The sequence below is a fragment of the Copidosoma floridanum genome, unplaced genomic scaffold (assembly GCF_036245765.1).
Source record: "Copidosoma floridanum isolate Cflo_tuat_1 unplaced genomic scaffold, Cflo_Japanese_pri ptg000030l, whole genome shotgun sequence".
NCBI classification, from domain to species: domain Eukaryota; kingdom Metazoa; phylum Arthropoda; class Insecta; order Hymenoptera; family Encyrtidae; genus Copidosoma; species Copidosoma floridanum.
In genome coordinates, this window is record NW_028321907.1 from 38,809,886 (window position 1) to 39,053,678 (window position 243,793).

The following is a 243,793-nucleotide window of genomic DNA, read 5'->3' on the forward strand; positions in this document are numbered from 1 at the left end:
GACATCACCAATGCCCACATTAACGGCTAAATTCGGAACAAAGCCTTAGTTGGTTGTTAAAACACTTGGTAAAAGATGACTTTAAATGCATGAAAAAATGAAGTTTGATTTTATTTAACTGAATAATTTTTCTGGAGTCATCAGCATCGCCAACGCCATCATTCACAGCTGAATTGGAAAACAAGCCACAGTTGGCTATTCAAGCATCAGGTAAGAGATAATTGTATGCAATAGGTATATATATATATATATATATATATATATATACTCATTCACGAAGCTCTTCGATGATTGATAAAATTTTATTGTAGAACTTGTGTTTCCTGCTGACTTTTCAGCTGTTGATAAGCGTAAATGATCTACTAACTCATTAGATTCATCCGAATGTATATGATATACTTATTGCGTTACTTGATCAGTTTTATAATGAGGTAGCAACGAACCGCTTTTTTTGTGGACAATGATATCGTACATTAAAGAAATAATTTTATTGAATTTATTGTTGTTATGGGTTCGTATAGCTCCGTTTTTAAGACTCTTTCCTATGAGCCTTGATAGTTTGTAATATTGTGTAGCATTTTTTGAAATCATCATGTACTACTAGAGATTCATTAGGATACTTTTTAATGAGTCGCTCTATTAATCCAGCACTCATTGAATGATTTATATGGTTTATTTGAATACAATTCTTTTCAAAGTCAATTCGCAGATCACCAAGCTTGTACACCTCATTTTCTTTTCGTACTCCATACTTCAAATCTAATAAATCTTTCTGATTCTGATCAAGTATTTGTAAATAAAAATTATTTGATGAATTCTTACTGATTTGTACTTCATCAACAGACTGATTTGGAATAGTATCATTTAAATCAGTATCATCATCACTTTCACTAATAGCAGACTCGAGTGTTATATCACTTTCACTGATCTTTTTTCTGTTTTTTTTGGTGCTTTTCTTCATCAACTTTATTATTTTCTTCATTGTTTTTAACATTTTCAACATTTTTGTGTCTACCCATACAGAAAAAGGCCTTTACATTATCTGTTTTTTCACAAACTATATAATCAAATATCATTATAGAATTTGGTAAAGCATCATCTGGCGAGACTACAGTCTCGTGTTCGCTGAAAGGTGAGCTTTTCACACCCTCTATAGGCTCCAATAATCCTATTAAAAACTTGTACTTCGATTAATGCAGCAATTTGGAATACACTCACACATTTCAAAACTTAACTCCATTGGGATGCACGATGAAAGCCAATAAGCAATTAGTTTTTCCACAATTAGATAGGTCGCAAAATAGAGTGCAAATACTATCGGGGAGTAGTATACCATGTCGATTTCAACGCTTTTCTTGTTTTACAATAGCGTCAAAATTCGGAACTTGTAATTTTATAGATTTTTCTTTGAATTTTATGTTTACTCTGTATGAGTAATGAGTTACAACTAATTTTTTAATTAAATAGTGTATAATTTCATCTTTATAATTTCATCTCTTTATTGCAACAAATTTATCTACTATTAATATATTAATTATTTTCTCGAACACTAAGTCATGATCCAACCTCTGAAGACTAATCATCATCATCATGCATCATCATTATCATGCATCGTAAAAGAGGACGAGGTCTTGTAACTAAAAGTATGAATTCCTCACCAGCAGATCTTCATTCGCCCGGATATCAGTATTGTGGTCCAGGTACTAAGCTTGCTAAGCGTCTTGCTAGAGAAGGTTCAGGAGTTAATCCGTTGGACTCTGCGTGTAAAGAGCGTGATGTAGCATACTCAAAAAAACGACAAGATTTAAAAGCCAGACACAAAGCAGATAAAATTTCAGCTGATAAAGTGAATTTATTTATTTTATTTATTGAATTTATTTTTCACTAAGTATTAGTGAAAAAGCAGCAGCTACCTTTGTGACCAGCGCTATAAAGCTTAAAAGTAAATTTGGTACTGGGCTAAAGAAGGAGAAGAAGAACAAGAAGAAACAAAGTATTAACAAAAGGAAAAGAAGAAAGAGTTGTTTAAAAAAACAACGTAGTGCTTTAAGTGCAATTTTTAAAGTTGCTTTACAAGACATGAATACCAAAAGCAAAAAAGCTCGAAATGTCATTAGTAGTGCTTTAAAAGATGCTCGTATTGCTGTTAAAAAATTTGGCGGTAAGAAGCATGTTGAAATTCCCCACATCTTACACCTTCCTAATCAAATTGGCGGAGCTCTACTTCTGATTCTCTTGTTAGCTGGTTTGAGTAAAATCGGTGCTTTAGCCTAAGAAAAACCTGGAAGTATCTAAAGGATTAATGCTGCCAAGTAAGGCAAGAAGCCACTATCAGAGAATCAGAGGCATAATCAAACCATGGAAGCTATTGCCATCGGAAAAGGTCTTCATCTCAAACCGCATAAAACTGAATTAGGAGTCTATTTAAAGCCTTTTGCTGGAAAAGGTTAAAGACAAAAGAAAAAAAAAAAAAAAAAAGTTCAAAGCAGTAAAATTACGTGATTGAGCTCTAACCATGATAAACATTGTTTAAATGAAATATTCTAAAATCTTCAAAATTTCTCGTTTTCGTGGAGTGTTCATGAGAAAAAACTTACCTGCTGACGGTCTGTGGTTTTTTGAAACGGCTATAGTAAATCTTGATAATAAGAAGGGGCCTGTAAATCACTAGGTGGCTTATCAAAAATGCGGTCATAATGTATTTGTGTATTTTGACGGTTGGGAAATCTGACACCACCTACCAACTTAATGCCATATCTAAAAGTTAGTAAGGTGAAATAAAATAATAAGCGTTATCAAAAATGTAAGTGGTACAACTGGGGTTATTTGTGCTTAAAGTTTCTTTCAAAACAAACAAAACTTCCTTACATAAAGAAAAACCTTTCAGTTACAGTTTGACAAACATGAAAGAAACATTAATACTCAGCCTCTCAGGTACTTCTTCTATTTTAAAAGCACAGTATTTTGCGCCGATTGAATTATCGCCAAAAAATGACTACGTTCTTGGCTTAGTAGAACTTTTGCCATTCAACTCAATTTAAAATATCGATAAAAATTATAATACATTTTAACAATAATACGCTTCGAAGCGTTATCAAGTGCAGCCATACCATAGATTTTAGACCTAAAGATTCTATAGGCCGTCTATTAGGTTTCACTCAGAGAGTTCTTAAAAATAATACCACTTATACTTCAGACTTACCTGTAGCTATTCTTAAGATAAATGCATTAAGAGTTGAATGTAACATCACGAGCGGAGCTTACATAAATAGCAACAAAGTGCACACGATTCATAAATTTTTCCCAGTTGTACCACCGAGATATAAAATTATTGAAGTTCCTTCACAAGTAATTTATTTACCTATTATTGGGCTTATAATTAATCGTATACAACTACGTATAGAAGATCAAGACGGTGATTTAGTCAATTTTCGTGGAGAAGTCATAACGTGGAGATCTTAATCTCGATATAACCCGTAATCGTTATGTATTACTATATAATATGTTTGCTACTTTTCAAATTTATATCATGGTAAAGAATGCGTGCCTTTATTAGGCAAACATAACTTTCTCAATCGAATACCTGTAATAGTCCTCGATTGTTCCAAACAAAATGAGACATTAAAAAATGCACCAGTAGATGTGCGGATAGAGCTTGAGTCACATACCAATTTTCCTGCCAATACGTCAGCCTATCGCTTAATTTTGCATGATCGTATTGTTCAGTATAGCCCAATGAGTGGGGATGTCAAGAAACTCGCGTAAGGTAATACGTAAGCCAATTCATGGGTTTGTTAACACCAATTTATTTTCAACAATCATGGATAAGGGTCGGAGCAACAGCTGAAGTAAAGAAAAAGCAGAAATTAAACGACGACAAGATAAAGACTGTAAAATTGTTTGAAAAATTAATTTATAAATAAGTTATACTTCAATCAATATGTCACATAAACCGTGTACAAATCATTTAACAACTTATGTTAAGTATTAAAAAATCTCAACAAAGGATTATGATGATAGAAACACGAAATCTGGGCTAAAAAACCTCTTTGACAAGTATTCTGCTAACAAAGGTCCTAAAAATGAAGGTTATGAAAAAAATAAGAAAATCAAATTAAATATGATAATAGTTGAAGATAGAGTATTTTATGGACATGCTAGGTTTCAAGAAACCGGGTAATGATTATGTGCTCACAGAATTAGTCATCCTTCCACTCAGTGCTAACGATACGGAAGCTCAAGTATTTTTTTTAAAGCAACCTTTACGTGGCGAAAATTACCACAAAAGTATGAACGTAAGAATTTATACCTTGAAATTTTTTATCACGGACTTGCCAAGGACTCAGAAAAAATCGAGTATTCAGAAATAGGAATTATTTAAGGGGAGAATTTTGATAATGCTACAAAGATATTTGTTATTGATTTGAAACAAAAGTGGCTTCGAAGATTTGGCTTTTAAGTCAATGATATGACGGACTATCCACCGTTTGAACTCCCAAGATTGGTTACTACTTGCTTACACCACAACGGAGCCTAAAAAACCATATGTGCTCTTGATAATGTTAAGCGAATGAAAATGTTTTATTTTAATATGGAATGGGTTGATGTTCATGACAACGACGCCGACGATAACAATAAAGAGCTGTAAAAATGTACTACATTTCAAGAATAAGATATTAAGAAACTTATTATTGTAAAATATGTATATTTATGAGACTAGTTTGTAAATGTACATAATTATTTTAAAATAAACTGATTGAGTAGAATAATACAAAAATGTTTAACAATTATTTTCCTGTCACTCCACATCCTACATTATTATGCAACGCGCTTGCTTACAGAAACAAATTGTAATACGTACTAACTATTACGTGCGCACAAGCTACACAAAATTTCGCACATTCAAATAGCAGCTTGAGACATCCTCAAGTTGAGAACGTGAGCAATAGCATGAGCCTCCCCACCAAGTTGAGAACGCTTGCGCTGAGCAAAGTACTGTCAACGAAGTATTGCCAGCCAGCATTAAAACACCTAGCGAGGGGAAGCGAGCAAAGAATGTCGACGGTAGGGGAGGTACCTCTTCTACTATCGGCGCTGGTTCTAGAACAGCCATTTGAAGAACGCCAGAGGGTAGAGGCTAGCTGTGCCAAAATTGGCCCCAGAACTGTAATAGCTGTCTCACAACCGGCGTAGCCTATCTACTGCGTATGTAAACAATCGGCTCAGAGCATATATACAAGCGCACAGCTGCTTGTGATTGGCATACTTGGCACATTGGCAGAGAAAGAGAACGACAATCCTGAAGCTGTTTATTTACATATAAGAATTCTTGCCTGATTACACACATGCGTACCTACATACTTCCGGTGAACATGACAACATGACCAAAGCTCTCGACTGCGACAGAAAATCTAAATCGTGACTGTCGAGTAACCGCCACTGAAACTGATGCCTTGCGTCAGCTCCACAGTAGTGTCCCATGGTGCAAAAGTTAAAAAAATGGTTATCGTGAACGGTAGGTAAGCATGTGAGTAGCTTGAAATCTCATGAAGCGCTTAGGTGGAACTACACTTATGTTTTCTAAATAAAAATCATTATTAATGAATGTGTTATCAGTTTTTGAATAACTTTTTAAGTGAAGCCAAAAAATTACTTGCGAAATAATTGTTAGAACAGTCAATAGTACATTTTAATGTAAAAGTGTACTAGGTAATCGAATTTTTCAATATAGGTTATGATATTTAAAAACTGTGTGAATAAATTACTATTTCAAAAAAATAATTTTTCAGGGATTATTTACTAGGTGTCTATTTAATTTTATGACTATCGAATATAAAGCTCGCGGTGGTGTCGCTATACATACAAATTCGTTGATTTCGATGCTTGGAAGTTGGCAGCATTCTGAAAAACTATACTACAGCAGAGAAGCAGAAAAATAAACTAGGTATAGTGAATGAAGAGAATGGCTGAAAGATAAGCCATTGCAATACAAAGTAAAAAAACTACAAATTTGAAAATGTCTTTATAAACTGTAAAAAGTTTAACTGGTGAGCAAAGGCTTTGAAGATTAAAAATTTTGAAACGAAAAGGATTCGTTACTCGAAATTCAATAAAAGTTAGTGTGACAAAACAAAGGAACATTTGCTTATTAGAGTGGTCGGCTTTGAACAGAAAAAGCGAGTCGGGGTGGGCGAGAATCCTCTTCAAGGGTGTCGAACTGGCCGTACAGATGAATCAACGGCAAGAATGCTCAATTGAAGGCTCTAGGCGTGGTGAGTCAGTGCTTTTGCTGGATTTCGATGCCACTGCTGGAGCTGGCACCGCTGGCGGGTGGTTGGGTAGCGATCCATAGCAGTCGAGAAGAGCCCGTTGCCAGTAAATTTGTCAGATTCTCAGAGTAAGTGGACAACAATGCCCCGTAATGCAGACAAGGATGGCGAGAGTGGGTGAAGTAACAGTTGACACACAGAGCTTTTGCATAGTTTTATACATTAGTATTTATTGCAATTTATTATCGCTCTAGCCATTGCCGTAGGTCTCCTCAAGCTAGAACCTCACATAGGCTTGGATCGGGTGATCCAGGAGGATGATTTCAAGAAGTTGCGCAGCCCTTCTTAAATACTGTAAACTACTTTCTTACTTGCGATGTTTTTTAGAAACTAGTAGTTGCCACCTAGCGAGCAGTAGGCGATATTATCAAGCGCAAAGTTTGAAATTGAAACTGCGCGCAACATTTAAAAAATCAAATTTATGTCAAACGATTGAAATGAATGAAAAGTAGTTATTTTGATAATTAAGAAATAATAAAATAATACCCTGGACGGTATCACATTGTTAAAAGGTATTAAACAAATTTTTACTACTCATCTAAATTTAATAGTTATTTACTCCATCAGCTTGGCAGGTGTTAATGTATATCAAATTTAACTTTTTGTATTCCATCGACGAGTAATATCTAAAAAATACTTATCATATTAACTAGTTTTTTAAAGGGAAATTTTACTTAAGAGTTTTTTTTGCCAACTTTAAACTTATAAGTAAAGAAAATTGGAAACGTCATTCACTATACCTAGTTTATTTTTCTGCTTCTCTGCTGTAGTATAGTTTTTCAAAATGCTGCCAACTTCTAAGCATCGAAATCAACGAATTTGTATATATAGCTATACCACTGCGAGCTTTATATTCGATAGTCATAAAATTAAATAGATACCTAGTAAATGATCCCTGAAAAATTGTTTTTTCAAAATAATAATTTATTCACACGGTTTCTAATATCGTAACCTAGATTAAAAAATTCGATTACCTAGTACACTGTTACGTTAAAATGTACGTTTGACTGTTCTAATAATTATTTGTCAAGTAATTCTTTTGGCTTTAGTTAAAAAGTTATTCAAAAAGTTATTCGTATCATTATCATCGCTGTATTTTTTCTTCTTTTTTTTATTCGTTTAGCGGGCAGCTTGGGTGTGAAAATATTACTCAATAATTAATAACTACGGAATAACTTATTGTATTCTCTTTCTTTGTTTGTGTCACGATTTTCTATAAAACATCAGTGATTGATGTATGAGTTTTACTAAGTATTCTTTCAACCTTGTTTATTTCAAATTTCAATAATCTATATTTCTTTTGGACAGCTTGTGTTGCCTTTACCAGCTGATGAAGAACGTCTTTTTCTCTCTTGGACATGTTGACACTTTGACGTCTCAGAGTAGACTGATTAGTTCGCGCTATATACGTCCTATTATTATAGCAAAACTGTCGAAACCTTGACAGAATTGGCTGCTGTTTATCTGCCTATCCTTGTTGATGAGAGTGAAACCATTTTTTTATCATTCTGGCAGCTTGAGCAAAGATTTTAAACTGACTACATAGGACAAATTAGAATTGACGTGATCGTCGTACACATGTTTTAAATTAAGTTTATCTTGACGATATAGAGCTAGAAGATTAACTTAATCTCTTATAAGATGCTTTGATACTTGTGCATATGACTGACAGAGATAATACAATCAATATTTTTATGTCTTGTCGTGCAGCAGAAAGCTTCCACATTGTCCTCCGTTTTTTATACGATATTATCAAAAATTATAATAAAGTTTTGTAGAGCATCGTCTGGAGACACTATCGCTTCATGTTTACTAACAAGAAACTATTGCACACTATCTTAAGGTTCCAAAAGCTCTTTTAAGAATACATATTTTAGTTGATTTAGTGACTTTAAATACAGTTGAATAAAGTTAAATCTTAGTCTATTAAGATGTATAATTAGCACTAATAAACTGTTTGTGTTACCACAATTAGATAAACCGCAAGTAACAGCTCGGATACTGTCAGGTAGTAAGTCACTATGTCTATTAGAGCGCTTTTCTTATTTTAGAACAGCATTGACGTAAGAAATTGGCAATTTGATCCATTTCTCTTTAAATTTTGTGTCTGCACTGCACAACGGTTGAACTACGACTGGCGTCTTTTCAATGAAAACACTGCTTCTATATTCTCGTGGTTGCACATTTTCAGACTTGCAGACTATAAATACGACGATTTCCTTCTTTAGAGGTTAGTCGTAATTCAACCTCCAAAGAGTGATGATCGTACATGAGGACATAGTCTCCTAAATAAGATTATAAACAGTTTACCCGTTAAACTTTATAAACCAGACTAACAGTACTATGGTCCAGGTTCTGAACTAGTTAAACGTCTTGCTGGAGGTGATCTAGGTAAAAATCTACTAGATAAAGCGTGCAAGGAGCACGATATAGCTTATTTTCAGAATCGAGAAAAAATCAAAGCTAGAAACTCAGCAGATAGAGTCTTGAGAAAGCTTGGCGAAGAGTCAAACCCGAAGATTCAAGTATTGGGGGAAAAGAAGCCACTCTCACTGTTGTGAGTACCATGAGGCTTAAAAAAAAATTTGGGTATGAGTATGAATAGTAAAAAAAGACCGTGCACTGCTTTGCATACATTTATTAAGGCTACAACGTTGATTTTTAAGGGGGCACGTAGTGCAGTTCAGGCAAGTGGTAAAAAAAGTAAAAAAAACCACATATCTTATCTCTCCCTACTCAAACTGGCGGTGCACTACCTCTTATAACTTTATTTGCTGACTTGAGTGCAACTGGTGCACTAGTTGATGGTGTAGCTTAAATATCAAAAAATATGAATGCTAGTAAAGCTGCTAAGCAGCAGCTGCAAGAAAACCAAAAACACAATAAAAGTATCAAAGAGGTTTAAGAAAAAAAAATTAATACAATTAAAATTTCTGATCGAGCTTTAACCTTTGAACCAACATTGATTCATTTAAGTAAGCTAGAAAACTGAAAATTCCTAATTATCGTAGGATATTGATGCAAAACAACTTAATTTCGAACGGGCCACGAAATCGTAAAACTGTTATTGTAAATCTTGAAGATAAGGATGGACGTGGAACTCACTAAGTAGTGTATCGAAAATATAGTTATCATGTTACTTATTTCGACAGATTTGGCAATCAGCAGCCACCTTTTGATTTACTGCTGTACTTGGGAGTTGACAAGGTTAAGTATGAGTATTAAAGATATCAAGAATTTAATTCTTCTAATTGTGACCATTGGTGCTTACAATTCTTATTGAGAAAGTTGTCAAAAAGTTCATGACAGAGTGTCGTAATAAAAAATAATTCATTTGCTCTTCAGCAGTCCTGGAAGAAACATTGACACTCAGTCTGTCTGGTACTTCTTCTGTATTCGCAGTATTTTCCACCTATCAAATTATCCCCAAAACATGACTACGTTTTTGGCTTATTAGAACTCCTTACATTTGATTCGATTCCAAATGACGATGAAGATAATAATAAATTTTACGTAGATGATCAAGTTGTTGTTTTTATGAGGGACAGCTGCTATATCCGAGATATCGAGTCATTTTTAGTGGACGTATTACAGGCTAACAATATAACTATTGATATCAAACTCAACAATAATACACTTCGTAGTGTAATTATTTGTAGTCATACGATTAATTTTAGACCGAAAAATTTTATAGGCCGTCTCTTGCGTTTCAATAAACGAGTCTCAGAAGTGAAGCCACCAATAACTCAGACGTACCTGTGGCTTTCCATAAAGCTAACACACTAAGGGATAAATTGTTTGGACTTTGTTAATCTTATAAGGTGGAATAAAATCTTGATGTTGAGTAAGAACGAGAAAAATATCCTCCCAGAGTGCAGATCGAATGCACAACCTCCTGTTCACTAGACAGTTTCTCTACCACTTGAGCTACCGAGAAGCCGTACATTTACTCACACCGTAGGTTCGGATTAACTCCCATTCTTAATTTTAGCTGTTTTAACCTCCAGATCAATGTTAAATAAGTATATTATAAAATGACTCTAACACTCGTAGATGAGGAAGAAATGTAATATTACTCTAAGAAGTATACCAATAATATTTATACATTCATTATCGCATCGGCACATATGCAAATGGCAGCACTATTATATGAGCACTCTTAAAACCATCCATGTCCCCTTTTTAATAACAAATGTATATTACTGAAGATCATAGACTTGATGATATTGTTACGTTCAAACTTTTATAAGATACAGGCGGAACTCATAGATTCGTTCTACAAAAATAAATTTAATTTGTGTTCGTCAAGAACCAGCTGTCGACACAAAAGCCTTATTTGCTTTTACTTACAGAATACTTTTAAATCGTTGACTTGGCGTTGTGGTGTCAGGTTTCACTGAATGCTACGGGTGCAGTAGTATTGGTGTATATTATACGCGAGCTGGCGTTGACCTACTGTTTTAATTTATATCTCATGTAATGCAATAGTAGCGTATCTTATTCGTCCTTTTATCTGACGTCCTTGTAAAGGTCTTTGTCATACGTTGTCTATTTAAATATTCGTTGACATTCAATTTATTCACCAAGAAAAGAATTATGTGTTAATTAATTAGAATATTAAGTCTTGAAATGTTTCATAGTTAAGTAATTGTAATATTTTTTAATTAAAAAAAGGAAATTTTGTCAACAACCAAGTTGTGTCTCATCTGATGATTAAATAAATTAAGAAAGGGCGAAAATAGTTGATTTTACAAATATTAAAAATTGTAAAGTTTCAGACAGATTTACAATGCTTATACAATTTATGGTTTTTTTTAATTCAACTTACTTCTATGATCGTTGGTTAGCTGCTGCTTGCGCGCATGTAGTCGCAAGATTATACAAGGTTGACTGCGACGATGATTCTAATCCTACACGAGAGTACTCATGGCGATGATAATAATTAAGCTGCTTCTTTTAACGTCAGAACCCAAGTTGACAGTCTTTTCTATCTTGTTCCTGCTTAATTCTTTTTTAGGCGAGCTTACAGTCACCTGGTTTGCTCGATCTTTTCTCACATAGCTTAGTCTCTGAAGTAAGTCTTACATTTGCTTGAAATGCACGCTTCTAACACGTAGCTTAATCACCAAACAAAGTCTTACATCTGCTTAAAAGACGCCACAGAACTCACTCTCCAACCTTTATAGTTACTTTGGAGCACTTGATGAAAGAGAAAAGGCAAAAATTGTTATGTGCGAGGAGTTTTTATACTCTTAATACGTGTATGAGGAATACACGTCAAGTTGAGGATCGGAACGACCAATCAGAGCTTAACCTAATTACTATCGATTGACACGAACACAGTCGTGGTACAATAATTACACAATAATTGATGGTTAAAACCCCTAATCTCTTGGATTTTACATTAAGTACAAGTTGCTGTCGAAATTGGGTATAATGTTTCTTGTGGGCTTACGTAGTTAAGAATATTGAAATTGTTGATTATTCACAGTCTTAGATGTACCACTGCAAATTGATGTTGTAAGATGGGCGCTTTATAATATTGTTGGAGGTTGCACGCGTAGTTCAAGTTTTGCAATGGTAGCTTGTTCCAAAGAAGTAAGTTTTATGTTATGCGATTGCAGAAGCAGGTGTACTGCTCGATGGTTCTTGTGTTTCAAAGTAGCAAATACTAAGTATACGAAATGGGATGTCATAATTTATAATGATTATAGTATAATCTTGTTGCTCTAAATTTCGAATAGATAAATTGTTTGGACTTAGTCGATCTTATAGGGTGAAACAAAAACTTTATATTAAGTAAGAATTAGTAAAATATACATTTGTTACCGAAATTAGGATACGAATGGTTTTAAAAGTGCTCATACAAAAGTGCTGCCATCTACATATGCTTCGACACGATGATAAATGTATAAATATTTCTTTCTTACCTCTTAGAGCGATATTAAATTTCTTACTTATCTACGAGTCTTAGAACTATTTTTTACTATACCTATTAAACATTTAGCTGGAGGTAAAAACAGTTCAAATTAAGAACGGAAACTTATCCAAACCTACGGTGCGAGTGAATGTACGGCTTTTCAGTGGCTCAAGTGGTAGAGCAACTGTCTTGTAAACAGGGTATTGTGCGTTTTATCTGCACTTGGGAAACATATTTTTTTTGTTGATACTTAACATCAAGTTTTCATTACGCCCTGTAAGATCAACAAAGTCTAAGCAATTCATCTGTTCAAAATGGGGAAAAACACTATACTTTTATCATTATACAACACACTGAGAGTTGAGTGTAATAGCATTACTGGGGCTTAAATAAACGAAGAAAAGATCCACACAATTCACAAATTTTTCCTAGCCAATCCATCAGGATACAAAATGTTTGAGGTTTCTTCACAGATAATTCATTTACGGATTGTTGGGCGCAGTGTTGATCACATACAATTACGTATAGTTGACCCGGTCAGAGAATAATTTGATTTTTGTGCAGAAGTCATAACGATAAAAAATGGAAATTTTGTACAATTATAAGAAGTATATAAGCAGCTCAACATGCACTCCAGCATTTAGTCAACAACGAGCATGCAAACCTTCAACACGTCAAAGGAAAAGACAGTTAAAACGTCAAAAGCTGACGCATCAAAATATTTAATTTCTTAGAAGTCTAGGATTAAAAATATTTATTAAGCTTCGAATGAGACACGTAACTCCTCCTTAAAAAAAGGGAAAAGGACCGAGAAAAATCAAGAGCTTACCCTCAAGATAAGAATTAATGGTAGTGACAGCAGTAATCGTGATAATGCCAGAAAAAAGGAGAAGAAAACTCTCATTAAGGTCACGGAAGGGCAGTGCATTGCCGAGGTCATAAAGAAGATGAGGACTGATTTTAAGCCAGAAAAGGACGAGATCACAGTCAAAGGAGTCACTACGACTAGATAGGGAGACCTTCTCCTTAAAGTTGAAGAAGTAAAGGACAAAGAGTTCCTGGTTAGCAGTCTAGCTAAGACCGTTGAAAGGCTAGGATCCGTCAAAACAGACAATAAAAGGGTAACGCTCGAAATCCAGGATCTGGATTCGATTATTGAGAAGGCTGTTATTGAACTTGCATTGAGTGGAATCCCTGGTTGCTCACCACAGATCAGAACAGTAACGTTTCTAGAAGCGAATAAAAGAGAGCAGAAGATAGATTTAGTAAATACTGGAGAGACTGATGCCAGATATATAGAAGAAACAAAGAGTCTGTTAATAGGCTTCGCAAGCTGCAAAGTGAGGAGACGAATTGAAGTCCTCAGATCCTACCAGTGTCTGGAGTATGGACACGTAGCCCGGAACTGCAACAAAGAGGACCGGTGAAAGGTATGCTTTCGATGTGGCAGCTGCAATCACCGTAAGAAAGATTGCAACGAGGAGGTCCGATGTTTTGCTTGCGGAACGGAAGATGTCAAACATACAGTAGGTAGCGACAGCTGACCAGCATTTATTAAGGCGCTAGAAGAGGCCAAAAGTACGATGTTTACTAGATGCAGATAGAGTTTTAGAGGATGAAAGCTAGATAACTATTGCAGACTCAAGCTGCACTGACTTACTCGAGCCATCAGCAAGGGAAAGCAACGAAAATCGATAGTTCCGCAAAATAGCAGGCGACCAGACAGAACAAAGAGAAGGCAACATCACGACGGTAACGATACTTCGAGGGATGGTTACGTTAATGGTCAACAGTCCGTGACCCTGGCTCAAAGTATTAATGCGAAAGCGAACTCTGAGACATGTGTCCAAGGAGATAGGTCTTGCCAGTTTAGTAGGCATCCAGTCATTATTGCAAATAAAACCGTAGCGAGAGTCAGCATTTATAGGCTCACTGCGAATCCCACACAGGGAAGGGTTCGTGCTCCCTTCTATCATGCACTAAGCATTCTGGACGACCTTGGAGAAAGAAAAGAAAAAAAAATAATAATAATAACAACAATTTTCATAATATGTGTTTGTATTCATTTTGGTAATAAAAAATAGAGATATTAGGCTTCAGGACTTTGTTGCTCCGGTAGTAAATTTGTGAGATTGGAAAAAAAATTATTCACTATAAATTTTCGTTAGTTTAAATCTTTACAATTTTAACAAATAGCCTTTTTTATTTAATGTAACGTGAGAAAGCCCAAGTCAACGGCCCATTAGGGCCAACAAGAAACTATGGCGTAAAGGAACGCACGATATTTTTCAGCACTATTATATTTTTTCGTGCTTTTAACAGCTTATCATTTGACCAAATTATCTATATGGATTCCGAACAAAAATGTTTTTAATCAGAAGTTTTTATCCTGAGAAGTGTTAAGGTAGTAGTCGATCAAAAACACTTTTCTTACGATTTTTCTAAAATTTTGTGTGTGCCTTAAGATTGCTATTATTTATCATGAGCCGAAATTTGAAGAGGCTTAGCGGTATAGTTTTGGAGATATTAAAGTTTTAATGTTAAACTTTTAACACAGGAGGTATAGGAAAGCGCCGGATTGGGGGTCGATTTGTGAACGAAATTGCTTATATCTCTAAAACGCTTCTTACAATGTTTCGTAAAAAATAGTATGATATAATTTATATTATAAAGCAACTGTGGTTCCAATTTAAAAGGGCTCAGCGGAATAGTTTTGTTGTTCGAGCTTTGCAAAGTTGATAAATTCAGTGAAATTCGCTCCTACAACGTTGTTATTTTTCGAGATAGTTGTCGAAGCGATATATATAGTATACGCATACGCTATAGCGCATTATGGCACGCACTGTAGAGTGCTCGACTACTACCTTAAGAATAGACGTAAAGTTTTTAACTGTAAACAACTGACATTACGTGTCAACACACTACGTTGTTATATTCGATGAGTCTTAGAGACGGAGGGCCACCAGTATATATTGACAGTACGCGTATAGGGTGTACTTTATGTGTGTATGTGCACAAGAACGTAGAGGAATTAATTGGTTTGGGAAATGCGCGAAGCCTCGGTTTGACAATGAATGCGCATTAGCTGCGGTGGCGTTTAGCGGTCGACCGGGAGAGGGGACTCACTTGAGAGAGCTCGGAGCAAAGGGCTCGGGAAAGTAGTCTTGGAGAATCACTTCTCAAGAGAGGACTCAAGGACCAAACGGAGAGGTTGGGACGGCAGTTCGAAAAGGGGACGACGCAAGGCATCAATACCAAGGGTCCGTGCGGGGTCAATACACATCCAGTGCTTCTTGCCTGTTGCCGGAAATTTCTGGACAAAGCTACCGCCATCATTACATGTTGCTGCACGGTTAAAAATAGTAAGTGTTTCCTTTGTATTCTAGTGTCGTCTTCTCATCAACATTTGTCGATGAGTTCAGACAAAGGACATAAACTATCCCTGGTTGCTTAATTGATTTAACTAAGTGGTGGTCTGGAGTCAGCAATCAGTAACAAAGGAGGGCTTTTTTTTGGTGCTAAGTTTCTCGGTGCGCAGTGGTGTTGCTTGGAGGAGGTTTCCCGGTGTTCCCTTGTGTTTTTTCTTTCTAGTGTCGCATTTCTCATGGGATTATTATTCGATTCGTGGTTGGGAACGAGGTATGTTTTCTTTTTAAAAGGTAAATGACAAGCCTTGCTCTCACTTCATGAGATCATTTAGTTGGTAGATAAAAATCCTCGGCTGCTCAATAAACCGAAAGGTGACCTACTGTCCGCTTTCTCGGCCATCTCTAGGGGTTTTTTATTTATTTTTTGTTAGAAATTGATTTTATTTGTAGGGACTTTGATCGTATGGACAACGTTCTTGTATTGCGGGTCGCGCAATAGTATTACCTGTACGTGTATGAAACATCTGTATTTTTTCATTTTTTTGTTTCGAATTTTTGAATTTTGGTTTATTAAGAAAAAAGTAAAGAATGAAGCCCTAGTGCATTCTAAGTCTGCGTATCATTATGTATAGCTCTCTTGAATTGACGATTATATCTTACTATTTTCAATTGTAAATATGAAATATCACGTTTTCTACAATGAATAGCATTCCAATGTTAGTTTCTATTTTAAAGTAGTTCAGAAGCTTAGTAGTAGGGGAAACAACTTTGTCCGGGAAAGGTTACGAAGTTGGATTGGGAATATATGGTAAGTATTCTACGAAATTTTTTATGTGTAAAGCATTACTTTCTTAAACATTCTTTTTCTGTTGATTTTATGTCGTTCAATTACTTCACGGAACGTGATTGAACCCGAATAGTGGGTCTTTTTTATTTGATGTTTCGGCATAAGATTCAAATGCAGTCATAGGAATTTTAAAATTTATACTTTTTACGACTTTTTCTTTAATTATTCAAAAACGCAAAGTTTTTTTTTTATATTGTGTCCATTTACTTATTTCAAAACTAAAAATGTGTTTTTGAGTCAGTGGAATCATCAGTTGAAGTAATTTCAGTTTGACATTGGATTCAACAACATGATTCATATTTCTTTTTTGTTTGTTTTCTTTTACAATTTGAATAAATATTAAAATTTAATTAAAATTCACTTCGACTCTGAGTGTTATTCAGTTGCTTTTATCCTAAACTTCTCTGTTCACTGTAATTGTGTTTCATTGCACGACCCACTATCACCCTCATGCCACCCTCGAAAAAGTGAACCGTTGCAGTATGTAACAATGTAATCACATAATCGTTTTTAACTCCTTCGTCTTATCAGCACCAAGATCGTTTTGTATCTTTCCGATATTTACTTCTTGACCGGGGTTCCTCTGGATCCTGCAGGAGGAGAAGCACTTGGATGATACTGCGGATAAGAGGTTTGGGCCCTTCTGATGGCTCTAGGCTACTGGCTAGAAAAGGGTTAGTAGGGGACATTGGTCTTCGTGGGACAAAGACCCTAGGTATGATTGGGGTGGTCCTAACCCATTGAGTAGGATCACCTTTAGTCGTTACTAAAGGAGAGAACTCTTAAAGAACTCTTTCAGAAACTGCGTGGCTACGTCCCGAGTGAATTTTCGGGGAAGGAACTCTAGAAAGGTACTGCTGCGTATTCTTTGGAGAGGCAAGCGTCTATCCGTTCCCAAGTGGTCAATTGCCTTCACTCTTAACTAAAAGGCAGAGGGGTCATGAGCACGTGATACAAATGAAGTGGTGAGAGAGAGAGAGACTAAGAAAGAGGCACAAATAAAAGTGCGAGAGTGGTTTCATCGTACAGTGATATTTATTGAATATATACTAGTTCTACCACTGCTTTATATATAAACAGTTAAGAAGAACAAAATGCATGCAATCCACGTATTTGCATGATCTAGGTTGATTATTTCGAGTTATCACGCAGTTTCTGTTATAGACTAGCAATTACTTTATTACTTGCAGTGTTTACCAGAAACTAGTAGTTGCCACCTAGCGAGTGGTAGATAGTACTATCAAGCGTACAGTTTGGAATTGGAGCTGCGCGCGATATTTAAAAATCAAATTTATCTAAAATGATTAAATTAAATGAGTAAAATAATAGCCCGGACACTAACAATTTTTCTGAAGACTATTGCAAGATTGTTGTTAACGTGATGCATAAACTCATACTCACAAGATCCAAAACTAATTTGAATGCATTCATGCTATCACAAGTAGCGGCTAATGGCAATGCTAACGAGTGCTACTCCACTTTTGTCCACAACATTAATACGTATTGTGACAGTCAAAACGTCGAATCAGTTGGAAAAATCACAGTATGTAATTTTAGCTTTCCAGATGAACCATAATAATTGAAGAGAAATTAATGCTAGCGTGTTTAATCGTTGCAACATAAGGAGTGTAAAGCTCTATTTAAATTTGCAATATTATCCTTACGGTGATCTTAATCTCAATCTAGCAAAAAATTAATTTGCATGGTTGTATGATATTTTTGCTAAATTTAAAAATTCTCATTATAGTAAAGATCATGCCCCACTATTAAGCAAAGTCTAATTCCTATCCCATGTACCTTTCATCATTATTAATTGCTCCAACCAAATGAGTCGTTAAAAAGGCTCTCATTAAGGTGGCTTGGGCGGATGGTACCGTACCTAGAGAAGGGTGCCATAAGGACCCCTAAAAAGTCAACGCGTTTCGACGGTCAATTTTTCAATAAATATAGGTATTTCGAGAAAACCAAAGTACAAGATCAAGAAACTACCAATAAAGTATTTTTAAGAATTTAATAGACTCATTGTAAAAAAATACACAAGAACTATTTTAAATTTTTGAGATTAATCAAAGATTTCCGAAAATATAGTCGATTTTGTGACCACTGTCCATAAGCGTAGGTGTTAAATTGGTGAACTTTCAGTAGCGATTTGCGAAAAAATTAAGCCGTTGATCCCAGTATTTTCTTATCGCAAATGAATTTGGCATACTTTATTTATACAATTTCAGAATCTCAGAGGTTTTGATCCAACCGATAAAAATCGCCCAAGCCACCTTAATGTGCGTTTGGAGTTTAAATCTCACGATAATTTTCCCGCCAACGCATAAGCCAAATGCTTAATTCTGGACGATCCCATTTTTCTATCGAGTCTGATAAGCAGAGACGTTAAAAAACTCGTATCAAGTAGTGATGGGAGTGATAGTGATAGTAGGGGTAAACCTGTAAATACTCATGCCTAGTTCGCTTAGCATCGTTCGTCTTTTAATCGTCATAAAGAAAAGTCGCAGCAGCAGTTGCTGGAGCCGAGAAAAAGTAGAAAACAAACGAAGACAAGAAGAGTAGGAACAATTTGAGAAGAGACGTTAGGAAAAGGAATCGGTGTACAAAAAATCTGAAGACAAATCTAAATATAAAAAAAAAAAATTGTAGTTGTTTTCTAAAAAGCTATCCATATATAGTACAAGCCAACCATTAGCAAATTTACCACACCAACGTGTAATATTGAAAACTTTTAACTAAGGCTAATTTGCTGAAAGGCTAAAATAATGCTTAACTCTGCTAACATCATTCATCTATCAACAAACATGGGACAAGGTCAGAGTGTGGAAAAAAAAGAGTACAACATAAAATACAAAGAGTGTGGAAAGTTTATTCACAGGTATGTAAAGTAAACTGAACAGAAGAAGAAAAAAGAATCAGAAAAAGGTAATTAAAAAAGTGATCCATTAGGGAGAAGGACATAGAGTATAATAAAAAAAGTACTATAGTGAGAAGGACTCATCTGAAGGTTCTGAACACTTATGACTAATGGAATACGTAGTTAGTATACAAGGTTCTTAACAGTCTGTCGACGGTTTAGCTTAAGGAATTAGCTATACCACCACTTCATTCTGACTGATCCTATAGTATTTCTCTTAAGAGAGCAACTTCCATGGCAATGGCTCTCAGACAAATACAAAAGAGAAAACTTATGGTTGGAATGCTGTTTTCATGGTATTCTGTGGGAGTCAATTAATTTTCCGTACCATACTATAGATACAATTCTTCGAAAACACTTACACAATGATAGTATTTGGATACCTACACAACGTTAGTGCATGTATTTGGCTCATTGAGGAAACAATAGCTAGGAAGATTTGAATTTATTGTTCATAATACTACTTATTTGGGCTATTCTCAAACCAACAAAATGAAAGAAGCCACTGTTTTCCCACATTACACTAGGGCTTACAAGGTGAACATGCGGATCGCAACGATGGACTGTACAAAAAGTTTCTCCTAGATTTTCCTGAGTCCATGAAATGGATATAAATGATATTTATAAAACTAAAATAATATTCTTTCATTTTATAAATATTATAATTTATCAATAGTTTTTAATGTTATTTTAATTTTCTTATTAATTTTTTTCCTATTTGGTTATATGCAATAACTTTCTTTTTCACCCTCGACACCGAGAGTAGCAAGTTCAGCAACGAAACTGCTGTGCACCAACAGAATCTATGTTTCGTTCGCTGCTCCTGCGCAGTAAACATGCGCAGTAAAGACTGGAGGTAGTATAGTGCCCCGGTGAGTAGTAATAGGGATCCCCCTGCGTATTAATTAAAAAGTGAAGGTAGTAGGGTAATGGGACTCTCAACGCAGTAACACTCTTAATGCAGTGGCATTTGCGGCCACTAGGCTGAAAACCCCTATAAGAATTATAATCCAGTAAGGATTCTAATCCAGTGAAGATTTCAATTCAGTAAGGATTCCAATCCAGTAAGGAGGAAAATTCATTGAGAAGACTAATCCACGTGGTAAGTTAGAATCCTTACTGGAATAGAATCCTTATAGTTTACCTACTAAAAATGAAAAATACTGTTCCAAAATCTAAATATCATGCTAACAATAGTGAAGTAGTAATTTAAAAAATCAAAACATTTAAAATCCCAAATGACCATGTTTTGATTTCTCTAGATGTCACCTGTCTTTTTGCAAGTATACCGTGCAAATTAGTTATTAAAAGTCTTGAAACACGAGCATGTCATATAAATCAAGCACCTTAAATCCCTTTTAAAGAGAAACTTTATCTAACAGATGTTTCATTTGATCATATGTATTTTATATTTAAGAACATTCTTTATCGTTAAATATTTGGTACCCCCGTGGAATCAGCAATTTCTCTACTTTTTGCGGACTTAGTGCTTAAAGACTGTGGCCGTGCCTATATGAATATTTTGTGACATTAATACAATCCTTAACTGCACTTTTATTTCTCCTACGTAGATGACTCTATTCAATACTATATTGCATATTGTTAAAAATTACAATATGCAACTAAAGTTCACTCATGAGATCGAAATTAATACCAAGATCAATATTTTGGGCGTTATACTAGTGAAAAAGTGTAGAAAAACTATTACAATTTGGAACCGAAAAATATCATCTACAAATAGACTTTTAACTTTTAAATCGTCAATATTATGTACAACTACAAACACGGAGCCAGAAAATAATCACATTCGTCGTTTCACAACGAAAGTGTTAAAATTGTAAAGCAGATGCTAAATAAGATGTCCAACTTGATGTCCAACTTGTTTTCTTAATAAATATTAAGAGAAGATTTGGTCAAATCAATGACAATAATATAACAACAACTTTATCTCAAACATCAACCAATAATTCTTTAATTTTATAACCATACTTTCCTATAATTTTCCACACAATAAAATAAAATTCAAAAAAGTTTAATATTGCAATAATTCCAAGAAGACATATAAAATTGAATGATTTCGTACGATTGAGAAAAGGTGTTACACAAAAATAAGATATCATTTTCAAGTCATTATGAAAGTGAATTCATCGTTTCTATGCATGGACCAAATAATAGTAATACTTTCAAGTAGGATGACATCAAAATTCCTTACAAATAAACATGTAATGAGAAACGCTTAATATCTAAAATGCTACGTATAATTTGCAACAGTCACAATATTAGTAAGAGAGAAAGAACATCTAAAACATAAGCTATACTATAGACAATTTTTCAAATCTGTACACCTGTAGTTACGCGTATCGAATTTTATGTGTGATCGAGTTCTAACCTTGTTGTAACAACACAGCGCAGTACTGATACTCTTGTCTATTTGACTTATATGTGAATAAGTTATTTAATAAGTTTACAGTTTTACTTGTACAATATCAACGTATAAAAACGTTTTTTATGATTTGGGTCATTATACTACTTTAAAGATATGTGCACGTACGCGTGCTTGACTAAAAGTTGATAATACAGCATAATGCTGACGCCTTTGCAAATTTGATTTCTGTACGATTAAGTTTTTCGATAAGTTAAAATTTTTTCTTACCATGGGCCCAAAGTGTAACTGCTGCTTTGCACCCTCAGGCCATACTCTGCGCCATTGTAATCATTTTGGGCCCAAGGGCAGAAAACTTTTTTGCACCCTTTGGGCCCAAATTACTTTTTTTCCTAGAGCTCCAAGTGATTTACGGGGCTCAAAGTGTGCCCATGGTCGCAAAATTGTTACTTTGCGCTATCGGTAAGAAAAATATTATACGCAACTTGGGCACAAACATAAAACAACCGCGCCCTTGTGGTCCTAGTGACGTAATATACCATGATCAGTGTTTACTTAAGGTAGTCTGCTAACACCGTGCATCTGCGAGCATACTGCAGCTACCTGCCTGTTCCAGGGAAGATCATTGGTGAGCTGCACGCCCAAGTTTTTCACGCAGTCACGCAAGAAATTAAAGTATATCGATTGGCTTATCCCCAGTAATCCAATGCATTTGTTTGCCAGCGTACCTATTTTATTAATAAATAATTGAAATCCCGAATGGCTGATCTCCAGTAATACAACGCATTTACTGCCAGCTTAGTCGTTTATTTTATGTATAAATAAAATACCATGTAGCTAATTTTTACTAACAAAACGCATTTTTTTGACAGCGCATCTATCTATTTAAAAAGAAAAAATTAAATTCTAAACAGCTAAATTCTAACTAGCTTCTAGTAGCCTGCTGTACTTGCGTGCTTGCGCATTTGTTTTAATTAAAAATAAATAAAATGTAAGCGTCTGATTTCCAGTGATCCAATGTGCTTGCTTTTCAAATTATTTATAAAACCTATGAATGAATAAAATACCTAGTGGCTTATCCTCAAAAACTTAAAGCACTTCCTTGCGGATGCATAAATAAATTGACAATAAATTTAACTTTAAAAGGCTTATCTCCAGTAACCCGAAGCTCTTGCTAGCCAGCGCATTTATTTATTTTATAGATAACAATTTCAAGTAGCTAATCCCTAATGTAGAGACGTGCTTACTTTTTAACGCTTGTTAATTTACAAATAAAACTCGAGCAGACAATCAAATTACTAATACTAAGTGATTCCTTGCTAGTGCATATATTAAATAGTGCATTAAATTGGCAGTTTAAAAAAATTCCAAGCCACTTATCTTCTATTACCTGACACGCTTGATTGCCAGTGCATTCATTTTATTTATGAATAATAGGGATCTTAAGCAACTTATACCAAGTATACTAGCGTGCGTGACTGTCTGGGTATTTCTTTCATACACAAATAATTGAAGTTATAAGTGGCTTATCCCCAGAGTTCTAACATGCTTGCTTGCAAGCGCATTTATACAATTTATTAAAAATTGAAATCCCCAGCTGCTAATCTACAGTAACGTCTGGTGAAATTGATAAATGTAATCTTAAGCAGGTGATTCCCAGCAATCAGACGCACCTGCTCACTAAAGCACCAATTCATTTTTAAATATAAGATACCCTGAGCAGCCTATCCTTGATCACCTGACATGCTTGCTTAACGCTGTATTTATTAACTTAATAAATTAATGGTTTATCGAGTAGCTTAAACCCAATGACCCAACACTCTTGCTTCCCGGAGAACTTATTTAATGAATAAATAACTAAATTTCTAAGAATCTGATCCTCGATAACAAGACGTCGTTGCTTGCTAAGGATTTCATAAAAATAACAAATACTTAAAATCATAAGCAGGTTATCCCCAGTGAGCAACGCGCTTACATAACACCACATTTATTAAAATGATAGATAAATTCATTCCTAAACAGCTTTCTCTCATTATCCTTACGTGGTATCTTGTCGTTACTATTATTACATTTATAAATAATTCAAATTCTAAGGGTCTAACCCCCAGTAAAATGATGTGCCTGTTTAACAGCTGTCTATTTTTCCATTTATCTAATGTGCTTGATTGCAACCACATTCGTATAGTTCAAAATTCAATAAAAGTTTGAGTAACTTATCACTAGTAATACGATGTGTATTTGGTTTCGCGCCCGAGCGCGACAGCCGAGCGAGGCGCTGCGTGCACTTCCGCCATGCTCACGGGCTTCCGCCTTGCCGGGAGCCGCCTCTGCGTTCAGGCACTTGAGCACTGCTCTCCGAGACGACCGGACGCTTGTCCCGCTCACACTCACGACGCCTCTCACGCTGTAATTAACCCTCTTGTACAAGATCTAATAAAGTGTTTTACCAAACATTGGTCCTTTGAGAGCCGGATTCCGCGGAGATAACCAGCGACCAGCAGCCCAGAGGACAGCCGGTGGTTCCACATTATTTGAAGCAATGTAAGTATAAGTGACAAACAAAGCGCGAACATGGCCGCCGCGGTCGCCATAGTGCCCGCGGCCCGGCACCAGTCGTTCGGCCACGGCAATGTTGAAGCCGTGTCGCCCTGCACGCGTGAAATGTTGTGAGGGACTGCCGCGGCTGACAGAGCTCGCGGTCCAGTCATTTGGCCCAGCCACGGCGGCAAGCAGGCTGTGTCGCTGACGGCCAAAGTTAACGAGTGGTATAGACGTGGCCCGGCTATATCAAGCCGCCATTGTTGCAATGATCCGCCGACGGCCTCCTTGTCGGCCGTGGCGGACATCTTGTCCGCTCAAGCGCGTCGTCTGCTGATTCGACTTGAATTGTCGACCCCCCTAACACCGCCAGCTGTGGCTCGGTGGCATATTTCGCTCAAGCGTCGAATACTAATGTTTCAGAACGGACGAAGGCTGGACCGTGCTGTTCGGAGCTCAGTCGGCTCTCGCCGAGGTTGTTGGCCACCTGGCCCACACCATTCATGAGATGGAGCCAGCCCGCTGGAGCTCGGGCATGATAGAAGCGAGGTTGGAGTTGCTCGGCGGATATTGGGGCGATTTTCAAGCCAACCATCTCAAGCTCATCGAAGCTCCGCCACCGGAAAAGGCGTCTCGGTTGGTCCAGCTGTACACTGATGTGGAAGCGCACTACCTCGACGCACGGTCTTGCCTCTACGACGCGAGAGACTCCCTGGCGCCGGCACCTATCCCTACCGGGCCATTTTCGGGCCCAGGGAACCCGGCTTCCGGCCGTGGGCCTCGCTTGCCGAGAATCAGCATTCCGAACTTCTCCGGGAGACGAGAAGACTGGGAGAGCTTCCGTGATCTCTTCCGAGCGCTGATCCACGAGGACTGCCAACTCACCGACGTCGAGCGCCTGTTCTATTTGAAGTCGCTCGCTCAGGGAGACGCTAAGGCGGCCCTCGATACGGTCCAGGTAGCCGAGGCCAATTACTCTACGGCATGGGCTCTGCTTGAAGCGCGCTCCGAACACAGCTGCCTTCTCGTCCACGACCATGTCACAGCCCTGCGGAACATCAAGCCACTCAGAGACGAGTCCGACCGCGGGTTGCAGAGCCTCTTGGACACCCTGGAAAAACATCGCGACCAGCTTCGCGCCTTAGGTCGTCCCGTAGCTGGCTGGGACGATTGGTTTGTCTCGTGTGGAATGACTGGCATGGATCCAGCGACGAGGCGTGCATGGGAGGAGGAGCTCCAACGGTTGGAGAGTACTGTTTCCGGCTCCGAAGTTGACGTCGCCACATTTGCCACCTTGACCGACTTTCTTCGGCACCGTTGCCACGCCACCAGCTCTGTCGAAGCCTCGCAGCCCGCACGTCCCTTCAGCGGGATAGCCGCACGCTCGAACTCCTCGACATCAGGACGCAATTACCACGCCCTCGCCACGAGTAACGATACGCCGTCGTGCCCGGCGTGCCACGAGGGCCATTATCCCGGGCGTTGTGCGCAGTTCTAGGGGCTTGATGTACGCACACGGAGGGAGCTCGTCTACCAGGCACGGCTGTGCTTCAATTGCCTCCGACCCGGGCACGCTGTGAAGTACTGCCCCTCCCGGTCGGCTTGCCAATATTGCCGAGAGCAGCATCACAGCTCACTGCACGACGGTGCCCGTCGCCGCCGCTCAGGGCAGCCCGACGGCTCTACATCATCAAAGCAGCCCCGCACGGACCCACCCACCTCTTCATCGGGAGAGCACTCGACTGACGCATCACCTCAAGCGTGACTAGCCGTGCTTCCGACCACCCTCGTCCATCTGAGCGGTCCTCCTGGTCGTCGAGTTCCGGCCCGAGCGCTGATCGACGCATGCTCCGAGGTCACCGTCATCTCTGCGACTCTCGCGTGCCTGGTCGGCGCACGACTAGAAACCATCGAAGCCAGCATCTCCGGCGTCGGCAGCGAGTCCGCCGTCCGGTCCAGAGTCCGGGCCCATCTCTGCTTCGAGCTTCCAGGGCCCGCACCACCGGTCGCGCTGACAGCGCTGTGTTTGCCCAGGCTCGGCCTGGTATCCCCCTCCACCCCGCTGCACCCGGAGACAATCCGGTAGTGGGCTGACTGCGAGGGCCTCGCCAATCCTTCGTTTGGCACGCCACAACGCGTCGACCTCCTTATCGGCGCCGACTACTACTACTTGCTGCTACGACCCGGCTACACTCAATGAGGAGAAATTGTTGGGCAGCGCACAGTCTTCGGCTGGGTATTGGCAGGCCGTGCCGTCGGGCTCGCTCCAGGTACGTCGGCCGTCTGTGCAGTCACCAAATCTAACGTGGCTCTGCCTTGGCACAACGAGCTAACCGCTCTGCTACAGCGGTTCTGGGAGATGGAGGATCTTCCTCAGGCTCACCGCCACTCAGATGAGGACATCGAGTGCGAGCGTGCATTCGCAGACCACCGACGCGCCGCGGACGGACGGTACATCGTGCGCCTCCCGCTGAAGGGCAGCGGTTCGCTTCTTCTTGGCAACAGTCTTCAGAGCGCCAAGGCCTTCTTGGCAGCCCTGCAACGCCGGCTTCGGCGAAGCCCCGACATGGCTGTGGAGTATAATCGATTCATAGCTGACTATCTCGCGATGGGCCACATGCGCCCGCTCACCAGCGCTGAGCTTGCAGCTACAGCTGGGCCCGTCAACTACATCCATCATCATGGCATCTGGCAGCATGTTGATCGCGGGCGCAAGCTCCGAGTAGTCTTCAACGCGTCCAACCCGACTTCCAGTGGCCACAGCTTGAACGACGTCCTCCACGCTGGACCCAGACTCCAAGCCGCGCTCCCATCGGTGCTCATGCGCTGGCGGCGGCACCGCATCGCCTTCTGCAGCGACATCCGCATGATGTTCCGGCAGATTTGGATCGACTACCGTGACGTCGACCTGCAGCGGATCGTCTGGGCTGCCGATCCCAGCCAGCCTCCAACTCACTACCAGCTGCTCACTGTGACTTACGGCGAATCGTGCTTGCCTTACCTGTCGCTGCGTACCCTCCAACAGCTATTCCAGTACGAAGGTCACAACTGGCCCGAAGCTGTGTCAGCCGCCCCGTGTGACCGCTACGCCGACGACTTTCTCTCCGGGGCCAACGACGTCACCGCGGCTCAGCGCCTCCACGACCAGCTGAGCGGGCTCATGAAGGCCGGCGGCTTTTCCCTGCGGAAGTGAGTGGCCAATGTCCGCGAGCTACTCAACGATCTGCCTGAGGACGTCCGCTTACGTCCGACCTGGGAGCAGTTAAGCGCCGAAGGCCTCGTCAGCGAGCTCGGGGTCAAGTGAGATCCACCGACGGACTGCTTTCAGTTGACGCCTCCACCACTCCAGCCCACTCCAGCACAAAGAGGACGATGCTCGTGGCGCTCGCAGGTCTGTTTGACCCATGCGGCTGGCTCGCGCCGATCGTGTTGAATGCCAAGCTCTTGCTCCAGGAACTCTGGCGCGCCAGACTGGGCTGGGACGAGCCTGCGCCGATCTCAATGACTCGCCGATGGGCGGAATTTACCGCCGAGCTCCAGGCCATCTCCACCTTCACCTTACCGCGCTCGATCAGAGTCGGGCCTTCTGCCGAGCTTCACCTGCACGGCTTTTCGGACGCCAGTCACCGCGCGATGGCAGCCGTCATCTACTCTCACCTCGCGCCCGGGGCTGGGCCGGCGCTCTGCCACATTCTTCTGGCTCGGACGAAGCTCCCGCCGATTCGCTCGCTCAAGCCGGCGCCAGAGACATCCGCGCGCATGACGATTCCGCGCCTCGAGCTCCGCGCCGCACTGATTGCCGCCAAGCTCCTGCGGACCGCTGCCAACGAGCTACGCGTACCTGTCGACCGCTGTCACGCATGGAAATCCTGCCTTCGAGCGTCTGGCGATACGTGCCGACCCAGTCAAATCCAGCCGGCCTCGCGACCAGAGGTGCCGACATGACCGGCCTTCGCTCGCAGCACACTTGGTGGGAGGGCCCCGCTTGGCTCGCCGAGGACGTCGACTCGTGGCCCCTAGACCCGCTCCCCGCACCGAACCAGCATTCATCCATCTGCTGCGTAGTGCAGCAGCTCGACGCTAGCTACCTCGAGCAATTCTCCAACTTACGCATGCTACTAAGCTTCCTCGTACGCACTCGTTGATTCGTCCGGAGCCGCTTGGGCAGGGGCCCCGTGCTTTCAGTCGCTTCACCTCTTACGCCGACCGAACTCTACGACGCTTTTCTCGCGTGTGTACGCCTCAGCCAGGAGAGATCATTCTCGGCCGACCTCCAGTATCTTCGACGGGGCGAACGTCTGCGGAAGACGAACCCCTTGGTACCGTTAGCAGCCTTCCTCGATGACGACGGGATTCTGCGCGTCGGCGGGCGGCTTGAGCATTCACCGCTGACCTACGAGGAGCGGCACCCGCCGATCCTCAGCGGCGCCTCTTCCCTCGCTTCCATGGACATCGCCTGGGCGCACTCTCGGGCGCTGCACGGTGGATACCGTGTCACCAGTGCCTACGTCTGTAAGCGCGCTTGGCTCTTTGGTGGGCCCCGGCGGATCAAGACTCACCTCCGCAGGTGCGTCGTCTGCATCCGGCTGCGAGCGCGACCGGCGACTCAACTCATGGCCCCACTGCCGTCGTCTCGAGTCTCCCCTTCTCGTGCCTTTGCCTGCACCGGAGTGGACTACGCCGGCGCTTTCCATGTACTCTCCACCAGAGGACGAGGAGTCCGGACCACGAAAGACTACATCGCCGTTTTTGTGTGCCTCGCCACCAAGGCCCTGCACCTGCAGCTGGTTGGCAATCTCTCAGCTGCGGCCTTCTTGGGCGCCCTCCACCGATTCGCTGGACACCGCGGTCGGCCCAGCGAGATATGGAGCGACAACGCGACTTGCTTCCGCCACGCTGATGTTGAGCTGCGCGATGCCTTGCTGACAGCCGAGCTGGACTGGGGATTGGTCGCGGGCTCTTTCGCCGATCAAGGAATTGCTTGGAAGTTCATTCCACCGGGTGCTCCTCACTTCGGTGGCTTGTGGGAGGCCGCCGTCAAGTCAACCAAAAGTTACCTCCGGCGCGTCATGGGGTCACGCCACCTAACCTACGAGGAATTTTCCACGGTGTTCGTTGGCATTGAGATGGTCTTAAATAGCCGACCACTGACACCACTATCTGGAGACACTGGAGACCTCGATATTCTCACCCCAGGGCACTTCCTCGTCGGTGGCCCTCTTAACTCCATCGTTCTGCCCAGCCCCCCTGCGGAGAGCTTGGATGCGCTCGCCCACTGGGAGCTCGTTCGGGGGGTCCGCGCCCAGTTTTGGTCCCGCTGGAGCCGAGAATACCTCAACACACTCCAACAGCGGTCAAAATGGACTACTCCTCGCCGGAACTTCATCGTCGGCGATGTGGTCGTCCTCCTCGACGCTACACTTCTGCAGTCCAGCGGCCGATGGCCGATCGGCCGTGTCATCAGCGTCCACCCGGGAGCCGACGGCTTTGTCCGCGCTGCTACCCTCAAGACGGCGACTGGCGTGTACGAGCGATCCATCACCAAGATGGTCTTGCTGCCTGTGTCAGCGCCTTCCGCGGCTCCGCCGCCTCCAGAAGACTCCCCGACCGACCCAGGTTTGGCGGGCGGCACGTAGTTCTTCGATCCAGGATCGAGGCGGGCGGATTGTTTGGTTTCGCGCCCGAGCGCGACAGCCGAGCGAGGCGCTGCGTGCACTTCCGCCATGCTCACGGGCTTCCGCCTTGCCGGAAGCCGCCTCTGCGTTCGGGCACTTGAGCACTGCTCTCCAAGACGACTGGACGCTTGTCCCGCTCACACTCACGACGCCTCTCACGCTGTAATTAACCCTCTTGTACAAGATCTAATAAAGTGTTTTACCAAACAATGTGCTTGCTTGGTAGCGCATTTCTGTAATTTATAAATGAATAAAATTCCGAGCTGTTCATCCCCAGTTGCAGCATTCATATTATTTATAAATTAATGTTATTTATTACATTGATAGCCAGATAATTTATTTTATAAATAAGTGAAACTACGAACGCCTTATCTCTAGTATTAATTTCGTTGGTAAATTATGAGAGACTTATCTTTAGTAATCTGGCACTTTCTTGCCATCGCATTCACTGAATTTATCAAAAAATTAATTCTAATCATCCAATCCCCAGTTAACCAAGATGCTATTTTGTCAGTGCATGTATTTCAATGAAAAGTTGATAAGATCTCGAGCTTCGATTCCTAGTAATCCAACGCGTTTACTTGTCAGTTACATTTATTTTACTTAGAAAAACATCAAATACTCAGCTACTAATATCTAGTGACCCAACGCGCTTGCTTAACAACGTATTAATTCAATTCATGAACAAATAAAATATCAAGCTCCTAATTTCTGACGTACGTCGTTGCCAGGATATTTTTTGAAATTGCAAATAAAAAAAATTGCTGACGGCTCATTCCAAGTCATCAAAATTACTTACTTGCCGGATTATTTATTTGTTGTATAAATAAATGGATTCTCGAATGGCTAATTACCAGTAACATGGAGCACTTGCTTGCCAGCACATATATTTATTTTATAAACAAACTAAATTCTAAGTAGCTGATCTCCAGTAGCCCAACTTGCGTGCTAACGAGCGCATTTAAATAAATAAATGATGAGTCAAGAAAATCCGAGCTGCTTATCACCAGTAACTTGATGCACTTTCTTGCTGATGTATTCGTTTAATTAATTAAAAAGTAAAACCTTGAGCTGCTAAGAAAACCTTAAGCAAGTAATGCGAAGCACTCGCTTGCCATCGCACTTGTTTAATTTATAAATATCTCGAGCAGCTAATTCTTCTGTAACCTAATGCGCTTGCATGCAAGTGCATTTATTTAATTAACAAATAAATAGAATCTTAAGTATCATATCCCAGTGACCCGTAGTGCTTGTTTACCAGTGCATTTGTAGAATTTATAAATAAATGTCATCTCGATCAGCTTATTTTATATAAGCTTGCCAGGGCTTTCATGTTACTTATTAGTTTCCAAAATTTCAGACTGCCCGTGTCCAATAACCCAACGCACTTGACTGCCAGCTCATTTAAATAATTCATAAATAAATATAATTTTGAGCATCTAATCTCCAGCATCCTGATGCGCACGAATTTTGAAATTGAGTTTAATGAATAAATAAAACCTTAAGTGTCTAAAGGTCAGTTACTGTACAACCTTACCTAACATTCTCATTGGGAACGAATTTTTTAACGGAACATATCAGTAAGTTTACATAGAAATATTAAATGAAGAATTTGTTCTATTATAATTTTATTAGTATTTTAGTTTAACTAGAGAACAGTTTTTCCGTTTGTGAAAAAAAAATTGTAAAACTTTTGCTAATCAACTGAAAGAAGACTAGTATTTGCCAAGTGATAAACAATTCAGTGCACAAGAAAATTTATACATAGCATATAAATCAGATCGCGCATACTACAGTGAGCTGGATATTTTTAAAGAAACTATAAAAGAAAAAGGTATAACTAAAAATAAAGTATTGATTTTTAACTCATCGACAGTTTTTGCGAATTGATAAATGTGTTCTAGGCTCTAAGTCTAAGACACAAGCAATTAGTAGTAGTAATAAGTATGAATCATTTGATTAAAGGAAAAAAACTTATCGTTCATCACCAATTCAGAATATTATCAGTACTTACTCTGACTTATACAGACCATCTAGATATATGCTGGTGAGCTTAAACTGTATTTTATAATTTCAATTTGAATTTTGCTGTTTGGAAACGACAGCAAAAATTTTTAACTTTATGTACACTTGACTCATTGAGTTTTTTTATGTTTTATAAGTTATATATTGACACAAGAATTTAGATGTACGTTTTAGCGATTCCGAGTTAGTAGTATTTTAGGAAGTGTATTACTAATTCACTCCTGTAAAAAAATTTGTAATCTCATGCAACTGTTCTTTCCGAAATTATTTTTTTTCAAATGTTTACTTTGAAGTATACTTATGAACGTATTTGTAATTTAAAATAAATCTATGTGTATAGTACCTACAGCCGAATGAATACTTATATTCACACTTCTTAGGTATCGCAAGTTTTTGATCAGCTGAACAGCTTTGGGAATCCAAACAAACTGTCTTTTTATAATCGTTAGTCTGAGGTTAGAAAACAGAATGGATGTAAATTTTATAAACAAGGTATTCGAATCCCTCATACATTTTTAAAATGTCATAAAAATGCGATCTAGAACCTTCGTGCAATAAGGTAAAACTGCTGCTTTTTATAGATGTGTCTTCTGTCACACGGTGAAATATACCTTAGTCATCAGTATTTAGTATTATTTGGTATTTGGTTATTATGAAAACTCTAATTTTTTACTTTGTTTAGGTATGCCTTATCTACATTATCTGCTACTGCTGATTTACTTGATCAAACTGCCGACAATATCTTTTAATACAAAGATAAAATGAACGACGAATAAATTTTTGAAGTAGTATTTCGTCATGTGAAGGTAATACAAATTTTGTAAATAAATTTATTATTTTTGACATACAACTTTTTTTTCCATTCTGACATGATAGTAGTAATACATAACAAAGTAGATTTCCTATCTCAGGCGTTTTTTGTGACTTTTGAACGTCTGTTGTGCTCTTGGTACGAGAAATAGTATTCATAGCTGACGTCTCATTTCTTTTAGTACCAATATAAGTATCATTATGATTGCTCCGATTGAATGGGGTAAACGCTATTTTTCGTACTGAAGGCATAACAAATGACCTTAATTGAAAAAAATGTCAAAGGTAGGACAAATTTTTATTTTTACAATTTTTTATGATTTTCTTTATATTAGTAAATTATATTAGTACTAATTATATTAGTATAGTATTTACATAATCAAAACGATTATTTCTAATTGAAACATACTTTTTTTTATAATAGTAACATACTTGAGATACGAAGCATTTCTTATCACGGTCATTTTAACATCACTAATGTTTAATAAACAAGAAAAACACTAAAAAAACTGAATTGTTCTTAATACTTTCAGAATCACGATGATATAATACCGAGAAGATTTTAATTGATTTTGTTGGCAAACAGTAACACATTTTTAAAAAATTCGTCGGGTCAGACATCTGTCCTGCAATAACTATTTGTGGAAATTTAATAGATACATACAATATATATTGAAATTAATGCAAGTGTTTATTACAAACCTAATTTAATTACTAATGCTGTAGAAGTATATTTCAAATTACTATCGATATGCGTTAATGGTCCACGTGAAATAATTCGGCACATTATTCAATTTGTTACTTTTCATGTACTAAATATTTCTGATAAAAAAGTATACGCAGTTGTGCATACATTAAAAAAACAGTTATAGATTTATGATTTCATATTCAATGAAGTAACAAATTGTTTTAAATATTTTTTACATCCTAAGCATTTCTTTATTACGATGCAGCCAGCCCCGTCACAACTCAACTTAGGTTTAATGCAATTTTTCCCTTTTTTATATAGTAAACCATACATTCCTAGAAGCGCAGTTTAAGAAATAATTGTTAACATTCAGAACCTTTTTGATAACTATTACATACCTTACTTAAAAACTAAAATATCACAATTCCAATGCTTAGAAGAAAATTAAATTCACAATGTTAATAATTTATCAGACGAAAATAAAAATACTTCAAAAAATTTTGATACTAAGCACAAGAGATTTAAATGATATGAGAAGTATTGTGGTTTTTCTTATCCAGAAAGTACAAACGTTGGTGATGAAAAGATTTTTTAAATAAAAAAATACACAGAAACAGTTTTAACGAAAAAGCCAATTTTCGCTGTTTGCATGACAATCAAACAAACAATAGAAAGCTTTCTGAATGAACCCACAGTTCTGTGTGATGTACTATTTTTTTTTTTTGACATTTAGAAAACGAAAAATACGTAGTTTTAAACATCATGCAAGCTGAATTGTGGCAAAAAAATTACAACTTCCCCAATGAACAAAACATTTTTTTCCTTTGTTTTTATTATGATGACTCTGAAACTGGGAGTCCCTTGGAATTCCTTTCAGGGCAACAGAAACCGGGTAGAGGATATATTTTGTTACCTATTTTACCTCCCAAATACACTTCAAACTACGAAATATCTTTCTAGTTTGTACTTTTCATTCGAAACACCACCGAAAAATGTTAGGAAACAAAGCTATATTTGGAAAGGTAATCAATGATTCGCATAAACATTGATTTGCTATGCACGAATTGTATTACTGTTTAACGAGTATTCAAAAAAAATTCTATGACAGGCTTTGTTGAAAGCTTTTCTGCTACTCGTTATTCTAGAATTCGTACAGTGACTTCAAGTATTTGCTAAAATATGCTAATCGAAGATGAATCGTTATTAAGAACTGTTTTCAACTACAGTAATAACGTTAAAAAGATATCCATAACAACAGGAATCGAAGAAGGCTCAATATTCAACAGCTTGATTGATTGTCATGTAATTATAAACAAATTGCATGATTTGGTGCACGACTCGTGTGAAGGAACCGTACCTTATACTCTATCAAAAGTTTTAAGTAGTCTAATTTTTAAGGACAAATTATTTATGTTAGAAACATTAAACAGGAGACTTAAAAAATTTTATTATCGACCTTATTAGGGAGACAAACCGTATCCTTTAATAAAGGAAACGAAAAAAATTGAAAAGATGAAATTCAAACGAAAATTAAAACCAAGCAATCTGCAGCACAAATGTTGTGCTTTGCTCGCTGCTTAGGTTTTATAATAGGTGAACTTGTACTTAGTAATTATAAACATTGGCGTTTGAAGTATCTTTATACTCTTTGTTTACAGGAATAATTGGTATTACAACTTCACCATTTTAGTACAGGCCACGGAGTGAAAAATCAGTGATTTTTAAAAATCTTGTTCCAGAGAGGTTTCTCACCGTGATGAATAGGAAAAAATAGCGAGATTTCAGGAAAAATAATTTGGAAAAAATCGGTGTGTAGGAACCTGTTGAAATCGATCGGAAATATTCCAAAAACCACTTTTTTGCACTAAAAGGGCTTAAAAAAAATGTATAAACCAAAAACAAAAAATATTGTTAGGTAGAGCTTGAAAAGACGAAAAAAATTGGTTTTTTACAATGAAAATCAAACAACAACTTTTTACGTAAATAATTAAAAGCAGCGAAAAATCGCACTTTGCAATAATTAATTACTCGGCTTCTATACATCCCAAATGTGTCCTCCAAAACTTGAGTTGTTGGTTTTTGTGTCCTTTATCTGTGATTTTTTTTTAATTAACGAATTAGGAAAACTTTTCAATAAAATCGATAAAGTGTAAAGGGTATTAACGTAAACACATGTACAATTTTTATGCATAGTATAATATGTGATAACTTGTTATTTCAGCAATTAGCAAACTAAAATAAATAAATTATAAATTTTTGTCAAGCAAAAGCACGATGTAGTTCATTATGTGCGTCACCAACAATTTGGTCTTTCCACTTTCCTGCGACTACGCAGGAGAGAGAGCGGTGATGAGGGAGCATAGCAGTCTTCTGCTGTCCCCCCACCAAATCGCCCTTCCCTGACGCTCGCTCGTCGAGCTGCCGCAGACTCCAAATTAATGATATTTCAGATGCTTTGTTGAGGACTTTATTAGATGATTTTGCAAATGATTCAGTAATATGTTTGTAGAGTTAGTCTTCCCTAACACATACGTACTCGTATTTTTATAGTACGGCCGATTTTCGCCGATTGGCAAGCATTTTTCCGAAACACCTGTTTTTTTACTTTATCGATTTTCGAAAAGTTTTTATAATTTTTTTATTTAAAAAAACCACAGATAAAGGACAAAAAAACCAGCAATTTAAGTTTTGGAAGATACATCTAGAATGTATAGAAGCCGAGTAATTGATTATTGAAAAATCGTGATTTTCCGCTCTTATTAATTTTTTACGTAAAAAGTTGCTGTCAAATTTTAACAGGTTCCTCTAAACATCAATTTTTTCCAAATTGTTTTTCCTGAAATCCCACAATTTTTTTCTATTTATCACGGTGAGAGATGTCTCTGGAACGAGATTTAAAAAAAAACCCGGGCCCGGTACTATTTATTATAAATTCAGATACATCTTGACTAAGGTATTTAATAGTCAAACACAACAAAATATATATCGAGTACTATGGACCAACTCAAACTGAAAATGCATTTATTAGTTGACCAGCCAGAAATATTAAGGAAAAACGGCTCAGTCGTACATCTATAGAAAATTTCTTTAGAGAGACAAAATAAAAAGCTGAAAGACATTGCTTTATCCACTGTATCACATAAAAATCTTCCATTATCGGTAGCGATAAAAACTTTGCAATGCTTTGCAAAAGTTATGGATGTTTCAAAAAGTGGATCAAATTTAAACAATCTGGAAAGAGAACTGTTACTTGATGTTAAAAGTTTCATGCATTTGTAACGAGCAATGGAAAAGTATTGACATCTGTAAGTATAATAGATAAAACTTACACACTTGGCAGTGTAATTATCACAGATGTAATATTTAGACTCAATCTCCTAATGTGGAGCATGACTATTTATTCATAATTAAATTATGTGATTCAACGTTTCACTGTCCTTCTGACAGCCTCTTCAGAATTAATATTTATGCAGATGCCAAGACAACACACATTATGGACACTTATGGCGCCTTTTTTATATTTTACTTGTCAGCACAGTCTGAGTATGACGTTTCTAAAAAGATTTTTATGTTTGTAACTTAATTTTAAAGAGCTTGACTGTTATTAGAACAAAGTAAAGAGTTGTGCTATGTGGATGAAATAAATATGCGCCATAGGTGTTTATAATGCGTGTCGTCTTGGCATCTGCACGAATATTAATTCTGAAGAGGTTGTCAGAGAAACAGCGAAATATTGAATGATGTAATTTTATTATGAATAAATAGTCATGCTCAACATTACCAAAATTGAGTCCAAGCATTATTTGATGACAAAGGAGCAAGTGAAGGGAGTTTGCAGATATCACAGATGTAATCGATGAGAGTCTAGTTTTTCAAAAAATTAAAAAAATTTACGAAATAAATGGTCAATTTTTTTTATTGTTTGTAGCATACACATTTTGTACTGTTACCATCGAAGGTATTATTTAATTAATCATCATTTATTAAAATAATAATTTTTCTTCAAATTCAATCGTTTTAAATAAATTTGATTTTTAAAACATCGCGCGTAGCTCCGACTTCAAACTTTGCACTTAATAATACTACCTACCACTCGCTAGGTAGCAACTACTAGTTTCTGGCGAACATCACAAGTAAGAAAGTAGCTAATAGTATACAAGAAGAGCTGCGCGATGACCAAAAAAAAAATATCACCTAGATCATGCAAATACGCGTATTGCATGTATCTCTTTCTTTCAACCGTAATAATATAAAGCAGTGGTACAAAACCTTACACTTTCAATGAACATCAGTGTACAATAAAACTCCGCTTTCTTATTTTTCTCCTCAGCTCCCCACTCGTTCTCTCATCTTTAGTCTGTACCGGGTGCTCATAACCTTTCTACCACCCAACCAAGAGTGGAAGCAATTGACCCTTGGTCATAGTATACACGACTGTCTCTCACAGGACTACCTAGTAGTCATTTCTCTAGAGTTTCACCAAAAGAAATCTACTCGGAATGTATCCATTCAGTTCCCGAAAGACTTCTTCAAAACTACTTTTCCACATCCCCTTGGGGCAAAAAAAAGTGATTCTACCCAGAGGGTAAGGATCGCCCCAATCAACCCTAGCGCCTCCACTCCCCAAGGCCACTCCCTCCACTACTCCGTTACCAGCCACCATTCCGGAGCCATTGAAAGAGCCAAAGCCCCTCATTCATAGTGTGGTCCAAGTGTTTCCCCTACCCCCACTCCAGGACCCAGAGGAATCTGGGCACAGGGATGATCATCGAGGCGACGTAAAGCGACCCCAGCGTGGGTAGAATGGTTGTAATATATGTGCAGTCATAAAATTTTTGTAAAAAAAAATAAAAAATATTTAAAAGTACATATGCATCAACGATCCTATCAACGGTCTTTACGGATTACTGCATATCCACCGCACACTTACAACGATCTGGACCTCGACGAGAACGACAATCCGACCACTTCCACGGCTTTGAGTGTGATATCACCATCGCTATTTGGTCTGAAGGGACGTATTAACTCTCCGGAAAGTGACTTTGATCACCCCCAACCCTCCCTCTCGGCTCAAAACCATTCCCCTTTACATAACAATACTTTAAAAGTAAGTTGTACGTATATAAAGTTCTGATTAATGAAAGTAAAACTGGCGTGTGCTCCGCTACTTGCAGTTATATGTTGATTTATACATTTATCAATTTAATAATGGTGTATTGTAGTTTTCTTTTGTATTTTTTCCATTATTGTAACTTACTCTGTAATTATTTTTGTGGTCATACGTGGTTATGTCACCTGATCAAATACAGTCTTATAATAATTATAATGATAATAATAATAATAATAATAATAATAATAATAATAATAATAATCAACGGCGAGAGTCTCGTAGGTACCTCTCTCTCTCTCTTTCTTTCTTCTGCATGTGCCTTGCTGTAATGTACGAGATTCCGATGTGAAGCCTGGAGGCCACAGCGTTAAGAGCAACTATAGAGCTTGGTCTGACTCTCCTTCCGTGCTGCCTGCCTGTATCCTGGATACATACACTTACACACACACGCAAGTGTGTGTAAGCGCGATGTTAAAAGAGTGGATCCGTGAAGGACAGCTGTCAGTGTGTTGGTGTATCGGGAACAATCATAGTATTGATGGCCACTGTGTAGTGCTGTGTTGGCTGATAGTGTGTGGTGGGCCACATAGCATACGGTGCGCCTGCCCGGTGGGGCAAGGGAGATACTTGAGCTCATTGCGAGGCTAGCACCGGAGCCGCGCGGCGTGGCCTCAGTACACTCTCGCCTGCCAAGCTATGGTATGAAAATAGCGCCAAGACCCAGTGCCACACACACACACACACACCAGCGAGATCTTGCACGGCTACCCAGGTTCCCGGGTGTCCACTAACACGGATAGCATCGTTGAGAGGATCGAGAAGATTGTCACCGGTGATATTCTGGTAAGTGACTTTACGTAGTGTTGGTGCTGTGTGTTGTAAAGTGTGGAAGCAGTTGTCCCTTATTATCCAGTTTTAATAATTATTCGAGTCTATCCAAGTCCCCTATCGCAAATGTAAACACACATAAAACGCCATTTATATGCTGTAATATATAACGTAGTTTACATATTACAGCAAGCCATGACGCTGGGCCGTCACCTTTGCGTTGTGCCATGTCATCATTATAATTTAAGAGACTGTTCATGAAATTTATAAATTATTAATTGAATTATTGGAATTTATAATTATAAATAAATATACTCGATCAAATTAAGAATGTGGTATTAGAATATTCGCTCGGTGTGGGTGATGCCAAGTGTAGCTGTCAGAGAACGGGACCTGGAGTAATATGGTGTGAACAAGTGTTTGAAAGCTATTCCAAATTACCATTCACACTCGTGCGGTTATATATATATATATACACTAGTGGAGTTTCACCCCCTGTGCACTCCACGCAGCAACCCCCACTAATTGTAGATGTTCTATGATAAGGAAAGATTACTGGGCTGCTTTTAAGAAAATATGAAGAACAGGCTGCTCGTTTCAAATAAATGTGGTAAAGCACAAGTAAAAAGAGAGATGTGCCCTTGACTTTTTTCAAAAATGAGCTGTATTATTCCTTCCAGTGGCCTCCTGTGCATTTTTTAAATGAGCAGTGTATCATGTACGTGTCTGTATGTCTGTGAATGGATATGAATTATCTATATGTATATGGATAAGAATATTATGTGTATAATGATAAGACTTTGATTAATATTTATAGTAGCACTTTAACAGAAAATAATAAATTTTTGGTAGATCCCGTAAATTATGGTAAAATGAGTTATAAATGCAAGTATTGCTCAGCAGTTTTTTGGTGAGAAGAAAAAAAAACATCAACACGCTATCATAATGGAAAAATTTGTCTTAGTCCTTTGAGTAAATATAATCCAGAATTAATGGAAGTTTAACTTAATGATGACAATTTTAGAATATTTATTAGATACTATAATAATATTTTTAGCTTTGCATCGTTGATAAGTAAGAAAATAGAACGAAAAGAAAAAGGTGTATATAATATTAAAATTCAAGGACAAATTTTATATGTTACACCAAATACCTTGCAATTAGATGTTGGTAAAAAGCCAAAAAACAACCAATCATAAATGTATTATGATGATACTGCATTGATCGAAGATTAAATTTAAAAAAAGAAGCAATAATCTTCTCAAAGAGCATATCGAGACTTTGACAAAGATTATAAAGAAAAATCCAATAGCAAAAAAGTAAAAACATTGACATTATATTACAAACGTAGCAAAACTACTAAATTTTAAAATGCTTGTTTTTTCGAAAAAATGGTCAACAAAAACATGCATACAAAAAACCATTCACAACAGAATGTGGTGCTACTATAGTTTCAAATTTGGGACTTCCGGAAAAGTTTAATTTATGTGTATACCCTAAGGAGTTACCACATAACTATCCTAAGAAGGCATTTTTAAATAAACTATCCCATTTTATCAATCCAATGGTATTTCCATTATTTTTTCCTTTAGAAGATTTAGGCTGAAGTACTGGTTACATTAAAAATTACTTAACGAAAGATAAAAACTAAATATGTTCCAATAATATACACACATACTGTCATACCTACCAGATGACAAGAATTTTAGTCCATCATTATATGGGAAAAGTTTGACTCAACAATTTTTTATACATTCTTATACCATGATTGAAGTTAGCACAACCGTTTAAACTATTTGAGATATAATCAAAAAAGTTTAATAATTGAATGTTATGAAGGGTTATTAGATGTAAATGCTAATAGTGCATCGAATATTTCTAAAAATTTTAAAACAAAGAAAAAAATTGATAATCTATACATGCTACCATCAACATGTCGTAGACCAAATTTATTTATAACAGTAACATGTAATGCCAAATGGAAAGAAATAAAATTAGTTTCATCTAAATTTCCAAAAAATATGACACCAAATGATATTCCAAATATTACAGTTAGATTATTTCATTTAAAACTACTATTGATTTTGGATGATATTATTAAAAATGATTTGTTTGGTGTTAGCATACGTTTATGCCTTTAAATTTTAGAAACGTGGTCTACCTTATGCACACGTCATGATAACTCTACATCCTGTTAACAAAATTATTACGCCTGAACAAATTAATAAACTTACTTCTGCTGAAATTCGCTCGGGTAATGCGGAACTTACCAAATTTGTTATCAAATACATGCTTCACGGCCCTTACGCAGAACACAGTACTTGTATGGTTAATTCTAATCAGAAGTATACCAAAAATTTCCTAAAACCATTTATAAATGTAACTACATTCCAAACAAACGGTTATACGCAGTATAAAAGAAGGAATAACGTATCTGATTAACGTATTTGCAAGATTGGACGAGAAATAAAATTTTAGTTGATAATTCAATGGTTGGACCTTGAAATTGAAAGACGAAGAAACAGAAATATTTGATGAAATAAGTAGTTATGTTGATGCTAGATACGTCGGTCCAATGGAAGCAGCTTGTAAATAATGTGAAAATAGATGAAAAAATTTCTTAGTTTGAAATTTGTTTAGATACTAAAAAGGTTCAAACAACAGTTAAAGATGTTCATTGCATAATGTTAAACAAACTCTGAATAGTATGTACTATACAATAAGAAAAACATAAAAAGATAATGTATGTCAACTTCGTAAGAAGCATTTTGGATGGGGGGTCGGTGAAGATTTTAGTAATAATTCGAAGAAGTTAAAATAACGGATAAACTAAGCGATTTTTACCTTATTTTGTGGAGGAGAGGGGGGAGGTTATGTAGAATGACCCACACAAACAACTATTATATATATATATACACATTCCTACATTATATGATTGCATGAACAAAGTAAGTCTCAGCTACTCACGCTCTCCCTCAGTTCCTCCTAACATTCCCTCAACTTACATAGTTATTCCCTACATTTCAAGGAATTTCTGATAAAGTTATATTTGAGCAAGCTCTTTCCCCCTCCCCTTCAGATTCCCTTCCACCTCCCCCATTTGTGTAAGCTCTTTTTGATCCATCTCCAGTGTCTCAAGTGCAAAATTTTTGGTTCATTGAGAATTTAACGCAACACAATTTTAATAGCGATATTATTCAATTTGAAAAAAACACTTATCTTTTGGATAAAAAATTACCTGTACGCATAATAAATATATGTTATGTGCTCCAAAAATGTCGTTTCAGTGCGTTTATCACACATAGGTTTTTCATGGATATTATTAAAACATCTATGTATATTTGCTGTAGCATAAAAAATATCCACAAAAAATTGCAGATCGTTTAATTGTACCGTTTTTCATTCATTTAGTAGAAAAAAAAAAAAAAAAAAACAATTTTATATGCAATCTCAAAGAAAAAAGGAAAAATCACATGAAGTAGTATCTGTGAATTTTTAAAATTTTTTTGTATAGTATATAACTGTAAGATGAACTAATTTATTTTGTAAATGCACCCACAAGTGGTTATATTAACAAAACTAAAAAAAGGAGCCAAGTATGCGGGTATGTATAGGGTACATCCATACGACAAATATCATTGCCAGAGTTGCTGCATATTTATGCTCTTCTTTCCTCTCTGAAGCTGTTATTCACTCTGCTAACTGTAATAAACGATCTACAGTAAAGAAGTCACATAAATTCCAAATAAACGATTGTGAAAAAATTAAACGAAATACAAATCAATTAATGTAATACTAAAACCTTGTATAAATAAACCATTAATAGAAAAAAAGGTGAAAAAAAGTTTAAACTTCTCAAATTTTTTTTGAAAATTAGAAAAAAAATTAAACAATTGTATATTCCATCATGTACTTATTTATTTAAAGCGTAACAATTAATGTAAATTAAGTTAATATTAGATACTATGTAGAAAAGCAGCTACTGAAAAATATTTGTTTCTGAGTTTGGAAAAAACAGTTATTTAATTTTATTAAAAAAAAGTTGATTAAATAAATAATTCGTTGATAAATAAAATGTATATTCGAACTTAATTTCTTAATAAACTGTAACTAGGCATTGGAATTCGAATAAGTTACGAACCACACTATAACAAGGAGAAAAAGGGGAGGAGAAGAGGATCTTTATAATAGGGATCACTTGTAGCAGAGTGCACGGGGTACTCAGCTAGTGGGCAGAAGATCACTGGTTCGATTCTCAAGAAAAGTTTTTTGTTTTTTTTTTCTAGAAGAAAAATGAGTAGAATAAGAATTCTAATAGAAAAATGTTTTTTTCGCATATTTGATTTAGCCGTGTGGTGTATCGCGGTGGAGTCGGCGAGATAAAATAAAAAATTTACTTCCGTAACACATTCTCTTAAGCTCACTAATCTAAAGTTGTGAGTTTCAAGAATCTAAAATTCCAGATTAACATATATTTCTATCATTTAAAACTGAAAAACTCTTTTTTGAAGTTATAGTAGTATGGGGTCGGCACATCGAGCATGCAGATGGTGGATCCCCATTAGTGTGTATAAATGTTAATTAACATTAGTGTGTATAAATGTTAATAGAATGTTAATATAATGTATATACATATACATTTAAGCCAACCTTTAGCTGTATCTGTAAACGAGGTTTAAGTACGTGGGTTATCATATAGTTGTTAATAAAACTATTTTAAACCCCCCCTCTTACCTTTTCCTACACTTTAAAAAGTGTAGAAAACTGTTAAGAAAACGACCTCAGCCTCTTTAAAATTTTCAAATCTATTGTGTCAGCAACGCTTCAATATTTATTCTGGCCCACTTCAGACATTTTTCACAACTTTTAGAAATTGTTGTATCTATATAATTTGTTAACACATTTCCACATCACCCTTGAGAAAGTGCTATGACGGGCTGGGTTATTTTATCTCTAATTCTCAAAAGTTTATTGATTGCATCATTTAACATCAACATAACACATGTTCCAATTCTTTTAGAAATAATCCTTTATTAATATTGATCAGAAATTTAATTGAAAATTTAGGTAAATATCACTACCAGTTTTATCATCACCTTTAAAATTTGCATGATCTGTGCTGTAACATGGTTTTATTTCTTTTTTTCTATTTAGAATTTTATTATTTGAAAAATAAGTACATTTGTTATGAAAAGTATTCTTTAATATCTAATAATAATTTCAAAAATGTTTTGTGAATCAAAAGCTTTTTTGGTAATTTTTTTTTTCCTACTCCTGAAATCTTTAATTAGACTAATTTTAATTGCTTTTTTAAATTTCACCTTAAATATCTTAAGGCATTAAAAACTACGCAAAAAAATGTCTGAATTGGCTTGGTAGCATAACTTTACATGGTCTTTTAAAAATTTTATAAATTTAGAAATCGTGTTCCACTTAACCTAAAGCAGTAGTAGCATCTTTAAATGTACTATAAAGTATTTCCTCAACTATTATTAACATTTACAAATATTCTGGTCCACTAACGCAAATTAAAATTGATTATTACTTTTTAAAGTATGAAACCACGTGACTCGTTATAGAGTATTATATATTAAGTAAAATCTTTTGCTCCTTACCTCAAAGCCTATGTGAAGGATTATAATTCATTAATAGCATAGACCAAGCAATACTTTAATATTTAGGTATTTTTCACCACTTCCTTGATAATTATTTTAACTATATAATTTAATAACATTTCTCTACACAATGCTGGTTTTTTTTTCTTCAATTCTTGAAACGTTTAATAATTGCATTTTTAATACATATTTAGAAAAGCATGACATATTTTCATACTAAATCAAAAACCACGAATAATCTTATTTAAAGCGTCAACCTCACTGGTAGCCCTATATATCACAAAAAAGGTAAAAACCAACTGTTTCTCTTTATGAAAAAATGTTCAATATTTCAATATATTCTACCATTTCGGCTCCAACCTAGACAATGTGCAACGTTAGAAAGAAATAAAATTATATCCAATAAAAGCTCCATATTATTTAAAAACTTGATGTACGTATTATTTTTAAACATATATCTTCATATTTTTATTGAGTGTATTTATATTGCAAATCAAATTTTTCAAAATAAACTAGTCATTACATAGAATTTTTTATAAATGAAAGATATTTTATAAAACACAACAGTATACGTGAAAATAATATCTACGTTTAATAATGCAGTATAATTGTTTTTTTTTTTTTAACGTAAAAACTATGAAATAATTATTTAAATTTACATTATTATATAATAAAACAATTTTTTAATGATAATTTCATCGATTTTATAGATATATCTAGTGTTCAAATAACATGTGCCATAGTATTACGTATAGTTCTGTACTTTTGGAAATGTATAAAAATTGTACTTTTACATTTACCTCAAAAATAGTTAACATCAAAAGTTTTTTTTTAAACAATATTTCTTATTTCTAAATTATTATCTAGTTCTAATTAAATATAAATCCAATATTGATTTTTGCATCTTTATAACGTTACATATAATCAACGATGCAAAAATAGTGATTTTTTAAAATACAATCCAATATTATTTAAACTCTGACCTTTATTTGCAGTCGTAGAAGACGCTTGGACTAAAGAAAATTGTTTTCTGTGTAAAATAAAAAGTAATGATAATAAATTAGAAAATGTTCTGTCAATCAAACGAATATTGATATTACGTTGTACAATACGAAACAACGTTCAATGATATAACGATTTAATACATTTTTGTACAATCATGCTTCTATTACTTTTTTTTTAAACTGAAAAATTATACCTAAAACATCCTCCTAAGATAATTTATTTATCACCAAAATGGATATTAGTGTTACATAAATAACAGAGTGCTCAATCAACTATTTTTAAGGCTTTTTTTGTGATCATTAAAGCCTCATCCCATATGATAAAATCCACTTCTCTCGACCTTTTTTTATTTCTGATTCGAATTCGAAAAACATACCTTCTATATTAATAAAACCTAATGATAAACGAAATGTTCTATGACAGATAATTTTTTTGATGTAAAACATCTTATGGCAGGCAGTGAACAGCCGCGTGAGGGGAAATATACAACGAAAAGTCTGGTCCACTCCTCAGTTGCTGTTTAGCCCACCACTGGGGCCCGTTCTCTCTCCCTTTATATACAAACACGCAGTGGAACTTGTACATCTATATATATTATATACGTGTATATGGTACATTGTCATGTATATGTACATGTATAGCTTTTTATAGTAAGGTATGTGTATTGGTGTATTATCTGTTTACAATGTCTTCATTGCTACATAGATGTGTACGTGTACATACATAAGTAAACATCATATATTGACTGTATATATAGCATATACATTACACATGTACACATACATCATACAGTGTACATATAATTGTATGTAATGTATGCGAATATGTGTGATGTATATACTATATACACAGTCCATATATGATGTTTACTTATACATGTACACGTGTATATATATACACATAATGTATGTGTATATCATATAAAATTTATGTGTAAATAAAATCTCCAAATTTTACTGACTCCGAGAATCGAACCCACATTCTTCGGAATGAAAGTCGGGGACCTTATTGATTGTGCTACGCACCACACCGATCTGTTCTCTGTTTTTAGTACTTAAGGATACCAACTGAGAAACTTCTTAATTAAAAAATTGAGCGATAACTCGGCGTTTCTTATATTATATGTAATTTAGCCCGCGCAAAACATAAAATAGTTATAATTATTTTGAAGCGGTCTAATAATGTTAAAATCGTGTTTTAAAGCTCGTTTTCTGATATTGTGTAACAGTTGGATACACAGAAAAAATAAAAATACCAGCGTAGAGGGTGAAAAGTATTCTATCAATAAACACTTTTAATTTTGTTTCGACAAGCGCAAAATGTTGAGAAAAATAACTTCCAAAATGAAAAAGGCATTTCGGCAGTACCTGTAAGCGTAAGTGAAATAAAGACAGCCATTGATCGTCTGCTTTACTGTTGCGCTTGCTCTTTTTTTATTGTACTCATACAGATTAGCCTTTTTATTGATTTTCTTAATATTTCGCGCTTGTAGAAAATTATAAATTAATATTAGCGTTAGTGTTATTTATTTATCATTTTTAACAAATTTCTTCTTTGTGAATAGGATTATTTTAAAATATAAATATTTTACCATAATGCAAAGTTTTTTCGAGGTCTTCTAATTGTGTTTATTCAAACTTCATCTTAAACCGTCTTTAGTAAAGAGCCAACAAAAATTGCGCACGTGCGCAACTACGCACAGGTATCTGAAAAGAGATAGAGGGACACAGAAAGTAATATACACGAACGTATTCTTAAACATATATATACCTACGTATAAGTAGGTAGTACAGATACTCTTGGCCACGTATTATTGTTCTTTCTCGTTCTCGTTCTTTGTATCTTAATGAACAAAAAAATATAAACATAATTCAATATTTGCTTTTTCCTAATCTATAATATTCACAGACAAAAATACGTATTTGTCCATTCGTAAAGTCTTTGCAGGTCCCTCGGACCGCAAAATAGCCCCAGAGAAAATGGCATTTATCCGACGAAAAAAACTATTTTCATCATAGACCATGAAATACCACCGAGTTCAATAACATATTCTATGATGTTTCACATCTGTCGGGGGTCCCGAGACCCACACCTGGTTTTTTTTAAACTAATAATGATGTTATACCAGTCTGTGCCATGGATAAAAAAATTTTTTCCGCGCAAAAATAATAATTTAACGCCTAAAATAGTAATGTTTTTTCTGAATCTCTTATTACATTGATAAAAAAAATTTTATCTTTTAATCATGTATAATTTTAAAAGCGTGATTCGATCTTTATTTAATTTTATATACATTGAACTAAACATTCGAGTACATAAAACACTATTTATCTTTTAATTTGAAAATTTCATTAATATGTAAAAATGCACGAATTCTGTATTCATTTACCTTGAAATGACAAACCCAAAAACAGGTTGGTGCCCGGTGTGTGAAGCCCTACTTGTACATATATGAGTGTGTATATATACATATATACATATATACTTGCACTTTATCTAATGTGCACTTCACTTGCTACCCCCCCCCCCGATAGCGATTATGATTTCAATTTATTAAAGACTTTTCGAGAAAGTTTCCTTTTTGGGTTCTGATTACCTTACTTTCCATGGTTCCAGTACTAAATTATGAATTATACATAATTAAAACAATATTAAAATAAAATTTATTGGATTTTTATAATATTTCATCATATAAAACATTAACACTTCATAAATAATGTATTTTTCTTGCAAAAGTCTCAAAGAAGTGAATTTGACCCGACAACTTTAAAATAAGTAAAAATCAAAATTTTAAGAAAATATATTAAAATACACCACAAAAAATGTACAAAAATTTTATTGAGGGCTTGAACAAGTATTGTATTGATATTAGGTAGAATGCCCAGTCATTGAACTTCATATTTCTACTTCAACAGTATAAAAAGTGTATTTTTTTTTAATGTAATCCGAAAAAAATTGTACGCAAAGTTGATTTTAAAATTGGAATACGGCCTCTAGAATTCTAAAAAAGCCTCAGGAATAGTAGACATGAGTTTGAATGATCAGTGTAATACAAACTCTCATTTTAGACCTAAAAAAATTGTATCTAAAGAGAACTTTTGCCAAATACTGCCAGTCACAAAAAAAGATAATTGAAGTAAAGTCATAGCTAAGACTATGAAATATATGTTTTAGTAAGAATTTTTTGAAAATTGAAAAATATTTGTAAGTATTAAGTTGATGGAAATAAATTTTGCTTAATTTTTACTAGAATTGGGAAGTACACAATTAAAAAATTAAAAATTTTTAGACATTGCAAAACATAATAATCCGACTGGCGGTCATACTTTTATAAGTTTTTTCACTCAAGTTTGAAATAGTATTGAAAATGTCTTTTACCCTACAAAATTCATTTAAAAGTTAAATCAATAGTTATATTCATGAGATATTAAGTGTATGTGCCGGTTTGTGCAATGGTAAACGATTGCAAATCACAAAATTTTTTCAGTATGTTTTTACAGTAGAAAAAAAAACTAAATGAAAACTGTAAAATAAAGTTTCTATACCCGGAATTACTTCGATTAACTTATAACTCAAATACAGGTAATAAATCATCCTTTCCTTTCATATTGTAAAAAAAGCGGTTTCTTTCTGTTTTAGCAGTTGCTGTGACAAATAATAAATCACAAGGACAAAGGTTTGACAACGTTGTTTTATATTTAGAAAAACTTTTATTCGCTCACGGACAACTTTATAAAGCCTCATTGCTGTTTAAAACTAAAAATGGTATATTATGTTGTTTATTAAACATGTAAATCTGCTCTCAGTTATTTCTATGATTTCTTGAGAATCAGTGCATAAGCACATGATCAGTAAGAGCTAACCTAGGAGTGAGAAGAAGAATGGTGTATGTACAAAAATAAAGGTGATTACAAATGTGAAATGAAAAATACAGTGTGGAAAGACATTTTTTTTATGTAAATAAAAAAGTACGTATTATTGATGAATATTCAATACTAAAGTCATTAAACAAATTCATAAGCAAAAAACATTAACTAAGGTATTGAATTATGAAAAAAAATTTGTAAGTAAGAGATTAAAACAACATAAAAATAGTTCATTAATGTGATCTAAATTGATTAACATATTGGTTATCTATTTGCCTCAGAGTCCAGAAAAAAATACATAAAATTTATATCGTTATCTAAGGAAAGTTATTAAAATAAAATAAAAGTATAAAATATACAGGAGTATTTTAAACAAAACACGAAAGAGCGAGCCCGAGTGCGCCTGCCACGTCGATGATCTATATAGTCATACACTATTACTGGGAGTCAGCTCGAGCGTGCGCCAAAATAACTTCAATGTTTATAGTAAAAAAACCATGTTGCCATTACTTTTTTCAATTTTCGGTTTTTAGAAGTTGTAGAGGAAAGTTAACACTTCATGTTTACGTGGTGTACCTTCAAAAAATATGTTATTTTCATTCCTCACCAACGCTCTGAAAATTGAAAAATTCGCATTTTTCAGATCTTTGGAAATTTTTTGCTTGAAAACTGTGGGGTTTAGGTATATACATCTCACTTTGTTTTTCGTTGTGAATGACTCAAAGAAGCTGAACATATTTTTTTTAGATCGAAAAAATCACTTTTACTAATTTGTTTAAAAAAAATTAGTTTAAACAAATTGTGACCGGGTTGCGTGCTGGCAACACGAAGTTTCTTAATCTGTGGGATCTAATAAACAGATTTATGCGAAAAAATTACTTTGCCATTGATCTAGCACGACGCCGCCAATTTTGCGGCGCAAACCTCCGCTCGCCCCTCGTCGCTCCTCAAAACTTTAAATGTTTTCTTGATCCCCATATAGGCGATCATTTTATTTAGATATATTTGCGTTAGTTCTTGAAATCGACAGTGGTATTAATAGTTTTTCTTACTGTTTTATAAATAATAACACATTCTACACAAAAGTATGATTTATAATACTTTTGTATGAATGCTCATTATTCACGTTAAATTTCTGCTAAAACATCATTGTCAATGTCTGTGATAGTGGATAATTTATTGTTAGGATGCAACGTAACACTTATGTGTGCCTAGTAGGCCATTTTTTTGAAATTGAATTGTGTAAACGTACGAAATTACTTTTCCAAAATCATTTTACTTGCTTACATTATCTTATATGGATTTAAGTTTTGTATGACACAGTCTGAGAATAATATTCGGCATATCATTGAAATAGGTATCTTGAGGAAAACTTTTAAAAACTTTCTTTGTTTCTTTCCATTTTGGTTTATATGTAACAGTAATTAATAAATCATTTTTCCTAAATTTTAAAATCCCATGTAACACATTGCATCTTGGTTACGTTTTTGCATATACCTTGAACCACCAATGAATCTTGAAGGTTAAATAAAAATATTTTCTACTTGATCATTTTTAAAATATATTAATTATTTAATTTAATACGCAATATAAGATCAACCAAACCTTGGCTATATTTAATCCTTAATAATTTTTGATTATTACAAAAAAAGTTTATTCTTCCGCATTCTATCATGATACACACGTACAAAAAAAATTGTTGCAATAATCTTTCAGTATAAAGTATAGGACTGAAAATCTTACTGCTTATTTAATAAGAAGTTCTATACAAATATTATTTAAACGACGGTAGATTGTGTGCTTCTATATAATTTATCTCCTATAGCAAGGGGCCCAGTCTACATCTCCTGATGAAAAAAATAAAGGAATGCCATTGTATCTAAATCCTGTGATAATTTGTATAAATATCTTACTTAGTAATTTCTAATTTTAAAATAATTATAGCCCTACTCTCCTGTTACCGGATTTTTAAATTAATTATTTTCATTATTATGTTTTCTTCAAAAGTTAAATTTATAGTTTTAAAGACGTTCTGTATTTGTATTGTGATTAAAATTTTTGTTTTTCTTTGCACATGCATTTTGACTTATTATTTGTGTGGGTGTTTTAATAAGTTGCTTGGATAACATTGGGTTTGATTTTAAACGTTTTTCTACAGAATTAAAGTTACTATCTTATGTATAATTGACTGTAAGAATGTTTATCTAAATTGTTTACAATAGATGTGTGTCATATGACAAACTTGACCTTGACTTTTTAAATTGTTAAGAGCTTTTTTTTCTCTTACGAGATGTGCACTAAATGATGCAATGGAGAGAAGATTATTGCAAGATTTATTTCACACGAATAGGTTGTTTTTGTAAGTTTTTATTTTTTGTGTACAGCATTTTTATTCGTACTTGTTTCGTTTGTTGACAAATTTTTTGACTGAACAACTATTTTCTGATCTTATTTTACTATTTATGACATAACAAATTGTCGGTTTTTATTAAAGATTGTCACGTTGATATAATGTTGCAACTTTTTTTAAAATTGTGATATTGTTTTCATAATTTTCCTTGGTTTTTATAAATCATTATGACAGCTGTCTTGTCAGCTGCCTAAACTTTCAATGTGAAACTCATTAAGCCATGATAATGCTTTGAATACTAATTTTTTTGTTGACTTCATAAAGTGATAAAATTGTAAGGGTTAATACGGGTATTTTAGAGAAAAAATAAAATAAAATTAAAACAGAGGATTATTGTTTAGATAATCAAATTCATTAAGAGATTTACTGTGTTGTAAGTCTTTTTCATACGATCAAAAAATTCTTATAACATATAATGATAATTTTTATTCATAAAATTCCTTAATTTTTTATGGTAGTATTACCATTTAACATAAAAGTTGAAGGTCTGTTTTTTTTTCAATTATATTCGAATTGATTAGAAGATGTCAAAATTCGTAAAGCTTCACATACATTTTTTCTCTAAACATAGCGGAAAGTTCCAAAAAAACTCTCAACGTATTGCAGTAGTACCTTCCAGGTGGTGTAGAAATTTACTGATAAATACATAACTATTGCTTAAAGATGTAGATTAAACGTACACGAAACTCCAGGCACCAACCTCTCTCTACTAACAGATCAAATTCAAAGACTCTTCCTTTAACTTTAAATAGTTAGGAGTTGGAGCGTGGAGCGCGAAGGAGGCAAAGCCACATAGTATATATAGTATATCCACTAGTATATATATATATTTTTTTTATATTAGAGTGCTCTACGTCCAGCTCCTTTGATAAGGGCACTACTATGGGCACTTAGCACGTGGGAGAAGGAAGGGAAGAGGGATGGGAGGCTTGCCATTAAAGGAGGGAGGCAGAGGGAAATCAGGCAATTATGCTGCGAGGAGTCGCCTAAATCCTCCTCAAGGAGCATTGCGTGGCGAAAAAGCTCATGTGAAAAATCATAGAGGTACTTGCCCGAAAAGGTGCACTGGCTGGGAATCGAACCACGTTCTCCCGCGTGCCAATCCACGGCCTAGCCAACTGAGCCACCACGCGCTCTACACTAGTGTATACGTATACTGTATATACTAGTGGGGCTCCAGCCCCTACGCTCTCCACCCATCAACCCCCCCTCGCAATAACAAAAGACTAATGAGTATGAATTCAATATTTTTATAAGTTTCAAATCTATTTAATCAATTAATTATGATTCGCAAATTGATGATATGTGCCACGAAGCTATTACTGTCATTTTACAGTATGAATTCTAGCAATTTTTTGCTTAGTTTTTAAATTCAAAGAATATACAAGGTAATAAAATTCGGGAAAAATATTAAGATCATTTAAGTGAAGACTTTATCTATAATAAACATGATCGTGCTCATTTACTCATAAATCAAACTTTTGAACTAGAAGATGATTTTATGAATCACTTAGTTTACTGATTTTTGTTCATATTTGATCGGAGGAATAATAATAAGCTTAAAAAAATTCTATTTTTTACAGAAATGTTCAGATATCTACGGCAAATTAAATGCAGATCGAATAAAACTTTTAAAACGATGTTTAAGGAAAAGAAATAGAGTTATCTCTATTGGTGGTCCTGTAGTTCAGGAAAAACATTCTGAAAAGCATGAGACCTAAATATATAACTTTATTTCTCTTGTTGCATAAATGTTATCGATGGAATGGACTCGTGTCATCTCAATATTACATTCTCAAGGAATGACCAGTTACATAACTTTTCGTTTATCGTTAGATTTGAATAATGTAGACAATTTACTTTTGAAATCGTAACCGAAAGAAAAAAATTTAAGTAAGTTAATATAATAGTTTGGAATGAGACTGCAACGATTATAAAAAAAACATTAGGAATAGTGGATAGAACTTTGCGTAATTTATGTAATACAGACATGCATTTTACAACAAATTGATAATTTTAGGTAATGATTTTCGTCACATTCTGCCAGTTTTAAAAAAGAGTAACAGAAGCATTATTATATCCCGTTTTTTCGTCATACTTTCATACATACAACTTGTATACAACACCCAAGGCTACACCGCTTTTAAAATCAGCCTGATACACTACCTTGCTATCGGGGTACACTATAAAAAATGACGTCCTTGTACACCTAAACCCGATGAATTACACTAAAAAAATTTGATGAAGAAGCTTAAACTCACAAAAAATTGCAAAATACGCTAATACGTGATGTATGGCTCTATCAGAAAGATGACTTCGAGAAAAGCAACTCAACGCTTGATAAAATTAACGTGGCATTGAAGGCTCAAGGAATATCTATAACGCAAGAGGATAGTTACGCCAAACTGGATAATTTCACTGGTGAATGGATTGAAGAATATACATTAGCCTTAATTATATATTTTTTCTTTTTCATCCATTCTCTCCATATGCCTGGTTCGGATTCTTTTGGAAAATTTCGATTTGTACCTATTTACAACATTTTTCAGAGAAAGCTTCTATAATGAAGTATTTAATTTTACTCAAAGCATCAGCAATATAATAATTAAGCGATATGCTCGTAATTAATGTAAGATTTACGCTTCTATAATAGTACGACTACAATAATCAATAGAACGAAAAAAAACGGCTTACGTAATTGAAATTATTTCATGTTACATAAATATTAAGCATTAGAAAAATCTGAAGTTTTTATTGGACATAAATTTTTTCTATTGTAGGTTGCGCATTATTTAGTTTTAATAAATAAACAAATATCATATCTAATTTTTTATGGTAAATAGAACTATGAACGAGGTTCACGGTATAAATATTTTATAAGATTATTAGTATTTTTTGTTTTTTGAAAGTATCATGTCAGGTTCTTATACATATTTAACAATACAACCAATAACCTTATAAGGAACTTAAGATAAAAAAAAACCAGCACACTAGCGCACTATTCTAAGGGTTGTGTGGAATTAAGTTTACAAATTATATAGATAAAATGATTACTAAGGAAGTGGTAGAAAGAAGCTAAAAAGGGCTAAAACAATAATATAGAGCAGTTGCTTAGGAAATGTGTTAAAAATTGTGAGGAGAATTCCGTAAAAAATGTAAGGAAAGCTGTGAGGGGAGTGCAAAAAGTAATTAAACTAAGAATAACGTGATAACCGATATAATTTACCTCATTCAGAGATGCAGCTGAAGGGTGGATGAAAGAAGTTCTTTTGAATTGTAAGGAGAGCTTATCAGGTTATCCACTTATTGTGTTTTTTAATTGTGAGGGAGGCTGAGGGGGTGGAAGGGGGGGGGCTAAACAAAAATTTAAGTCAATAAAAATAAGGTAATAACCGATAGTATTTTATCTTATTAAGAGTGGAGCTGATGGGGGATAACAATGGCTGGTCGAGCTGGGTGGCTGACGTGGATGGAAGGGGGACTAAACAATTAATTTCACCCGATAAAAGTAAGGTGAAAACTGATAGAAATTAACGTTATTTAGAGTGGGGCTAAGGGAAGTACAACAGCAGATTTGTGTAACTCCCCTCCAAAATCACTAAATAATACAGAAAGATATTTATTACTAAAATTGCAGAGCGATTATTACTTATTTTATACATTTTTCAGAATTTTCATGTAAAGTTTCAGGCAACAGTTTTGTATCACTTGAAAATAAAATAAAAATAAGGTAAAAAAATGTGTATGTTACTTAAAAAATAACTTATAATATGCATGCAATACAATGTTAAGTTGTGCGATTTTTTAGGGCTATGCTGAAAGTCATGTGAAACAACGTTTTTACAGAAAGTTTTATGAATCTTCACGGAATGTTATCATTTTATCACAAAAGTGCATGCTTGACAGGATTAGTACTTTTCTTTAAGCTGAGACAGATTAATTATTCTCTTCGAACCTTCTGATAGTGTTATCTTTTCTAAAAAATTTATTATGTAATACTCTTCTTGAAGCATTTTTGTATTATTACTGTTTTTTAAAGCATTACTGAATAGTTACCTTATTTCTCCCAACGGACTATATCAAAAGAGTTGTTTATAAAAGTACCAGACCTACTTAGTGGTAAGAAATAAAAATCACCATTAGTCTAAATTAAAACTGTAAACAAATTGGATTTTTGGTAGTTTGCGGCATAGAGAAAAGCTGTAAGAATAAGAATACATGTTTTATTTTGATTATGTACCAGCATTCTAAAATAAATTATCACTAAATAAATAGCCAGAGCACTTTCTCTCTCTATCAAGTGACGTTCCTCTATTATTTTTTTCAATTCTTTTAAAAATACTCATTTAGTCAAGTCGTAAAAACATATGTATGGTTAAAAATTTTTTACAGATTACTAATGTAAACAATGCAAACATGAGTTTCATAGTTTAAAAAATTATTATTTTCACAATAAGTTTGACTAGATACTTTATGTTTTCTGCGGCATAGGGAAGGCTCAGAAGTGTTTTGCAAGGTTCAGACGGATAAAATTTTTTTATTGATAATATAAATATTTAGAGAAAAGTACATTTGGCTTAATCAATAATACACATCTATGACAGCTTAAGTTTAAATACAATCGTGTTAGGAGTCGTAATATCTGCAACAATTATTTCAGAATTTTCATGTAAACCTAAGTCTGACAGCTTCTTTGATAAATTTAAGCGTGTTTTTTCTTCAATACTAGGAATATTCGGAATGTACAATGTTTTCATTTTACCAAAAATATTTGCTGTAACTCCAGGGTTTTTTAATTGCAAACCACTTTCAAAACATAATTTTTCTATTAAATCTTTTAGTTTTATGTTTATATTTTCAATTTTTATTTCCCTCGAGCTTTGGCTGCAGGCTACACATTGATGATTTCTTTCCGCTTCGTATGTATAAGTATAAATTCCATCTGCGTCTGTAAAAGCCTTCAATAAAACTATAAGAACAATATTTACTTGAGTAAGTTAGCATCTTTTATTAAAACTTTTTTTTTGTCAAGATTAAAGTACTAATAGAAATAAATTAAGCAACTGAACACATAATTTATAAATTAAAATTTAATTTTGGTTGATTAATTGCGTATATATTAACATACTCAACATTATAACTATTTTTTTCATGCTTTTCATTCAACAGTTTAAAATTACATTAACCGTTACATTTACAACATTTTTTTCATTTCGTTTCAATAGAATTCTTACAAAGTAAACAAGTATGCATATGAATATAAGTTAATTTGACCTTGCTCAATATTCAAACGATAAATAAATACAAGAAGGGTTAACTTTAACATAAACTTAACAATTCATAACGTTTGTTTATAGAGAATATAATGTGGAAGAACAGAACTAATGGTATAGTTAGTTTACAACTCTACTTTATATTAAGAATTACGGCTTTAGTGTTTAGTGCAACTAATAATATATAGAATGATAAGAAAATATACAAAGTTTATAAAATTCAACAGCCTAAGCTACCTTGTGTTACTACGTATCACGATTCGTTCAAAATCCCCTTTTTATCCGAACTTTGAAAACTCAAATGATTTTTAAAACTTCATCAACATTTTTTCTTATGTTACAAAAAATACATTGAACTTGAGTTGGGCTCGTCCACCAATAATTTAAAAATATGAAAACTGTTAAAGTGATACTTAATTTTTGTTTTGTAATATTTTTGACCTCGTAATGTTGTAAGAAAAATTTTTAAATGACGTGAGTTTGTAAATTCTGTATTCTCAATTTTTGAAGAAGAAGAAGAAATCCTGATGCAAGAATACATAAATTTTCAAAACTGGATGTATTATGTACTTGATTATACAACAGCTTTGTATCCAATTATTTCTAGGCTAATCATACTTGAAAAATTAATGCAAGGTAATTCCTACATCAGCACGTTTTTTTGAGAGAGAGAAAAGAAAAGTTGAGACCATAGCATTCATCAACACTAGTCATTTGACTTATCATATCATATGACTTGGTGAGCCACTGCTTACTGCATAAGTGTAGGTTATTCTATCTTATTTTATTACGGCCTTAGCTTTCATATTATAAGCACTTATAAATGAAACGTTTTATTTAATTTTATTATCACTGACTCCACTTTCTTACACCCGTTTTCTCACTTTTACTTAGACATAAGGAAAAGAAGTACGTCCAAGCATAAAATAAATAAAGAAAAACTTCATCGCTTAAGCACGCAGTTATACATCTCTAGCAGTCGATGTAAAAATGAAAATATGTACTTTTTATGATACAATTTCGATACAACTTTAAACTACTCACTGCGATGTTTATATCGAAGTGGTGTGGTTATCTGTCGAATGAGGGTATTCGATAATTGGGCGTGTTTTAAAAAATATTTAAATATTCAATAAATAAATAATTATAGAGAATTAGAATGCGGATAAGGAAAGTACAGTGCATTGTAATGCCACGATGTGCAGCCAGGCTGGCTTGTAAAAAAATGCCCAAATTCGTTGAATTCTCCAATTATTTTAATACTACTTCCTATACACGGATAACATCTCTAACGTCACGCTTGCGCCTAACGCATACGCTCACACACTTACCATTAGTCACGTAATTAACATCGAAAAAAAACTTAGAAAAACATCCTCTACTACAGCTTTATCTTGACGGTGTAGTATTACATGGCAGTGAATGTAGCTTAACTAAAAAAGTCACTTTATTCATGGATACAAAAATTTCAAATAACTAAAACGTAATAAAAATTAAATCATACATCCATAGAAGCTTACATGAATAAACTAATGAGAAAGAAAAAATAAAAATAATGTAAAGCTTTGCGTGAAAACATTATACAGGAAAAAAAAATTAAATTTGGAACCATAGAAGTATAAAATTACTCACTTATTAGATAACCGAAAAATTGATAAAAACGAAGTGAATATTTAGACACTAATAGAAAAACTTCTACTGAAAAATACTTTTGAAGTTTTAAAATAATAAATTTAACTGAATAAATAATCAACTTATACATTAAATCAAAAGTTAAGAAGTAGATAAATTAGTAGACAGAAAATGAGTTTTTTTAATGGAAAAGAAAATTCCAACTATCATATGAGAAGAGTTAGATATTAAACTTAGCCCATGGCTGAGTGAATGCAGTGTTCAGCTTACGTACACGAGGTCACCATTTGTGTCCTATTAAAAGTGTTTTATTTTTTAAAGAAGATTTATTTCGAGAATAAATATTGAAAATTAAATTTATTGACACACACACACACACATATACAGAGAGAAACTTCAATAGAAAGGTTTATATGCCACTTACAAGAACTAACGGCAAAACAGCTCTGAAAGAAAATTCAAACTTTTGACCGCTAGAGGGCGAGTGGTTATGTTTTCAATGTTACTGTACACATTGACTGAGCCACTTCCACAATCAATTTTATGGAGTTACTTTAATGAGTAAAAGTTCGTAGTAGGCTTCAATAACGTGTGACACGCATATCAGCAGATAGACAATGTTGAGTGATAACACGTCTCATGAAATTTTAATTATTTCTGAGCGTATATGGTATAGAAAAAATCTTTAATTTTAATGATATCTAAAGAACAGTCGCAAAAACCGTTGTAACTGCTAACCACGAAAACTACTTAACCAATCTTGCTGAAATTTGGCATACTGATTCTTGACACTTCCTAGATGGTTTTACTTAAGTTTTTATCTTGAAAAAATCAATATCAATAAATAAGCTCAAAGTTTTGCATAAATATACTAGCTTTAGCATACTAGAAGTAAAATCGAAGCGATCTGCGATAAAATTAAGTAAGTCTGGTTATAATATCCCCGAGAAAATTAATGAATATCATAGTCGTTCCCCGACAGTGCATGAACCATAAAGCTGGAAGTCGTACAGCTCGGTATCCCAGCTGTCGACGACACTGTTCTCTAATGGACAAGCGACTTAAATCGAACACTATCTCAAACCACCAGGATTAACGAATGCCATCAATAAATAGGCTTTCCGATACGATAGCGTCTCTGGCGTAATACCAGGAGGCGTGTAGCCAGAGTACAATCTGCTCTAGCAATTTAGAGTTTTATGACTATTCTTTCAATTGACCTGGTGCCACCAGAGCAGATTTTGGTACAACAACAAGCTAGGAAAAACCACCCTCGAAGAGTTTGGGAATCTACAACGGCCTTTTTCTCAGTGATTCGTTCCAACGACGTACCCACACAGAAGGTATTCTCCAGGCCCACTTTTCCGACTAACGATTAGTGGTTGGTTATTCGGGTAACGACCCGAAAACGAAACATATTCTTTGGCCAGCAGCGTACGTCCCTCCAGCGTGGTCTTCGTACCCAGAGACCCCGAGGGTAAGAGTCAAGCTACCCACAACCGGCTCTTTACCATCAAGAATTAACATAAGAAATGGCTGGAAACATCACCATTGGCCCTACGAAGTTCACGGGTTGTTTGATTCAGTGAGTCTCGGGCGAAAACGGGGGGGCCACTGGCAAATATATATTTAAATAAAATAGATATTATTAAATTTAATGAAAAGGTAATCGACTATTTCACTTACTGTACTTATCTTTTTATAACCGTAAGTGACTTCACCCGATGACCTGGCCAGGTATTGGCTTTCCTTTGAAAAGTTATCTAATTAATGAACCTATAAAGTATCTGTTCTATGGTAACATTATGGCCTCACCCTATAATTTAATCATCAGTAAATTATATCTAATAAATTTTATTCAACTTTTATACAGTTTAAAAATACACTAACAATCCTAAGTCTAGTCAAAATTAAGATTCGAAAAAAAATACATTTCTCTTAATTTGAAACGATCGTTGTCAACGTAAGAGCCTAGCAGTGAATAAATGTGTTTTTATAACTTTTTTTGATACTGAAATTTTATAGTGTACTTTTTTTTTTCTTACGGTCATTTCGGAAAAACGTTTAAAAGAAAAAGTGAAAGCTTGAGTGAAAATGCAAAAAAAAAGGATACATTATTTGCGTCAATACACTTTTTGAATTCGTGCTTAAACATTGGTGATAAATCTGCGCTCGTAATTTTATATTTAGTTAGTATTCAGTAATACAACAAAATAGTTCCATTACATGTTTATTTATACTTCAGATCTATTGTCAGCTTTATTAATCAAATTTTTGAAAAATGGACCTACAAGAATAAAGCTAAAAACAGTGATTTATCGTAAATAACAATGATGGATGTAAAGTTCAGTGTAATGCTTATAAGAAGTCTTTAAGTATAGTTAACCACGACTCTTAAATATATAAAATGTTTGAAAAAGCTTATAACGTTATGTTGCCATATCAACTGAGAAAATTTCTCACACGGTTTTTAATATATGAAGACATTTGTGGTAAGACCTTTTGGGAATCATTTCAAATATTTTTTATTGAAGATTCAAAAGACGATTAGCAAAATAATGCTTTACTACATTTAAATGAAATCTTTAAATTTAAAAAAAAATCATGTAAAGATTATGAATTACCAGAACCAAATAAAATAGTTAAATCTAAAAATATTAAGGACACTAAAACTACAATTGATTTATAAACAAATTTTAAGGATTTGTTTGTTAAACTTAATAGTCATCAAATAAAACATTTTAATGATATTATTAATAGTAATACAAAATTATATTTTATCGACTTTCCAAGAGGTTCTGGGAAAATGTTTTTATAGAAGGAATTAATTTTTATTTGTTGTTAAAAAAGAAAAAGGTTACATCTGTGGTTTGGACAGGAATTGCTTTAATTTTATCATTTAAAGGAATGACAAGTCATAGAACATTTCGATTACTATTAGATTTAAATAACATTGAAAGTTCTATTTTAGAATACGAAACCAATAAAAAAAAAAGTTACGAGAAGTAAATGCAATTATTTGGGACGGAGCTTCAATGATCCTTAAAAAAGCTTTGGAAATAATGGATAAATCTTTAAAGATTTATATAAAACTAATATTCCATTTAGTGAAAAACAATTTACCTTATTTAAAAAAAATATTTATAGTGATAAAGCATGTGTGTAAAAGTTATTTAATAAGTGAAACTATAAAGTATTCATTTCTATGGAAACACTTCAAAATTATGAAATTAAAAAGTAATATGTAATGTACAGATTTAAAATTTTCATTATTGTTAATGGACATTGGAAATGGAACCATCAAGTCTTTTGAACTTTCACGGGGATGGAAAACTGATGACGTTTGTAAACAAATTTACGGAGATCGTGTAAGTAGCTGCCTAAACAAAGTAATTCTAACAACTAATAACGAACTTTTGTACATTTCAAATAATAAAATTTTGAATTTTATTAAAAGAAAAGAACATACTTATTACAGCATAGATAATGCAAAATATAAAGGTAGCGATCGCACTAATGAAAATATAAACATAAATTTTTCCATAGAAACTCTAAATAATGTAAATAAAGAATTACAGCCACATTTTTTAAATTCAAAAGTAGATGATAGTGTTACGTTGATAAGAAACTTAAGTATATTCGATGGATTGTGCATTGACACTAGACTACGTATAACAAAATTCTTTTAATATAATTTAGAAGCAGAAATAATAACTGGTGAAAAATCTGTCAATAAAGTGTTCATTCCAAGAATCACGTTAAACACCGGTGATGAATCATTTTTACCGTTCATTATATACAGAAAACAGTTTCCAGTAGTTCTAACTTTTTCCATGACAATAAATAAACCGCAAGGTCAAAGTTTCGATAAATTAGGATTTTACTACAAAAAACTTTTGTTTTCTCACGGTGAACTATACATATTGGTATCAAGATGTAAAAATTCTGAGAATATATTAATAGAAAATAAATGGAGAACCAAGCAAACATTGAAAACATTGTATGGCAAGAAATTTTTGATCGTTAACAATTTTATCATTTGTTTGTTAAGGTTTGTTCCTTATAATTTTTTATTCGTCTCGAAGAAATTGAGTTTTTAAGATATGTAAAATGCATCCTAAATATTAGACTTTTAACAAGTGAAAATATAAAAAAAAACTTACTAATATATTAAGGCACTGCATTTTTAAAGTCTTACATTAAAAAAATAGACATAATCACATTAAAAATTTTTTCATACTTATTATAACTTTGACCTTTGTTTTAAAAATTTTGAATTTTGGTAAGAAATGAATTTTACAGAACTGAAAAACAGGACAGCCTTGAAATGAGTACTAGAAATTTTATGATTGCAATAATCGTCGTATATTTTCAAACGCTCATTTAATAATCATAAAAATTTTATAATTTTATCATCTGTGCCAAATACCATATCGCTGCTATGTAATAATTATATTAAATATTGATTAATAAATATTTTAGCTCAGACTATTATACAGATACGTACATTTGTCTTTTACAAGAAAGCCTTTGCAATAAAACTCTAATCTCTGAATACTTTAATTCCAAGTATAAGTTGTGTTTATTATGTAATAAAATATTGTTATACAAAACTATATGTTGTATGTATATTTGTTGCAAGTATATTGGAATACTAGAAACATCATTAAGAAAAGTAGAACAAACTGAGTAACACTTGATTTTTTATCTAACAAGTCCATCATCTTGTAGATATACAGTTATTAAATTTTCAAGTTTTAATAACTCTTGGGAGGTTGGTGCGCTGTTAACATATTTATTAGTGGGGCTTAACACCCCTGCACGCTCCGCGCGCCAACCCCCCAATTTTTTAATCAGATAAGTACTTTATTTTTTTAGTTGCTTTTTTGAAATAGAAAATAAAAACATCTTTGTAAAGTAGTTTAAGAATCAAAACAACAGTATTGTATATTTAATAAATAGCTTTTAACAAATTTATAAGACAATTTTCTGCCTAGTTTATGATCATAAATTACGGTTTTTTAAATTATGTGTTAATAAACAGATAAAATTTTTTTTTTTTTTACGGCCCAGGAGGTCAAGGAAAAATATTTCTACATAAAACGTTAATATATCATCTTATTTATCGTGGAAAAATAAATTTTATCTATTGCACAGACTGGTTTAGCATCAATATTTCTTCCAAAAGGAATGATCCATCATATATTATTTCGTGTACTATAAGACGTAAACAATGTAGAAAGTTCGCTCTCGGAATTTGAATTAAAAAAAAGTTGAAAAAAAGTAGATTTAATTATGGGAGACGAAGCTTCTTGATCCCAAAAAAAGCCTTAGGGATAATTGAAAGAACATTAAGTAATTTATGTGATACAAATATCCGTTTTGGTGATAAACTAATTGTTTTAAAAGGCAATTTCAGACTAATTCTTTCAGTTTTTAAAAATAGTAATAGAAGCATGATGATACAAGGAAGTTTAAATTATTATATCTTTGGTCGTTGTTTCGTATTCTAAAACTTAATATCAATATTCGTTCACCTGAAAAAACATTTTTAAAATTATTACTAGATATTGAAGAAGAAAGAATTAAATCATTTCAAGTTACAAATTAATGGAAAACAACTAATATTTGTTCTGATATTAACTTTTTAATAGTAGCATTATACTTACTGCTTATAACGAATGTACTTACTTTTTTAATAATGAAATTTTAAATCATGTGAAAGGATACAGCACAGATCATGCTACTTACAAAAGTGATGATTTTAAAATAAATTTTCCAATTAAATTTCTGAACAATATTCGTAAAGGCTTACTACCACACGAGCTTAATTTTAAAATTAGAGCAATTGTTATGTTGTGTAACGGGGTGTCCGTATTCACTTATAACCCTGATAGCCACAAATTAGTACTAGGGATACTCTGACCGGGACTGTGTTTCCCGGGCACCCACGGAGACACACTCGCGTTACAACGCAGACAACGAGTCCACTTTTCCTCGTTCACGTCTGCTTGCTGAGGGGCCAGCTCAGCTCTGGCTCAGCTCAGGAGTTGGTGTTTACGCGCGAGCCCGCGGAGGCGGCAGGATAAGGCCGATGCTCGGCTTCCAGCTCCCTTTTGGACGCCAAGATTGCTATATAAAACCTGTAAAGAAAGAGTAGCTGGAAGGGCTTCATGCAAGGAAAGGCTCACGCAAAGCAAAACAAACATTTAATGATCAAAAGAACGGAAACTATAGTAATTGCACGAGTACAAAAGCATACGCACGTGTGTGTGTGTGTATGTATTTCGCTTGATCGCGTTGATGGCAAAGCCTACGGTCGAGGAAGGCTTTCCTCTTGGGGCCGACGGCCTGCGATAATTCGACCAGGCACAGAGAGAGATTACGCGGCTATTATGATTTTCGCGCACACACTGCGCTTACCTGGCTTTTTGCAGCCTCTTATTTACACTTGCTCGCCTAGCAGTTGACCTCTCCGCAGGAATGCTCGACCTGATGTCTAGCGGGTAAGTCTTCTCGTCGTAGGTACGTGGCTGCAGGAGCGGGCGAGGCGATGGCGAGGTTGTCCTCTCGTGGCTTAACAAACGTAGCGGGCGAGAGACGCACACGTGTTTACACTACCTATACCTAATCTTTTCTGGCATAATGGCCAAGAGCGTCCCTCGCTAATACTCCTATCAGGACGCTTGTCTTTCCTTTCTCTCTCTCTTTCGCACGCATTATAACGCTCCCTTCCCCTCTCGCTCTTTCTCTGGCCTTTCTTCCTCGCGCAGTCTAGATGAGTGTAAACGGCGTTTGAGTATTAACCGCCCGTTACAGTTGATACGGAATTTGAGTATAGTCAATGGCTTATGTAACGGTACAAGATTACAAATTTAATAACATTGGATTACATTTGAAAAAATCACTGTTTTTGCTTGGTCAATTATACGTCACGTTACTAAGATGCAAAAATTAAAATGGAATTTGTATGTAAGTAGAACTTGATGATAATTTAGAAATAGAAAATATTGTTTGGAAAAAAATTTCTGACGTTAACTAATCTCAAGTAGATAAAAACAAATTTAAAATAATTATCTGATATCACGAGAGCCACTGACGAACTAAAAACAAATTTAATTACTTATATTAGTGATAGTATAAAATTCCACGTAATATACTTGCACAGTTCATTTAAATGATGGATAAATGTATTAAAAGAATGAAATTATTATTTATATATTGTTTTATGACGATATGAATTATCTTACATATTTCAATAAATCTAATTTCTATCTTTTTGTGGTAAATAGGGCTACGAGCTGGGTCCATGGTTTGAACTTCCTATAAGTATTTGTTGTTATTAATCAAGTGTTGAAATATAATATTATTATCTTATATGTATTCAATAATGCAATTGATAAGCTTTAAGAAAATTTATGAAAAAAAAAACCAGTGTGCCATTATACTACTTCAATGGTGGTGTAGAAATGTGCTAATGTGCTAAAAATTGAGGGCTTTCTTAAAACTGTAAGGAGAGCTGCAACAGAAGGTGAAAATAGTCATACTTTAAAATTATGTTGGATTATATGGTTATTGGGTTTTCAAGTTATGAGGACGGAAAGGGACTAAACAAAAATTTAACCCAATAACAATTAGGTAAAAACTGACAGAATGGAAATGTGCTAACAAATGATACAGTTTAAATAATTATTACATTTAAATGAAAAATAATAACTTGGAGCTAAGGAGTGGTGAAAACTGGCTGTTTAGAAAATGTGAGAAGGCTTAGAGGTTTTCTAAAAAAGTGTAAGGAGAGTTTAGAGTGGGGGTGCAAAAAGTAATTAAACTCAAATTGACATGATGACTGATAAAATTTTATTTTTTATTTAGAGATGCTGCTGATGGACGGCTAAAGGGAGTTCTTTTAAATTATAAGGGAGGCTTATTAAGTTATCCATTTTTTTAATTATTAAATCATTGGGGGGGCTAAACAAAAATTAAACCCAATAAAAATGTAGTAAAAACTTATAAAATTTTTTTATTCATACCCGTAGAGGGGGATTATGTGGAACGACCCTCCAAATGATACATTATGTCTGCTCTAGACTTTTCCAAAAGTAGTCAGTTATTTTCTTAAGTAATTTTACTTTCTGTTGGTATAACTTTTAGGTACTCTATCTTAAAATGAATAACCAGACAAAGACGTATCGGTTGGCATAAGCACTACAAAGAGCTTTGAGCATTACAAGGAACTTTAAACATTTCAATTATTTAAAACTAAATCTATCCTATATTTAAGAATAAGTAATTGTAAATATATATTAGCACATACACTACTGCCATCACAAATATAGAAATGGTCTAGGGCACTAAGCTCATAGACTATTAAGTCCACTGTAATTAAAGGACTGTAAAAAAAGCAAACATGAAAAGTATTTAAAGCAGCTCATATAAAAGGCCAGCATAATACGTAGCAGACTATATTGAATGACAACAAGGAAGCAAAAAATGTATATCTCTTTGTTAATCAAAAATGAAATGGACTAAGGTACGCAGTAAAACATATACAAAATATATATTTATACATTCATACCTGTGTATTCAAAATCCACACACAATATTACAAACATCTAATTACTTATAAAAATAAAATATTTTTCGTCTTTTGAGGAACATGTAGTAGTTGTTTGTAACGTGATCCCTTTCTTCTTTTTTTTTACAAATATCTTTCGAAATGGTAGTTTTCGTCAGGTAAGTGCCATCGTCTTCGGGCCTTTTTTCCGAGGGACATAAAATCAGTTTTTTGGACCTCGGGCGTTTCTGAGGATCGGGTGTACCCTCTATAGCAAAAATAGGATTTGCCACATAAGTGCCATTACTTCGCGGCGAGTTCAAATACAACCTAATTTAAAATAGCTATTATAAATATCAATGAGATCTTGGAAGAGTTAAACAGGATTTTCAAGGATAAGGAGATCGGAGACGTTATCACCCTTTTATCACACACGGACATAGGCTTATAAAAAGGCAAGGGCACTTCAGAACTAATCCACTATCTGATGGGACACCTTTCGGTGAAAATATGAAAAAATCTTGCAAGCTCAGTGAAATTCAACAAACGCGAAAACAAATAACAAATTTTAAATGGCTTGCATATCTAATGGCAACGTTAATAATTGCAGGAATAGGACTTTTTTTTCTTTCATATAAGTGCTTTCTCCACCAGGGGTTCCTATAATAAATGTGTTATAGAAAAATTGCAGGAAAGCAAATGAATCCAGAAAAGACGCGAGACTAAGCAGCAGTTAAAACAACGTCGATAGTACAACCCTAAATAGAGCGGTGACTGCAGCCCTTCAAGCGCGTGATAGAATTGCCATTGGCCACGACACATGATTAAAATTTATGAGAAAACGAGTATCAGCACCAGGAGTCTCTCCACTGTATCAGGGGGCGCAGTCTATATATATATGTACATACTCACACATACATCATTTATAATGAAGATATAAACACAAATAAGCACCGTTCTACTAAGAAACAGTGCAATTCAAATCGAGGTAACTTAATGAACGCATGTCGCACAAGATTATTAAAAATAAATGCCACTTGAAAAATGTTAGATTTTATGGTACTGTTTATCACTGTTGAGTCTTAAGTTTTTGCAATAGTTAACGGACACAAATTTACTGCTAGGCGCACAACTGTGCATGATGCGTAGCAATTTTAGCTACTCAAACTACGCCTCCTTCTCCTCTTGTGAATCGACAATTTTTTCAAATGGTCATTTGAAGGGGAGGACGTTGTTGTCGACAATGAATCCAACGGTATTAAAAATTGGCTACGCTATTAATAAATAATAAATAATGAATACGTTAGAGAAACAATATTTTAACCCACACCACAAAATAGCACTTTCTGGTGCACGCAATTTAATAAGAGTGAGAAAAAAAACAAAATCACTTCCAAGAAAATCAAAGAGTGGCTGCAAAAACATGATGCTTATACTTTATATAAAACTATTCGACGAAAGTTTCCACGGTTGTTTTACGATGTTAATACTAGAAATGAACTGTGGGAGGCCGATCTCATTTAATTGATGTCATTAAAAAACTACAATGATGGAGTGTCTTTTATTTTAAGTTTACAATTAAAATTATAATTGATGTATTAAGCAAGTTTGCATGGGTACAACCTTTTGAAAGATAAAAGTTGCCGTAGTGTAGCAGCAGGGTTTACAAAAATTCTTGAAAATAGTAAATCTCGTTCTCCTTTTATGTTACAAACTGATCAAAGGACTGAATTTTTAAGCAGTGAATTTCAACGCTTTTTGAAAGACAATGCCATAAAATTTCGAGATATTAAAAATCCCGATGTTAAAGCTGCCGTAGCAGAGCGTGTCATTCGAATGTTTAAAGAGCGTATGTACATATATTTGACATACGAAAATACGCACCGCTACGTAGACGTTTTACAAAATTTAATTAATAGATACAATAATACCTTCCACTCTACAACTAAGTTAGCACCAAGCAGTGTAACAATATATAATGCACATATGGCACGACAAAATTTAGTCAATTCGCGACAACCACGCAGAATACAGCGTCACAGTCGAAGCAAAGATAAATATAAAGTAAATGATTATGTACGCATAAGCCGCAATAAAAATTGCGTTTGAAAAAGGTGCAGTTCTAACCTGGAGTTAAGAGATATTTAAAATTACTCGAATTTCGAAAAGACAAAATTTACATACGTATCAGTTGAGTGATGCAGATGGTGAAAAATTGAGAGATTTTTTACTCTTAAGAACTTAACCTTGTTCACAAAAAGCGTGTCTTAGAGCAGGAGCGTAAAATTGACAAGATCTTCACAGCAAGAGAAGGAAAAAACAAATAACACGTTGTTAGTTGGGTAGGATACCTTAAAAAATTTAACTTGTGGACAAATTCAATAGATATAAAAAACAATGCATCATAACGAGTTTACGGTAACTCTTTCTAGCTATAGTAGTATGAAATTTTTTTCTGAACAACACTACAACAAATTTTTCGACTCAGTTACCCAAAGAAATCGAGCTAAGCAGTAAATGGGAGGTCGGACTTTCCAAGATTCAAGTACCATTCACTATTTTACATATTCGACAGGAAGAGGCAGTGATAAGCGAACCACGCGAAGAAAAAGAATGTTGTATTCAGCACGGTACTTCCGACTCTGTCCATAGTTTATGCGAGGAAATAAATAGAAAATGGTTGATATATTATCATAGAGATAAGAAATGTCAGCAACTAATTTATCATCATCGAGGTAGATTTGTATTTATTGGTATTCCAATAACAGAACCAGGACGTACAAGAACATGTGGAAAATTTTCGGTTATATTCACTACAGTGAAACATATTTGAAGAAAGGTTGAAGAGATTAAACGTATCTGAGCCGAAATAAGAGGAGATTACAGGCTATTGTTTAACGGTAAACAACCAGATCAAGAGTGGTACCCGATCAACTTTTTATTTATTCTAATATATGTGAATCAAGTATTGTTGGTGATGCATTTGCATTCTTGCTGAAGATAGTAAATTTAGCTGCTCAGAAAATTCATTTTGAAAGCACAATTGTCAAGAGGTATACGCCACCAGCCAACGTACCCCTCCTTAATAATAGATTTCATACGATCAATATAGATATAAGAGATCAATTCGGTGAGCCAATATCATTTGAGTTTAGGACGCTGACAGTAGTGTTACATTTTAGAAAAATTTTTTTTCAAACGAGTCCTTAAAAATGGTTTTTCACGAGGGATATCATACACTGCATAGGGGAGGGAGAAGAGTCGAGCATGTGTTTGCAGGGCCGTATAGACAGAGAGGACATGGTTTAGGCTTTTTTTTGCCGGACTATTTCGAAGTGCCTTTGACTAGCTATGCCTTACATAGTTAGAGGTGCTCGTGCCGTTAGAAAAGAAGCTTTACGAGCGGGAGTACATATAATTGACGATGTAGAAGAGAACAATATACTGTTTAAACATGTGTTAAAGAATCGGATAAACGAATCAGGTAGAAATTTAAAACGTAAAACTACAGAAAAAATTGTGAAGCTGATGGAAGCATCGGGATATAATGCTCTACCATACAAAAGAAGAGGACAGTCTCAAGGTAGAAGTGGTGGTGTAAAAATCTCGATGAAAAGCGTAAAAAAAAAGTCGATTGAGAGTAGCCTAGCGAAAAATTGGCGTGCGTAAAAAAAATTAAAAAAATAGTAAAAAGAAAAAATCAAACAGAAAAGTAAAAAAAGTTGGTCGTAAAACAAAGAAAACAGCGGTAAAAAAAATAAAAAATCAAGACATGTAGATATTTTTGGATAATCATGTCTTTTCTACATAGTCGTACCGGCCCCTGCCTGAAGAGCAAGTTGGATTTATTTTTCGTTCCCTTCACGCAGACAGCATCAGAAGCTAATCGATGAGTACTTTACAAACTCGTCTTGTCGTTAACCGACGAGAGTCCCATAGAATTCGTTACCAGTTTTCAAAACAAGGATGACATCGACTTGGTCCATACGATGCTCAGAGTAAATGTCAAATTGACACCTCACGACAAGGATGGGGATACACTTGTAGCTCTAGTGGATAATTTCTTACACTCGATATTCAACCAGTTTAACGTATATTTTAATCAAAAACTCGTGACGCCCCCAAATAATGCTTTAATTTTTTATTCTTACCAATTTTACACTACCTCAAATTTAGCAAAATGTTATTGAGAAACGTTAGCATTAGCTGCACCTTTTCAACTTTAACCGACGTTCAACTTTAAGCTGATACATCCTACTTATCCCTGTAGACTTATGAGTAATAAAGTGTTTGCGCAAAATGTGTAATTCTTCCATTGCTCTTTGGTTTCTCTAACCCTGCTTGCTTTACATTTAGTTTTATTATATATTCAAAACTATTAGCCAGAAGTCGATCAAACAGTCAAAATGTTTGTCAATATCGTACGTTTTTACTTGAACAATTCTTTAGAAAGTATCATGATGTAATGAAATAATAGATTTCGATACCTATTTCACAAATCATGATTGTAAATAATTTTCGACAAACATCGTGAGATGTTGTTACGAAAAATTAGGTTTTGATACCTACCCCCGACGTTAAAAATATAAATTGTTTTTAATAAAAGTAATAAAGTATTGTAACGAAAAATTAGAGAAGCATCTGATGTATGATAACGTAAACGACTACAGCTTGCGTCTGAATATTTCAGATGAAGAATTCAAGAAGAAAATGGATCGGAATAATTTTTGTTGTTAACAAACTCGAATTCCAAAAGTTACACATGTGTACAGTTAAAGTGTTTTCTCCACGTCAAGGGCGACACTGCACCAACTTCACATATGAACACAAGGGTATGTATTCAAAATAGAAAGAGATGAAAAAGTCTTTATGTGCAGCGTACCACCTCGTAGGAAAAGCTGAAAGAGCTGTAGTACCTAAGGAACACATTGGTATGGTAGTATTTTTTAAGCTGTAGCTACGAAAGCAATATGCTCATGAGTACACAATATAATACGGTTTGACTTTAGACATCAAAAATGTAAGCTTGGTTTGAAGGAAATTAGTCGTCACCTCCAGCTTTAGAATGGTTTTATAGAAGAAGTGAATTATACCAAGGAAAATTGCGAAAGAAGATGTTGGGAGCGGCAGGGCCATTTTAGTAAAGCTGGGGAAATTGTTATGTATTAAATCAGTGATTGAAGTAATTTGTAAGTACAAATAAATAAACCTAGATCTAACTTTAAAATGGTACGTTTTTTTGAAATTCATATAGATTAGTACAAATTTTATATTGTGTGTTTTGAGAATTTACTACATACTGTTTAGAGATTTTTTTAAATGATGTACATTTCAAATTAAATAGAATTAATAATACAGTATAAGATTGAAACATTTTGTATGTAGGTTTAAAATTTTACATTTATTATTATATTGTGGAATTTTTGTACAATGTATGTATTACATATATTTAAAATTGTTTTTATTTGAAAAACGCACCCACCACCCGCTCCACCCACCTCAACAATACTTTTACATTCTCACTGACTAAGCAAAGTCGGTACTTGGACTACGCTTCTAAATTTCCCTCCTCTAAAAAAAAAGAAAAAAATTGTTTTTACCGATCTAGCAGTGTCAGTAATCCAATTTAAATTTCGCGCGAAATCCGACTCCATTATTTTCGGGGTTATTGGTTTGAATCCCCTGCCGCTCCACTGTCGTGAAGTCTGTCTAAAACAGGACCCCAGGCTATGCCTTCGGCGCTAGCCGTATGACATATTTATGCCAGCCTTATGACATATCTATGTAACTCTCTGGCAAAATAGTATCCTTACTACTAACGGATTACCAATGATATCCTTAACTTGCATCAGCAAACGATGATTCTCGAAAAATACATCCCAATATTTTTTGAAGGACTGTTTTGAAGGATTGCTTTTTTGAGGCGTTTTCTTCAGGTCAGGTAGAGCTGTGAGATCTTCTTCGCCAATTTGTCTTGCTTTGCCACTACCCCATGAACCGTAATTATGGTCTACGAAAAAGAAATGAAAATCCAAGCTGTTATCACATGGTACAATGATACCGCACATCTTTTGCAGAAATATGTGTGAAAGCCAGAAAATTAACGATGGGCACCTCAACAATACAAACGACAAACAAACAAAGAGTCGAGCAATAAGCAACAACATGCAAATATAAGCCTGTAGATTATTCAGAAGGCGTGTGCCATACTGCTACAAATAATAAATGGATTGCAGCACCACATGCAACAGCAACAGCTCTTAACCGCACAAAAAACAACACTCCATGAACTAAGAAATACCACAACAGATCAAAACGCAGCTAAACGTTGATAGCGTCTCAAGCAACAGAAAAAAAATTCTTGTGTATATACGAGACTATGAAGGGTCGCCTTAAAAGCACAATGGGGTTTAAAGCACTGCAACTTTTGCCAATGGTCAGGCTTCCTGTGCGTTCGTTTTTTCAACACGTCAACAAGAAATGAAACACAGCGCCAAAAAAAGCGGGATCGTAGCAATCACTAGCCTCTATAGGAACCTTGTAGGAACGGCAGAACAGTGACAACAGCAGCATCGAGGCGTTCGATGCGTTGCATGTCATCTTATAGTAATTTTCATCATGATTCTGCTGACTATGTTTGTTAGGTATTAAACAGTCCATAGCAGTTAATCTTAGTACGCAACTGAAACAAGAACAGTTTGCACGAGCCACTATGCGAACCAGGTAATAATTTGACACTCTAATTAAAGGAAAAGATTGCATTATGTATAATTAAATGGTACGTCAGAGTTAACTTAATGAGGCGCTTTGTACAAAATTAGTTCAGGAATCTCTTGTAGTAGTACTAGATGATGGCTCGTCATCTAATATTACTGATGAACCCACAGCTACTTTTTGCAGATATCAAAAAACAAAAAAAATGGACAGATTTTCGACTTCCATTGAATTTCTTAAAATTGTGGCTTAGTGTTTTTCATTACCTATAATTTACCAAAGTTGGAACAAGATTTTCTTCCTTAGGTAAAAGACAAAATGTAAGCCGACTAAACTGATCAAATACAATAGTAAAAAACGTTTAAACTGCTTATAGCTGGCGCTTGCTGACTTAAAAAGTGATTCACTAATTATACAGAATTAAATAACATTTGGGATACCTATCACTAGAACTTATTCACCAAAGAATTTATTTAAGTATTCTTTAGATCTAAAAAACAGCAGAGCTATTGATTGCCAATGACAATTTAATTCTAATTTTATTCGTTCATGCAAAATTAAAGAACTGCTTGATTATTTATCACCTAAACTTGCTTACGCATTAGTTAACTTAATTTCTATTCAAGGGAAAAGAAACAGTTATGATACTCATCGCTGATGCTTGGTTACCCGAGAATCAAATTTACTATTGTACAAAAATAAATAATAATTAGGCCACTAATATCTAGTGCTCATTCACCTAAGACGAAATTTAGTTGTTATTAATAAGTGGAAAGCAAGAGACGAGCTTATATTGAGCGCTAACTAGCTTTAAAACTAATTGAATTATTATATCAATGTAAAGAACAGTTAAGCTACTCATCGTCAGCGTTTACTTGGCTAAAAATGTATTTAATTATTATTTAAATTAAGAAAATTGTTGAGCTGATGATTGCTGGAACTTACTTGATTATGGATTCATTTATTTATTAGAAAAAATTAAAAAACTGTTTGGTTTCTTATCACTCGTTCTTGCTCGCTTAAGAACTAATGTAATTATTATTTAAAATGAAAAAATACCAAGGCAACATATCACCAACACTTTTTTACTAAAGAATGAATTTAATTATTGGTAACGAAAGATGCACACTGCATTTTAATTTCAAACAATTTAATTATCATACAAAAGTAAAAAGCAGTTGGGCTACTTGTGTTTGCCGCTAACTCACCGAAAAATTAGTTTAATTATGATACAGAAGTGAAAACAGAAGGAATACTTATCATCAACACTTACTCACCTAAAAATTAATTTTATTATTTTTAAAGTACACGTAACAATTAGGCTAATCATCACTGGCGCTTTCTAGCCTACGGATTGATTTCATTACGATACAAAATTTAACAAATCACGTGGTTACTCATTACAGGCACTTGATAGCTCAAAAATGAATTAAGTGACCATACAAAATAAAAAACTGCCAGACACACATTGCTGAAGGTTGTTTGCCTGTATTGATAATAAAAAAAATAATAATGTTAATTCTTTTTAAAGTTTAATGGAATGAAAATATCACATTGAATCAAAAATTTTTGTAGCTCTTGTTTCCATACAGGGTTCAATTTTCATTGATTATTATTATTACTATTATTATTATTATTATTATTATTATTTTTTTTTTCTACCGGGTTACCACGACCGAGCCTACTAGCCTAGTCACCGGGGCCACCCACTTACCACCTATGTATGGGGGTGTATTGCCACACCCATTCCCAACCCTTTTACTGATATCATACCTGAATCCATGGGCACAGTATGAGTATCTCCGGTGGAATACCTTGCTAGTTAAGCTGACACTCTCTACACCAATGGTGCATAGAATCCGATCGCCACTGTGTAGCCTTTCCCCAGAGAGGATTCCATATTCCAGGATATCTACTTCTCGCCAGTTAAGCCAGCGATCTCTGTCAAAGCATAGGATCCCGGCTCATTAGCATCCCCGGAGAAGCCCGATGATTTAGGGACCATTCCTCGCCGGTAAGGCCAGCGATCCCTGCCCGACGCCTGGCATCCGATCCGCTAATCCCTACCTATACTATAGCCCTAACACTGTTTCTCATTCACCCAGGGCCGAAGACCTGAGAGGCAAGGAAAAAACCCTGGAATTACTCTGAAGGAAAATTCTACGGAAAAACCCACCCCAAAACAGCCGGGGTTACATAGGAACTTTTCTCAATGAAAACAGTTTTTGAAAAATCTGCATTCATCGGGAATCGAACCCACGACTTCTAAAACCGCGCTGTATCAGTAATAAGCACGCTTACTACTGAGCCAACGCCACTCCTTATTAGTTATTATTAAAGTAATTACTTTTTATTAATTTTAATCGTCTTCCACGAATAAGATTTTAAGATATCACGGGCAGTTCAAGTCTTAAAATTTGTGCCTGATGGTACCACCTACTGCTCCCTAGGTGACGACTACTAGTGTCTGAAAAAAACAGGAAGTATTAAAACAACTCTTAGTGTACAAGGACTGCGCAACAATTCAAAATCATCTACGCAGGTCATGCAATCTTAAGCCTACGCTAGGTCTTTGCGCGCTCGACTTAACCTATGCTACGATAGTGGCAAGAGCACAACATGTATACAATAAACACTATCGTATAACATCACTTAAAATCTCAGTGTATCGCCTCTACCTTTAACCTTCTCTCACCAACCATCTTTTATACTCCTTAGCTCTATTGTCCAATGACTAAGAGAATCAAGCATCAAGTACACTAGCTATGGCCTCATCGCAACGGTTGCGAATCCCGACCAGCCACCCAGCAGCTGCACCAGCTCATGTATATAGGCAGTAAAAAATTTTTTTTTGAAGTGAAACTTTCTATGCTGGGTCATAAATAGCCATGTGAGGGAAAATGTGTTATGAAAAAATGTAGCTACCCACGCTGCAGCCCAAGCCCTCTTCTCAATCTTCTCTATTACACATTTCCTCCCTCTCCATCTCACTCTCTCTCTCTCAGCGTGCGTTACTCTAGTCTCTGCTACGTCTACCACTCCGTCTCTCTCTCTCTTTCTCTAGCATGTACAACACGCGCTCCCTTCCCCTCACGCAGCTGTTATTCCTATATATATATAAATATATATATATATATATATATATATATATATATATATATATATATATATATATATATATATATATATACAAATAGATTAAAGGTGCTTCTACGCTACGACTAAGCTGATGCACTTGCTCAAGCTGAGGTAAAGGTATGGAGATAAGAGAAAAGAAGAGAAAAACAGCAGCTGTACCTATACTAGAGGCAAAGTATACGTATGTATAAATATATACGTGTTACAAGTCCTGGTCTACGCGGGAATTCTGGTGATTCGGAGCCCACTGCTGCATAGTGAAAATCGTAACATGGCTGCAACGTGGGCCAAGCTAGGCCTCTGTTACAGCTGAAGTACTATCAGGTAAATGATTTCTGACACAAAACGTCGCTTAATTTCTTCAAAATCTTTAAAAGCATTGTAAAAGTAATTCTCCTTTCCTATTAATCCTTAAATATGTATGCATATATAAAAAAAAAATGCGCAAAGTAATAAATCTGTGTAAAACAACAATCTAACCTTTAAAAACAAGAAAAAAATTATGTATCTCAACAGGGAAGCAAAATTAGCTGAAATAACAGTTTTTACGGGTTTCCTATAAAGGATAACTACATGATCGATGTGCACAAATATAGAAGGGTTGGACTATGCAGAACATAACCTTAATTATTTTTTTTACTGTATTTTGAAAAGAACGAGAGAAAAAAATTTCTTTTCTATGCCATTTTAAAACATGAATATGGACATTTACAAAATCTTCGAAAATTTTTTGACGCAACATAACCTCTCGAAATTTGCAAAAAAGTCACATTTTTTAGGAAAGCATTTTTTATAGTAGTCGTAAATTTTTTTCAAAACTATCTTTATTTTTTTCCATTATAATTTATATGTAACAATAACGAATAAACCATGTTTTCTTAATTTTTGCATTATTGCCATTGCATTAGGGTAACGTTTTTGCATGTATCTTGAACCAATGAATGATTAAAATGAAAAAAAATATAATCCCTACTGCATCATTTGCCAAATTTTTTAACTATTTAAAGCACTGCGCCGCAAATGATCCATTAGACCTTGGAAACTTTCACTCTATTATATTTTTTGATTATTAAGAAAAAAATTTATCCTTTTGCATTCTATCAAAATATATGCATGCAAAAAAACTTGTCTTGTTAATTTTCTACCATGTAGAAGGAAGCCAAAAATTTTACTACTCAGTCGACAAGAAGTTCTATAAAAATATTACTAAAACAACGTGAAATTTTGTGCTTCCATACAATTTTTTACCTACAAAAAGTGACCCATTCTACATCTCCTAAAAAGAAAAGTAAAGGAAAAACCGTTGAATCAACATTCTGTAATAAGTTGTTATATATGTGTGACTTAGTACACTATTAAGTTCATTTTTTAGATACACTTATAAATCACTAGCGGCTTCGCCCGAGACTTAATAAACAGAACACAGTAGTGTGTTGACATGTAATGTACAACGTTTTCAGTTAAAAATTTTACATGAATTCCTGACACTTCTCAGAACAAAAATCTTTTTATTAAAAACATATTTTTTTGGAATCCATATAGTTGACTAGGTCAAATAATAAGCTGTTGAAAGCGAAAAAAATTTAATTATGCTGAAAAGTACTATCAGAGGTACCGTGCGCTTTTTAAGGCCATAAAATAACCGTTGGACTTACAGGGCCCTTGATTTACAGTTTTCTTGTATAATCTACGAAAAAAGGCTGTTTTTAAGAGCTGTAATGATTTTAAACTCACAAAAAATAAATAATTAAAAATTATTTTTTCTCATCTCACAACTTCATTACCAGAGCAACAAAGTCCTGGAGCTTAATCACTACACTTTTTATCGCCACAAAAATACAAACACGATTTATTCTACCTATTTTTAAATATAAAAGATTTAAGAGATTACTGTGAGGGTTAAAATGAAAAGTTGATAAATTCTTCCGTCACTTGATGAATTCTTTACTTGTCAATTTTGATGATGCTACTTTAATTTCGATTAATGTTCTGCATTAGGTTATTGACCCCTGAAACTGTATACATTCAATGTACTTAAAGTTTTCCTTCCAATTCACTCTCTTGCGACTTTAGGCATGGTTAAGACTTTTGTGAGCCCTAGAAGCTATTTTTTGTCAACTTTGTTAAGTTTCTTAGTCAGGTAGTTCGACGTCCGATGGTCTGAAAAAGGACCAGTGAGCTTAGGAAGTTAAACTTTTTTTGACTGAAGTTTCCAGCAGACTGAGGTATGGACTGCTTCTATACCTCAGGGTGGCCTTTTCTGGATGGTTATTGTAGTACTAGACTGATCGGAAGTAAAACTACAACATCTAAAGCGTTGGAGCTAGTTGTAGAGCTTTTTTGCAACGTCTTTTCGTATCACGCCAAATACATTGGTGTCTACAGCAGCTCCTTTTTTTGCAGACTTAGTTGTTTCGGTGATCTTAGGTAGGGAGATTGGTTCGTGATACTTGCCTATTGGAGACTGTCCGGTTTGCTTAAACTTTTTTTTTTTTTTTTTTTTTCATAGCTGTTAGGTGTACCCAACGAAGACCTCGGAGAGGATTGGTGATTCCTGGTTGAATGCTTAGAGTCAAAAGGGTAATATAGGGTCATCGGTTGCCGGAGTTCCCAGCCTTTCGACAAGCAGCTCCGCTTGTGACGTCTGCCAGTGAATGACTGACTTGGTTTAATAGTGGTCGGCTTTATATAGTCTTTTAGTCAACGAATTGTTGCCATAAATGATAGTAAAAATGTACTTGTTGGCAAAGTAGTTTAATCTTAGGTGGCCCTTAAAAGAACCAATGAGATTGATGGTTATGTAGGGAACGTAAACCCCCTAAAAAGGGCCAGTGGTAAAACTTTTAGCTATTCCTTCTTAATGACGGAAGCTGGCTACAGGTAGCTTGACTCTTACCCTCAGAGTTTCTGTATATGGAGATCATGCTGGAGGAAGGTACGCTGCTAGCCTTGAAGAATATCATGTCTACGGGTCGTTCGCTGGATAACCAATCGCTCATCGTTATTCGGGAAAGTGATCCAGGAGAGTACCTTCTCTGTGGGTATGCCACGGGGACGACCACTGAGAAGCAGGGCGTTGTGGTTGCCCGAAATCCTCAGGGTTGTTTTTACTGGCTTGCTGTTGTAGCAAAATCTGCTTTGGTAGCCTTGGGACGGTTAGAAGAATGGTTTTATATTCCGAAATGCTAAAGCAGATTGAGCTCTGGCTAGACACGTCTCCTAGTATTTCTCCAGAGACGTTAATATAAAGAACGGCTATTCATTGGTGACACTCGTCAATCTTGGTGGTTCAGGGTGGAGTTCAACGTAAATCTCTTATCCATTAGAAAACGGTATTGCCGGTAACCGGTATACCCAGCTACACGACCCCTAGCTCTAAGCTTCATGCACTGCCAATGATTGACTGTGATATTCCGCACATTGCTTGGTAATATAATGACCAGACTTAATTCTATTGCAGGTAGCTTTGATCTTACTTCAAAGCCATCCAGCCTATTCTACTGAACTGCAGTAAGAAGCTGGCGTATTTTGACAAAACTTCGAGCCTAATCATTTGTATTGTTTTTAATTTTTTCAAGATAAAAACTATACTCAAACCATTTGGAAGAGTCAAGAATCAGTATGTCAAATTTCAGCAACATCGGCTTAGAAGTTTTTGCGGTTAGCAATTAGAACGGTTTTAGCGACTATGCTTTATATATTTGCAAGATTATTTTAAACATTTTTTGATATTAAAATGGTTATAGTTCTACATTTTCTTGTGACAGGCTTATTGTATTAATGATTTTTTTGTTATGTTTTCTTAAAAAGTTAATTTTACAATTTTAAAGACGTTTTATACTTGCAATTTGATGTAATGTTTTTTTTTTTTTCATATGGATTTTGTTTAATTGTTTGTGTGAGTATTTCAATATATTGCTTGGATAACATGAGATTTGATATTGAACGTTCTTCAGTAACATTTTTAAGGAATGATTATTGGATACAGTCCGTATCAATGCTTGGTGTATCAGATTTGAGACGGATCTAGTATATGGATCAGCACAAAGATATTTATGCAATATTATCTTATCTTTTATAATAAATATAATGATTTATACAGTCTATTGTAAGAAGAAATATTCATATGCAATACACGTTTCTTTTTCAAGTATGAAATCATGTGACATAATTTAAGACTAAAAATAAAATATTTACTATTAATTACACAATACTTTTTTAAAGATAGAGTATGGTAGCGTTGGCACGCGAAGGGTAGAAGGGGGCGAAGCACTACTAGTATATATAGAACACTTACTTTGAATATTCCACATTTAATACACATTTATCAGGCCACACTTTGATATCATACGTGGTAAGGCCAAGGTCGTTTAAATTCTAGGAAAATCATGTACAAGGAAGGCTATTTAACCGGGTCATCACACTAAAAAATAAACACTCAAGGTGCGAAAAGACCCTAAGTCAGCTATAGAAGCTTACAGTACATATATACACCATGTAACTTACTTAAATCACCATTATGCTTGATTCAAAATTTGTTTCATTTCAAAAAAAGATGATTTATAAGTGTTACACTTTTGGCTCTGACAAAAATGTTAGGCACTTTAATGCATTGGTCATGCCTTAAAACATAAATATAAATCATAAATTTTTGAACTACAAATTGACCATATTTTCCATCGTGCATCCATTTGCTCAAAGTACATTGATAGACGGCATTTGAAAAAGTAATAAGCTATAAAACGTGTATACTGATGATACCCGACACATTCAATTCGAGTTGCAAATCATTAGTCTTAGTATACGTCCCATAAGAGCTCTAGTTAAAAAATACTGTCCGGTTAACGATGTATAAAAGGGTACCCTTAGGTTCACCGTAATCTTAATTATTTAATGATACATGTCTAATATGGCAACACTAAGACACTGGAACCTCATTAAAGGTGAGTGGAGTAGGTTTCAGGAGTCATTGTAGTGGCTGCAGAATATAGTAAGCTTTCACATAAATTAGTAATTATTATATGTATCTATAATAATATGCATGAATGTTTTTAATTTTTTAGGAAAACTGCAGTACAGACACTGAAGCTGATAGTAACATTCGGAAATCACCACACATCCTGCTACTTAAGTTTTTCGTGGCCACTAACGTGTCGCATAAGCAAGTCAAGAACACAATTTTTACGACAAAATCGTACGATAAAATCGTTTAAAAAAAAAGAAAATTTTGCTGAAAAACACAGATAGTATGATGCTTATCGATGGATGGATAAATAAAACGACTAATCGAAAGTATTCAGTGTTCTCCTTACGTATTGAAAACACCCCATAGACACTTTTAAAGTATAAGAACTTTTCATTAAAAAAAGGAGATGGAGAAAATCTGTCTAAATTTATCAACGAAGCTATCATCGAAGCAGAGAAAACTTATAAAACAGAGGGTCACGCAGCAGTCACTGACAATGATTCTAAAATAATGCGAGGTGTCAGGTTAACAGAAATGTCTGACCACAAAGCATTAATTGAATTAACGTGCTCTAGTCATAGCGGTAACTTATCAATAGAGTCATTTGTTTTAATGATAAGGTAAATACTTTTTAAGGTAAGCTAACACTAGAATCATTATAAATAAATAAAAGAGGTACTAAGTTAAAAAGTTAAGCCGATACGTATTTCTGCTATCTTCGTGATACTTGTTTCAGTATTTTAAAGAATATTGATATTCTAATAAGTATATGTGACAGCGAAAAATCGGACAATACCCAAAAAGTTATTGTAAACATAAAAGATGTACATTTTCAAGAAAAGCTTATTGGAGTTATGAATAATTTAAATTTAATTTGTCATCAAATAAATAAATGTGAAAGCTCTGATTGTAATACTGCAGATGCAACATAAGCCTGGCTTTCATTGTCTGTGTCCGGAACTTCATACAGCAACATAATTTCTACTAGAATAAATAAAGTCCTATAGTTCATTGTTTATGCAGCAAATTTACTTCATTAGAAATACAGTGGAATATTTTTTGATAAATCACAGAGATCAGTCACAATACAATTTTGATATGAAAATATGAATGAGGAAATTAAAAAACAGTATAAGACTTACAGAGCAACTTAAGATGATTATAAATTTTATTCTAAAAGTATCAATTATGTTATTTTCTATTTAAAAAAATTGTTAGATTGGACGCTACCTCTTTTATCAAATTCGTTGTTAAGTAAAGTTAATGGTACTATCTGCTTTAACAGCACTATTGTCTTTGCTGTCAAATTGGATCTAAGTACATAATTTACAAAGAAATCAACTTGTAGAACTAAAATCAGCCTATCTTGTCGACATGTATGTTATCTTGAAGCACAATTTTTTTTTTTTTCTTTAAATATGTTATTTCGAACGATAACTAATTCGATAGAAGGGTCTATGACTCCAGAATCAAGCATTACCTAGCTTCAGTTAGCTTCATGAAAATTAATTTCATACCTTCGTTCTTTTAACTCACAAAAGAACGTTTAGTTTTCTTACACACAATTTTTCAAATTATACGATAATCTCTAAACTCTTATAATGATGTACACCATTTTTTTCTTGTCCTTTAATTATTGCAGCTAATAATTTTTAAAACTTTTTTTAATGGCATTGTTCTGTTCTTTCAGTAGCCTCGAATATTTTTTTTCAATTACTTTTTGTAAGCTTTGCAAATGTTTTTATTGAAATATTCAAGATTTATACTTTTCGATCTGTTTCAAGTCTTTTAACCAAAATAACTACATATACATGCGTTTGACGTTAATTTTAACGATTGAGGACATTGTAATTAAGTTAGTACATAATTTTGAAGTGTCATTGACGATGAATAAAAACATTTCACTAAGCGTAAAAATAAGACATTGAGAATGAACTTCGTAAATGTCTGAGTCTACTGCTGATCATGTAAACAATAAATGATACTTAATATTTTAAGATAAAAGTAAGTCCTAAAATATAAAATAAACTGTTGAAGTTGAAAATTTACTGCTTTTTTGAAATATTATCTACCATATTTGATCCTCCATTTTGATGCTCAAAAATCTTACACCATAATTCGTACGAACAATTTTAATTAAAAAAAATTCTTGTATGAAAATATGTTATTAGTAGCGGAAATTGCAATAAATCTCGTTATTTTTACATTTAATACTACGTACAACCAGTAGTAATATTTAACCACTTATAAACATCATGTATGCCGTTAAACGTACACAACTAATTATATTTTTTCCAAAATTTTCATACTTTTTCTACAAAATTTGTTTCAAATTTTGAACCCTTGAAGTTTTGTGAAGCGATTCTCAAGATTTGTGAGACATTTGAAAAAAAATTTTCCCCCAAAAAAGTTGGCTATTCTTTCAAATCTTTGACTGGCTACAAAATTTGATGATAAAGTGTAAAAATTAGCTTATTTATTTTTAAAATTCCTACTGCAGCAAGTCACGTAAACTTTTGGGGCTCAAATTTTGATGGAGTTAAGCCTTTTATAGCATTATCGGTTTCCATAAGCTTTGATTAACAAATTTTTCTATTATCAAACTTTACGTATAATGCTCTACATATTTTCATATGCATGATGCTAATAAATAGCTCAAATATTATGACTGATGGTAAATTATGTACTTATGAGTTTCCTTATGGCTTTCTATGAATGTGTCCAATAAACGTGGGATGAGTGAGCTTGATAATTTCTAACATTTTCACTAGTGTTGCTGTATGTTTTATATACTAAGAAAATTGTCTACAACATCAATATGTTTTGAGTACATCAATTACTTTTTTCCTACAAATAAAAATCAAGTGAAATATACCAATAATTTTTTAAGCTAGTGCAAACATTTCTCTATTTTTAGCAGATATTTTCATAGTACAACGTAACAGTAATTTTATTTTTCAATAAAATAGACCATTGCGTATTTTCTTTTTAAAAATTATGTTATGTTCAAAACATATGAATTGTAACGAAACACAATATTTGTATTAAATACCTATGAAGTTTGTATTTAATTTTTTTATGAAAGTACAGTACAAAATTCTGAAATTCAAAAAAATGTTTTATATTTAGTAATAAATACAAGAAAGAGAAATTCTTCATGAAAACAAGAAAATCTTTTCTTTAATATGGAATATTAAGTGTATGTTAAGTGAAAAAATAATTTAATTTTGTAGATTACAATAGGTATTTAGGTATCTACATGTTGTGATTTTATACGATACTGTAAATTTTCTACGAAACTTTGATACTGGAGTAGCTCCACACGAATACTTTTCACAAATAAATACATCACACTTGCATTCAGTACATATGATAATAATCTTACATTCAGTTTTTTGAAGTGGTTTGTTGTAATTGACGTGGAAGACAATTTGCCTTAAAGAATTTATAAACATATCTAAGTAACTTTAGTAAAAAATTTGTTCGTAAGACAGTAATTGAGCCAACGTAAGACATTTTGGTGTGATAAATAAATAAATAAATAAATAAATAACGTGACGAGATACAATCTTGTAAGAAAAGTACGTTAAAGAAGATTACATACGGCTTAAATCAGACTGATTAAAATTTTTAATTAAAATAGCAGCAATTAGATAGCGATGAGACCTTAAGAGAGAAAAAAAAAAGAAATAAAATTACTTAAAACTATTATGGATGTATTAATATAAACTTTTCTCTTACACTTAGAATTGTCAGAGTAAGATTTGAATATTGGAACTGGTCTTCGAGGCAGTGTGCTAGAAACTGTGAGATCCAGAGTAGGTGCCTTAAGATCTTTAGGTACACAGTGAGCTGGTTCAGGCTGCTTATGAGTGACAACTGTGTGAGTGCCATTAATATCTATCTTATGGTCAAGGCCGGAAATTTGCTTAATTCTTTTATTTTTAATTTTATTGAGTATTTTATACTTATTAAGGGCACTTGAGGAATTTGGCAGTAGGATTGCGACGAAAACCGTGGAAGCACGAACGAAGATCTTTGAAGAAAAATAGGTGAACCTTGTGGCGATGTTCCACGGGGACTAGCTTTAGTTCTCTATATGTAATCTTACTCACTTTTAACAAAAATCTTAGGGTTAGCGAAAAAATCATGTGCGATGAAAAAACTTACTGGGCAGAGGTAAAGTAGTGCTGTACAAGAATTCAGCAGGGCAGGCTCTAGTGTCACTGCAAACTGCCGTGCGTAAACAAAGATAAACCATAGGGAAAAGTTTTCCCCAGTTCAGATTATTATGGCACCTGAGAGTATATTTACTACTAGGATGCCAATGTTTGATGAGGCCATTGCCAGCCAGATGATAGAGTACGGTCCTTTTATGCTGAAAACAATGAAGAAAAGATAGGCATTAGAGATGGCAGCTTCAATCTACAATCCCTGATCAGTAGTGATGAATCCCGAGGCACTGTAACGAGCTACCCAAGTATCTTAAAATGCACGCAGGACCATGGAGGCTTGGATGTTTTTAAGAGGGACGGCCTCTACCGACCGAGAGGAACGATCAATAATAGTGAGAATGTAAAGAAATCCTTTACAAGATTTAAGGGAACCAACTAAGTCTATATGAATACGAAAAAACTTGTCGTTAGGAGCTACAAACTGACCGGGTTGGCTACAAACATGTCGAGTAATCTTTGATCGTTTACAATCAAGACAACTGTAATATAACATTTCATGTTGAGCCATACACATTTTTGTTAGATTAACTAGTCAATCACATTGGTCTCACGATGCAAGGCTTTGTTTTAAAATTACATTCATCAGGGAAGTATTTGAAAGTACACTTAGTGCACTTATAGACAGCAGTAAGCTCCCTATCGTAAACGATATAGTTGCACTGAGTGGAGGCGAACTTCTGCGAGAAGAACGCAAGCAGATTCTAGATTCTGTTAAATAATTGCTCAAGGGTGGCCTTCATGGCGAAATCAGATGCACCATTAAGGAGACACGTGGGAAAAGTTGCAGAAGGATGCACAAGTTGTCAAGCGTCAATAAGATTGTTGTTTTGTAATAATTTGAAGGAGTTGTATGAAGTGCTCTCAAGTTTATATCCAACTGTGAAATGTAGTTTTTCAAAGTTTGCTAGCTTACGACCAAAATACTGCGTTCTGGCAGGAGCTTCCAGCACCCATTCAGTTTATGTATGTACTATACGTAAGAACGTTAACTTAATAATAAATGGTGCAAATTTAAAAGCAATTACAGACGGCTCTCAGCAACCGTTAAAAAATTGTAAGGATTATTTGAATCGTATGGTGTGCAAGGAAAATCAACTGAGTTTGATTTAAATTCTTGTAACAAGTGATCACGATCCAGTATTATGTCCAATATTACTAAGCAGCTAGAAGAAAATTTTGATGAAAAATACATTGAAAGCATTACATACAAGCAATGGGTTACGACTGAAAGAACTTCATTACAAGTTCTTATACCACCAGTAACTGAGTTTTTGCAAATGTTAAGTTACGGCTTTGAAAAACTATTGGTTTATTAATTTTTAATCAGTAAACAAAGGAACTTTTTGAATGGCAAAAAAGTAAACTAATGAAAAATGAGTTCATCGTGATTTGCGATTTCTCAGAAAATTATGCCTTCATAATTCAAACTTTCATTCATGGTATACACTGGAATAACAACCAAGCCACAGTATACCCATTTTCAATTTATTATAAAAATGATCAGGATAAATTAAAAATAATAAGTTTTGCTTGCATTTCTGAATGCTTGAATCATGATACTGTTTCTATTTGTCTCCACCAAAGACAACTGACTGAATTCATCAAAAGTAATTAGCCAGACATCAAAAAAAAAATATACGTGACCGATGAAACAAGTAGACAATATAAAAATAGAAATAACTTTATTAATGTTAGCATATCATATGGAAAACTTTAAATACTATCATCTATTATTATTTATTAAAGTCTTCCATGGAAGTGGTGGCTTATACAACCAGCAGATTGATATTACATGGTGCACTGGATGGATTTTTTTTTTTCAATCAAGCTTGGTTTCCTAACATGTCAAGGGATTCGATTCAAATGTAATTAATAATAATTTTTTTTTTCTTATTCAAACTTTCAATAAATAATTGTTACAAAGCTAATTTTTAACATTTAGTGCAATTTAATTGAAAATTTTAAGGTTATGTCAAAAAAATTTTTAGACAAAAGTTGTGGGTCTTTCAAGTATGTATAACTTTTCTTTGATACGAGTTTCAGATTTTGTTCTATTAGCAAAAAGTTTTTTTGGCTGTTACGCGCTACATAACCTAATATTTTAAGAATAATAACTTAAAAGGTACAATATTTCGAAAAAATTTTCTTGACGCAAAATTTGACAGAAAGTACAATGAAAATACTAAAAATCGATTTAAGAAATATCGTTGGTAAAAATATAAATTTATTATTTTTTATAAGAAAATTTTTTTCTTTAAGTTCAGTCTTTCAGCAACAAAAATGCAATGTGTGAGAATTTTATAGGTCTTAAAGATTTAGAACTATGAATTTTTGAAAATAAGTCTTCAAACCAAAAAAACTTGCCATTCTCCAATACTTGATTACTTGTATTATCGAAAATATGCAAAAAAGAAAAACTTCTTTGACACGCACTTTTCCGACGTAGAATCTGTAAATAAAGTTTCAGCCAAATCGGAAAGGTGCTGATTAATTTTTATAAAAATCTGTGTGGTTTATAAAGCATGACTCAAATTTAGGTAGATTTTTTTACGTTATTATTTATTTTCTTATAGTAAATAATGTTTACTTACAGGTCCAACGATAAATTATTAGACATTTGTTGAACAAATGCTTGAAATAGATTTTCAATTGTTAAAATGTTTTTGTTTCATCCAAAGCCATTTAAGTAAGAAAGGTAAAAAGGCAAGGAATCTTAAGAAAAACATGAGCGTAACAAGCTCTTACAAACTTGTTAAAAATCGATATTGTAACACACCAAATGAAAATAAAATTCAATCTTGCACTCCTACTACGTACATAATAGATGTAGTTTCACCTATCACCTTCCAAGTCTACAATACAACACCTCACAAAGTTTTACAAAATTCTTTAGCATTACTGGCTTTTGAAAAAAGAGTGCTACAAAGCAGCTATATTTTAATCTACCACCTTTCGAGTCAATATCCAAAGGCTTCGAAAAGATGCATAACGTTCTTTAACGTTAAGGACTCCTAGTTTTGATTTTGGAGAGATCAAATTTATAAATTTACAAGTGTGGAAAAAACAAAATTGAATTGCATGCATTTGTAAGAACATTTTTCGTTAGAACGTTGCCTTTGTAAGATTTCGATAACGCAACTTGAACACAATTAAAGTCTTGCATACAATTATTTTTTTTGTTTTTCTAAAATGTCTAAAACTGTTGCTTATGTTCATTACTTTAAAGTTGTATGCTGTAAAAAAATCCAAAAAATCTGTATTTTGCTTTCAGGCATTCTTAATTTTCAAGTAAGACACAAACCCATAATGCTAATTTAGCCACTTTTTTCAATCTTAAACTGATTACTATTTGTTGATATGCATTCTATTGTGCTCACAGAAAAAAAAATTTTCTTTGATTATTTGGAAAAGTTTTTAGTTTGTATTTTCCTTTCAGGCGTTGTTAATTTTCGAGTAAGACACAAGCCCATAATGCTAATTGAGTCACTTTTTTGAATCCCAAACAGAAGGATTTTTTTTGATGACTTGCATTTTATTATGCTCACAGTAAAAAAATATCCCTTGATTATTTGAAAAAGTGTTCAGATCAATTTCTTCTAACAAGCTATACTAATCGACTGAGACATAAACTGAGCCGTTTTTGGTAGAATGACTGCTGTGTACATTTGTAAGTGTAAGTGAGTGTGTGTGTGTGCGAACGCGCACGCGTATGCTTTGGCACGTATTTGTATGTGTGTATCTACGCACATTGTTAATAAAACTACTGTCAGACAATGTTTTGTTAACACATATACAAAGCAGCTTTACTTTTGTCGGGTATCTTAACACCCCTCTGGCTTGGTTTCTTTTTTTCTTCTTTTTTTTTAAGGTAAGTCATAGAGTGAGGCAGAGACAAATGTTGCGCGCTAGTATCAAATATACAGTTCAATATTTTTGCTATCATGCCATTGCTACAAAAAATAGGAGTAAAAAATCTTTTTGTATCTGCAAATATACAAGTAAAAAATTGTTAAGGTCATAATCGACTATTATAGAAAAAAGTTTTAGAATAATGCCCAGTTAAATGTTGTAGAAAATGGCTATTTTTCAAACTGGAAAATTTTTTACTTCAAAAATAAAAATTTTAGGTACATACGGCTAAAACAGTTTATTTTTTAATGTCGGACAGAATGTTGTCCAATATTTTTAAAGCAAAAACCACATTCTTTTATTTCTGACCAAAAGATCAAAACAATTAAACGACAAAGATTCAAGTACTCAAACTTTGCTTACTGCGTTGAAGGGTTTAAATGCATAGAAAAAAAAGGAGAAATCGATGGAGATCGATCGGCAACGAACGCACTTAACTGTACCTAAAATAAATATAAAATTACATACTTTTGATACATATTTTCAGTACAAAAAATGCTATATTAATTGGAAAGTTTACTTATTTCCAAAAGTAATTATTGTTTATTCAACTGTCATAGCTATTATCAACTTCAACCACTAAACAAAAACTTGATGCCTGCGTATTCGAATTATCTCGTTTAGGTAAATTTAACGAAGAGACGAGACCTCCGCAACCATGCTATTATTTAGTTCAGACTGACATACTCAAATTTTTAAATAGCGAAAAATAAATATTTTCGTCGATATGCCTGTATTTGAGCCTACTCTAGCCTTCTTTATCCTATTTTTTAGCTTTAAAGAAATATATGGTCTAGGAAGTCGTGAGAATCTTGAAAATAAAATATGTACATTTTATAACGCTCAAATGCTCAAAAAAAGATTTTAACCGGCTCAGTGTTCGCAAAATAGTCTCATCCCTAAGATAACTGCAAGCAAAATTTTTCTTGTACCGTTAAGACAGGCGTGTTCTTAAAATTAAACTGCAAAACCAATAGAGTGATATCGGCTACAAGTATTTTCTAAGATCACACTGTTTACAGCAGACAGCACTCAGCGTTGCTGAAGTATTTGCCAACTTGGCAGCAAATTTTAATATGTATAAAAATCAGGTATCTTGAATATGTATACTTTTATAACTCTGTACTCAATGCGTCTGAAACTTTAAAATTGTAGGTCAATATCAAATTTAAGATTATTGATAATTAGATTCATTATCAGCAATATCTTAAATAATTGTTTATTAATAGTAGAAATCACGTGTACCCGTACGGTTTCTATGGTTCTCATAGGTGGTAAACAAAAATAAAATTCAGTAATTTAATCAAGCCCACATTTAGCAACATAATTTGTTGCTGAAAGAGGGAAAATTAAATGAGATAACAGACGATCAAAACATAACCTGATTTTTCATTTTTCTCACCATATGTTAAGAGTAAAAGGCACAATCATTAATTTTATTGTTTAACGTCATGTAATGAAAAACATCCATTCATACAATTAATCATGTAAACATAATGTAATCAACAAGGCAAATAATTTTAATCATTTTCAGACTGCCCATAATTGACTGTGTACTTCGTAGCTCTCGGAAATGTCAAGTGACAACCAAAGTGAGTCACTAAGCCTAAGCACATGTAGTCAGCAAGTAACGGCCCCATAACATGTAACACAAAGAAGTTTTAACTAAAGCTCCACGCAAGGTGCATTTCTTCGCACGGCGTTTTAGTTAGTAGCTTTTCAGCGATCATCTAGTGTAGACAAATTTTTTTTGTAGTTTTTTTTATCAGAGGTGCCACTAACCAGTTTATTATATGTGGCCCAACAGTATTTGCAGTAAGATCTGAATAAAGATATGTGTATAAAAGTAGAAGTTAATTTATTGAAGAGGTACATAGTCTACAATCCGAGAAAAAAAGGTAAATCGATGTTATATTTCCACATACTTACACCCACACACACATTGTCTCTTTCATTCTCCCTATTATATGTTTCTTAAATACTAAACAAACAAATAGTTGGACTGTCTGCTGGTCCCGCAGTCTGTAGAGGAGAGTGAGGCTACATTCCACAAACTTCAGTTCCAAATTGAAAGTAAGACTGAAGACAGCTATAGTTCTTGAACAAGTAATAGCTATAATTATAAGGAATAAAAGATAATTATTGAAAATGTTAGTATGTAAAAACCTAAACTGGAAAATGATGAGGAATCACCAAAAGCGGTGTTTCTTTAAATTATATTTTAAAAATCACGAAATTGAAACAAAGTAACCTAAAATTATAACTGGATATTAAGGTAAAGATAGTAAAAAAATTGTTTGGAACATCTGTATATCAAAATCTTATCTTAATAGTGCTAGCAAATCTTATAATCTTACTAATATATAAAGCAGAAGCGCTAAAACCGTTGTAATCGCTAACCGCGAAAACTACTGAACCGATTTTGTTGAAATTTGGCACACTGATTCATGATACTTTCTAGATGGTTTTAGTATAGTTTTTATCTTAAAAAATTTAATAACAATAGCAATAAATGAGCTCAAAGTTTTGCGAAAATATGCCAGCTTTTCACTTTAGTTCAGTAAAATCCGCTAGGTGGCGTCGACATAAAATCGAAGCTACCTGCAACATAATTAAATAAGTGTGGTTATAATAGGCTGGAGCGTCTCCATAGTGTTGTAGTCGAGCTTCGGCAACTAAACGAGCTGTATTGAGAATGCTGATAATAGTCTTGCAGCTGGGTATCCCGGTTACATATAACACTCTTCCTTAAGGGGGAAGGGACCTGGGTGTCCATTCACCCTGAATCTCGACGAGTGCGATCAAAAAAAAAAAAAAATTAATTCCAACCGATGCCGTCTCTGCCACAATACCAGGAGACATATCTAGCCAGAGCACAATCTGCTCCAACTCATCAGAGTTGTGAGGGAGTTCCACCATCCCACCTGGTGCAGTTAGAGAATTTGTGGCTACAAATGTAAGCAAGGGAAGAAAACAGCTCTGAGCTCTGCGGGGCATGGGCAGCCACAACGGCTACCTTCTTGGTCGTCGCGTCCCCAATGCGCTTACCCACATGTTCCCGTCTAACGATGAGCGGTTGGTTATCCGGGGAACGACCCGAGACGAGATATTCTTTGGTCAGCAGCGTACCTCCCTCTATCACAGTCTCCGTATATCGAGACTCCCAGGGTAAGAATCAAGCAACCGTAGCCAGCTCTTTATCATCAGGAATAAGAATAGCCTGGAAGTTTCAGCACTGGCGCTTTTTAGGGCCATTATAAGTATTTAAGTTCCCTACTTAACCATAAATTTCATCGGTTCTTTTTAGCATCCACCTAAGTGTAAACTACCTTGTCAACAAATACATTTTTATTACCATTTCCGGAAGCGATTCGTCGACTAAAAGACTATGTTAACTAAAGACGGGCACTATTAAACCAAGTCAGCCATTCACTAGCAGACGTCACCTGCAGAGTTATTCTTCGCAAGGCTGGAAAACCCGGTGACCGACGACCCTACATTACCCTCCCGACTCTAAGAATTCAACCAGAAATCACTGATCCTCTCCAAAGTCTGCGTTGGGCAAACCTATAACAGCTATGTAGGAAAAAAAACTTGAGCCAACGGGACAGCCTCCACTGGACAAGTATCACTAACCAATCTCCCCATCTAAGATCACCAAAACAACTGAATCTGCAAATAAAAAAGGTGCTTTAGACACCAACGTCTTCGACGTTATACCGGGAGACGTTGGGAAAGAGCACTACAACTAGCCCCAAAGCTTCGGACTTTGTAATTTTTCTCCCAATCAGTCTGTATCTTTAACAGCAAGCCAGAAAAGATCTCCCTGAGGTATCCAGGTCACAATTGCTGTTAACTGCAGTCAAGAAAGAGTTACCTTAAAAAGCTCACCGGTCTTTTTTAGGGCCATCGGACGTCGAACTAGCTAGCCATTAAATATATTAGAACTCAACAAACATGACAGAAAACAGCCTTTAGGAGTCACAAAAATTTTAAGCATGCCAAAAATCGCAAGAGGGTGAATTGGAAGAAAAACTTCAAGTGTATCTAATAAATACAATTTTACTTAGGCGTCAAGAAACTGACGCAGAAAATTTATCGAGATTGGAACAGCAGCGTCAAAATCGACAAACAAAGAACCCATAACGTGAGAAATAAGCTTTTCATTGTACCCTCACAGCAATCTCTGAAATCTTTAAAGATCCTACTTCAGATTTTTAAATGAGTAGAAAATGTATTTGTGTTTTTGTGGCAATAAAAATGTAGGGTTTAAGATCCAGGACTTTGTTGTTCTGGTAATAAAGTTGTGAGATATGAGAAAAAAAATTTTTTTTTAATATAAATTTTTTGGGGGTTTAAAATCTTAACAGCTTTAAAAAATAGCCGTTTTCGTGAATTACACGGGAGAAACTGTAAGTCAACGGCTTCTTACGGCCACCGATTATTTTATGGCATAAAGAACGCACGGTTTTTTTCAGCATAATAATTTTTTTGAATTTTTACACCTCATTATTTAACCAAATAAACTATATGGATTCCGAAAAAATATGTTTTTAATAAGAAGATTTTTGTTCTTAGATGTATCAGGAATATGTGTAAAATTTCTAACTGAAAATGTTTCTCATTACATGTCAACACACTACGGTGTTTTATTTAGTAAGTCTCGGGCAAAGCCGAGACGGGGGGCTGCTAGTACTTTAATAACTACGATAAAATTTTAATTTTTTGACAGCAGAAGAAGATGGTTTAAATATTCATTTCCTGCATAAAACTTCAAGTTACACCTTTTTTTTTAAAAACATTTTTTTTCGAAGTTAAACTTTAACGTATCAACATTCTTAAAAATGATCGTCTGTTTCTTATTATTGTATTTAAAACTAATTGACAACATTTGTAAATTATTTAGTTCTCTTATCGCGATATTTAAAGTTCAACTTTAGGTAACACTGTTTCTTTGGGATCTCTCATTACTTTGGAGGTTAGATTGTTTCATATACCATTCTTGTTATTATCTACTATTAAACCCGTATAACCATCCACTAGTTATTATCGTTAAAGCTACCACTTGTAAAGAGTATCTTTTATTCACTTAGTTCACTTACCAAGACGTCTAAAATATGTCTTTGAGTTATACCGGTTTTAAAAATCTCTTATTATTGTTGAGGTGACAACTAACACACTGACATTTTTGATAATCATGCTTTATTTCATATCATAATAGTTAATTTGTGGGGACAAAACTCTTAAATAATCTAAATCTCTTATCAAGATATTGAAAATTCAGCTCTACGTAACACGATTTCTAGAAATCTCTACCTATTTAAGAGGTGCTGACAACTGTGAGAGGTGTGTTTTAGAGATGCAACTGTGTTTTTTTACAGACTTCTTTGACTCACAGGGTTACAGAGATCAAAAGTTCACACCAAACAATCTGCAGGATATATATTTCTAATTTTTTAATGATGTACAGTATTTTTAGGTAAGATTTATCATATTTCTGGTTAAAAGCAAAAAAAGAGATCACAGAACTGAACAGCTTTACATATTGTTATAGAAATAAAGCTTACCGTAAAACTGATTGGACTCTTAAATTAAAAATATTTTTTTATAATTTTTAAGGTTAGATAATGCAATCTTACAAAAGTAACACAAAATCGTTATCAGCAACCCAGTAGACATTTAGAACATCCAGTGTAGTGTCCCACACAAAAAAAATTGTGGTCCTGTGCAATCAACGATTCCAGCAGTGGTAACTTAAAAAATTGTTTCATAAAAATACAAGTAACCTGCAAATCGTTTCTAGGATTATCGCAAGCACAAGAAATAACTAATAATGATTGTAGAAATTGTGTATAACTACGTAGTTATTTAATAAATGTTATGAATGTTTGGACATCGATAATTTTTTTAAAGTCAATAGTGATGAAAGCTACTCAAAAAATTCCATATTAGGGCTTTTAGTTATAAAATAATTTATATAACAGTAGCGTTGAAAAGAGGGTGAAATAATTTTTATTATAAAGTGCATTTTGATCAGGCAGAAGTGCAACTCAGTATTAGAGTGTGATTTTAAATAAATCGTACATTATTTTTAATTTTATGGCTTTTCGTACGAGTGCATCGCATGCCAACACAACTGTGTGCTCTGCGTAATGTTCGTTTAAAATCATTACCAATTACCCTCAAATTAAGGACTGTGGCTCGATTAATCTTCAAAATTATGTACAGTAAGCGTATCTGTGTCATGTAATTATGTTTAACAAAATTTTTTATTTTTTTATTTAAAGATGATTTAAAGATTTAATTGTGATTTAAAGCATCGGAACAGTGATTCAAATCGCTTTAATCACGTGGGTAGCGTATTAGTGGTTGTAAAGCTTTCTAGTAGTACGAATTAAAAATATATAATAAAAAATTTTACTTGCATTTGCACAGTAGTATATGTATATTAGGTTTATTATTTAACGCATAGAAATATTTCAAGTTATGTTTAACAGTAAATCTAAGTATTGGAAACATTCGTAAAAAATTCATTCGGGCAGAATAATCGTCTAAATTTCTCGTAACTCAATCACAATACTTTAAGTAAATGAATATTATTTTTCTTAACAAGGATTCACTGAAAACGGTAAAGTGTACTGAGTTGAGTTTAGTATGTCTCTTGATAAGAGGTAATTTATCTCGGTTTCTTATAAGTCTTACAATTTTTAAAATTCTTAGGACTGGGAGAACAATAGTATTTAACTGTTTTCAAACACAAATTTTTTACTTATGAATCTATTGCAGTACTAGAAAATAGTCATAATAATCTATGATTGCTGTCATGTTAAGTTTTAAATGATTTAACACGATAAATATTCCACTTATAAGCTCCTTAAATTCTCAAACCTGGCCGAGTTCACATAAAAAGAAGTAGAATACAATTTTTTGTTAGACGTCATATTGGATTCACACGGATTTATTATAATAATTGATTCCACTACATTGTGGTAGACACTGATTAATACCCAGAATTTTAATATTACCATAGGGACAAGCTCCCTTCCTGCAAAAAAAACTCTGGAACCTCTTCAAAATAATAAGATTTATAGATATTACATGAATATTAACAATTATATAGTAAAAAAAGTTATAGAAGTACAGATCATAGGTAAACAATTATTGGACATAATTGATTCATGATACTTTTAGTCTCAGAATGTAAAAGTGCTTCTTTTTATCTGAATGCACAAACTGTGTTTCTTTTCGTTCGGGTCCGACGTTTATTTTTCTTTTTCTTTTGAACGCTTGAGCTGTGCTTGTTTTTACTTAAATTGACGAGTTATGCTTGTTTTCCTCCGGACACGTGACCTGTGCTTCTTTTCATCTGGGTCCGATGATTCGTGCTCATTTTATTCCGACCGCGTGAGCTGTGCTTCTTTTCATCTGGGTCCGATGATTCGTGCTCATTTTATTCCGACCGCGTGAGCTGTGCTTCTTTTCATCTGAATGCGATAAGCCGTGCTCGTTTTCATCTAAACGGGTGAGATATGCTTTTTTCATCCAGACGCGTGAGCTGTACTTGTTTTCATCTGAAAATCAGAGCTATTGAGCTATGCTCATTTCCACAAGAGCTCCCGAGCTGTGCTTTTTTTTACCCGAGCCATCGACGTATTAAACAATGTGTTATAAATATGCATAATACCGTTTGTCCTTACGAGTATAAGGTTCCATCTCAGCAAGATCTGCTTGCTAAGCCCCATCTTAACCATTATCAAGTTTTTAATGAGAATAATTACATCTTGCTATCATAAAAAGTTTCTGAACAACTCGTTAGATGATCTTATTATCTGGGCAAATTTCTTGTTTATGAATTAGTTTCATACGTCTTAATATTTTTTTATCATTTATTTGTTTACGTGATCTAATCACTAATAAGTTTATTAACGCCACTTCACCTTTGATTAAAAGAAATTACATTCATAATCTATTCAAAATAACCAGTTTTCTTTAATATGTAGCAAAGCTATTAAAACCCTTTATGTATTGACTGTAAGTTATTTATTTATCTTTGATGTAACATATCGTGTCTTGCTCGCTTTGCAGTCAGCAGCAAGACACGGCATATAATTATTTTTCTGCAAGATTAAAGGGATGGGACGGATAGTTGGCACTCAAACATATATCAATGGAAGACACCGATATTTTCACACACAGTTACTGTCTTTATTTTGGACAATCCAATGTAATCACTATACAATGAACTATACTGCCTAACTATCCGATCTGGCCTAATCAGTGTAGCCTTAGCCCTGCTGGTGCAGGTCCGGCAGTTGCTGCTCGGAAAATGCTTTTCACGGTAGGGACAGGGTACAAAGGAGTAGACCTAACATATGATCGCAATAGTGAGGTGCTAATGAGTGTAATAGGTGCGGGCACCGGGAGATCCGATTGGCAGGCGTCGGCACTTGGACAGCACAATCTTTGACAGCGTGCATGTAAGGACAGTTGCAGCAGCCCAGGTTGTCAACAGGTAGCCGTTACTGCTTCTCCTGTTGTCGTCTGGTGCAGAAGAAAGTTACAAGAACACTTACACATACGACCGATACAATATTTATGAAATATCGTTGCTTCTGAATCGTACGTCCCAACGGCAAGCAGACAAGAGCGAGAGTGTCCCTCCTGCCGGCGTGCTGATTCGTGCTGCCTCGGTATCCCAGCCAGCGCTCGGAGACAGAATATTTTTTCCGAGGATGCAAGGTTTAAGTTGGTGGCACCTTGCATCTCCGATTCCAGTTCCCAAGTCCCAACCGTTCCCGTTCTAAAGCGCCATAATTTAAATTACAGTTTTGGAACAAAAAAAAAACAATTAAGTGATAGTAAAGCCGTTGCAAGTTATATTAAAATATGATGTGTACACACCTAATGTGTCGTTAAAAACACATAATTAAATTCAAATTTTTATGAATAATAAAAAATAGTTTTGTCATTTTTAAACTTGCTATTCCAGTACAAAAATGAGTAAACGTCTATAATAAAAATAATAGCATTAATAATAATAATATAAATAACAATAATAGAAACATAATTAATGCCAATAATAATAAAAACATTAAGAATACCTACAATAATAATAGTAATAATAACAACAATGATGAAAATTAAATAACAATGATAATAATAATAATAACAAAAAATAACAAGAATAACAACAACAGTAATAATACTGATAATATCAATAAAAATAAAAATAATAGTAATAATAATAAATATATTAAATAACTATAATAGTAATTATGATAGTAGAAATGATAGAAATGATTATAATGTAATAAAAATAAAAATAATACTGGTTACTAAAAAACTAATTGTAACAAGGAATCCAATGCCATTTTTAACTTCTTGTTTTGTGAGCTTGAATTTTCAAATTATAAGAATAATATTTCAAAAAACTAAATCAAAGAATTAGTAAACGAAAAAATTGTGTATTATCACAGCCCTACTATTGTAACTATACAGTAAGTGCGTGTTATTTAAATAACTGTAATTCATAATACAGAAAAAGTAGTAACAGTAGTAGTATTGGTGGATTTTTTCTTCTATAGTTATAAAAGACGTACAAATAGCTGTACTACTCATCATGCGTTCATATTATAGGTGTCAGTATTTTCTGCAGCTTACCGCCGTTAAACCCTTTCTGCTCATTCAGCAGCAAATATAATTTGAGTACAAGTTGCAGTTATAGCAGTGGTAGTAGTAGTAGTTAGTAGCAGTAAACCTGGGCACAGTTGTTTTGAAATACACAGAAGATTAAAAGAAACTTTTATAAAAAAAAATTGTTTATTTATTCAAATATAATTATAATAAAAATAAAAAAAAAACAATTATGTCACATCATAGTTATATGTAACTTCGATGTTACGTAAGTATTTCAAATTATTGTGACAAATATTTATCCTATTTTTATTAAAATATCTTAACTATACAACACAAAAGTTTTTATATCATAATACAATATAACCAGTAAAGTAATTTCAATAAAAAAAAAATAGAAGTGTATTTAGTTGATATATTTTAAATAATGGCTATATACTGGTAGGTAACTGTTATTTAAAAATATAAGATTCATTAATTAGTGTACGTAGAAATAATAATTTTTTTTTTTTTATAGTACTAAACGACGCACAAATAGCTGTACTATTCATCATGGAGGTACATTTGAGACATCAGTATTTTCTGCGGCTCACCACGCTAACTTATTTTCTGCTGATACAGTAACAAATACAGTTGAAGTACCAGTTACAGTAATAGCAGCAGTAGAAGTACTTAGTAGCAGTAGACCTAGTAAGATACAGTTTTATTGATAATTTAAGAAATTAAAATACTATTTTAAATAAAAAATTGTCGTTCATTTAATTAAATACAAAATGATTTAAATAAATAAATGACTGTGTAACATCGTAGTTATAAGTATTTAAAATAATTTCAACAAACGTTTGTAGTATTTCTATTAAAAAATATTAACCATAAGAAACAAAAGTTTTTTTATCCTAATACGATATTTTATATAAAGTATGTTAGACACAAAAACGTAACAGAAGTGGTAGATTTTACTTTTTTTATAATACTTACTGTTGTACGAAAATCTGTACTACTTATGCGGTAATATTTTAGGTGTCAGTTGCAAGTCACCAGCATTAAGCACTTTCCGCTGATTTAGCAGAAAATATAGTTTAAGTACTATATAGTTTGGTTGCAGAGTAAGTAGTAAAAGTAGTAGTACAAGTATTAGGCAGTAAAATTAGTGGTAGAAGAAAATTTATAATAAAAATAGTTGACGTACAGTAGAAATAAACACTGTGCAAATAGCTGTGATACTTATGCTGCGGTTATAATTGATATGTCGGGTATTTCTGCATCTTACTGGCATCACAAACTTTATGCTTGTACAGAAGCAAATAAAGTTTTAGAGTTGCAATTACAGAAATAGTTGTAAAAGTAGGAGTAGTAGTAGAACGATTTGTCGCAGTAGTAGTAGTAGAAGTAGCAAAAGATGTGGGAAAAGATTTATTTATAATTTGAATAATAAAGACAAAGTTGCATAACAAAGAACATTATAACTAAAGTAACTAAATACAATTGTATTTAAAATAAGCTAACTATTATACAGTAGTAGCAAGTATCTCAAATTATTCTAACGAAAATTTAAAATATTTTCGTTTCAAAATTTGAAAAATACAAAACAAAAGTTTTTAAATCTAATCACTTCATGTCAAATACAATATTTAAAACAAAGTATTATGAATACTACAAATTGTAACTACACTTATATTTGATCAATATATATCAAACAATTTTTACAGGTAAGTAACTGTGATTCAAATTAATAAGATTCATTATTCAGCGTACGTAGTAGTAGCAGTAGATTATTTTTTTTGGTATAGTATTAAACAACATTAAAATAGTTGTACTACTCGTCATGCGTTTATATTGTAGGTGTCAGTATTTTCTGCAGCTTACCTTTCTTAAACACTTTCTGCTTATTCAGCAGCAACAAGTGTAGTTTAAGTACTAGTTACAGATACGGCAGTAGTGGAAGTAGTTAGTAGTAGTAGATGTCACTGTACAAATATTAGTTATTACAGAAATGGTTTAAGTATAATAGAATTAATCGCTGCACATAGCTGTGATTTTCATGCTGCGGTTATATTTTAGGTGCCAGTTTTTTCTGCAGCTTACTGGCGTTTAACATTTTTTGCTTATTCAGCAGCAAATTTTAGTTTAAGTAATAGTTGCATTTACAGCAGTAGTAGAGGTAGTAAGTAGCAATAGAAGTATAATTTATAACATAAATAATGGACATACAGTAGAAATAAACACTGCGCGAATAGCTGTGACATGCTGCGGTTATAATTTATATGTCGGGTATTTCTGCAGCTTACCGGCTAAACACACTTTATACTCGTACAGAAGCCAATGTAATTCTTGTACTAGTTGTTGGAATTACAGAAATAGTAGTTAAAGCAGAACTAGTAGTAATAAGGAAAGATCAGTAGTTGTAGTAGCAGTAGAAGGTAGAAATAGCAGAAGACCTGGACAAGTTATTATTTGAAAAATTAAAACACACTGTTATAAAAAAAAGGTTGTTCAAATATTTGAACACAATTATAATTCAAATATAATAATCATTATAAAAAATCGTAGTTACAAGTATTCAAAATTGTTATAACGGATATTTATAGTATCTCCAACAAAATACGTAAAATATCCGGAATAAAAGTTCTTAAATCATAATGCAATGTTCAAAACAAAGTACTTTGAATACAAAAAAATTCAACTATAATTTCAGTAGGTCATTACATTTTAAATAATGTCTACAGGTAAGTTACAGTTAATTGATTTCATAAGATTTATTATTAAGCATAAGCAATCGTAATTTTTTTTTTTTTTTTTTAATAGGATTAATTGACGTACAAATAGCTGCACCACTTATTATGCACTTATATTTAAGGTGTCAGTATTATCTGCAGTTTACTAGAGTAACACATTTTCTAGCCATAGAGCAGCAAATACAGTTTGAGTACTTGTTACACTAACAGCCGTAGTAGTAGTAGTAATTGCATTTGTTAAAGTAACAGTTGACCTGAGCGTAGTTGTATTTATTATTTAAGAAATTGATGTACACTTTTATAAGAAAAATTAATTATTTAATTAAACACAAATCTAGTTTAGATTTTATAACGATTAAGAAAAATCGTAGTTATAAGTATTTCAAATTATTTAGAAAAATGTTTGTAGTATATTCATTAAAACATTCTACATAGCTGTACTATTCGTTTTCCGGTTGTATTTTAGGTGTAGGTTCTTTCTGCAGCTTACAGGCGTTCAACACTTTTTGTTAATACAGCGGCAAACATTGTTTGAGTACTTGCCACACTAACAGCAGTCATAGTAGTAGTAGTAAAAGCAGTTGTAAAAGTAACAGTTGACCTGAGCATAATTGTATTTATTATTTAAAAAATTGATGTACAACTTAAAAAAAAATTTAATTACTTAATTATATACGAATGTAATTTAAATTTAATAACGATCAAGTAAAATTGTAGTTATAAGTATTTCAAATTATTTGAAAAAATGTTTGTAGTATTTTTATCAACACATTCTATATAGCTGGACTATTCGTCATGCGGTTCTAATTTTGGTGTTGGTTTTTTTTGCAGGTTACCGGTGTTTGAAACTTTCTGCTTATTCATCAGCAAATGTAGTTTGAGTTCTATCAAGAGATTTAGCTGTAGGAGTAGTAGTAGAAGTTAACAGTAAAAATATAAGTTATTATAAAAATAGTTTAAGTATAGTAGGACTAAACGCTGTGCTGATGATTTTTTTATTCTAAAATCTATTACAAAATGTTGATCAATTGACTGTGTTCCTAATTTTTAATAGTAAGTAAATTAATTTTTAGACAAACAAACCCTGCTAATGGAAAGCTCCACTGCCTTTTAGCTTTACAATAATTAAATCAATTTCTCGGCGAGAAAGTATTGGCGATAAGAAGCCCACCTTATTTTTAGTTCTCATTGGAATTTAATTAAATTAATTCTCAGACAAACAGATGCTGGTGTTAAATTCTTGGGCCAGCAAGTGACGGCGAAGAGAAGCGCAAACATTTTTTAGTTCTTTTAATGTATTATAATTAAATCAAATCTTGAGCAAGCAAGTGCTGGCAATGAGTAGCCTAACTTCGTATTAATATTTTTTATAGTGAATAAATACATTTTTAGGTGACAAGTGCTGGCGATGAGTAGCTTAATTATAGATTAGTTTTAAAAGGAAAAAAATTAATTTTCAGGCGAGTAAGTACTGGCAATGAGTAGCTTTCCTATATGTCAGTTTCTTACGGCAAGTAAATTAGTTTTAAGGTGAGCGAGCGCCGGCGATGAGTAGCTTAATTTTTTTTTATGTATAATAAATTAATTAATTTTCCAAGCAAGCAAGACCTTCCGATGAGTAGCTTAACTGTTTGTCAGTTTCTTATAGAAAGTAAATGAATTTTTAAGCGATCAAGCGCTGGCGATATGTAGCCTAACTGCGGATTAGTATTTTTTAGGTGAATGAATTCATTTTTAGATGACCGATTACTGACAACGAGTAGCCCAACAACGTATTATTTTTTTAAAGGAAATAAAATTATATTTGAGCGAATAAGCACTGGCTATAAATAGCCCAACTATAGTTTAGTTTTTATAGAAAATAAATTAACTTTCAGGTGAGCCAGTACTGGCAATGAGTAGCTTAACTGTGTATCAGTTTCTTATAGAAAGTAAGTTAATTTTTAGGCGAGCAAGCACCGGCTATGCGTAGCCCAGGTGTAGATTATTTTTTATAGAAAACAAATTGATTTTCAGACGAGCAAATGCAGGCGACAAGTAGCCTTACTGTAGAAGAGTTTCTATGGAAAATAATTTTATTTTCAGGCGAGCAAGTGCCGGCGATGAATAGCTTATATTTCTCTCATTATTAGGATAAATAAAGGAATTTTATAAGCCAGCAAGTACTGGTGACGAGTAGCCAAACTATAAATTCGGTTTTGATAGAAAATGAATTTATCTTTGGGCAAGAAAGAGCCGGCGATAAGTAGCCAAACTATAGATTAGTTTTTATGGAAAATAAATTAATTTTCAGGTGAGCAAGTACCGGTGATGAGTAGCATAGCTATACATTTGTTTTTTTATAGAAAATAAATTTGGTTTTGAGCAAACAAGCGCCAGTGATGAGTAGCTTGACTGTTTTTTTTTTTTTTTTTTATGTATAGTTATTAAATTAATTAATGGATGAGCAAGATCATTAATTCCACTGCTACTTAGTAGTATTTAATAAGTTGTTTTGGACAATCTGTTTTTGGCACATTTCACAACATAATATAGGAGCGAGGAAAACTGATGATATTTCTTACTTAGGTCTATAAAGATGAGAGTCACTTATTCCTTGTTAGCATTTTCTGCGCCTAAAATTGATTTCAGGAGATGTCCAAGTTAACGATCGTTTACTTTAGCCTTAGTGATACGTAGACAAATAAAGTAGAAGTTGATGATGACGTCCTTCCTGCTTTAAGGGAATGTAATTGTTTTGCCTCCAAAAAAGTAGTACAGACGAAGTCAACGGAAACAATATTTAATATGTTAACTTTTTTGCTATGTGGCATGAAAAATTACAAAGCAGACTGGGAGTCTTAATATGAGATTGTGAACCTCATTTAAATGCTTGATTTTTTATTTGTCAAGGTGGTGTAAGACTCTCTTAACAATTATGTGAACGTTATCGCAATCACTCAGTTTTAATTGAAAATTTAATGATTTTTACAATCAATGCAACAATACATAAATTTAATATGAAGGAATTAAATATGCCCTAGATACCATTATTATCTATAACTATACAAAGTTTACAGTGAACTCGTGAATGACAACTTAAAAAATGTTTGCACCGAAACAAAAAAAATTCAGTTATAGTATTATTACGTACGAGTTTGCAAAGGCTTCGATTTACGAACCGAGAGGTTCATGGCACGAGTTGAAGGCGAGGGCCGTAACGAGGTTCGTAAAGAAGCCTTTTCGAACGAGTTTCGTATACTATTTTTCCGCCTGAGAACCCAAAATCAAGCTGCGAAGGTGCTATTTTGAGGTTAGAAGGCGGAAAAAAAAATTTTATGGCACTCATAAGTTCATTCCAAACTTAGTATAATAACAAATAATGATGGTATCTGGGGCATATAATTTTGGGCTTTGCTTATTATAAATCTGCTCTTTACTAAATAACCAAAAACATAGAAGTTACTGACAGAAAATGGTGAAGTAAATTACTATGGTAAATTTTACCTTTATGATCCCCTTAAGGACAATGATGAATCCACTGCAATTAAAATAAAAAAGTAAATTTGTGACTGTTGATGGACGGAACAGATCAGGTTTTATAATTTTAATTAAAATCTGGTTGTTAAAAAAACATTATTATATTTTACAAACACTTTTCTTGCTTTTTTCGCGAATCTGTTTGTAAGTTAGATAATTATATTTCATGAGAGCAATTAAAAATATCGCATGTTCATATAACTTATGTTGTATCCCATTAAAATGTCATAATAATTGAAAATCATAATCCTGCAAAGTTACAAATCTTCAATTACCTTTTCAGAAAATATATAGAAAGAGAATTTTAACATGCTACAAAAACTTACAACTAGACAGTGCAGGCATATACGCTTATGCTGTGATAAAATATATGGAAACAATAAATTTCAATACAATTACGAATAACCCATCGTCAGCGCTTGCTTAACTGAAATCATACTAAAAATTAAAAGGGCTGATGCCGAATTGGGTCCCAAGATAAGAAAAATGCCGAATTGGGTCCCGGGCATTTTGTAAGACTGCTGAGTTGGGTCTCAGATATCTTATCAGACTGCTGAATTGGGTCCCAACCATTAAATTGACCTCTGATTTATTCGTATTTAATTGATCTAGTTTATAAACACAACTTTTTCCCATCATATTTTATCCAGGCTTTGGACTGGCAGTATAGTAAAATATACTGGCGTGTTAAAAAATATGTTGTGTATTTGCAAATTTCGTTATGAATTATAAAAATGTTTTTGTAACACCCGTCATAAATCGTTTTTTCATTTACTGTTATGGTACAGGTAAAAATTATTTTGAAACATCCTGATTGCAGTCGAGTTATCGAAACATATTGAAAGTATTAGATTTTCGTTTTCAAAAATTTTTGTTTATTTAGAGTAACTTTTGAGTTTTTTGTGCTTCGCATTGTTACAATAACTTCTGTTTGAACAGTTTTGAAAGCTTCAATAAAGATGAATACATTTGGCTTTAGAGTGTAAAATTGGCTGTTGAATTTTGAATGTAATGCCTCACATCCATTAGTTGCTCGGCATATTGAGGATGAAAATCGTGCCCAAAGTGTCGGGGACATAAGTGAATCGAGCGAAATATAATTTTCCAATACGTAATCATTTTTCTTATTGATTGGTAAGTTGTCTAAAAACCCGTGGAACTCTAAAATAGATTTCGGTCATTTTGAAAATGTACCATGCTTGGCAACTCCGATATTCTTTCTAATCATGGCAGTATCTTGAACCGTTATTGTTGGTACGTCACTATGTTTTAAAAGACACATCAATTTTGATATGCAAGTAGAAATGTCGTCAACTGCTGTTTGTTTTAGAAAGTTACTGATATGCCGCCTGTTCATCGTGGCTTCGTTGATATGTGCATGATTATGTACCGTAGGATTTTGTACGATTTTTTGAGACGTAATTGTTAAGTAACTATTACAGGACGATACTCAACACTTCCATCGTTCAATATCATCTTTTAAATTTTTATAGAATCAATATGTAAAATTTTCTAATTTTAGTGACGTTTTATTTTTTTCACTGACACAAAACTTAAGCATTATATTATATCATTCTGTCGCAAGCAAAGTGTAAAGACCAAGTCGACAACTGACAATGAAGTTTCAAAACTAACAATATAAATAGCAAACATTCGTACCTAAAATTTTACGAAATCTCCTCTATTCGTATATTTATCATATATATGCATAGGTATTTATTCAAAATAAATATTAAAATCCGACGCCTAGATAAGTTGTGTTCAACACAAACATCAACATTTGAGGGGTGGACAAAGTGTGATGGAGTAATTTTAGTATTTATAAGCTCGCTCAATTAAAAACTAATAAGACAGAGGTCCATTTAATGACTGGGACCCAACTCGGCAGTCTGATAAAATGCCAGGGACCCAACTCGGCTATAGATTGATGTCATAAATTTTCCGGGACCCAACTCGGCTACTGCGACTAAAAGAACGGTTGACTACGTGTTTCCGGTACTTGCTTCCCCACAGAAGAACTTACGTATTATAAATACAAAGAAAATAGTTTTGCTACTCATCGCCAGTGCCTACTCACCTAAAAAATAATTTATTTTCTATGAAAAACTAATATATAGTTGGCTATACATCGACAGCGCTTGCTCACCTAAGAATTAATTTATTTTCTATAGAAACTCTTCTACAGTTAGGATACTCATCCACGGAACTTGCTAGCCTGAAATTAAATATGTTTTCTACAAAAAGTAATCTATAGTTGGGCTACCCTTCGCTTATTACCGCCACTTGCTCGCCTGAAAAAAAATTTATTTTCTATAAAAACCAATCTATAGTTGGGCTACTCATTGCAAGGACTCACTCACCCGAAAAATAAAAATAATAATAATAATAATAATAATAATAATAATAATAATAATAATAATAACAATTTATTTACTATAAAAAATAATAACACGTAGTTGGGCTTCTCATCGCCAGCAGTCACTTGCCCAATAATAAATTTATTCACTATAAAAAACTAATACGTAGTTGGGCCACTCATCGCCAGCATTTGCTCGCCCAAAAATTGATTTAATTGTTGTACAAAACTAAAAAACAGTTAAGCTATTCATCACTGGCATCAGTTTGCCTGAGAAACAATTAAATCGCCATTCAAAACTAAAATTCAGGTCGGCTACTTATCACCAGTACTGCCTCGCCTAGGAATTGATGTAATTATTGTAAAACTAAAAAGCAGTGGAGCTTTTCATTAGCAGGGCTTATTCGTATGAAAACTGATTTGTTAACCATAAAAAATCAGAAACATAATTAGTTCATCAATATTTTGTAATGGTTTGTAGAATAAAAAGATCATTCGCGCATCGTTTCGTCCTACTATACTTAAACTATTTTCTCGACTATTTCTGTAATAACTTAACTTTTCTACTGTTACTTCTATTACTACTTACTACTTCTACAACTAACGTACTAATACTTAAATACTACAAATATTTTTTCAAATAATTTAAAATACTTATAACTACGATTTGAAATAATTGTTATTTTATTTAAATTACAGTTGTTATCAATTAATTAATCAGTTAATTGTTTTTTTATAAAGTGTGTACTTCAATTTTTCAAATAATAAATACAACTATGCTCAAGTCAACTGCTATTTCTACTACTGGTTTTACTACTACTATTACTGCTGTTAGTGTAACAAGTACTCAAACTGTATTTGCAGAAAATGTGTGTGTAACACTAGTAAACTGCAGAAAAAACCGGCACCTAAAATATAACCGCGTAATAAGTAGTACAGCTATTTGTACGTCGTTCAATCATATAAAAAAGAAAAAGATTTACTGCTACTACTATCACTACTACGACTACTACTACTACGGTCACTTATGCTAAATAATAAATATTATTCATTTAATTACAACTATTATTTACCTATGGAAATAATTTAAAATAGAATGACCTAATATAATTATAGTTTAAATTTTTTGTATTCAAGATACTTTATTTTAAATATTGTATTCTAATTGAAAAACTTTTGTTCCGAATATTTAAAATATTTTATTGGAGATACTAATAATATTTGTTAACACAGTTCAAAGTACTTGTAACTACTATTTTTTGTCGTTATTATATTTAAATTATAATTGTATTAAAATAATTAAACAAAAATTTTTTTTTTATAAATTTAAACTTCGACTTTTCAAGGAATAACTTGTCCAGGTCATCTCCTTTACAAATCCCTGATCAGGTCTAGACTAGACTACGGGTATTTTTTTACTTCTCCCTGTTTAAAATGCCATACTGAAAAATTCGAAAGAATCGAGAATAAATATCTCAGAATAGCACTCGGATAAAAAGCTAACACCCCAATCAATGTGATATTAGCTGAAACAAGAACCATTTATTGCTACTTGAGGGCTGAATATCTGGCTTATAGATTTATTCTAAAAGCGTTGTCAATTAAAATTCATCCTACAATCAATCACATCACTAATTTTAAAAGGACTTCCAAAAACTTTAACTATACATATAATTTGAACCCCTCTTTACTGCTAAACTGCTTTAAGAATATATGTCGATACAATCCCAACGTAAAATCTCACCCTATCCCTCCCCAGTACTTGAATCCTTATTCAAACAGTTTGTTTCCAATCCAGCTAGACTTAACTACAGGCCACAAATTAATTAATTCTCGTGACCCATATATGGCTTTTAAAAACTCGTTTAACAAGACTAATACCCCGCACTACACAGACATACTTACAGATGGCTTAAGAATTGAAGTAGAAGATCAAAACCAAGTATGCTTTGCTAGTTATAGCCTAGATTAACACCTCAATTCTTCACATTAGTTACCTAATATGGTATCCATTTTTACATCAGAATGCACAGCCATATACGTGGCCCTTAGTATTATTAGACAAAATGACAAATCAGACTTCAGAATTTTCTCTGACTCATTGAGCGTTCTTTCAGCCCTCCAATGTAGTTTATCAACTCTCATACTAGATACCAAAAATTTATACATAAAATGTTCCCTAGAAGGCAAAAATGTTTAACTTATTTGGGTGCCATTCCATGTCAGAATTCAAAGCAAAAAGGAGGCTGATAAAAAGGCCAGGGAGACAGCTCAGAAAGGAATGCCGTCTTAATACATCTATTCCTTACTCCGACACTGTCATCTCATTTGAATCGAAAATTAAAAAGAGACACGAGTCTAAACTTCTACAAGAATATGAAGTACAGAGCAAGGGATCTAAATTAAATATTTTCAAACGTTCTTTCAAAGAAACAACAAACTCTGGTTCGCTGGTCTCAATTCCAGCACCTCAAGAAAAGCATTGGTCAGTATAAACAGAATAAAGTCTAATCACACATTTCTGAAAGTGAGTTTGTTTAGACACAACATTATTGCAAACGTTCAATACGAATGTTAACAAAGTCCATTAACTATTTACCAGATATTTTGGCAATGTAATTAATTGAAAGAACGTGCAAAGCAAGATGTCTTTTTTTCAAGACTAAGAAAGATTCATCCGTACGGCCCGTTTTCGGTTGAATCACTTATCGCAGGTCTCAAACCCGATATTCTTAATTAAATATCAACTAGTACAAGAATGACATTGGCTTCTGTACGAGCATTAAGTGTGTTTAGCCGGTAAGCTGCAGAAATACCCGACATATAAATTGTAACCGCAGCATGTCACAGCTATTCGCGCAGTGTTTATTTCTACTGTATGTCCATTATTTATGTTATAAATTATACTTCTATTGCTACTTACTACCTCTACTACTGCTGTAAATGCAACTATTACTTAAACTAAAATTTGCTGCTGAATAAGCAAAAAATGTTAAACGCCAGTAAGCTGCAGAAAAAACTGGCACCTAAAATATAACCGCAGCATGAAAATCACAGCTATGTGCAGCGATTAATTCTATTATACTTAAACCATTTCTGTAATAACTAATATTTGTACAGTGACATCTACTACTACTAACTACTTCCACTACTGCCGTATCTGTAACTAGTACTTAAACTACACTTGTTGCTGCTGAATAAGCAGAAAGTGTTTAAGAAAGGTAAGCTGCAGAAAATACTGACACCTACAATATAAACGCATGACGAGTAGTACAACTATTTTAATGTTGTTTAATACTATACCAAAAAAAATAATCTACTGCTACTACTACGTACGCTGAATAATGAATCTTATTAATTTGAATCACAGTTACTTACCTGTAAAAATTGTTTGATATATATTGATCAAATATAAGTGTAGTTACAATTTGTAGTATTCATAATACTTTGTTTTAAATATTGTATTTGACATGAAGTGATTAGATTTAAAAACTTTTGTTTTGTATTTTTCAAATTTTGAAACGAAAATATTTTAAATTTTCGTTAGAATAATTTGAGATACTTGCTACTACTGTATAATAGTTAGCTTATTTTAAATACAATTGTATTTAGTTACTTTAGTTATAATGTTCTTTGTTATGCAACTTTGTCTTTATTATTCAAATTATAAATAAATCTTTTCCCACATCTTTTGCTACTTCTACTACTACTACTGCGACAAATCGTTCTACTACTACTCCTACTTTTACAACTATTTCTGTAATTGCAACTCTAAAACTTTATTTGCTTCTGTACAAGCATAAAGTTTGTGATGCCAGTAAGATGCAGAAATACCCGACATATCAATTATAACCGCAGCATAAGTATCACAGCTATTTGCACAGTGTTTATTTCTACTGTACGTCAACTATTTTTATTATAAATTTTCTTCTACCACTAATTTTACTGCCTAATACTTGTACTACTACTTTTACTACTTACTCTGCAACCAAACTATATAGTACTTAAACTATATTTTCTGCTAAATCAGCGGAATGTGCTTAATGCTGGTGACTTGCAACTGACACCTAAAATATTACCGCATAAGTAGTACAGATTTTCGTACAACAGTAAGTATTATAAAAAAAGTAAAATCTACCACTTCTGTTACGTTTTTGTGTCTAACATACTTTATATAAAATATCGTATTAGGATAAAAAAACTTTTGTTTCTTATGGTTAATATTTTTTAATAGAAATACTACAAACGTTTGTTGAAATTATTTTAAATACTTATAACTACGATGTTACACAGTCATTTATTTATTTAAATCATTTTGTATTTAATTAAATGAACGACAATTTTTTATTTAAAATAGTATTTTAATTTCTTAAATTATCAATAAAACTGTATCTTACTAGGTCTACTGCTACTAAGTACTTCTACTGCTGCTATTACTGTAACTGGTACTTCAACTGTATTTGTTACTGTATCAGCAGAAAATAAGTTAGCGTGGTGAGCCGCAGAAAATACTGATGTCTCAAATGTACCTCCATGATGAATAGTACAGCTATTTGTGCGTCGTTTAGTACTATAAAAAAAAAAAAATTATTATTTCTACGTACACTAATTAATGAATCTTATATTTTTAAATAACAGTTACCTACCAGTATATAGCCATTATTTAAAATATATCAACTAAATACACTTCTATTTTTTTTTTATTGAAATTACTTTACTGGTTATATTGTATTATGATATAAAAACTTTTGTGTTGTATAGTTAAGATATTTTAATAAAAATAGGATAAATATTTGTCACAATAATTTGAAATACTTACGTAACATCGAAGTTACATATAACTATGATGTGACATAATTGTTTTTTTTTTATTTTTATTATAATTATATTTGAATAAATAAACAATTTTTTTTTATAAAAGTTTCTTTTAATCTTCTGTGTATTTCAAAACAACTGTGCCCAGGTTTACTGCTACTAACTACTACTACTACCACTGTAACAGACTGTCTGTAACGACCGTCTTAACGATATAGACTGAGCCTGATGAGGTTGGCGTTAAGACCAACGAAACGTTGCTCAAACTAACACCTGACTTTGGAGTTTTTATTCTCACTCCTAAATTAGCTCTTACTGATCGTGTGCTTATGCACAAAACCTCAAGAAATCATGGAAACAATTGGGAGCAGAACGGCACGTTCAACAAACACCGTAATTATATAAATATGATTTATCTTTAACCTGGATCCTAGTACACGTCCATTTTTCTTTTCAGAGGTATTCTTTGCGGATAAATCAACTAACTATATTCTTTTTCCTTGAAGGTTAAAATTCCCTTAGTCTTAATGGTGTTGGATTTGAGTTTGAATTTTTGATTGGTAGAGTGTTCAAAAGAGGCTTCCAAGAGTCATCTTTGTAAACGTAGCCATGGCCGTTGTGCGAAATGTCATTTCGACACAAGTGTATATCCTTGTCAGATATTTGTCTCATTGAAGGCAACAATATTTGAAAAAAGGCCTTGTTCAAACTTGTCAAATTCGGTCTTACCGATTTTATCTGACTGGCTAGAGATAGAATTTTCCATCAGAGGTTTCTCAATTTTGCTCTTTTAATTCATTTCGCTGTTTCTAACGAAAGATGCTTGGCTTGAAATAGATGGCACTGTAAAAATCTGTGTTTGATTTTTACAATTTTGCAGTGTTTGCAAAGATTCCAAAAACAACTCTTTTTTCAAATCATTAAGCAATGGCTTTGTGTAAAATACATGATCTAAATTTCCATTGGATTCATTTGGAACAACGCTAGGGTCCAAAAAAGTTCAGCTGGTGTAATATGGTCAACTTGGTTGATAGGAGTCTGAACTACCATTATCTGATAAATGTGCTTTAGACAGAGATTTTTCTGTATTGTACCTTTTCACTAGCTGTTTCCATTTATTTTGTACACGTGTTTTGGCAATAAAAAAAAATTAATATATTAGCCAAAACAATGGTTTTAAATCACATACTTAAAAGACAAAAAAAAAAAAAAAAACGTTGGTTAAGCTGACACGATTAACCTGCATGCGTATGATAGGGGTACTGAAGTATCAGTAATGATATAATGAAAATGAAAAAAACGAAAAAAAAATTTGCTTACTTCCAAAATTTATCGCAGACTTTACTTCATTCATGGCTCTTTTTAACCTTGTTCTTATATTCCTCAAGATTCTTATCTCACAAGATAGGTTATGCTTGCACCTCCTCTATTAGTTAGGGAACCTTAGCCTCAACATCAATCACACCAATTTGAACTAATATTTTTCGAGATCGATAATTGTTCATTCTTCGTTGCTAGGCATCGACTCTTATATAGCTTCTGACTGGTTAAAACAACTAATCAATATTACTGTACAGGTACAAACAGTTGATTTACTAGTGTTTTCTTCTTTGTTTTTCATTCCCTTAAGGAAATTGAAATTATTAAAATCAAACATTTTATTTAACAGAAAAACAAACATTTTTTTTACAAAATGCATACTACACAGATACTTAAGAAATAAAGACCGTTAGATATTAACGATTGCTCCAACTGTTCGAATAACATCGATTGTTTTTAAAAATAAATTTGTTTTTCAACAACAGCGCGCGTAGTGTGATTTTGCATTCACTACTTAAAATTTAACGAACACTTGTTAGGTACAATAAAAATTTGAATAATAACAACAACACGATAGGAAAATTTTTTCAACTTGATTAACTCTTACAATCAAGGCACGACTGCTAAATTTTTGCTAGAGTGAAAAGAAAATTTACGGAAAAAGTTAATAATGAGAACCAACTTTTTTTTACCTCTTGATCCATGTAACATTTTAATATATTTTTATTTAGATTATCTTATTTTTCTAAATAGGCCTTGCAATTTTAATACTACAGCAAAAAGTAGTAACGCTTTGTTGTTACACAATTGCATACTTATATGCAGATACACTTGCTGTCTTTGCATAGTGCCTCTATACTCAATGTTTATAGAATTAGACAGTAGCGTTACGGAATTTTTATTCTTTTAATACTAGAGTTATCTATCTCTTTTGCCGTTAGATCTAATGATCCTTTTCAACACTTCGAATCTTCTGCTTTTTTCTCTTCTTTGCGAAGACCTTCACTTTCATTATCCAAGCCTTCAACGTTTTCTATTCCATCAATGTGTTCATATTGGAATTGGGACTGTAAATGATCAAGATGAATATATGTATATGGTCTTGAAAAATTGTTTTCTTTCGAGTTGCTAATTAATCAATTTCTAACCTTTCTCGAAGCTCCATACTTTTCCAAGTACTCAGAAAGAGCTTAAAATTAAAAAATTAAACGCCTACATATATCATTTACGGTATGACTATCTGCGTTATATTATTTACATCCACCAAAAATATCACACATTTATGGCCTGATTGATTTTTATTTCATAGGACGTACATTAATTGTGTATTAACTTCTGAATGTACAAGAGTATCCTTTTTTAGAACTCGTATTTTTCAATAGGATTTCAAGGTCATTGGTTAAATAAAAGGCAAAATTGGCTGAAATATCTGCAACCGTTTGAGATGCAAATTCAATTTTTTTGTGCAAAACCGTTTTAAAACACACGACCTAATTTTTAAAAGTTATAATTTTTATTCAATACAATAATGTTATTAAAGTGATGTAACGATGAATTAAGAATTTTATTTGTAATGGCACTCTAAAGTATACAATGAAAAATTAATTCAAATACCTTACTTATTTTGCAATTTGAGAAACCGAATTTTATCAATGAAAGTAGTATACTTTTCGACACACAAGATTTTGCTACACACTAGAAATCTTTTTCGTATTACTCCAAAATTTTCTCAAAAAACAGTTAAATGCTATTTTGAATAAGTTTAGAATTATTTCATTAGCGAGCTATTTTATACCTATTTTTCACACACTTATAGCGAAAAAAGACTTGTACTTGTGCCAAGTAACAGTAAGTAACTTGTTCCTAGATTAACTGACACTCGTTCTCGTCAACTCTGGCCACTCGTGCGGTAAATCTTCTTTTTCGTACTTGTTTAGTAAATAATTATTTTACAATGGCATAAGCGCATTATAGATTTACTAAACAGTCTATTATATTTTTCTGAATCAACATGATGAAAAGGTTTGCAGACATAAAATTTTTTTTAAATTAGAAGCAGAAATGTTGTAAAAATTTTTATTAAAAGTTGGCATTTAGTTCTTTTAATTAAGAAATAAACTAACGAAGCCAACTTTCTACATTTCTGTTGCAGTCCTGGAGAAAAAGAATCGATTTTTACTGGAAAACATGTTTATTCGTTTTTTTTTTACTTTTTTTTTTTTTTTAATCAATGGTTTATTCACAGATCAGTTAATATTTATATAGTAATTTGCAAGTTCATTGCGCACATTTAAACCTGTTATTGGATCTACTAGTAATCGGTTGCAACTTCGGTTCAATAATTAATTCTTATACAGTTTTCTTGTAAAATATCTTGTGTTGATAAATTCTGAAAGTAATGGACTCTATGATATGAGATAAGAAAAGTTGTGTTTGTTGTGAAAAGTTTATTTTTAATGATGCTGAGCATCAGGTTTGTTGATTATGATAAATGTGTTTAAAAACATTTAATTCTGTGGGCTCTAAGCTATATAGTATGTATAATATATAGTAATCGTTGCTTGTTGGAGTAAGTTGTTATGCATATTATTTATGATAAATGTCAATATCAACGATCACATAGAGTTAATTTTTATGTTGTATTAAATACAACAAATAGGTAAACAAAAATTTATTTTTAAAAAATTACAATTTTCAATTTAACATTAACTGTTACTTGGAAAATATCTACAAATTGTTAAAATTGTGGTGTAATGAATGTATGTACAAAAAAAAAAAACCTATTGCCATTTTTTTAAAACTTGTTATTTTTTGAAAGTCATGTATCATATAAACTTAGGTGAATCGTTAATTAAACGTGATTCTATAAGAAAACGTTGTTCAATTGATAATGACTTTGTAAAATCAAAAAGGAATTAAGAAATCTTTTTACTCATAAAAGATATTAAAAATAGAGAGTCTATATTGATTGACAATTTTTTAATCCCAACTCTTTGCGCTTGCTGAGCAGCAATTCTGACAGCTTGTATTATATAATTGGATGGTCTACTAATTACTGCTTGGTATACATTGCTAATAAAGCGAAGTTGTAACTGAAGTTATAAATAATTTTTGACTAATGGTTTTGATATGTAGAAGTAAATAGCTGGAAAAACAATTAATTGTGAAGATACTTTTTTGTCAAGTCTTACGTATGGTTAGTAATAATAGTCCAATCGAAAAAAATACTCATTATTAACTGTTTTAAGAAAAATTAACTCAAATTTTTACTTTTGCATTTTCATTTTAAAGTATGCATGTAATATAAGAAGGCTTTTTTATCTAAAATTTATTTTTGATTCCCATTTTCGGATGGATTACCAGAGTCACTTGAAGTGGGAATTAACCTTATAGTTTAATTACTAGCAAGCAATGCACGACTTTTGCAAACATTTATTTAATGTAAAAGATTGTAAAAAGATTTGTTGTCTCTTGACGTTAAAGTTTTGGGATACAATAAAGATGCACCACCATGTCTGATAAATTCTTCAGCAGCTTCTTTAGAATTGAACTTTTTGAAAACAAAACCAGACAGTTTGTTAACTTGGCTTTTGCACTTATCCCTGGACCAACAAGACAAGTTTTAAGATTTTGTTTTCTTTGAAGCGTGTAGGTAAATTCATACAATGTTGATGCACAGTTAAAATATTGAATTTTTTCGTTTCATTGTGGTAATTTCAACCAAGGCACTCTATAATTGTTTCATCACGAAATTAATTGAAAATATAAATTGACAATAACCTTTATTGTAGTCTTCCTTCTTTCTGAAAGTAATTAGTCCTTATAACATACTTTATATGACGATTTGTTTGATGCGTGTTAAGCAGTAAGAAGATTTTATTACAGATAGATTTATACATTTTTTTTTCAACACTTATCATCGTACTTAATTGTTTAATCAACATAATCAAACATCATTTCTTTAACCTTATGGTAAACGGCAAGGTCGTACGCTCTCATATGTATATATCACTTGCACATCAAACACTGATTGTGTTAAAATAATGCTGATATGATCGGGAATCAATTAATCTGTTAACCAATGATGTATACTGATAAGTTACCGATGATCCATTCCACCTCACGGTGTGAAAAACACCGCTGCATAATTACCATAGGGACCCTGCGGTTACTTTACAGCGTTCTCTCTCGCACCAATGAAAACATCACCGGAAAGGGTTATGTGGGTTTAGCGCTCTCTATTCTTATATCTCTATGTCGCATCCCGATAGCATTATGGGTATCCCACCGATAGAATACCGGTAGGTTATCGATATGATGTCAATAGTTACATCGACATGATTTCGATGTCGCATCGATAGTTCACCTATTGGAAAACAGCATCGCATCGATGGCAAAACAAACCAAATTGGTGCGTTCACGTTTACTTTTATTTTAATTGGTTTGGCTCCGTTAATATGGATGGGTGTGTCATCTATGCAACGTCGTAAATTCTTATATTTGTCATTTGCGATATTTACGACGGGTCATAAAAAGAAACTTATTACACTTGGTGGATTTACGATAGGTATCGCGTCGTTGCCGAAAAGAGGGTATGTAGAAATGCAAAAAAGTACTTAGGCGACAAAAAAAAAATTTGACTCTAGCCATTTGGCCCAATGCGCATATATTATAGGAAACATTGGAGAAGGTGTTTCGTCGAATTCCAGACGTCCCACGTGACCAAGAGATCTAGAGTATTAAAACAAAAATCAATGTGAGTCGGTAAATGCGTTACCTTATTAAATCCTTCCAGCTGTCATCGGCAGGATTACAACGACTTACATGAAAGAAAACTGAGAACAATGGAATATTTATATATAAGTGAATTTATTCGATTTTACATAACAATGATACATGACTGAACAAGACGGCATGTTATTGCGAATAAACACTTTACTTTTATAAAATGAAAATCAGCTCAATTACAAATGCTTACAATTAAACGAAAAATTAGGACATTAGAGATAAATTTGACTTGAAAGGAGACGCTTCTGTACTTTCCTTCGTATAGCAATACAATAAAACTAACACTTACGTTACAAGAACTTGAATTGTGACTTGGACGGTCTCAAGCCGCTGCGAAAGGCTATAATGACTTATGCCTGATACGGGCACAACCGGCAGATCACGTGGTGTTCTGCGCAAATTTCGAATAGCTGATCGTTGTTTAAGTATCGTTGAGAAGCCTACGAAAATACATGGTTTAGAGCTCGTGCCGCGTAACACGTGGAAGTTGTCTCGTGCTGATTGCGTAGCAAGTAAACTACCGTCTGATAACTCGCGTCGTACAATTGTTTGACACGCATCGACGAATCCAATGATTCGTGTAGGTACAAGAACTATTCATATTTTCATATCCCTTTCTTCGGGACGAGAGATTTTGTTGTCGGATTGTCTCACCAACTCAATCTCGCCAGGACCATACTACAACGCTTTAACGACTCGTCACATGCAACCCGGTTAACGAGAAAACAATATTGGCAAACCACCTATTAACACATACCTTTTCGCTCAACACGCCTTTAAACCTCGACGAATCGCCTCATGAACTCGCACAATTAGATATGCTCAAGAATGATAAGTCCACGGACTCTCGAAACGGAGCTTATTCGGCATTTCATCACTGTCGAGCTCAGAACCCAGACACGGCGTAACTTCCTACACGCTGATCCAGTGGCCGTCGAAACTTAGTTGAGCTCAACCGTGTGATGCTAGTGGGCCGAATCACACACTCTCTTTTAACTTACCGCTCAGACTGCGTCTCCACACACCCGCGCGCGCGAACGGTCGCCACCTCCCCTTTTCCGCACCACTACTCCATTTCTCTCTTTGCTTGCTCACATACATACACATTGCCCCAAGTTTTATTCTCGCTCTTCTCTATTTATCGCTAAGTTCTAACGGAACAGAAGGGCTTTCTGATCTCCGTATAGATGTAATAATTAAGACTTAAGACTTATAGATGTAAGAATTAGGACTTTATTTGACTGGCAGATGTACATAAAAAGAACATTGTAATAAAAGTATACAATATATTTTATACTTTTTTAAAACAACTATAAATTTTCAGTAAGTTGTACGAGCATATCAGTGTATTTTTCATTGTGATTCCATAACAGTAAATTCCCGATTGCAGTGAATTGCGAGTCATGATACCGGCAGGACACCAAAAATATTGTAATCCAATAACTTAAACGAAAATAAAATAACGCTATGACCTTATAAACTAAGAAATTTAACCCAGTAATATTCTATTCTGTTGATAAATAAGAACAGAGGCATATTTAACCACATATCATAAGGTGTGCGTACTAGTCACTTTATTACTCATTAAGGAGTTGTTTAACATCAGAAGCTTTAATCATCAGGTAAAGCGGGGCTCTAACTGGCCACTTAATAAATAATTAAATAACAATAAATAACCTTGACACCAATTACCAAGTAACTCGGGGCTTATAATGGCTACTTAATAAGTAAATACAAAAAGCAATAAATAACATAAGAGCCAATCATTAAGCAACCCGAGGTGCTAATGGCCACATACCAATAAAATTAATAAAAAAAACAAATGATAACATAAGAGCCAATTATTAGGTAACCCATATACCTTAGCCTTCCTCCACAGCCACCCTCATTATTTTTTGCCCACCCCCTCAGCCCCTCCACAGCCTTTTTCAATAGAAGGTAGAATAAGTTTAGTTTGTCCGTGATTTTATTGGAATAAATTAGGGTGCTTACAGACTTTTTTATAAATTGATAAAGCAATGTATGAATAACACAAGTGCAAGTCACCCGGTAATTGAGGGCATTTACTGTCAAGTTAATAAGTGAATAAAAAGATAATGTATGTTTTAAGCGCAAATCGACAGGCAATGCTTAAGGTGGTTCTTTCATGACTCCCGAGTCAAAGATGCGACTGTCAAGTTAATATTTATTGATGCTACTTAAATTTTAAACGATTATTTGTTAATAGTGTTTATTGAAGAAAATTAAGTACTGATTCAAAATTTTAGATCATAATATACGATATAAAAGTTCGTAGGAATGATTCTCTAAAATTCGCGCTTAACTTCAAAATACCAGCAGTGGATGTTTACCTATGCTTTCAACATAGGAAACGAAAATGTATGCCTGTGTTTCTTTTAATATTTTTTTAGTAAGTCCGTGACCACATATATTTCGAGATAGCAGTATGTTTGGAACTGCATAAGCTTTATTGTGTCAGTTTTTTACTTAATTACGTTCAGTAAATAAATAACTAGGCTACAACTTTCAGTAAAAAAAATGTTTAGTTGCCATAAGAGCACATGTTTAGAATTTAATTTTCATTTATCATTTTCTTGCGTTTCTATTCGTCAGCCTACTCTAAAATTTTGAGGGGTAGTGTATTGTAACTCAATAAATGATTCCTTAAGGTTTCATGCCATTCTGTTCATAATTATTTCATAAAAGAACCACCTTAATTAAATAATCAATCTCCTCAGGTTACCCAATTGTTGGCCCTGTTTTCCTATTAATTTTCTAAGTGGCCAGTAATCGACCTGGGTGACCTGGTAATTGGTGCTACCTCTGATTACCTAATGATTGACGCTTATATTATTAAATAATGTTTTATAATTGTTAAAGTGACCTGTAAGCGTCCCAGGTTGTCTGGTGATTATCTCTCAGGTTGTTTATTGTTTTTTTACATTAATTTATTGAGTAGCCAGTCAGCACCCTGGGTTGCTAGGAGATTAATAATTATGTTGTTTTATTAATTTTATTAGGTGGCCATTAGGTATTCCATGTTACTTAGTGGCTGGCACTTATATCGTTAAATAATGCTTTACTAATAAATCAAGCATCCAGTAAGCACCCCGGGTGGTCTGATGATTGGCGTTTATATCATGCATTGTCATTTTAGTAATTTATTATAGGGGCTCAATACTTTACCCCAAATTAGCTGGTGATTGGCGTTTATGTTATTTATTTTTATTTTAACTTATTTTTTAGACAGTCAGCGCCCCAAGTTACTGGCGCTAACGTTGTTGAATAATGCTTTACTAGTGATAGTTATAACTAAATGGACAGTCAGCCACCCAAATTACCTGGGGATGGGCGCGTAAGTTATTTACGATTTTCTTATTAGTTGATTACGTGGCCAGTAGGTGCCCTGGTTTACCTGGTGATTGGAGCTTGTGGTATTAATTAATGCTTTAATGAATAATAAGGTGTCCAGTAAGCACAACGTAGGATATGCAGTTAAATATATTTTTCTTATTATTTAGCAACAACACGTACAAAGAAAAGTACAGGGTTAATGGATTAAGACTCTTAGTTTATAGAGTTATTGGGTTAAATAGTTTTGTCTTCTGTTATTTGGTTTTAATATTTTTGAATTGACTACCAGTGTTATGATTCGTAATTCGCTGCAACCGGGAACATTGACCGTAAATTTACTTTTGTAAAACTCGTGTGATTTATAGAATAAATTACACGAGACGTATAGTAAACACCTCCTTACCAGATTTAAACATTCGTGATGTGTTGTTATGAAATTCGCTTCGTGAAGTTATCTGAACAAGCGCTACCAATGGGAACAAATTGTCATAATATATTTACTCACAAATCATACATATATTGAGGAAAAAATTTTTTTTCGTTATTAAGTTGCAAGAAAAGTATTATTTTTCGTAGAAATGTTACGTTATTAAAATTTTCTTATAGTGACTAGGCAATGGCTCTCCCACGAGCTAGTTCACGTTGTTAAGAAATTTTACATAATATACACAACATATATATTATTAGTCTTGATAAAAAATAAGTGAGCCAATAGCCTGATCTCATGCAATATAATTTCAATAATAGTTAAACATACATTTAACATGTATTATAAGACTTTGCAGCATCAAGCAGTTTGAAACGTTCAGTAATCATTATAACACTTGAGAAAGGTTTATGCGTAACTAGAACGGTTTATGCGATGTTAATACTATAATGTTAATTAAGACGGTCAATGTTATTCAAACGAATTTTAAATTTGTAAGCTGAAGTAAAAAAAATCTGACTCTGCTTACAGCAGTATTTAGAGGAACTATCAAATTTACCACAACTCTCGTATTTAGGTACAGGCCGCTGCTCCATTTAATCTCGTTGTACTTACTTAATTATTATCGACACATCAAAAAATCATATAGTGATGAAATACATATCATTAATAAGTGTAATAGACGATACGCATAATCCATGTATTAGAACACTGTGTATATATCGACATAATTTATAAATATTATGTGGGCTGAAAATATTAGTTCGCGTCTACAAGTAAACTAAACTTTTATAAGAAATACAACGTCTAGAGTAATTTTTTAATAATGTATCACTGACATAGTTATCGCTCTCGATTCTTCAAGCTGTATAACTAATTGAAGAATAACTGATCTAAATACATTTAATCCATCAATGCTGTGTCTCATCAAGTAAGAATCCTTTAAGGATCGAGTGATGCAATATGACATTGTCAGGGTCACTTATTTAATTAAAATCATCAGCAAGAGGGTGGTATTTCGTTACTTTTACACCACGCTACACCACAACTTTACGTCGCGTTAAAATGCATAAGTAACGTACCGTCAGCTTGTGGCGTGGTGTGGTGTAGAAGTTACGGAGTGCCACTCCAGACATACTGATAATTTTACTTCAACACTTTATAAGTATAACAACTTGTAGGAATCGTACTTTGAGTAAAAAAAAAAAAATAGTTAAAAATAAAGAAGCATTATTTAAACAAAAGTTTCTTTTATATTAATACCGACATTGCAACGACTTTTTTGTTTATGTAAACTCAACGATACGTTTTATCGTCAATCATGTAACACAAAATACTGGACACCGGTACTTTTTATAGTCAGTTAACGTCAAACTGCTGTACCTTCAATGCCAACAAATGTATTACAACAATAAATTTATCAAAAAACAGCTGTTTAAGGGCTCACAAAAGTTATTAATAATGCCACAAGTTGCAAAAAGCGAATTAGAAGAAATACCTTGAATACTTCAAATGTATACAATTGTAGGCGTCAAGAAACTGACGCAGTACATTCATCGAGATTGGAATAAGTCTCTAGGACTTGGTGCTTTGGTAGTAAAGTTTTGTAATTAAAGAAACAAAAAATTTTTAATTACATATTTTTTATCAGTTATAAATTTTGACAGATACAATTAAACAAGTAATAACTGTTTCATAGCGCAAGAAACGCACAATATTTTTTAACATCATTATCTTTCATATTTTTTTTTTTTTTTACTTTTTTGCAGCTTATTGTTCAACCGAAACTGCAAGGATTCCAAAGAAAACTTTTTTGTTCTGAAAAGTATCAAGAATAGATGCAAAATTTTTCACTTAAAACGTTTAACATTACGTGTCAACACACTACGGTGCTCCACTTAGTGAATCCTGGGGCCACTAGTATGTTATTTGTCACTACAAAAGAATACAATCAGACTGATGTAGTACCAAAATAGATTAAAAGTGCTATTTCTCATTCTGAATAATACTTTAATGCTGTACCAATATCTGTTATAGCTTTTTCATCTTCTTAGTTTAATACAGATGTAAAGTCAATATATTTTATTTTCAAGGTCTTATTATAGTAACGTGTACAGATATTAAGAATATAAATTAATACTTAAGAAAAAATATTTAGGATTCATAGAAAAACTTTCTATGAAACAAAGCCATAAAATAAAAATAATACTATGAAACGCTTTGATTAAATAGTATAGTTTACAAAATTAATATGGACATCTTTACATTGGCTGCATGAAACGATTACTACAAATGTCTACGTATTCGGTAAATGTACAGTGAAAATAGATTTTTAAAAATTTATAGCCAGATTATATATCTGTAAATAATGTTTTTTTTCCGGGATACCGAGACAGCCTACTAGCCTAGTCGCCGCACAGTGTGCGAATTCGCATTTTTTTGTATGAAAATTGTAAATCTCGTGACAGGATAAAGGTATCGCTCTGATTTTTTTTAACCTTACAGGTCATTGGGCTAGGTATACAGATAGGCAATAGCGTAATATTGTTATGAACAATTATAATTTATCATAAACATTAGAAAAATTACTATCAAAAATTTAATTCTTTATAAAATTCCTGTTTTCAATACAATTTTCTCGAAATTTACCACAAGGGGGTTCTTGGGGTCGCTGATCACGATTCTCAGGTTAGTTTTTGTAAATTTGAAATGGCTGATCCAATATGGCTGGAAAAAATCGGGAATTTCATAAAAATTTGAATTTAATTGTTAAAGTTGTTATTGTTGGGTTCTTGGGGTCTCTAATTACAAACCTGAGGTTAGCTTTTTGTAAATTCATAATGGCCGATCCAATATGGCGGACGAAAATCGAGAAATTATAAAAATTTGAATTTAATTGTTGAAGTTGTTATTGTTTGAGTTACTTATACCAAATTCAAGGTAAGACTAGTAATGAAAAAAATAGTTGATTCAATATGGCCGACAAAAATATGAATTTTTCTGTTTTAAAATAAATTTATTTTTTTTATTAATAAACGCACGTAATGAGTTATGTTCACATGCTATAATCTTTTATATAGGTATATACGTATTGTCTAAGCTAGGGCTTGCGTAACATGAGTTGTATGCACGAAATTCAAAATGTCTAATCCAATACAGCGGACGAAAATGTCTATATAAAATGTCTAAATATATAATTGGATTGTAACTACAATCAAAGTTTTTTTTTTAATTGCTTATAGCGAATTGGAGGTCTGATCCATGTGTTACCATATATACGATTTAATATGGCCAAAACAATCGTAACATTGTTTGAATTTTAATACAAAATTTAAGATTAAAGAAATGGAAGAATTACAGTTCGCTCGCGAACTTTTATCTATTCGGATTAAGATGAAAAGTTAGGTTTAGATATGGTAAAATCCTATAAAAAATTTATTTCATGTATTTTTTATAAATAAATACAAATTATCACTCACTAGACATTCTAGAGGCGCTTTATGCGTTCTCCTTAAATTTGGCATAAATTTGAAACGTTTTCCGGCTATTTATGTAGCTAAAAAAAACACGCATCATACGTAACTTATATAATTGCATTACTGGTGCATTAAGGATTATTCATATTTTTCATTTCATTCCTGTTACTTAATCAAGAATAAGTTAATGTACAAGTTTTTACAATGAACTTTGACTCAACTATATCGTAAAAACTTTAACTAAAAACTTTAGCTATATTATTAACTTTTTTATTCGCGGTTTCTCTTGAATATGGTCATGTAAGCTCCCCAGCCAATCACATGACGAATAAACGGCTTTATACGAAATAACTTACCTTTTTAAGATAGATTTTTTGATTGCGCTCATGAGTGTTCTTTTCTCAACTCGAAAGAATTTATTTTTAAATTAAGCAGTTATAAGCAGTTTTTCATTATTTCAAAAGTACATTAAGTTAGGATGAATCTTAAAGCCATGTACTTACATTCTCAAATTATAATAAGTAAATATTAATATAGTAGCACTTACTTGCGTTACAAGCATATGTTCAATTTATAGTTCAGCATTTAATAAGATTCTCATAGCGTGGTGGCAGTTTATGATAATGGTTGTTAGTAAAAAGTATTTTTTCTTGATAAACTTTAATCATGCATATTGGTATGCCCGGATAATTGTGCATAAAAAAATTCGTAGAGAAAAAATTCATATGACTGTGCATAAAGCAAATGAATTAAAAAAAAATTATTTTCTAACAACCACGTACCTAAACTGCCACCACGCTAATAGAATCTTATTAAATGCTGAATTAAGAAATCAGCATATGCTTGTAACGAATGTAAGTGCTAGTAAAAATTTGCTGCTATTCTAAAAAGAGTAAGATAACTTTTGAGTAGGAATAAGCAAGTTTTACTGTACCATTTTGTGTTTCTTATTTTACTTGCATCAAATATGTAATTTTATGTGATGAGCTTGCGCTGCGTGTTCATATGCAAACAGAATATTCTTACAATAAATAATATAATATTAGGACGAAAACTAAGTCAAACAATATTTATCAAGCTCTGCATTAAATATTGGTAAGTTCGGATTTTATTAATATGTCTTCAATTCAATCTAAAAACTCTTTACAAATAAAATATGCATTACTACTAGTTTTTACTTTCACAAGTAAGTTTTTCTGTTTTTTTTTTTTTTTAATGCTGGTTTAAACTGGAAGGCTTTCTGCTTCTGTAATAGTTTAAACTGTAAAAAGATATGAAACATAACATCGACTTAGGCTTTCAGATTCTAAAATTTCATGTACGATTTTTGCTTAGATGAATACAAATGCGTATATTTTAGGTATTCGCATAGGCCTACAGTTAGTCTTATTGTCAATAAACATTACAACAGACAATGAGCTCAAATGTGAAAGGAGGCCGGCCTCAAAAAAAATTAAAAATAAGCCTTAATACTTAATACGGAGAAGCAACGAGGGTGCGTCTCGAATGACTGTACATCAACGTGCATTGGAAATTGCAACAGCGGCTGAAAATAACATATCAGTGTTAGAGTTAGCTTTAAAACAAGCTAAAAAACATAATAATGATAATTTGTCTGAAGATGAATCAAACATTCTTTCCAATACAAAAAGAGACGACATGCACTCAAACGAATCCGCATTGGCTTTTTACATGGAACATGAGTACAGCAAAAGAAAATATCTTGCATTAGTGAAGGACGTTAAAGAGCATGGCAGCCAAATTTACCCAAGTTACGATAAATTAAGCATTGCTATGAAAGCATGCAAACCTAATGAATGCAGTATTTCTGAAGTAGAAATATGTACACCGTTGCAGAGCATATTGAATAAAACTGGAGAGCGTTTATGAAACTCCGTGGCTTTGGATTGGTCAAAAGATGCTTTGAAGAACTTGGAGCTTCATGTAACTCTGGCTTTTGATAGCTCCTCTGGTTACAACAACAGTCATCAAAGATTTGAAAATAAAACCAGTGAGAACTTACAAGCTAAGTATTCTCTTTTTGTAAGCAGCTGTCTTATTATACAGCTGAAATGTACAATTAATTCAGGTATTTCTGAGCTTTGAAACTGTATTAATTTAGAAGAATATAATGTTTTCATATACGAAACCATAAATTATAACATTATTGACAATTCTATTTCCGATAAAATTACTGGTTAAACCATAAATAATGTAAAACAGTAGTAAAATTAACAATATTTCAGAATATTATAAGTTCACTTCTACAATTAAAATTTTTTTAGACAAAAATAATGTTTAACAAGATCTTGATATTATTTTCTTCACTTTTTATTAGTTCAACACATTTTTTATCGTCCGAATATTGTCTCTTTATTGTCTATTCTTCATCTTGTTTCGAAAATGAGATACAAGAGCGAGCAAACTAAAACTTTATTCAAATCTTGTGCAAGCTATTATGTAAATTATATGTATTAAAGATAGAGTTCAATTTTACTTCGTGGTGTTTATATCTAGAGATTTTTTGGTGGAACCCGACCCCACAAGGCTACAGATTTTGCAGACCATTAAGATTGGCGATCGAAAAAGAAGATGACGAAACATCGGTTCAGGAATATTGTTGACTGAAGAATGAGATACAGACACTTAAACAACACATGTTCCTATTGACAAATGGGAAAGCAGTTAAAATGACTTGTATTGTTTTCAAAACCATGTTTGACGGTAAAGCTGAGAGCTTTAATAGTCTCAACTCAATAGTCAGCAATAAGTCATCTTCATCCTGCCCATGTGTTTAATCAGTAGCTATAGATTTAAGAACTTAGATGAATATTGTACTCCCACAGAATCGTCACTAAAATATGGGTTGAGCTTACTTCACTGCGAAATACGATCCTTCGAGCATTTAATTAGATTAGCTGAACGGCTAAAGTTGAACCTGTCACTGAGAGACTTTCCAAAAAGCAAAAAAGGTATAACGACTACTTAACTGCTCAAATTTTATCTTTAAGTTTACAATTAAGGTGCAAGACCAAAAAATATGGTCAAAAGAGTCGTAACAATAGATTAAGTGTTTTTTTACTTTCTCATAATAAACCTTGCTTTTGTTCTATAATATCTTTTTATTACCTAATTATTATTATGAAAACTATAGATAATTCTTAAAAATTTCGGGTGATACATACAATAAAGAGCATCCTTAAATGAATTTTCAAAATAATGTTAATTTATATAAATTAAATTTCAATCATTACGCCTTTCTTAAGATAATGTTATTTTGCAATCCATAAGTTTTAAAGTGTGTTCATTATTTTGCAGACGATTTAGAAAAAAAAAAGTATCATCATTAAAGAAAAAATCTATAAAAAATTTTATGTTCACATGAATCAAATTTTGCAAGGTCGTGGGATTTCGAATACTGGTAATATCGCGAGGCAATGCTTTCAATATCCAGAAATGTTTGCAGAATGCCTAGGAATTTTACCGGAAATAGTAATTAATATCGCTCTAATATTATGGGCCTTTAAATGCTGTAAAAATTTAAATTTGGAAGAACTGGAAAAATTTTCACACGAAACATATAACTTATACTACAAAATGTATCCGTTTGCAAGAATGAATCCTACTGTACACAAATTGTTAAAGCATGGCTGTGCGATTGCAAGCTAATTTCCACTACCCATGCTTTTTTATTCCGAAGACGCGAACGAGTCGTGGCACAGGTTGTATCGTAAGAACCAGACCTTACACGCACAACAAATATCCAAGAAAGCAAAATTATTAGATATTTTTAATCGAGCCCTTTACTGTAGCGATCCATTCATTTCTTAAATATTGATGGACGACAGAATGAGAAAATCGAAAAATGGGTGCAGCTTTGGATATCAAAAGATTCCTCGCAGACAGGTAAATAAAACAATAAGATCGTTGAATTCATCACATATTAATTAGTTCTTGTTTTAGTGAGAAAGTTGACGATGACAAAAGTTATGATGAAAGATATAGTGATGATATGACCGACTCACAGAGTGAAGCTGAAAGAGATTATTGAATGTTATTAAATTTATATATAACTCACTATGTTTTTACGTTTAAAATACTTGTTAAAAAATGTATGATTAACTCGATTACAGCGAAGTATGTATTCTGTTTATTAGATTCTTAATATATTACCTTATTATTGGCCTCAAGCAAAATTTGACAAAATTATTAAGAAGCTCTCATCATTTTTGAAACTCCTCTTCATGCTATTATTGGTGTGTTATACATAATGATAGATAAGATAGTAGACTTTCATGGACATGCAAAATATAATTTTAAAAAGGAATTTTACATCTGTAACCGAAGAAAGTAAATTAAGTCAATTTACTGATGTTCCATCATATATTTAGATAATTTGATTTCGCCTCCAAAAAAAGAAAAGCAGGTATTAATTAAAGCTATCGAACATCCGACCCTGAGTTCTTATCTAAATCCAGATGGATAAAAGTTAGCGAACAAACTGTAATTCTTCCATTTCTTTAACCTGAAATTTTGTATTAAAATTCAAACAATGTTACGATTATTTTGGCCATATTAAATCGTATATATGGTAACACATGGATCAGACCTCAAATTTGCTATAAGCAATTTAAAAAAAAACTTTGATTGTAGTTACAAATTAATTACATATTTAGATATTTCATTTAGACATTTTCGTCCACCATATTAGATAAAACATTTTGAATTACGTGCATACAACTCATGTTACGCAAGCCCTGGCTTAGACAATATTCATATACTATATAGAAGATTATAGTATGTGAACATAACTCATTACATACGTTTATTAATAAAAAAAAATAAATTTATTTTAAATCAGAAAAATGCATAATTTTGTCGGCCATATTAAATCAACTATTTTTTTCATTACTAGTCTTACCTTGAATTTAGTATAAGTAACTCAAACAATAACAACTTCAACAATTAAATTCAAATTTTTATAATATTCTCGATTTTTGTCCGCCATATTGGATTGGCCATTTTGAATTAACAAAAAAGCTAACCTCAGGTTCGTAATCAGAGACCCCAAAAACCCAACAATAACAACTTTAACAATTGAATTCAAATTTTTATGAAATTCCCGATTTTTTCCAGCCATATTGGATCAGCCATTTCAAATTTACAAAAAACTCACCTGAGAATCATGATCAGCGACCCCAACAACCCTCTAGTGGTAAATTTTGAGAAAATTGTATTGAAAACAGGAATTTTATGAAGAATTTAATTTTTGATAGTAATTTTTTTTATGTTAATGATAAATCATAATTGTTCATAACAATATTACGCTATTGCCTATCTGTATACCTAGTCCAATTACCTGTAAGGTTAAAAAAAAATTGTAGTGATATCTCTATCCTGTCTTGAGATTTACGATTTTGATACAAAAAAAGTGCGAATTCGCCCACTGTGCGCCGGGGCAACCAACTCACCACCTATGTGTGAGGGTGTATTGCCGCACCCATTTCCAACCCTTTTTACAGATGTCATACCATTATCTATGGGCACAATGCGAATATCTCAGTGAAAACCTTGCCAGTTAAGCTGACGCTCTCTGCACTAATGGTGCATCGGGTCTACTTGCCACTGTGCAGCCTTTCCCCGGAGAGGACTCCATATTTCAGGACATCTGCTCCTCGCTGGTTAAGCCAGCGCTCTCTGCTGAAGCATCGGATTGCAGCTAATAAGCATCCCCGAAGAACCCTCATGTTTCAGAGATCACTCCTTAATAGTATGGCCGGCGATCCCTGCCCAGCGCATTGGATCCGCTAATTCCTACCTATAGCCTTAACACTGTTCCACATTCACTCAAGCCTGAAGACCTGTGAGGCAAGGAAAAAACCATGGAATCACTCTGAAGGGAGATTCCATGGAAAAATCCGCCCCGAAACAGCCAGGGTTACATAGGAACTTTTCCCGATGAAAACAGTTTTTGAAAAAATCTTTATTCCCCGGGAATCGAACCCACGGCCCCTACAACAGAGTTGTATGAGCAACAAGCACGCTTACCACTGAGCCAATGCCACTCTCTTTATGATGGTTTATTAGGAAAGTCTTTATGATACTAACCATGTAATTGTTCAACGATGCACTGCAACTCGTTGCTATTTTAAAAGCTTCTGTACTGCACACAGCTGCAATAACTGCGTTTGTTGATGCTACAGCTGGTATAATATTTTTCACAACTCCTTGGACAAGGCGGTAGGAAATACCATGAATACCAAAATTTATAGCTCTCTCGTGAGATTTTTCGTATATCCAGGTTAAATGTTGAGGATCATCACCATCAATAGGACCGTCAAATGGATTTTCTTTCGGCCACATAATAACTTTGACGTACTCAATGCAATGTTCTGGAAGTCGTGGTGTATGGGCAACAGTACAGAGAGGATATGTTACCTGTAAAAATTCATTGATGCAAATATTTTTTTCATTCGACTGTTTGCACAGAAATCCATTACATTTTGAAATAAAAATCACATAATTACTTGTTAAATTATGAATATGAAAATATAGAGTAAGTTTGAATTTTTAAATAAATTTTTTTTTAGTAATACAATGTTCAAAGAATTTAAAAACTGTAAGTCTGTTTTTCACATTTACTATTGTATTAAATTTATTCACAGAAAATGTGTATCAATAGTTTAAACCAAAATGCACATAGAAAACCCAATCACTTAGTTGTAAATCCATAAACAACTGATTCTTGACCTTCTTGATAAAAAACCATAACCCATAACGACTTTGAGGTTATCACATATCATCAGAGATAAGTCACTTAGTCTTGACGGTATAAAAATGAACATCAATCGACGATTATATTTTGTAAACATACCAAATAGAAAATATAAAAAATTTTTTTTTCAAGTTTCTTAGCAGAAAAGTGATTTTATTACATATGGGTGAAAATTTAGTGAAAAGAAACAAAAAATTATTTTTTTTAAATTATTCTATAAAGATTAAAGTTTGTTAATAAGGAGTTTGTCAGTTTGATGTTCGAGATTGATGAGCTCAGTATTCGAGAGATGTAAGTTTGTGAACTTTAAATTATAGGAGTGGGGTTGTAAATTTATTAGGATTTATAAGTTTGCAGATAATCTTGTGGTATATTAGTGTGGGCCTCATCTTTGGAGTTTATGTATGTTATTAATGAGTATTTAGAATTTGTAAGCTACAAGTTGTGAATTTGATGCTGATGGATGTTATATTTGTTGGTTTGCAGGTTACGAGTTTAAACATTAAGGATTCGTGGTTTTAGGATTTTTAAGTTTTTAATTGTGATCGACTTTATTTTAAGAACAATTTCGTAGCTAAGTGACATGTTTTAAATAAGCTTTATACTAGTGTTTTATTAGTAAATGTCAAATAAAAACAACCTTATTCCTGTACATAGATAAGAACACTGCAGCAAGCATACACAAAACCGTATACTTAGATAAGATTTTGAATTTTGTATGAAACATTTTTCCGTCAGTAGAATGAAAAAATGATATGCTAGAAAAACATTTTCTGCCTAGTTTAAAAACAATTGTTACCAAACAAATAACAATAAAATAGTGAAAAAAAGAAAGTATTTTTCTGAAGACCTACTATTTTTGTATAGAAGGTAAATGTACTGATTACCGCTTATGTCTTAATTACCGATTGTTTTTTTTATCTCTTATTGTTTATTCTTTCAAACCTGAGTAGATTGTTATTGGGTTACCAAAAAATCATTTTTTTGATACAAATTTACCTTGTAATTCATTGAAAATGTACCTAAGGCCTGCAAAAATAAAAAAAAAACAAAGCGACCGACAGTATAATTGGAACGAGTAAGCAATAATTGGGACATTTACCGTAACTTTTTTTCCACACATAAAATGTAAAAATTTTAATGCCATAATACAAACGGTGGGCTGTGCAGATGATATTTTTATCATTTAGAGGGTCATAACGGTAGCATGCTAACTCGCTCTTTTTTCCGCTCTTTTCTTGTCTAATTTGCATTATAGAGCATTCGCATTTCATGCCAGAGTAAAATGTATTGCGGGAAATCTTATACTTCATTGTAGTTTGTTATTTTGTTTTAAAAAGTAGTGTGTATTGTAATGAACATTTCATATGAAGATTATGTGTATTGCAAATAAAAAAAAATTCCTTTTTTATTTTAATCTCTAACGTCATTTAAACTATTATTATTATTATCATTATTATTGTTATTATAATAGCAATACTCATTAGTAAAGCAAGAAGTTGTTTCAAGAAGACTATGAAACGTAGTGTCGCGGCAAAATTTCTGAAATGAACCACCAATCCACTGAACACAGAACCCTGACTCACAATAAAATATGGTCCAAAAGAACACGAACCCACTGAACTTTATGTCAAAATTAAAGAGAAACAAAAAATACCTAAATCATCCAAAACTAGACCCATGATAAAGACGCGAAGTTTGATAATCCTACGCTATACACCCCAAAAGTATGAAATCGACTCATAAATCGATAGTAATTTGATACTATTTTTCTTCCAGGCTTTACGATGAATCCTGACTATGAAATAACAAAGAAAACTCAAGTCAATGTAGACCATTCTTTACATGAAGTTATTAAATAATTAGAGAATAAAGGAACATCAAGGAAATGCACATACTTCTAGATTTACATAGTTATACACATCGAACTATAAGCACTATGTACCATAGTCATTTATTCACTAAAAAACCTGATAAAACACTAAATATAGGAAAAGAAGTTTAGACACTTTCAACTTTTAAGATGAAAACCACTACTTGTCAAACAGTAAAGATTTTTTTACTAACATCACCAAAGAGCGACAATGATACACCAAACATTGATCCAAAAAGACTTATGTGTCTTCTACCATGGGATATAGAAGAAACAAAAAGGAAAGAGATTGCTTGAACCATTTCTCCTAATTTGGTACCCTAAAATATTGTTATGCTGATAGAGATCGTCGGGGAAGATCGTCAGTGTAAATTACATGGATCCTGAGTGGAGAAATTAAAAGGAGTGCAAAACACAAAATGAACAAGAAATTGTCTCCCCCTTCATGTGAACAACAAGTTCAGTTTATGACATATCAGAGACATGTCATGACATACAGATGACAACGATGTACACAAAATTCAGAAACAAGACAAATCTTTACCAAAATCATCGATATAAGAGAGAATCATCATCAATAGGGAAAAATGAACCCAAAGATAGAACCTTAATAGTCAACAAGCTACATCCTACGTTAAGAGAATGCATCGCTTAGTTTTGAAATTCAATTAGGCTTTATAAAATCGATAAATGAATTTATATTTAGTACAATTATTAGAAATATATATTTGAAAAAAAAAAAAATTTACAAATACATATCTAGATTTATAATGTTTTAACGTATTAGTATTGTTCAAATTACTTTAAATATTTAAATTAATGATGAGAGCTTAAGTAATACATAAAGTTATGTAGTGGATATGATTCCAAATTTTTCACATAAAGGAAAAAAAACTATGTATTCTTATGCACCAACCCAAGCACGATTTTTATTCACTTACATGCATGTACAAAATAAACTTTAATGGCACGATCTTACATATTAAACACATACATATACACTTACCTAATTAAGCACATAAACTGGTTGTCAATTACACTAACAGAATTACACTCACCAAGGACAAACAAAACCCTAAAAACATCGAAGTAATGGCTGACGGAACCCAACTTAACTTACCATTGCCGGGAAATTATAGTGGACTTATGCTAAAAGAAATACTTAAGAATTTCGGAATAGTACAGTCCATAGAACAGAAATCCTGTGCTATGGGTTATTCAAGTTATGAGGTAGCGTTTCGTTCTCCACCGGAGGCAGAAATTAACAGTTTAAGGGTAGCACCAACACTACATAAGCTATTTTATTCACTACCCCACTCACTGGACAACGTGAGAAATCAGCAGCATCAACAATATCCATGTTCCTAATAAATAAAAAACTGTTCAGGATTCATAATATATCGGAGAATAGATGTTGGTCGGATGTAATGATTAAGGGGCCGATCGATAAACAACAAATGAAGATATTCCGAAATAAGTTAGATCCTATGCTATCTTTGAAAGAACAGCCATGCATCGCACCGTACATCAGGTATAATGCTGAATACTACAAACTACGTGATGCAGCAGTTGCGGCAGCAACCCTAAATGCAGCACCAATTATCGAAGTAGAAGGGGCAAATCAATCATCGGTAAAAAAAAAAAAATTAATAAGCGCCAATTTACGTCGGAACCCAAGTACAACAGTGGAAACTCCTACAAATGATAATGAAGAAAGAAAGTCGTTACTTAACATAGCTGACTGTGTACGTCATAGCTCTCAAAAATGTCAAGTGACAACCTAAGTGAGCCACTAAGCCTAAGCGCATGAAGTCAGCAAGTACCGGCCCCATAGCATGTAACACAAAGGAGTTTAAACTAAAGCTGGAGCAAGGTGCATTTCTTCGCGCATCGTTTTAATTAGTAGCTTTCTACCAATCATCGAGTGGGGACAAATTTTTTTTTTCAGTTTTTTGTCAGAGGTGCCGATAACCAGTTTATTTTACGTGATCAAACAGTATTCGTAGTGAAATTTGAATAAAAATATATGTATGAAAATAGAAGTTAATTTATAAAAGAGGCGCATAATTTACCCAAAAAGGAAATAAGGTAAATCGAACTCCTATTTTCCAACACTCACACACACATACAGTGTCTCTTTCATTTTCCCTCTTATATCTTTCTTAAATACTAGACCAATCAATAGTTAGACTGTCTGCTGGTCCCACAGCCTGTAAAGGAAGGTCAGGCTACATTCAACAAACTTCAGTTCTAAATGGAAAGTAAGATTGAATGACAGTTATAGTTATTTAACAACAAGTGTTAAGTGATAAGAAATTAAAGATAATTATTAAATATGTTACTATCTAAAAAACCTAAATTTAAAAATGATAAGGAATCACCAAAACCGGTGTTTCTTTAAATTATATTTTAAAAATCACGAAATCGAAACAAAGTAACTTAACATTATTACTGGATGCTAAGTTAAAGATAATAAAAAAATTGTTTAGAACATTTGTACATCAAAATCTTAACTTAGTAGTGTTAGCAAATCTTTTAATACTTTAATAACTACGATAAACTTTTAATCTTTTGACCGCAGAAGAAGATGGCTTAAATATTTATTGCCTGCATGAAACTTCAAGTTATACCTTTACTTTGAAACCCTTTTTTTCAAGGTTAAACTTTAAAGTATCAACATTCTTAAAAATGATCGTCTGTTTTTCATTATTGTAGCTGAAACTAATTGACAACATTTGTAAATTATTTGGTTCTCTTATTAAGATATTTAAAATTCAACTTTAGGTCATTTTTCATGATATTATCCACACTTTTACATTATTCATGATTATACTGTATGTCTTGTTATTATATCTTAAAAGTATGGAAAGAGGGTTTTAATAATCTAGTTCTCGTATTGGTATATGTAATTATCATATTCACGTACTACCATTTTTTGTCCTTATTATTGTGGTAGTTAAGTGTCCTCATACAAACATTCTTGAGAATAATACTCTATTTATTATCATCATAGCTAGCACTTCCAGAAATAATTTTTTCACTACTCTGCTTTTTCATAAAAAAATGTATAAAATTACTTTAAGTTATACCATATTTTTAACCTCTTATTACTGTGAAAGTTTGATTTCTGACAATCATTGCTTATTTTTCATTATCAAAGCTTCAGTAAGAAAAAGTTTTTTAATTATCTAGTTCTTCTGTCAACATAATTAAAATCGAACTTCACGTAAGATAGTTATTTCAAGATCCCTTCCTGTTTTAAGGGTTAGGTTCTTACACATTTACAATTTTAATAATTATCTTCTATTTTTCATCAGTATTGCTAACACTTCTGAAAAGATATATCGATGATCTTAATAATTATCTTCTATTTCTTATTATTATAGCTAACACTTTGTTAAATAAATTAATATTATTCAGTTTTTTTATCGAGGTTCCTACAAAAAAGTTTAAGTTATACCATTTTTTCAAGATCCTTTTTTTATTTTAAGGTTAGGTTTTTACACATTGAACTTCTGACTATCCTCTTTTATTTCTCATTGTCAAAGCTAACATGTATTAGAAGAGTTTTTGAATTATCTAGTTTTCTTATAAATGCATGTGTATATATAGTTCATATTCACAAAAACCGTTTTGCTTATATTCTTTATTATTGTGGAGGAGAAGGTTTTTAAATTTTAAAATTCTTAAAAACCATCTTTTATTATTACTCTTTAGTGTAAATAACATTTAAAGACTAAATTATTAGTTGTCTTGCTCTCTTATCGAGTTATTCAAAACTCAATTTTAAATAACATATTTTTTTAAATCCCTCTCTATTTTAGAGGTTAGGTCTCCCTATATTGACATTTTTGACGATCATCCACTTTTTCTTATCAATATAGCTGACAGTTTTGAAAAGTTTTCTTCATCATCGAGTTCATCTATCAAGATGTTTAAAATAAAACTTTGAGTTATCTAGTTTTTTTGAGACCACTTGTTTTATGGAGGTTAGATTTCCGTATATTGACATTTTTTTTACCATCTTCCATTTTTTCTTATCGTTGCTAACTTGTGTAGAAAAAATTTTTGAATTATTCAGTTCTCCTAATGAAATATTAAAAATTCAATTTCAGGTAATACTCTCTTTATTATGGAGGTTAGATTCCCATGCATTAAAATTCTTGATAATCATTTACTATTTCTTATCATCATAACTAGCACTTAAAAAAAAAAATTTTCCACTATCCAGTTTTCGTATCGAGATGATTAAATAAAAACCTTAAGTGATACGGTTTTTTAAAGAGATTCCCTATTATTGTAGAGGTTTGGTTTCCACAAACTCATACTTTCAATAAAAATCCTCTATCTCTTATTATCATAGTTAAATATGTGAAAAGAATTTTTGAATAATCTTCTTTACTCATCATATACGTATTTATAATTTATGTTAAGGTAATATCGTTTTTTCAAATATTATTCATTATTGCGGAGGTAAGGATTCTACACATTGGCATTATTAAAAATCTTTTTCGTTATCTCATCACCATAGCCAGCACTTTTTTTGCACTTGGAAAAATTTTCTTTCAAGACATCATATAATTAAGGTAGACAAACAGCGAGCACTAAAGAGAAATGGTCTTTGACATATTATTCTTGCTGGTGTGCACATAAAGTAGCACAGAAGTACATAAGTTAATTAAATAAATTTTACCCCTTACTTATGAGACAATGTAGGAGGAGAGATACTTAGAAGGCATAGATAAGATTGAAGTAATTTCTTTAAACATCTGTTATTTTGTCCTTGCACCATCGCAAGAAGACTAAAAGAAAAAGCAGCTTAGCACTTCACACCCAGACTAGCTTGATTTAAAACAGCTCAAGAATTACTTCGGCAACTTTTAAAGATATATGGCAGTATAAATAACACAAATACGTTAATAGCACAACTAATTTAACAACAAAATCAGGAAATAATAGATAACTATGGCAGCAGGGCGTTACATCTTAACAATAGGCCAAAAATGCACGATTTAAACCCAAGCCTATTGCCAATTAAAAAACTAGTTCTAAAAGAAAGTGTGAAAGCAGAGGCAGTTAAACGCTTCACGTATGGCCTGCACTCAACATTCAAGTTCTAAATTATAATTTTAAACGTAAGAATACTCTGTAAAGCAGTAATAAAAGCACTAAAAATCGAAAGCAACCTTAGTTTATAGCACGCAACACCATTTAGAAAAAGTATACAGCCTACATACAATAATATAAGAACTGAGTGGGGACCACTAGTAAACCTGTCAAGAAAAGAAGAAAACACGACAGATACTTCTAGTGGGGCACGAGGGACAGTAGCAGAAAACAAAAAGAGCTGTATATACTGCGACGGTCGATCGTTGAGGAATGCCGAAAACTACTAGCGATGATTTACGAAAAAATAGGCTTCGAGACAACAAAAAAGAACAAAAGAAAAATTAAAATTATTGTCAGAGACCGGGACACTACGCAAGAGACTGCCACTTATGCAAGCAAAATAGAGCAAAAGAGAAAAGACAGCAAAACGAGGGGCATAACTAACCGGTGAGAATGTTTATAATGATAGGGGCAAGAATGATAATTTGAATAACAATAATTACTATAGTTACTACAGGAGTTACAAAAATAGACCACTGAAGCCTTGTTACAAGAATAACAATTATAACGACAGGAAAAATAATTACAACCCTAAAAGTAATAACTCTTATGGTAACCACGGTAAGAGTAACTCGTACAATTATTGCAGCAGGAAAAAATATAAGGATTATGGAAACGACTGTTAAAATCAAGATAGCAGAGATGACCTTAATAAAAAATTTTATAAGGTTACGGGCCGTCACAGGATAGGGGCTCACCGCAGTGGAAAAACGGCTTATACATACCTAACAACAGAAGAGATGCAACCGTGGCTTTAAACTCGCAGAATGTTTGGCGTGGTCCTTAACATGAACAAGAAAGAAAGAGACAAAGGGATGCGTGTCTGGCACGGAAGAATGTGAGAGCGTGGGGCCACAGATAACAAAACAGGAAAAAGTAATGGTGGTGGAAATCTACCACAATAGCCCGAGTAATTATGCAGTGCAGGGAAAATCAGAACATACTATAGCAGAGTATAAAAACAGTCCTACACACACATGTAAAAAATGACAGTTGTAAACCTGAAATCGTGATTTTTTTAGGTAGAAATTGTGAGATTCTCTTTTATTGTACATACGGGTGAGACGATGTATTGAGCGCAGCCACAACGAATATGTACATAAATTAATCAAGCAACACAAAATAAAAATTGCTTTATATTAATTATATCAATGATGAAAATACTACAGAAATAAAGAAATTCATCAAATTCGATGGATATTGATAGTCTTTTAAATTAATATTTCTATTCTGATACAAGGCTACAATATCATAATCGTTTACAAAAGAGTAAATGAAAGGCAGAAAAGCAGAAACTATCTCAACTTAGAAATATCGTTTCATATACATATGTACATATACAGGGACGCTCTAAAGCTGTCGTCGATGTCAAAGCACTTCAAACAATCTCTGAATATATTTATACATATTTGGATATTCCACGTCAACTGCAATAGTCAAAATATAGTTTAGGTCAAACCTATGAGAGTTGAAAGTCCTTTGTGAGGACACGTTAATTTAATTTTTCCAGTTTCTTTATTGACAACAAAGCCATCAGTTCCAATCACAAATTTAAAATATTTTCTTTGATCCAATTCTCTCCAATTATTTTGCTAAGAAATGAAGAAAAAAGGTATCATGAAGGGGCCACATTTTGTAGATTTTTTGACGTAGAATCGTTAAATATTTTCAAAAACATTTGAGGTAATGTAACCCTTTTTTTTAATTTTTAATTTTAAATAATATTTTGTGCAAAGTGAGACACGAATTTTTTTTTTTTTCAGTCTTATAATAAATTCTACTTTCATGATTTTTTTCGTAGAGAGCTTAAAACATAAACAGGTGCTAGGTGGCACTGAACTTTACGGTCACCAAATTCGCCGCTTGTTAGCTTGGATATCAAAATTTTGCAATCAGATACTCAACTTGTGAGGATATATGGGGAGAATCACGTCAACTGTCTTAGCGCCGCGGTGGACGGCCCGCGCGGTCGTCAAACACGACGTTTTTAACTCGTCGTTTCGGTGTCATAACTTTGATAAAAAAATTATCTAAAAACATATTCTTACGTATTTTTTCCTCAGCTTTCTAGTGGTGGCATCAGTTTTTTGAAAATTTGCTCCCATAACCTCGAAAAATGCACTTGTTTGAAAAACACGTTTTATCTCCATGATCTTCAACTTTTGGAATTTTTTTGATAGTCTAGATCGAAAGATGAGACATTTTTACGTAGATATCGACAATAAAAAAAGAGGGGTTTTTCGTTTCTATAACGTATTTAAACGACGAACGAGACGATGGGAGCCGTGGCGGCCGGGCCATGCGCGGCAGGAGCGCGCCGTCTGCTACCGTCTCTCTGACTAGATGTAAACAAATACACCTAACCGTAACGGTTTGCACTTCGCAACAAGTTTCGATTGATTAATTAAATTTTAGTATTTATTATTTTTATGACTTGAGGTTGTGCTATCGTAAGTCGAAGTTTTCGTAGGTTTTACTGCAAAGAAACGAAGATTTTTTTAGTAGCAAATCTGACTACGAAGAAACTTCCTTGAGATTAAAAGACGAAATTTCCAGTGCGAAACTTTTTCCAGGGACACTGAATTATCATGCGTTTATCCCCATTAAGGATAATAAATTAATGTTGAAGAAAACTTCTTTGAGTAACTAGTATGAAATTTTTCCGAAACTGAAAGAACGTAAAACAAGTGTCACTTCGATTACCATGCCTAAAAAGAAAACAAGAACGAAGTAGAACAAATTTGTTTTTATTTTTTGCTTTATTTGTATAAATATCTAATATTTAATCAATATTAATCTTATTTATTTCTTTATTATAAAATTGTTGTATATATGAATAAATTTTATCAGAACATTTATTATTTATCCATTGTAAGCCCCGGTTAACTAATTGTTGTTTACATCGCCACTACTACATTATATATTATATAGCCAAACAGACTCACCGTAGCAGACGACACACGGCGGACGCACTGCTGCCGCGCGTGGCCCGGCCGCTGCGGCTCGCATCGTCTCGTTCGTCGTTTGAATACGTTATAAAAACGAAAAACCCCTCTTTTTTTATTGTCGATATCTACGTAAAAATGTCTCATCTTTCGATCTAGACTATCAAAAAATTCCAAAAGTTGAAGATCATGGAGATAAAACATGTTTATAAAACAAGTGCATTTTTCGAGGTTATGGGAGCAAATTTTTGAAAAACTGATGCCACCACTGGAAAGCTGAGGAAAAAATACGTAAGAATATGTTTTTAGATTATTTTTTTATCAAAGTTTTGACACCGAAACGACGAGTTGAAAACGTCGTGTTTGACGACCGCGCGGGCCGTCCAACGCGGCGCTGGGACAGTTGACGTGATTCTCCCCATATAAGGGTAAAAAAATATTAATGGGCCACTTATTGACGTAGATTAGTTTTTAAAAATTTTAAAAAAAATATAAGGGTTTGTAACCTCTTTTTAGGAGTTTTGTAGATTAAATAATTTTTTTTTGCAAAGTATGACGCAATTAAAAAAAAATTTATTTTTGCATACTTATAACAAATTTCGATTTCATGATTTTTCTGTAGTAAGTTTAAATCAGCGTTGGCCACAATGGTCAAAAGTTTTTTTCCGATCGCAACCTTCAGAGCTCTTCTTTATCTGGGCCACCGCCACCCAAGATGTGAGCTATCACTGTGAACTACATATAGATGTATACATATGTGTACATCAGCGATAGTTAACAGCTTGGCCGGCAGAGTCAATGATAAAGAAGCACTCTGAAGGTTGCGGCAGTGTTGGCGAAGAGAATCTTCGCATACTTCTACCACCATCGGAACTTTCCGTTGAAAAAGTTCCAAAGCCAATCAGAACAGACCTATAACAAGTATATAAGGAAAGACTTTTTCTCCTACGGTTCTCTTCTACTAAGGGGTGTTCGGTCAATGAACCCAAAACTAATACCGAATGTAAGAGCAAAATTCAAATTTAGTCCCCCTTAAAAAACGTGAACGCCTATCACCTGATGACCCAGGGCGCTAACTGGGGCGCACTCTATTAAATAATTAATTATAAATACATAACAAAAGCGCCTACCACCTGTTAACTTCAAGCGCTCACTGCCTACTCTGTTAAATGATAAATTATTAACCAATAAAACAAGCACCAACCACCCGATGAGCGGGGGCGCCTACTGCCAACTCTGTTGCATAATAAATAATTAACTAATAACACAACTAACAGGCCACTCCGTTAAATAACTGATTGTTAATAAATAACCCAAGCGCCCATCACACCATGACCCAGGCGGTTACAGGCTACACTATTTAATGATAAAATGTTAATTGATAACACATGTCAGTACTCAATATTTTAAATAATTGTCTAATATGAAAAACATTTTTAATAGTTGGCGATCGGGTTATTCATTATCGTCTTGTTATTTAGTAAAGTAGCCAGTAAGCGCCCCAGGTCATCGGGTGATAGGCGCTTGTTTTATTAGTTAATAATTAATAATTAAATAGAGTGGCCAGTAAGCACTTCAGCTCATTGGGTGATAGGCGCTTGTGTTATTAGTTAATAATTAATTATTCAATAGACTGGCCAGTTATCACTTCGGCTCATCGGGTGATAGGCACTTGTGTCATTTATTTATAGTTTCTTATTTAACAGAGAAGGCAGTAAGCACCCCAGGCCATCGGGTGATAGACGCTTGTGTTATTCATTATTAATAATCAAGTGTTTAATAGAATGCCCGGTAAGTGCCCTGGGTCATCGGGTGATAGCCGTTCACGTTGTTTAAGACGGACCTTATTTGAATTTTACGCTTACGTTCGGTACTAATTTTGGGGATATTGACCGAACACGCTTTAGTATATGTATGTATATTTAATTATATGAATTAACGTCAGATTTAATAATTTGTTTATTCATCAATCTGTGAGTACAATTATAAAACGTTTTTAACTGTGCAATTAACTTAGTTGATTATTAGTAACGATATTAGTATTTGATTATCTCAAATCAACATCGTGGCTTATTGTTATTATGGAATTTAAATATGAATTCATTTTATGCTTTGCGTTGGACTTTCCTAAAAACGTGTTTTGTGGTTTGCTGACAAGAAGCACAGTTAACAAATCTATATTTTTTTTAACGAGTTGATTTCGACGGTGCCTACAAAAAAAATTACAAGTATAAAAGTGCTAAGAAAATAATTACATCCGAAAAACTGCGGAAAAAAAGAATATACTGAAAAGTACGGAGAAAACTTATTCAGCTGTTAAAGTGTGGATAATAAAACGACTTCTTTCATTTGTAGGGCAAAAAAATGACTTCCAAAAAATTTGAGGAGAAAAAAACTATATACTGCAAATTGTGACTGAAAATAATTACAGCAATGAAAGCACGGCAAAAAAAATGACAAGCTCAAAATTTGCCGCGAAAAAAATGACAGTCTAAAAATGTTTTCTGTACAGTGCAGCGAAAACGATTACAGCTGCAAAAGACGAAAGAAAAAATGATTTTATCAAAAAATTACGTCCTCAAATGTGTAGCGAACAAAATTTCGTAATTAGTGTACATTAAGTAATTGATCGACTGAGTATCTATAATGCTTTCACCAGTATATCTTATAAAATATATTCGTTATATTTTACTATGCATGTGATCAGTCATACAAACTTTAGAATTTCAGTAAAGTGTTTTTATAATACTCTGTTAGGCTTATTATTTTTTCTTTTAAATTCCAATTACTACTCAAAATAAAAACAACTATCATATTTATTTTTGCTTCCGTAAAAAGTTCTAGAGTACTCTGGAAAAAATATCCGTCTGTGTGTGTGAGTATATAGACATGCGTAATCAGTCATACCTCAGGATTTCTTAAACTTATTTTTAATAAAAGTATTGAGAATTGTTATATAATATAATGAATAACAAACATAATAATTATTCCCCAGCAACTTTAATCAAATAACCCAATAGACTTAAGGGCCACTCTAAAAAATAATTAAATGTTAATAAATAACACAAGCACCAATTATCTGATGACCCATAGTGCTTACTGGTCACTCTATTAATAAAAAATGTTAAATAATAATACAAGTGCCAATTACCTGACGACCCGAGGTGCTCACTGGCCACTCTTAAAAGTAATTAAATGTTAATAAATTACACAAGCGCCAATTACCCGATGACTCGGGGCACTTGCTGGCAAATCTAATAAATAATAAAATGTTAAATAATAACACAAGCACCTATTACGTAATGAGTCGGGGCACTTACTAGCCACTCTATTAAATAATAAAATGTTAAATATTAACACAAGCCCCTATTACTCGATGACCTGGGGCGCTTACTTGCCACTCTATTAAATAATAACACATGCGCCTATTACTTGATGATCTGGGCTGCTTGCTTGCCACTCTAGTAAATGATAAAATGGTAATTGATAACACAAGCACCAATTATCTAGTGATCCGGGGTGCTCACTGGCCACTTTAAAAAATAATAGAATGTTAAATAATAATACAAGCGCCTATTACTCGATGACCTGGGGTGCTTACTGGTCTCTTTAATAAATAATAAAATATTTATTAGTAACAAAATTGCCAATCACCTGAATTCACTGGGTGCTTACTGGCCACAGTATGAAATAATGTATTTAGAATTGTATTTTTATTATAATAATATTACATTGTAATAATTATATTATTAACAACATAAGCGCCTATTTCCAAAGGTTGTTTGAAATTCACAATTAATCGAAATATTAAAATTGCGGATACTTAAACAATATAAAACAGTGCGCCTTAGACACTACGTTATGAATCAATAGTACAAAGAATAAGTGTTTCAATCTATATAATTAGCCTAGTTTTATTAAGGCTTTTTAATTGATAAATAATGAATCTTACAATTTTTTTCACAGATTTCTTAATGATAAGTACATGATGCGGTTGAATCGTTGATTTTGTAATAATCAAGATTGTTTATAAATGAACTATTGCCCATACTTATATAACTCTATATTATAGGACAATAGATAAAGAATAAACTGACTGGTAGGAGACGCACGTGAGTACAAGCTGTGGAGCAATTGTACACGGGAAAATAACAAGAACCGCAGAACGAAAGGTCTAGGACATAAGGGAAAAAGGACCAACATAAAATACGAGTGAGAGAGAAGCGGGAGGCACAGCAACAGGAAAGATATCAGAATAACGAGACTCAAAGTCACAGAACGAGTTAACCTACAATAAAGAGGTTAGGCTTCTCCACAGCAGGCATGAAAGACGACGAGAAGAATAGGACAAGGAGCACGACTAACACTCAGGTTTCAGCAAGACAAAGAAAGACAAAGATAAGGAGCATAAGAAAGAAGAAAAGTCTGGAGGAGTAGTCACAACCACGATGGATGGAGAGACTAGAGAGAAGCATTGGAGAAAGATTGGAAAAGTTAGAAAGAAAGACGTCGCAGAAACTAGATGACACACTAGAAGGGATCAGAGCAGAATGGAGGGAGAAGGAAGGAGCATGGGAGAAAGAGAAAGAAGAGGGCAGAAAAAGGGGAGTTTGTGAAAAGAATCAGGACTTTGGAGATGGAGAGCAACAAAAGAGAGAGAGAGAAGAAGAAGAAGTTGAATGTCATGATTAAGGGACAGCAGTTTGAGGAGAAGAATTCGACAGAAAAAGTGGGTGACTTCTTAGATTGTACGGCGAGGCGCAGGGTGGTAGTCCAAACAGCGTTCATACTCAGGGGTAGAAAAGGTCAGAAGACAGGAGACAGAGTCCTAGTGAAGCTGAACACATGGAAGACAAAATAGAAATCATGAAGAACAAGAGGAATCTAGACAAAGGAGTATACATAGACGATGATCCAACAGAAAGAGAGAGAGAGATTCAGAAACACATAAGAGATGTAGCAAGGGAGAAGAGAGACGAAGGTCTCAAGACAAAGGTTAACTGATGGCAGAAGAAAGAGAGTCAGAGAAGAGAACATAGGACATAGGAGAAAAGGGAGGAGAAGGGAGAAGGGGGCAGGGTGTGTTTCTGGAATGTGGCTGGCTTAGCAAATAAAGACAATGATTTTTGGAGATATATAGAGGAGTTCGACGTGGTGGGGCTAACAGAAACTTGGACGGAAGCAAAGGAGTGGAGCAAACTGAAGAGCAAGCTAAGCAGGAACTTTGAATGGTGGCATACAGAAGCAACCAGAGAGCATAAGAAAGGGAGGGCAAGCGGTGGCATGTTATACGGGGTAAGGAGAATGAGTCTGGTGAAAAGTGAAATCTGTGAATTTGGAGGAAGTAAAGTGCTAAGTTGGACAGAGACAGTGGACAGTGAAAAGTGGAGAATAATATTAGTGTACAGCCAGGGGGTGAAAGAATCGATGAGAACACTAGAAGAGGATGAATGGGATCCAGGACGGAAGCTTCTGATCAGAGGTGACTGGAACGCGAGGACAGGCAGCCTGGGGGGCCCGCTGGATCCAGAAGGTGAGACGATAATCAGAAAAGCCAAAGACAGTGTAGTGAATAGTGAAGGAAAGACCCTGATAAATGAATTGGAAGAGAGAGGATGAGCAATAATGAATGGGACAGGAAAAGAGACTGGAGAATATACATATATAGGGGAGAGTGGCCACAGCACGATTGACTACATTATAACTAACCCAGAGAGGGGGGAGAAACTTGAGAAGTTTACAATAGGAATAAGAGCCGACTCTGATCACCTTCCGCTGATTGCAGAAATAAGGACAGGTCAGCCAATGGAGGAGGTGGCAAATCAGGGGGACTCAATGTCAGGTAGGGTTGTGAAGGAGAGGTTATGAAATGAAGAGCTTACAGAGACCTATCATAAGAAGTGTGAAAACTGGAAGGCACAAGAAAGTAGCGGTGACAATAGAATGCAAGAAATATTGAACAAGGTCGAACAAGCCATACCCAAAGTAGAGAGGGTGGTGAAACAGGTGGCATAAGGGAAAAGACCATGGCATGACAAGGAGTGGGACCAACAGAAGAGAATGCTGCAAAAAACCTTGAGGGACTGGAGAAAAGGTGAGCTGAGCCAAGAAGAATACAGGATAAGAAAGAGAGAATATAGGAATTGGTGCGCAGAAAAGATAGAAATATATAAGGCAGAAGAGTTGAACAAGATCAGACAGATAAAGACAGAAAAGGAGGCATGGCAGTACATAAACAAATACAGAAGAGAGAGACAGGAGGTATGCAGAGGGATCGATTTAAATACTTGGAAGGAGCACTTTGCCAGAAGGTTGGGAGGCAAAGAGAAAAGAACGACAGAGAAACTAGTAGATGAGGGTGAAACAAAAATTGGAGAATCCGCGACAGAGGAACCTTCTACGAGGGGAGAAGTAATTAAGACGATAAGAAATTTGAAGAATAGAAAGGCACCAGGGGAAGACGAAACAGAAAATGAGGTGTGGAGCAAGATGCCAGTGACAATAGGGGAGGCTTTCTTTGAGTTGTTACAAAACATATGGAAGGAAGGAGACATACCGGCACGATGGAAGACAGGTCTCATATTCCCAATATTTAAGAAAGGAGAGAAAGAGAGAGTAGAAAACTACAGAGAGATCACGCTGCTAGACACAGCCTACAAAATATACGCAGGGCTGCTCAATGACAGGTTAATAAAAGAAGTAGATCATAAACTGCAAGAGAGCCAGTTTGGCTTTAGGAAAGGAAGAGGAGTGACAGATGCGATTTACATACTCAACCACGTAGTAGACGTGAGACTAAGCAAGAAAGGAGGCAAGATGTACGCCCGCTTTGCAGACTTAAAAGAAGCGTTTGATAGCCTAAACAGGAGCAAATTGAAAGAAAGTCTAGAAAGACTAAGCAACAACAAGGTGCTGAATAAGAGAGTTCAGGAAATATATAAAGGAAAATGCTGCAAAGTTAAAGTGGGAAACGAGATCTCAGAAGAGTTCTGGACAGTAAAGGGTGTTAGACAAGGATGCCCAATGAGCCCAACGCTGTTCAATATATATATAGCAGACCTAGAAGAGTTTTTAGAAAGCAAAAGAGTAGGAGGTATAGTCATAGGTAAGAAAAAGGGTAGAACAATAATATACGCAGATGACATGCAAGTAGAATGTGGAAGTGGAATGATGAACGGATAGAGGAAGTGGGAGAATTTAAATACTCAGGCTATGTCTTACAAAAGAATGGCAAGGCAGTCAAACATCTGAGAGAGAGGAAGAAAAAGGCAATGGTAGCTATGAAAAAGACCTAGAGCATTGGAGAGAGAATCTTCAGAGAAGACCTAGGAAGAAGATACAGAATGTATGATGCATTGGTAGAGAGTATAGAACTATTTGGAGCAGAGATATGGGGCTACAAAGAGGAAGACGGTATGGAGGGGCCTAGAACGAAGTATGCAAAGTGGATTTCAAGGTTGGATAGGAACACGCTCAACTACATATTACAGGAGGAGACAAGACAAAGGAGCTGCAGAGGCAAAGCAACAGTGAGAGCAGCAAGGTGCGAAGAGAAAGCGAGAAATTCAGAAAAACAACTAGTAAAAGAATGTATCAAAGAGAAAGAGAGAGTAGGGTCACACACACAAGCAGGATACTGGGCAAAACTAAGGAGAGAACCGCTGGAGAGGACTCTGAGAGGCAACGAAGATGTAGAAGAGCTTAGAAGAGAAGGCAGACTGTGCATACAGGTAGAAAGACACTGCGAAGCTGAAGAAAAGATACAGAGGAGGAAAAAAATTAAGTATCTGAGATGCAATACATTCTATAAATAGTTACTAACGGAATCAAAAGACATGCCCGAATATACAAGGTCGCACCTAGAGGCAAAGGATAAAATAATGATTGCAAGGTTTGGATGTGTAAATGAGGTAAAAAAGAGACAGCACTGGATGGGAGAAAGAGAAAATCGATGCAGGTTATGTAACAATGAGGTAGAGTCAATACAGCACGTAGTACAGTGTTGTGAAAAATACAAGTCTGGCGATACAGTCAAAGAAGCACTAGATGAGAAGGGAAGAGGCCTTCTGATTCTTAAAGAGATAGAGAGAAGGAGAAGACAGACGCTAGGGAGTACTATGCAGGATAGGGAAGTTCGGCCCAGCGAGGAAAGTAAGGAGGGCGATTACAACCACAGGGGTGAAGAAAAGAGCAGTGATTCGGTACAGCAAGAAGCAGAGCGGAACAGACCTACATAAAAAAGAGAAGAGAGCGGCAAGAAGTCGCGAGCCGACCAGCAAAAGCACGTGGTAAGAGAACAGCAGAGTAACAGGTCAAGCAGGTGTGCAGAAAGAGAGAAAAGTAGACAAGAAAGAATGAACGGGCAAGCAAGCTGGGAGAGGGAAAGAAAGAAGGAGATCAAGAAGATGCTGGAGGAAGATGAGAAAGGCGATCTAGGCGAGTGGATGAGAGAGGTGGAAAGAGAGCTGTTTCGAGTCAAAGGATTTGCTGCGAACATAGGAAAAGAGAGAGAAAGGGAGAGGAAGATCGTCGAGGAGAGGCTGCAGAGGTTGGAGAAAAAAAAAGAGACGGATGTAGTAGAAATAAACAAGAAGCTGTCAGGAATTAAAGAAAAGTTAGAATGGCCTAATAACTATATGGCTTATTTTCTTTATTGTTTACACGCGCGATATAATTATTTGTTGCACCATGGATCTGAAAACAGAGAGGCAGTTGTATCATAAAAAAATTTAGATTAATTGCGTCAGTAAGAGGCAAGTGGATGAAAATATAGATAGGAATTTCCGTCTGAAAATGAAGCAAAATAATTTGGATTGAATGCCAAAGTGAAAAAAATGATGTTATGAGTAATGTGAGTAATTAAATGAGAGCTGAGGTAGAAATGGAAGTACTTAATTTTTTTCTTATTTATAAGTAGAGAAAGTATACACGGACAAAAGAAATACAGTGATTTTTACCATGACTTTACGGTATTAATATTTGCGAAAGTAATGGCTGAACAATTAAATATATATTGAAGAGCAAAATCGGGTTCGGCTTTAAGAAGGCTTCGGCGTTTTAAAACGTAGCCACCCATGTTTTTAAAACTTTGCTGTTACGTTAACGAAATTCTCTAAATGGAATTGATGCAAACAAATGCTATAGTCAACTGTATAATATCCGACAAAATTTCTGCCGGGAGTTGTCAATTTAACAAGTAATCTTATGGGAATGGTAAATAAAACGACTATAACTTCGGAAGTAAGCTAGAAACTCTAAAAACAAAATATTTACTCATACTTTACTTATTAAGGTAAATGTCCCTACCACGAAACAAATTTTGGTATCGATTTACCTTTATTACAGATAAAAAATTTTTTTTAACGTTTAATCATAAAATTTCGATCAATAATGGTGGGTTATCTGTTTTTGAACGTAGGTTGCTGTTTCGTATCAAAATTTAAGCAGAATTAAAAAATTTATGTGATAAATAAGTAGGTGATCAAAATGTACATTAAACGGAACGTCTGTAGTAGTTAGGCAGCACTGTTCCGCAATCATTGTCCCCATCGCGGAACATGATTTGAAATGAATATATATAAAACTTTCAAATTATTTATGTATAATTTAAAGGTAATAATAACTAAGAGGGGGTCAGCCAAGGTGAAATATACATAATTTACTTTTTATTTTATAAATTTCGTATTTATTTCTTTTTATTACTTAAAATTATTGTTTATTCTTATTTCCTTTTTACATTAGTTAAATTTTTTTTTTATCAAAATGTTTCCAGTTTGAGTACATTTCAATATAAAATCTTAGATTCAAATAAATTATAATAAACTATCTACGGTTTTTCTTGTTTGATATTTAATAAAATAGCTTTAATTTGCAAGTCTAACTCTTTCTTTGTATCATTCTAAGACTTTTTTTCTTCTTGCAATTTTTTTTTTCATCACCTGTTTTTTGTAATATTTTGATTTCGATCTCCTTGATTTCTATATCTGTTTTTTTTAAACAACTAAATCATTCTTCTTTTCTTGCATCTTTTTTATTCAGCTTCCTTATCTTCCTTTTGTTTATTGATGTTATACCACGGATCAGATTTGCATGCATCGACAAATTTTACTTTTCCTTTAATTTTTTCCTTTTTTTTTTGGCAAACACTTTTCAGGCAGTGTAAAAATGTTGTTAAGCATTTCCAAAGATTTATTGCTTTCGTGTATGTTGGATTATTTTGAAGTGTTTGAAACAAAGTAAGAGAAACAGAGAGAAAGATATTTTTTGAAATTCTTGTGTGATTATTCAAAATAATTTGTAGGGGTCTAAAATACCAAGTTAAGGTGCAATATTATATTGACGCCTTGCACTAAGATCAGTACAGTTCAGATTTTCCCGTTTAAAATAACATTGTAAAATCTAAACTGTGCTGGACTTCGTACGAGGCGTCGAAACGCAACTGTATCTCAGGCAGTGTTGCGATATACCCAAGACTTCTCTTGGGTGCTCTTGGCTAGTAGCGCAAGCGCAGAAGAACCATGCTCTCTCTCTCTCACCAGACAGGTAGGAGTAGGGAAGCCCCTTACCTAGTCTTCAACTTAAGCTTCGCCCACTTCTCACGACTTAAATATTACTTTTGACTCTAGGTCCCTATGGCTCTCGATGGTCGAGTGGGCTAGCTGTTTTGCCAACGCATGACTCGTAGTCGGGTAATCTTCGATTCCCGACTATGGCACTTTTTTTTTTCTTTTTTAATATTATTATTATTATTATTATTATTATTATTATTTTATTAATATTATTAACATGAAACATCAGGAATATAATTAAATGTGCAATAAAAATTCTAAAATTAGGAGATACTATTTCCTCACCACCTTGCGGTAAGTATCGGGGCGCGTTTTTTTTTTTGAAAGAAAAAATTAAGAAATAATTTTATTACTAAGAAAGGAGTGATGAGGCTACGACTCAAACGAAAAATACGTTGAAAAAATTTAGTAATTATAAAAAAGATTTATTAATTTATGAGCAATTTTTTTGAGTAAACTAATTATACGAAAAAAATAAAATACGTTAAATAAACTGGACTAAAAAAAAAATATCAATTATAACTGTAATTTTTTCTTTTAGTGGTATCCCCTATAGGTTTATTCCACTAATGATGATGTCTGAATCGATATCTTAAAAAAGCAATTAATTTAAAAAAAACGAGAACAGAATAATGAAACTCAATTTTAAAATTAAAAAGTTATAACCTACTTCAAAGCAATCATCGATTCAGAAATCTACTTGGATACTGTAAATAAATATCAAATTAATAATTTTATTAAATAAATAAATTACTATATTACTAAGCAGTCTTTTTTAAGAGACTATCAACGTTACTCTTATAAGCATCAACTATTTCGTACGAACACTAATAATACATTATTTAATGAAACTTCACTTTCGTAAACTTCTTTGGATGAAAAAAAGAACTTAGATTTTTAATTAATACTGTAAAGTGATTTAAATCTAATGACTAATTCAAATTTTTCACAATACATTTATAGTGTAAAACTAAGTAAATAAATAAATTAATGAAATTTTTTACATATGATTTTAATAAAAGTTATTTCTTATCTATATATGACTTTTTTAATTTAATTTGCAATGAACACAAAACAAAGCAGTAATTACACCATTTCTAACTATTTAATATATAGCTTTAAAAATAAACAAAAAAATATAAAATCTTCCACGTTATCATGAAAACAGCTAATAATTGATTTTGCATGAAATACATAAATTATTGAACACATTTAAAACTAAATTATTTAGAAGTTAATAAAAATTTAAAAACACTGAACTGATTACAAGTTGCCTTGAATTTTGATTTCTGGATCGACTGCTGAATCGCGTTTATACATTTTTGAGTTGAATAATTCAAGATGTTCTTTTGAGATTTTGAAATTGATTGCATTAATACTTCGAATTGGAAAATAAGATCGAATAAAACAAATCGCGTTAAGTAAACTAATCTCCATTTTGTTCCGTTTTTTAGGTTTTGTATCTGTAACAATCGAAAAAATTCTTTCCGCTTCGGCGTTAGAATGTGGAAAAGATAAAATCGCTTCAATAAAAATTTTTAAATTTGGGAACTCTAAGTTTTTATCTTCTAAGCGTGAATCAATAATTTTCTTATAAAACTCATCTATTTCAACATTGCAAAAAGTTGAATGATTTAAATCAAAACGTGATGGCAGCTGCAAAATTTCTCTCTTCAATAATTTAAAATCAATATCTGGAAACGGAAAGTAAGTCTGAAAGTCGTCAATTAAATTAGGATTCTGACTCCAAAATTCACTATTCAAGGCATTTGTAGGTTCAAGAAAATCAAGTGTTCGAAGCATACCGTCATTTTTAAAATAATTTTTTTGAATTTCGTTGAAAGCAGTCACATAAAAATTCAAGCAATTTTTTCGAACATCCACAGCATCCTGTTCTGGAAAACATTTTAAAATATTGTTACAACTATCACCAACAGTCACATCCTCTATGGGTTTAAAGTCTTCATCTGCGTTTACCTTGTAATTAAAATTTTGTGTTAGTTTTTTTAGTGCTGCATCGGTAAGAAAATTAGAGCCCATTGCTACTAAAACTTTTAAACATTTTTTTTTTAATTTATAAATGACTTTTTTTTTTAGTTTAAAAAAATGCATTAAATTTATTAAAATCAAGTAAAGTATAGTGTAAAAAATGCAAATATGCTATCACTGAGTTATCACTCAATAAATTATACATATAGTTGGGTGAGCTTTTTTTTTCCTCATCGTTACTTTCAGCATACTTCTCATGAGATTCGAGTAAGAAAAAGGCTTTTAAAACTGATAAATTATCAAGTACCCGGTCAATACAATTATAAAGCGAAAGCCATCTTGTGCTGGCTAATTTTAAAATTTTTCTTGTCGAAGTTTCTTCAAAAATTTGAAATTCTTTTAAATTCTCGCATCTCTTAGAACTATTAGAGAAGTATTTAGCAATCGATTGTAGCAAAGTCTGGCAATACAATGGAATTTTGGCACAACTTTTTTTCGCAACCAAAGCTGAAGTATGGCAAATACAAGGAAGCAAAATTACATCAGGGACTTTATTTTTTAAAAAGGTAAAAAAAGAATTTTTTGAGCCGGTCATTATACTAGCATTGTCGCATGCCAAACTTGCTATATTGCTGAAAGGAATTCCATGTTTAATAAAAAATGTTTCAAACGCTTGAAACAGTTCTTTTGCCCCACACAATTTTGCATCTAATTGAATTAAATGTAATAAATGAGAAACTACTTTACCCGTTTCATGATTGGAATATTGAATCGCAACGCAAAAAATTTTTTTTAATGTAATATCTGTCGATTCATCAACTAAAATTGAAAACCTTTGATTTTTAAGGGTATTAAGTAGTTTTTCAAATTCACAAGCGCTTAAAACATTTTTTATCAAACTTGCACATTTGTCCCTTTTCATGCCCATTTGCTCTACAATTTTTGGTTTTTTGCAGAGCTCCTGTATAAAAGGTATCAAGTCATTTACAAGATGAATTGGCAAGTTATGTTCTGCTATAAAGAGGGCTACTTTTAATTCAAACTCTTTAATTTGAGTAATTATATCATCAAAAGGAGAATCATTAGGTGGATTAACTATTTGTTTTTCAATATTCGCCCTAGTTTGATGTTTTTCTGTTGCAACGTGCTTGACTAAATCTTGCCTGTTATAGCACGTGATGTTAATACTACAAAAAGAACAACGAGCAGGTTTTTCCACATTTAAAACATCATGTAAAAGCCAATCTCGAAACAAAGGATCTACTAACTACGCTAAAACAAAAATGCAACTACTCTTATTTTTTTTTGATGCACCAACATCACCGCTCTTTTTTGATTTTCGCTTGGAATTTTTATTCGCACTGGAAGACATGATTTTAGCTTTAATATCACAATATTCTTTAATAAGTACAATAATAAATGCAAGCGCGAATTAGCGAATTAGTGAATAGCGATCAAGTGAACGAAAATTTTACTCAACTGTATACTCAAGATTATACTGGGCCAACAGTTGATTATTACCCACGTATCACGCCCAATAGACAGTAGTAAACACTTACTAAATTAAAAGTACACTAAACTACGTTACTAATGTAATATATCAAAAATAAGCACGTATTACTTAACTTCCTTGTGATATCCGGACCTGCATCCTCCAAAGGCAGACGCTAAAAGAAAAAAAACATACTTCTCCACGCTGCAGTAGAGTATCGCATATATGTATACTTGAAAAACAACGCATGTCGCGAAATCAAAACAAACAACCTTCACGAAGGCTTCGAGTGAGCCGCGATTTTTACGCGCAGCTTTTGTTTTTACGCTGCCTGTTGGCGCGCTTCTTTTTCTCATGCCCTGTAGTAGTTGATGATGACTGCTCTGCTTTTGAGGATTCTTAACTCTTGACAGATATATATTGTTGTCGATGAACATATAAATCTTGCCAAGAATTGTAATGCACCAGAGCATAAATTGCCCATGACTGAATCAGAGTTACTCCAAATTTTATTGAAAAAAAAACTGCTCATTAATTAATAAATCTTTTGATAATTACTGAATTTTTTCAACGTATTTTTCGCTTGAGTCATAGCCTCATCACTCCTTTCTTAGTAATAAAATTATTTCTCAATTTTTTCTTTCAAAAAAAAAAAACGCGCCCCGATACTTACCGCAAGGTGGTGAGGAAATAGTATCTCCTATTTTAGAATTTTTATTGCACATTTAATTATATTCCTGATGTTTCATGTTAATAATATTAATAAAATAATTATAATAATAATAATAATAATAATAATAATAATAATAATAATAATAATAATAATAATAATATTAAAAAAGAAAAAAAAAAGTGCCATAGTCGGGAATCGAAGATTACCCGACTACGAGTCATGCGTTGGCAAAACAGCTAGCCCACTCGACCATCGAGAGCCATAGGGACCTAGAGTCAAAAGTAATATTTAAGTCGTGAGAAGTGGGCGGAGCTTAAGTTGAAGACTAGGTAAGGGGCTCCCCTACTCCTACCTGTCTGGTGAGAGAGAGAGAGAGCATGGTTCTTCTGCGCTTGCGCTACTAGCCAAGAGCACCCAAGAGAAGTCTTGGGTATATCGCAACACTGATCTCAGGAGAGTTTAAATTTAAAGGCTCTGCTTATTTTTTTTTTGTTTTTTTCACACCCATATTTGCCATTTTTGTATACTTAAATCTAAAATAAATAAGTGATACTCTATGTTGAATAGAGTTTTAAGGTTTAGTTTTATGTTTTCAAGTTATTGTGATTTAACATTACTTACCAATTAATTTAAGATTAGCAATGACAAATCTGATCTTATTAAACAAACAAATAGTACTTTCAACACTGCGAAATTGTTCAATACGTCATAATAACGACCAGTAAAGTGTGCTTCATGATGGGGACAAGATGTCTTGTTTACGCAGGTAATGAGGAACGCGTTATTTTGGCTGTTCCTTTTAATGTACATTTTGACCGATAATGAACATGGAACGGAACATGCGAAAATTAATAAAAATATTCAGTTTTTTATCAAACTATACATGTAAATCGAAAGTATAGCTTCAATACATGCAAAAAAATTTAACTCCGAGCTCATTTAATGCTTTATAATTATTACAGCATGGGTAAAGAAATCCTCTCTCTTCATAGTAAGTGTCACTTATCCTCATAAATTTTAGATGCAGAAAGTGCACGTTCTTAAATTATTTTTTATTTACTTCTCATATCCGTGAATTCAGATAAAATTTTTAAAAAAGTTTTAAAGATATTTTAAGCTATTTATTATAATTTTTGTAAACTTATAAATAAGCAATAAAAATTTTGGTACAAAAAATAAGAAATCGTTCCGCCATAGGGACAATATTCCTTGATAGGGACATTTACCTTTTGATTCGTCTTTAAATTTAAAAAGTTTTCGGTTGCCCGCATGAATTTTGAAAAATTAAGGTTTAAGTGATTTATTGTCTGCTGCGCATACGTTTTTTATCTTTCCTTAAGTCGATATTTCAAAATTTCGTAGGATGATGAAACTTTTAAAATATTATAATATGTGATTTTAGCATTTAATAATCATTATAACAAGATAAAAATATTTTTTATTATACACATAACATTATGGGGTCCCTTGCTTGAGTAACGGGTGGGAAAGCAGATAGCGATACCGAAAACGAATGACAGCATCCCGCAGAAATGGTAGTTTTGGTGAGATAAGCGCCATTGTTTCCGAGGCTATTTTGTGGCTCGAGGGACGTAAGGTAGCCCTAGAGCGATGGCGCTTATGTGCCAAATCCTACTTTTCCTACCAAGGGCACGCAAAAAACGCCCGAGGTAGGAAAATTACTTTTATTAATTTTTTCTAAAACTGTTGAAACAAATATAGTCCTACCCACACTACCGGCAACAATCATTTCTATACTATTGTTACTCACCTGTAACATAATTAAAAGTCAAATTGCAACCCAAACAATATGCATACTCGAAACCGTATTAATGTGCTAGTCGATTTCAAGCAAAATTTTCCTAACTTAATGTTAAATTACCTAATCAGTATTATGTATATTTTTTTACTGCATTTTTATGGCAAAAATTTGTGTCCATGCACATGTGTAATAATATTTTTTGCAGCAGATTTTGATGATACAATTATTTTCGTAGCACACTTTGATGAAGTAATTTTTTTTGCCACACATTTAAATGACAATTTTTTTCGCCATACTTTTTGACAGCGTATATTTTTTTCACCGCCATTAATATAATTTTTTTCGCTGCATACTTAAATGAGATAATTTTTTTCGCCGCACATTTTGTTGGTATAATTCTTTCCACCGCAGATTTTAGTGATGTAATTATTCTCGCTGCACATTTTGAGGAATCATTGTTTTCACGATACATCTTAGAGGTGAAATTTTTTCGCTGCAATGTTTTTAAGTTATTATTTTGACTGCATTTTTTGGCGTAATTTTTTTCGCCGCAATTTTCATCGGTCATTGTTTTTGTAGGCACCGTCAATTTGTTCTAGCTCGCAGATTGATTTAAACTCATGAAAATTTATGCTTAGCAGTACTGTTTAGACATTTAAACAAAAACAAAATTAAGTCATTGCAAAATAAGCACTGTCTGATCAGCTTGGAAAACAGATTCGTAAGAGCAAAAGAATGCTCTGAATCTACGAGTTATGAAGATTTTTAAATTTTTTGAAAGATATTTAAACGTTTTTTTAATTGTAACTTTGAACTCTTGAGAATTAACTGGTTTTAAAGCCTATCTGCAAGCGAAAAAAAAAAGAAATCGTTAAAAAAAAAGTGTTAATTTATTAACTGTATTTCTTGTCAGGCAACCACAAAACATATTTTTACAAGAGTCCAACGCAAAGCATAATATAAATTTATATTTAAATTCCATGCTAACAATAAACCGCCATGTTGATTTTAGATCATCATACACTAATGTCAATATCAACAATCTACAAAGTTAATGGCACAAACAAAAACGTATTTTAATTATTCTTACGGATTGCTAAATGGACAAAATATTGAATCTGACGTAAATTCATATAATGAAACATACATAAACTTTTTGCTCTAAATACTTGCATAATTTAATTAAAAAGGTTTAAGTTTAAGTGACGTATGAGCTCCACTTGTCATATGACCTTACTGTATAAACACAATACGTCTTGTATGAATTTTATGGATAAATTGCGTTTTTTTTATAATATGATTCGTCTGTATCAACTCGGGATGTAAAAAAATCACACTTTTTGACGACAGAAGCAAAAGTAGTGGGCTACATCGTAGGCAATGGGCAAGTGACCAATCCAAAGAAACTTGAAGTGGCTAGAAATTACCTACAGCCGACAAACTTACAGAAAAACAATCAGTTTTTAAGTTACTTTAAGCGGTTTATTAAAAATTATGCAAGAATCGCTCAACTTTTATCAAGACTCTCAAAAACAAGAACTGTATTACAACGAGGCGACAAAGAGGAACACTGGATTTGGAAAAATCCTTTATCGTGATAATTAATGCACAAGATTACGCGCTGGGCGCCATTCTCAGCAGGGATGAGAAAAGGAAAAGACGGAGTGAGCTTTATTGTTCCACGCATGACAAGAAGCTGCTAGCAATATTATCTGCTAACGAGCAATTTAGACTGAATGACTATGGATATAAGTTTCCAGTGATCACGGATCACAAAAATCTTAAACATTATCACTTACTAATAAAACCAAACATTACAGGTGAGTTAATAGCGCATTTCGGGCCACCAGAATATTTATTATCGTACCAGGGAACTTATTTCATGAAAAAAAGCATGGAAAAAACTCGCAAGGCTATTTAAAATAGACAACATGCACAGCACATCATTCAACCTACGAACAAATGCATCGTACTTTAACCGATTACATAAAGGCCTGCATAGAACAAAATGATCACTTAAAAAAACATTTACTAATGTGAAGCACTTCTACAATACAATGGACCATCAGACTACGGGATACTCAACGCTTAAATTCATTTTTGGCCAAAGAGCAAGAACGCCATCTAGAGTCAAACTGCTACTCAATGACCAAATGTGAAACGAATGTTTAAAAGAGTTAGTACAGACCCTGATAGAAACAAAAACTATCGCAGCAATGAAGTAAGTTGAAGCGAAGTACCAATCAAAGTATTACTACGACCACGAACTAAATGCTAAGCATTTGTTAGAAGGAGAAATGGTATGTGTACTGAAATACGTTATGACAAAGAAGTTTCGTTAGATTTATATACATGTGAAAAAATTTTGAAAAATAAAAAAAATTCACGAATAGTAACTTAACAACTAAAACAAAATCAAATAAATGATCAAACAGCCAACACATAAGAAGTTACAAACTTAAGTGAACAGAATTATCGTTGACCACAATGCAGGAACCAAACCATTCAGAAAATAAGTAGGTATGAGTGCCAGGAGTCGCTCGACTGTGTCAAGGGGGGCAGTCCATAGAACGGGGATAAGAAAACATTCTTTCTGAATAGGTAGTGATAGAATTATATATAAAAAAACTGTTATAATAATTATACATAATTAAAGAAACATCAATCATATGAAATCACAAATATACTATAACGTATAGAGTTGCCGTGAATTAGAATCAGGAAACTAACAATAAAACAAATAGCTATAAGCACCAGAGCCGATCAAATTTATCAGGGGGCACAGTGCATAGGACGAAGACAAGAAAGAATTTTTTCATTCCCTTATTACAGAATCATAAGAAATTGGTAAAAAAAATGGTTTATATTAATGGCAAATAAATAAAAAACATAACGTACGTAAAATTGCAAAACAAAACTCTATAAAAAATTACGTAATGTGAAATTCCGATTATATTGTTTTGTATTGTAAATGACGCAACACCTAAAGTAAAATATTATTAAGCAGATTCTAAATTCATGACAATTTCATACATTAATACAATACGAGTCAAAGCACATGGATAAAAAATATCTTTATTCACTGAGCATATTATAAATTACTATTATAAGGAGAATAGCGGTTCTTTAGACTAAAATGGACAAGTGAGTGTGGAATGATAAAATATACAAACACAGACGATAGAAAACAGCATGGCATTCGCGCACACACACAAATATAAGCTAGTCTACAAACTTAACACTGTATTAAATCAAGAGTCAGCGTCTTTGAGGGCAATGACATAACAGCCTTGGATGTGTAACGTAGGAAAGTATAGGTAAGACTTAAGGTTCCCTCTTCTTATATCTAGTAACAAGGGGCTTCACGATCAGGAGAAGGAAATAGATACCAATAAAACAGGCTTTTTAGAAAGTACACAACAAGCCTTAAAAGAAAACGTACGTGCAAGTTTTCCTGCTGTAAGCAATACCTTGAATAAAGGTCCTTAACGTAAAAAGGGTTAACTATTTTTGTGACGCACCTCCTACCAATTTTTTTTCAACGTAACATACCATTTTCTTAAATCTCTCATTGTTTCAGCAGAAAGGTCTATATATATATATATATTGGAATCCTGGATAATCATCCTTTAATTTTAATACTCATAGCCAACATTTCTAGAAAATATTTTTACTTTATTCAGCTCACTCATCAACATAGTTAAAATATTACTTTTAGTTATGCTATTTTATAGATACCTTATCACTTTAAATGTTTAATTTTCACAAACTGACATTCTTAAAAATCATTTTTTTACTCTAATCGTTAAAGTTATAACGAGTTAAGAGAAATTTTAATAATTTGTTGCTTGAATAGAGATATAGAGATATGGTGACCTAGCATTATCCAAGCCGCATCGTCCAGTATCAACCACTGCCAGGCCCCTCACCCCAACCAGAGAGAGGTCTCACTACCCACAACCTAAAACAACTCGTCAGTTTTCCTGTGTCAGTGCGGTAAAAGTATTCCCTGTATCTAAAAAAAATGTTATAACCACCGCTTACTTCTATACACGACAAGGTGCTGTACTACTGTGATCTTTTTTGCGATGGTTGCAGCTTTCACATTTAAAGCACAGCTTCGATTGGTCCTCCTGTTTACAGTCATAGAGAACGTGACTATGCTCTAGACATTTAAAACACCTTGTTACAATCAGCCTTTTCTTAACATGGCAGGAGACGACGCCAATCTTGATCCAGCTTGCGTGTTTGACTTACTTAGCGGCTGTTTCGTCAAGGGTCACGAGTGCCATTCTTTGTCCTTTAGCGTTTGCTTTGAGCAGCTGTACATTTGCTTCTTTTCTACAGTTTCCAACAAACTTCTTAACTGACTCCTTGATTTTTCCTTCTTCAACAATACTGTCCAAATCTCGAATCTCAAGCGTCACTTTTCATGCAGTAGTAACTACCCTTCCTTGGCTTGCTACTGACTCTTCTACATTTTGAACAAATTTTTTGACATCCTTAACTCCTTTGGCTTTTAGAAGCAAGTCTCTATTCTTGGTTCTCTATTAGTTTTAATGGTAAGGTTTGTATTGAAAAATATTAATAATATTTTTTCTCTGTTCCCCGGTACGAAATTTCTTAATGTGCTCCGTATGAAACCATTAGATACCGTGAGAGTTAGAGAGAGGTCTGTCAATCAAGTCTTACGAGCTTAGCATCATGTATTTCACTGTTATAAGATCAAGTCTTGTAGCTCCTAGATTGACCAACGGAGTCAATTTAGAGGGTGTGCTACGAAAAAAAGTTAACTACGGTGTTTATTTATAATTGAGTATATTTAAGTATCCAGTAATGATTCATCAAGATTCAAACAGATAAAAAAAAAACAGTCTATTTTTTATCAAATTGACCAGTAAAGTTATTAAAATATGATTTTTAGAAGTAAGAAATTTTTCTTGACTGTTTGAGGAGGTGTTATCGTCAAGTCAAGCACTTCTCTTACGCAGGATTTTTTTTTTAATTATTCGGTAATAACTCAGAAAATAAGACGTTTGATGGTTTTATTGCTGTTCAATAACGTTCATTTTATAGCACACACACACACATTCCTATAATATATAGTAATTTTGGAGAATCACTCTACACTACACTTCCTCTCCCCCCCTCCTGCATCATCGGCCCTCCTTAGCCAACCTCTAAATAAGGTGGAATTCTAATAGTTTTAACGTAATTTTTATTAGGTAAATATATTAGTTATCCCCCCTTCACCACTACACTTATAATATTATAACCCAATAACCGTATAACCCAATAAGCCTCCCTTACAATTCAAAAGAACTTTCTTTAGCCTTCCATCAGCAGCATCTCTAAATGAAGTAAAATTATATTAGTAATCATGTCATTTAAAGTTCAATTACTGATTGCACCTTCACTCTAAGCTCCCCTTACACTTTTAAAAAAAACCTCTTAGCCTTCTCACAATTTCTTAACAGTCAGTTTTTACCCATCCTTTACAGCATAATCTATGCTGTAATGTGTTATCATTTTTCTTTTCACATGATTTACAATCTTAGTATTAAAAAAGTGAGTGTTTGATAGTATTGGTCATTACTTGATGAAGATCCATGTCAGATTAATTACATAGCCACACAACAACAAAAAATTTGGCCTGAGGGTCTGACAATGTATACCATATATTTTTGGGGTCGTTGAATCCAAATCCAAGGTGAATTTTACCCCAGCGCGTCAGGTTTTTGACATAACCTTAAAAAACACTTTAACATCCACTAAAACCATATACAAAAAACTTTTCCAGCCTGGGAGTCTGGTGATGTATACTTTGTTTTTAGGGTCGCTGAATCCAAATCTGAAGTCAATTGTACCCCCAGCATGTCTGGTTACACTCATAATCTCAAAAAACCCTGAAATTCGCTATATTCGTTGGTAACACATACCCTATGGCTCGAAAACGTCATAATCCTTTAACAGAATTACCAAATGGTTGTAATGGGTATAAAAATTCTTAAGAGTCAACGAGCCGTCTCAAGCTGGAAGACGCTAGTGCGCTTGGAAAGCAATGAGTCAGTCCACTAGTCAAGCACGGTGCTATTTTATAGCATTACCACAAGTCGGTGTCTCTGACCAAACGGTTCATACGTGGTTCGCGCCTCTGGTGTTGCCGTTCATTGAATTGTACATTATACATACTTTATTCATTACGTTGAATCATGGCATGTTTATATGCAATTGAATTTCTAGAATTTCCAGATTAATTTAGGTATACGCCCCCGTGCGTCTGCATCCAGGGCACCTCCTCGGGGTAACGGCGAGCAACGGAGCATGCCCGTTATCCAGCAAAGTCCCTAGATTACGGCTGGTATGCCCTCATGACAGACGCATGCAAGCGTTTTACGATGCAGATAGTCAGATCCTCAGTATCGGCGGCTGGTCAGGATGGGAAAGCGGGCCCGCAGGCGTTGTCATCATACGACTGCAACTCTACATTGGTTGGTGACTTGTCCAATGTGGGGCTTAATGATACAACAAAAAAGAACAAAATCAACGTGCTAGTTCACAAATGTAAATCCGATCGAAATATTTTTTGCTTTGTGTTCTCGAAATTTGAATCGAGCTCTTTGCAAAAAGTTATTGATGATGATATTTGCAAAGCTTATGAAGAAATTTTGAATTTTAAAATAGATTAAGTTGGCATTAAAAACTGGGGTCCCAATATAATATGCAATTGTTGTAGAAAAAGATCAATACTTGGAAGCAGAACTAAAGGCGGCATAACATCAAGTTCTCTACTCCGACAGTATGGAAACGTCAGAGTTGAATGATCTTGTGCGTAATTAGGGATTACCATAAGATGCTCCTGAATATTGAGCGTCTTTTTTAAAAAGAAAAAATGTATTGGAATCCAAAACCAGTTATTGTTTGATAGAAACAGCGGAACTAAATTCCGCCAGTACTTCGATACAGATAAAAATTTATCACTTGTATTTTGTATAGATGTGGAAGGACTCATAAATGAATTGAAATAAAATATCTATGATGCCAATGATTGGAGACTCTTAATAGATTCATCCAAGCGTAGCATAAAAGCAGTTTTGCTTTATAATACGAACGTATATGTTCCAGCTCTAATTGCTCATTTCACCATACTGCAGGAGAAATATGAAAACATTGACTTCCTCTTGAAAAAAATTAATCACGAAACTCATAAATGGAAAGTTTACGGGGACTTAAAGATAAAAACAATGGTACTTGATCAGCAGTCAGGATTAACGAAGTATCCATGTTATCTATATTTGTGGGACAGTCGCGATCAAGTACAGCATTATGTGAAAAAAAAATGGCCAGCTAGAACATCACTCACTCTTGACTTACATAATATCATCAGCGAATCGCTCGTAGATCCAAGCAAAATTCTCATCCCTCCCCTACACATCGAATTTGGACTAATGAAGCAATATGTAAAAAGTCTTGATAAATCTAACGCCTGTTTTCAAGACCTTGTCGGAAAATTTCCGAAATTGTCTGAGGCAAAAATAAAAGAAGGCATAGTTAATGGTCCTTATATAAGAACAATGTTTAGAGACAAAGCCTTCATTGGAACAATGAATAAGTTAGAAAAATAAGCCTGGCAAAACTTCAAGGCTATCACTCAAAATTTCCTGAGGAATACAAAAAGCCCTCACTATAAAAAAATCGTTGCAAAAATGATCTCTGACTCCAAAAGGCAAGAGTGCCTCATAATTTTCAAATTACATTTTCATGACTCCCATCTTACAGAATTTCCAGAAAACCTTGGGGACTTCAGCAAAGGGCAGGGCGAAAGGTTTCACCAAGATATGATGGTCATGGAAAATCGGTATCAAGGCCGATGGGACATCAACATGATGGCAGATTACTGCTGGACGCTACAGAGAGAAACACAAAACAGAAGGAAGCGAAAGCGTAATCCCTTGCATAGATCGTTTAAGAAGAATATAACTCATTACAGTTGAAAACGAGAGACTGACTAAATCTGAATTTTTATACATTGATTCCTTAGATTATTGGTATATACATATACAAATTAAATATAGAGTTATTTATTTTTACGTACATATATATTTAGTTATTTTATTCATACAAATTTAGTACTAATTTTTTCATTTTCACGTATACGTATATTTAGTTATTTTAATGTATACATACATACTTATACAAAAATTCAGAATAGTTAAAAAATGTTTTTAAAAGTAGTCACTTATTTCTTAGTGTTTTTACATATTTAGTTATTTACACACGCACATACACACACACATACACATAAATTTATTACAGATCTGTTTATTTTTACGTCTACATATATTTAGTAGTATCGATTTATTCACATATTTATAAAATAATCTAAAACAGTTTAAAAAAAGGTTATGTCAAAAATCTGAAGCGCTGGGGTAAAATAAACCTTGGATTTGGATTCAGTGATCCCAAAAACTTCTAGTACACACAGTCAGACTCCCAGGCTGTAAAAATTTTGTGTATATGGTTTTAGTGAATGTTAAAGTGTTTGTTGAAGTTACGTCAAAAACATGACGTGCTAAGATAAAGTTGATCTTGGATTTGAATTCAACGACCCCGAAAACGTAATTATAGTAAACATCATCAGACTCCCAGGCCAAAATTTTCATTTTTTGTTGTGCTGTGTTATTAAATAAAATAAATGACTCTTGATTCCATAGTCGATTTTCACTTTTATTCGTTACAAATGTTACAGCTGTTTCGGTATCACAGTACCTTCTTCAGACGTTTGTACGACAAGATGTAAGTCTTTATATTATAAGTAGATGTAAGTCTTGTCGTACATACGTCTAAAAAAGGTACTGTGATACTGAAACATCTGTAACGTTTGTAACGAATAAAAGTGAAGATCGACTATTGAATCAAGAGTCATTTATTTTATTTAATAATTAACTTAAAAAAGTAAGTATATTCGTTATGAAAAGTAAGTATAACGCTATTTATTGAAAAGTTAACATCTTTACAAAAAATATGAGAACAACCATTAGTTGTTTTCCATTTATTTGGTACCTAATATAATTTAATTTTTCCTTCTACAGTATCTAACAATATTTTTGAAAATATTTTGTCAGTTAAACGAATATTGCTATCAAGTTTTAGAATACAAAACAACGAACAAATATATGATGATTTAGTACTTTAGTACTTTAGTACTTTCTTGTATAATAAAGCTTCTATTACTTTTTTTGAAAAATGAATTTATCAACAAAATGGATGTTAATATTCCATAAATCACGTAATGTTCTCTCAACTATTTATAAGGCTTTTTTTTTTGGATTATAGAAGCCTTATCTCATATAATTAAATCTACTTCTTTCAAATTTTTATATTTAGAGTAAAATGACAAGAACAAACTTTCTACATTGTTTAAGTCTAATGGTAAACAATATGTTCTATGACTGCTTATTTTTTTTTAAAGTAATATTGATGCTGTATCAGTCTATGCCATGGTGAAAATTTTTTTTCACGAGAAATAAAATAATAAATTAACGTTTTACATTGTAATATTATTCCTGAACCTCCTGGACTATTAATAAAAAAAAATTTATTTGTTTGTTAACTTATAATTTTGAAAATCGTGATTTACGATCCGAGAGATTTATTACGGCCAGACAGTATAACCACCATTTTTTCATGTTTATTACTTCCTTAAATATTTTTATCTGTACTTAATATTAGGCCTACTTAAAATTCCATATTAGGATGTCAAAGTGATGTAAGAACAACGTGTAAGATCGTTTTTTCTGAAAACACTATAAAATCAATAAATTGATAAAAAATGTTTTTTTAATTTCATCTCCTTGGATATTTTCTGCGATAAAAAACGAGGCAAAACAAGCGTCTTAAGAATTCATAAAAATGTATTTATTACATTCACACTACTTCTGTTTTGACTCTCAAACAACTTCACAAAGGTTTCTTTATTTTTTTAATTTTAAAAAACTAACTGAAAAAATGAAGTATTTCACTAATATTTATGTGTATGTATATATATATAAACGTATGTTAATACATGTAAGGTGACTTAAGCAAACTTCACGTGCTTTTAGAATACATACCAATAACATTAAAAAGTTATGCGGACCGTTCGCATGGATACGATTTTGTCCTTATAATAATTTTTTTTACTTTATAATGTCCGTCACCATTTATGGAGATATAAATATATACTTAAATCGAAATGATCAGTGGAACTTAGAGCACAATGGATTTTTGCTTATTACTTTATAAAATATTTCTAATGTACAATATAATTAGCAGAGAAAATCACCAATTTTAACTATACACAAATATATACAAGCAGCCCTCATCAGAATTAGAATTATTTAACTTATTTATGTTGGCTTAAATTTATGCTGCATTGAACGTTAAGGGTCACAGTATAATAAGGAGATAAGATAAGAAAATACAAAATCGGAACTTGAAGTGGATATAAGTATAAAATTTAAGTTAAAGAATAAGTAAGTGATAATTTTGAATTACGAGTCCAAGTTACAGTTAAGAAAATTCAAGAAAATCTAACTATTTAACGTAGTAATTTATGATGTTGTAGATAACGAAAAGTTCACACAGAGTTTCAATTCTATTGTTTTTTTTTTTTTTTCAATTTACGTTTCCATTTTCTATAAATCCACAATTTTTTAACAGTTTTCTAAATAAACAATGTATATATAGACCCACCAAATTTTAGTGAGCCATAAGCTGTCTTTTTTAGTACATGCGATTTTTTTGGAATAGTTTGTTGCATACCTTTGCAAAAAACATTATATTTATTAAAAAATAACTTTTTGCTACTAAATAATTAAAGCTTTGGAAAGTCGTACTTTGTTGTATGAGGGCTTACTTTTTTTTCAATAATTTAGCTTTTTGTTTGTACTTGTGGCCAATGATTTTTCTGAAGGGTGATTTGCAAATAAATTGCAGAAAAAAGCTAAGCAAAATGTTATAACAAAAGAAATTCTAATACAATAGCTGTGAGAGTTACTATGTAGGAAATGTAAAATTTTTATTAAAATGTAAAAAAAAGATTATGACAAACTAATTTCTGATGCTATAGTTTGCAACCTGCTATCTTAAATTTCAGAAATTATAAACACATAAATAAATTTTTGCTAAGAAATAGCAACATGTTATTTTATTGTCATATACTGTATTAAAACTGATGTCTACTCGAACGGTTGTTTTAGCAAGTGGGGTAGAGACAACTGCTACTGACTGCGTTAAGAAACTATTGCGGGCATTTGAAATCAAGCACGCTGAAAGAGCCAATGTTTTCTGGGATTTTCATCGTCACACAAAAGTTACAATCAACTGATATGGGGTAGCTAAACGAAATTTGTCATTTTTCCAAAGAAAGAAATAAAAATAAAACTAAAATAAAATAATTTACAATCCTATGATGACCTGCTATTAATTCTTTCTTTCCTATTATTGTATTTATTGCTGCTGTCTCCCATTATAACATGAATTTTAATATTTATTAGGCACATCACTATACAAACATCAATTTTCCTTTATATAAGTTATATCACTTGCGTAGTATTTGATGGGTACTCTGATGAAGGCAATACTAGTCCAAAAAACGGTAAACGTGCAGTAACCGTACAGAAACGATGGAATTCCCATGAAATTCAGTGCAAGCTAAGACTTATACCGTATACAAGCAGCTCCCCGTCTCGGCTTCGCCCGAGACTTACTAAATAAAACACCGTAGTGTGTTGATGTGTAATGTAAAACGTTTTCAGTTAGAAATTTTACACGTATTTCTGACACATCTCAGAACCAAATATTTTTTATTAAAAATATATTCTTTCGAAATCCATATAGTTTATTTGGTCAAATAATAAGGTGTAAAAATTCCAAAAAATAATTATGCTGAAAGTACCATGTGTTCTTTATGCCATAAAATAATCGGTGGCCATTAGGAGCCATTAATTTACAGTTTTTCCCGGGTAATTCATGAAAAGGGCTATTTTTTAAGGCTGTTAAGATTTTAAACTCCTGAAAAATTCATATTAAAAAAAATTTTTTTTTCTCTTATCTCACAACTTTATTACCAAAGCAACAAAGTCCTGGACCTTAAACCCTACATTTTTTATTGCCACAAAAACACAAACACATTTTCTACTTATATAAAAATCTGAAGTAGGATCTTTAAAGATTTCAGAGATTGCTGTGAGGGTACAATAAAAATCTGATCTCTCACGTAATGGATTCTATATGTGTCGATTTTGACGCTGCTCTTCCAATCTCGATAAATTTTCTGCGTCAGTTACTTGACGCCTAAATAAAATTGTATTTATTAGATACATTTGAAGTTTTCCTTCCAATTCACCTTCTTGCGACTTTTGGCATGCTTAAAATTTTTGTGATCCCTAAAAGCTGTTTTCTGTCAACTTTGTTAAGTTCTAATATATTTGTTTGCAAGGTAGTTCAACGTCCGATGGCCCTAAAAAAGACCTGTGAGCTTCTTAAGTTAACTCTTTCTTGACTTCAGTTAACAATAATTGTGACTGCCTGGATACCTCAGGGTGATCTTCTCTGGTCTGCTGTTGAAGATCCAGACTGATCGGGAGAAAAATTACAAAGTCCGAAGCCTTGGGGCTAGTTGTAATGCTCTTTCCCAACGTCTTCCGGTATAACGTCGAAGACGTTGGTGTTTCAAGCACCTTTTTTATTTGCAGATTCAGTTGTTTTGGTGATCTTAGATGGGGAGATTGGTTAGTGATACTTGTCCAGTGTAGGCTGTCCCGTTGGCTCAAGTTTTTTTGTCTTCATAGCTGTTATAGGTTTGCCCAGCGCAAACCTTGGAGAGGATCAGTGATTCCTGGTTGAATGCTTAGAGTCAAGAGGGTAATATAGGGTCATCGGTCACCGGGTTTTCCAGCCTTGCGAAGAACAACTTCGCAGGTGACGTCTGCCAGTGAATGGCTGACTAGGTTTAATAGTGCCTGTCTTTAGTTAATATAGTCTTTTAGTCGACAAATCGCTTGCGGAAATGGTAGTAAAAATGTATTTGTTGGCAAGGTAGTTTATACTTAGGTGGCCCCTAAAAAGAACCAATGAAATTGATGGTTAAGTAGGAAACGTAAATTCTTATAATGGCCCTAAAAAGCGCCAGTGGTGAAACTTCCAAGCTATTCTTTATTATTATTCCTGATGATGAAGAGCTGGCTACGGGTAGCTTGATTCTTACCCTGGGAGTCTCTATGTACGGAGACTGTGATGGAGGGAGGTACGCTGCTGTTCAAGGATATCTCGTCTTCAGGTCGTTTCCCGGATAACCAACCGCTCATCGTTAGACGGGAACATGTGGATAAGCGCGTTGGGGACGCGACGACTAAGAAGGTAGCCGTTGTGTCTGCCCATGCTCCTCAGAGCTGTTTTCCCTGGATTACATTTGTAGCCAAAAATTCTCTAACTGCGCCAGGCGGGATGGTGGGACTGCCACACAACTCTGAAGAGTTGGTGCAGATTGTACTCTGGCTAGACATGTCTCCTGGTATTATGCCGGACTCCGGAGACGTCACCGGTTGGAATGTTTTTTTTTTGATCGCACTCGTCGAGATTAAGGGTGAATGGATACGTAGGTCCCTTTCCCCTTAAAGAAGAGTGTCGTCCGTAACCGGCATATCCAGCTGCAGAACTATTATCTTCATTGTCTATGCAGCTCGTTAAACTACTGAAGCTTGACTACATCACTCTAGAGACGCTCCGGCCTATTATAACCACACTTATTTGATTACGTTGCAGGTAGCCTTGATTTTATGTCGACGCCACCTAGCAGATTTTACTGAACTAAAGTGAAAAGCTGGCGTATTTTTAAAAAACTTTGAGCTCATTTATTGCTATTGTTATTAAATGTTTTAAGATAAAAACTATACTAAAACCATCTAGAACGTATCAATGAGTACTGGTGAGTTAGACACAAATGCATTTTTTGTAATTGAGAGAGCGAACATTTTTGGGCAAGATTAGTACAGCAGACTTTATTACGGCTGCTGATGCACATACACGAGCTCCTCTTTACATTCTCCGCGGGAGCGACCCCCAATTCTCCAAAGATGGCTTAGTGCCAAAAATAATCTTACTAGCGGCCCCCCGTCTTAGCTTCACCCGAGACTTACTAAATTAAACACCGTCGTGTGTTCACATGTAATGTAAAACGTTTTTAGTTAGAAATTTTACATCTATTTCTGACACCTCTCAGATCAAAAATCTCATTAAAAATACATGTGTTCGGAATCTATACAGTTTATTTGGTCAAATAATAAGCTGTAAAAAAAAATTTATATAACTGCGCTGAAAAGTACCGAGCGTTCCTTGTGCCATAAAATAATCGTTGGCAATAAGGAGCCGTTGATTTGCAGTTTCTCCCCAATAATTTACGAAAAGGGCTATTTTTTACAGCTGTCACTTAGAATAAATATTTTTTAAACTCTTGAAACATATATTTAAAAAACTTTTTTTCTCTTATCTTACAACTTTATTATCAGAGCAACAAAGCCCTGGAGCTTACACTTTTAATTTTATACTGCCACAAAAACACAACTACATTTTCTACTTATTTAAAAATCTGAATTAAAATCTTTAAAGATTTAAGAGATTGCTGTGAGGATACAATGAAAAGCTGATCTCTCACGTAATGGATTCTTTATTTAACGATTTTGACACTGCTACTCCAATATCGATAAATTTTCTGCGTCAGTTTCTTGACGCCTGAAATTGTATTTATTAGATACATTTGAAGTTTTTTGTCCAATTCACCCTCTTGAAACTTTTGGCATGCTTAAGACTTTTGTGACCCCTAAAGGCTGTTTTCTGCCAACTTTGTTAATTTCTAGTATATTTGTTGGCAAGATAGTTCAACGTCCGATGGCCCTTAAAAAGACCGGAGAGATTCTTAAGTAAACCGTTTTTTGACTTAAGTTTATAGCAATTGTGACTGCCTGGATACCTCAGAGTGATCTTCTCTGGCCTGCTGTTGAAGCCCCAGACTGATCGGAAGGAAAATTACAAAGTCCGAAGCTTTAGAGCTAGTTGCAGGGATCTTTCCCAACGTCTCCTGGTACAACGTCGAAGACATTGGTGTCTAAAGCACTTTTTTTGCAGACTAAGTTATTTTGGTAATCGAAGATGGGGAGATTAGTTTGTGATGATTGCCCTTTGAAGACTCTCCCACTGGCTCGAATTTTTTTCCCCTTTATAGCTGTTAGGTTCGCCCAGCACAGACCTTGGGTAGGATCAGTGATTCCTGGTTGAATGCTTAGAGTCGAGTGGGTAATATAGGACCGTTGGTCACTGGGGTTTCTAGCCTTGCGAAGAACAACTCCGCTCGTGACGACTGCCAGTGAATGACTGACTTGGTTTAATAGTGGCCGTCTTTAGTTAACATAATCTTTTAGTCGACAAATCGTTTCCAGAAATGGTAGTAAAAATGTATTTGTTGGCAAGGTAGTTTTAACTCAAGTGGCCCTTAAAAGAATCCATGAGATTAATGGTTAAGTAGGCAACGTAAATACTTATAATGGCCTTAAAAAGGGTCAGTGGTGAAACTTCCAGCTATTCCTCATTATTATTCCTGATAATGAAGAGCTGGCGGCGAGTACCTTGACTCTTACCTTTGACGTCTCTATGTACAGAGACTGTGATGGAGGGAGGTACGCTACTGACCAAAGAATATCTCGTCTTTGGGTCGTACCTTGGATAACCAACCGCTCATCGTTAGTTGGAATAATGTGAGTATGTCGTTGGGGACACAAACACTGTGAAGGTAGCCGTTTCGGCTGCCCGTTTCCTTCAGGGCTATCTTCCTTGGCCTACATTTGTAGCCAAAAATTCTCTGACAGCACCAGGCGAAATGGTGGACCAGCCTTACAACTGCGAAGTATCTGGTATCCTACCAGAGACGTTATCGGTTACAATAATTTTTATATTAGTGGCACTCGTCAATCCTAGAGATTCAGGGTGGATATAGACTTAGGTGCCTTGCCCATTAGAGAAGAGTGTCATCGGTAACCAGGATACCCAGCTGCATGACTATCTTCTACATTCTCGATGCAGCTCGCTGAATTGCCGGTAGACGACTGCAGTTACTTTTAAGACGCTTCGGCGTATTATAACCACGTTTATTGAATTCTGTTACAGGTAGCCTCAATTTTATGTCGACGCCACCTAGCAGATCCTACTGAACTGAAGTGAAAAGCTGGCTTATTTTTGCAAAATTTTGAGCTTATTTCCTTGCTTTTGTTATTAAATTTTTCGACATAAAAACTACACTAAAACCATCTAGGAAGTGTCAATAATCAGTGTGCAAAATTTCAGCAAAATCGGTTCAGTAGTTTTCGCGGTTAGCGATTACAACGGTCTTAGCGACTTTGCTTTATATATTAGTAAGATGATTTAAATACAACTAATTTTTTGATATAAGCGCGGAGTTTCCCGGTGTTTGTTTTTTTCTAGACATGTGTATATATGTAAAGAAAGTATACTCTCTTTAAATACAAATAAAGCGTGTCCTTTGATAGGTGATTGATAGAGGGGGTAAGGATATTGAAGGTAAGAAGTGAAACAATAGAGAAGAGAGAGGAAAAGGAGTAGTAACAGATATAAACTCAGAGAGAAAGGTGTGCGAACAAATAAGGATCAAGAAGCAAGTGAAATATAAAATTACAGTCTTCAGTGTAAAATATAAAATACAATAGAGATAATAGACTTATATTTTCGTTCCTCTACTTTTTTCAGGTAAAATTACGCTGTAAATATTGTAAATATTGTATAATAATTATTAAATAAACTCTACTTTTTTCAGAGTAACAAATATTAGTTTATTTTTCTCGTATCTATTGTTATAAATATAAAACATTATAGAACGAAAATATTGTCTCAAGATAACAAAAATGCCAAAATTAAGATTTAATTTTGAAGTTGTTTCCTCACCGAGTGATAGCAAAACAAACATAACAAATATAACCTTCATCGAAACGGAAAAAGGAATACAGTATGCTATACCACGGCAATATCAAAATATAGACAATCACACAGAAGTCAAGAAAACAGATGTATTTATTAAATTTAAAAGTAACGCTAAAAGGGGTACACAACAGAAGTTATGGATAGGATTAGATGATGAGTTAGCAAAAGTATATATAGATGAAATAGGAAATTTTCAATTTAAGAATGTATATTTAAACGAAATTGAAAAAGAAAAAAAAATAATAGAAAATCCTGTAGATATAAACAACTTGATAGAACAATTATTAACAAACAAACAAAAAGATAATAGCAAGCTTAACTTAAAAAATATATCAGAAAAATTTATTTTAGAAAAATTTAATGAAAAACAGACGAATATAACTCAATGGATGATTACGTTTGAAAAAGAATGTGAAAGATTTGAAATTATTGAAGATAATACAAAAATTGAAATTTTAAGATTATTTTTAGATAAAGCCTGCATGGACTGGCATTATACAGCACAAACAGAATTAAAAATAAATAATAACTGGCAAGAATGGAAAGAAAAATTTCTAAAAACTTTTGCAGATAGAAATTGGAATTCATCTATATATGCATTGTCCTATAAATATTATGAAGGTTCATTAACAGAATATGCGATAAAAAAAGAAAGATTATTAATAAATGTGGACCCAAACATGGGAAAAAAGACAATAATAGCGTTGATAGTAATGGGTCTGCCAGAATGGATAAGAAATAAATTAGATAAAGAAGAATGTGTAGATTCAACAATATTAATAAATGAAATAAGAAAACATGAAAGTTTGAACAAAAAAATTATAAGCAAGAAAAATGATAATAGATACAATTATAAACATAAAAATGAAGAAAAAAAACCGTGTCAAATATGTGAGAAAATAGGAAAATCCAACAGATTCCATCCTGAAGAAAAATGTTGGTTTAAGAATAAAGATAAAACAAGAGTAGTTGGGGCAAATGAAAGAATAAATGCAGATTTATATACAGAAGAAAAAAACGAATAGAGACACCATTGATTAAAATACCAATATTGTTAAATAATAAATTGAGGGTTATAGGAACATATGATTCCGGGGCTCAGATATCATTAATAAATAAAAGAATAGTTAAAATACAAGAAGAAGAAAAAAATGTAAACAAAATATATTTGAAGTCAGTCAATGGTGTCAGCGAAACAAAAGGCTTAATAAAAGTGAAAGTAAAAATATTCGAAATAGAAGAAGAAATAGACTTAGATATAGTGGAAAGAGAAGACTTTGAGGATATTATAATAGGTTTAGATATGATAAAAAAATTTAGACTTATACAAGATGAGAATTTAAATATTTCCCAAAAGAAAAAAATAATCAAAGAAAAAGATCAACATATAAAACAGAATTCAACAGAAAAGGTTACGGAAGTAAAAATAAACTTTAATGAGCATGTGACAGAAGAGGAAAGCGATTTACGATTAGAACATTTAGAAAATAGTAAAAAGAAAGAGATAAAAAATATAATTAAGAAATACAATTCAGTCTTTGCAAAAAACAAATATGACATAGGGACAGTTAAAGATTATGAAGCCAGAATAGATTTAATAGAAGAAAAATACTGTAGCAAAAGACCATATAGATGTACAATAGAAGATAAAAAAGAGATAGAACAACAAGTAGCAAAATTACTTGAAAAAAAATTAATAGAAGAATCGTATAGCCCTTTTGCAGCACCTGTTACTCTAGCATTTAAAAAAGAAGAAAATAAGAAATCAAGACTATGCATAGACTTTAGAGACCTAAATAAATTAATTGTACCGCAAGCACAACCTTTTCCACTAATCGAAGATTTAATAACAAAAACAAGAAACTGTAAATTTTTTACCACCCTAGATATAAATTCGGCTTTTTGGTCAATACCTCTTAGAATTGAAGATAGAAATAAAACTGGTTTTATTACACAAGATGGACACTACTAATGGACTTGCCTTCCGTTTGGCTTAAAAACAGCACCAGCAATATTCCAAAGAATACTAAGCAACATTTTAAAAAAAAATAATTTAAAAAATTTTGCAGAAAATTACATAGATGATATACTTATATTTTCACCAACTTTTGAAAAACATATAGAACACATCAAACAAGTTTTAAACGCAATATTAAAAGAAGGATTTCGATTAAAATTTAAAAAATGTACATTTGGTTCAAATTCTGCAAAGTATCTCGGACAAATAATAGAAAATAATACCGTTCGTCCAATAAAAGATAATTTAATAGCAATAGAAAACTTTCCACAACCAAGAACCCAAAAAAATATTAGACAATTTTTAGACAAAATAAACTTTTATCATGAATATATTCCGAAAAGTGCGATATTATTAGACCCACTCCACAAATTACTTAGGAAAAATGAAAAATTTATATGGACAGAGGAATGTGAAAAATCATTTCAACAAACAAAAAAGTTACTGTGCTCAAAACCAATTTTAGAGATATTTGACCCAAACTTAGAAATAAAACTGTACACAGATGCATCAATAGAAGGAATAGCAGCAGTGTTTAAACAAACACAATTTGATGGAAAAGATAAACCGATAGCATATTTTTCAAAAAAACTAACAGAAACACAAAAGAAAAAAAAAGCAATATATTTGGAATGTTTGGCTATAAAAGAAGCAATAAAATATTGGCAGCAGTGGCTTATTGGAAAAAAATTTATAGTATATTCAGACCATAAACCATTAGAAAATCTAAATATTAAAGTAAGAACAGACGAAGAACTAGGTGATTTAACTTACTATTTATCGCAATATGATTTTACAATAAAATATATCCCAGGAAAAGAAAATATAGAAGCAGACTGTCTTAGCCGAAATCCGGTATTAGAACCAGAAATAAATAACGAAGAATTTTTAAGAATAATAAATTTAATAGAAATAGATGAAATCAAAATAGATCAAGAAAAAAACAAAGAAATACAAAAATCAAATAAAATGTTAATAAAAAGAAATGAAATTTTTTATAAAAAGAGTAGAAAAAAAGAAAAAATAATACTATCAGAAGAGTTTAGTAAAAAATTGATTAAAAAAATACACAAAGAATGGTTTCATATTGGAATAAAACAAATGATGACTAGAATAAGCACAAACTACACAGCGAAGAATTTAACAAAAAATATAATCAAAACATGTAGAGAATGTAAAATATGTATAGAAAATAAATCAAGAGGTCAACTTAAATACGGCCAAATGTCACATTTAGGCCCAGCAAAAAAACCTTTTGAAATTGTCTCAATAGATACCATTGGTGGATTTGGAGGAAATAGATCAACAAAAAAATATTTACACCTCCTAGTAGATCACTTTACCAGGTATGCTTATATAATAACATCTAAGACACAAACGGCAAGTGACTTTATTAAACTAGTAAGAAAAATAATAGATACTGAACAAATAGAAATGATTTTGTCAGATCAGTACCCAGGAATAAACTCAAAAGATTTCAAAGATTTTTTGGAACACAATAATATCAAAATAGTTTTTACAGCTGTTAATGCGCCATTTTCTAACGGATTAAATGAAAGACTCAATCAAACAATAGTTAATAAAATTAGGTGCAAATTAAACGAAAACCAAAATAAAAAAGCTTGGACATCAATAGCTCATGAATGTATAAAAAAGTATAATGAGACAGAACATTCTGTTACAGGATTCACACCGCAATATTTACTAGATGGGACTGATGTAAGCATAACACCTCAAGAATTAATAACAATAGATAACAAAGACATCTGGCTAAAGAATAGACAAACAGCAATAGAAAATACCATTAAATCGCACAATTATAACAAGAAAATATTTGATAAAAACAGAAAAAATCATATATTTAAAATTGGAGATCTAGTATATATAGAAAATGGAAACAGACTAAATAGGAGAAAAATGGATAGATTACGAATTGGACCTTATGAAATAATAAATAAAATTTCAGAGTCTATATATCAAATAAAAACAGAAAAAAATAGAAAACCAGATTTATTTCACATAACAAAATTGGTTCCAATGAATATGGAACTAAATGACGACGATTTTAGTGAGAAAGAAATGTAAATAAAACAAAATGCAATGAGATGTTCCAATTTTCGGCTAATACGGAGGGGGGGAGATGTAAAGAAAGTATACTCTCTTTAAATACAAATAAAGCGTGTCCTTTGATAGGTGATTGATAGAGGGGGTAAGGATATTGAAGGTAAGAAGTGAAACAATAGAGAAGAGAGAGGAAAAGGAGTAGTAACAGATATAAACTCAGAGAGAAAGGTAGTGCGAACAAATAAGGATCAAGAAGCAAGTGAAATATAAAATTACAGTCTTCAGTGTAAAATATAAAATACAATAGAGATAATAGACTTATATTTTCGTTCCTCTACTTTTTTCAGGTAAAATTACGCTGTAAATATTGTAAATATTGTATAATAATTATTAAATAAACTCTACTTTTTTCAGAGTAACAAATATTAGTTTATTTTTCTCGTATCTATTGTTATAAATATAAAACATTATAGAACGAAAATATTGTCTCAAGATAACAAAAATGCCAAAATTAAGATTTAATTTTGAAGTTGTTTCCTCACCGAGTGATAGCAAAACAAACATAACAAATATAACCTTCATCGAAACGGAAAAAGGAATACAGTATGCTATACCACGGCAATATCAAAATATAGACAATCACACAGAAGTCAAGAAAACAGATGTATTTATTAAATTTAAAAGTAACGCTAAAAGGGGTACACAACAGAAGTTATGGATAGGATTAGATGATGAGTTAGCAAAAGTATATATAGATGAAATAGGAAATTTTCAATTTAAGAATGTATATTTAAACGAAATTGAAAAAGAAAAAAAAATAATAGAAAATCCTGTAGATATAAACAACTTGATAGAACAATTATTAACAAACAAACAAAAAGATAATAGCAAGCTTAACTTAAAAAATATATCAGAAAAATTTATTTTAGAAAAATTTAATGAAAAACAGACGAATATAACTCAATGGATGATTACGTTTGAAAAAGAATGTGAAAGATTTGAAATTATTGAAGATAATACAAAAATTGAAATTTTAAGATTATTTTTAGATAAAGCCTGCATGGACTGGCATTATACAGCACAAACAGAATTAAAAATAAATAATAACTGGCAAGAATGGAAAGAAAAATTTCTAAAAACTTTTGCAGATAGAAATTGGAATTCATCTATATATGCATTGTCCTATAAATATTATGAAGGTTCATTAACAGAATATGCGATAAAAAAAGAAAGATTATTAATAAATGTGGACCCAAACATGGGAAAAAAGACAATAATAGCGTTGATAGTAATGGGTCTGCCAGAATGGATAAGAAATAAATTAGATAAAGAAGAATGTGTAGATTCAACAATATTAATAAATGAAATAAGAAAACATGAAAGTTTGAACAAAAAAATTATAAGCAAGAAAAATGATAATAGATACAATTATAAACATAAAAATGAAGAAAAAAAACCGTGTCAAATATGTGAGAAAATAGGAAAATCCAACAGATTCCATCCTGAAGAAAAATGTTGGTTTAAGAATAAAGATAAAACAAGAGTAGTTGGGGCAAATGAAAGAATAAATGCAGATTTATATACAGAAGAAAAAAACGAATAGAGACACCATTGATTAAAATACCAATATTGTTAAATAATAAATTGAGGGTTATAGGAACATATGATTCCGGGGCTCAGATATCATTAATAAATAAAAGAATAGTTAAAATACAAGAAGAAGAAAAAAATGTAAACAAAATATATTTGAAGTCAGTCAATGGTGTCAGCGAAACAAAAGGCTTAATAAAAGTGAAAGTAAAAATATTCGAAATAGAAGAAGAAATAGACTTAGATATAGTGGAAAGAGAAGACTTTGAGGATATTATAATAGGTTTAGATATGATAAAAAAATTTAGACTTATACAAGATGAGAATTTAAATATTTCCCAAAAGAAAAAAATAATCAAAGAAAAAGATCAACATATAAAACAGAATTCAACAGAAAAGGTTACGGAAGTAAAAATAAACTTTAATGAGCATGTGACAGAAGAGGAAAGCGATTTACGATTAGAACATTTAGAAAATAGTAAAAAGAAAGAGATAAAAAATATAATTAAGAAATACAATTCAGTCTTTGCAAAAAACAAATATGACATAGGAGCGAGTCCTCAGTGTTTGGGAACTCGCCCGAGTCTTCTCTCATTCGTCGGAGCTCCGGAGTGCCGTCAGAGTCGTCGTCATCTGGAATGTGAGTGTCAAGCAGTACTTTTGCCGTCTCAGACATGCTAAGCGTGGCACCGCACGGGGTCTTCAAGGCGCTAAAAGCGGTGCGGGGTCTCACTTTGCTGGCTACCTGTTTGTATACGTATCCGAATACGTCCAGGTTACCAGTGTCAGTGACAAAGTCCCTCCAGCTTGTAGTGCGAGCCTCGCGAATCGCTGCCTTGTATGCTTTCAAACTGACCCTGTATTCGCACAGAGCATCCCAGCTGCGCACTGTCTTGAGCAGTCTGTATGCTTTCTTCAGTTTTGCTTTCAAACTAGTCAGACTGCTATTCCACCATGGATTTCGACGAGCTTTCAACTGACTCCTTGGCATCGCACTCTTGCAAAAGTCAGTGATGACCTCCGTTAAGGTGCTCGCAAAGGTCTCCACATCGCTAACCGCACTCAAACTGAGACTCTCGAGCCTTGCTTTCGACAGTGCCTTGAGCTTTTCCTCAAACTTTTCTCAATCGGCTCGTTTTAAGTTAAACCTGCTGGTACTAGGCTGGGAGTCGCTTCGAGCTTGGCTTGGAGTCCTAATGCTGTATGTTATAGCGTTGTAGCCAATATTACTAACCCACGACCTTTGCACTTGCCATCTATATATTTGGCCACTCATATTTGAGCTCGTCAGGGTGACATCAATGTACGATTTTCCTTTCGTAGTCTCAAAAGTTGGTGGCCCAGTTTTCGAGTTATGGACGCTCAGGTCGTGGGCTGCGATCAGGCATTCAACAAGTTCGCCCTCATCATTTGTGCCACGGGGGCTCCAAATAGAGGACTCAGCATTAACGTTAGCACCTATAATAATCCTTTTTCCCTTTAGCTTTCGAAGCACTTTGCCGAGATGGTCCAAGTGCGACTCTCTGTCATCAGCATACTTAAAATAATGGCTGATGGCATAGAACAAAAGTCCGGGGGCAGTGATCTCCGCTACTGTACAGTATTGGTTACTCAACTGCGGGATATATAGGGCGTTCAACTTTGGGTTTGCGATGATAATTGCAGCCCATGGTTCATTCGAATGGGTTGCCAGGATGGTAGTGGTACTACCAAGCCCTCCGCACTTCCAGATGCCGCCAAGTTTGTTTTTCAAAGGCTCCTGGATAAGCAAAATATCGAGGCCCTTGGCGGCAATAAGGTTGCGGACCTCGCCCGTAACTATCATCGAGCGGCTCATGTTGAGTTGCAGGACTTTTAGTTTTGGGCCTGAGAGGTCAGGCTGGGCAAAGCTTTGACAAACAGTAGCACCCTGGCTTTGTTCAAGTGTACATTCAAATTGCGAAGCGCTTTCAACACTACTTTCAGCTGTGCTTCTTTTTACGCTTGTGGGTGTGCATTCAAGCGTGCTTTCAAAATCACTCTCACCCCCAGCGGTAGGTAAGCTTTTGACACCTTGTTTACCTTCAAATAGGGTTTTGAGCGGGCGTTCGACATAAGTGTTGCTTTCTTTCGTGGCTTTAGGCGTGTTTTCGACGCTTTGACTTCCCGTAGCCACGGATTCTAGCGAGCTTTCAATGTTCTGACGCGCTTCTGACCTTTAGTCTCCATCGCAGCGTGTGAGAACGATTTTTAGCACTTTAGGGCATTTAGCCTTGGAGTGCCTCCCCACTCGCGAAGCACTTTCAACAACAACCAGCGAGGAATTAGGGAGGCACGTCCGAGGCTCCAAAGATCACCAAGCTGCAGTAAGAAATTGGGACAGGAAACAGACGGGGACGGAAGGAAACAGTGTAGTGTTTTATTGATGTGTGTGGAAAAAAAACGTATGCCGCCGTCCGCCGTAATTAGAATAAGCATATAGATCTGCCTGACGCGCTAGTCGCCGTTTACATTGAGAAAAATTATTTGCTCGTTATTTGGTCAGTCATTCGTTTTTCTTTTTCTTTAGTGTGGGTAAGTGAATTGTGAAGCCTTTATCTTTAGGTCAAAGGACTATATTTACTAAAAAATATTACACAATGTAAAGAATGAAAGAAAAATGCTAATAATAAAAAAAAATGACAGAAGTTAGTAAAAATAATAAAACATACATCCACTATTCGAGATGGGTAAGAGAGAAAAAAAACATAAGACAAATGTGAAGAAAAATAAAGGGGGAGAAGAAAAGAAAAGAAATTTCTTAACTGTAGGAATAGTCACGGTACGCTTCTCAGTGTGGCGTGTCGGTGCCCATCTGCCTTGCCAAATAGGCTCGCCTTTCTGCCGTCCAGAGATCACAACAATGTTGGCAGTTTGTGACGCTCACGCCCTTTTTGCCACATTAATAGCAAAACCTTTTCGCTGGGTCGCGCGTAGGACACTGCACATAACGATGCCCCAGATCCCCGCACTCCCAACATCCCTGATTAGGAGCCGAAATGGCTTCTGGAATCTGTACCGGTTCCTCTGCCAGGAGGTCAGCTTCTGGGATGAACGGTGGGGGTCCAGGCACCCCCCTTGGCCATGCCACCTGCAAGTCCATGAGCCGTGGAATCCCCACCGTTTCTGGAATCACCTGGAGGGATGGTGGTACTGCTCGTCGAAGTGGGCAGGACGGCGCCAATGCCGTCAGGGGCACGTATCCTCATTGTGCCAGGTAGATCTGCCTGAGCACCAACCGGAGCCTCTCAACGTCATCCCCTGACCGAGATTCCTCAGCTGGGGTGCTAGCGATCCCCAAGAGCTGGTCCAACATCTCGGAGATCAGCTGGCCTACCGGCTCCGGGTCGGGACGGATCTGGCGTGCCGTGGTTCTTGTGGGCACCTGGGTCGGGATCAGTGGTGGTGAGGGGGGTGTACCGCTTGAGGTCATTAATATGAGTTCTTACTAATTTTCCTGTCACGTTGTCCCTTACTTCCACTACTACGTCCAAGAGCAATTGAGTTACTATACAGGGGCCTACAAATTTGGGCGTGAGTTTCGCTGCAAATCCTTGGGTTCCCGAGGATAGTACGTGATTTCTCCGCATCACACTTTCTCCAAACGCAAATGATTCTGCCCTTCGCCCCCGATTGTAATATTTTGCCTGCTTCTCTCGCGCTGACTCGAGGTGCTTCACTACCAAATCCCTAATCATGTCTAGGTGGCTAACCCTATCTGCCCATGATGTTGTATTCATCAGATCTAACGGCGCCGCCGGCGGCGGCGTGTCACGGTTCGGAAGTGCTATAGGTGGTGGATTCCGACCGAAGTTCAGAAACGCCGGAGTCAATTTCGTGGATGCTTGCTCCATCGTATTTATTGTGAATGCGAACTCATGCAAGTGTGCATTCCACAACCAGTGATCCTTATCTAGGAACGAGTTTATCATCGGGTTTAAGGTGCGAAACACACGCGCTCTGCAGGATTAGCTTGTGCGTGATATGGTGTCATGGTCGAGGGTTCAATGCCATAAATTTCGCACAATTCCTTTAGTTCCCTGTTGAGAAACTCCGTACCATTGTCAGTTAAGATGTATTTTGACTTTCCCCGTCGGTTTAATACTAGTTCCTCTACCACTTTTCGGAGGCTTTTACCGTCTGCTTTTCGGAGTGCTTTTAACTCGACGTACTTAGTAAATAGGTCTTGAATAATCAGTAGGTATTTCTGTCCATTTTTCGATGGAGGTTTTGGCCTTGCAATATCCATTGCTATGGCCATCCATGGTAGTTCGGTGATTCTTTCCCCCATGAAACTAGCAGGAGCTTTCTGTAGGACTTTTTGCTGTTAGCAGTCTTGACATTTTCGGACATACTGGACTACATCTTGCAAATACCAGGGCCAATAGTAATAATTGGCAAGGCGAGCATAAGTTTTCTCCACACCTAGGTGACCTGCCTGGGGAGCATCGTGGGCATCGTGTAGTACCGGGACGCGGTGTTCCTTTGGTAGGACGATTTCCCATTCTTCGAGGTCCTCCATCGTTGAGCTAACGGTAGGGTTTGGTTTGTGGAAGAAAAGGGTTCTGTTCTCATATTTCCGATTTGCAAATTTTTGTGGGACCACCTACACCCCCTTGACTCGTTTCAAGAACCATTCATCGCATACTTGCTCGATATCAGGCGTAATTACTGCGACTGAATTTTGTTGGGCGCGGGAAAGGGTATCCGGGACTTGATGTAGTTTTCCTTCTCTATGGACAAACTCCAAGTTGTATGCCTGCAACGCAGTGTTCCACCGAGCCAATCTTCCTACTGGGTCCTTCAATCTATTGAGCCATAACAGACTGCTGTGGTCGGTAATTATTGTTACCTGTTCCCCCTGTAGATATCCTCTTAATCGATCTACAGCTCACAGCACAGCCAAATATTCCTTCTCAGTCATGGTGTAATTACGCTTCGGCTTGCTTAGTGTGCGGCTGACATAACATATTGGGTGTTCTTCATCTTCAAGGGTTTGGGTTAATACTGCGGCCACAGTATAGTCGCTGGCGTCCGTTTGTAGGACGAACGGTTGCGTAAAGTCAGACCTCGATAGGACAGGGGCTTCGGTAAGGGCTTGCTTGAGGCTCACAAAGGCTGACTGCTGTTTCTCGGTCCGTTGCCATTTCATGTCTTTGAACATTAGCTTCGTTAGGGGCGATTTCTTTTCGGCGAGATCGGGGATGAACCTGGAATACCATCCAATCATTCCTATGAATCTCTTAAGTTGTTTGAGGGTGGTGGGTGCGGGGTATTTTAAGATTGGACGGACTTTGTCGACATCTGTCCTAAATCCTTTCCCGTCCACCACGTACCCAAGGTACTTAACCTCTCCACATCCGAACTTTGATTTTTCGCGGTTAATCACGAGGTTCGCCTCCTTAAGTGCATTCAAAACAATCTTCAACTACTTAAGGTGTTCTTTGAACGTTTCTGTGACAATTATTATATCGTCCATGTACGTGTAAACGTAGGATTCCCACTCCGATTTAATAATCTGATCTATGATGGTCTGGAATGTAGCTGGAGCGTTGGTCAATCCGTAAGGCATGCGCACATATTGATACAACCCTCTACCAGGTACAGCAAACGCTGTGTATTCCTTGCAGTTCTCATCCAAAAGGATTTAATGATAGGCCTCATTAAAGTCGATTTTTGATATGTAACTGGCCCGGCGCGATTTGTCCAAAATATCATCCATAAGTCACATGGGATTAGCGTTTTTTCGCGTAATTTCGTTAAGTTTCCGGTAATCTATACAAAATCGAAATTTCCCATTGGCTTTTGGTGCTAGAAGTGGATTTGATGATTTTTTCATGCAACAACCGATCCATCTCATCGTACGCAATCTGTAGGACTTTAGGCACGTACCGTCGGAGACATTGTTTGATTGGGGGTGGTCTTGAACGTCTATGCTATGTTTGGCTACAGTGATAATGCCAAGCTTGTCCGGGCAAGGAACGATCAGTTCATCGAGGATTTTTACTAACTCTTGCTCCTCGGAAGGGGTCATCGTTATCAATCCTCCCGTAGCAGCGATCGCTGTTGGGCGTGACTGATCGCTTTCCTTGCCCTTGAATGTATGCCAAGGACTTGTGAGAGTACATCATACATCCTTACCGTAATCTACGATAATTTGGAACCTTTTCGGGAAATCTATCCCAAAAATGGCTTCGTACTCCAACTCGTCTACTAATCCCAATGTCAGTGTTTTAGTCGTTTGCCCGATGGTTATCGGAACATTTATGGTTCCTTGAACGGGCAGTATTTTTCCGTTGGCAACAGAAATCGTAGCGCAACAGGGTTGGAAATACTTCAACCACCTAGTTATTCCTTTTCCTAAATAACAGTGTACCGCACCGCTATCCACGAGTACCTGTGTTCTAATACCTGCGACATCAAGTGGTAAATAGTGACGTGGGTTTTTGGCCAAAGCCAAAACCTCTATCACTTTTCTAGTTCCATGAGTCCCCCACCCAAGTCCTCGACCCGTGGCGGACACTATGTCCTCAGTGGACGGTAGAAAGCTCGGCTCCAGCCGCTCCTTCCGTCCGTTGCTTCGGCAATGTGTGTTTCTTTTTCCTTTCCCAGCACCTAGGCCCTTACTGTGCACATGGCTGGTTATGGAACTGGTTTTTTTTCATTACTTCGGTTGTCCAGCGTATTAGGGCGGTGGTAGCACCTATCCAATGATTTTGGAAGTTTAACAGAGCTACTTGTAGGAAATTTCCTAGCCAACACACTCACCATCTACTACATATTTTTGCATCACCTAGTTTGCCTACTAGCCATGTTAAAAATGTCAGTATTGCAAGTCTTATTTCTGAACCAATTTGAAAAAGTTTTTGTCTTTCCTTGTTTTCATCGGTGTTTATTACTGTTGCCACCGGTTTGTATGGAGTCTCGGCTTGCTCCGGTGAGGTGGCACCGACTTCTATTGCCCCCCTCCTCTGGCGTTTACCGGCCTCTCCGTATTACATTTAGGGCACTCATAACGCTTGTCCCCTATTTTGCCGCACTTAGTACAATATTCACGGTAGGGGCAATCATTACGCCAGTGTCCAACATTTCGGCAAATAAAACACGACCGGTCTTTGTTTTCTGTGGCTGCGTTTTCACCCGGATTTTTCGTGTCATAGACGGCCGACTTTTTTTTCTTAGAGGCTGATGCTTGTGAGTTTTGGCGCCTTTCTGTGGCCTCTTGCTTTCCTAGCATCATATCCTTTAACGGAGCTAGCATTTCTTCAAGCTGCTGTTGCACAGTTTTATGCTGCTTCGCCGTCTTATCATCTTCGATAACTGTAGCGGCCGTTGTGGTGGTTAACGCTTTTATCAGCTGCAGTTCTACGTTATCCTCGGCGTTAGGGGTGGATTCCACTGCAGCAACTTTCTTTGATGCCGATTGTTTTCGGAAAACAAATGATGTCACCGGAAACAAACAGTCCTCTGGTGGTGCAGGTGGACGATATTCTCTGTTTTGCTATTGGGTTAATTCAACATTCTTGCCCAACCGCAGAAAGTCATTGAAGCTGCCTATTTGCGCTCTGGGAATTCTACCGCGATAGTTAAGGTGAAGGTTCCTGTACGCCCGATTAATTTGTTCGTAGAGCGGCAGGGGTGGGTAAATTTTATTTATCAGGGTTCGCTGATTTGACAGATAACTTGCAATATCCTCATGCGGTGCCTGTGTGCGTTTCTCAGCTTCTTTGTGTACCCTACCCTGTAAGTCGTATATTCCATGCTGCAACTGGAAAGCAGTGATAAATTCGCCTATCGTATGCCAATGGTATTTTTCTCGTCAGAACCAACGTTAGTTTCCGCGTCAAACACTGCAGGTAACACTCTCAACAGTACCTCTAACGATAAGTTGTATAATGTCACGCATTCCCACAACCGCGTCAAAAAATCTTCCGGGTCATCTCTAGCACGTCCACGAAATTCCACATTTCAGCGAGCCAAAAGGTCCAGCGTGTATCTTTCGCACCTAATTTGTGATTCACGTTGGTGTGTTAACATTCGTGCGTCTGTCCCTGGCAACCGCTGTGGTCCATGTACAGCATTTGTATGAAAACCCCCCTTCCCCTTTTGTACGAAATCGCTTCTCGGGACTAAATGGTAAGAACCTTGGGTTCCTAGGTTGAATCGTTATTCGTACGCATGGAAGTTACGCGTGTTGTGGCTGTGTATATCCACCCGTGGTTGGCTGATGCTATCCGTTGTTAGTAGTTGTATACTCGCGTGATGTCTTAGCGAGTGCAAGGGTACGTTTTGTTGCGGTGACATGCTCGGATTATACGGATGGATAGTTGAGTGCACTTGGGGTATATTCGAGCTGCACTGGAGTATGTTAGGCATTTGGGATGCCACCACGGGATTATGACCACCTCCTCCTTTTACACGGCGGAGTATGTCACGGTATCCCGGTTGTGTGTTATAACCATACATACCAGTTGTTAGGGCTTCTAGATGGTCCTTTGTAGGGTTTTCGTTTGACCATGTTACCCGACGTCCGCTCGCAGCTATTTACCCTGTTCGCGACTCCCAAATTTCCCTGGTGGCAATTGTTACCGAGTGCCAGAGTTGCCCCGTCGTCCCTTCCTACACCTGCCCCTATAGTTTCTCTAGGAGCCCCACTTGCCCCCATCGTGGGTACCAAGTTAGCCCCAGAGTTAAGTAACGGATTTGCCGCTAACACGTTGGACGATCTATTCGTGGGATTTTAAATTGCATCTTCTTTAGGCCACTCGTATGACCTTCGGTAGGATTGCGATTCCTCGTACGTGCGCATCAACATCTGTGCATCGCGCACTACCGATTCCATTTCTCTTCGATTGTCTACTGTTTTTGCGTTATCAAGATCACGACGCACCTGCTTGCTTACAACTTCACGGAATTGCTGAGGTGCGGCTGTCGAGGTGTTGGCGTGATCAACATTGGCCACGCTAGTGTTCGTCGTCGACGATTCATTAGGTACGAATCTGGTTTCGCGGCGTTTCGGCCTCTCCGCTGCGTCCGAAAGCTCCATGGCCGAATTATTTTGATCTATTTGCGTAATTTCATCTATGTCCTTGTTCTATGCAGTAACTGTTGGTCCGATATTTTCTGTTTAAAAAACGCTGCAAACAATCCCTAGCTTCTATTACGGTCCCATTACCTTTCAATCCTAATAATATTAAATATTGAAATATTTCCTCATCCGCAAACTGTTCGATAATATCTGCGAGTACTCTTGTTATCGTCTCATGGCTCAATGCCTGAAAATCGTCCCCCCCAGTCACGCTTGCACTAAAGGAAAACTCCAAGTCCTCCAGTGAAACCGTCACGTTTATGTGTACGTTGTACTAGAGGTTACCCAAAACAAAGCCGGACGATAGAGAGTATACTGTACGTTTGTAACACTTTTTTTATACTGGTTGGTGTCTGCCTTAGCGAGTAGCTTGAAATACTTATTATGCTACTGTAGGGATCATTTTGAACAAGTTTTTTAAACTACTGTATATTAGTACTAGCAATCTGCTATGTAAATGTAAACACTGTGTTTATCCTACTATCGAACTTTCACTTCGTGTCATTAGAAACTATACCCTATACACTATTTACATTATATGATAACTACAAGTGTTGTACAAGGTCACGCCTTAAAATAAAAGGGAGACACATTATTATTATTTTGTTACGCGCAAGCAAGGGCAAAATGGTAGTGCAAAAAAACGAATGACCAACAGAGCACAAAATTTTCAAACACAATAGATACTTAAATATGACACACTGTGCACTGTAATTTTTATTTTAAACACGGTGTACCATCAGAACTTACATAGCGATACGCGGCAGGCAATCATATCCCCTATACATACAATTAAAATAATCACAGTGGTCAGGCAGTGCGCGTAAGCAAACCTACCTGCCTAGGCTACAGCGCGCACACAAAAAAGCCGCTTAAAGCACTGCGCCGAGAAATTGCCTGTACAACTAGTCGAGCACCAAGTGATGTGTCGTGCGTTGCTCACCTTGCAGTCAGTAGCAAGACACGGCACATATTAAATTCTGCTTTATTATTGCTTTACTATAGGGCTAAACAGATAGAATGGATAGCTGGCAATCAACATACATAAGTGGACGAGATTAATATTAAAGCATTTATTTGCATTTCATAGTTACTCAGAACTTAACATTAATTCTATACAAAGTTTACCCTGCCTAACTATCCAACCTGGCCTGACTTTATGCAGCCTTAGCCCTGCGGGTGCAGGTTCGGCAGTTGCTGCTTGGCACAATGCTTATGCACGGTAGGGACGGGATTTATAGGAAATAGGCCTACCGTTTTCACTACTGCAGGGATCTTTCAGCAGCACTAGCTTCGGGCACCGGGAGATTGGACGAGCAGGAGTCGGCACTTGGACCCAACAGTCCTTGGTAGAGTGTGCGTGAAGGTTGTCGTAGCAGTCCAGGTCGTCAACAGCTAGCCGTTGCTGCGCCTCCTGTTGCCGCTCGGTGCAGTATACGATGTTATCTCGCACACGCACGCCCGTGGAAATATACGACGCAATGAAGCCCTCGGATCATACGTCTCAACGGAAAGCAGACAAGACGGAGAGTGTCTCTCTCGTCGGCCCGCCGATTCGTGCTGCCCCGATACCGTAGCTACCTGCATAGGTATGCGTCGATGCGCACACACACCCACCGCTGCACACGGTCAAGAGCTGGCAGTGGTTTCCCACATCACAGCCTATGAATGTACATTGTATAAGTATAATGTATAAGCATATAGCATAAAAAACTGTCTTTTTTTTATATACCTCCGTACTCTGCAAATGTTAAGCGTGAAAATGCAATAAAGGTATACATAAACTCTGGTATGACACATATTACCGAACTACTTATTGTTTGGTTGAGCGAAAAGTCAATTTGTAAACTAATTTAATTCTTTATTTTTACGTCTGGTAAGGTTAAGTTCAACATAAAAACCTACGCAACAACGCATTATATGCTTATGACTTAATTTTTTTGGCTTTTTTATGATATTATAACCTATAGCACTTATATGTTAAGCGTAGTGAACGATGCAAGTCATTACCAAAGTAAATACAGTGCTAGTCTTACGGTACCTAAAAATTTTCAATATACACTCAAATTTACACTGACAACTTTGGTGTATGCTTTAATGTGCACTGACAGTCTTGCTCGAGCGCTCGTACCGAACGCACGCTTTCTGCGCAAGCCCGTTACGCATCGCTCTTACTCAGACTTGAGCTCTCTTCATTTGGCCCTTTTCAGGGCCACCTCTCTCTTTCGTTAACTGCGACTTCTTCGCACCTCGCGACTATTTTTCCTCTACATCTATCACCCGCGTACACGCCACCCCTAGGAGTGGCTCGTATGGCTTGCTCTTCTCAAGGGTATAGTCAAACAAATACTGCAGTGGCTAGTCCACAATCCAAGGATAATATGACCAACTCTTTTGATGCGCTGTTACCCGAAACAGACTCATCTTCCGAATTGCCCGCGCTCCATAGTGCAAGTGACAGTGCTAGTGCGAGTGTTAACAGTGCCCTCTATTTCCCTCCGATGTGCAGCATGACTGACAGCCGGCCAGCAGATCTGCAATCCCTCGAGCCAAATGGACGAGACCCTTGCGTCAACCGACAAATCAATCAACGGGAAAACAGCCCGCTCTCCCTTGGCGATACACTGGCCAGCAGATCTGCAATCCCTCGAGCCAAATGGATGAGACCCTTGCGTCAACCGACAAATCAATCAACGGGAAAACAGCCCGCTCTCCCTTGGCGATACACTGGCCAAAATCACAGCCGAACTCGCCGAATTCCGGCAGCGGAACGAGTACCTGGAGAAGATTACGAGTGAGTACTCTATCCAGCTGGAAAAATCCAACCAGCAAATTGCTAAACTTGTCCAATCCAACGAGGAGAAGGACAACATTATCGCGGCTATTTATGTTAAGTCCCCCCGCGCAGCGGAAAACTCCCCGGTAAAAGTTCCGGATTTCATCTCTCCGTCACCCGCAAACCGCGACCCATTAAACCTGCTAAATCCCTTCATTTCAGGAACAAAGCAGCCCCCCCCCATGCCCAGCCCTAGGCTAGTGGAAAATGCCTCCACAAATTCGACCGTCAAGAAACCCGCCCCAAAGAGAAGGCGTACAAAACTAGTGACCGACGTGTCACTCTCCAGTTCCGAACTCTCTGATATGGAGTTTGAAGAGTCTTCCGAACCCCAACCTCCACCAAGCTCCTCCCAAGCAGGAAAAAACGCGTTCGCGGTCACCTCGAGGACCCAGCGCAGCTGGAAACGCAGGAGACTGCTAATATCCCCAAAAAAAGGCCCCACCTCCCATCACGATCTTGGACCAAAGACTCTGGCCCAAAATCAACAAAGCCCTCACCGAGGAGAAAATCCCTATCCGCCACGTTATTACCACATCCCAGGGTACTCGCGTGTACCCCGATGACGTCGACAGCTTCCGTCGTATCGTCCACGACCTCGACGAGAAAAAGGTCGAGTTCACCACACACCAGCTTCACGAGGACCGTGAAATGGTGGTCGTCATCCATGGGGTTAATATTGGCTACACGGAAGTAGAAATCTTGGACATGATCCAGGACAAAGTACCCTCTGCCCGTCGCGTCTACCGCATGACAAAGGGTGACTGAACCTGGTCCTTGGTCACCGTGCACCTTGACGCGTCAGACCTAAGCTCCCGCGCCATCTACAACCTCAGGTCACTCAGGGGCACTTCCGTCCGAGTGGAAGAGAAGAGCAAGTCCAACGACATCCCCCAATGCCGTCGCTGCCAGAAATTTAACCACACGGCTTCCTACTGCCGCGCTGCCTTTGTCTATGGTTTCTGCAGCGCAAACCACGCCACCGCAACCTGTCCAAAAAAGGACACCACCCAAGCTACCCCTTGCTGCGCAAACTGCCACGGTGAGCACCGCGCCTTCTACCGGGGTTGCCCCAAAATTTCTCACAAAGGAGCCCATGCCCCCAAAAAAGGCACTCCGCCTCCTCCCCCTTTTGTGAAATCCAACCTACGTTCAACAGCCTATGGCTCGTCCACCACCCACCCGGGGATGTCTTAAGCGAACGCGGTATCCTCTCAACAGCAGACCAGAGCCCAACCCTAAACTCCTCTGCTCAACACACCCCCCACAACCGAGACCGTCCTCCACTCCATAATGACTCTGCTGACACCGCTTGACCAAAGGGTGTTCGGACTAGAGGGAAACAGAACAGTAGCACGATAGATAGAGACTTCACGCTACTCAACTGTAATGCGAACAGCATTACACACAAAACGACTGAGTTTGTACACGTTCTTCAGACAAGAAACATAGACGTTGCACGCATAACCAAGACACACCTAGACAACACAAAGTCACTTAACATACACAACTATACGGTCCACAGAAGAGACAGACGCGACCAATTACATGGCGGAGTGGCTATTCTTGTCCGCAAGGGCATCCGCCATCGAGTCATAAGTACGGACGCTGCCAACTGCGAAGCAATTGGAGTCGAAGTATATACCACTACATCCTCTTCCGTTAGAATCATCTGCCTCTATTCCCCTTCCACGGTCAATCCTACCCTCCAATGCATAAACTCGCTGTTTGACTCCAACATCCCTACGATCGTGGCTGGTGACTTGAACGCCAAGCACAAATCGTGCAGGTGCAAACACGAGAATCCCAAAGGACGCTCCCTTCTCAAACACTTGCGTAACCTCAACATAAATATTGAGGTTCCGAGCGAACAAACTTACTATCCAAGCTCCCCATACCAGGACCCCGACATTCTAGACATATTCCTTACGAAAAACTTGACCATCCTGACGGAACCAAGAACCTCTCCTGACCTCCCCTGTAACCATAACCCAGTCTACCTAGATATCCCTAGATCCCTTCTCACCATTCCCGTTACCACTAGCCGCATAGACTGGGTCCATCTTGCCTACAACCTAAAATCCTCTCCATTCAAATGCCAGCCCATCACATCCAAAACGGAACTCGACATATCGGTTGACGAACTTACGGACGAACTAAATAGGTGCACTCAAGACGCCACTACAACAACCACAGCTCCCCGACACGTACTTAAACTCCCACACGACCTTAGGCTTCTTATTAAAGAGAAGAAAAGAGTTCAAAAACTCTGGCAGAAACAGAGAACCCCCGAACTAAAAGCTCACCTTAACTCCCTTGAAAGGGAAGTCAAATCCCAAGTTTTCAAATTCCGAAATAAGGAATTTCATAAATTCATAGCCAAGGCAGAGTCCCACCCAAGAAATGCTTGGAAGGTCGTTAAAAAACTTCGAAACAAACGGCCTTCCCTCCCCCCCTTCAACAAGGGAACAAACTCTTTTCGTAAGATTTAGATAAAGCAGAGATCTTTGCAGATTCGCTGCAAAATCAATGCTCCCCCAATCTTAGCCCTTAAGAGTTAGCTTAGGAACATGTGAGAATCACCCACACGGTGCAGCATCAAGTCTCGACAACCCCGGTTTCGAACACTGCACTCCCTTCGAAATCAAATGCATCATTCGCTCCCTAAAAACCTGGAAAGCCCCTGGCAGAGACGGCATCTCCAACAGCATTCTTTAAATGCTCCCTCAAAAATTGATCACGGCGATTTGCAACATCACAAACGCCGTGATGCACCTTCGTTACTCCCCAATCGCGTGGAAGGAGGCTACGGTCATCTGCCTCCCAAAGCCGGGAAAATCTCTCAGCAACCCCTCGAGCCACAGACCCATTAGTTTACTCTCCTCACCCGGTAAAATCACCGACAGCGTCATCCTCGCGCGCCTAAACAAGCACGCCATGGAAAACAACATCCTTTCTGACGTGCAGTACGGTTTCAGAGCCAGACATTCGGCAGTTCACCAGCTTCTAAGAGTTACCGAAGACCTATCCGATAGCCTCATCCACAAAAACTTTACCACGATAGCTTTTCTGGATGTACAGCACGCCTTCGACAGAGTTTGGCACGAAGGCCTCCTGTACAAGCTTATACAGTTAGGTTTTCTACACTACCTCATCGGCACCGTCAAATCCTATCTTTCGGACAGATTCATCCGCGTTAAGGTAGGCAACTCCCTCTCCAAACCCCGCCCAATAACCTCCGGAGTCCCCCAAAGCTCTAAACTCTCACCCACCCTTTTTAACATATTTTGCCACAACCTGCCCCAGCGCGAAAACATCAACACGTACGTCTACGCAGACGACGTCACGGTCAGCTGTACGTCAAAACAACACTCTCGGTGCACCATCCTTCTAAACGAGCACATCATCACTCTACTCAACTAGTGTAGTCTTTGGAAACTGGTCGTCAATGAGGCAAAGACTATAGCAATGCTCGTCTCCTAGAAAAATCCCAGGAAGAAATTGCAGAAGATAAGGGTCAACGGAGTAGACATCGACTGGAGCTACTCCGCCAAGTACCTCGGCGTCACGATAGACCAGCGACTTACGTACGTTCAGCACATCAACTGCACCCACGGCAAAGCATACGGAGCCTTCGTGCAGCTAAAGTCCTTCTTTAACAACAAAGCAGTCTCCCAGAAGACCAAGCTGCGCACCTTTAACGCCATCATCAAGAGCATCATCACCTACGCGATCCCTACGTGGGGCGCTGGAAAGGAAAACCGACTAAAGGGCATCTAAGGCCCTTTCATGAAGATACTGAGGTCGGTCCTGGGTATTTCATGGTACATCAGGAATACTCAAATATGTAAGGAGTTTAACATCGTCCCTCCAATCCAAGCAGCCCCTGCCCTCACGACTAGAATCCGCACCGCCATTACGGACCACCCAAACCCCACCATCGCCGCACTAGCAAACATCCAACCCGGTCGCTTCGACCTTATAAGACGTCCATGCGCTCTCGTTCAGAACCCTGAGGATCCTTAGAATACTCTAGGTCTTCAATCCCCCATGCTTCCTTCGGATGCATCTCCATAATCCGCCGAAACTCGCGACTTCAACTTTCGCACGCTCCCTTCAGGAGCACCCATTCTGCCCACCGTATCCTCTACGGCCTTAGACACTAACAACATTTACATCAAACACAAGTACGCTCCCATTCACTCAATAAACAGCGGACTCGCACAAACACACTTAAACACTCACACACATATACACTTACACGAAATTAAATTTTCTCCAACTCTATTCCGGCGCAAGCCAATCTCCGAGCTTCGCCCAGATGCGTAAGTGCCCCTCCTCTCATCCCTTTGAGAGCGGACCTCCGAAATTCTCCGTTATTTTCCTTCTTCCCTCTTCTCTTATGCCCTTTTGTCTTCTAGGGGAGTGGTCCTACGGACCTGTTCTATGCGGGGAGGTTAATTTTTAGTCGGTAGGCACACTGGGTGAATCCGAGAATTACTATACTGCTCTAACCCCCTTAAGATACCGATAAGATTGATGATGATTTAATTCTCAAATGGAAAACTATATTAAAACAACGTAAGTTGCTTTATAAAAGTTCAAGTTTTGCTAAAATATTCATCGTTAATCCATGCTTAAACCCATCTCTTGGATATATGTTGCTAAGTTTGTTTTCACTAATTTCAAGATTAATTTTTAACATGAAAAATCAAGATTCAATTTATACATTTTTTGCATATTTTGCATGGTGCTTACACAGAAAATTTTGTTAAAAATTGGGATACCACAGCAAATGTAGTTATATTACTCGCAACAGACCGTTCTTGTCTTGCCATCTACATGTTGTTTAATCCTGACGAGGCCATCGATATGATGGCACAATATTGATTTTGTGTAAATAATTATTTAAATATCCAGTATTTAAATACAGTCATGCTTCATAATACTAAGTTGTTAATCCACATTTACTATTCATGACGACTAAAGAGCAAGTGAAAGAAGTTCATAGATATTTGTTTTTATTATTATCATTAGGCACTAAAAACCATCCATCTATAACTGCCTATTTTAATAAATGTAAGTGGAAATTATATTGTTACCGTCCAGTGTATTACTTTATTAATTAATAATTATAAATACAATTATTATTCTTAAAATTCAATCGTTTCACATAAATTTGATTTTAAATGTCACGCACAGCTCCAATTTTAAAACTTTGCACTTGATAGTACTGCCTATCGCCCACTAGGTGGCGACTCCTAGTTTCTGGCAAACATCGCAAGTGAGAAAGTTGCTTACAGTACATGAGAAGGGCTACACGGCTTCTCGAAATCATCCTTCCGGATTAGTTGATCTAAGCCAAAGCTAGGTTCTCGCTCACCCGACGAGACCTACGGTACGGCAGTGGCTAAGAGCACTAATTACTTTGAATAAAATACCTATATTTAATACCACGTTAAACTAAGTGTGTTGACTCTTACTCTATCCACTTATCATTATCTACACTACGTGGCACTGTTATCCAACTACTGTAAGGATCGGACAAATATTCGAAGCTCTTTTGCGCTAATAGTCGCGTCTCACATAATATACTGGCTACAGACCCATCTCGACCGCTGTGAGTCATTGCCAAACTATCTACCAACGATACTAGCTCCAGCACTACCTCTCCGCATCTGTAGTCTCTAGCACAGGGTGTTTACTGCTGCTCAATCCTGACTGCCAAAGTCCCCATCAGTGACACCAGCTCCAGCGGTGGCATCATAATCCAGAAAAAGCACTGCCTCACTACGCTTAGAGTCTCCAATCCAGGGTTCTTTCCGTTAATTCATCTCTACGGCCAATTCGACACCCTTGGAGAGGATTCTCGCCCACCCCAACTCCCTTTCGCCGTTCTAAGCCGCCCACTCTAATAGTCCGCTTGTCGATATCATTAAAACTAAATAGGACCAATTTTCAAGCTATTATTTTTATTACTAGGTACTCTGGCTTGTTTTATCTCTTATCACTTGTGCCTTTTCTAAGCAACGTCATAAAATCGAAAGAGGGTGTAATAGTAAATTGAAATGAAAAATTTTATTGTTTTTTGATACACAAACTCGTAATTTTTAATATTTCTAAGAAATATTTCGTTAAACACTCTTATGTTTAAGAAATTGATTTATTATGTATTTACACCTTTTTAGGATTTTAATGAGGAAAACGAGGAAGCTATTTTCAACAGCGTCAAACCATACTTAAAAAACATTTATGAATGATCGTTTGAACCCGAGATTATGCCCTATATTTTTTGTGGTGGATCTTTAGCGCTACCTAAAGTAAATGACTGCTGCTAATTTTCTGTGGATTGTATAATAACCGCTGAAGACACCGCTACAAACCACTGAAAATAATTAAATGTAAAAATGTTCGGTATTGTAAAAACATTTTTCAGTTCTTAAACATGTATGTGTATAAGTTATCTAGTGAAACTTTGTCTTCAAACCATTTAGAGGATGAAAACTGTAAAATGACAGAAGAACTCTAAGAACCCTAAAAATAACTTATTTTTCAAAGTTAGAGGTATTTGCGGGTACAAAGCCATAAGTTAGAAATTCTTATTAGTCATTAGAAAAATTATACTATGTAAAAATTAAAAAAATTTTTTTTCTTAAAATTAGGTTTAAAAATTCTAATAAACATTTAGTTCAGCATTATACACATCATTAAGTTAGTATTGTAACAAAAAAGGTAAATTTTTTTATTCTCAATTTTCAAATCTTATTACTAAAAAAAATATTCTCAAACATGTCTTCAAGAGCAAAAATCGATTTTGAGATTTAAAAACTATATTTGACGTTGTATAATATCTTAATTTTATCTCGAAGTACTGTTCAAAACATAACAATTATTTTTAATAAGTTTATATCTGAAAGTGTAATCCAATTATGAAATAAACTCATCGAAGTAGAGTTAAGTACCCTTGTTAACAAAACGGTAACTGATAAGGTGAAGAGTATAACCGAAGATTACAGTGATATATTCCATGCTTTTTCAATAGAATACAGAAGAATAAAATACTTTCTAAATTTTTACAATTATATTCCACTAAAAAAAATTACAACCAGTGTAGAAACCGTCACTTACCATTCAGTTGCAAAAATTTCAGATATAAACGTTACGTACATACCATTTCAAGAAACCTGAAATCTCTTGTTGGAGTGATTAAGAAAGCTTGTAGCTTTATGGAAAGTTTGAAATATGAAGAAATTATAGTGAGCAACAGAATGCAAGCCGAAATGTGGACAAATAAATATCTGAAGCTCTGCAGTGGTTTGTTTTGTAATGTCCGTTTCTACCGCCAAATTTAGTCGTTAAACTCAATGCCATTATTTTTACTATCTTATTTAGAGATGCGCAAAAAGTTTTTGAATAAGCTGCTGTTTCTCAATTTATTAACGACTTAAACCTTTTATGACTAAATATGATGTTTACTTACATCTTTGTACGAATTTTTCTCTTAATTAATAGAAATAATGACAAATAGTATGCAAAATTACTAAGGTTATTGTTTTTTACTACAAAATTTGTGTTACTTGTTGTACAAAGATTGTAATTTGCTCTGGCCCCACTAGCTCCCTCTCTTCGAGCTGTTACAGCTTAGCACTGCGTCAAATTGTACAAACACAAACATTGGACTACGATAGCCTCATCGCATTAAACTGAATTAGCTTAGTGAATGTACGAGCTTCAATCGTTCAAATTTTCTTTCCGTGTAGTTTTGGAGATCACTAAATAGAACTTACAAAAAAAAAAATTATTGCAGCAAAAAGAATTCACGGACTTGAGAAGAATATATGTGATAATAACTTGAAAAGAAGAAAGATGAATAAATTTTTTGGTCTGAAATTTTATGTTGCATGGGGCCGAAACTTGGTATTTCAAAGATAGAAAGGAATTGGAAAAGATTAAGTTATATTATTTTAGGTAAATGTTGAAGCTGGACTTTTATTCACCACTATACATAGTTTGTAAGGGGCCCGGCAGAGAAAAATTATGTAATACATGGCGTCAAGATACGAAGTTTGAATGAAAGATTACTTAAAACTTGTCACAGAGAAACATACGGGATGGGCAAGTGTAATTTACACAGTGCAGAAAAAGAAACTTTTGTAATAAAGTAGGTCTAAGTACGATGATTGTTAATCTAGAATTCAAATTCAACTCATGATAGTGTTTCGCAAATCATTCGAAGGATAAAAATTATATCCTAGTATTAGATAGGAAAATTAAAAACTCTTAATATGATGACATATTTTTGTCCCAACTCAATATTTGTCCCAGTAATTTGATAACATGTAGTTGAAATGAGTGGAACCACAGGACCATTTGAGTAATTTATTTTTATTCCATGTAAACTAAGTCATATTTCTAGGCCAACAGGCTAAATATATTGTTAGTATAAATATTACAGTTTATAACTGTTTTTTTTTTAACAGAATAGTCTCAACTACCTATAAACCAGGCCAAATTTTAGATGAGTGTAGTACTTATTTAAAGTTTTAAGAGTTTCTCAGTATTCGAATCATGCTTATCCATCTAATTAATAATGAATTTTGTAATTGTTCAACTGTATAGTGATTTTGCAATAATTAGAAAACATATGTATAACGGTAGTTAAGATTGAAACCAAGCTGAATATTTTGAGCTAACACCAATTTTTTTGCCGTTGTCAGATGTTTAAACGTATACGTATACTCAGAGTTTGTTTTACTGTAGTAAAAATTGACTAAGTCATAAATGGAAGGTGCTGTCACAAAATTTCTAGGTTAAAATACGACTACTTTAACTTATAACTAAATCAATAAAACCCCACCTATCCACTCAATGATTTAAGCATAATTATTTACATCGTGAGTATGTGTGCAATTGTATTGCACCTACACGTGCATACACAATTTTGCCATAGCAAGTAAGTTCGACGTCTGTTGAAATTCATACTTGGTCCCTCTATTAAAACCATGCAGTACATTAAGAGGAATGACTAAAGAGTACGAGAAAAGGAAGGTGGTCGTTATGTTCTTGATCGCTAGCTGCCACTTATCAGTGTGACATGTGAGCGATCTAACCACGGACGAATATAACTAACACTCGCACTGATACGTATTATTCTAACGCTGGTAAGGTTGACATAGTAAGTTGTCAAATGAGTATGTATGTTTAATCGGAAGCCAACAACTAATCAATTTATTATTTTAAACTTCTTAATTTAAATCAATCAATTTACCTGAATTCATTAATTTATTATTCATGTATGATTAAAAATACATGCTAATCTTTCAATCTACCATGTTATAACACGACTTAGTTTTCCTTTTTATCGAACTCCACACTTTATAACAGAGGTTAAACTTATTTTGAAATGGACAAAATTCATATGCATGCAATTCATATGGTACAGTATAATAACTACTACTAATATGCGGCATACTAATAAATAATTATGCTCAAATAATCAAGTGGAGAGTTAAAGTTTGATTAATCAAATTCTATGAATAGATAAGCAAGTAGTTTCAAGAGTTAAGATTAATTAGTTGATTACTTAGATTGATTTTAACTTAGATTCATAAGACGTGGTTCCACAAATTTTAAAAGTATAAAAAATTAATCAATCTCTGTTACCGTGCAGCTTTTTTTCAATGTTACACAAGTATTTAAAATTTTTAAAGATTTAAAGTGACTTTAGGGGTAGTATGAGAAATCGTAAATACGCTATAAGGATGCACAGATACTCTTGGCCATGACAACTTTTAGCCTATATTCTGCAGACAAACTACTAATGAACTGATTTAGCTTAAGACGTTTTATAAAGTGCTTACTTACCTGTGGAGGGTATAAATCGAGCGTGCATTCAGTGCAAGCATTTATTCCTGGAAAGATTACTCTAACACTTCCTTTAAATCCTTCTGTACCTCCATCAATGCAGGGTATAATACTAGACTCATCCAGTACACCATCTTCATAATTTAATAATGAAGTAAGCATACCATTAATCCATCTTCGTGCAACAATAGAATCTAGACCACAAATAACTAAGTGAAACTGACGGTAAAAATCATCATTTTTATCTTGAATTTTACAACAGTGTGGCGTCACATCGCAATCAGGCATACGTTGATTTATAAACTTAGCTGCTATTTCCGACTTCGAAAAACCTATATCCTTATGTCTAAATAAAAATTGCCTGAAAAAGATTCATCGTAATTAAAATTTTGTCTATACAAAATTTCGGCATGGATTATATTTTTTGAATAACTGATCATTAAGTAAGCCAATGTTCAGTAACCTATAACACTTGTTTTACCACTATTTCCTTGAACTATTTTCATATTAATTATAATTTGCAATCATGACTGAAAAATACTCATCGTACATCTAAATACGAGTGAATACGATCAAACAATTTGTGTCTTTTCTCAAAACATTTAAAATACTGTCAGGAATCATATAATAGTGTTATTTGTTATCAAGCGTTGAATATTGCATGAGATATTACGAAAACTTATCAATTTGCATTGTGTATTTTATTTAATTTTATTTTTTTTATAAACTAATTATTTTCATATTATTACTCTTTAACTTTGGACTTTTCTGAAATAATCCAATTTTTAATTCAGGTTAGATAGCGTCACAAAAATGCGCACTTGACAAGTATTTTTATTTAGTCAATAGATGACAAAAATTTAAAACAGTCATTTTTGCAAGCAAATTCGGAATGTAAAGTAGTTATACACAGCTGACAAAATACATCTATAGAAAAGAAGTAGTAGATCTTGGTGAACAATAATTAAAGATAGACGAAAATAATAGAACAATATCTATATTTCACTGCAACGTTTCGTTCGAATTCCCCGATTCTCTACTATATTTAAAAGACACGTGAGCTTCCCACTAAAATTTAAAATGAACGACAAACAGTAATTATATTTGTAAGTAGCGTAAATAAAAAGTCGATAACATTTATATAGTTATGAATATTTACAACTATTTACATATTTATAAACATACTTTTTTTTAAATTTTTTTCAGCCATTCTAACGAACTGTGCGTACAACAGTTCTGCATATATATGCTATCTGGAAATACGCACTTAAGAAATGAGTTTTTCAGAGGTGCGAGCCAAGTAACTAAAGGCAAAATCTCGAACTCATAACCATGTATTACTAAGCCCCCAAACTACAAGAACCGCAGCTTAAGCCACTGGTGCTACCGTAGCTGCTATATGAATATACCTATACACACATTCATAAACGAAGTTGACATACGTGTCAGAATACTGCAGATTCAGGAACATCATTTCATTTGTGTTTAGCGATTCTATCAAGAGCCTGTCTATTCGGTTCAGCAACATATTTTGCTGGGCAGTTTTTGAAAGTCAATTCACAGACGACGTTGGTATTTTGAAGAAGTGAGCTACAGTCCTTTAACCTAAATTTATAGAATTACTTGCATAATATGAATCTTTTTATCACCATGTATTTCTAGATTCGTTTTCGAAAAAGCCTTTTTAAATACGAAAAACTTACTCATACACTTACAAATTAAATAGCACGTACAAACTAAAACTTAAAAAACTTTTCCTAACTATATAAGCGATATAGCGGAAGCTAGAGATGCCCAGGGCAATCTCGTTATTTTTTGACCTTATGATGAAATTAAGATATTATTATTGTAATTTCTATTGATGCAGAAAATAAAGTTATTTTCAAAAAGCTTCATAAAAATAACACATTATATCAAGGCAATATAACACATGTCATGTTTTCTGATGCATTGATAAGAATAAAAAGCATGTTCAACTCTAAGTCTACATACATAAATGTATGATAAGGGAAAATGATATTAACTTTGACTACATTTTAACTTTCCAGACCTTACGTGCATTAGAATCACTTATATCTTGGTCAAAATCAATTTCGATTGACAAAATAGCTAAATTACTAAACCGTATGGAACTTATCATAGACATCAAATCGTTTTTTATTGAGTTATAATAATCTATAAACTCCTTTCACGTGCTCGTTTGTCATCATAAACTATATAAAGAACATAACTTGGTATTACGGAGCATGACTATTTATTCATATAATCTTTTATACAGATTAAATATTTAGCTCCTATATGATACTTACAGCCTTTCCAGGATTAGAGATCATATAGATGCTAAGACAACACGCTAAAGGGACACCAACGGCGCCTTGAATTTCATCCACACGTTACAGTAACTTAACTTATTTACAAAAGAAGTCATGTTTTCAAAATTCAAATACATGATAATCAGAAAAAATTCAGTCTCAACAGTCATCTACCTCGTTTTCGTACCTACATGATCTCTAATCTTTGACAGCGAGATATTGAATACGTATAAATTATTATATGAATAAATAGTCATGCTCCGTAATACCAAGTTGGGTTCTTAGGATGAGTTTTTTATTGACTTTAATTTGGCGAAGCTACACTCACATGCAGCAACGCTGATTGCTATGGTCATATAAGTCGAAGCATAATTACAATTTTGGGAACACAAATACAGTAGCTATACTCGTGAGTAAATCCTAGCAGCTTAAGTGATCTGCTACTTATATTAATGCTGGATTTACACCCACTAGGAATAATGAATGATTACAGTATGCAACAAATGGGGTATTTATGTTGACTGCCTTAGTATGCATTTGTACACCATTTGCAGTCCATCGCTGTCAATTTAATCCAAAATCATGCATGTTTAACATCAGAACCAAGAAAGCGAATAAAAGATTAGGTCACTTGCACTTTGGTGTGATTAAGTTCCACATAGCGCCGTACTTGGCTAGTCCCGTCCTTGTGTAAGCAATCTGGTGTACTGTATCATATATAATAGTAAAACACTAAGATTCATTCACTTCACCAAGAATTTTTTTTCGAACATGATTCTCCATACAGCTTATAAATTCAATCTAAATTTCAGGTGATAGGTGAGATACACTCACTTTTTTTGCAACTACATCTGTCAAGTGTTTACGGAGACTGAATCATACTTGGTAAGAAGATGGACAAATTCTGTAAGTTGCCTTTACTCCCATTGTTGTTTTCATTTATAACTCATCTACGTATTAACAAAGCCAGATTTGGTTTTACTTTTTGTCTGATTATATCCAGCATTCTGACAAGCACTTGCCTCTACTTTTGTTCTTTTTTCACAATCTTGATTTATGTTGATGTATTAATCGTTACACTAACTTAAGTCTCATAATATGTTAGCGTTACCATTTTTTCAAATTTTCGATGTGTACTAAACTTCATTTGTGTTTTTAAACTTTAGGATTAAGTTCCTATAACTTTTTGAGATAATTAATACAATAGAATACAGATTTATGTAACAATTACCCCTAACACTTCACAGAAAAATATAAAACTGTTTTTTTTTAAAGGAAAACAAGCCATCCATGTTTCTACCACTTTTCGGCCATTCAGAACAATCTAAAAAAATTAACCACAGCTAAAGTTTCCATTAATCTCATGACTCAGGACGAACTACATCATGAAATTTTTAATTAAGGCACTGTACTGTTTGACATCCTCGAGTAAGTAACAGTGAAAACTAGAAAAGTATCTGTGATCAGGATGCATTTCTAGGGGGAGGTGGAGGGGAGTTGGGGGGTTAGCGAAAATTTAGGATTACTCGAAATATACAAGAAAATAAAAGCAAAACCACCTTATTAAGGGGGGAAGCGGGGGGTTGGTGGGAAGGAGCTGGGGGGGGGGTTAAAAACCTCGCCTTAAACTCTTACATTTACATAATATAAAAAGATATATATGTTTGATGTTTATTATCAATTAATATATTTTTTGAATATATTATTGATTTATGCGTATATTTATGTACATTACCTCAATTTAAAGAGCCCGTCTGTTTATTACCTATTCCTTCGACGTATACGTGTTACTGTAAATAATTGTTGTATTTTAATTTTGTACATCAATAAATCAAAATTTAAGTTTATTACAGCAATTTAAAATATAAATAATGATAAAATTAGCCAAACTTTTTAGAAACAGCTATAACAATTTTTTTATAACATGTATACTAAGCTATTATACTAGAATGAAATATGTTAGAAAAATTACAGATTTTTTATTCTGAAAAATTCAAAAAAAAATTTTTTAAACAACAAAGTATCAACATAAGAAAAAAAATGCATTGTGTCCTGTATGCTTAATAAATGATGAAATACTTATAAATACAATAACTTTGTATTTATTGCCATAAATGTTGCTGAGTTATCTATAAAAATTATCAAGTGAAGTCAATTAATTATGTAAATATTTCTTTCTAAACAATATTTTTTATTTCTGTATTTTCTTCTCTCTCTACTTAAATAAATTAATTGTTTTTATTTTTGCATCTTGATATAGCCACATATAATTGACCATAAGAAAATAGGGGTTTTCTTACATAAAAACTTACGTTATCGGAACTTTTACCTTCAGATTTGTTTATTGTTATAGCAAACGCCACAAACATTGGAAATTGTTTACAATACGAAATACAAGGTAATGTTGAAGTGTTTCCTGTGACTGAAGTTCTTCTTGGAATGAAGACTCTATTTCTAATTTTTTTTCCAGTTATTATTTCTTCTTCTATATTAAACTGTCATAACTTCATGATTCGTAAACATGTTCCAGTACACAGTCCATCTGATTCACTTAAATTTCGGAGTAACATCACTATTGTACCTATTTTCAGATTTACTTAATGAGGTAGTAATCCTTCACGAATATTGTTCAATATTTACACCAGAAAATTCAAATTAATATTATTAACCGATTTATCAACTTCTTTATAATTTGGTTTATATATACTATAGTAATTTTTAATTTATCCAGTTAATTTTTTGAAAGTTTTATTATCTAAATAACAGGTGTACTTGTTATGTGATGTAAGTATAATACTATTCACTGAACAATTATAGATATTAGAAAATATTTAAAAACATTCATTGTTTGATATTCAATTTTGAGAAATTTTAAATGTTTTTATTTCTCTTCCCATAATTTATAATAATAATTTTGCAAACATTGTATCGTTAGAACGAATATTGTTTTCTAGTTATAAAAATAAAGATTTGTTTAATTATAATTTTTCTATTACCGTTTTCTGTCACTGGGAGAATCTGACAAAAATCATCTCCAAAAATAATTTATTTTTTTCCCAAATATTTTTCAGTATTACTTAAGTCTCTAAAAGTTCTGTCAAGTATTTCCAATACTTTTTTTAAAATCATTGAAAATCATCATTTAAAATCATCCCAAGTTATTAAATCAACTTCTTTTAATTTTTTTCATCTGACTTAAGTTCTTAAAAGGCACTCTCATTTTTTTCAAATCGATAGGAAGTCCAAAAGTTCTATGACTTGTTATCCCCTTTAAAAGCAAAATTAATAATATGCCTGTCTATGCCATTGAGATGATTTTTTTATTTTAAGAAATAAGAAAATAAATTAACGTTCCATAACAGAAAATTTTTTTTTCTGGACATTTTTCAAATTTTTATACATTGAGTTAAACTATTTTTTAATGAAACGTATTTACTTATCCATATCTTCTCTTTTATTTTTCGTTTTTTTTTTGGTGTAAGTAAACTAAAGCATTAACATGAACTATCTTCTGATTTTTTAATTTGTTGAATATGTAAAAGAGTTACATTTTTTTATCAGGCAACTCCTCCGTAAAGAAATCTCTGTATTTATTCCATGTTGTATTACCGGGAACATTTTCTGAGATTAAAGACCAAGCAAAAAATTGTATTAATTGATACGGAAATATATCAGCAAAGGCTTATTTGAAAATGTCTTTTATTTTTTCCATCATTGTCTATTAAATCCACTGCAATTGCAGTATCTTTAACAGTTTTATATGTTATTCTTTTATATGTTTTATTATCTTTGAACGATGTTGAACCAGTTACTTTCTTTCATCCAAGTTAAAAAAAAAATTTTTTATGATCTTTTGGAGATACAATGTTTAATCTACCTAATGAAGTATTTTTTATTACATTTTTTCTTGTTTGTCAAATTTTTAATCTATTATTCAAAATGTATTCTGAAATGTTTACTTTTTTTATGGGTTTTGCAAAGTCATGATCATGTTTGTTTAATTTAAACCAAGCTATTAACTCTGTTTCATAGTTTTCTATAACAGTTTCAATATTACTCTACTCTGTCCTAAATCTCCTAAAGAAAAAAATAATAGAAACACCATGGGATCGATATAATGAAACAATTTATTTAAAAATGTTTCTTTAGCAGGATTATAATTATAATTTCTCATTTTTGATTCATTATACATAAGATTTCGTAGTTATGTTCTAATACTACTATTTTGATGACACAATAACTTTAATATACCTCAATCCACAGTTCCTGAGAATTAAATATTTAATTTTAAATCATTCGAATTATCACTAAAATATAACACGTCAATAGAATTTTAAATAGCAATTGGAATGTATAGATTTATTAAATCGACAAAACTTTTCTTTTTTAATTGACGTACCATAAGTTTCTGAGTTAATCCATACTTCAAAATAATTATCAGGATTCTTACATTTTTTAAATGTTTATTTCCAAAAATGAAATTGACATAAAAGTTACATTTTTTAACGACATTTTGAGTATCATCAATCTGGTTTTAAAATGAAAATAGTCTTTATTATACAAAAAAAAAAAAAAATTTTAATAATCCATTTCGATCTTTTTGATATAAACTACTATCTAATGAGTTTTTAAATTATTTAGGTTTAGTACGATTAACTATTGAGTTATCATAAGATTTTCTTTTTGTTCAATGTTTCACATATTACTTACCGAATCGTGTCAACTTTTGTCCAAATATTTTTTTTATTTTTTTAAGATTTGAGTTTTTTTATTTTTAGAAAGATTTTTTTTTGAATAATAATCATTTACTATATTATATTATTCATCAGAAAATTGAGATTCCTACGTAGTGATCGCTGACGGTCGGACGGAAAGTAACATGGGTCAGCGTTAAAGTGAATTTGGGTCTTCAGAGAGTGCATAAGTAATTATATTGAAGTGATAAAAGTGGAGAGCGTGATATAAGGAAGAGAGGAAAGTGGTAGCGAGAGCAAACGAGAGGTACTTAATGAGCAAAGAAGAAAAGTAAAAAAGCAAGGAGAGTGAGGTTAGCTCGGACCAAGTTGGCAATGGCGGGCGACGGGAAAACGAAGACCAAAGCAGTAAATGCAGAGGAGAAAGTCAAGGAGAGGGGTGAGGAGGGAAGTCGAGTAAGGAAGAGAGGTAGGCCAAGGAAGAGAATATCAGATGGGTACACACCCGAGGTGGAGAGACTGGAACGTTCATAAAAGCAGGCAAGACAGTAAGAAGGGAACTCTTCCCTCCGAAAACAGGCACATGGAGAGAAAGTGAAGAAGGAGAGAGAAGACAAGAGGGGAACTCCGCGGAGGTTGAAGAAGAAGAAGAGCAAGATAGCGATGCCCTGATAGATGGAGGGGAAATCGTATGGAAAAAGAGAAAAAGAGAAGAAAGAGCGGGGTCCGAGGAAATCCAGGTTAGCAGTGCTGTCAAGAAAATAAAGGTTGATAGCAGGGTTGGGGCCCCTGAGCAATCGGAGCCAGGTGATGGTAAAGAAGGAAAAAGTGAGCATGGCCAACCAAAGGGTACACTAAGGGCAGAAGAAGACGAGGATAAGCAAATGCGTATGCAGAGTACAGAGGAAGGGGAGGTGACAGCTTGTAGGCTGAACGTGGTACCAACACTACCGGCGGAACATAATCAGTAGACGCAAGCAGAGGGGGCAAGTTCACGAGACGAAACACAGAGGGCAGCACGGAGAAGGGAGAAAGAGGCGAACTGTGGAGGAGACGACAGCATTGACGGCGGTGACGGAACAGATGTCAGTGAGAGTAGCAAGAGAGTCGTAAATAACGTCAGCAGTAACAGAGGCGGCAGAAGCGAAACGGTAAGCAGAGGTATGCGTTTGATAGCGAGGTCAGAAAGCGACATGGGTGCTAGGATAGGGAACAGCGTGCAGGAACTGCATTTGCAGGAAAAAATAAAAAGGTTAGAATTCGAATTAGAGCGCGAAAAAAGTAAAAGATACATGGTAGAATTGCAGGAGAGGTACTCACTAAAAGTAATTGAGAAAATCGGAAATCAAAATAGAGAGATAAGGGAGGAACTGAGTGGAATGGTTAGGAAACTCGAGAGTGCCAATAGTCTCAGAAAGGAGCTTGAGGATAAAATAAGCAAGCAGATGCGGAGTAGACAGCGAGCAGATAGCAGTATAGCAAGTCAAAAAAGGGATAGGTTAGTGAGTCCGGGCAGCGAGGTATGAAATGTGGGAGGGAGTAGCGTAGTCAAGGCAGTAGAAGACGACAGCGTTTATGAGTCGGAACGGGGCGTCATGAACTGTAATAAGGAACGCGGAGTCAAAGAAAAAAATATAAACACGGCGAGAATCCCGGAAGCGATGAGCGCAAGAGAGTTTGAATATGAGAAAAAAGAGAGAAAATTGAGGAAGAATAATGTATTTGTAAAAGGGATTCGCACAGTAGGTGGGGGCATAGCACGGGAATTGAACGAAGTATTATACAATAAACTTGGTGTGGAGGCGCATATTGTCAAAATGAGAGCGATTGGAGGGGGGCTAGTTGTGAAATTAGGATCTTTAAAAAATAAAGTAAAGTTGATGCGGAATAAGGGGAAGTTGCAAGGGCTTTACCTATGGTTGAAAGACGATTATACAGAAAGAGAGAAAGAAATCTTGAGGTGGATCGATAAAAAAGCTGAGGAAGAAAAGAGTAAGGGACTCGAAGTTCGCAAGGGATACCTCAAGCTAAAAAGTGGGGATAAATGGTGGATATGGGACAATGTGAGAGGGGAACTGGTGGAGCAGAGAGAAATAGATGAAAGTAGGAAATTTCGTTTGGAAGAAGGTATGTTATAATGGAGAGAATAAGGAGTTAAAACTAGTCCCTTGGAATATAGCAGGTATGCGGAAAATGAAAGATGTATATAACTACGTGAATAAGTTCGAAATTATAATATTACAGGAAACGTGGGTAGAAAAGGTAAAAGAGAAAGAATGGGAGAATAAACTCGATAAAAACTACGATTGGAGCTGGAAACCAGCGGTTAGAGATAAGAAAAGAGGGAGGGCTAAAGGAGGGATGGTGGTAGGTATTAGAAAATCTTTGTCTAAAGAATTGGTTAAAGAATGGGATTATGGGTTAACTATAAGAGGGATAGAGATGAAGGGAAATAAAAAATGTAATATAATTGGCGTATATAATAATGTAAAAATTGAACTTATGTTAAGTAAACTACAGGAGGTCGTTGATGTTTTTACAAATAGGGGAGAGCAAGTATTAATTGTGGGAGATTTTAATGCGAGAAACGGAGAATGGCAGATAAACGAAGAGGGGGAAAGAGAAATGTGCAGAAACTCAGCTGATAAAACGGTTAATAGAGAAGGTGAGAAGTTGCTTGATTTCTGTGAAGAGTCAGGCTTGAGCATTAGAAACGGAGCAACAATAGGGGATTGGGACGGAATGTACACATTCGTGGGGGATAATGGACACTCGGTTCTGGATCTGGCATTAGAATTGGAGAATGAAGAAGGTAGTATTGTTAAAGAGCTTAAAGTGACGCTAAGAACCGAATCGGATCACCTTCCAGTAGAATTGAGGCTAGAGGGAGGAAAAAAGAAAGAGTGGAAATCCGAAGATAGCTCAGGTAATAGGACTTTTTTGAAATGGGAGGAAAGTAAGGGCACAGAATATAATAATGAAGTAGAAAAGAGGGAACAAGATGTATGTATGGAGGGGATGAATATACAAGAAAGGTGGGACGCACTTTCAAAAATTATCTGGGAGTCGGGTAAAAAGCTGAAAATGGTCAGAAAAACGGGGAAGGAATGGACTATAGAAAGAGACGAAGAAGTTATAATACAGAAAAAGCAAGTGTGGGCTGCGCTAAAAAAATTGGCAGTTTCAAGAAAGGAAGGGGATAAAGAGAATCTTAAAGCAGAAAGAAAAAGACTTAGAGAAATCAAAAAGAGTAAATACGATGAAGACAGAGACAAAAAATGGAACAGAGGGTAGTAGAGAGTAAAGGTATGACAGAGTTTTGGAGAGCAATTAATCAATTTAGGCCGAGAAAAAAAAAATCTGGGGTGGCTATTAGCAAAGAGGACTGGTTAGCGCATTTTAAAAATTTGTTAGGGGCACAAGAAGAGTCAAATACAGGAGGAATAGGGGATAGGACGGAATTCAGGTTAGGAAACGAAACGACAGGAGAGCAGGAACCAAATTTGGAAAATTTAGAAGAAGGCCTAAACAAGAAGATAACAGGGGATAAAGTATTGCATTCATTAAAGAGAATGAAGAATAACAAAGCGGCAGGGGAGGATGGGATACCAGTAGAGTTTTATAAGGGGCTAACTATGTTTTGGGTTGGTAAATTAGCAGGAATACTTGACGAAATGTTTAGCAAGGCAGAGCTAGTGAAAGGTTGGGAGGTGGCGAGAAATTACCCTATTCACAAGGCAGGGGACGAAAACGACGTCAAAAACTATAGAGGGGTCTCTTTATTGGATGTAGGCTACAAGATACTAACGAATATACTGGCAAACAGGCTGAGGAAGTGGTTGGATGCAGAGGGGAAAATAAAAGAATGTCAGGCAGGCTTCAGAGAAAAAAGAAGTACCAGGGACCACATATTCACCCTGAATAGCCTGATAAATAACAAACTTAAAAATAAAGGAGGTAGATTATACATATGTTTCGTGGACTTTAAAACAGCGTTCGACAAAGTGAATAGGAAGATATCAGCAGAAAAAATGGAAAAAATGAGCATCAAGGAAAAGTTTTTGAATATGATACAAGGAATTTACCATAACACGGAAAATGAGGTCATTTCGGCAGAGGGAATTTCAGAAAGGTTCAAAACTGAAAGGGGGGTTAGATAGGGGTGTCCGTTGAGTCCGTGCTTATTTAATATTTATCTGGAAGATCTAGAAGACGAATGGGAAAAGAAAAACGAAGGGGGTACAGTCTTGGGGGGGGAAAAGATTTTCAGCCTGAAGTTTGCGGATGACGTAGCAGTAGTGGCAGACACAAAAGAGGGGTTGCAAAGCATGTTAAATGGTCTGGAAAGGTACAGTAGCAAGACAGAGCTAATGGTGAACACAAAAAAAAACGGAAGACATGGTATGCCGGAGGGGGGGGGGGTAAACTAGCGAGGGGAGAGGAATGGTATTTTGAGAAAGAAAAACTAAGGGTAGTAAATGAGTACAAGTGTTTAGGTTTTTGGTTTACAGCAACCAATACATTGAGTCGACATGTAACAAAAACGGCAAATAAGGTCAAGAAAGTGGTAAATACTGTGTGGGGAATTTGGAAAAGAGCTTGGGGAGCTTAAAGGGGAGGTTATACTTAATGGACTCAATAGTTAAAGCTGGTTGTCTGTACGGAGTGAAAATATGGGGATGGGAAAAATGGGAGCAAATAGAAAAAGTGTAGAGTAAATTTGTAAAGATGGCTTTAAGATTAAGTAGTAATACACCGGCATACATATGGCAGATAGAAAGTAATAGAAGCAACTTAGAAGTAGAAACTATGAAAAGAGCAGGGAGATACTTATTGGACATAGCAAAAATGGGGGAAGAAAGGTGACCTAGGATTAGTCTAAAAGAGGAATTGAGAAGCACGGGAAACAGAAATTCGAGTAAATGGTTCAAAGCAATAGAAGCGGCATTGAGAGGGGTTGGGGATGGAAAAGGAATCGGGGGGCTACTTGAGGTAGAGGGAACTGAGAACCTCGGGGAAAGACTCAGCAGAGGGGTAGAAATAAAGAAAGACCAGGGGATCCAGGCAAATTGGGCGAAAATTGAAAAGTCAAAATACTGTGACTACTATAAGGAATTAAAGAAAGAACCGAGAGTAGAAAATTACTGGGAGGATAGAGAGATAAACGGAGGGACAAAAGAACAATGGACAAGGCTAAGGTGCGGTAATGTGGGAAGAGCGGGCAATAAAGGATTCAGTGAGGTATTGTGTAGGGGCTGCAAAAAAGAACCGGAAAAACTTGAACACAGTTTCACGTGCTTGGGCATAAAGAAAATAATTAGCGAAATTTGGGTGACGGAAGTAGAAAAGTGGGATCTAACTGAATCGAAAGATGAAGTAAGAGCTAAGGTTTTAAATTTACTGAAAGGGGATCCGATTAGGTGTTTTTGTAAATTTAGTAGAGAATTAGAAAAGAAAGACTGAACAGATCAAGAACCAAGGTACCGGGAAGAAGGAGAGACGCAGGAAAGGGGTATAGATATAGCCTAACGGAAGAATCGAGAAAGAAAGTAGAAGTGGTTAAATGCGCACACGTGGGACTGCCACGGGGAAAAGATCAGGTAAAAAGAAATGTAAATAAAGGGGGGTAAGAGAGATTGCGGGATAGAAGAGGTAGAAAAGTAGGTAAACGAGCGGATAAACAACGGCGGCTAGAACTCAAAGCGTCTAGTATAAGAGACATGGCGAATGCACGGGACTGTCGTGCCAAGGGGACAAATATTTGTAAAAAGAATATGTTTATTCTGTACAATGAAAATAAAAATTATTAAACTAAACTATTCATCAGAAAATTTTTTTATTGAAAGGAATGCAGTAGAAGTATTGTACATTAATTTAAAGTAATTAAAGATTCACAAAAATATTAACTTTCTACGCCAAGGGTTGGCGCGAGAAGCGCGCAGGGGGGCCACATATATATATACTAGTTTAGCTTCGCCCCCCTGCACGCACTGCACGCCAACCCCCCATAACCAGGGTAATAGTATAGTATCAGCAGTAAGTTGCTTAGTTAAAGGTGCTTGTGTTGCCACTTATTTATTGAAAGGTTAATTACCCTATTTTAATTTGGTTAAATAAAACTGGTAAAAAAATAAAAACTGACTGAAGGTGAGTTAAGCAGATTTGAAATCATACAACTTTACTTTTTTCACACTCCTGCGCGCTTCGTGTGCTGACTCTTCATCCCCAGGTCATAGTTAAGTTCAAAAAAATTGTATTTAATGCGCTCACTTTTCATTTGCCTTAATTTCAGAGCGATACGCGAATGTTAAGAGCTGAATGTATTGACTTATTTATTAAAATAATTATTTGGGATTTAAAATAATTATTATCTTCGGAAAAGTAATAACCTATACTTATACTATAAAATTTTCAAAACGTGGTTAACAACATGCACATCTTTTTGTAACACTACAACTTTACAATAATATAATTTTACCTGAACATATTGATGAAATTATATCAGCTAAAATACCTTTAAATAATAAGAAACTTACCACATTTGTGATTAAACACATGCTTTCCGGTCCTCATACTAAAAAACACCCATGTTCAATTACATCCAATAACGAATGTATTAAAAATTTTCCTAAACCACTTGCTAACATAACAACGTTAAAAAATGGCTATTCCGAACATATCAGAAAAAATAATATTTTGAATAATCACGTAAGACTAAAAATATATATAAGATTACAGTTGACAACGGTAGTACCGTGTAGAAAAATTTTGTTAATAAAATATAGATGCCAAATAAATGTTGAATATTGTGCATCTATTTAAAGTATAGAATACATATACGACTACATTCATAAATGTAGTAATAGAGCTTTCATTAAATTCAAGATTGAGTAATTCTGACAATAAAAATTTTGATGAAATAAAAAACTATGTTGATGGTAGATATTTCATTCCCATGAAAGCAGCATGAAGATTACAAGAATATTAAATTTATGGTAGGAGTCACAAGGTTATAAATCACGCTGTGCACCTTAAGAATATACGAAAATCAATTTTCGAAGAAAATAAAATTAAAAAGATAATAAAGAAATGGCAAATGCATTCAACAGCTTGGTTTAAGTTAAATAAAATTGATAGTTTTGCAAGATCTCTGAAGAATCTCAATCTCTCAGGAATCAACTAACAATTTGGGTAAAAAAAAAATAAAAATAAAAAATACTGCAATAGAGGGATTAAATACAGTATTATCAGAAGATCATAAGCTATTTTTTCTTAAATAATATTGAATAAAAAACATAGAGCAACTTCATTTAAAGATTTAAAAACATATAAAGATGTAAAATATAAAACATTCAAAGAAACTACGATTGTGATGGGATTAATCGAGTATGATTCACAGATTGACTATATTTTCCAAGAAGCTAGTACTTGCATGCTTCCTCATTGATTAGGAAAATTTTTTGCATGGTGTTTAATATCAGAGAATATACAAGGTAATGAAATTCAGAATGGGTACGAAAACTTTCTTTGTGAAGATTTCAATTAAAACAACGAAAATTATGCTCTTCTGCAAATCAACGAAATTTTCGAGCTTGATAAATCATGTAAATTATTTAATTGACCTGTACCGTTTAGAATTGACCAAACAATGATGACGCAGACGAAGTTATATTTTATATACATACGTTCGATTTGATGTGTGCTCAGTAGAACAATAAACAAAAAAATATTTTTAAAATTGTACGTAAAGACTTTAAGCAGATTTATTGTATACATTGTCTTAAAAAATCAGGAAAAACCTTTTTATATAAAACATAAATTTCTTACTTCGTATCACAAAGAAAAAAAAATTTGTCAGTGGTATGGACTGGCATTTCGTCAGTACTACGACCAAAAAGTATAACCAGTCATAGAACTTTCTACTTACCTTTGGATTTAAATAATATTTTATTAAATCAAATCTGAAAAAAAGAAATTACGTAAAATCGATTTGATATTTTGGGATAAGACTTTTATAATTCCGAAAAAAGCTTAAGAGATAGTAGACAGATTTTTGTGTAATATATGTAATACACACATACATTTTAGAGGTAAATTATTAATTTTCCGAGGCGATTTCAGTCAAGCACTATCTGTTATCAAAATAATATGAGAAGTATGGTTATATCAGAAACTATTATATCATCATTTTTTAAGGTTCTTCTTATATTTTAAAATTAAATACAAACATTCGTTTGGTAGATAAAAATTTAGCTAAATTACTTTTAGAAATTAGAGAGGGACAAATAAAATCATCGATAATTCCTATAAAATGGAGGTCAGTGATGTAAAGCAATTTTCTTTAGTCTTGGCATTCTCTACGACGATTAACAACTCTTAAGGAAGAAGTTTCGATTAAGTCGGTGTAAACTTAAAAGCCTGTATTTCCTCATGAAAAACTACACGTATTGTTATCAAGATGCAAAACTAAAGAAGGGATATTTATACAAATTAAACGTAAAAATAATTCGTAATCAGGAAATGTTGTTTGGAAAGAAATTTTCGATTAAGACGAACTACACTTTATAAAAAGAAAAAAAATTAGCGAATTGGAAGTTATCACATAAATTAAAACATCATTTAGTAGTAGCATATGACATGATATGCTCATATTTTACTATGTTACAATTTTGTTAGAAATCATTAATTTTTAAACTTTGATTCAAGTTAACTATTTACAACATTTTATTAAATCAGATCTTTCTTTTACTGTTTTTAAGCCAAACTGATTTATTTTTTGGATTATTTCGTATAAGTATTTAAAAACAATAATTTAGAAGAACTAAAATTAAAGATACTGCACTTTAAACCTGATCTTATGAATATTAGAGTTATATACAAAATAAACACTTTCACTGATTATATAGTTGTTTTTTAATTCGTTTACATAAAAAGTAGTATGTTTAAGACAGACGAGTTTTCAAAATAAAAAAAAATTGTAAGCGATTGCCTGGAAGTATGAATAAGCTATTATGTAATTGCTAAATCTAATAATGGTTGATTTTTTTCCCTTAAATCGAACATCGGGGGGTTGTCTCTGTCTCTTCGTGGTTTTACAAGGCTTCTGGCGATGACTACCATAATTTCTATTATTTTTTTACTACTTGAGATTTAATAAATATTCGTAACCATACCGTGTCGTATAGATACACGTATTTATTCAAAACTTTATGTTAAAAAGAAATACTACAAACAAAAAAAAGGTTAACACGGCTCAGATTTTATACTTATCAATGTTTATATATTAAAATAACTATATTTGATGTTTTTCGTACTCGTTATTACTAAGGATAAAATCGATGTATTTGCCTCCTGGGTGTTGTGGAAAAAATAAATAACTCTATATAGCTAAGAACTTGTTAACCGTAAGCTGTAGGAGCTGCCGGTTGCAATTGCTGGATACAGATAATTTCAGCTTAGGTACAGTTTGTGTGTACAATAGCCTATCGATGTACTATAGACTGAGCTGCTACAAATCTGTAGGTACAAATCGTAAGGAGGTGCATCGCGAGAATGACTAACCCTTGTTATCTCAAGGACCTTTATTCAAGATAACGTAATCATAGGCAAAGTAGAGCGTGTATTTCCCTCAAAGGCTTGACATGTACTACCCTAATAGACTCTCTTCTTGCTCGTGCTTCCCTTTTCTTGGCCCTAGGGCCCCTCGTTGCGAGATTTAAGGAGAGGGAGCGTACAGTCTTACCTATACTTCCATATGTTACAATAGATCTTGATTTCAAAATTTTAATTTACATTTGTCACACTGATAAAATTTTCTATCCATGATGATGTTTCTGGAAACATGTTACATAAAACGGATTGTATATGATTTCATAAATCTGGATACTAGAATGTACTGTAATTTACTTTTTTAATAAGATTAAAAATTTGCAAGGAAGTATAAAAATAGTAATGAACTATGGAATAGTTTTTTTGTTACTCTAAAATTCTATTCCAAACAATATTTCCAATTTTAAATTTGTGTTCTGATTCAATTTAGATTAAAAACTTTTTTGGGTTTCTACATCTGGACAATGTAACATATAATTGCCCATAAGAGAATAATGGTTTTTTCAGGTGTAATCCTAAGGTACCAAAACTTTGACCTTAAGACTTATTGATAGTCATAGAAAAAGCTAAGGTAAATGGAAATTGTTTTCGGTATAATGTAAATGGTAGCGAAGAAGAATTGTTTGTGTTTAGTGTTAATCTTGGAATAAAGACCTTATTTCCTTTTTTTCTCCTGTGACTATTTTAGCTTCGATATTGTCTTACTGATATATAAAGCAAAGTCGCTAAAACCGTTGTGATCGCTAACCACGAAAACTACTGAACCAATTTTGCTGAAATTTCGCATACTGATTCTTCATGATTCCGAAATGGTTTTTACATAGTTTTTTTCTTGAAAAAGTTAATAACAATAGTGATAAATAAGCTCAAAGTTTTGCTAAAATAAGCTAACTTTGCGATTTAGTTCAGTTGGATCCACTAGGTGGCGTCAAGGTAAAATTGAAGCCACCCGAAACCCATGATGGTGAAGAGTGGTTATAAGAAGCCCCATCGAGTAGACAATCATCGCAGTCGATCATCAGCACTACAGCAAGAACAAAAGAGTCCGTCGTGCAGCTGGGCATCCCGGCTACCGATGACACTCTTCTTTCATGGACAAGCAAAATTAATCACGTTTTACCCCGCAACCTCAAAATAAACGGGTGCCGCGGAAAAACAGGCGTTCGAAACGTCAACATCTCAGGTAGAATACCAGGAAACGTTTCTTGCCAGAGCACAACCTGCTCCAGCACTTCAGAGCTTTGTGGCCGTTCAACCATCCGACCTGGTACTATCAGAGAATTTCCTACTTTAAATGCGAGCCAGGGAAGACAGCCCTGAAGAGTACGGGAAGCCCGGCCTCCTTGGTGGTCGTCCCAACAGCATATCTACAGAGAAGATATTCTCCAGGCCCACTTTCCTGACTACCGATGAACGGTTGGTTGTCCGGGGAACGACCTGAAGACGAGATATTCTTTGGACAGCGGCGTACTTCTTTTCCTGTATGGTCTCCGTACACAGAGACTTAAAGGATGAGCGCCGAGCTACCTGCAGCTGGCTCTTCATCATCAAGAATAATAATAAGCAATAGCTAACAGTTTCACCTTTTCAGGGCCATTATAAGTATTTACGTTCCCTACTTCACCATCAATCTCATCGGTTCTTTCAAGGGCCACCTAAGTTTAAATAACCTTGCCAACTGATACATTTTTACTACGATTTCCAGAGACGATTCGTCAACTCAAAGACTATGTAAAGCCGGCCACTATTTAACCAAGTCAGTCATTCACTGGCAGACGTCAAGAGCAGAGTTGTTCGTAGCAAGGCTGGAAACTCCAGTGATCGACGACCCTAAATTACCCTCTGAACTTTAAGCATTCAACCAGGAATTACCAATCCTCTCCAAAGTGTGCGCTGGGAGAACCTAACAGCTATGAAGAAAAAATAATAAACGTTAGCCAACGGGACAGTTACCAACGGGCAAGCATCACGAACCAACCTTTCCACCTTAGATCACCAAAACAACTGAGTCTGAAAAAAAAGGTGCTTTACACACCGTCTTCGACGTTACACCAGGAGACGTTCGAAAAGAGCTCTACAACTAGCTCCAAAGCTTCAAACCCTGAGGTATCCAAGCAGTCACGTTTGCTGGAAACTTCAGTCAAAAAAGACTTTACTGAAGAAGCTCACCGGTACTTTGCAGGTTCATCGGACGTCGAACTACCTTGCCAACAAATACATTACAACCTAATAAAGTTGCGAAAAAATAGCTTTTAGGGCTCACCAGAGTCTCAACTATGATAAAAGTCACAAGAAGTTAAATTAGAAGGAAAACTTCAAATGCATCTTATGAATACAATTTTAGGCGTCAAGAAAATGACAAAAGAATTTATTAAGTGAAAGATCAGCTTTTCACAATAACCCTCATAGTAATCTCTTAAATCTTTCAGATTTTTAAATAGGTAGAGTATGTATTTGTATTTTTGTTGCGATAAATAACGTAGAGATTAAGCTCCAGGACTTTTTTGCTCTGGTAATAAAGTTGTGAGATAAGAGAAAAAAATTTTTTAATCATAAATTTTTTGTGAGCTTTGAATCTTTGTAGCTTTTAAAAATAGCCCTTTTCGTAAATAGTACGGGAAAAACTGCAAATCAACGGCTCCTTATGGCCAATGATTATTTTATGGCATAAGGAACGCACGGTACTATTCAGCATAATTGTATTTTTTTTTAATTTTTACAGCTTATTATTTGGCCAAAGAAACTGTATGGATTCAGAACCAATATATTTTTAATAAGAAGATTTTTGTTGTGAGATTTCGGGCGAAGCCAAGACGGGGGGCCACTAGTATTTAAATCATTTTGTAATTCGTAATTTTGTACCATTGCAAAGTCCTTCAGATAAAATTAAATTTTGTGTTAACACAACAATAGCGTTAATTTTCAAGTTTAATTCATGTGGAGAAAGACCTTCTTAAATACTATTTAAATATTCTGTAGGGAAATCGATATAAATATTGTTTTCTGTTTTAATAATTATATTCAATACTATGATACGTTACTAATATTTCTACCATATTATTTAAGGTCTTTTTGTTCAAAAAATGTGTCTATTTATCGTGAGATGTGAATATAGCTTTACTTGTAAACGAATTTTTAAACAGGAGACATGAGGTATGTACATAGTAATGAAATAACTTGTTTTTTGTTTAATAGAAGTAAATCATACATGTATCAAAGTTTTTGCAAGGTTATGAACTAAATGAACTATTCATCGTATATGTGATAAAAGTCTTATATATGTATGGGGATAAGAACTCATCTGAAGCGCCACTCATTATTGTAAATTTACTCAAAGAGGCCAATTACTCAAAAGGTACTACAAGTACGGTGAACTGTTAGCAATTTATATTGTAAGAAAAAAATAACGATCAATTTTTCTTTAGACCGAAAGGTATTTATGAAGAAAAATTATTTCTAGAAATTATTAGAAATCTATCCATTTGCCCGACATCTTTCTTGCCTGTATATATTAGATTTCAGCTTTTTTCTATTTTGAAAAGAGTAATTTTACATTTATACCATTTTCAAAAGAGAAAATCTAAGTTTCCTTTTTTGAAAATAAGGATTTCCGTTTTTTCCTATTTTGAAATGAGTACTTTTACGTTTTTACCATTTTCCAAAATAGATAATCCAAGTTTCGTCTTTTGAAAATAGGGATTCCGGCTTTTTAATCATTTCAAAAAAGGAAATTCTCAGAACTACTAATCTTAAATAGTACTTTCGTGATTTTCTTATTTTCAGAAAAGTGGTTTCCAAGTATTCATATTTCTAGCTTCAATTTTTACTGTATAGACTTAAGAGTGTATCGTAGTCATAGTTTTTTGAACGACAAATAAAAAAAAACCATTACATTAATGCACGCTATGACTGGGTACGATACTACCTTAGTATTTTTTAAAGAAGGAAAAGGAAAAATTGTAAAAGCATTATAGAACAATCTAAAATTAATCGATGAAGTATCAGTGTTTTATAATTTAAATTGTGACCGACAACAAATAGAAAACGTTGGAGCTGTAGTTATAATGACTTTGTACGGTTCTAAAGTATGTAATGTGAAACTAAATGAATTCAGATAAAATTGTTTCAAAAACTGTTTTTTGAAATATATTTTTAAATTAAAATACTTACCAACAACAGAATCAGCTGCAGCTCAACATTGCCATAGAGTCTATTTCCGAATTCAACAGTAGCTAGGTAATCAATTAAATCCCCCATCATGTACTTGTGCTGTAGATTAAAAAAAAACATATGGGTATTTAAAGCAAGGCATACGGTGTTCAGAAATTTGTGTAAATTGTTACAGGCAAAATTGCTCAAATAGTTAGCAACAGACAGTTTCTATTATCGATGACAAAAAATGAGGAGAATGCAATTAAAGAGGACCAAAGCTCAAAAATTTCTGATGATATTAAATAGTATGAAAGTGACAACTCTACCATCGAAGACGAAAAGGAACCAGATAAATGCGTTATTACATTTAAAAAACCTAGATTTGAATAGTTTGCACACATATTACTAACTTTTGTATAGATTTTTTATCACTGGAATAAAATTAATATTTATTTACTTTAAATAATTTAAACTAAGAAGATATTTTCTCAGCATATTCATATCGTATGTCATGCTCCTAAAATGCGTTCCAATTGTACGTTAAGTGAAGGCATTATATAATAATTCAAAATCAATAGACACGATATTCGTACTTGTCTCGTCGAGCTACACCAAATCCATTACAAAAAAATTTTTTTGAGTAGTGTAGAAGCCGAGATATTAATGGTTTTTTACCAAGCGTGCATGACCTTAATCGCTCAAATTTAATTCTGTGGTGGCAACTGGTGATTTTCAGGTTAACAATTGCAATTAGCGACTTAAATCAGTGCTCATTTTGAGGAAATGTTATAAAAAATAACTTGGTCTTGCATATACTGTACGAAAAATAAGGAGAAACGCAGATTTTTAAGAAAAGAAAAAAAAAAAAATTATTTTGTCGTCTCTAGTTGTTAATTATAAAATGAAGCACACCAACAATTTTGGCATGAATTTAGAGGGTTGAACGACACATCAAAACGAAGCGATTTTAACAATAAAATCACCTGTGCCCGAAAAATACACTTTTTCGTGTTCTTACCATCCCACCACCGTCTAGCCTATTAACTGTATACAAACTGTTTCTCTGTTCATTTGCCATCGTGAGCGGGAGGTGTGCCAAATTTCTGCCCCGTTGTCTGAGTATGCAGCTTGGACACTAGACCAGAAAAAAGGCAGATACAACGGGCTGTTCCGGATTAAGTTTTTCCTACGGGAAATTACCCGGGGTTTTTCTGATCCACATGACAGTTGTCATGGGAAATGCGGAGCAGTTGTTAGGGCCCTCTCCCTTCACAATCCCATCCTAACTCCTTCCTAATCCCAAGTGCTAAGTGCCCTAAGTAGTGCCTCTACAAAAGAGCCGGAGGTAAAGCACTATAATAATAAAAAAAAAACTATGTACAAATACACACAAGTAGTCATTACTAGTATATTAGAAATAAAAAAAGAAAATCAACAGTTAATGATTGGCGTCAACTGTTGAAAAAACGCCCTCAAGAAATAAGTTTCCCAGATATGCAAGCCAAGTGAGAAAGGGCTGAGTCTCGAACTTGTGAGGATGTGTTACCAAATTCCAGGGTTACCAAAACAGCAGCTTACACTGTGATAGCCGACGTTGGAACGGAACGACGAAAAACGAAGCTTTTTACTTGATTGTATGCAAAGCTACATTGAATCTAGTAATAGAGTACTGGCAAGCAGAAAGGCCACTGCAGAAGAATAAGGTATATAAATACAGACTGTTTCCTAATCGCCAGTACAGTATACTAACTATTAAGGTGGATAAAATGCAGACAAAATATATTGTTAATATTCGCTTTATCTGCTGATTTTGCAAAATAAGACAGCCTGCCTACTTAGTAAGACATAACAACTTTTGTTTATTATTGAAAGTTTGAGCTGGGATCAAAATTGTGACAGACATGGAATGAATTCTCTTTTAAATTCTTTTGTACAATTTTTAACCGAAAAAACTGGCTTATTTTTTAACAAACATGATGCATGTACCCACAAATAGTTAAATTTAATTCAGTGATAGTAGTGACACATCCATCAACGTATGATTATACTTTTACTGCAGTGGCCTAACTATTTCAGCAAGGTACCTTAACTTATACAGCCTACAATATCATTCAAGTCAATTCAGGTTTTCTAGCTGTTAAGTTTATTGCGCAAACTTTGCACACTTACAACAACCAAAGGGTCCAGTATATGCACTTGCAGTGTGCTAATGTAGCCATGACTAATTAAATTTTGCTAGCTATAGGGCAATCGGTGCATTAGAAAATGGTGTAGCTGGGGTATTAAAAAGTATAAGTGCAAGTAAGGCTGATGCACAGCAGCTCCAAAAAAAGCCAAAGACACAATAGAACCATAGAGATCATTGTACTTGGGAAAGGTCTTAAACTTCAACTATGGAAAACTGGATTAGGTTTCTTCTTGAAGAAATTTGCTGGAAAGGGTTTAAAAAAAAAGTTCAAAGTAAAGTCATCCAAAAGAGCTCTAACGAATGTTGATTGAAATATGCTAAAGAGTCCAAAAATCTCTGATTTTCATGGGGTATGTATGCAAAATGACTTACCTGCTAATGGACCTCGTTATTGTTAAACTGCTATAGTTAATCTTGAAGATAAAGATAATGCTGGAACACACTAGATGGCGTATCGAAAACGTGCTAAAAATGCTGTGTATTTTGACAGTTTTGGCGATATTTAACCACCTATCGATTTAATGATGTACTTAGAAGTTGACAGTGTCAAGTATAACCATGAATAATATCAAGGTTATATTATAATTATAATTCTTATAATTGTGGTCAATTGTGCCTGAAAATTCTCTTAAAAAAAGTATATAAGGTAATGTCACGGTCAAAAATCATTCATTCGCTACTGAGTAATCACGAAAGAAACATTGACGCTTAGTTCGTCTGGTACTTCTTCTATATTAGAAGCTCTTTATCTTATACCTATTGAGTTATCACTGAAATATAATTATGTTTTTTGCTCAGTAGAACTCCTAACATTTAATTCGATTCCAAATATTAACGAAAATAATAATAATTTTACGTGGCTGATCAAGTGGTTGCTTTTCCAACAGTAATGGGGATCGTATACAACAATAAAAGCTATATAAGTAGTTCAACATGCACTCTAGCAGTCAGCCAACAACGAATAGTCGAATTGTCAACACGTCAACAGAAAAGACAACTAAGATGTAAAAACATTCAATTTCTAAAAAGTTTAGGATTAAAAATAAAAGGCCATGCTGGAAAATAACTTGCACATTGTTTTGTTGCATAAAACATAGAAGAAATTTTAAGCATCAAGTATCCTGTCACATTTGATAAATCCATAGTGCACTAAGAGATTCATGCTCATCGACCATACACGTCTACAACTTACAGTAACAGCGATGTAATCCGTACATCTCGCAGCTCGCTACACATTTATGAAAAATTAGTTAATGCAGACAGTAATACAGCAATGACGTATACTTAATTAGTAAATAATGACAATTTCCACCTGTTCAAAGAAATAAGATATCAGATACAAGCTATTAAAATAGCAAACGCTCATGAACCACCGACTTGGGAAGAGTTAAAAATAGTAATACTGAAGCTCGAATGGCTTGTGCTCTACGTAGTCATGTCAGATTCTCATAAAATTCGGCTGTTCAATTATTTAACAAAAAAATAAATTGAAATATATGAGTTTTTGTACTAGGGAGCTCTACGAATATCCACTCATATTTACAACATCGAAGCATATCTGGACAATAAAGACCTCTATTCAGTTGGAAAAGCCATGTTACGTTATACCGGCTTTTCAAACAAACCGAAAGAATCAGAGAGCTGCTAGAACTAGCAAGTTCGATCACGGTAACACAAAAATGTGGTACTCTATTTAAATTCACAATATTATCATCATGGTGAACTCAATCTCAATATTACAAACAATCAGTATGCATTGTTGTATGATATGCATGCTAATTTTCATGATTTATGAAATGGTAAAGGCTTCACACTTTTTTTAAACAGATATGATTGTCTAGATGTTGAACGATTGTATTCTTGAATATAGTCCAATGTTTGGAGACGTCAAGAAACTTGTCTACAGCTATAAATGATGATGCATGGCTCTGTTTACATCATTCATCTACCCACCGTCATACTGAAACTCAGAGCGCAGGGAAAAAAGAGTATGATAAAAAAAACAATGAGTGTGAAAAGTTCATTGACAGTCAAGTGAAGTGTTCATTATGGAGGAGAACAGCAAGTATCAAAAATATGATAGCGAAAAAACGCCATTAGTTAAACAGGAGAAGTCCAAATTTGTAAGTTTCACAAACAATTATTTATTAAATACCAGATCTTTTTCTAAGAGTGATGTACATAAAAAGTTTAAAAAACATACTTATGTTCAACGTCGTAACTACTATGCTCTACATACTGTTGGAAGCATGAAAAAGTTTTCATCATCGAGCAGTAAACATTCTTAGTTGACCTCACAGATAAGGGCATACGGCTGAGGCTTTTATTATCTCGCTCTCTCTCACACACGTACGTACGTATGCGCACGCACGCACGAGCACACTCAAATTTGTAGGTTCTTATGGCCGAATAGGTCATAGAAACTTCTCTCCAGCATGAAGCATCGATGTCTCGGACGAATTCAAAACCGTCAGACATGGCAAAAAGGTAGAGAAGAGAAAACACGATCTTTTGGATACTGCTTTGTCTCTTGCCACTGAAGCTCCAGCACCATTATCACAACTGCCACGTCTCCTGGCGCCCTAAATAAACATAGTAGAGTAAGTATATGGGAGTGTGGCTGAAGTGTCCGAAAGTTACTGATTGACTTTGTCATTTTCGGGACTAACTGAGAGAATAATAAGAAAGTTGAAGATGTGTATACGTATGAGTGTGAATCTGTGTTTTTTTCCACCGCTTCACTTACCTTTGTGGTTTTGAAAATGTCGTCTTTAGCCACAGTCCATTATACCCACTCTATAATATAGACGACACCGGCGGTTTCTTGATCTGGCTTGAAAAATTAAGCTATTTAAATTTTAAAAATCTGAAGAATGTCAGTTATAGCAATTAAAATAATTAGATTAAAACATTAACAACTATACGGAAAGGTTATTCCCCCCTATACAAAAGTAACATAAGTAAGAATTCGGAAATAAATTTTCTTGTTTTACAGAAATTCTTCAGCGTAAACAAGCTTGGCTTTTAAATAACGGACCTTTAACGTAAACAAGTGGCCTATGTAACTACTAGTATGACTCACCACGAACAAAAAAAAGGTTGGCGTTGAGTTAACCACTATACTCATACCTCTAAGGGATATCCAAAAAACAAAACAGCAACATCGCTGAAGAAAATTCAAGGACAAATAAGGACAAAAAATAGCCTACGCGACTGTTGGCAGAACTCGCAGGCTATAAAAGAAGTTTAGATTAACAGCAGCAATTCAGTTGGAATCGAGATTCTGTTCCAGGCGGAGCTTGCAGCGCTCTATTTTGGCATCCCCCTCCAAAAGCCTACGGTAAGGATTTAAACTGTAATTGTTTCGCGATCGATAAGGGTAGTTAAAGTAAAAAATCGCGTTCTTTACTACATTTAAGGTACCCGGACAACATCTTATGGGAAATATTTAAGGACATCCTATCGGGACTTTACTCATCAAATCGGCAAAGACCAAAGCATCCGGAGCCAATTTGCCGATACTCAATCGACCTAGCACTTCAGTGCCTAAACAACACTGAAAAATATGTACAGCCGTATCAGCAGTACAACACTGCCGGAACGATAGTGCTGGCCACAGCGATCTTTTTACGGTACTATCCTGCGGCTATCTCAGGAGAGTCCAGAAATTGTGGCAGTACGTACAGAGCTAATCCGTCAATTCGGTACCACCGACGAAACAGCTGTACTTACTCCTGCGCTATATGCAGTAGGTACGTTCTGCACATTTCATGCAATGCTTTATGTGCATATATTTGATCGATAAATTCAGTCTATAACATATAATGCGTATACATTCACGCTTCAGCACACTGAAGTATTTACATGTACAAGAGCATATTGACTTTGTAGCGAATATATCCAACCATGCATGCTATATATTTTTGTCTATTATTTTCGATTATACATAAAAAAGGATTATTAAATGAAATAACAATGTAGAGATAAATGTTAAATATCTAATTGTATAAAAACATCAACAAATAGCTGACAAAAATACACATTTTTGATAGGTTTTGTTTCTCTCTTTATTGAAACTTATTTAAACAGTATCCGTATGTAAAGTCTTTCTATCTAATACATAATCTAAATACGGGTAAATGACCCAATTACTGCGCACAGAAGTTTTTGATTGCGTTAAATTTCTCATTTCTCGATGTTTTTCGGTGTAAATTGAAGCAGTTTTACTTTATCTTTATCTACAGCATATTATGATATAATTGTATGCTCGCAGTAGACCAATAAATAGACTCAATGTACTTTTATGTTTAACAATAAATGCATTTGTTACTTAAAACGTTTATGATTAACAATATACGTGTGCAAGCGACTACGACCAACTTAATACAGAACTACATACTATACTCTTATAGTACAGGAACTATAGCCTACACTGCGCATTAGTACACTCTCATACACACATCATGTCATACACTCATATATAGGTGTATCAATCTTATTTAGTGCAGAAGAACAACCGGCCTTGTACCATGCTTCCTCAATTAACATAACTGATACTAAAACACACATCTATAATAACAAATAAATAGAATTTGAACAAGTCCACACACTATACCTTTACTCACATGATACAATTATAATTTCCTTTCTTTTTGCAATCAAATCGATCATGTAGCAGATACGCATGTTACACTTACTAAAAAAAAATTTCTCCTCAATGAAAAAATGAAGTAATATACTTTGACTAGTCTTACATTTTTAGGTGCACACATAAATTAATAATTTTACTAACGAATTCGAAATATACATTAACATTAACAATAAAAATCATAAAACTTATACGAAAAATAAATTTTTTCTTTTAAACCAATTTTGGTGTCTGCAATTTTTACGAGTTCCAAACTAAGATTTTTAGTTTCACACAATTCACTAACATTTCAGTAGATCTTAAAAACTTTATTTCGATTAAACCTTCACTAATATTCTGTTTGATAAAATGATGTCTAATATCTATATGTCTTGTTTGATTACTGTAGCTTTCGATTTCAGCCAGCGAAATAGCACCTATGTTATCACAAAAAAAAGTGATTGTGTTACGTGGGAATTGTGGAGCTTGGGGGTGTAAGAGGATTAATTACACGTGGAAGAAAGTATATGTCCGTTTATTAGTGTATCAAAGCGAGAGCAGTCGCGTGCGTGGTGTTAGGTTCGGAGGCTGATCGGAGAGAGAGAGAGCGGGAGAGCTGATAACGCTCGGGCCCGTCACTGAAAGGTGATCATCATACTCTGTATCCACTGCTCATGCACCGTGAGAGGTGAGTCTTGGGCACGAACTTGCAAAGGCTCTAGATACTGTACGTCACAATTGGTTCATCATCCTGAATACCTACTTTCACAGCGATGTCTTCTCAACCATAACGCCAGTTGTGCGGCACTGGTGAGAGACGTACATTCAACTTTCGTGCTGTTGTTGATTTTTTTTGTAAATCTGAAGCTCAGCTGGCATCACAATACGAACCAATCCGATCTTGCGGGAAACCACAATCTGTAATCTTGAGATGTTGTGTTCCTTGAGATATCCAAGCAAGTGCTTAACTACGTTCCAATGTTGCACTGAATTGCTATTATTAAACTTACTAAATAAGTTGACAGCAAAACTGATGTCAGATCTAGTACATTGAGATAAATACAAAAGAGATCCAATCGCGCTTTGGTATGGAAAACGTTTTGAGTCAAACGCCCACTCAGAAACATCCTGGTGATTCAGAGACTCGAGCTTTAATCCTGCTGGCAAAGGAGTTCTGACTGGGTTACATTCGGACATCTTAAATTATTCATTTCGTGTGTTTAATCTATAGTAATATTGATGCCCAAGAATCATTTCACTTGTCCCAACTCCTGTATGGTGAAATCGAAGTTTAGTTCTTAACACAATTTCTTATAAAAACAATTCTTATAACAGCAAACATGATCTTAACGCCACTTTTTGTTTAAAGAAAACAATCATTACCTTGGAAAAATACATCAAAACTAGCCTGACTGAGACGTCCAACGAATATTAAGTTAGACGTTGCCTCGGGAGCATACCACACATCACAAACAATTGAGTGTTTGTGAACACGAGTATATCATCCACGAAAACCGCCGATATGATGAAAGACCTTTCTTTGACGTAAAAGTAAATGGAAGAATCAATTTTTGATTGATAAAGACCTATTTGCTGAAGCACATTATGAAGCTTGTGATTCCATGTTGTGTTCCCTTGCTTCAGCCCATACAAGACCTTGTTTAGTTTGCAAACCTTTTGCGGATGTTCTTGGTTAATAAAACCTTTAGGTTGTTGGATGTAGACCTCCTCTTCTAGCTCGGCATGTAAGAAAGCCATTTTAACATCGATGTGATGTATGGAAATCGTAGTCGATCTCAACACAACGCCGACCTGAAAAAGAATGACGGAATTCTATGTAGAATTACTTCTGTAATACTTTCAGGAAATCTATTACACATGGTTTTAAATATGGCATTACATAAGGGGTTTTAGTTTGGTGATGCCATATGTAATTCCATATAGAAAAACACATGGAATTACTAATTGAAAAAAGAAAAAAATTTTATTATCTAGAAATAACTGCAAAACATCATAATAAGTTACTTGCAGTTGACGATTTGTCTTACCTTCGGAATGATAACTCTAAATCAAAGAGGGTCAGTTTACTTCAATATAAAAAAATTTAATTTTTCATTTTTTTTTTATTCCTGTAATATAACTTGAATCCCCTTGTTTACGAGTTATCATACGGATGGTAACACTAATTATTCGCAGTAAATGACGCATTACAGTATTCTGCAGTTATTTCTAGATGACAAAATTTTTTTCCTTTTTGCAATTTGTAATTCTGTGTGTTTTTGAAGTGGAATTACGTATGATAATTCCAAGCTAAGACCCCTTATGTAATGCCATACATAAAACCATATGTAATGCCACATGGCTGTCCTGAAGGTATTACAGAAGTAATTACACATTGAATTCCGTCTTTCTATTTTAGGTAGGTGGTGAGCAGCAACAGCAAACGCTGGAAAATCGTACAACCGGCGAAAAAGGAGCATTGTAATCAAGACCAAAAATCTGGCTGAAACCCTGAGCGACCAGGCTTGCTTTGAAGATGACATTTCTTTTACTGTCAAATTTCCATCTGAAGCCAATCACTGTTTTCGTGGCTGGTAAATCAACCATTGTCCAGGTCCGGTTTTTGCTGATTGAGTCCATTTTTCGTTGAATAGCAAACTTTCACTGGTCACTTTCAGGATCCCAAAGCTTACATTCCTTTAGATTTTGAGGAAAGCTGAGAAAAATCGCCTTGCGATTTATGCTACCAAGCTTGTCACGTGCCTGACTTGGTACATAAGCGTAAGCTGTGCAGCCAAAAATTCTCAAATGTAACAAGCCTTATTTTTACCAACTCCAGAGCTCGTAGGGAACAAGATTGTTTAAGGTAGCATGTGAAACCTGATTTGAGATGTAAACAGCAACAGCCACAGCTTTAAGCCAAAAAGTGTTTTAAACGTTGGTCTGGAACATCATGGTTTTAGCTCTCTCAAGCAAATTCTATTGCACCTTCACCCACACCGTTTTATCGAGGAGTGTGGGGAACTATTGTTTAATGTTGAATTCCCTTTTGGTTCAAAAAATCGACAAACAACCTTCCAAGGTATTCTCCACCATTGTCCGTTCGAAGAGTCTTGAACTTGAGATCAGTTTGAATTTCCGCCATGATTATAAATTGTTGAAAAGCATCAAAAGCATCAGATGTTTGCTTTAAATTAGGTGAGGGTCTTGGGACCCCCGACAGAAGTGAGACTTTCAACTCTAATGTTATTAAACTCGGTGTAACAGAAACTAAGAAAATTAGATTACACTTAATTTCAATAGGTCCTTAAGGATCCGGTATTGAAATAGTAAAAATCTTATGATTATTACGTATTCAAGCACGCAAGTGCATAAAAAACATATAATTATATATACTACGTATGTTACACATGATTCGTGCATTCTAAGTACTTTCATGTTTGTTATCATACATGTATTAATACATGTACGAATTGTTGGTCATGCAATGAAGAACGAAACAAAAATTTTTACCATACTGCCCTGAAAAACGGTACTCATTTTCAGTTACGCCGGACAAAAATTCTTTTTATTTGAAAATATTATTCGTGCATTTGATATGACACCATATTATATGTACAATCAGTTCTTATTTAAATCATTGTATCCGACAAATGAAAACTTTTTTTTTTATTTTGGCTACCACAAAAGTAAAAGAATCTAGTTTATCTGACTGAGATTAAGGAAAATAATAGACATATAGTTATTTTCCATTGTAAAGATGTAATCTGTCATTCAATTCATTTTCTATGATAATTTATAAATTAATATTAAAATTTACCCGTGCTTGTAACTAATTTCTGCTAGTCTCAAAATTAATAATAAGAATATAGGTTTTGGTCACGTGACAATAAATCTCCAAATACATAGTAGAAAATAAAAAAATAATCAATACATAGATAGGATATGAAGTATGTAGCTTTGCCTTTGAGACATGACTCATTATTTTTAGAATCATTACGATTGTTTGCATGAATTTATGTAACATATATTTTTGCACTTTAATAATTATTTTCCATACGTGGGATTAATTTGGCTTGTCTGGCTTTCCTTTCAAGATAAGACTGTTTTTCTAATTTTGAAAAGTTATGTTGTGCCAAAAATTTTGTGAAGATTTTGTAAATGTCTGTATTAGTATTTCAAACATGGCATAGAAAACAAAATCTTGTTTCACTCGTTCTTTTCAAGATACGGTGGAAAAAAGGAATAATTGCGGATACGTTTGTGCATAGTCCAACACCTCTATAGTTGCGTACCTCAATCACGTAGTTACCCGTTAGGAAAACCTTAAAAATTGTGATTTTAAGGTGGCTCCTCACTATAAATCCCACAAGAAGAGTAAGCATACTGCAACACAGCTTTTCATTGGCTGTGGAGGTTCTTGACTAAAAATAGATAGGTACCTATAGTCCCTTCAAAAAAAGTTTAGTCACATCTACACCATTGACCTATATCGTAACACAGTGACCCGAGCAGACGTATGTATAGAAAAAGTACATAAGTCAGCCCCGCATTAAATTATTTTCTTAGTTCAGCGTCTCATTTATTTTTATTATAATTACGATTCCCCACAACTCCTATTCATTTTACGTACAACTTTCTGACCAATTCAAACTACGCAGGCTACCGCTCTTTGGTGTAGCAGACGCCTCACACTTTTCATCTGTTCCGTGACTTGCACAGTTATCTACTATTTTCACAAAATATCCTATAAAACCCATGGTAATGTCCAAGTACCTAAATGTCGTTGGAAATATTCTGATTTCTTCTATCTGCTACATAGTTTTCTATTAAGAACTACAGTATCTTTGCTGAGATATCATACAACCTGCGCCACCAATTTGACGACCCTCCATAAGAGGCTATGTTACAGAATCTATTTTCCAGTTAGTTTTTTTCAACAATTTTGGTGGTGACGAGGTCTAAAATTTTGGGAAAAGACTCCTTGCACCTTCAAGAATCATCCTTTAAAATATCATTTAATACTCCAGTGTTTTGATTTAGTGAGGAGCCACCTCAAGGCAATTTTGCTTCCCTTTCGAGATATAGTGTTTTTTCTCATTTTTGAAGGCTATGTTGTCGTATTATACATATTAAATACTTTATGCACGTTTTTTTATATACATGTATACATGTTAACATGTATGTAATGACCGGGACATACAACACGCAACACGTACATATGTATACAGTATACATACATACCTATACTTTGCCTCTAGTATACGTATGTACAGCTGTTTTTCTCTTCCTTCATCTTTTATCCATACTTATACCTCAGCTTGAGCAAGCGCATTGGTTCAGCCGTAGCGTAGAAACATACATTCCATGTACCTATAACATATGAATCTATATAGGTATAGTAGCAGCGTGAGAGGAGGGGAGCGCGTGGCGTACATGCGAAAGAGAGAGATGGAGCGATAGTGAGTGTGTAGGAGAGGAGATTGATAAGAGGGCTTTGGCCGCAAGGTGGATGGCTACGTTTTTTCCTAACGCATTTTCCCTCACGCGGCTGTTCACGGTACAACATAAGAAGTTTCACTTCAAAAATAAACAAATACCATTCGAGAAAAAGCATCTATAAAAGTAATTAAATATTTGAAATCCAGTATCGACGTAATTGGCATTTAGCAGACGTCACTATGTACGAGCTGAAGTTTGTGAGTGAATCTTGTTAGACTTAATATATAAGGGGTTTCAACAGTTTTACCCCTGATACATGCTTCACATAATTTAGATCTTTATTTGTTGTGGTGTTGACTCTCAAAGCTGCTCCCTCACTCAAGATCTTGATGAAATCTAGGTTAAGATGAGCAAGTCGCCTACGCCAAATATTAATGTCTATAACAGCACACGCTATAGGCTGCTACAAATTTGAATTAGGTGAAATTATCCTCACACTTTTTAATGTATAGGTATTATTGTATAATTTAACAGCAGACACGATCTCAACGCCACTTTTTGTTTGAACAAAATGGTCATTACATTATTCATTTGTTTTTTTTTTTAACTGTAAAATAATAGTTATCTATTTAACACACATTCTTAACACTGAAAATCTATACTTTAAGTATCAAACATGCATTAAAACTACAAAAAACAATTAACAAAGTTTGCAGCCCATAACAGGCTATGTAATCGTGTTATCCAGCAGCGCCAGAGCACCTCCTTCTTGCTGTGAAGGTCAGAATACTGCACACAGCGAATAGTTAGGGACATACATCCCAATTTGTAAGACACATATCTTATACGTAGGGACATGCGTAATTCTATTAATTATTTTAATTTAAAATTTATTCATAAGTTAAATTGCATTTGTAAATTTGTATCTTCATTTAGAATAGTCGTATGCACCTATACTTATAAAAAAACGGTTTAGAAATTCATTAAAAATTAAATTTAATGTCAAACATCGAAAATATTTTTTTTCGGGCGTCTTAAAACTAGGCCCGTTACCTTATTAAATTGACGGATTAGCTGTGTACATACTGTCACAACTTCTAGACTCTCCTGCGATAGCCGCAGGATGACGCCCTACACGGATCGCTGTGGTCAGCACTGCCGTTTTGCCAGTGTTGTACTGCCGTATCGGCAGTACATATTTTTGAATGAAGGGACAATCCCACGGTGTAAGATATACAGGTGATCCTATTACCTATATTGCCTACAGTAAATTTTTATAAATGTTTTGTAGTAAAATACTTAAGTTTTTATTGGAAAAAAGGCCAGACTCAGCCAGAGTCCACACCTTAAGTAAAGAACAGATGAATTTCTACAATAAGTACGTTTCTATTCGAAGCGTTAAGCGACTAGTAGCGCCGCTCTGAGAGTTCGATTTGGAACTATATGTTTCCCCAAAGTATGCGTTCAAATCGTCGCGGTAGCAACGACGTAGAAAGAGTTTTTTTATTTCCCTAACCGATTTAATGGATTATGTGGGTGAAGGTTCACGCAAATACGTGGAAGGTGAAAATGTGGCCAACGCCAACCACATTTTTTACTGTGCTATCGAGGCACAATCGTAAAGAAGTAAATTTAGTATGTTTGTGTTTGAAGTCCACTGAATTGTTTGGAAACTCATCAGGAGCCGTACCATATAACTGTTTTTAGCTTTGCGGGCCTATGTTATAACATAGGCCGATGTACAGAAAAATAGTTACATGGTAAGGCCCCTGTACTACCGCGACGATTTGAACGCAGACTTTGGGGAAACATATAGTTCCAAATCGAACCCTCAGGGCGGCGCTACTAGTCGCTTAACACTTCGAATTCCCTGGGTTGCACAAAAAAAGCTGAAATTTGAACAGACAAAACAATTATTATACTATCAATACAGAAAGATAATTTTATTTGCCTAGCACATTCTACATATTTGTTTCCTTCAACACTTTTATTGATTTTTAATAATTGTGAAAACGAGTATTGTATTTACAAATTTGCAATGTCAAATCTGTTTTAAGCTATTTCATGTTCGCAGCTGCCCCATATTCTAAATAAAACGAAAAATTTCCAAAGAATCACTAACACTTAAATTTAATTTGGAGTGACTAGATTGAAGTAAAAAAGTTTTGACTAGAATTATAACATAGATACCAGGCATATCATTATCGTATACAAGATTTAAATACGTAGGTTTGTGGCAAATTTATATATACTCTGAAATAGAGTGCTGTCAAGTGACAGCATGCCTAAAAATGTGTCTCCAAATTTTACGAAAAATGGTATTGAGAAGAAAAAAACTCATTTGCATTAGAAATACGAGATACTTACGTAAATTATAACCGTAAAAGTGTATTGCTAAAATATTTACTATCTTTGCTTTTGACATATTTTTACAGTTTTAAGAAAAGATTTCTCAACCTTAAAACGTTACACCATCAACTGTGAGTCAATACTTTAAAGTTACAGGAAAACTTAGTAATTCTTCGCACTATAAATTTTTTCTCCCTTTAAAAGAAGTAATTTGACCAAGTTAATTTTTTTAGAAGGATGGAGATTTCTTCTTTAACAATATTCTGTGATAATTGATTGTAAAATATTTATAAATGTTACATAGAAATGACTAGCTACAAAGTATGAAAATACTACCTATTTAAATTTGATAAATCAATGACATCCATGTCAATAATGTGTATGTTTCTAAAGCCCATAAAAGCTAAGTTTTTAAGACATTCACAACCCAATCCTCCAGCACCAATGACAAGCACTTTGCATTCTTGCATTATAAATTTTAGTGCTTCTGCAGCTGGTTCAAAGTCAGGTCTACAGAATGGTCCAGATCTCTCCAAGGTTTTTCTTAAGTAACTTGTTTTACGATGTTTATAATCGTGATTCATAATTATTACAATTTTTATAAAATGTGAAATTAAATGTGTTTAAATGTTTATACGAAGTACCTTCTAAAAAATGGAAAGTAAGTTTATACTTATAAGGAGAGTTTATCTAGAAGTAGGCTATTCTGTACAGATACTACAAACGGTATAATGTCGCACGGTGTAAGTTAGGCCGCAGTCACATGGAGAGCGTAACGCGTATCGCGTAACCGTTTGAGCTCATAAGAGTGAGAGAGAGGTAAAGTACGCGAATCTCTCTCTCAATCTCGTGGGCTCCAATGGTTACGCGGTACGCGTTACACTCTTCATGTGACTACGGCTTAAGGATACGAGTGTCCCACTCATAGAGGCATAGAGGTATAAGGATAGAGGGGAAAAGCGCTATACTAGCTCATTAGCGGCAGCGACAGCATAACTAAGTGTAACGGGGCATCTGTCCTTGTTGCCAAAGCCACGTTATTGGCTACTTCTTCGTCCTGAATCCTACAGTTAATTCAATCTCATGTATGACTCGACCAATAACATAACTACCAGACAAAAACAGATGCCCCGTTACGTAGCGAATTCTGCTGTCGCATATCACGCCCCCTTTTATGCATAGAGGTATTTTTCTATGCATAGAGGTATAAGAATAGAGGAGAAAAGGGGGCGTAATATGCGACAGCAGAATTCGCTTCGTAACGGGGCATCTGTCTTTGTCTGGCAGTTATGTTATTGGTCAAGTCTTACATGAGATTGAATTAACTCTAGGATTCAGGACGAAGAAGTAGCCAATAACTTGGCTTTGGCAACAAGGATAGATGCCCCGTAACACTTAATTATGCTGTCGCTGCCGCTAATAGACTAGTATAGCGCTTTTCCCCTCTATTCTTATACCTCTATGGTCCCACTGCCTCCACTAGTCCCATACTCGATCCTATGTAGTGGGTACAGGTACACTTATTGTTGCGTGAATCGCAAAACAAAAACGGAACATTTTAAACTCTCGCACAGTGTTGGCAAAGGCATAGAGGTATAAGAAAGTTATACCAAAGGGGATCTTAGAATACCCCCACCACCAAGGATGGCCAGGTAGAAAAACGGTTGATGTAGATAAGTTTTCTACACGTAGAAGACACGTAAGATACTGTACAGAATTTCAAGGCTTTTCTACATAGTATTCTAAATAGAGTTTCCGACACTGTCATAACCTTAATTTTAAGTAAATGCACATAAATTCAGTCCACTAAGTGTGTGTAAGTAACGTATTAATTGTTGAATTAAAATTTTAGGTGCTTTAAGTACAATTATTATTTTTAGTCATGTCCTTATCTGTATTTGGTTTACCTTTCTCGATTCATTTTCCTCTGTATCTCAACAATGTACAGTTGACAAACTTGTAAGAATGTACACAGTTCAAAAGAGAAGCTTTACATTTATTTATACATCGTTTTGAGTTTAACAAAATATTTCAATTCCGTTTTCTACGTTTCCTACAGTTTTCTACAGTTTTCTACGTAGTAGACAGTTTTTTACAAATCTACAGTAGAATACAAAAAATTTTGTAGAAATCCCATCCCTGCCCACCACTATCAAAACTCTCCCTTGAAAAAGTTCAGAAGCCAATCAGAGCAGAGCTACAGCAGGAGTGTAGACGAGGACTTATTTCTCCTGAGATACCCATATGCTCAGGCGTGTTCGGTCATATAATAGCAGGGCTCCCAAATCTTTGAAATTATTAACACAAGCACATTTCATCCAATACAGTGGCCTAAGGGACAGTGCCACAGATAGAGTCTCGCGGTGCTGATTGGTTCCGCCATTTTTAGCACATCTTATTATTTTCCAGTGTATATAAATGTACAGTGTGCCCTCAGGGCCTCTTCTATAATTGTTCTATGATTGCGCTACCCCCAGGCACTTGCACCGTGCACTATCCCTCGACCCGCTGTATCGCCCAATGACCAAAAGCGCTTACTAGAGACTCTAATAAATAATGAAATTTTGAATAATGACGCAAGCAACTATTACCCTTTATTACTAATAATAAAGAATTAAATCTTAAGTAATAACGCATGTGACTATCACCCGATGACTCGGGGCGCTTACTGGCCACTCTGATAAATAATAATAACGCTAAATAACAACAATTGCGATTATCACCTGATGACCCAGGGTGCTTACTGGTCACTCTAATAAATTATGACGCAAACGACTATCACCAAATGACCCGGATTGGCCACTCTAGTAAATAATTAAATCTAAAATAATAACGCAAGTAAATATCACCCGATGACCCAGGGCGCTCACTGGCCACTCTAATGAATAGTAAAATGTTAAAAAACGACCCGAGTGCCTATCACCTTAAAACCTGGGGCGCTTACTCGCCACTCCAATAAATAATTTAAATGTGAAATAATAACAGCGGCTGCATGGTAAGCGCTTCGGGTCGTCAGGTGATAGGCACTCGTGTTGTTTTTTAACATTTTACTATTCATTAGAGCAGCCAGTGAGCGCCCTGGGTCATCGGGTGATAGGTGCTTGCGTTATTATTTATTAGAGTGGCAAGTAAGAACCCCAGGTCATCGCGTAACAGTTGCCTGGGTAATTATTAAAAAATTAATTAATTATTTGACTGGACAGTATGCACCCTGGGTTATCGAGTGATAGGCATTTGTGTTATTATTCAACATTTTATTATATATTTAAGTGTTCAGTAAGCGCCCCGGCTCATTATGTAATAGTGCTTGTGTTATTAATTATTCAACATTATTGTTATTTATTAGAGTGGCTAGTAAGCACCTCATGTCATCGAGTGATAGTCACTTGTGTTATTATATAACATTTTAATGGTTTATTAGAGTGGCCAGTAAGCACCTCGGGTCATCGGGTGATAGCCGCTTGTGTTATTACTTTACACTTTAATTATTT

General features: G+C 34.4%; 4 protein-coding genes across 5 annotated transcripts; 3 read left to right on the plus strand and 1 right to left on the minus strand.

Moving 5' to 3' along the window:
* The first annotated feature begins 24,810 nt into the window (after positions 1–24,810).
* LOC149373621 (uncharacterized) lies at positions 24,811–27,495 on the plus strand. The gene is made up of 3 exons (XM_089596940.1): positions 24,811–25,786; positions 26,072–26,346; positions 26,521–27,495. The coding sequence occupies exons 1-3, from the start codon at positions 24,811–24,813 to the stop codon at positions 27,493–27,495; spliced, it is 2,226 nt and encodes a 741-aa protein (XP_089453066.1).
* A 179-nt stretch (positions 27,496–27,674) lies between these two features.
* On the plus strand, positions 27,675–28,247 carry LOC149373622 (uncharacterized). Its single transcript, XM_089596941.1, has one exon. The coding sequence runs from the start codon at positions 27,675–27,677 to the stop codon at positions 28,245–28,247; it is 573 nt and encodes a 190-aa protein (XP_089453067.1).
* Positions 28,244–29,938, plus strand: LOC149373623 (uncharacterized). The gene is made up of 2 exons (XM_089596942.1): positions 28,244–28,442; positions 28,488–29,938. Exons 1-2 carry the CDS (start codon positions 28,244–28,246, stop codon positions 29,936–29,938), a joined length of 1,650 nt encoding a protein of 549 aa, XP_089453068.1.
* Positions 29,939–50,436: 20,498 nt separating this feature from the next.
* Positions 50,437–241,048, minus strand: Uba3 (Ubiquitin-like activating enzyme 3). 2 transcript variants are annotated; one of them, XM_089596188.1, is made up of 4 exons: positions 240,639–241,048; positions 204,930–205,290; positions 133,287–133,616; positions 50,437–50,538 (listed from the first exon to the last, which is right to left on the minus strand). In XM_089596188.1, exons 1-4 carry the CDS (start codon positions 240,884–240,886, stop codon positions 50,521–50,523), a joined length of 957 nt encoding a protein of 318 aa, XP_089452314.1. In that variant the 5' UTR covers positions 240,887–241,048; the 3' UTR covers positions 50,437–50,520. The 2 variants fall into 2 exon arrangements, with proteins under 2 accessions (XP_089452314.1, XP_089452313.1); XM_089596187.1 differs by lacking the exon at positions 50,437–50,538 and adding an exon at positions 56,889–57,292.
* Between the last annotated feature and the right edge of the window lie 2,745 nt (positions 241,049–243,793).

What these genes read in the sequence shown, in the direction of transcription:
- LOC149373621 (XM_089596940.1), top strand. Translation starts at nt 24,811, where the DNA reads ATGGAGCCAGCCCGCTGGAGCTCGGGCATGATAGAAGCGAGGTTGGAG. An exon ending in GGGCCATTATCCCGGGCGTT is followed by an intron (nt 25,787 to 26,071) that starts GTGCGCAGTTCT and finishes AAGCGTGACTAG; the next exon opens with CCGTGCTTCCGACCACCCTC. An exon ending in GTTTGCCCAGGCTCGGCCTG is followed by an intron (nt 26,347 to 26,520) that starts GTATCCCCCTCC and finishes ATTGTTGGGCAG; the next exon opens with CGCACAGTCTTCGGCTGGGT.
- LOC149373622 (XM_089596941.1), top strand. Translation starts at nt 27,675, where the DNA reads ATGCTCGTGGCGCTCGCAGGTCTGTTTGACCCATGCGGCTGGCTCGCG.
- LOC149373623 (XM_089596942.1), top strand. Translation starts at nt 28,244, where the DNA reads ATGACCGGCCTTCGCTCGCAGCACACTTGGTGGGAGGGCCCCGCTTGG. An exon ending in AAGCTTCCTCGTACGCACTC is followed by an intron (nt 28,443 to 28,487) that starts GTTGATTCGTCC and finishes CCGTGCTTTCAG; the next exon opens with TCGCTTCACCTCTTACGCCG.
- Uba3 (XM_089596187.1), bottom strand. Translation starts at nt 240,886, where the DNA reads ATGAATCACGATTATAAACATCGTAAAACAAGTTACTTAAGAAAAACC. An exon ending in GATTTATCAAATTTAAATAG is followed by an intron (nt 205,291 to 240,638) that starts GTAGTATTTTCA and finishes AATCTTTTTCAG; the next exon opens with GCAATTTTTATTTAGACATA. An exon ending in TCGATTTATACCCTCCACAG is followed by an intron (nt 133,617 to 204,929) that starts GTAAGTAAGCAC and finishes GAATTTTTACAG; the next exon opens with GTAACATATCCTCTCTGTAC.